Source organism: Sceloporus occidentalis, unplaced genomic scaffold (assembly GCF_023333645.1).
Source record: "Sceloporus occidentalis isolate IW3139 unplaced genomic scaffold, rSceOcc1.0.p SCAF_4, whole genome shotgun sequence".
Lineage (NCBI taxonomy): Eukaryota > Metazoa > Chordata > Lepidosauria > Squamata > Phrynosomatidae > Sceloporus > Sceloporus occidentalis.
Window position 1 is genome coordinate 181,775,947 of NW_028316984.1, and position 288,358 is coordinate 182,064,304.

At 40.2% G+C, this 288,358-nt stretch overlaps 1 protein-coding gene across 5 annotated transcripts; it reads right to left on the reverse strand.

Moving 5' to 3' along the window:
• Positions 1–64,567: 64,567 nt before the first annotated feature.
• BCL11B (BCL11 transcription factor B) lies at positions 64,568–239,774 on the reverse strand. Of its 5 annotated transcripts, none has more exons than XM_089522498.1 (5): positions 238,384–239,774; positions 218,073–218,441; positions 160,174–160,383; positions 76,389–78,191; positions 64,568–68,310 (listed from the first exon to the last, which is right to left on the reverse strand). In XM_089522498.1, coding segments are annotated over exons 1-5 (2,442 nt in total). In that variant the 5' UTR covers positions 238,442–239,774; the 3' UTR covers positions 64,568–68,308. The 5 variants fall into 5 exon arrangements, with proteins under 5 accessions (XP_089378624.1, XP_089378622.1, XP_089378623.1 ...); XM_089522496.1 differs by having other exon boundaries at positions 76,149–78,191; XM_089522497.1 differs by lacking the exon at positions 64,568–68,310 and having other exon boundaries at positions 73,712–78,191; positions 218,073–218,438.
• Positions 239,775–288,358: the final 48,584 nt, after the last annotated feature.

Consider the following 288,358-nt stretch of genomic DNA (forward strand, 5'->3'; position numbering starts at 1 on the left):
CATGCTACCACAATGAGACAGCAGAGTAAAACTTTGTGAGTGTATGTATGAGAGAGAGAGAGAGCTTTCAGACCAGGTTTATCTGATTCCAATGAGAAGTTTCTAACTTAGCATTAAGATCTACCATTAAGAATCACAGAGTTGGAAGAGACTGCAAGGGGCATCTAGTTAAACCCCCTGCCATGCAGGAACTCACAATCAAAGCACCCCCGACAGATGGCCATCCAGCCTCTGGTTAAAGACCTCCAAAGAAGGAGAGAGTATGTTCCGCTGTCTCTGTCAATAAGTTTTTCCTAATGTTGAGGTGGAATTTCTTTTCCTATAGTTCCCATCTGTCCTAGTCTCTGATCCTCAATATGGCATCCCTTCAAATATTTGGCATGGTGTGGCTGCAGCCTGATCTGGGGGCATGCGTCATCTGAACATCACATCCCTGGATCGATTCTGTTATTCTATAACAGTGCCACAATCATGAACACAGAGCATGGCTTAATACAAAGCAGTAACAGATCTGCAACTCTAGGTTATGAATCCATAATTGCAATGTACAATGCCAGCTCATGTGTTCATCGTACTCAGAATAAGCACCCTAAAAGTGCCACATTGTGCTTGCAACTTATGTTTCCACAGAAATGAGGAATGAATATATATATTCTCCAAAGTTGCAGAGTCCTCTCTAACTTCAGTCCTGTTCCAAAAACAAATACTGCTGTCTCCTTTAGGATTTACTGTGTAACATTACAGAAATTAATATAAAAGGTGGATTGTGAGAAAAGCCATTACTCAACACTGAAAAATGTGCCCTGGGCGAAGATGCACAGCTCAGAGTTCTGTTTAGGTTGAAGGTTTCCTTAAAGTGATCCTCCCCCGCCCCCCTTTCATGAAGAGACAGGACTCCCAGCTTTCATGCGAGCCTTCGGCACAAAAGACATGTACATCAAACTTCAGACAAAAGAGTATTAAGGCTATTTCTTTATTTATTAGTCACCAGTCTGAACTGACATAGGAAGCTGTTCGCTGTTTCCACCCTCACAAAGATTAGCTGCTCTCACCTACACACCATTCCTATTGATCTACTGATGGATCCTGGCTGCTGGTGGTCTCATAATGATGATATTGACCTCTTTTATGTTCCAATAACAGCCATCTTGTTATAAATCTTTTCCCCAAGATCTTATGCAACACTTGTGTGGAACAGATAGTAAGATTTTCCCTGGGAAGAGAAATCTCTGTTCTATAAGCCACATCTTATAGACGAGGCCTTTGGAAACTTTTTCAGGTAGAGAGGGACCAATAATTTTATTTCTGCCCTCCCCTTTTTACCCATTCATCTGAGGAAGAGGAGAAAAGAAAATGACTCCCATTGCATGTTTTCTGAATAAGCACAGGCAGAACATGCAAAAAAAAATAATAATAATCTAAATAATCTGACAATGATAAACTCCACAAAAAATGAGCGTGCAAAAGGCAGTAAAACCTGGAGTGTTGCAGAGATAGAATCAAATTGTTTGGGGTGGGGCTAACTCCTTCAGTCCCATGCTTTCAAAACATAAGGGCTCAACAACCTGCCCCTTTGGAGCAGCCTGCAACCGCCCCTTTCCTCACTGGATCAGGGCTGCAGCAACTACACACCATTGCCCTGATCTAACCTTTCCTCGGCCCAAAAAGAAGCCGCAAAAAGCAGTTCGTTTTTGCTCCATGGAAAGGGTGCCCTAACTGCCACCACTGCTGCAACTTTTCACTGCTTCTTTGGCACAGTGCATGTAAATGCTGTGCCAAAGATGTGCCATGATGCCACCTGCCATCTGGTCAGGCAGGCGGTGTGGGACATCATGGGGGCAGAGAGCATGCAGTTGTTATGCCCCCACTCTGCCCCCATACAGGCTCTTTATGCCGATATGCAGAGGCTGATAGTCTCCAACCTTTCACAAATGAAACTCAGGAAACATGTGGCCAACAACATTAGAGGGTGGTGATGATAACAAAAGGTATTAATAAGGAAGAACAGACACACTAGAAGAGGTTCATGGAATCATAGAATCATAGAGTTGGAAGACACCACAAGGGCCATCCAGTCCAATCCCCTGCCATGCAGGAAATCTCAATCAAAATATCCCCGACAGATCGCCATTCAGCCTCTGTTTGAAGACCTCTAAGGAAGGAGACTACACCACACTCCGAGGGAATGTGTTCCACTGCTGAACAGCCCTTACTGTCAGGAAGTTCCTCCTAATGTTGAGGTGGAATCTCTTTTCCTGCAGTTTGCATCCTTTGTTCCGCGTCCTAGTCTCAGGAGCAGTAGAAAACAAGCTGGCCCCCTCCTCAATATGACATCCCTTCAAATATTTAAACGGGGCTATCATATCACCTCTTAACCTTCTCTTCTCCATGCTAAACATACCCAGCTCCCTAAGGTGTTCCTCATAGGGCATGGTTTCAAGACCCTTCACCATTTTAGTCGCCCTCCTTTGGACACACACTAGTTTCTCAATGTCCTTTTTGAATTGTGGTGCCCAGAACTGGACACAATATTCCAGGTGGGGCCTGACCAGAGTAGAATAAAGTGGCACTATTACTTCCCTTGATCTACACACTATACTTTTATAGATGCAGCCTAAAATTGCATTGGCCTTTTTAGCTGCCACATCACACTGTTGACTCATGTTCAACTTGTGGTCTACTTGGACTCCTAGATCCCTTTCACATGTAGTCTTGTTCAGCCAGGTGTCCCCCATGCTATATCTGTGCATTTCATTTTTCCGCTCTAAGTGCAGTACCTTTCTCTCTGTTGAAGTTCATTTTGTTAGCTTTGGCCCAGCAATGTGTTTGTTTTTTTCTGAGTCTACTGGGAAGGCCAGGATTCTGCCCTTTGCTCTCCTCTTTTACTTCTGAGTGCAAGCTACCATTTCTCTTTGAACTCCGTTTGCAACAATTGAAGTAAGCTAAGAATAAAGGTGAAAAGTGGGAAGAGGAAAGTGATAATGTGCATATATCAATTGGTGATCACTAATAGGAGAATGATAGAATAGAACAGATCCAATGCCTGTTTAGACCAGTATTATTTCAAAGTCAGATTACCTAGTGCCCTCCAGACATTTTGAAGTGCAGTTCAACATGATCACACAGAAGCTGTGAGGGAAAGCAAGGAAAGTCTCCTTCAGGAGAAATCTGCTGGTTCTTAGCAACCCATTGCTCCAGGATCTGCTTTCAGGGGAAGTGGTCTCAGAGCCAGGATGTTCTGGTAGGCCTGGCTTATAAATTCGCCTGCCCTGTGGCACAGGCAATTTTCCAAGACACCATTCCCAGAACATATGAGCTCTGAGGATCCATTCAGAAAGGAGGTATTGGAGAAATAGTCCCAGAACCAGCAGTCTTTCTCTCCTGATGCTGATGGGTGCATCTACAGAGTAAAAATAATGCAGTTTGACATCATTTAACTTCCATGTTTCCATACTACAGAATCCTAGGATTTGTAGAATCGTAGAGTTGGAAGAGACCACAAGGGCCATCCAGTCCAACCTCCTGCCATGTAGTTCTGTAAGGCATTAGCACACTTTGGCAGAGAAGGCTAAAGGCTTGTAAAATTACAAATCCCATAGAATGGAGCTACAGCAGTGTAGATGTACCCAGAGTTTATCTTTCTTCACAACTGTTGTGCCTGCAAGCATTTTTCCTCCTGCTTCAGCTGCCATGATACTACCTATACCACTGGTGTAGTAAAACAACAGAACTTCATATCCTTTCGAGCTTTAGTGCTTACCAGTGTACAGTAATGAGGTGTAGAAAAGATTAAGTGATACATATTCATTCTCAAAATAAACACAAATGGAATAGACCGTGTGAGTCATCCATATACAACTCAGTTCGCTGGATGGCAAGCTGCAGATGTGCCAGAAAAGGGAACCATCCAGAACTGCCAGTGACCCTAAGAAGATATCAGTCCCCATCCCCTAAAGAACACAGTGCTACTGAGTACAGTTGTTCTCAGATGAAACCAAAGTACTTCCTAATGTGCCCCACCCTGTACAACAGGGGGAAAAATAAGTACATGAGGTTCAATAAGGCCTTGAGGTACCTCACCTTGATTGCTATCTTTCCCGTCTTCCCAATTTTCCATTCTATTATCCCAGCTGTCCTAATTTCACCCAGGAAAACCAAAGATGGAAAAGCCTATAGGGTCATCCAGTACATTTAGCCAGTGGCATAATTACTCAAGAGCCTTATTCAGTTATGACTCAGATAGCTTCCCACTGACTCAAAGGGAATTTTGCCTGAGTAATTACAATAAAGACCATAATGTATGACCATAAACATGAGAGGCCAACCGGGTGAAAATGCAATTGCATAAGGCTCTGTCATCCTTCCACCTATCTGAGCCTGGAAATTCCCAAGAACATCCTCACCCATAGTGTTCATCTTTTATTTTCAAAGACATAGCCATGTTAGTCTTGAAAATCGGTATGCAAAGGTAGCACCTTTGAGACTAACTGAAATATAAAATTCAAAGATATATCCGTGTTAGTCTGTATAATCAGTTGTAGAGAGATCTTGTAGCATCTTTGAAGAAGTAAACTTAAGTCTATGAAAGCTCATGCTGACAACTTCTTTCTTTCAGTTAGTCTCAAAGATGCTACAAGATCTCTTTACATACTGAAAGATAGAAGTTGGTAGCCTGAGCTTTCACAGACTTGAGCCAACTTCCTCTGATACTACTAACTTCTGTCTTTCAATTGGTTTCAAAGGTGTTGCAAGATTCCTCTGCATACACCTTTTATTTGGGTTATATACAAATTTTATAGCTGGAACATTCTTAGAATTAGGAAATATTTTATTCTTCTAATATTTTCCTAAAGGTATTTTCTCCATGCCTGTCAAAGAGTCAGTTCTCATGAGTGGAAAGTCCGTGGAAAGTCAATCCTTTTTATCACATTGGATTCTAGACTTTGTCCTCAGAGCTCCACACATTTTTAGGAATAGTCTTAAATGTCTCCCTTCTTAATGGTGCTTTATCTTTAAACCAGATTTGGGTAGAGAGGACCAATAAAGTGGGGACTGTCTCTTAAGAGGGTACAGGGAAACCCATGGCAAAGAGGGAACACTGCAACCCACACAAAAATCCAGTGGCCTACCCTGCCCCAGGCTCCACTATATAGGCTACTTATGATCACAACATGGAGCTCGTAAGACAAATTCAAGAATTCAATATGACAAACAAGGATGGACTTTTCAATGAAGGCAATAAATGTCTGTGTTGTGGTACACTGGGCACCATGGGCACTTAAAGAGTGGCCAGGAGAAAGGGCAAGAACTCAGCGGTATCCCATGAGGATGATACTTGCTCATGCAGGGGATATAGACTACACTTTCAGTTTCGACAATTGAAGTTTGAACAATATGGCACAAAATACAGGTTTTGCATATTCCAAAGTGTAACAGTTTAGATTTGGTTCATGGTAAAACATCTATTTTTCTAATCCCTGAACATTTCCTGCATTTTCTTATATTCCACACAGTGCAAACTACTGGTTTCCCTCCTCCCCCCCCCCCCCGATATCTTATATAACCTTTGTGCAACAGAAGTTTAACAGCTTTCAGTCCGTTCTATGTAACATTCAGCAATGAATGAAGAACCTCCCAAAACTTTGTAATACAAAAATATTTGGCTGTCCTGAAGGGACAGCAGTAAAACTTAACATGTTGCCTAGGAAGAGACCTTAATTAAGGATTGCATTCATAGCTGGAGGCCTCAGTCTGGCTAGAAAATAAATCTGATCTGGAGAAGATCCATTTCAAGAAACGCTGACAAAAAGTAACCAGCGAGGCCAAAATTTGCCTTGTTATTTTCCCTCATAAGGAATACGCTGTGGGGGGTTTGCTGTTATTGTTTTTGTGCCTTTTAAAGGGGGAAATTACATGGTAGGAAGCAGGCTTTCTTTTGTCAAATTGAGATGATTCTTGGCTGATTCACATGATCCCTCTGGGGACTTTTTTTCAAGCCACAAAGATCTTTCCTATTCATCACTAAAACTGAAGGGGGGGGGGGGAGAGAGAGACAGTTGCAATCCAGGTTTTTTTCACATCCCACCAAAATTAATGGGGACTCCATGAGAGAAGGTTTTTCATGGTCAAGGGACTCAAATATTGGAATCCTGTTGGGGTTTTCCACAAGCTCCTCTATGGAAGTGGTTGAGCAGTTTTTGTGCAATGTAGAACATCTGCATTCAATTCCAGGTTGTAGATGCGCATTTCACAATGTGCACTAATTCACATTGTTCATGTATATGCATTGTACATTAAGATGGACATTCATTTTCACATTTAGTACCATGGTTCAATTGAGCAACATTACCAATCAACACGAAAGCTGTGCAACACTATTAATGTATAACTCCACATGCAGAGCCCCTTACATCTTGGCTAAAGTCTGCAGGTTGCTGGGTTCAGTCGTGCTGAAGCTTCCTAGGAATATAAGGGAAGCTGCTTGTGGAAAACTGGATGATACCAAAAGTCGCCTTGCTCCAGAATTTGGTTCTCAAAGTAGCCAACAAGAAGAACATGATAATACCTGAAGCAGGGCATAAGTGCCATTGAGCCCTCCTGCTTGTGTTCTCTAGTGACTAGTGCTAAGAAGCACTGTATCTCAAATAGTAGACTGTATTAAGAAAACATATTCAGGGGTAGCCATGTTGACCATATAGCAAAGTACAATAACATCCAAAAGCCACTGATATTTTTATTCAACCAACCAAATTGTACAAAATATTCAATGCAAGCTTTGGAAGCTCCACTGGCTTCCAGGAAATAAAATTTGAATTCTACTAGCAATACAAAGAGGTACTTCTTCTGAGATCCCAAATGTCTCCATCCTTGAGAGATTGTCTCCTAAGATTTTTTGGGTGACGTCTTGAATCTCAGAAGAAGTACCTCTTTGTATTGCTAATGGAATTCAAGTTTTATCTCTGGACTTTGGAATACTTTATTCCCAGTGCCACATGACCAGAAGGAGGAAGGGCCTACCTGCATAGATATCCCTCCACAGAACAACACACCAACAACATGGCATGCATATGAGGGGGTTGGACTGGATCGTCCTTGTGGTCTCTTCCAACTCTATGATTCTATTAACACCATGAGAAAATGTAGGCACATATATCCTCCATGTGCAGGTGAGTGCTTTACATTGTCAAGAACAGCACCAAGATTTCTGCCCTTGTGCTCCTCCCAGTAGCAGGATGGATTTTAGTAAAACAAACTGCTAACAATAAGCTCCCAACAGGACTGTATCCTTTCAGATCCTCAGCATCTTGTCCTCTGTGAATCATTAAGGGTAATTGGATTGTTCCCTATAGAACTAGCCTATGATTGTTAGTTATTTTATTACCATTCAATCACTGGTTTTAAGGCATCAGTCTCAGTAGCACAATCAATAAGGTCCTGGAAGAATGGTCCAGTGACACAGACGAGTATTCTTCCAAAATGTTCCTACTGTCATTGATAAATACCACCACACCTGCAAAAACAATGTAAATTAAGTGCAAACCTGCTACATCTAGGCCCATAATCCCTTCCCAGTGGCCATGCTGGCTGGTGGGATTCTGGGACCTGTAATCCCATAAGGACCTTTGCCAAATTCTGGATTTTGTGCAATTTTTCCATATAGAGGGTCATATCTTCTACACTCTATTATTTAATCCAGATCAACAATGGCAAACATGGTTTGGAATTACATTCTATCCATTAACATGTGTTGAAAGTGAGGGAAATAATCCAATTGCTTTACTTGCTTCACACTTCCCCCTCCCTGATAGTTCTTCTTCTTCTTCTTTCCTATCACAGCCACAAAGGATCCAGCTATTACATATGCAGAACCAGAACTTCTGGAAAATGAAGCACAAAGCAGTGTTGAATCTCTAAGGCCAATTACAACCCCTCTGATTTTAAAGGATTACAGGGAAGCCGACTTTGTGTAATAATTTCCAGTCTAATTACAATTTAGAAAGCATCTTCATTGTTGTCAAAAAATATTTAATGTGTCTTGGCATTAGCAAATAATCTAATTCATTTTTTATTATTATTTTATTTTAGTTGGTCACACAGCATGATCACATACAATTCCCAGAGCTATTAAATGTAGAGAACGTTTTCATTTACAACCGTGATCTCCAGCTTGTTCAGAACTGGTAATCAAATGTGATTATGATTGTGCTGAATTCTACACCAACTAGTCCACAATCACTAATAACCAGTCTATGAGAATGGAGTAAACTGTGAATAAAATCCCAATCAGAGAGAAAGTGGGAGGAGGTGGTAAATGACCAATCTTTAGTAGGATTATTTGCTGTCTAATAGAGGTCAGCACCTCAATACAGTTAAACAATATAACAGGAATGCACCTAAATGGATATGTCAGTTTTTACAATATTAAATTATTTAGCAATAATTACCTCAGCATGTGGATACTATAAATTCAGGTCTTGGGATGATAAGAAAACAGTCTGCTTTTGTTCATTCAAATTAATGATTTGCTGGCCCAGCTATAAAAGGCAGAAGAAAGTTGCCAGTGATGGACAACCTCTGAGCATAGACTGTCCTTCCACCCATAAGGACTAGAAACCTGAAGGTTTAAAACACAAACAAACAATGAAAATTGAGATTGTTGGGATACTAAATTCTGCACTTTATCCCTTGGTGCAGAACAGCAGCGGAATAAAACACAGCCAGTCCACCTTCGCTTTTAATAGACATTTTAAAATAGATAAGCTTGCATTATAACATGACAACAATCCGGCCTTTCTGGCATCTTTATCCCCTTACCCTGTATGCATCTTCAAGCTGTCAAATAATTGGATGACCATTGCCCTTTCTTCATGTTACAACTTTGATGGAAATGGCACAGGCCAGACGACCAGTTCTCTCACAGATTCTTTAATTAGAGGGTCTCCTGGACATCCGAACTACTAGCATAAAAAAGAGCAATTAACACTTTCTTCTGGGCCCCTTTCGTCCATCTGTCACAGCACAGGTGGGAAAAGGCAGGAGGGGGAGAGATAATAGATCTTTTCTAAACAAAATGCTGGACTCTTGAGTTTCTATACTTTCCTCCACCTCCTCCTTCCAGCTCTTTTCTTCCTTCCCTTCATTCTTCCAGCCATCAAAACCAACACCCTTCCTTTTTCAGCAGCGGTATCAAAAAGTTAAATAGATAACCCTTTGTTAGGTTTTATAATACAATCAGCCCTCAGTATTCACAGATTTTTTTCATCCATGGCTTGAAAATATTTTTAAAAAATAAAAATAAATAAATTCCAGAAAGCAAACCTTGTTTTTGCCATGTTATGTAAGGGACACCATTTTACTGTGCCACTGTATTTAATGGGACTTTAGCATCTATGGATTTTGGTAGCCACGGGAGGTCCTGGAACCAATCCAGGAGATACCAAGGGCCCACTGTATGGTAACCATGCTCAAAATAATCACAGGGAGAAATATATGTGGAAATTAGAAAGACAGACACAACATGTTTTTAGTCAGCCCTCTTGTCTGTCAAGAATGGGAAAAGACTGGCCTCTCTGAATAGTTTCAAGAGCTTGACATGCCATGGCCCTCTCCAACTCCTCCATCAACATTTATTATCAAATAAAAAGGTTTTAGCAGCCTGACTCACACTTTCTGCACTTAATCCCTTGAGGGTGACCACTGTAGTGATTCAGTTAGGAGGATTAATTTCCTCAAGCATGACAGAACATGGCCACTGAGAAGCTGGCTAGTGTTTTAACTGAAGAATACTTGGGCTTGTTCACACTGCACAATTACAACACTACCATTCCACTTTAACTGCCATGACTCCAGCCTATAGAATTCTGGGACTGGCATCTTAGGGAAGAGTATTTAGACTTCTCAACCAGAGTGCTCCTATGTGTCACTAAACTACAAACTTAAGGATTCCATAGGATGGGACCAAGGCAGATGTAATGCAGTGGTTCTCAAATGATGGGGCAGGATTTCCAGGGGGACGCAAGAGTTGCTCAAGGGAGGGCACAAGACTTGGAGGCCCTAATCCCACCTCCTCCTTCCCCTCCTCCCAAACTTTTATGTGTAAAATTTAGACATGTATTGAGTTAAATAATGAATTGATTTTAAAAAACCATCCTAATTTGAACAATATTATTTCCTTATAAAATGTTAAAATATGAATGTACGTAAATGTGCAAATGAAAATACGTACATTAAAAAACCAAAATATGTTTATTTATATGCTATTGAGTGGGGGCGGGTGGGCAGTGTCTGCATGTAGATGTAAAGGGGGGGGGGAGGTCCCAAGAGTAAAAAGTTTGAGTACCACTGAGATAATGGTTACAGAGAGTATGCAAATAGTTTCATGTGTGGATGTCTGCACCTGCCCTAACAATGAAACTAAGGACTTTATTGCACCTGTTTTTTTCTCCGTTTCAGGTACGGAAAGAGGACACTCTTGTGCACGCGCGAGCTGCAAAAAATGCATTTTATCGCACACAAAAATGTCCTCAAAAAGGCCCCATTCCATCTCCGGCCCCCAGCCATTCCCATCCAGTGCTGACGGGTGCCATTTTGCTCAGTCGGAAGACTTCCAACCAGGAGATTTCACACGCCTCAGCACTGGATGGGGATGGCTGGGCACTGGGGGATGGAACGGGGCCTTTTGGAGGATGTTGGCGTGTGTGATAAAATGCATTTTTTGCAGGTCGCGAGCACACCACGAATGTCCTCTTTCCGTACTTGAAACAGAGAAAAAAACAGGTGCGATAAAGTTCTAAATGTCAACACAACAAATCTATACTCCAGAAGCCTGATGAGCAGCCCATTCATGTTACAATCAAGATCACACCCACCCCCAATTCCTGCCTATCTGGAAATCAGAACCACAATGTTTGAAAGGGTATGGTAACTTCTAAGCATAGAAAGGTTGGCACTACAATGAAATGGCAGCAAAACTTTCCGCATAATACAAAGTTCTACATAAATCACTGTTGAAATGGAAACAATAATTAGAAATAATGATAACCAAAATTCCAATAAGAATTTTTTCCAGGTTTTGCCAGGAAATATGGGAACAGTACTCCATGGGTAAACTGATCCAACTCAGAGTACAAATAACTCTGACTGGTGCTTATCTGTGTGCCTTCTTGCCTGTCTCAAGAGACAAAGCCTAGGTGATTCCTAGTGATACCTAGAGATATTCCCTTGGAGACTTGATGAGGCTTTGAAACAGATCTTTAACTAAAGACTCATTACTTCAAATTCAGTCTTCAGTCCATGGCCTATATGATTGGTACTAATTACTGAAAGACTTTTCTACAGTAAATGTGTATTTTGCATTCATTTATGAACTTGCTGAGAATCCATATACAGTGCCATACAAGATCCAGGGAAGCTTCAAAGAAGAACTTTTGGTTGTCAGACAGAATGAAGAATGAATGTTGCCAAAAATCTTTCTGACTTCCCTTGATCATCATAAAAGAGGTGAACTAAAGAAATGGATGCAAATAGGTTCACCTCTTTCAGTTGTACAGGCCTTTAAAAGTCACCATAAGCCTCAATTTGGAAGCTCTTAATTATGGGGGCAAATAGACATGAGTACGTAAACACCTTTAATCATTCTTTGTCTATAATGGGTTTCTCCCTGACAGTCCATGGAACCCAAGTATCTCAAAGATTTCCCCATAGCCTCTTGTCACCAGGTGGCAAGGGGATGTCAATCATGAGGTGCCCTTTTCTCAATCCTTTCAATCTTCAATATCAGCTCTTATGCATGAATGAGTTTTTCCTGCATAGCTTCCCTTAAAGACTGTAGGATCCTTCATCATGCTGTGGTAAGGGTTCTTCAGATTCCAGAAATATATGCAGTCGACAGCACATGGTGCGTCACTCAACCAATATCCTAAATATTAAACCCAGTCTGTTTCAGAGATAGGTGGTTTGATTATCAGTGTGCCATTGTCCGCTGAATGTGTTTATTTCTAGTCAGGGGGCCATCTTGATCAACTTGATGACTGATATCACCTGGTTTGGAGGGCTTGACTGTACTGAGGTGGAGTAGGAGGGATAGGGAAAGGAGTAGTTCTTCACATTAATAGTAACAATTATTAATTATGACAGAAGTGGGTAATGTATTAATCAAAAGAATGGCAGAGTGGCAGCTGTCTTAAACAAGAAAAAAACATGTGAAGAACTTTTGTTCCTTCCTACCTTTTAACCCTCAGGAACTTTTGTGTTGAACTTGCTGAGACCCAGTGGTTCTACCCCCCCACCCCAGGTGTTTAGAGTATAGGCACATCAGTAGTGGTGCACCAGCTGTGCTATCAGGGCAAGCCAAACAAGGCCACATCAAAACATTTGGCTACCTGGCTAGGGAGCGGGGAAATGGCACCTTCTCCTTTTGCATACACAAGCGCCAACTGGCTTGGCACATGAATCTTTCTTCAACACTAGTGACTAGACTGTATCCTGCACTCAGCATGGCAGACTAACCTAATGGGAAAGACTCATGGCAGACAAAACAATGCTCTCCTCACCTCCTTCTTCCCCACACCATCATCAGCTGTCTCACTCTGTTTAATGGTGAGCACCGATCTGTAGCCAAGGGTGCACCCTGTAGGAGAGTGCAGCCAAATCTAGACCTGGACATCCCACCTCTGAGGTACTGAGGCCACTGGCTAGGATTGGAGAGCAGCAAATTAAGGGTACTGCTATATCAACTGGACAAAGGCAGTATTTATATTTAGCCTGATCAATTAGAGATCTCATTGCTGGTCAGTCACAGCAACCTGGATTGTGCATTTCTATCCAGTTCTTCATTTGAGTGTTGGACTAGGATTGTGGGATACCAGGGTTCAAATCCCCAGTCAGTCATGGAAACCCCCTGGGTCGTCCTGGGAAGGCATACTCTCTCAGGAGATTATTACATGGGGTAAAGGATGGAACGCTCCCGTCCTTACCCTGTCCTTATGGCACAATCTCGTGAAGATTATCAGATGACGTCTGCCCTTTTCCCTTCCTTCAGTCATTCTTATTGCACAATCGCGATACAATTATCAAACAATGTCCCGCTTATCCTGTCCTTTTCCTGTCACTGGCCCCATCACTTTGTATTAATGGAAACTCTCATTAATCCAATGACAAGTACCACTGATGGGACAAGGATGGGATAAGCGCGGATGCGATAAAGACAGGGTAAGGACTGAAGCGTTCCCTCCTTACCCTATGTGATAATCTCCTCAGTCTCACAAGAAAACAATTGCATACCACTTCTGAATAAATCTTGCTAAGAAAACCCTATGATGGGGTTGCCATAAGTCAGAATCAGCTTGAAGTCACATAGCAATAATTCCCTTTTTCACCTGAAAGGGGGTGGGGGATCTAAGGTTTATAGAGAATATCACCACTGCCTTCTTCTCTTGCCTAGAACATAACTCAATGGAAGTACACACAAATATTCCACGAGTACCAGCAGCCTATCTCTAGTATAATATAAAGATGGCATTAACCTGGAGTAAATGGCAAAGGAAGAAAATTTGTGTATCAATACTCTCAAATTGTGCACAGTTTGTGGGTGTGTACCCCTTTCTAGGTTAGTTACAATTCCCCTCCCCTCTGCCTGGTCCAGCATTTTAATTTTCCATCTGACACACACATCTTTCCTTTAGAAACAACTTCAGATTGTTACAGGGTTTAAAGCAATGAGAACTGGAATGTGAAGTGTTCTATAAATGGCAGGAATGCTGATTGCTGATATCATGTGTTAATTGGTAATATCTGTGTTCAGTAGGTTCCAGCAATATGTGTTATCTCACATTAACTAGCCACATGCCCATGATGTCTGATATTAACTATTTGGGTAAGAGGAATTAGTCTTCCTAAGAAGGTAGCATTTGGACCTGGGAGATTTATTTAATTAGCCTTTATGGACTGTCAAAATGCAGGATGTGAAGCAGCCTCCATCCAAAGCGACAGACTGTCAAAAGCAGGCAAAGTGAGTATCGTCTCTCTCTGTCTGCCATAATATCCCCAGGAATCATTCTCTTTTGATAAAGCTCTAGTCTCAGATATATAATTCTCAGAGTTTTAATTCCAGTCTTGGTCCACAGGAGGCTCAACACTTTTTGAACCACATTCTCACTTAGGATTTAAAGATGGTTCTTACCGCATAAGATCCCTGTTTGCTTTCCTTGATGAAAGCTGCTCTTTACCCCCCTTTTTTGAAGATGCCCAGTGTATCCAGATGAATCAGGAACCTGTTCTGATTTAGGGGTATCTTTTTAAACTGTAATTTCACAATATCTTGTCATGCTTCTTAACATGCTTGCTCATTTTCTGCCATAATGTGCACTGAGAGTCAGTCACATATAGCTCTCATAGCTGAGCAATCTCCCTTGGACCAATGCAACACTCATTCTGTGGTGTGTGTGTGTGTGTGTGTGTGTGTGTAGTATCTTTTCTTCCCCACACTGACTTGAAAGTGTAGCTGGCCTTTTTTATTTCCAGAATTTATTTCCAAGATTTATTTTTTGCAGTAGGTGCATCATCCAAACATGACAACACCAGAATGGGGAAGAAATGGGCCTTTTGGCCCATGCAGACTAGGCCATAGTTACAATGCATAACTATACCTCCTGTCCCAATCTGACTCCCCAAACAAAATGGAAAAGGTTCAAAATGGGTGAAATGTTTGTCCCAAAAAGGGATTCAGGGTGGTTTACAATAATTTAAAAAGCTAAAACTAAAACAAAAAGTAATCAAGTTACTGGAGCATTTCCTCTATGAGCCTCAAATGTTGTAAGACATCGTTGGGGACTCTTTAGCTTGCTTATTTATTTATGTAAATATTCTTATCCCTCTCTATATCAAAAGATCTCAGGATGAGGTGCAAATAAAATCAATCTAAACAGAACAAAAGACGTGTCAGCCTAGAATATTAGTATGCAAAAGGGATCTTGTGGCAGCTTTGAGAATAACTGAGCGTAAGACATTGTACCATAAGCTTTTGTAGATGAAGGGCCTATATGGGTGGCTCCATGTCACCCGTTTTTTGCTGCAGAATGAGGCTGCGGCAACCACACGCCATGGCCTCTGGATGGAGCAAAAACAACCTGCTTCTGGGTGGGTTGTTTTTGCATCCCGGTAGGGGTGCCGTAGGCGTGCTCATGACAACCTTGTGCGTAGTGCTGTTTGGACACTGCACCACACGGACATCATCATGGCATGTGCTGTGTGGATGGGCACGCACCATAATGGCGGCTGGGTGGCAGAACTAGGGCTTGGAGCGTATGAATGCTCAGTCCTAGCTCAGCCTTAGTACGTGTGCAGGCTGGCACAAAGTGTCGGTCTGTATTGCCCCACCAGCATTATATACACCAGCCTTTGGGACAGAGTGGGGTGTGTGGCATCCGCACAATGCATATCCCAATACTGCCCTGATGCCACCATCACGTCATGTGGGCGGTGTCACAGCTCTCCTTTGGTGCTGCATGCAGATGACACGGTGCCAAAAGGAGCTTCAGAAAGTGCTGCTATGGAGGCAAGTGCACCTTTTCCACAGCGCAAAAAGGAACGGCATGTAGTTGCCGCAGCCTTGATCTGGCGCTAAAAGGTGAGGCAGCAGGCCACTCCAAAGGAGTGGACCGTTTAGCCCCTGAGTCTGTATCCTCAGATTCATGGAGTAAACAGGGGTCCAAAAAGGACCTTTATATTTAAAACAAAGTAAAAAAATTAGAAATAATTTAAATAAACTAAAATATATTAAATACAATTAGCAAGTTAAAAATGGTTTTAAAGAGTAAAATAGTTGTTAAATCCACATGCATTAACCTTTTGAGATAAATCCATTGGGCTGAAAGGGGAAGGCATTCCACAACTGGGTGCCATGACTGAGAAAGTCCTTTCCACATCTGTACAAAATGCTGTGACACTGGTGGGACACAGAGGAAGCTCCTCCTCAGAAGACATCAATCCTTGAACAGGAAAATATAGGGAGAAGCACAATGAGACACAGTGTGGTGTAATGGTTTGAACACTGGACTACAACACTGGAGAACAGAGTTCAAATCCCCACTTAGCCATAGAAACTGACCGGGTGGCTTAGGGCAAGCCACACTCTCTCAGCCTCAGAAGAATGCAAAAGCACACTCCGTCTGAACAAATCTTGCTAAGAAAACTCTGTGATAGGTTTGCCTTAAGGTCATTATAAATCATAAACAAATTGAAGGTACACACCAACAATAACAACATTCCCTCAAATATTGAGGTCCAAAGCTGTTTAGATCTTTAAGTGTCATCACAAGCACCTTAAATTCAGACTGGAAACATTTTGGCAGCAAGTGCAAATCTTTTAAGGCTAGCATTATATAATGTCCATATGGTATTCTAGTCAGCAATCACACCTCTTTAGCTTTGAAAAAAGGTAAGTAAGGAAGACATTTTTGTGGTGTATATAGTCAGGCATAATGTGGAGAAAGCAGAAAGAGAGTTTTTCTCCCTCACACATAACACTAGAGCCAAGGATCATCCCTGAAACTTCTTCACACAATGGCCAAAATTCTACTATTAGTCTTGACAACAGTAGACCCATTGAATCAATTGGATTTACCTAAGTGTAGACTCACCATTCAACAATGGATGCTTTGGGCTTATTTTAGTTGGGAATAACCAACAGGAATGCAGTCAAAATGTTGTCACATTCCACTAACATGACATGTAGTTGAATGACTTTAAAAGAGAGATTGGACAAATCTGTGGTGGATCACTGGCTACACTACTGGTCAGGATGGCCATATACTTCCTCCAGTATCAGAGACAGTATTTTTGTGAACATATCCAGGGGTAGCCGTGTTGGCCATAAACCAAAGTACAGCAAAGTATAGTATCATCCAAAATCTACAAAACAGTGATGCTTTTATTGGGCCAAGCAAATTGCACATTATACATGTTGCAAGCTTTCAAAGCTCCATTAGCTTCTTCATCAGGTGAGGTTGTTAAAAATGATGCAGGAGAAAGAAAGAAAATGGATGACGTTAGTCATAGCCCTGCATTTGGTCTAGATGTTGTGGTGGTTGTCCTCAGTTCAGATGGCAGGGAAGGGTATTCATGCAAGTGGGCATGGTATGGAAGATGGAAGATGGCATGGAAGGGTACTCAGCAGTATTTTTGTAAATACCAGTTGCTGTGGAAGACAAATGAGAGAGTACTGTTGCATTCTTATCCTGCTTTTGGGCTTGTCAGACACATTTGATTGGCCACGGTGAGGGCAAAATGCTGGTCTAGTAGCCCATTGTTATAATCCAGTGCAACTTGTTACATTTCAGTGGGCACCACTACAATGCTGTCTTTAAGCCCAGTAGTGTTTTGATGTCTGTATTTCACATAGTTATTCTCGACATCAGCATTCGATAAATTACCTTCTGGAAGCCAGAGGAAAGAGGCCTACCAGGTTAAAACTGCTTAGTACATGCTGAACATTCTCAGATTTTTCCACTGTCTTTCAAATGTCTTTTGGTGTCAAAAGAAGACGTGTGAGGTTAAACCCTATCAAGCTCCGTGAGGGTATTACCATTTCATATAGCAGCTGTTTATTATGGGACTACAAAGATGAAATAAAGGCAAAGGAATCACTGGCATTACCAGCAAGAGTTAAGGTTTTATTCCATTTATAAGCCTTATTTGCATAAGGACGTGCTGTAGAAAGACAAGTCGCATAACTGTTGTTGTCACTCATATTTCTATGGTTCAACTCTCACAAATTTTTTTAATGTTGTCCTACATCTTCCATTCATTCTTCATACAACCAACACAAACACAATCTTCATGCTACAAAAGTAAAACTACAAGTTCCAGGGCCCTCATTTTTAATTGAGTTACATACACTTCCTTCCCCCTCCCCACATCATCACTGAATTACCCTCTAAATCGCTTCATTCTATAACCGTTTCCAATTACACATTGCTAATTCTGTTTCACCATCCCTTTTCTTCTTTCAAATTGCACCAAATTAATTGCATCTATTATCACTTAAAAAGATATTCACTTCCGTCTGCCAAGCCCACTGAATGATTTTTTAAAATGTTAGTTGGATAATGTTATCAACAACTTAAACTGTATTTAATACTGGGCAGGGCGGTGGGGTGAAGGGGGAGAGAAAGAGACAACAAAAGTCAAAATAATTAATTTTGTGGCAGAAATCTGTCTAATAAGGAGTTCTGCTTTTCTAATAAGCTTCTTTACTGGCAGCATTACATCTTCTGCACATCAGGGTATATCATACAACAAGGGTATTAAAAAGTATGAACAGTGAAGCTAAAGTAAGTCAAAGTAAAGCATGACTACATGCCACGGAAGTCAATAATAATAATCATACTTACAATTTCTCTTGTTCTTGTGCTAAGAGACAAGCTTCTGAAATTCTCCTTATGTAGAATTTTCCCTGCATTGGACACATTGATGATGCATGGCTTTCTAATGCAACTGCCAGCATTCTATTGGGGACCACTAGCATTTGTACTTGACTTTGGCCCTCCATCTTGGGCAGTTCGGATTGTGGCCACCCATTTAAATACCCCTAAATCCCCTGGAGTGACACATTGTCCACAATCTTGTTTGTTATTTATGCATGCATAAGTTCCCCAATGGAATTGTTTTCCCCACTGGAAGCATTTTGACAGCTGAATTCAGTTCAAGGTTGGGGAAGTGGAATGATAATAACAAATAATTTTAAAAAAAACCTTTTATTTCTACTCCGTTTTTCTGTAATAAAACAATCAAAGTGTCTAACAATTAAAATATACTCACACAAAATTACAACAGTATTACAACATCCCCCTCCTTAAAAAAGAATTAAACATATTACAGTTAAAAATTTAAAGTTTTAAAATAGCTAATTAAAATAAGCAGAACATGGACAACACAGCAATATAGTAACTGGTGTTAGGGGGTAATCATTCTGTGGCTGAGTGCTTTATTCAGGAAAGGCCTGCTGGAAGAGATCCATCTTGACATCTTTTTTAAAACTGTCTAAGCTGGTAATTTGACAGATCTCATCCAGCAGGCCATTCCATAGTCTGGGAGCAGTAGCAGAGAAAGCCCTGTGGAAAGTTGCAGTTAGTCTGGTCTTTAGAGGCTGCAATAAATTCCTCCCAGAGGACCTGAGTGTCTGGGGCAGATTATATGGAAGTAGGCAATCCCTCAAATAGGTTGGATCCAAGCCATGTAGGGCTTTAAAGGTAATAACCAACACCTTGTGCTGCGCCTGGAAACTAATAGGCAGACAGTGAAGTGATTTTAGAATGGGCGATATTCAGTCGCTCGAGATTTTCCGGTGACCAGCCTGGCTGCCATATTTTGTACTAATTGGATTTTCCAGACTAGGCACAAGGGTAGCCCCATGTAGAGCGCATTGCAGAAATCAAGTCGTGAGGTTACCAGTGCATGTACTACAGTTTCAAGATCCTTTACTTCCAGGAAGAGGCGCAGCTGGCGTACCAGCCAAAGCTGATAGCAGGCACTCCTGACTGTCCTAGTTTGTCATCTGAAGCGACAGATCTAGGAGCACCCCTGGACTGTGAACACAGTCCTTTGAGGAGAGCGTGATCTCCTCTAGGGCTGGAGGTACTGGTACACTTTGTTGTCTTGTTTCAATTGTGCAACACTGACATCCAACACAAGGTTGCATAGCAAAATTAATTAACCCATGAAGAGATTTGGTTGTTGATACTGCTGTCAAATTGACTTTGATTTATGGTAACCCCATGAATGAGAGACCTCCTAATCACCTACCCTGCTCTGGTTTTGCAGCCTCAAGGCCTTGGTTTCCTTGATTGATTGATTGATTGAATCAATCAATCAATGTATATTCTTGATTTTACTTGGTTTTGTACAGCGTCGTGTAGATTTACGGTGCTAATAATAATAACAATAATAATAATAATAATTGAATCTATCCATCTGGAATGCAGTCTTCCTGTTTTCCCACTTCTTTCTACCTTACCAAGTATTTTCTAGTGAATCATATATTCTCATGATATGGCCAAAATACAGCAATTTAGTTATTACCTTTAAAGCCCTACATGGCTTGGGCCCGGGTTACTTGAGGGAACACCTCTCCCTACATAATACGCCCCACACTCTCAGAACAACCGGGAAGAATTTACTGGATCATAAAAAAGTTAGATTAGCAACCACTTCCCAAAGAGCATATACAGCTATGGCCCCCTCACTTTGGAACAATCTTCTGGAAGAGATCCGGCTCATTCCTACTTTAGACACCTTTAAGAAGGCATTAAAAACCGATTTCTTTCGGCGAGCATACCCTGCTGATTATCTATAACCATCTGACAAAATTTCACCATCTGACTCCACAGAGAATTAGAGACAACTTCACCTCAGGATGTCATGATGTATTTTAATATTGTATTGTAGTATTTTTAGATAATATACTGTTTTAATTATGAATTTTAGATAACTGTTATTGTAATCATTATTGTATAGAATGTATTGGTTGTATTCCTGCTTCGATCCATCAGGAGAGGCGGGAAAATACAAATAAATATTATTATTATTATTATTATTATTATTATTATTATTATTATCTTGGCTTCTAGGGAGAATTCGGCCTTGTTCTTCCTTTTTCATTGTCACTTTCTATGCAGAGATTTATGCAACCCATATTCCCAGCATAGGATCACAGCCCATATCAAGAACCTAAAATGACATTCTTGGAGTTTTATTGCTAGGCCACTACCCAACAGACTTGAAGGGACAGAAGCAATTTGTATCACTTTGTATAGAAAAGGAAAAACAAGAGAGCTCTTCCACAAGATCCAAGAAATCAAAAAGAAATTTAAACTAATAATTGGGATATTCTATGACCCACCAAGAATGGGGATACGCTATGAACACATTACATAACCAAGCAGAAATAAAAACGATGATGGAAACAATACACAGAAAAACTGTATAAAAGAGATGAAAGAGTGACAGAATCATTCAAGGAAGCATAATATGAATATCAGATTTTAGAAAGTGAAGTGGAAGGTGCTGATGGCTCTGTTTCAGAGGAAGGAACTGGCAAAGCTACCTCTGAGTATCCCTTGCCTTAGAAAACCCTATGAAATCCATGGGTTGGCTATTAATTGACAGGTGACTTGAAGGCATACAGCTTCATAGACCACTGCAGGATTTTACTGGGATCCAGTCATGACATTCTTTCTCAGTTGTGACAGAATGAGTGCTGGACACATTATTACTCACCATCCCACTCCCAAGCACCTTGGAAATGGCTGTATTGGGGCTGGCTGTGAGGCTTCAAAGGAAGGGGGCATTTTTGCTCACTGTGATTGTGCAACAGTCATTAACGTGAACTGGAATATTTACTATATCAAAAGTCAGGCTTATCAGGATTCCAACCTAAACAAACAAACAAATCAATAAATAAAAGATTGGGATGTACACTATTGAGAATGATTATTGCATCTTGCTGCCTTGTTAATAACAATGGCAAAACAGCCTTTATAAAGCACTTCTGACTGTTCAAAATACTTCTGATTAGTTATGGGTGAGAATTTCAGTTCAGTTCATTTGGGGGAGGGGGAATTAACAAAATTAAGTTTCTTCACATTTCTTTGGAAAGAAGTTGAGATGTTAAAAAAAAAAGAATATGGGAAAAGTCAAAACTGAGAGACATATTCACCCAAGGCCAAAATCTGAATTAGGGTTGCCATTTCTTTCTTTTCTTCTTCTTTTTTTTCTTCCTTTTTTTCTGATTGGCTCTTGACATTTGTTCTGTTGCAGTTGTCAGGTGCAGATAGGGGAGAATGTTATTTCAGATGATTTTGAAAGAAATTGCCAAAATTTAAATGCAAAAGACATTGAAACTGACACACGTTCTCATCCCTAATTCTAATATTTTATCAGAGTGACCCAACAATCAATCTGTAAAGGCTGGTGAGGGTTATTATCCTCATGCGGCAAACAAAACCTTAGCCTTGCCCAAGGCTAAGAACTGAGTCTGTGGCAGAGGTAAGAAATGAATGAAATACTTCCCCTTGCATAGCCCAGGCTCTTAGCAACTGTGCTATATTTGTTTTCCAACATAGGGGAAAATCTAATCTTCATTTTTTTTTTAATTTTTATTTATTTTTATTTTTTACAGTGCTTAGTATTTGCACTATCCAAATCTGGTGCATTTTACACAAACTCCTCCAGAAACTCCCTCCCCTACCCAGCCTATGTATATGCATATGATGGAGCAATTAAATACCCAGGGTGAACATGTCTGCCCACTGCCTCTTTGAACAATGCCAGTGTTCAGATTGTTCTAAAAAGAACCCCTGGGAGCCAAATGCCAGCACATGTTGTTTTGCAGCTTTAGATGAATTGTGGTGTGAATTCCAGTTCAAAAGCTTCAAGTCACAGAGGACCTTTTATCCCAGCATATTCAAGGGCAGAATAGGACTTTTCAGCCACTCAGAAAGGGGATGAGGGAGAAAGCCCACCCATGGCCTTTTCACATTTGCATATGTAAATATATTTTAAACATGCAACGATTCAGTTATTCAATGCCCAACACCAAAGCTCAAATAAAAAGAAAAACAATTGAAGTACAAAATAATGATCAATTGATCGATTTGTCTGTCTTTCTGCTTATCGCTTGAAGGCACAAGAAGCAATGCCTATAAACTGTACTTTATAAGTCATTTCCCCTTTAGGGTTTTACCTTTTGCCAGTGGTTCATGAAGCAGAGGACTAGTTAGCGGGTGGGGGCAAAATAAGAGCATTACCCCTCAAAAGAATTCTACCTCCCTCTCCCTATTTCCAGCAATTCTCATATTTTTAGCACCCAGAAGGTGAGACACAGAAAATTGGTGACACCAGGAATTTTTCTATTTCCTGTGTTTGCGTTCCCTAAATAACACTGTCTGCCCTTTTCTTTGGATACCTGAATTGTGGCTGCTGCCATGCTGCAGAAATAAAGCAGTTTGACACTACTTTAACTGCCATGACTCATGCGATGGAATTCAGAGATTTGTAGTTTTGTGAGATAGTTTGCCTTCCCTATCAGAGAGTCTTGGTACCACAGCAAACAACAAATCCCAGGATCCCTTAGCATTGAGCCATGGAAGATAATGTGTTGTCAAACTGCTCTAAATGTGCAGTATAGCAGCAGCCTGTATTTCTAGTTGCACACTCAAAGTGTTCCTTCAGAAAACTGAAGGAAACCTTTATTTAGGGGTCAGAATACTTATATGAGGACAATGATTTCCCCCCTACTCCATAGCTACATCTTTGCTACTTACATCTTTCTTTGTTATTATGCCAGCTCTCCTGGTTTAAAATTGGACAAAAAGAGAAATACCAGTCTGTGGAGGCCAAAATGTTTAAGCAGTGTAATGATCATTCAGAGAACTTCCCTTCTATGGGAAAGTCAACCCTTTCTTAGGATACGGTCATTTATAGCAATAGGATCAGAGAGGGTGCAAGGCTGCTAGACTAATGGAGTGCACCAAGCAGCTTCATAAATATTTGAGTCACTCTGTGGATTAAGGTTCTATTTAATGTCCATTCTGTTTGTTGAAATTTAGAAACCTGAAATCATTCCATAGCATCAAGGGAGGGAGGAAGAGACTGCAACTTTCTGGAAGCTGCTTATAAGATCTGCAACCTGTTACCGAGGTCCATTGACCCTTTCAATTATAGCACGGTGATTCCAGTTTAACAGCCAGGGCAATATCCTGGCCTTTCTAGTTTGTTGAGGAATTAGAGCTCTCTGGCTGGGCATTTCAAATACCACTCCCTAAACTGCAAATTGCAGTATTCCATGGGATCCCACTATGGCAGTTGTGACAGATGACCTTCTATCTATGAAGGATCTCTGAAAATGCCAGCCACAGATGCTGGCGAAACCTCAGGAATAAGCTCTTCTAGAACATAGCCACATAGCCCAAAAAAACCTAAACATTGACTTTCTTGAATAACATTTAGCAAGAATGTAGAATAGTTCCATGGTGGTATGGTTCCATAAATATAACAGATGCAGGCATTTCTCAGTTCTTCTTTACAATATCCAATACACTTTCTCTCCCAGTCCATATCCTTCTCTCAACTCAATTCTCTTCAACTCCTTTCAGCTCTCTTCACCTTTCTTTAACTCCCACTCAACTGCTCTCCCCTGAGCAGAACTCTCTTGAACTGAACCCAATTGGCTTAACTTAACTGACTTCCCAGTCACCACTCTCCCCTTTTTATCGACTCCTTCCCTGGCAGCCCCCCCTCACAGACAGCGCAAACAGGGATTGACTGCCAGGAATCCAAGTTGTCCCAGTGACTCCGTCACAGCAGTTAAAGCGGGGTCCTAGTGCTATAACTGTGCAGTTAGAAAGAGCCCCTGAGAAGGAGAAAGGCCACATCACAGAGAGATAATTGTAAGTACAGTTGAAAATATGGAGATCCTCAGAAACAGGTACTGTATATTATAACTACCAGCAGGCCTCCAATTGTGGGGGGGACATTGGAGAGAAATGGAAGGAAAGTAGACCAAAAATTGCCAAAAAAAATCTGCCTTTTTAAAGAAAAAGGCCTTGCGTACCTGCATTGAAAATGCAATTACAATCTGAATGGGCACATTATTCTACACAAGTCCGCCTGAGTTTTAAAATCTTGAGGGGAGGCCAGTCTCCCTGTCTCTCCACACTTACAAGTATATATTTTCATAGAATCATAGAGTTGGAAAAGACCACAAGGGCCATCCAGTCCAACCCCCTGCCATGATAGCCCTGTTTAAATATTTGAAGGGATGTCATATTGAGGAGAGAGCAAGCTTGTTTTCTGCTGCTCCAGAGAACAGGACCCGGAACAATGGATGCAAGCTCCAGGAAAAGAGATTCTACCTCAACATTAGGAAGAACTTCCTGACAGTAAGGGCTGTTCAACAGAGGAACAAACTCAATAGGAGTGTAGTGGAGTCTCCTTCCTTGGAGGTGTTTAAGCAGAGGCTGGATGGACATCTGTCAGAGGTGCTTTAATTGCAGGGGGTTGGACTGGATAGCCTTTGCGGTCTCTTCTCACTCTATGATTCTACAATTCTATGATTCTATGGAGGAAATCACAATGAAAGCATCACCAACAGATTGCCATCCAGCCTCTGTTTAAAGAAGGAGACTGCACCACACTCCAAGGGAGTGTGTTCCCCTGTCAAACAGATCTCACTGTCAGGAAGTTCCTTCTAATGTTGAGGTGGGATCTTTTTTCCTGTAGTTTGCATCCATTGTTCCTTGTTCTAGTCTCTGGAGCAGCAGAAAACAGAACACGGAACAATGGAAAGAACCAAAGAAAAGGCCTTCTTGGTGGCTGCTCCCAGGCTCTCGAATCTCTTCGTAGGACTTATCTACTTGGGCTAAATAAAATGGTCTCACCCTGTCTTCAGGGCAACCTGTCTTCACACCACAGGGCCAAATCTCCAATTCAGATGCAGACTGTCTTGATGCTGTAAGGCCAGTTCAGCATTGAATTTGACCTATCCATTACTCCTGGTGCAAGTTTCTTCCTCTGATGTCACAGGGCACCCAGACATGTAATAAACACTGGTGCCTCAGGTATATATATATACCCCACTCTCTTCCATGCCAGAATTCTCTGAAGACGCCAGCCACAGATGCTGCCAAAATGTCAGGAATAAACTCTTCTCGAACATGGCCATATAGCCTGAAAAACCCACAAAAACACTGGGTGTCTTGTTTCTGACCTCATTGTAACTTATGCCAGCAGCAGCAGTGACAGGCAATACAGCAGGGATGCATATGTAGACAACTGCCCAGCTATGGAGTGTGTAGGTATAGGAGGGGCAGCTCTGGGGCCAAAATACTCTTGGAGCAGCCTGGAGCATTCTGGCTAGTGTAGATGATCCCCAGATAGACTACCCTGGCTTCCACCATGGTGGCCTTCCAGCAACAGCTAAACACTTTTTTTGTTGTTTTGACAGAGGGAAGTGACTGTTTATGGAGAAACTGGTTTTAATAATGTGCTGTATTGTCCACATTTTTTGCTTTTTAATGTATATATTTTTATATTGCTTTTGTTTTATTGATAGTTAATTACCTTTACCTTTGTATTTTTTTTAATGGATATGATATTTTATCTCTCTCTGCTTTAATTTTTGCCTTGAGTCCCAGGACTATAAGCAAAAGGCAGGATATAAATAAAACAACAATCCAAGAGCCTAGTCCAAATTCTCATGTGCACTCATAACGCTGTTATTCCATTTTAACTGCATTGGCTCCATCCCAGGTAATCTTGAGATCTGCGGTGTGGGGAACCATATTTAAAACTGTCAGCCAGAGGGTTCTAGTGCCTTACCAAACTACAAACCCTAAAAGTCCATAGGATGGGACCATGACTGTTAAAGTAGAATAATAACACTATAACCATGTAGTGTGAATGGGCCGCAGGATTGTGCTTCTATTCATGGATACACTAGTTTGGATGCAACACAAATACCTTTTCACAATAGGCCACTCATCAAATACAAATACCTTTCATGGTTTTCTGGGTGCATTGCTCAAATGCCCAAAGCTAAGGAATATTTTTGTTCCCATTATTCCTTTCTCTTCCTTTCCACAACTTTCTACAAGCAACACTCCCCCCCCCCCCCCCCGTATGTTCTAGGGAAGCCTTCATCACTTAAAAACACCTTTAATCATCATTACTATTTTTGACATAATAATTATTGAAATATATGACTGTATTTTTTTTAAAAGCCCTTTTGAAAAATTCAGAACTCTCTTCCCTTTTCCTAGATATTTCAAATACTGTCATAGCACTTCACATTTGGTTTCAACCACTTCAGTTTCAGAATGATTGGAAGCTTGAAAGGTGTAGTTTAAAATTTAAATTAACCAACTTAAAATTACGGGAACACTTAACATATCTTAAGCAAATAATTATACTTCCACCCCACATACACACACACACAAACATCTCAGTAGTCTGTGTGTGTGTGGCATACACATTTTCAATTAACAAAATAACTTTTCAGTTTAACAGGTTGTGTCAAGGGCTTTCCATGTTCATTCAAAGCTCCAAAATGTGGGGAGATTGCACCTGTTAAGGGCCACACCATTAACAGACGTGTTATTTAGGCAAAATGCATATGGTATGGTATCCTATACTGTGATGAGTTCAAGCTTCACAACTACCTTGCCACATTGGAAGTGGGATGATTGACGGTGGATGAGTGGTGAAACAAAGTCCCAGATTTGCCTCTTCCCAGAATAGACACAAGGAGTCTATGCAACTGATGGATGTAAAACTTTGCTTATTTATTATTCACAAGGGAGAAATGGATTTTTTTAAAAAAATCCCCACTTGGCACATTTTTGATATTTTATTACTATGGATTATGGGACATGTTGTTGAAATTTAATTTGCGTAAAATTGTATTTGGTTATTTTGCGAAAAATAAAATATATTTGCCATAAAAACCAACTAACCAAAAAAAATCTGGTTTCAGTTAGTGGTACAAAATGTTTTTGCTGTTGACAGGTTTTTGTTTTGTTTTGTTTTGCTAACCCTAGTACGTACCGAGCACGTACTTTTTGTCCGTCTGTAATGGGCCATTGTTACACATACATATTCAGACACAAACTCTATGGGACCTATATACACTACGCATAGAATTTCAGTCTTAATTTTAGGGGCAAAGCTTGGAATAATGACCCATATGCCATCCCTTGCTCCTCTAATCCTGAACCAGACCTTGGAAGTTATTTATTTATTCATTTTGGATTACAATTCCCAGACAAACTCTTGCAATTCACATGGCTGGTAGCCATACAGGACAAGGGATCTAGGGAGGGAGGTAATACAATAAACTAACTTTCCAAGCCCTGGTTAGAGGTAAAGAAGTAAGGAGAGTACAGCAGGGATGTTGCTGCCCAGTATTTTACACAAACATGTGACCATTTCCTATACATATTTTGTATCCTCATATGTTCAGGCTGGACGTTTGAACGGGGCTACTGTTTCTTACAGATTATTGGACTTGGATTTCGATGCTGGAACATAACATAATGAAATTCTGAATATTTTAGTGTTTAGAAAGTGAGATGTTGTGTGATGACAGAAATGTTCAGATTGATGACAGCTTAGTGTTAAACTCTGCTTTCTGGGCCATAAGGAAACGTGCACTTGAAAACCTGTACTTTCAGCAAAAGCCTTTCAAATTCATGTCACCAGACCACATGGAGGAATGTCTGGTTCATTTGACCTGATCGCTCTCATAGCAGAGAGCCCTGATGTACTATATCTACCTATTTCCACCCATCAAATGTCGGAGGTATTAAACTTATTGAACTGTTGCCAGTATGCTGACAGTAGTGCTATGCTAATGCCACTCTTGATTCTGTTGACATTAATCTCAGTAGGGTTGAGACGCTCCTAATACTTACTTCCTAAGCGAGGTAACCCCTTCAAAGGCTGACACACACCACCTCACCATGTTCATCAAATATATAATCTTACTAAATTCTGTAATCTTAAATCCCAACCTAGAGTAACTAGCACTGCTTACATTATCTTCCTTTTTTATTTAAAGTTCATCTGAAAGTGTATGCGACTTGCTAATAATTCCAGATGTCAAAGACGACCGAACCACAACCTAAGAAAGCCCAAGATTTCAGATACCCTGAAATAAATTGCTCATTCATTCTTAACAATGGCAGTATCTCAGGGTGCAATCCAATCAATTAATATTCATGGACGTTCAGCTTCAAAAGTCAACACTGGGTGGATTATACGACCTCAGCAGTATTTTCACCCTTCACTCCTAAAATGTGCCCATCTTTTCAACAGCCCCATTGAAAAATGTTATGGGAGAACATCACAAAATTTCTAATTTGACATTCTCCAAACCAATAAAATAACACAAACATGAAAGGTGCCTAGAAAATGATAGTGTGTTTTTGCGATACATGCTGTAGAAGGAATTATGAAAATGGCCTCTCCCTGCCAGTGCATCTCAATGACAACTCATTTTCTTGTGCCAATTAGAGGAACAAGATTAAAAATGACTGTAATTCTTACTCAGGCTTCAGGCCGGCAGAAGTCAAGTTACAGAAGTAATGCTGTAAATCTCTGGAGGACACAGCTACCAGTCACTTGTTTCCTCCCCAACACTTGCTGATATGTGCATTCCACATAGTAATGAAAATAATAATGAAAATAATATGTTTTTTTCTAGAAAAGTCTCCCCAGTCAGTTGCTTGGAGCACCCCTCTTTATCACTGAAAAGGATTGGTAACATTTGGATTTTATTTATGAAATCATGGCAAGATTTGCTTAATTCAGTGATCCTGCACACGCTGTGGCTGAAGACAAGTTTATATATTAACATCACAGATATATAATCCTGTACATCTACCCAAATGCAAGTTCTATCAAATTCAGTGGGACTTACACCCAGCTGAAGAGATTTATTGGTTATTGAAATAATTTTTTTATGTTTTTGATTACTGTGACAATTTAATGGTTTTGTTCTTTAATTTGTTTCTCATTTTTTCTGCTAAGTGTCCTTGTTAATGGAAAGGTGGGATAAAAATTAGCAAGTTAATTAAAGGATATAGGATTGCAAGGTCAAAAGAATCAAGTGGGATATGGAAAGTGCTACTCTCATGCCAAAAATGGCATTGGACACCATTGACCGTAGTGTACTGTTAGATCTTCTCTGTGAATTGTGGTTGTGGAGTACTGTTTTATGGTTGGTGTGCTCCTAATGGCAGGATTGCTTGCAGTGAGTATTATTGGTGATTTATTTATTCATGTATTCATTTGTTTAACCCCCTCTACCTCTGCCAGTTAATACCTTCTTCTGCTGGGTGAGAGCTGAAAGATCCACTAAAAGAGTGATCAGCCAGCAGAACTGCTCTGTTGGCCAAGCTCTACTGGTAGAAGGGTAAAAAAAAAAAAGGGGGGGGGGTCAGAATGAGGTGGAAGATTAATTGTCTTGATCCAAACCTTCTCAAGTCCGGGGACACAGCCATTATACCAGCACAAAGATAGGCCGGACTGGTCTTAAAGAATTTCCAACACCATTAGACTGGGAGGAGACTGGGCTTCAACACAGCTCCAGCTGGCTTAACATTGACAGCACTAAGTCTTGACCACTTAGAACTGCACTCCCAGAGAAGTTTGCTTTGAATCTGTGCTTTTCTATGTTCGTCCCCCATTTCCTTTTTTCATTGAGGTTGAGTTGGGTAGTCCTAGGTAGGCAGTTATATAAATTTCTTAAATGGGAATAGGAAGATGTCATAAAAACTGTTAAATTCATGACATCATAATCTTTAGGTAAGGCTGGTTGTCCTTGGACAAGAAGGAAGCACATTGTTGAATGTAATGAAAGGCAATGATATATTATTGAACCATCAGGTATTGCAGCTGCATGCCATTCTATTTTAAAATAAAAGTGAGATCGCGTGCAACCATAACACATAACTAGGGGAGTATTCAGCCTATAGCCACTGCACCTTTTAAGTTTGTAGTTCAACTTTGGTACTTAAGATTGTATTTCCATGATTTGCATTTCTAGCTACACATGTTTCTTCGTTTGTTTCTCATGTTTCAGCATTCTTGTTCATTCTTTCCTTGTCTTTTTTGTTACCAGCCCTTCTCTTAGTAGCATCAAACATCTTTCTTAGTCAAATAATTGTATACTTCTCCTTTTTCTAATACCTAGATATGGGTTTTAGAAGGGAGAAAGAACAGGAAGAAACGAAATCTTCAAATAGCTTTTTATAATGAAGTATGACTGGCAAGTGTCATTTTTTTCCTGGTTGGTGGTGGTGGTGGTAAAGGGGGGTTAGAGTTACTGCACCTTTAATAAATTTAATCCACTTCTGATTACAGAGGAAGAAAGCTTCTTTTTTTTTAATCTTACAGGGATGGAATATTGCAATAACTGTTCCATCAGATTTTTAAAATAAGATTTACTAAAGGTCAGCATATCTCTTGGTCACATATGCAGCAACATTGAAATTTCTTTGGCCAGGGAATAAAATAGATTCTATCATTAAAAATAAAAAGTATGAGGACATCTTGCAAACCCACAGGGTTTTTTATCCCCCCAGAAAGAGGAGACATTTCGTTATCAACTAGCAATCATAAGATTTTTAAGCAATATCTCTAATCTGCTTCTCTTTCCCTTCCCCTCCCTCTTTCCCTCCCTCCCCTTTCCTTTTCACATCAAGGTCTTTTTATCTTCCAATTTTGCATCTAAAGATGAGGTGAATGCCATTAGCTCAATTCAACCTCAAGTGTAGTCAGATGTGCCTGTGATTTCTGAAAAGCACTGTCTAAGGTCACATTAAAATGTATAAGAGCTTTTTCTGTTCCTGAAAAAAAAAGGGCTTATTATCTATCCATGGTGTAAAGGAGTAATGGCAGTGGCTACAGACTTAGGTGAAAACAAAAGAGGACATGAGGGCGTCAGGTTTGGTTTTTGTTGGAGGGGGGTTAGGAGGATGTCTGAGGTTTCCTTTTCCACTACTTTGTGAAACCTTATTCAGAATAGTAAGGAGGAATGCTGATTAACAAACTCATCCTCTCATTTTAAAAAAAAAAGCAGCCCTTAGACTTGGGGTAGTTCTATTTCTGGAAATGGTGGAGGAGGAATGAAGTTGGCCATGCTCCCCGCAAGCTCCTGCAAGTGGATGTGACTCTTCTCCCCCCCCCCCCCATCTCTCTCCCTCCTCTTTTCCTATACAGGGGACAGCTGGGGGGGAGCAATGCTGGAGGCACATTCAAAAGGTACAATGCAGGATCTGGCAGCAACCTCGGCCCGTGAGTGTTCTGCTCTTTCATTCCCATGTAGGTTAGAAGGAGAAAGGGTGAAATTGAAACTGCACCCAAAGCTATCCCCAGGAGTTTAGCTGGAGAGGGGGGATGAAGTCATTCCCACTGAAATAAGAATTTTGCCCCCCCCCCCCCAAATAACATTTTCCTTCAGTCTCCCAATTTCTAGCATTCCAGCAATTAGAAATAGAGTGTAGACATTCAAAGAAAATCCAAAGAAAAAGAACAGGCCAAGCTACCAAAGGAATGTGAACACAGTACATATAAGAGTTCTAGATGTGAACAATTTTCAATGTCTCAGGGGCAATACAGACTGACACTTTGTGCCATACACTGGACGCTGTGGCTCTTCTCCCTTCACACCATGACACCGCACACCCTCTAGACAGTTTGTGGCATCATGGCATGGCCCTGATGCTGCATCTAGATGATGCAGCGCCGAAAGGGCATCAAAAAGCCGTGCTACCATGGCTATGATGTCCTTTCTGGAGCAGAAAAAGAACCTGCCATTTGTGGGTTCTTTTTGTACCGTTTGGGGGAGTGGCATGCGGTTGCCACATCCACAACTCAGTGCATCTAGGGGCAGCATATAGCCGCCCCTTATGGTCTGTCCATACAGCCCCTCACTCTCTGGAGTGCTAACAATTTGGGAAAGGAAGGAAAATTTCCTGGGGAGGCAGAATTCTTTCTTGAGGGAGCATGACCTCATTTTGTCCTCCTGTAGTGGCCCTCTTGGGAACCCCATGGCATTAGGGAAGTGGCCATGTTCGTAATCTCAGAGGTCATCTGTCATCTGGTCCATGGGGGGGGGGGGGGGTTAGACAGGAGAATCTGTTGTTGTTGTTAACTGTCATCAAGCCAACCTGACCTTATAGCAACCCTAAGAGTGAGAGACCTCCATCAACAGCCCTGCTTGCAAACACAGGGCAAACAAACACAGGTCTGTAACTTCTTTGTCTGTCCATCTGTAGTATGGTCTTCCTTTTTTCCTGATGCCTTTTACCTTGTCAAGAGTCATTGCCTTTTCTAATGAGTCCTGTCTTCTCATGATATGTTGAAAGTACAACAACCTAGTTATCTTAGCTTCTAGTGAGAGTTCAGGCTAGACTTGCTCTAGCATGCATTTATTAGCCTTTTTTGGCAGTCCAGAGTGTCCACAGAACTCTCTCCTCCAGCACCACATTTCAAATGAGATTATCTGAAATCTGAAATACAATGACAATCCGAACTATAGTATTTAATTATATATCTTTATACTTGAGGATATTGTCTGATCCTTCATAGCTTTCCTTCTTCTAATTTCTTAACTGCAGTCTTCTTCTAATTTCTTAACTGCAGTCTCCATCTTGATTAATGACTGAGCCAAGGTTTACAGAATCTTTGACTATTTCATTGTCTTCATTGGCTGCTTTAAATTGACATAAATCATCTGTGGTCATTCTTTGGAGGTTTTTAAACAGAAGTTGGACAGCCATCTGTCAGGGATGCTTTGATTGAGAGTTCCTGCATGGCAAGGGGTTGGACTGGATGGCCCTTGTGGTCTCTTCCAACTATGATTCTATGATTATTTTTATTTTCTTTCATGTTCTGCTGTTATCCTGCCTTTGCATTTTCTTCCCTGACTTTCTTCAATAGTCATTCCAAACCTTTCCTGTTTTCTGCTAGTAATAAGGTAGCATCTGCATATCCAAGGATTTGGTATCATCTATAAAGCACAGGGTGGTTTTCTTTTTAATGTCTTTGGTGTGCTCTATTATCCAATATATGTTTGTAATATGATCCTTAGTGCCTATTCTTTCCTGATTCCAACTTGGGCATCTGGCATTTCATGCTCCATCTTTGTTGTAAAATTCTGAGCATCACTTTGCTTACATGAAAGAGTAATTCAATGGTTCAGTGATTACGGCAATCCCTGATGTCCCCTTTCTTGGAGGCTGGAATGTATTTTGAGTTTTTCCAGTCTGTGGTTCATTGCTTTGTTTTCCATATTTGTTCGCAGATTTTAGTTAAAATTTGAGTGGATTATGTCCTTACCCAAAATGGTTTCCATCATGGAAAAAATGCATAAAGCATGAAATTTGCCCTGGTATGATGCTTCCAAAAGTTACATATGTAGAAAGTAAACCCAAACCCTTCTTTGCAGTTTGTGGGACCTGTTAAAATAGTCTATTAATAGTCCATTGTTTTAGCGTTATGGGTTTGGGGATGGGCCCACTGTATCCTTCTAGTTCTATAATTCTTCTTAGTAGAATGTGGTTGCAATACCTCTTCAGACAGGAAAAAATACAGTTAATAGCAACTATAATTTGGGTGGTGTTAGAGTAGGAGCTAGAGTGGACCAACAAATCATAAGTCAATCTTTCCCAACTTAAGGGGTCAGCAAAGCACAGACTTCTAGACGTTGTTGGGATACAAGTCCTAGCTAACAGACCCATGCATGAGTGATGACAACATCTGGAGGGATTGTGCCAAACACTGTCCAAATTGATGCCCTCCATTGTGAGCCAGAGTGTAGGATGGTTTGACCACTGGACTACAAATTCATCCCTTCCCCCTTTTCAACTGCTTTTAAAATATCCCAGTTTCTCTCTCCCACTTTCCCCCTTGTCATCAGCTTACTTCAAAGGGATGTAAACTGAATTCACCGTGCAAAAGTAGTTTGCATTCAGATGACTCAGTGGGAATGAAAGACAGAAGGAGGCAGAATCTTGCCTTTTCCCGTAGACTCGGGCAAAAACAAACTGCCGCAGCTTTTCCTAACCTATTTCTCCTCATTAATAATGTTTCCCTCTTGATTATACTCTAGTGTTGTCTTATATTGCCTTATAACATGTGTCTCTGGCAGACCAGACTGGATAGCTCACTAAACTACAGCTCCCAGAATTCCAAAGCATTTAGCAATGGCTGTTAAAGCAGTGTCAAACGGCATTATTTCTGCAGTACAGATTAGACCTATGTCTTGTACTCAGAGAAAAATGTGCAAATAGGCTTTATACTACAGAAATGGCAGAAGCCTCCTGCTACATCTTTCCATGGAAACTGGGACCTTGGTAAGAACAGGTATTCCTGAAATGTCTCACTGACTGTTCCAAAGTTCCTTCAAATGGAAGGAAACCGGGTGGTGGCTAAAGCATGGCACTGCAGTCCTATATCCTCTCCCATATTTGTTCATTTACTTCTTTCAAAGAGCTTGTGGATGACACAGGTATAAATCTGTACACACAGTATAAAACTGTTTACACAAGTCTTTCATAAGGGAAAGAATCTCTCATTGTGGCTGTATCAAAGCCAGATTAAAATACTACTTGCCTTATCAGATGATACATAGTCTAAATGTCCACTGCATTCCCATTTCAGGTTCACCAATTCAGAATTTCCAGTTCACCGATTTTGTGAACTACTCTAGTTTCTAATCCATGGCATTCATGAAATAATAATTTGAACATTTCATGGAGAGTCTGCATATATGAAGGAGACTACTGGCTTTTAATACTACATCCCTGTTCTTTTTTTGTAAGAAATAGCAAAGAACATTAGGAATCCATATATTTCCCAGATAAGGTGTTGATATGTATAGAGTTTTGAGACCAACAAATAATTATACATTAAAATGCATTTTTGTCAGCTCCAATAGAAATGGAGGAGAAGTATAAGTGGGGAATGAAGAAATAAAGACATCTTTCTGCTGCCTGCTTGGCTGTAAAGAACATTTTCCCCACGGTCAAATTATGAAACTAGATCTCAAAGACAACAGTTCATTAGTAATCATTATTGTGATGCTTATGTATAAATTTATGAGTCATCTTCTGAGAAGATAGTCAAGATGACTTGCAAGATAGAAGACACACCATTTATCTTTTTCGTTTCTTATTTTATTTTTTAAAAGAGACATCAAAGCCCACCAATTTTTTCTACCTTAAATGATTCAGTTTTTATTTCTTGTGGGTTTTTAAAATGCATATTTGATTTTTGCTAGCTAACTCTAGCCTTGCATCGCCAGCCCTCCAACCCACTTTACTCCCAGAGAACATTGGGCGGAGGGATGTAAGGACTTTCAGTCGGCTGTAGATTTCCCTTCAGGGCCAAGGGCATTGTTGAATTACAGAAGTCTGATGTCTTTAAGAGACTGCAGGCATGCTCTTTCTACTATACAACACTCAGCTGAACTCCCATGACCTAGCACAGAAGCTATGCTCTCTTGGTGATCGAGCAGTCAAAGTTAGCAGCAGGCCTTTACTACATAAAACAAAGGAGCATTTTTCTTAACTTTAGCAGTTCTATCCCTCATTGTAAAGGATGGATAATCCAAAAAGTGAAGAAAGAAGAGGGGATTCCACCACCCCTTTCCTATTACAGGACTACAAGCCTTTTAAAAAAATATTAAAAACAGTTTTAGCAATTGCACTGACAGTGTGTCTGTCACAGACACAGTAGGCCCAGGTCCCCAAAGAATGTAAGGAGCAGTCATACTAAGTAAGATCAAAAGCCTATCTAGGCCAGCATTTTTGTCCCACAGTGACCAAACAGGCCAAAGGTAGCCCTCTCTGGCCCAATTCACACTACACAATTACACAATTCACACTTTCACTCTGTCATGGCAACATCCCATGAAATCCTGGGACATGTACTTGAGAGTGGGGCATTCTCAGCCAGAAAATGCTTATTTTCATCATTCTCTAGCTTCCTCTATATTAATCTACCAAAAAAAGCACAGTAATGCTTGAAAGCCATGTTATCCCCTCATTCACCTGCAAGATAAAGACTAGTGAATCAATTCTCCTGGTTTATGGAAGTTGTACTCCACAAGATATACAGGCAACCAATTTGGGAAGGTTTTTTGTGGGGGTTTTGGGCTACTGTATGTGGCTCTGTTCTAGAAAGTTTATTCCTGACATTTCACCAGCATCTGTGGCTGGCATCTTCAGAGAATGCTGACATGGAAGAGAGTGGGATACACACACACACACACACACACACACACACACACTGTGTGACCCTTGGCTGAGTGGAATGGATTTACACGTTAATCTGTGTGTTGGTCTGTTATTCAATGGCAAGGATTCAGAGTGTCCATTTAATTAATGACCCATTACCCCACTAAATGTTGGGATGTTTTTGTCCTTTGTATTCTGTGACTTTTGTTTCAATTGTTTTATGCTTTTTTGATAAGCTCATTTTGTCATGGTCTTTGGCTATTACAATAAACGTTAACTTGACTTGTTTTATCAGGTTTGGTACATCAAGACAGTTGGTATCACTGAGAACAAGCAAATTTGCAACACATGATGACCCACTGTCTGCTGGGAAATCCCCCTGACCCTGGATGGTTTTAATTAGCATGGGCTCGGTCTTAATTTTGGAATTTTTCAGGACTGGTAGCCAAATTTTGTTTACTTTAAAGATTTCTTCTTTCCTGATGAAGTTGTCCAGTTGTTTATGGATCTCAGTGGCTTCCCTGGGCATTCTGCCCTGATACTTGTTGCCACAGGGAAGCCATTGAAATCCATAAACACCTGGACAATGTCAACAGAAAAGAAAAACCCTGATCTTAAAGCAGTCGTCCCCAAACTGTGCTCTTTAAGGCATTTTGGAGTTCAGCTCCCAGAATCCCAGACTATTGGCCAACATGGCTGAGGCTTTGGGCACAAAGTTTGGCTACCAGTCTTGAAAAACACCAAAATTAAGACCAAGACCATGCAAATGAAATCTACTCAGGGTCAGGGGGGTTTCCCAGCAGACAATGGATCATTAATTAAATAGACAACCTGAGGCCTTCCCATTAAACAGGCCAACACAGAGATTAACATGTAAATAATTCCTCTCAACCAAGGGTCACACTCACTTCCATGCCAGCATTCCCTGAAGATGCCAGGCAGAACATAGCCACATAGCCCGAAAACCCCACAAAAAAAATATGGATTCTGCCCATGAAAGCCTTTGACTTCACAATTTGGGAAGGATTAGGAAAGGTAATATAATCCTTTCATTTACCACTAAATGACTCCAACATAATTTTGCTATGAAAGATGTTGCTGTTGTGTGTTTTCAAATCATATCTGACTTATGGTGATCCTAAGGTGAATCTATCACAGGGTTTTCTTGCGAAGATTCATTCAGAGGGGGGTTGCCATTGCCTTCTTCTGAGGCTGTGAGAATGTAACTTGCCCAAGGTCACTCAATGGATTTTCTTAACCAAGTGAGGATTTGAATCCTGGTCTCCCAGAGTACTAGTCAAGCATTCACACCATTACACTACCCTGGCTCTATGTGAAAGAGGTTATCCTCTATGTATTTCAAATTATTTTGGTTATTTAGGTGATTCTGATTGTTTTCTGATATATTCTGGAGGTAAGTCACACAATGTAAAACCATAGGTATTATCCATTCCTCTGAGATCAGATAAGGAAAATCCATAGAAAGCAGCAGGCTTCTTCACAATTCTTTATTTAACTGTTTAGTATGAATGGGCCCCTTGACAGTTATAGTGTCATAATTGTTTAGTGTGAAAGGCCCTGGGCTTACTCCATCATGACTCTTTGTATGTTCTTATATATACCTCAGTAAACATACACACACACACACACACACAGTATATATATTGCTTTTGGGAATCTCAGCAGTTTAGAGAGCCTAAATAAGCAGTCACTATCTGGCTGGACCTTCGTAAAGCAATTGCCACGTGGACTACACTCCAGCCACCACAAAGAATGGATTTGGAGGCATGGTGATAAGCATACAGATGTAAAGCATCTAGGGTGACCCCCTTCTGTTAACCGAATGTGTATTCCCTTCTGTCTTTTGCAAAGCAGATAATAATGTGCCTTGACTCCCATTGGCTCAGGCTCAGAGACAGGCGAAAGACAACAGCTGGATGAAACCATCTCTGGATGAAGTCCACTACCCACAGTTGCCTTTGCTTCAGCTTCACTCTTTCTATTGGCTAAATGAGGCACAATCCATACTGGATTGATTCCTTGCCTAACAGTGTTCCTAGTCACATCTGGCTTGGATCCAGGAGAGTGAGCTAAGGAGGTGGTCAAATGGTTGGTAGCCAGGAGACCACTTAGTTAGCTTGAGCAGCCCATGTGCCAAATCCATGATATAAACACCTTTCCTGTTTGTCATTTATGTACTTTTGAAGTATAATGAATTGTTCTGCGTAGGCCTGCCAAATTCCTATATTCATAGAAAGTTGGCATTTCACAAATATCAAAGAGTATTGTAAGGCAAGCCAGTTTTTCACAAATTCGGTTAGCATCCCTAGAGTGCCCTGAAGAATTGTGAGAAGTGTTAAATACCATTTAGACATTTTAGACGTGGGAAGGAGACCTATTCTGCTATCCTTTTGACAATGTTATATTGCAATCTAGGTACAATTTTTCAGGTTCTGACTGTACAGATGGTGGGACTCTATCTTACCCCTTACGGACCAGAGTGAAGCAGTGCTTCTAGTCTTAGGCATGGGGTCAGGGAACATGCAACCCTCCAGATATTGGTGGACTGCAATTCCCAGAATTCTATCCTGACTTGCTAAACAGCTCCCAAGCTCTTTGCCAAGCCATTTTGGGAGAAAGGCCAAAATATGTGCAGTCAATCCATCACTCCCTGCTTCAAGGTGAGTGGGTAGGATTGCAGAAGCATCTCTCTTTGTAGCCAGATGCAAAATGGTGACATCAGTGCTGGGATCCCCAAGACCCTCCAGAGGTCTATGTTGTAGTCATTTCACATCTGGCTATGACGCTCCAAGCATTTTTGATTACCAGGGACTTTGAATTCATCTCCTACCTACTTGGATTAAATTTTTTCCTTCTGAGTTCACCTGGAATCCACACAGACGGTTGAGGGGGAAATGAATTTTTCAAGGAGCAGTAACTGGTCATGAGCAATCCTATGAAGGCAAGCAATGAAAACCAAAAGTAGCTGAAAATTCATTTTATTATTTGGAAAATCCATTTGGGATAAGATTATCAGTTATGAACACCTCATGCTCTGAGACTGCATGACCAAAACATGAGATTTGGTGATATCAATAAATATGGCACATTACTGATCACAGCACATCAATCAAATAAATTAAAGTCTGATTAAAGACACAAGTCTAATCAAGGAGACAAAGATCTAAAAGACAAGATCTATGGAGAATCTGCAGCAGCCATTCTGCAGCAGCCTGCAACAGCAATGGGTCACAGCTGCACACATTTTTTAAAACAAAAGTATTTGGGAGCAGTGCTCCCACTCTGAGATTCTTGTCCTTACCTTGAGGGCTAAAGAAGAGAATCCAGACACTAAGATCTCAGAACCCTGTCTTTTGTTTTTGGTATGTGTATGCCAAAAAAAAAAAAAAAAGGGGGGGGCAGTGCAAGGGGCCACTCCTATATCCTTCCAGGACCTGAAACATCCCTTTTCTCCCCAATCCTGCCAGACTGCGGCAAGAGTTGAATGTAATGTAATAAAGCCTTAGTGGCCACATGCAGAATTTGGGGTTCCCTTTCTTGTAATAAATGTATTATCCACTTCTGATTTTTTTTAAAAAAAAGAACACCTATGGACTAAAAAGCTACTTTGATTTTTTAAAATTCATGAGTTTGTCAGTATGTGTGTGTGTGTATTCTAAGGCCTGTTACAGACTGCCAAAATAAAGCTGCTTCGGGTCTCTTTGGAGGTATACTATTTAAATGATGCATGGGTCCTAACAGTCCAGAGGTCGCGCCAAAGCCACACTCCATTCCTAAGCACTGGAGTGCAGCTTTGGTGCAGCTTCCAGATTCTTCAGATGCATGCATCATTTAAACAGCATACCTCCAAAGAGACCCGAAGCAGCTTTATTTTGGCAGTCTGTAACAGGCCAAAGTCACCTATCAATTTATGGAGGCCCCATGAATTTCATAGGATTTTCTTGGGCAAAGAATACTCAGAAGTTGTTTTGCCACAGCACCTGGGATTCATTGGTAGTCTCCCATCCAAGAACTAATCAGGACTGACCCTGCTCAGCTTCCAATATCAGATGGGATATGATGCTTTTAGGTATTCCTATAATAACTAAGGTTACTGAGCAAAGAAAATCATGGCCGAGAGCTTGTGTTGGGAGATGGATTTTAAACATCTGATTCACTTTAGTCTATGACCATAAATAAATGGTGGTGATGATGATGATGGTGATGATGAAATGTCTGTTCCATGGAACTATGACACATCTCCCATTGCCTCCCCACAACCTACCTTTTATGCTTTGCAACCCTACCAACTTGGCCATTTACTAGCCAGTGGAGGGAGGCAGTGGAACAGCATCCAGATATGTTCCAATAGCTTGATTTATGGTGACAGACAGTTTTCATGACCTACTGGGAATCCTTTGGCAGTTCTGGAAGATGCTGTCAGGAACATAACTTCACACTATTCTTCCATACCTCCCTCCTTCCCAGTCTCCATTGTTCTTATTTACCATCAATCCGCTTTGATGTTTGGAGATCCTACTAATGAGAGAGCTCCAACATCAGAGGTCAATTAACTTCCCTGCTAGATCTTGCAAACTTATGGCTTGTGGCTTCTTTCGTAGAATCAGTCCACCTGTAATGTGCCCTTGCCCTTTTTCTACTGCTTTCTACTTTTCCCAGCATTATCATTTTAGGCAATGATTCATGTTGTCTCATGACATGTGCAAAGTATGAGAGTCTCCATTTAGCCAACCTGGCTTTTGGGGAGAGTTGATTTGCTCTTGGACCCATTCATTTGTCTTTTTAGCAGTCGATGGTATCCATAAAAGTCTCCTTCAGTACCACATTTCAAATGAGTTGATTTTCTTCCTGTCAGCTTTCTTTTCTGTCCACCTTTCACAATCATAAAGAGAAATTAAATTAAATGTCCATGTTGGGGCTGCTATAACAGTGAGTTAGAGGGGTTTGGTTGTTGCCTTGTTTGTAGAAAATTCTAACGTGTGAAACAATAACAAAAAATAAGTTATGCAGGCACATGGTGGAGTTACACAGGTGTAAGGGGTACTTTCATAAATTACTAACACGAAGTCAGCCAACATATATTCTTAATGTTTCCTTTGTGATGAGAAACCCATTCCCAATGTAAAAGATGATGTGATTTCCAGTACAAAGCTAGTAAAAATGTCATTTGTGCCCAAAATTGGTGGTTGAGATTACAAGACATCCAACTGCAATTCTTTGCTGCAATGCCATCAACTTGGGTAAATTTGCCTGCATGGTAACATTACTGTTCAACCCATCACCCATCCATGTGCATTACATCATACATTTACAATTTACTGGCAATCCCATAAGAGAGTGCAAGAGAGAGACTCGCCAACTCCATTACTGTGTGGAATGACACTCCATTTTCCAAAGTTTTCCCCTGAAGGAGGGCCATCAAGTTGTGAGAGACTCAGGAGATTTACAAATTAAAGCCAACTAAAGTGCCTGTTCCAACAGCTGAAATGATTAACATAGACCTTTCATAAGATATTTATCATAAAGACTTGTTCTGCCAACTCCAGCCATGAATTTGGAGAAAAAGAGTATACACACACACACACACACACACCTCCATTTAGAAAATATTATGGACATTGTAGCTTCTTGACTCTTTGCCATCCCTTTGGCAATTTATCTACATTTACAGAAAAGGAAGATTCTACCAATTCTGACCAATCTGAACATAAACAATGGGGGGAGGGATGGCACGGTCGGCAATAAAAGGAAAGCCTCCTTGGTTCTGAAGTGATTCAAATGACTCCTTCACAATAGCTGCCATCTCCAGGAACTTGGAAAGACAGAGCAACGGTCCCAGTTGCTGTGACCTAAATCAAGCCTTTTCTGTAATTATCGTTAGCGGAGCAGGTGGGGGCTGCCAAAAACAATTTTTTCAAACTCTTTCAGACACACAGTACTGTGACATGATGAGAGCTGGAGAAGGAAGGGTGAAAAGAAGAGGGCACCATATGAGCCTTCAAAGTATGGAATACATCTATAACTACAAGGGAAACATTTAATATTAATAAGGGTAAGGATAACACTTTTGGAGAGTGTGCAATTGTCAGAAATCAAGGTTCCATCCCCAGTGTTTATATGCCTAATTCTCAGATAATTCTGACTATACAGAAGCACCAGTAGTACCATTACAAGTACCAGTGCCACAAAACATAAGTGGTAGCCTATGCCACTTCAAAGTGCCTGAAGTGATGTATTTTGGGAACTTAAACACATAGTTTACATAGAAAACTAGCATGTCCTGAACTAATCTGCTGTATTATATGCTTGCTATGTCATAGAAATTGGTTGTTTTAATAGGGAAATGCCTAAAATTGCAAGAGATCAGAAGGAATCATAAGAAGACCATAGAGGTATTGCAAATAATGAGAGAACTGTAAAAGGAATATCGTGCATGGAGATAAATATTTTATATTCATGCAAACTGGTTTATATTCATGTAGAGAAGTCTGGTGTAGTGGTTACCATAACGGACTAAGAAACCTAGGGCCTCTGACATGATCCCCCTTTGGTCTTACAGAAATAGCACAACTACAGTGGTGTTTTTATGTTTTTTAAAATGCTTTTATCTTTTTTAATTGCATTCTATTTTTAAACAAACAATCTGTTTTAATATTGTAATAGTTTAATTCCATTTTAATTGGCCCATTTATACTGGGCTTTTAGACTGTAAGTCACTTTGAGTACCAAGTTTTGGGGGAAAGAGGGATAGAAATAAATATGACAATGTTGACGATGATGAACAAAAATCCTCCAACATCAGATACCTCTGTAGAAGGGACACTAGGAAAAGTTATTTTGGATCAGAGTGATCACTGGCTATACTAGCTGGGGGATTCTGGGAGATGTAGTCCAAAAAAGTAACTTTTGCAAAGGGAAAAGACTTTTGCAAGTAACTTTTGCAAGGGGTAACTTTTTTCTGGGTAAAGACTTCAATGCAGACAGACCTTCTGGAGGAGATGACATCCACATTCTCCTATAGCTCCTGGGACTGTGCAATTAACCAGAGAGCAGCCATAATTAATTTCCATCAGCAGGCCCATTCAACAGAAATTTAACTTGCAAAAACAAGGTGCCATCTTAGAGACCATGGCCAAAACCCTCTATCAGTGTACATTACATAACTGTACATATACTTAGCTATGTATCAAAGGGGCTAAGAAACTCTGCTAGTGAATTGTGAATATTGTATGTATAATGGGACACTGGCAAGTGTCCCAATGCATATCAGGCTCCCCCATGCTCATCTGCACTCCCTGGCGCATTGATACAAGTGCACTGCAGGACCAAAACACAATGGGATGCACATTGATCCCATTGTGCATCAGTCCAGTTGTGCATTGTGGGTTTTTATGCTTTTTCAAAAATAATTTCTGCACATTGTTATGCATCAGTCACTTTGCTGGCTCATAGCAGCTGTTTCCTGTATACAAATGTTATAGAACTGTAGACATAAGTCCACTTATGAAGAGATAAGTCACCAATATAATTCCAGCCCATATTTCTTCTCTTCCTCCATACAAGGAAAAATTCCTTAGTTTTTGAAATTGTGCCTGCCACAACTCTTTCATGCATAGTTGAAAACACTGAGAAAAAAAAACATCCTTTTATTAATTTGAAAAGATAGAGAAAACATAACCATTAGGAGCTATTTTTCATATTCATATGCAAAGAGATGCAGATTAATTGATTAATTATTCAATTTAAAACTTTTACGATTAAAACGATTACAGATTTTGTTAATTGGGTGACATCATGAACAACAGTCATTCCAAATAAGATTCCATCAGTCTGTATCTGGGATTTTTCCCAATGTATTTTTCCTCCACCAAGGCAGTCTACATGGGACAGATATGCATAATGATTCTGATGATGGTTGAGAAACAGAATCTGGTGTTATTAGAAAGAAGCTGAAAGAAAAGAATTGGAGCAAGAAAGGGGATAAACATTTTTAATTATCCTATCAAATCCTTTGTGACACTCCACAGATAGGAAGAAGGAAAGCCTGCAATTAAGACAATGAAAGCTGTGCTGGTCCACTGTGGCCCAATACAAATTGTATTTATAGTGGAAGAATATCAAGGTTTCAAATGTCATCAGGTTCTGTCAAGGCATAGAACATGTACTGATTTGTTCGTGCAAAGAAAATACCTTTAGAAATGCTAATTGGCAAACACAAGACCAAGAGCAAGAAAACTTCGTCGATCCAACTAGAAAAGGAAGAGATAACAAACAAACAAACTTCTTTTGGACTATAGCTCCCAGAATCCACCAACCAGCATGACCAAAGATCATGTAGGATAGGGAATTCTTGGAGTTGTAATCCAAAAAGCAAGTACCCAAGCTGAGAGGAAGGTATCATAGATCATGGTTCTCTCCATGTGGAGTCCCTCTCTCAATTCTTTCACAGCTGCACTAACTGACATCCATGATTCAATTTCAGGAGGTTCAGGATTTCAAAAGAGTTAGATCTCTGCAAAAGCTCCCCATTTATATTGTGGTTCAAGATGTTTTTTGGACAGAAGGGTTAATTGGAAGCTAACCAGTTGTATATTACAAACAAAATGTTGACAATAAAACAAGAGACAGGAAATCAATATGATGTCAGACAAATTAATTATCAATGGTGTACAGAGTTAAAAATAATGGAATGAGATCATCCACTTAGTTCTTTTTGATGGACTGCATTTCTGAGAGCTCTCTTCACCCACCCACCCAACTCAGTTTATAGCTTCTACTGCTACTTTCTTACCAAAGAGATAGACAATATTTCTCTCACAATATTGGTTAAGAATTTTTTAAAGGCCTACTTGACATCCTAAATCCAGGTTCACCTTTCTTTTCCCATTCCTCCAGCATTCTTAGGTAAAATACATGAGTGAACCTCTTCCACCTCTTTCTCCAAGACCTAAGGGCCAGTTCAGAAATACAGTATAGTGTCCCTTTGGTATCCACTGGGGTTTGGTTCCAAGATCCCCTGTGGATACCAAAATCTGTACATGTTCAAGTCCCATTAAATACAATGGCATAGTAAAATGGTGTCCCTTATAAAAATGGCAAAATCAAAGTCTGCTTTTGGGAATTAACATATTTTAAAAAAACATTTTCAAGCTGTGGATGTTTGAATCCATGGATAAAGATCCATGGATACAGAGAGCTGACTGCACTTATACATCACTGGTTTACATCTTGATTGAAATGAAAAGGTGTAATGAATTGCTCAGGTCTTCTAAAGAAAGAGACTCCATCATACTCAGAGGCAGCATATTCCACTGTCAAACAGCTCTTACCATCAGGAAATTATTCCCAATGTTAGGTGGAATTTCTTTTCCTGTAGCTTGAATCCAGTGTTTTGTGTACCAAGCTCTGGAGCAGCAGAAAAAACCTTTACTCCACCGTCGGTATGAAACCCCTTCAAGCTTAAGTTGACTCCATTAATTTCATTGGGGGGGGGGGGAGGTTAGGCAAGATATACTCAAAGGTGGTTTTGTCAGTACCTTCCTCTGAACCTCACAGCTTATTTTGGACTATAGCTCCCAGAATCCACCAACCAGCATGACCAAAGATCATGTAGGATGGGGAATTTTTGGAGTTGTAATCCAAAAAGCAAGTACCCAAGCTGAGAGAAAGGTACCATAGATCATGGTTCTCTCCATGTGGAGTCCCTTTCTCAATTCTTTCACAGCTGCACTAACTGACATCCATGATTCAATTTCAGGATGGATGGTCTCTCATCCTGGCCTCTGAGGGGAAGAAGGGTGGGCCAATTCCATCAGGCCTCCCTAAAGGAACTGAGCCTTCCCACAAGGCATCTGACTCCCTCCTGGCCTCTGAGGGGAAGAGAAGGTAGGCCAATGCCTTCCCTAATCGGTCCTAATCAGAGTAAGAAGAAGGGCCCTCCCTCCAGTCCATCTGCCATGGTCCAGGCCTCAGAGGGAGAGCAGATCTGCTGGACTTTTCCCCTTCCCCACTGCCATTCCCTTCTCCTTTTGGCTCTTTAGATTGTAAGCCTGAGGGCAGGGAAACCACAAAACAGTTTGTAAGCCGCTCTGATAGCCTTGGCTGAAGAGTGGAGTATAAGTAAGTAAATTATTATTATTATTATTATTATTATTATTATTATTATTATTATTATTAGGGTACTAAGCTAGGCTGACCCTGTTTAGCTTTCAAGATCAAACAGAATTTGGTGCCTTTAGGTATTTAGGCATAGCAGCACTACACAAATCCATGTAGAATAGCAATATGGGACACATTCCACTGACTGGGGCCATTGCACAATGCACAACCACAGAACAAAGTATAGGATGCATAGCCATAATGCATAATCACAATGTAAAATTTAGGATGCACAACTATAATACACAATTTACAAAGACAAGGCACAGATGAACATGCTGTCTGCACGACTCTGCTTCCATGTCTATCAGCAGAATATGTCCATTGCACAATGGTGACTTTTTGGCCCCGCATGCATTGTGTGATTTATATGTAAGTGAATTCTGGCCTTTGTGTGTCACATAGTACAAACCCTCTCTTTTAACGGATATCAGAAATAGATGTAATTCAAAATTATCAACAGATGTTCGATAGCAGGCCATTCAGAAAGGGACAGTGACACACACACACACACACACACACACATACACCAAAAAAATTATGGGTATCTCTCCTCTCTAGTTTTTCCATTAAATTGTTTACATTCCACTATCAGTTTAAACTGAAATTAAACTGTGGCAACGTGTCATAACAAACTGACAGAAAAGCAGGCAAATCCTGAACTAAGACAATTTGAAACTAATTCCTGTCTCAGATTCATGAAAGAAGAACTTAAATACTGATAAAGAAAGCTGGAAGGAAAATATAGACAGACTAAGAAGTGAAAGGGGGGGGGGGAGATAAAATGATAGAAGATAGAACAAAAATGCAAGAAAGACTTTAACAACTGGAATAGAAGACATATTTTTGCAGGGCTACCAAAACAGCAACAAGGGGGAAACACAGAAAGATTAATACATTTTTTTTTACTCAACAAATAATACAGGTTCTCTCTCTCTTTCTCTCTGGCTGAACAAATAAGAATTTATAGAACAAAATAACCAAAAGAAAGGAAAGCACAGTGCTATAGATGAGATATGAGAGTACTTACTAATAGAGATGGAGATGGAGGTACCCATGGGGTTATGGGGAGAGAATCAACAGGCTGCTGAAGGCTCCCATGGCTGTGGGGCAGTGAATCTGTTTGTCTTAACTTAAAGTAAGCTATCCAGTATTCTGAGCCTGACCTCCAAAATAAGTTCAACACCTTTGATAGCTCCAAGCTTGGGCTAAAATCCAGGGTAGATTCACTGGCATGTAAGTCCATGCAGGCCAAGGACCCAATAAAAAGTAAGCAATTGCCCTCATGTAGCTCCTACTGTTGCATCCCCTGAAAACCCTGTCAGTCCTCCTGAATCACTCAGCCCAATCATTTTGTTATTTTCTATTTTTAGTATAATAGAGGAGGGGATTATTTTTGCCCTCAAACTGGGCCAGAATCACCCTAGGGACACTTAAACACAGACCTACAACAACCTCTCAAAGGCCCTGGAACACACACTCAACTCAAAATGCCTTCTTCTCCAGCTGTATGCAATCAAAAATGGTCACCGAATAATAGAATCTTACAACTGGGGAGGTACACAGGAGTTTATCACATGGGGGAGAAACGTCGTGCTCCCGTTTTTTTTTCTATTACCATTGCGTAATTGCGAAGAAGATAGAATCAATCATAGAATCGTAGAGTTGGAAGAGACCACTAGGGCCCTCCAGTCCAACCCCCTGCCATGCAGGAAATCCAAATCAAAGCATCCCTGACAGATGGCCATCCAGCCTCTGTTTAAAGACCTCCAAGGAAGGAGACTCTATCACCCTCCGAGGGACTGCATTCCACTGTCGAACAGCCCTTACTGTCAGGAAGTTCCTCCTAATGTTCAGGTGGAATCTCTTTTCCTGTAGCTTGCATCCATTGTTCCGGGTCCTGTTCTCTGGAGCAGCAGAAAACAAGCTTGCTCCCTCTTCAACATGACATCCTTTCACATATTTAAACAGGGCTATCATATCACCTCTTAACCTTCTTTTCTCCAGGCTAAACATCCCCAGCTCCCTGAGTCGTTCCTCATAGGGCATGGTTTCCAGACCTTTCACCATTTTTGTCGCCCTCCTTTGGACACGCTCCAGTTTCTCAATGTCCTTTCTGAATTGTGGCGCCCAGAACTGGACACAGTATTCTAGGTGGGGCCTGACCAAAGCAGAATACAGTGGCACTATTACTTCTCTTGATCTAGACACTATACTTTTATTGATGCAGCCAAAATTGCATTGGCCTTTTTAGCTGCCGCATCACACTGTTCACTCATGTTCAACTTGTGGTCTACTTGGACTCCTAGATCCCTTTCACACGTAGTTTCATTCAGCCAGGTGTCACCCATCCTATATCTGTGCATTTTACTTTTCTGCCCTAAGTGCAATACCTTACATTTCTCTGTGTTGAATTTCATTTTGTTAGCTTTGGCCCAGCTTTCTAGTCTATTCAGGTCCTTTTGAATCTTGATCCTGTCCTCTGGGGTATTAGCTATTCCTCCTAATTTGGTGTCATCTGCAAATTTGATAAGTATGCTCCCAATTCTGTCATCCAGGTCATTGATAAAGATGTTGAATAGCACTGGGCCCAGGACAGAGCCCTGTGGGACCCCACTGGTCACTTCTCTCCAGGATGAAAAAGAGCCATTGTTGAGCACCCTTTGGGTTCGGCCGGTCAACCAGTTACAAATCCATGTAACAGTTACCTTGTCTAGTCCACATTTTAGAAGCTTGTTTGCAAGAATGTCATGGGAAACCTTGTCAAAGGCCTTACTGAAATCAAGATATACTATATCCACGGCATTCCCTTCATCTACCAAGCTGGTAATTTTATCAAAGAAAGAGATTAGATTTGTCTGGCATGACCTGTTTCTCTGAAACCCATGTTGAGTTTTTGTGATTATGGAATTGCCATCTAGATGTTCACAGACTCTTTGTTTAATGATCTGCTCCAGAATCTTTCCTGGGATTGATGTCAGACTAACTGGACGATAATTGTTGGGATCCTCTTTTTTCCCCTTTTTGAAGATGGGGACAACGTTTGCCCTCCTCCAGTCTGCTGGGATCTCTCCTGTTCTCCAGGAGTTTTCAAAGATTATTGCCAATGGCTCCGATATTACATTTGCCAGTTCTTTTAATACCCTTGGATGGAGTTCATCTGGTCCTGGAGACTTAAATTCATTTAGATTAACAAGGTGTTCCTCTACTATCTCTTTACTTATTCTGTGCTGAAATTCCCCTATTCTGTCCTCTGCTCCATTATCCTCAGGTTGAGCACCCTTTTCCTTTTCTGAGAAGACTGAGACAAAGAAGGTGTTGAGTAATTCTGCCTTTTCTCTGTCCCCTGTTAACATTTTGCCATCCTCTCGACGCAGTGGCCCTACCAATTCCTTCTTCTTACTTTTGCTGCGGACATATCCAAAAAAGCCCTTTTTGTTGTCTTTAACCTCTCTAGCAAGCCTGAGTTCATTCTGCGCTTGTTCACATGACGTTGGGATGATCACGTTGCCCACAAGTTATCAAAGTGTCATGTTCTGGTCACATTGTATTAACGATTTAAATTGTTAATAACATCTCAAAAGTGCAATCTAAATGTTATTGCCACAAGTGTGTACTTACAAAACACTACAATTACACAATTGCTCATTTCTGCAATTGCAGTTTCAATCCCAGCATGCTATTCAGCAATATTACTTCCTGAACCACAAGGATATTTCTTCTGCACCTGTGCAGAGACTACAAAAATGGAACCATAACATTTCAGGTATGTACACTAAAAGCACTATTCTCTGTAATTAAAGTGGAAGAGCATCATTTTGGAGTTTTGTGCAATTCTGCAATGGTAACAGGGAAAAAAAGGGAGCATGACACTTTCTTCCCCATGTGATAAACTCCATAGACTCCCTTGAATTACAGCTTTAGAGATGCCTGGAAGAGAATTCTAAATGTCTCGGCAAACTACAAATCCCAGGATTCTATAGGATGTAGTCATGGTAGTTAAAATGGGATCAAAGTGCTATAACAGTGCAGTATGGATGCACTCTTAGGCCAGCATTTGTCTCCTCTCTCTGCAAATAGGTCTTCTGAGGTCTCTGGCAGAAGGTTTTTCCTGTTCCAGTCCTATTCCCTACTTCCTAACTGAGAGCCAGCGTAGTGTAATTGGACTATACAGGATTCAGTCCCCCACTTAGGAATAGCAATAGCAAGTACATTTCTATACCATTTAACCGTGCACTTAAGCACTCCCTAAGCGGCTTACAAAGGGGCCATTCAGACTATCTTTTGCACTGAACTGTAACCCGGATTAAAAGTGGGAAGTTCTCACTGGTGCCGGTTTTAACACACCCGGAGCAGGGGTTTGCACACCAGATCAAAGGCAAATCTCCCTTAGAGCAGATTTTCCGAAAGTGGATTTTCCCCTGTTTCTTTTTGGAAAATCCATTTCTTCCCTGCTGCCAGCAAATGTGATCAGGTCAAATTCAGAGGAGGGATTTAGGTCAGAGGGTGAGCAGTGGGCGGAACATGCCTCCCCTCTCACACTGGCTTTTTGCAAGCGTCTCTCTCTCTCTCTCTCTCTCTCTCTCTCTAATTTTTATTTTTGACAGATTATGCAAATGCTTGTGCTACAGACTGATACATATTGATAGAATGTGTATGCTTGTGCTACATTTCCCTTTTATTTGCTTGCTGCCGGGCCAGCCCAGCAGCCAAAATAAAAGCAAAGAAGCAAAGGCTTCTTTGGGGTGCAGATTGGGGGAAAAACCAGATGGAAAGGAAGCTTGATTAAATTTGACAGACTATGCGAACCTTGCCACTAGGTTTTAAAAATGGGGGGGGGGGGGGAGCACTCATGCCATTGACGAATAGCTGCATGACAGGGAAAGGAAGGCTTCTTTGGGGGCAGATCGGGGGAGAAACCCCAGGGCAAGGATGCTTGTGGTTTGGGGCAGATCAGAAGACAAATCTCAGGGCAAGGATGCTTGTGGTTTGGGGCAGATCGGAGGGGATTTCCCATGGAAAGGAAGCTTGATTAAACACAACTGACAATTTGACAGAATATGCAAACCTTGCCGCTAGGTTTTTTAAAAAGTGGGGAGAGCACTCATGCCATTGATGAATGGCTGCATGACACTTCACCTTTGACATCATTTGATTGACAACAAAGAGGCTCCATCTTAAACTGCAATTTTGGTAAGTGTGAAAGTCTGCAGGGTAATTTACATCGACCAGGATAAAGGTAGTGGGAGCTTCTTACCGGGGAGATTCAGTATGGGAGTTACCGGATCTGCCCAGGTCAACCTGGGGCAAATGCCCCGGTGGGAATGGGGCCAAAGTGTAAGCTAATTGCCCCCAACAATCTGGGAACACATTTTAGCGACCTACGGAAGGATGCAAGCCTAAGTCGAGCTTGAGCCTCTGGGCTGGTATTGAACTCGCAACCTTATGGTTTGTGAGTGAGTGGCTGCAGTACAGGCATTTAACCACTGTCCCACCAGGGCTCTTGGGCATGGAAAGTCCCTGGGTAACCTTGGGCAAGTCACAAACTCTCAGCCAGCCAAAAAACCATTATAAGTTCACCTTAGGGCACAATATGTTGGAAACGACTTGAAGACACACAACAATAACACAAGCTACTGACCTCTTTGTAAACTTGAGATGCCAGGGACTGAAGCAGAAACTCTCTGAGTCTTGGTTATTGTATTCCTTCTTAAGGGTTTGCAAAACACATAATTTTCTATGCCAGTCCTAGCATCTTGAATTGTATGGAGAAACAAACTAGCAGCTGGTACACTTTTAAAAACTGTGGTGTAATAAACCATATGAGGTTTACTACAGCTCCCACCATCCAGCTTGGATAACTTTAAGAGGGGCCTAGATAAATTAATCGATGTTATACATAATCTCCAGCATATGATTCAGTATGCCTGTCTCCATCATTTGCTGAGGAAAATGTAGAACTGGATTGTGGGAACAGAATACTATTATTATTATTATTATTATTATTATTATTATTATTATTATTATTTGTATCCCGCCCCTCTGAGAAGAATCGGGGCGGCTAACAAGTTAGAAATGCAGTTGATTGCCAGGGGGATGATCTTATCTAAACTTTGAAGCTTTTTTCTTTTTCTTTTTTCTTTTCTTCTTTTTTCAATGCTTTTAATGACTGTTAGGTGGATGATTTTACCCAAATTTTGAAGTGTTTTTTTTTTCCCCCACTTCTTTTAATGTTGTTCTATTTAATTGATTGGAAGTATATTATGTATTATGTATTAAATCTGGATGTTATTTGAGGGGATATTTTATAATTATAAATTGCTGTTACTGGTTTTATATTTTATATTTTATATTTTATCATGCGAATGGCCTTTGGCTTAAGCATTAATAATAAAGATGAGATGAGACATAATTGCCATCTTGTATACCAGGTATACCAGGAAATGCAAAACATATCAAATCCCTAGTACCCTCCCCCCCTTAAAATGGTATTAAATCTAATAGAGAATTAAAAATGTACAAGTTAAAACTGACCCAAGTTTTATACTGGGTTGGATAGCCTCATGCAGTAGGGGTTTTTATGTTCTTATTGCCAGACAACATGCCATACTGTCTGGGGATGGTGGGAGCTGCAATCCAACACATTTGGAAAGCACTAGATTGATGAATGCTGTTGTAAAATATTCTCTGTGCATTTTGAGAATGGGGAATATTTGACACTTTAGATGATGTTGGACTGTAGCTCATATAATCCTTCACCATTGGTTATGGTGCTTATTGAGGCTGATAGTAATTACAGTCCAATGACATCTCAAGGGCCACATTTTCCTCACTCCCTGTTCCATCTCGTTGTATATCATGAATAGGTAGTCCTTTAGGCTAACCTAGATAACCAACATTTCTTACATGAACAAAGCAAAATAAAAATAGGTATTACCTCATTTCTCTCCCCCAACTCATTTATCATTTTTAAGATGCAAAACTATTTGGTTTTTTTATTTTAAAAATGCATATTATGTAAGCATGTTTGTTCCCAGATTGAGCGTTGGAGTGCCAACATGCACCAAGGGAACACAGAGATGCTGGCACAACCTTAATGATCGGATGCATTTATATCCAACCAAAAAAGAGTGAGGGAAGAAAAGGATGTCAGTTAAATCTCCTTTCAACGTTTACAATAATATGTTCCTATAAGTTTCCTAGTAACTGATCACACTTGAGAGGAGTATGCATAATAGACCAAATGATACAAATTTACAGTGCGCCCGCATTTTACATGGGCATGCCATATGCAGCTTTCAGCATATGCTGAAAGCCACACCGGAAGAACTAATGGGGCACGCACCTATGGCGCGTGCGTGCCGCCGTGCCACCTCACACCACAGATGCGAGCCGCTTTACTTCCTATGGGGCTTCAGCATACACTGATTTCCCCTTATGCGGAGGGATCTGGAATGGATCCCCACGTAAGGGGAGGGCGCATTGTATGTGTAACTGAAATAGATGAAACAAGAGCATTGCAGAGTCTTAGTTCTAAATCCAATAACTAGTATCAGCCAGTGAACTAAATGCTGAATAAGAGGCCATACAGACCTCCCCAAAGGGGCAGTCTGCAGCCACCCCTTTACTGGCTGGATTGGGGCAACGGCCACCTTATGCCGCGGCCCCAATCCGGCCCCCAGAGAGCATGAAAAGGAGCTGCAAAAAATGGCTCATTTTTGCACCCTCCAAGGGGTGCCATAGCCATAGTGGCACAGTTTTATGATACCTCTTTGGTGCTGCATCATGTGGATGCAGCACCAGAGGGGCATCATGACTCCGTGTGCCATGTGGACCGGTGGCATCAAAATGGTGCCCTGGGGCGGGGTTAGGGCATCCAGCATGCAGACGTTGTGCTCTAACTCGCCCACCGGCTGGCTCAAAGTGCCTGTCTGTATCAAGCCTTTGTCAACACTTCTGCAGTAAGCCACTTTTTTAAGATGTGCGATAATCTCCTTTGTGAGAACAGTAAATAACATTTGTGGTTGTATGCCTCAAGTCAGTTCTGACTTACAGCAGCCCATAAGGTGAACCCATCTCAGTGTTTTCTTGGCAAGATTTGTTCTAAGGAGATATGAGACAGAGAGAGTGTGACTTACATGGCATCACCCAGTGGCTTTCCAAAGTCCCAATGGTAGACTGGGGTTTCCCATCAGTGTGGACTGGACACAGCCTCAGAAGTTATTGATTTCAGATGCTCCAGTTCAGTGGTTCTGACATCACAGACCTCTGACGTAGGTCTGCTTGGAGATGGATTGCATAATCATGTTGTATGCAATGTCTGAGTACCAGCTCCAGTCCTACTAGTCAAAATCTGGCTAGACCCCCTCTTTTGGGTCAGAGCTCAGGCTGCTGCCATGGGAGAGAGAGAGATCATAACCTTTTTGCAAGGAGATTACCAAGGACATTTGCCTAATCTACATGGTACCTTGCATATGTTACTCAAGCAGTGCAGTGCAGAATCCAAGAGGACCTACCCCAAATTTCTGTATATTTGGATTCACAGACAACAATAGATATTAATATTGTAACAGATTCTCAGGTTGAGCATAAATGAACATGAAGTTCCATGATCACTCTAGAGAACCATTCTGCTAGTTAGTTTACTATGGTCTTTGGCTTGTTGTTGTTTTTGTTTTTGCTGTGTGCCTTCAAGTCATTTCCAACTTATGGAGACCTTAAGGCAAACCTATCATAGGGGGGGTGGTTTTTTTGACAAGTTTCTTCAGAGGGGGTTGCCTTGGGCATCCTCTGAGGCTGAGAGAGTGAGACATACCCAAGGTTGCCCTGTAGGTTTCCAGGGCCAAGCCAGGAAACCCACTGGGTGCCCTTGGGCAAGCCACACTCTCTCAGCCTCAGAGGATGGCCATGGCAAAACTTGAAAAAACTGAAAAAACTTGCCAAGAAAACACCATGATAGGGTTGCCATAATTTGAAAACAACTTGAAGGCACACAACAACAACCTCTTCCATTTCCATTCTCCCCCCCCCCCCACACACACACACACATACAAAACAGACATTAATTTTATGCACATTCCATGTCCACTGACAATCCTAGGTCCTCATTTTACCCTTGTTGGATGTTTCCATCTCCCTTTTTTGCTCCTATAAAATTTTTGTACTTTTGCGACCTATGAGGTTTTCCCTAAATCTGCTGACACCTCACTTGCATGAGGGTGGTATTATATAAGGAAATAACACTCTGGAAATTGATTCACTTTTAAAATAACAAAAGAAACAAACACCAATGAAGATCTATGAAGTACCGGTGAAATACTGAAGAGTGGGTCATTAAAAAAACAAAACCTAAGTTTATCAAAAATGTACTTTTTATAAGGCTGATTGGTTTTTTTTAAAAAAAAAAATCCTTATTCATATTTTGAATTGGATAGATTTGGTATTTGTTTCTAAAATGCATTTTGTAGCTTTTTAAAGCCTGATCCTCAGCTGATATATAATAAATCAAGCAGAATATCAAAACAGGGGAGATCACAGGTGAGGGGTGTCCATAAGGGAAGGGAGAAAAAGATAGAGAGGTGGAGTGGAAACATTATTTAAGTTAAATGTTATAATGCAGCCCTGTCATTTCTTTGCTTGGCAGCTGACTGCTTCTCTGAGACAAAGGCAAAACAAAAATTAGTGTCCTCCACTTCTTTTCGCATTTGAGCAAACAATTGTGTTCAATATTAGAAGCCAGTTCACATGCAGTTGCTTAGGAATGAATAAGATTCCTTGATGCCCTCCGATATGCACCAGATTGCTCAGGGATGTTTTTGTGCATTCAACTTGAGCAGTTACCAGGGTCTATAGTCCACCAGAACATGACATTGTAATCTTGGTCATGTTTTATTTATATGGAGCTGCGCAGCCGATAGGGTGTGTTAACAAACAAAGATGATTGCTTCAGGGGCAATCTTTCGTCCTGAGGTAATTAAGACAAAGTAGTTTCGCTGGCCGAGAGATACCCACTGCAGGCGACCTTTTTTCCTCCTCCTTTTGCTGAAATAAACTGCCTCAGCCAGGCCAAGAGAGCTAAATCAAAAGAACTATGGTTGTGTTTTATTGTTGGTTAGAAGGTTCCTCATTAAAGGGTAAAAGCATAAATTATATATAGTACTTCTTAGAATCCACATAGCCATAATATGTTGAATTCCAAAATCCAAAATACTCCAGAAAAGAAAACTTTTTTCCATGGGTGGCTCAGACAATGATAGTGTTGCTTTCTGATGGTTCAGTGTACATAAACTTTGTTTCATGCACAAAATTACTTTAAAATATTGTATAAAATTACCTTCATGGTATTATTATAGGGTGTATATGAAAAATGAATTATGTTTCTGTTTAGACTTGGATCCCATCTCCAAGATACCTAGTTGTATGTATATCCAAATACAGGTTTTTCATAATCCAAAACTCTTCTGATTCAAAGCATTTCAGATAAGGGACGCTCAACCTGTAAAACCTCTGGACAAAAAATGCCACATTTCAATAAATGGTTGCATATGTATTTGGCATGGTATAGTAGTTTGAGCATTAGACTCTGGAGACCAGGGTTTGAATTCCCATTCAGCCATGGAAATTCATTGGGTGAGCCTGGGCAAGTCACAGTCCCTCAGCTACATTGGAAGGCACAGTCTGTCAACTGCATTGGAACAAATTTTGCCGCCCCCCACCAAAAAAAACACCATGATGGCTTCAACTGCAGGTTGCTGGAAGTTTGGAATGACTTGAAGGCATACATTAACATCAATAAATATCTGGGTTATGAGGAAATAAATAACCTGGGAATTAAGACCCAGATGTACCTTGAAGCAGAAAGTGAAAGACTGTGGCATATATGGCTGAAAGGTGGTTGGATCTAAATCAATGGCAGGTTCACATAGCCATGACCTGATAGCTGTGATTTCAAGTGGCAATGTGAATGTAGGAAGGAGCCATCCCCCTTAGATCAAACAGTATAAAATGATAGCATCATCTTACATACAATGGTTCTCATTGTAGCCAAATTGTGCATTCACAGCTAGTAGCCACCAGGTGTAAGCAAGCAAATAAACTGGGTGTGTGTCTGTATGAAGCAGCCCACAATGGTAATATTTACAGAGGGTGGGAAGAAGTGGCCAAATTTAAAAATGAGTCATGAGCCTGAAGAATTAAAGCAAGGCCCAGACCCCAGAACATGGCTCAATTTTTGAGTCACAGATCCACTCCATTCTGGAAGTTCTCATTTTGGGAGTCTTCCATGTAGCCAAGAGTCTCCTAAATCAAAATCTACAGTGTTGTGAACTATTTTCACACGTATCGCTGCTTGGCAAAATATTTTGTGAGGTATCCTAAAATCCATGTACATTGTGTTTTCTTTAGAAGATTAGTAGACTCTTTAAGAGAAAATCACCTGGATCATCAAAAGGGCAGTGTTCATTGGCAAACGACTGTATGTGCAGTCACTAGGTGATGTTATCTTGCTCTAGTAGCTTCCAGAAAATAATGCCAAATACTAGGCCTAACTAGGCATTGTGAGAAGATACAATGGCTACTGCCAACCTTTGTTTTCCCTAGACATTTCACTGGTAAATCTAGTAAGAGAAGCATATGACATGACAGTGCATTTCAGCTTTCCTCTCTCCTGCTGAAATTGATCAGTGGTTGCTTTCAGGGTGTGAGAATGAAGGATGGTATGACTTCATGTCACTCATCTTTTTCTGCCAGGTGTTGTCACAAAAAGAAATAACCTCCCAGCTTGAAACGTTACTTTTTTGAAAGTAATTCTTAGTGTAGTTTGTTACAATCCCAAATAATTTGTTAATGCTGACTGCCCCCCAAAATTAAGCTTCCCACTGTGCTATCCATTGTATTACTTGTTGCTTTGTTGCTCTTGGAAAAATAAACTTGGAAAAATAAACTATGAGAGAATGGCATAAAACTTGTACAATTCTACTTTAAAAACTGGTAAAATATCTTAAAGTCCCTTTTAATAATAAAATCAAATATGGCTTTAATTTAATGTTGTTTTCATTCATTATGTTGCATTTGAAATGTAACATGTTTTTCCTGTTCATTATGTTGTAAAATAATTACATTTGTGTAATATGTGTAATATTCATTACACATTTAATGTGTGTGTGTGTGTCTTTATTCCGCCTTCTGTTCAGAGTAAGTAAACATTACTTTTTGTACCACAATTCATGGAATTTCCCAGCTAGCACAACCAATGAATGGATATTTTGGGGATTCAAGATCCCAAAAAACTAATGTTAGCTACCAAGTTCTGGTCATGATGACAGCATAGAGCTTCCTAGAAGTGGTCATGATGAGCATAGAAAGCACAGTTGTGTCACAAGCTGATGGCAAAAATGAGGGCCAACTTTTCTCACAGTGACCATGCAAACTGGAAATGTATTTAATATGGAAAAGTCACAGCAAGTCATGAACACTATAAAGCATTTGAGGTCATGCATACTAGTCTGATCATCAAAAGGATTCTCCAGTTCCAAGAATCCTTATTTGACATGAGGCCGTGATCCAGTTGTGGCTATAGCAAAGATGAGAAACATGCTCCTCTCTACATGATGTGGGACTGGTATTCCCATTATCCCTGGACATTGCCTATGATAGATAGGGCTGATGAGTCTTGGAGTCCAATAACATCTAAAGAATCACATGTTCCCTACCCTTGAGCTATATTCTTTTGTCCTGACATCTATTTCCCATCAACAGTGTAACATTGCGCACATCAGTGCTTTCCAGATTTTTTGAACTACAACTTCCAGGATTCCTGACACTCATGCTGGTTGGGACTGATGAAAGTTGGTTGCAAACACCTTGAAGTCACTAAGTCGGGAAAGGCTGGTGTAAAGCTATCAGCTGATTATCCCCCCCCCCCCCTTGACCTGTGCCTTTATCAAGAGATTGTGTTTTTACAACCAGGTTATGATTAGCTGTGAAAAGCTTCCACTACTGCCTTCTAAAAACTGAGTTTCTCTTAAATCTGGCCAGTGTGCTTTCTTCTAGCATGGTTGACAGACAGTCCTATCACAGAATGCTAGTTTAGATCCAAAAAAGATGTGAAAATGACACCCGCTGGGATACAGACCGTGTGTTACTCACATACAAGGAATAAGGGGGTTCTGTTTTTAAAAGCAAAATAGGTGAATAAGGGAGGAGTGAAGAACCCTCAGCTCATGATGTTCTTCTTCATAGCTTTTTCCCTCAATGCTTTTCTTCTCTATGGAATTTATCATAAGTTTGTATTGCGAGGTTAGAATCCTTATGAAGAGGAACGTCTGGAAAGTAAATCAAAGGTGGAAGGAGGGAACATTTGTAAACACATGCCCAGCACCAGCCCGAACATTAAGCAGAGTGAGACAAAACTCTTAGGTAACAAAAGCTAGGGGCCAAAATCTGTTCTTGGCTGTTCTGTATGAGTTCTCTCTTGAAAGACAAGACCTTTGAGTAGCCCATGGCCTGTTTTGCTAAACGGGGCTATTGACTCCAGGTGAATTGGAAGATACTATTCTGCTGCCTGCAATCATCTGACAGGCCAGAGAGCTTCTGAAAGTGGATTGGGGGAAGAGGCATCCCTTTGTCCTTTGCCTCAAACAGCAAAATGCCTTGGGCCAGCCCCAAGTATGCACCTTTAGCTCTGAGAACTGTGTTTTTTCTTAGTATTGCTGCCATCCTCCTCCTGTCCTTTAGCTCCTATGTTATTGGAGATACTTATAGCCATCTCTGGAGTGCCTGCTTTTTATAAAAAAACTGCATCTTAAGTTGTTCTATTTCTTTACAGATATGTTGAGATGTAGATTCAATGGCTCTAATTTTTTTTTGCAAGCCCTTTGTATCTTCTACAAGAGGAGGCTCCCTTATTGCAGCTCTTGTTGATAGGAAACAGTCAGGGACAGAATAGGGTCACCAATCTTTTTAATGATCTTATATTTTTACACTTCTACAGTGTAGTGGAAATATGTTCAACCCTATCTGCATAACGTTAACATCCAGGATATATACTGTAAGAAACAACCTTGCCTTGGTTGCGAGATGCACAATATGAACTCTAAACTCTTTATCATCTTCAACATGTCGGATCTTTTTCAGAACAGAATAGGCTGTCATCTGTCGGAAAAACAGACTACATGGTGTCATTTGGTAACTAAAGGTCGCTATTTAGCAGAGCTGGTAGAATAATTCATAGAAAATCACCTGTTCTTTTCCCCCACCTCTGCAGAAATGGTGGGCAAATACGTGTACAATTAAATACTTAATAGCAATGCAAAATTTCTGTTGTTTATACACAGCTTTATTGCCCTTTTTATTGGAATGCAAATCTCTGAATCATATTTGTGGCATGAGCATGTGTAGTTTTGAATAAAGTATGCTCCCCAATTTGTTCTCTAATAACCTTTTAATATCTGACAAGAACTGGTATGTGTATGTGTGGTTATTTTTTTTTATAGAACAGCCTCTGTTATGAAAGGAATTTGCAAGCTTTTGAATGATAACAAAGTGGAAAGTGATACACATAGCTAAACAAAGGCTTATTTAGTTCCTTTTGCAAGATGATTAAAAATTCTGTGCCTATAGTGAACCATCGTGGTGTTGTGGTTTCAGTGTTGGACCAGGACTCTGGAAGACCAGGGTTCAAAACCCCATTTGGCCATGTAAACCCACTGGGTGACCTTGTGCAAGTCACACTTTCTTACTCTCAGAAGGAGTCCAAGAAAAACCCATGATAGGTTCACGTTAGGATAGCCATAAGTCTTGAAAGCTCACAACAACAACATATAGTGAAACACAGGGATGAGAGGGATTCAGTGATATCCTATAGACGGAACTGTTTTCATCAGCGCAACTGGGAGGGGAAACACACACACACACACACACCAAAAATAAGGTTCCCTGTGGAACCAGAGAGAGAGAGAGAGAGAGAGATACACACAGACCTACATACAAACACAATGCACCCTCAAAGCCTGCTGTAAAGTACTGAGAAAACCTCTGCAGCAGGGTCTCAGGGGAATAGTGGAAGAAAGTATTGTCACACTAGCAGATGTCCATTATTAAGATGTTGGATTTATGCCCAGGACTGGATCTACACATACTATTTTATGGGTGTATACACTGATCTCTGTCATCCTTCCCTCTATAGGAATAACACCATTATATTTTATTCCAGTGTCAGTGGTGATATGTGGTCGTAATGCTTCATATGAATGTACGGAATAACCCATTTCTTTGAAGTTACCCTCTCAGCCACAGAGTTCATTATGTTCTATCTACCATTTATGGATGAGCAGATAAAATTCTTTCAAGGAGTGATACAACCTGAGCTGTGAGGTTTGAAGGAAAAAGAGTGAGATGATTTTTTTCCAGTGGTCCTGGTGAAACCCTTCTTCAAACGGAAAAAAACATACTACCTTGGATTTAAATGTGTTGACACTGTAACATTTTTTTAGCTTTAATCATTAATATGATTAGAAAACATTAAGCCTCAGACATGGACAGGCCAGATAGCCTCATTCCAGAGTGAGCGAGTGTGTGCCAGAAGTTGGTGGTATCTGGTGCAATTAAGTTTTGAAACTGTGTGGAAGGAAAAGGGAAATAGGTACCAAGTTTATTTTTTAAAATGTTGAGAATCATTTCATTTGAATCCTCTTTTGAATCTCGCCCTATTACTTGGACACAATTTTAGGGACACTGTAGACTTTAAATTGTTGGGACAAAGTAAAACCTAATAGATGTGAATGCTTGATGAAAATAAATTTGGGGAAGATTTACTGATACTTGCAGGATGGTCTGGTAAACTCCCTCTCCACCAATGGCTTCATCAACCACTTCACTATACCACGCTGGTGTAAGCCTATCAGACACTTTACTGTACCACATTGGTATATGCCTGTCAGTTTCAGGGTGAATTTCTTCCTGCCCATGACATGTTCACACCATTTGTGCTGCTTGATCCTGTTTAGTGGTAGCTGTTTACAATCAGTTAATCAACTCTACAGATGTTGACACATGACCACAGACAGCCTCTTCACTGCACACTTGGATTGGGTGAATCCATTCCAAGCATTTAAAATACTGACTTTCATTTGCATGATCTCTTTCACTCATTGAGGTTTAAAGATGGATAAGACAGACCAAAGCCTCCTTTACATCTTAAGGTTGTACAAAAAGCACCATGTGCTGTTATTCGACTTGTTATGCTGAGGGATGATAGGATATTAGGGTATGTACAAGACATTCCATCAACAATCTACTCATTGCACAAGAGGTCAGAGAGAAGATGCTAAATGAAGAGCAATGAGTGGGCTAAATGTAAGAAGCTGATCCCATCTCTACTCTTGCCAAAGGGCAAGCATCTTAATATGCAATTAATTATACTCAAAGTGTGAAATCTGGACTATTTAAATGAATTAATCACCCTTAGTTCTCTGCGCAAAATTCTGAAATGTTGCATTCCTGATTCTTTCACCTAGCACTCAGTCTTTGAGCTTTGAGGGACTTCCAACTGGACTTTTGATCTACCTATTCCTAGTACCTCTTACTCCACCTCGACCTCCACCCAAAATAACTATATATCTGCTTCAAGATGCATGAATAAATGCACACACCTATAAACACATGCACATGCAGCGTTCCTAAACTCATTGTCCACCTAGAATTTTCAGTGTTGCACCCTACAAGCTGCAGTGGAATTTCTGTTGTTCACCTTCCCACCCTTTCACTAAACTCCAGCCCAGCTGCTTAAATTTTCCTTGGGTCACTCTTTCATCTTAGTGTTTGTTTTAAGAAGCAGAAAGCTTGTTTAGTGGTATGTGAATGACCTTCTTGATTCCTCCAGCAGCCAAGGTGCTGCCATTGTAGGCACTTAGTGGCAAAGGCTGCCTGAGAGTCACAGATCCTCCCATTGTCATAAGTCTATTCAAATTTAAAGAGAGATAATAAAGTACTGAGCAACTAGAAGTGAGCTTGCTGGTACTGAAAAAACCCGAGGACCATCTCCATCATAAGACAATGAAGAAATTACCTCAGTGAGTGTCATAGGTGGGTAAGATGGGGTGGCAAAAGCAATACTACAAATTCCCTTCTGTGAGAGAACAGAGTTGTGTCATCTATATGGCCTGCCTTGCATGCATTAAGGTAGGCTGCTGCCTAGAAGTAGAAGATCCTGGCCCATTGCCAATGTTGAAGTAAAATTCAACTGCCAGTGCCAGCCTGGTCAGTTTCTGTAAGCTCCATTGATGTGGAAGCATTTTGTTCTTCACCTCCCAAAGTGATAAGTAAGAACATGCAATCATGCTCTCATGTTTAATTTGTGCTTTCAGTCTTCACATTCTAGTGTTGTAGAGACTTTGCAGACTCTTGCCCTTTGAATCCAAGTAGAAACAATGTTGTTTTCTCTTACAACACCCTGGAAAAGTTCTACTCCACTCCCACTAAAGTTTACAGGGGCAGGGGGAGAGTGAATAACAGTATGCTTATCTTACAACCATGTGAGTTCAAACTCGTTTCAGTTCTAAAGAAGCAGTGAAGACAATATTTGGAGATCAAGTCAATGTCCAATTTATTTATTTTTTTTAATAACTTGAAACTGGAACAAACGTTGTTTTGAACGAGCGTACAAATGAAATGGTAGACACATGCTGAACTCAACAATGTGACAGTAAGGGGGGAAAGAGGCCAAAAAGTCTTGTACAGAGAATAAAAGGAACAATAAATATTTCACTAAGTGATATTGAAATGACCTCCTGCCATCTCAACATTTTTATCCATAATAATAAAAAAGTGCTCCATTTTTTTTAAAATGGACCACAAATACCAAACAATAATAAATAGTTCCAAACTTGTTGTAAAAGACAGAACCTCCAAGTAAACAACAAAAGCTCATACAATAAGTAATAGAAAAGGTAATAAAAATAGTTTCCCTTGCCGGTACAAATGCAAACAACTGAAATCAATGTTACTCTGCTTTGCAGTTCTAAAATACAAAGAGCACCATAAAATGAGTTTGCTTGTGAAAACAAAATCTTGGACTGTATTTAATCAGGACTAGGATGAAATGCTGTACTAAGATGTATGCGTACATCTATGTTTTTCATGTCATAGCCTCCCCCCCCAAAAAAAAAAAAAATCTTGTAAACACACCAAAAATGTTCCATGCACACCTTTTTACTGGAGCAGAACTATGTGGTATGGAGTAATTCTAATGTAACACAGTTAATTCTAATAAATTTTAGCAGTGTAAAAATTGTTATGGCAGCAGAAATAGTTATGACATGTCTGCCATATTGTGCTTATGGTCTTGTAAAGCAAGATTCCTAAAAGTAGGAAGAAAGGAATCATGGTTTCACTAAACACAATGTTTGTGCTTTAGAGATCAGAGTGTCTAATGGTAGGTTCTCAGCAATTCAAGTCACTTGGAAAGATGCTGGTGGTGGTTCAGATCTTCATTCACCCAAAATGAAAAGGGTTGTGTGGTGCTCAGAAGTGAATTCACTTCAGTATGGAACTGGTTTTTAGATAACATGATACAAGGATTAAATCTCCAAGGAGAGGGGAATCTTCACTCAGTTTTCTGAATTTATGCCAGGGTAAGTTACCATTTGTAGAGTGAATGATGCCTACAAGAAACTGATACTGAACTCTGAAATAAACTCTGGTGTTCATTAGAAATTAGAACTTGTGGACAGTTCTACAGTAGGACTTTTTCCTTTTTAAAAAGGAATTTTATCCCTAATTTTGCCTAGTCCAGATACTACTGTCCAATGCATCCCTGGCATTGTGATGGGTCCATGACTTGACATAATGGGTTGAATCCAGCTTCTTTTCTGCTGACAGGAGCATTCCTCAAGGAGACTCAAGCCCAGAACACTCCTGATGGCAGAAATAGGGAGGAGACAAACTTCATCAATTCTCCTTCCTTCAGCACCAGCTCCTCTCCCACTGTTCCAAAGGGAGGAAGCAGTCTTCCAAACAACCATAAAGGTAGCAGTAGGGACCATAGGAGACTGCAGCAGAAATCCACCAAGACCTCTTCCCTTTCTGTCAAAGGGATTCCTCCACTGGACCTTAAGCTTTCTGTTCACCTGAGATAAACTCTAGCTCTAACTCATAATGTACACTTTCCTATTTTCACTGCCATTATTTCACACACCGTTAATAATTCTGAGTCCCTCCTTTAAAATTATCCTCAGTAGTTTATAACTAATTTGACATTTTCTCCTGCCTTTCCCTATTTTAAAAACAAAACAAAGCAAACAGCCAGGGGCAGGGAAAGAATTTGATAACTGAAAAGGCACAGAATTTCATCCCAGTCCTTCAACTATTTGAGAAATTTATGGAATGTACAATTAGGAGTCAACAGCAGCAAAGCAGACAGCGGGGAAACCTGTACATGGTCCCTTTTTGACAGGGAGGGAGGGAGGGGAATGGGGTGTGCCTGGACCAATTTTTAATTCATTCCAATTTACAGTTGTACCAAGAAAACACTGCTCTTTCTTCATTCTTGTTTCCCTTTTAGAACAGCCTCACCTTAAACCTGTGAAGAGGATGCGGACGGGGTGATAACAGGTGCCCTGATCCAGCAAGGACTCTGGATCATGACCCAGTCAAGCAAAAGGGTACTGTACATAGCATAAAATTTTGCAGAATCAGATGGGCTGAGGTCTGGATACATATTGCCCTAACAGATGGCTGACACAGTGATGGTCAACAGTGCCGGTGATGGTGTTAGGACTACATAGAGGCCTTTTCACCTCTCAGTAGGTGTTAGATGCCATCTAAACTAGTAGCACTGAGTATCTTAAGCACAGATATGCAGTTCATTGGACCAGGGCTAGAAAGCTTTAAATTTGCCAGGAAAAGTCACCTCTCTGTTACTAAAAAAAGAAAGGGGGGGGGGGGGCATCTGTGGAATGTTACGTCAAACATCTTCACAAAAACTGAATTTCACTTAACAACAACTGGCAACAGCCATCCATCATAGTTCAACTATACCTGGGAAGGCCTTGATACAAGGGGTCCAGGCAGCTTCAAAGTTATTACTGCCCTGTAGGAACAGCACTTATTTTTTTTTTGTAGGCCATTTCTGACAGAAAAAAAATTATATGTGTATATATATATATAATTATATATATATATATACACACACACACACACATACACACACAACTAAAATGTGAACTGAAAACCTAGAATGAAATAAAACTTGATAATCAACCCAGCCCTCCCAACTAATAATTAAAAATAATCACTGTTTTGTTTTTTGTACCCACAGGTTGTCAAACAACCCATTTATTTTCTTCTTCTTCTGTACAATAAGGTCTTGACATACAAATTAATTTTTGCACTATTTTATCCTGCCAAATTAAAAAAAATATATTATGGCAGCCTGTTTGTTTGTTTTTATTTTTATTTCCAAATTCACTAACAAAAAAAGTACATTAAATCCCTTTAAAAGGACAAGCGTACAGTTAAAAAATTACAAGTTCCAGTAAAAATACAGCAAGTGCCTACATTATATGAATCAACCAATATCAATATCCATTCCAGAAGAAGGGGATGGGGGGGGGGGAGATAAAAATAGGTACAGGTCAGAAATGTGAATTTTTTTTTTAATCTGCAAAGCAATAACAATATTAAGCATTTTTTTCTACGTACTTTTTCTACATGGTGTAGCAGTCACCTTTTAATCCCCAAATACAAGTTTCTATACATTTTTTCTTGAAATAAAAATTCAACACCCAAGGCAGAAAAAAAATTACTAAAACTCAGACTTTACAGTTACAGTGACAAGAACAAATTTATAGACCCACCATTTAAATTTTACTGCAACATTTTCAAGGAAAAAAGAGAAAAAGTTTTTTTTTTCTTTCTGGTTTTGTAAAATGCCCAGGCATTCTCCATTATTACAAATACTGGTCCACTTTTACAGTAATCAAGAAATTTTAATATATATAATATATACTAAAACCCCGTCACCAAAAGAAAACAATATACACATGGCCATTATGGCATTTTAATAACCTATTAAGCAAACTTTGAAAAAAAAAGAGAGAGAGAGAGAAAGAGAGAGAGAGAGAGATTGCTCAAACACACATACACACAATTTTTTTACCCTTGTATGTATTCAATACTGTAAACGTATTTTAAGACAGAGTGCACAAAATTTAACTTTTAAAAAAATTAGCCGTTGTTCCTGAATTTTTTTTCATTCAATGATAACAACTTGCAATTTGTGTCATTTGAGTTTTAATTCAGCAGTAAATCATTTCCATTCCATTTCCTAAGCAGCGTTGTCCTGAAAAAAAAGAAAAAGGCTGAGAACAATTCAGCAAATGGATGTCCGAAGTTGTGCTGGATATACATCTTCATTTGATTGGGTCTTATGGCATTTTCATGTCCACTATCTTCAACCAGGTTTTTTTGTTTTTTGTTTTTTAAGTAAATGTGGCTCTTGTTTTTTTAACAACCTTAAAGAATGTACTTTTCTTGTTCTAACTTTATTTTAAAGTCTTTTCATTTCACAAAAATGTTTGCATTTGTCTCAAGAGACTCAAATAGGAAGATCAGTTTTCAAGGCACTCACATCAAATTGAATGGCAGCAGAAAAACTGTCCAATAAATTATTATTTTTTCTTTATAGTGCCAGTATTGTGAATGCCATGCTTAGCAACACTGACACTTAATCTCAGATGTCCCCCCTTAATAGTTTCACCCACCTCTGGGCCAAGCAAAGATAAAAATGCTGTAATTTCTTGTTCAGAAGCCGCTGGTCTTGAAAGCAAACAAAAAGTTTTAAAGTGCGGGTCAACAGAATCAAAATGTGTAACTTTCACAACATTGCCTACTGTCTTGATAGACTTAATCAGGGGAATTGAAATTATGTCTCAGAAAATCTCCCTAGGAAATGAGATTGAATATATTGGTCTACCCAAGATTTTAGAAGCCAATTTTTTTTAATGGTCAATTCACAATTCAGATGAGCACAGCTATTCTGGAAAATTAAAAAATAAAAAGATATGGGATTAGAATGGAGGTGGGGCACTCAGTGCATTTGATGGCTGCTGTATCAATGGGGTGGTGTATCTGTTCTGCATTGTAGTCTGAATTATAAGTGGCCCATCCAAAGTGGTGAATTTATTTGGGGTATACAAGCAAGCACCTCGAACAGCTACTTTAAAGTCTGGGCTAAAATCCAGAGCAGATTAATCATCCCACTGACTTGACAGCCACCACCGAGGTAACATGTGGGACACTAGTTTTTTTGTAGATGTTTTTTGGATCATAGTTTCCACAATTCCTTACAATATTCCTTGCTGGCTAGGACATTTGGAGGGCCAAAGGTTCCTCACCTCTGGATCACAACCATACAGAACCACAGTATCCCCACATGAGATACAAATGGAGGCCAAACCTTTGGAAAAATAAAAGATGTCCCATTCTTCCACCACCCTGCCAATCAGCATAGCTCCAAGCTTATAACAGCTTAAACTCTGTTGACCAGTCAACACACACAAGCTGATCTGGAAGGTGGGTGAGGGGTGTTCAATGGAGGCTACAGCTGCCCATGCTTCCTCCAGGAATTTACCTCTCACATGAAGAGGCACAGGACTAAATAACAAAAGAGCAGAACATGTTGATCAGCTTGAGCTGTCATATTTTAATTATACAAGATACTATTTCTTCTCCAAAAATGTTGCAAGCAGTAAGTCAATAGTGGTCTTTCCACTGACTTCACTATGTTGAAGTTCAAGAGGAAAAGGGCCGCTGAGTAACAATTTCAAACAGAAATAACACCAAAGTGATCTGGTGTCTTCCATTAAATTCAAAGGAGGTTTCAGAAGGGCCTGAAAATATTCTGTATTATGCAAGCTACTGGAATAAGAGACTTTATATAAGCAAAGATATCCAATACCCCTAAGCAATATATAAAACGTGACTGGAATAAAAGCAGAATGGAAACGAATGAGGGGAAATAAAGTTTAAAATATTAACTTCAAAATATGCTAATTTAGCCCCTGTCCAAATTAATTTAGAATGTCAAAGGCGAATTGAGCTTTTAGATCAAGTATTTAAGAGTTCTTGCACCTAAAGCCTTATTTTTATAGGACTCAATTTCTGTAATTCCAAATAAGAGTTTATTGAAACATTGTGTTTTCACCTTTTTGAGGCTGCAATTCACAGAATCTTCTTAAACATACAACATGTCAATATTTACAGTCTATTTCAGTGGCACTATTCTAAAAGGGCAAGGTTTGTTGATCTTGATCTATTTTGTTTACAATAACACAACTGTGCATTATTTGAGAATAGTTCATTTTAATGGCAAAAATGCCACATGGACGCTAGCCTAGCACTTGGGAATGGTATACTAGCCTTGCTGATCTCTGTTGCTTTTGGTAGAGTATAATATAGGCAGTTAGTATATTTAGATTAAGGCCAGGTTCACAACTGTAAAGTTAAGCAAATTACATATTCCTGTACAAACTGAGGCCACATAATAAGCAAATAGAGAGGTACATGTGTTTTATTCTGTTCTCATTCCTATCCTGAGATAGCAGATATTCCTAACAAACATTTCAATGAGTGTTCAGCCTGTAGTTATTGTAACCTTATTTACTGGTATCAGCATGTCATTAAATAAAAGATCTGCACCAATTAATATTCACCAACTGTCTACAACCTACCAGCCATGTATTGTGACTTGCCAAGTCTCTGCTTTTATACCACAGATAGCCAACCAGAAAAGTAAACTTCTGGTGGCTGGTGCTCTGCATTTAGTTTCTCTCTAGTAAGACAACCACAAGGTGTTCTGCCAGTTGATTATCACTTGAATATTGGGCAGTTTAGAGCCCACAAATTCTTCTTGTTAAATATGCTGCTCTTTAAAAGTAGCCATTTAAAAGACAGATGTATAAGATGAGCTCAGCTGTACAAGTGATTACAGGTTGTGTGGATGGAGGGACCAAGATTATGCCCATCAGTCCCAGCTTCACATCTCCAATGGCTACAGTGCCCTATCATCCACAAGTTAGTGATGCTTATCTACAGAGGCATGCATGCTTCAAGCATGTGAGACATCCCATTTAGAATCCTGCACAACTAGGATTCCATACCATAAGCGGTGTCACTGGGAGGGATGCAGGGAATGCGGGCCACATGGAGTGACACCCAGTTAGGCTGGCAGGAGAGACAAATACTAACACTTGCCAACTGCTCCGTCATCAGGCTTTCTCCCTAGGGAGTAAGCTCAGCAATGGAAAATAGTAGAGGCAAACACTCACCCTTCCTGGCTGCTCCATCACCAGGCTTTCTTCCTGAGGAATCCCAGTTACTGAGCAGCAGGCGGAGTGAATACACATCCTTCCTGGGTGACACCCTCTGCACTGGGTGACACCCTAGCTAGCAACACCACATGGATGGAGGGATGGCAGGGTGAACAGGAGATGCAAGTGTGGAACCAGCATCATTCATCCCAGACACACTGTCTCCCCACAGGGAATTATAATTATATAATGCCTGAATGTATCAAAGTGATCCATGAGTGCCTCATAGAAATATTAGGAGCACTGGTGCTGGCAAATTATTTGAAACAATGAAGTTCAGGATAGGGGATAAATTACTTTTCTAGATTTCATGCTACTGCCATAACTGGACTAGGGAATGAATTGCCATTCACATTAGATTAGCCATTGGGCTCTGGGAAGGATGTGATGTGGCTCAATGGCCTCGATGATCTATGTTCTGCAATTTTCTTATCGCGATTTGTTAGATTTTTATGGCAGCAAAAGACTCATTTTCAATTCAGTAGAGTCAGGGCAATCTAGATGTTCAGTAAATATTTAACATGCAGTGACCAATCAGGTTTTCCTTTACTTAACTACAGCCAGCATGTATGTGCATTTATGGAACAAACCCTAACTTTGAAGACAACATACACAGAGAGAATAACTTATGTTTTCCCTTTCCTTCAGTGTGACCAGACTAATCTGCCCCACTTTACATACAAGAACCCTTTAGATAAAAGATTCCAACTGATACTACTAAAACCATCATATGTAAACATTCTGCCTGACTGCATGGGTGGAAATGAGGTTGCTCTTATCAAACTGGGAAAACAGAAGCCTCTCCTCTTAACTGATTGTGTTCCAAAGAAACCATCACCTCCATCTGTAATTAACAGAGGAAAACTTGATAAATAAGAACTGTTCTGAATCAGATCAAAGGTGTACATGCAGAGTGATCAACCAAGTGCCTATGAAAATATTTAAAAAAAGGCCACCAGTGCAAGAACGCTCACTTGTTCATATTTTCCAAGAACTGATACTGTGAGACATTCCTTCTCAGATACTGAAGGCAATAGTCACCATGACTAGCAGCTATGGATAGCTTCATCTGTCATAAGTGTATCTTTAAAGCCAACCAGGTTGGTAGCCAGCACTTCATCTGGGTCCCTAGTTTAACAATGAAGAACTGTGTGTGAAGAACTACATCCTTTTATCTGTCCTGAATCTTCCCACTGTTAAGCTCTGCTGGATGACCCCAGTTTTTAATATCAAGAGAGGAGTAAAATACCTTCCTGTCCACTGTCTCCACACCACACATAACTTGATCCATTTCTGTTGTGTCTCCCTTGCTAATCTTCTTTTCCTACACTAAAGCAGCCCTAAATATAACCTTTTCTCAGTGGGGAGTTGTTCCTGCACCTTGATCATCTTGGTTCTCCTTTCTGTATTTGTTCAGCTCTACATTATCCTTTCAGAGATTCAATAACCAGAACAGTGCATAGTATTCTACACATATATGAACCACTGTTTTATATAAAGGCATCCTAATACCAGCAATTCTGTTTGCAATTACTTTTCTCATGATCCCCAACATGAAATATGTTTTTTTCACAGCAGCTGTAACATGGGCCAACATTTTCATTGAGCTTTCTGCTACAACTTAAACTCTCCTTGTTCAGCAGTCACTCTCTGTACAGATACTGCCAGCATATACAGGTTGAATATCTTTTATCTGAAATACCTGGGTCCAAAGTGTTTTGGATTATTATTTTTATTGGATTTTGGGATATTTGCATATACATAATGAGATCTTGGAGATGGGACCCAAGTCTAAATATGATATTTATTTGTTTCATGTACACTTTACACACATAGTCTAAAGGTAATTTTATGCACAATATTTTAATAATGTTTGCATAAAATGAATTTTGTGCACATTGAGCCATCAGAAAGCAAAGGTATCATTACCTTAGCCAAACATGTAGACAATTTTAGATTTTGGAGTATTTAAGATTCCTTGATAAGGGATGCTCAACCTGTGAAAGTATGATTTTCTGCCCCAATGTATACCACTTTCCACTTACAGTGAAAGGAAATATCCCACTTTAATGCTCAGATCACTGATGTCTTTGGAGCCCTTCTGTTTTAACTACACTCTTACCTCGGGTTACGAATTTAATCCGTTCCGCCGCCATTTTCGTAACCCGGAAGTCTTCGTAAGCCGAGAAAGCCATAGGCGCTAATGCAGAGAAGCCGCGATTTGGTGCGAAATAGCGCCAAAAAGCACCAAAAGGTTATTCGTAACCCGGAATAACCTTCGTAACCCGGAAATATTTTTTATTTTATTTTTTTTCCGTAACCCGAAAATTTCGTATCCCGGCGCGTTCGTATCCCGAGGTAAGAGTGTACTCTAAATAATCTGGGTTAATCAGAAAATTTAAAAAAAAAAACCAAGAAAACAGTTCTTTTATATTCCCCAATTCCAATGACAATTAAGACACAGCTTTTCTTCTGCATGTTATATATGAAGTGAACATCTAGTCTGACCCCAATATGCGTACCCTTACAGAACTCTGTTTATGTATAGACTTGTTAATTAGTATGGGTGCTAACCAGCTGCCATGCAGCAGTAATTGGAGATATAAATCTTCACTTTTTTCATCCACATATGCAAGAATTACAAATTGCTAATTTTTTTAAAGAGAATATATAACAAATGGTTTGTTTTGTTCATTCTATTGATTGAGCTAGAACAGGAGATTTTTATACAGGTTTATGTTACTAGAGCATCAACAAGCACAAGGATTAACATCTCCTACTGCTGTGTTGTCTGATTAAGAAAACATCCATGATTAACTGGGCTATATATTTGTTTTTGTTTTTCAAATGTTGTTTGTTTTACAGAACTTCTTTTTGACTCCAGTCTCCACATGGAGGGAGTTGGGATAAGAGTTATTGAAAAAAAAAACTAAGGGGTTGTACAGATGGTTGGCATGCAGCCACCCCTTTACTGGCCGGATTGGGGCCGTGGCAACTTCATGCCACACCCTGATCCAGCCTCCAGAGAGCGCAAAAAAGAGCCGCAAAAAGTGGCTCTTTTTTGTATCCTCCAAGGGGTGCCATAGGTGTGGCAGCACAGCTTTATGATGCCCTTTCGGTGCTGCATCATGTGGATGCAGCACTGGAGGAGCGTCATGATGGCGTTTGCTGTGTAAACCGATGCATGCCAAAATGGTGCCCTAGGGGCGGAGTTACGGGATTCAGCGTGCGAACACTGCATCGTAACTCCCCTGTATAGAGCCTATGTTTTCTAAGCTCTAGTTGTTTTACATCATCCTACAAACATCAGATAAGATGGCATCATATTAAAAGTAGCATTTCTATCTTAAGAACACAGAATATTTAGCTCAGTACCATCTACACTAAGAATGGCTACGCAAAGTTTTAGGGAGGTTTTTTCCCCAGTCCAATCTAGATGACAGGGACTATACCTGGGACATTGTCTATCAAAAGCATGTTACTTCAGGAAGAAACGTCTCTTTTAAGATGAGCACCTACTATGTCATATACATGTGCCATCTTAAAAAAAATATGGCTTTTTAGATTCAAATGTACTGTTTTAGTCATATCCAAACTTAAGTAGATTTAATCTGATTCATCAGCTAAGATTTCTTACCAGGATGACAGCCCTAATCAAACTAAGCCAGTATCTTCTATGTACATGCATATAGCTGCACATACACAGACTTATTAGTCAGTATAAAACATGACTCGGTCCATTACTCCAGTTCCTAAGGAATGATTAGTTATAGCTGTGATTCCCCTTTCAGACCATCAAGTGAGAACTCCAATTTTTGTGTGCATAATATTTAATAGGACAAGGCACCAGCATAAATGGTGCCTACGAGAAAAACAAGCAAGGTTTCCTTTCTGTCATGCTTCCTAATATTTGCACATGCTTACTGTCAAGGTTCTCAAGTTCTCTTTATTTTAGGAACCATTTTAAAATGGCAGAATGATGAAAATTTGCATCTGAAACAAATACCCTACTAATAATGCACAATTCTTGCTATCGCTTGTATGACTATAGCTGCCTTTAGAAAACACCTATGCCCATTTCTTTTCAGTGCTCACAACTTCTGCTCTGGAAGTGTGTAAAGAAAATTTTCTTTTCCTATAAAGGCCTCTATTTTAGTGGCATCATCAGTGCTACATAACAGATCCAAATTCAAAAAGAAAGTGCTACTTTTTTTAAAGATTGTTATCCGCGGTTCTATTTTAAATTTTCTAATTTTCAAAAGATTTTCTTTCTTTTCTTTTTAAAGGACAGCAAAAAGAGAGAGAAAGAGAAAAGAATTTGGAAATAGAAAATTATTACTTAAAATGTTGGCTTCTTCACAAGAAATTACACATGCTTAGCATAAATTTCAACAAAGCAGCGGCCCTCTAAAATTATAATTTAAATTGATATGCATCTCCCCCTGCAATGCAAATAATCTCAGGTTACTACTGGGTAAAATTAGAATGGGATATCCAACAAAATTTTAAAGGAAATCTAAAACAGAAAAAGTATTTTTTTTTAAAAAAAAAAGTACCTGCACATGCCAAAAATTAAAAAAAAATACAAAATAACCGAATAAATACAGAAATTATTGCACAGTTAAAAGGCTTCACAATTTTTACTGCCTTAACCAATCCTCAGGTTTAATAGAACTTTGTAGACACAGGTTATATTTAAGTGCCAAATTCTGGCACCTGCCATAGTTATGCTAAGTTATGTTTATGGAGGCAAGTTAGGTCAGCTTTTTCTTAGTTGGCAATAGTTAAAACTGTACAACTTAAATGTTACCTAGACCCCAGATTTTAACCCAGCGGAGGCCTTAGCTTCTTTCTGCCTGCTCAATTTTGACATCATTTGTCAGCAAATGTTCACCATGCCACTTTTTCATGTGTTTCTCCAGAGTGCTGTAAACACTAAAGGGCATCTGGCAAATGTCGCAGCGGTAGACCTCCTTCCCTATCTGGCCATGTGTTTTCATATGACGTGTCAGCTTACTGCTCTGGGCACATGCATAGTTGCAGAGCTCACATTTGTAAGGCCGCTCTCCTGTGTGGCTCCTGCGATGCACCGTTAAGTTACTGCAGTTCTTAAAGACTTTGCCACAGTACTCGCAAGTATCGCTCCGCCGTCCTTCCTTTGAACTGGGTCGACCGGGGCCAGGTCCACTGATATGGGGCGTGCTGCCTCCACTTGCTGTCCCACTGCGCCCTGAGAGACCGCCATCCAGCATATCACCTGGTGGAGTGGAGAAACGCAGGCTTCCATTCTCTGAGGAATGCTCAGAAGAAGTTGCAAAGGGGGATTGTCGGGAATCTGTGAATCCTAGAAATGGATCCTTCATGAAGTGCCTTGATGCTGCATAACCTACCAGCCATTGTGAGTAAACATTTTCAGAAGGTATTATTGTTGCTGGTGGCAAGTCCAGATCTTTTTCTATCTTTATTCTTTTTGATGAGTTATTTAAACTGGGGCTTGTGATGGGGGTGGGCTTGCGGGGGAACAGGCTTGGAAAGGGCTCACCTGGACCAAAGTTTCTACCATTGACGGTCCCTTCTTCAGTGCGATCAAGTTCTCCAGCGACTGAGTCTTCGTCACCTGTGTCTCTTTGACAAAGGTCTCGAGGGCAGAGATCCCGTTGATCTGAAGACCTCTTCATGAAGCCACCCCTTTTCTGCTTTTCAGCCAGCATGTCACTGTATTGCTGGATGGTACCGAGGCTTACATTCTCTATCACTTTTCCCAGGACAAGTGACTTTTCATCTGGCAGCGACTTGGAACCATTCTCTCGGTTACGACTTAGTTCTGAGTCCATGCTAAAGCTCGACTCGGGTCTACTTTCATTTTCCAGTTCCTCCTCCTCCTCCTCCTCCTCTTCCTCTTCTTCATTATCATGGCCTAGAGAAGGATCGCTCTCATTCCTGAAGTCTGCCTCACTAGACTTTAGTCCCTCTCCAGTGAGTTCACTTGTGCCAGGCTCAGGGGAGCTTGTAGCAGACAGACCATCATCTGACCTTCCCGTCATGGACCCAGCTTTGTGCATATGTGTTTTCATATGGCGTTTTAGCTTGCTGGCTTGGGAACAAGCATGGTCACAGAGCTGGCATTTATAGGGCTTCTCTCCTGTGTGGCTGCGCCGGTGGACAATGAGATTGCTCTGGAACTTGAATGTTTTCCCACAAAATTCACAGGACTTACTTTTAGCCTGAGGCTGAGGAGGCGTAGTGCTGCTTGGGGGCATTGGTGGCAAGGGCGGGGTGCTCAAAAAAGGAGATTTAGGGCTTGGCTGGAAAGGATTCAACAAGCGATGCATAGGGTTGTTGCGATTAGGAGAGACTGGTGGAGGGGTGGAGTTGTTCCCTGCCAGTTCTCGAAGCCTTCTGGAAAAATCCATCGCTGGCGATTCAATTGCCATGGGGTTTATACGCATGACTCTGTCAAAGGCACTGGGATGCTGGGCAACTAACCCCATTTCTTCGGCACTAAGGCGATGTGGATCCAGATGATGACGAGGTGGTGGGCTGAAGAGGGGAGGTGTGTTGGGGAGCCGACCTTCACCAAAGCCAGGATGATCACGCAGGATGGGACCTGTCATTCGTAAGAGACTAAAGGGGTTGTTGTCGCCAAGAAAATTCATCAGCGGGGACTGTGCAACAGTCTCGGGTCCCAGAGGAGGAGGGATGGTGATGCGTGGAGTAAGGGAGCTGTTTGAAGGACTTGTTTCCAGGTAGATGCGGAATCCATGTGTGTTCTGGGCATGCTGAAGCAAGAACCAAGCGCTATTAAAAGGGTGCTTGCATGTTGTGCAAATATAGCTTGAAGGCTCATCTTTACCTACATAATGGGAAGAAGAAGGGGGAAAAGGGAAAGAGAGAGAGAGAGAGAGAGGAAAAACAATCAGAAAAGTAACAAAAGAGGAAAACTTCAAACACACATTTCCCCCAAATAGTTATTATACAGTACTTCTATTTGTTTTTATGAATCTTTATTACAAAAAGAAAATAATCTTTCTCAACTATTCACAATCTGTTTATGATACAGCAACAAAATTGCAGTAAAGTATAACACATTTAATCTTATGGATTTATATGCTACATAATATTATATACTATATTATAGTAGGGATATAAATCAAATTAGTTTATGCAATTCAAACAAGTCTCTTCCAGTAGCAAGAAGAATAGTTCTAACTTTATTTCAAAATTATTCATTCAAATCCCAGCACAGTCATCAACAACCATTTTATATTTTAAGACACTGAAGTCTTGAAATGTAACTAAGAAATGTATTAAAAACACTATTTTAAATTAAGCAGATGAGATGACCTGGGGCTTAACCTACCTTGTAGAGTTGTTGTGAGGATTAAACAGGGTAGAAAGAAAATCACATATATTATGTTGGACTCCTTGGAATTTTTTTTAAAGAATCTTTAAAAAATTTAAAAAATAATGTTAGGTGTCTTTTGAGATCCTGAAATATAACTTAATTGTTTATTAAGCAACAATTGCCCATTCAGGATCTTCTTCTTTTCATTCCATATTGCTGAACACAGACTAGAAACAAAACAGTCTCAGAACACCTCAGAACTTTGCCCTTATTCAAACTAATTAATATATTGGCTAGGTTGTCTAGGTACACACTGTGTTACACAACCCTTGTGTTGAAAGATAATGTTGTAGAACTGAACCAAGAAACCAAATCCTCAACTTAATGTACAACCAAATGCAAGTGTGCATCCATGCAGAATGCAACTGGCATGCAACAGGTGTGCTTCTGCAACTTTGAAGTGAATGCAACCATTCAAAAATCTCCAACTGCTGCCACAGGGCAACTTATACAAGTGTAAGACACCAACAAGATTCCAGTCCTTAACTAAAACCTATAGACCCAATTGCTACGGTTCCTATTATACCCATGGGAGAGCTATGGGTCTGTGGTGGAGCCCCTGAAAACTGAGTGGGGACTATGGCACTGTAGCTAGGAGAGATTCCTGTTTAAAACCGAGGAGATTCATAGATTTCACCTGGCACACTCCGAGAAGTGTTTGAATGTGAGTCTCTCATGTTCCAGTGCAACATTCTATTAGGGCTGTACTTGAACTGGGTTCCAAAAGAAAGTATGAGTGTCCATCATCATTTCATACAGAAAAGCTAGAATATTTTATCTTCTTTTTTTATCTTACCAGTCAACTCCTGCTTTCTCCCCTCAGTAACTGCACTCAAATTTTGAAAAGCAATTCTGATTTAGAATTTAATAGGAGGCAAATATGGAAGACACATGTGAGTTTGCTAACTGGAAAATCTGTCCTTGGAAACCCAATGATTCCTGAATGCACAAAATGCGCACACAATAATTTTAATAGTGGGCATTTCCACTGTCAGACTGAACTACTGGCAAATCCTGGTTATAGCTAAATCCCTGCTTCCAAAAGTCCATTCCAAATTCTGAAGCATTCATTTGATACTATCTCTTCCTTCCAATTTGTCTGTGGCAGCAGTAAAGAGGAGGCATGAAAGAGCAAGAGACCATTTTCTTTTCCACGTGGCTTGCATCCTGTTGGAATATGGTAAAGAAGTGGGCAGACTTGCCAATGTCCCACCAGTGTTTGGGGGCTCTGGCATTTTTCCTATTGTGTTAACTATGGAAGCTTGTCATGGGTATGGCAAAACAGAATGAAAAAATAAGATTCAGTCCCCCACATGATTGGAGCAGGCAACAATCTCCCACTCATCCTCAGGAAGCGAGGGATTAACATGCTAGGGCTGCACCAGAAGTAATGCACAGGTGTAATCTGGATCCCTAGTTCATAATTCTGTCCTGGTTGACAGAGACAAGGGTGGGAGAACTGTTTTGAATGCTTTGTGTATATTGTAGAACAGGACTACTCAAAATGGGAGTCCTTGGACCAGCATTTGTCTGCAAACAATACACTGCCAATCTGTGGGGAGTAGCAGTTGTAGTCAGTGGATCCAAATATGGTACCGATGCCTGACACATTGGTGGGGGGATTGCTGGTCCTTCACAGCTTGAAAAGCACTGCTCCCAAAGAGTCAGAACACAACAAATTGTGTGAGTGTCAGTTTGGTCAAGCTTTTAAAGACTTCTTTCTTCCCTGAGCCTCACCAAACTCACTAGTTAATCGCTGCTATTGTTATATGCCATCAAGTCATTGCCAACTTATGGACACTTTAAGGTGAAAGTATCACAGAGTTTTCTTGGCATGATTTGTTCAAAGGTGGTTTGCCTTTGCCTTCCTCTGAGGCTGACAGACTATGAATTGCCTAAAATCATAGAATCATAGAATAATAGAGTTGGAAGAAACCGAAAGGGCCATCCAGTCCAACCCCCTGCCATGCAGGAAATCCAAATCAAAGCATCCCTGACAGATGGCCATCCAGCCTCTGCTTAAAGACCTCCAAGGAGGGAGATTCCACTACACTCCAAGGGAGTGTGTTCCACTGTTGAACAGCCCTTACTGTCAGGAAGTTCTTCCTAATGTTGAGGTGGAATTTCTTTTCCTATAGTTCCAGATCCTATTCTCTGGAGCAGCAGAAAACATGCTTGCTCCCTCCACAATATGGCATCCCTTCAAATATTTAAACAAGGCTATCATATCACCTCTTAACCTTCTCTTCTCCAGGCTGAACATCCCCAGCTCCCTAAGTCGTTCCTTGCAGGGCATGGTTTCCAGACCCTTCACCATTTTAGTTGCCCTCCTTTGGACATGCTCCAGTTTCTCCACATCCTTTTTAAATTGTGGTGCCCAGAACTGGACACAATATTCCAGGTGGGGCATGACCAGAGCAGAATATAGTGGCACTATTACTTCCCTTGATCTAGACACTATACTTTTATTGATGCAGCCTAAAATTGAATTGGCCTTTTTAGCTGCCGTGTCGCACTGTTGACTCATGTTCAACTTGTCGTCACCCAGGGGGTTTCCATAGCTGAGGGAAGATTTGAACCCTATTCTTGTCGTATTCCAATGCTCAAACCACTATACTATACTGGCTCTCAAGGTTAACTGTACCCATATATACACAAGAAGGACAAATATGCAGGACAGATGTTTAGCCTTTTGAGACACATATAGGTGAGCACCTAACAAGGCAGATATCCACCGGCCCACACCTGGAATTAAGGCTGAACAAAGAAGGCTTGAAACCAAACTTGGAAAAGTTGCTTTTGGGTCCATGACTTACATAGTCCCCAGCCAGCATGACTCTGGCAAGCAGCACCAATGCCAATGAAATATTAGTTACACATTAGTTAACTCAATAGTTTGTGACAGGCCTTGATATCCCTGGGAAACGGTGATATTCTTTCCTCCCTTCCCTCTCAAATCTTTGTGGAGGGCAATCTGCAATACAACTGACAATAGGAAAAACAAGACAATTAAAAGGTTTCTAACAGCAATCCCTAAAAATGCTATATAGACCAAGATATAAGTGTTCCTTAATAGCAACTGAAGCTTTTGGCAGGGAGAAGAAGGTGTTTTATGTCAGTTCCGAAAACGACTCAACAGTTAGTGCTCCTATTTATTATTTCCTATAGATATTTTTCCCTTCTTGAGAATAAATGCAACAAAAAGTCTAGACCTTTTATGTTTCTTACACAACACCATGTGTACTATAGAAAGTGACAGAAATCATTGAGGCAGGCTAAAATATATAGCATATTCTGTCAAAAACTTTTTTTAACAATATGTTTTACCTCAGCTCACCCTTGAATGGACTTTAATAAAGCCCCTTTTTTTGAAGTGTGATGTAACAGCAACCGAAGAGCAGAAACTTACAAGGTCACAAAGCTTCGAATTAAAAAGTGCTCAGCACCCTTTACCTCGTTCTTCTTGCCCCAAGATAATTAATTGATTGATTACCCACAGATGATTGAATCTTCCCATCTTAACAGTCACAAAGAGAACATTTTATTTATCTGTTTTCCCTCAACATCCTTAAAAGCTGGCATACCTAATAGAGGAATTGCAGCCCACTCACCCCTCGAAACACTTACACTTAACAGGAAAAAAGGTTTACCTCAAGAAAAGCAGACAGACATAAAAATGTGTTATGAGCTAAGCTCAGACTAATGGGTACTTTAAAAATAAAAATTAGCCTTAAAATGGCAGCTGGCTAAGCACTTGCATTTTCCCCCATGCAGCCAAGATGCTTTGGTGTAATTTTTTAAAAAAAAAATAAAATAAAAAGCTACATATAAAATATTTCACCTCTATGAAAATACAAGCAAGAGAATGAATCCATTTCACTTCTCCTTCCTAACTCCCTTTCATAATCGGCTTATTAGTGTATGTTACTGGCATAAGATGCAGATATGACAAGTTATCAGTCATAACAGTAGCGGTTCTTTCCTTTGTCTTGGTTTTTTTATTTCGCTTTTTTCTATTTTGCATGAGCCCCTAAACTCTTCTGTTCAGCAACCCCTTGTTCACAATGGCAAAACTGACTGCAGGCTACTTAGCTACCAAGGCTCTGACAGATTCACACACACACACACACACACACACACTTCTCCTCCCTGCTTTGCTTTTGCAGTCCTCAAAGGCTCTCCCTAGACTCCCCTTTATTTTTTTCTACACTTAAATAAAAATAAAAAAATAAATAAAATGTTCATTTCCATATTATCACTTCATGGTTATTTTGCCTCCAAGTTGCCCCAAGCGGTGTGAATGCTCACTTTTAAGAACAAAACAATGTCAAAAAGTCTTTGAAGAATCACTTCGAACATTTTTATATGTGAAAACTTGCTAAGTACTTATTTAAAATGCTCAGGAGTGGTCCAAGAGGGCTATAAAGTGGTGTCCATGAATTAAAAATACAGTGGGCCTACTCTGAAAAACACTTTGCTGAAAGGATAAGTTTTGATGATATATAGCTACCTTGCTTAATGTGGCTTTACCCATTATGCATTAAATGGGCAAAAGAAGTGTGAATCACTCCTACTTTCAGAAGAGTGATCTGCAGGAAAATGTTGGGGTTGGATTGCTCACATTCAGTGTTCAAAAAAGTTTTCAAAAATACTCTATTCTACCCCTTTATCTGGTTTTGTGTTCCCTCCCTGTTTTCAGCATCCTATGCCCACCTAGCATGTTCAGTTCCCTCTTAGGTGTTCACAAGGTTGTCCCAAGACTTCTGATACTTTTCTCTTGTATAAAGAGTGAGATAGTTTGCCCACATAAGGATCCACACTATGAGTTTATTGTAGCCATGTTGACTGGGGGATTTCTTTGTGATCCAAAAAAGTATCTTCTTGAAACTCTATTTTGTGTTAATCTGTAGATACTTCTATATGCAATGGTCCATTGCAAACATATGATCATATGGGAGATGTGGGCTCCATTGTTGTTGTGTGCCTTCAACTCATTTCCAACTTACAGCAACCCTAAAGCAAACCTGTTTTCTTGGCAAGTTTCTTGAAAGGAGGTTTGCCATTGCCTTCTCCTGAGGCTGAGAGACTGCAATTTGCCCAAGTTCACCCATTGGGTTTATATGGCCAAGCCAGGATTTGAAACCTAGCCTCTCAGTGTCTTGGTCCAATGCTCAAAACTACTACACCAGCCTGGTTCTACATTAGGCCTCTGGTGCACATTCCTGTATTTTTATTTAATAACAACAACAACAACAAACAACAACTGCCTTTCCCCAAAACCAGGACTCAGGTAACTTACAAATTAAAGCAAATACAAACCAAAACCAACATTAAAATAGAAGTAAGCTATTAAAAATTGAAAAAATTGCTTAAAACTTAAAAAGCATTTTTAAAAATAAGTACAGTTCTCAAAAGCCTGTGAAAATTATAATAATAAAAAAGTCTTTGTCAGATGACAACAGTAAAGAAGGGTCCATCCTAGCCTTCTTAGAAAGAGATTCCAGAATTTAAGAACAGCCACCGAGAAGACTCTGTTATGCATATTTTAACATCCATTTTAAAAATACACTTTTTAAAAGGGAATTAACAACAGTATTAATAACAAGTCCACTGGTTCTCTTTACCATCAACTTCCAGCTCCATTAGCAGAATAAATTCTAAACCTCCCCTGCAATGTATAATGGTACAAAGCATATTACAACAATTCAGAGTGACACAGCCAGTGCTAGAATCAAAAGTCCAAAGATTTTTTTTAAGTAAAAAGTAAATATTTCAACCATGCTATCCCACTAAGGGCAGCTAAGATGCAGCATGCATGTAGTTGGTCCTCTGTATCCACAGATTCTGCATCCATGGATTCAACAATCCAAGGCTCAAAAATATTCCTCCCTCCAAAAAAATTCAAACAGCAAACTTTGATTTTGCCATTTATTTAACTATACCATTTTCTATAGTATTTCAGCATTCACAGATTTTTGTATCCATGGAGGATCCTGGAATCAAACCTCAGTGAATACCAAGGACCTAATGAGTTCGCCATCCCCTCCATGCTTTCCTCTTACCTCAAATTTTACAAACAGAAGGTTGGACAATAATGCTCGCTTGCTAAAGGGTCTCTATCAATCTACCAGCAGAGTAATTATGTGGGTCATACTAACCCTTTGCCCAAAAGATTTTTCATTTTTGGAACATAGACTAGCATCATTAATTACTTTGTGCAGTACTTAGGGTCTTTAAGGATGGATCTTGCTAGATTAAATAACAATCCTTCAAACAGCCCATAGTTTAAACCTATGTAAGTAATTACAGGTTATGCATTTGGGGATCCCACCTGCCTTTTCTGAGAGCAGGGTGGGTTGGGTGTGTTTTTTTTATGAAAATAAACAATTGTTCTATTCCTTGCTCTGTGATGGACAACATTATACTTAAAATGTGAATGTGCTTTTTTTAAAAGAAAAAAAGGTACAAAGCCAAGCAAAAGCTGAAGTTAGTACTCCCACGCACAACTTCTCACTGTGGCTTTGTTCTGGGTTTGAAGCCATTTTTGCACTGGGCAATCACCAAAAAAGGTAGGGCAAATTCCAGTGTTCAGAGCTTCTGATGAGTGTCTAACCCACATGTCTTTCTTTCACTGTAGTTACTGCCTGTTTTATTCTGGCTTTGTTCTGCTCTTGGCTGACCTATTCCTGCTGCTGTGGATCCATGTATAGACAAATGTTTATGCAAGTCAAATCTCTTTTATATAGATAATAGTTAATAGTGTTTATACAACATTTGGGGTGGGGAGTGGAGAGAGAGAGAAGAAAAGCACTCCAAGAAAGGAGATTATCACATGGCATTTGAATGGATGTTACCGCACAGAAAAATGCCACCTATGCCGCTGGGCGACCACCACCCATCTCCCAGCCACACGAGTGCGGCTGGGAGACAGGTTGTGGTCGCCCAGCATCATAAGTGGTGTTTTTCTGTGTGATAACACCTGTTCAAGCCTGTTCCCAGCCCGTACTCAGATTGGGCAAAAAATGTTGTGCGATAATCTACCAGGATTTTAAACAGATAGATTATGTATAGAAACCATAGCCAACAATCTCTTTGGACTGGAAGCCAACTCCAGAGTTTGGAAAACTCTTCTTTTCTAGACTACTACACCCCCAAACACCTCCCCCCCCCTTTTGACATAATATTTCCAAGTTTCAGACTAGGCCTGGAAGAACTTTTTTATTACCAGTCCAAAAAGGTGGGACTATACATCAGGGATGAAAATTGTGTGGCCCCTCTGGATGTTGTTGGACCGCATTCCTTACTGCTGGCTATACATGAAGGGTGTATATTACCCGGGTCAAGATTGGACATTGTTATAAGGAACACATATTGTGCCTATTTGCAAGAATGGAACATTGATCATGAGCTAGGATACAATATACAGAAGAAGCAAGATCAGTACAACGTTCTCATGTACTGTAACAGGTGAGGATAGTTGTGATCTACGGGACTCATGGTAGTCTGCCAAGGCTGCTTTGGGGGCTCCCTTTCTCTTCCTTCCTTCCTTCCTTCCTTCCTTCCTTCCTTCCTTCCTTCCTCCCTCCCTCCCTCCCTCCCTCCCTTCCTTCCTTCCTCAAATTTCCCCTGCATCCTCTAGTGAAAAGTGGGAGCACAGTTGTTTTAGGGCCACAAGAAGGACTTCTTTAAAAATAATCTGACAGTAAAGAAAATTAAACATTTTAAAAAAATAATTGGGAAGACTGTGGATGTGACAAAGTAAGGAGACCACCTAAAGAGCAATGACAAATTTATGCAGCCCTCAGACTTGTGGTATTCATCCACCTGTGTGCACACTGTTCAGAATTTAATAGATGAAGATTGGAACACAAGTGCCCAAATAACATCAGAATTTGGTTAAGAAGGCAAAAAAATTTCATGAGGAAGAACACACAAGCTAGGAGAAGTGCAGCAGTTTTCCTTTACCTGAGCCTCCTTGGGAAGGGCAAGATTCCACCCACTCCCCTTCTCTCCTGCTGCTGAATGAACTTAGTGCAAACTATTTTGGCATTTTGAATTCAGTTTATATAAATGGAAGTAAGAGCCTGTACAGACAGGCCAAAATAAAGCTGCTTCGGGTCACTTTGGAGGTATGCTGTTTAAATGATGCATATGTCCTAACAGGCCAGAAGCCATGCTCCAGTCTTAAGGGCTGGAGTGCAGCTTTTGCTCAGCTTCTGGCATCTTAAGATACGTGTGTAATTTAAACAGCATACCTCCAAAGTAACCGGAATCAGCTTTATGTTGGCCTGTCTGTACAGGCCCTAACTTGATGAACAAGAAGGAAAGCGGGAGGATGAGAGACAAACTGGGACATTTTATATGCAGCTGAAAAAGTGGGATGACAGAGAATTAATTGGGACTATCTCTACCAAATCAGGACAGCCGTAGGGTATGCCATAAAATTCCTACTGTCCTACATCTAGATGTAAAAGCTGAAACAGGAGGTTTTGAAGCATTCATAGAGATTCAGCCAAAGTAAAGCTCAGTTCCCCTCTAAGTTGCAATTGTTTGAAGTATGTGTGTGGTAGAAAGCATGTAGCTTGGGGCAAGGGTAATTGGTCATTATTTGATAGGGAAGATTTGTTATTGTTGCCATAAGGTCTTTGCAGATATAAAATATATATAATGTACGTAGATATAAAATAAAGTTCTTTATGTATAAAAAGAGACTTACAGACACACACACCCTAAAAACCTCATTCAAAATACAGGCAAGATAGTATAACAACAAAAGGGTTATTAATTTCTACTGTTCTTAGAATTTTTAAAGGACTCCTAATTAGCACATGCACAGTTGATTCTAATTTATGTAAATATGTGTAAGAAGGTTTCCCAGGAAAGAAATTGACAGCCACTAATCACAGGTATGCTTCCATTAGGAAGTGTACAATCATGTTTCTCCCCATTCCTTCCACCAGCCAACATTAGGGGAAAAAATGTTAAAACCCTTTTCTTTGGCTCTTTTACAAAGCTGCAACACAGGCAATAAAAGCATAAGGGATTTTAAATCTGCTTCAGTGTAGTTTTAGAAATTCAGTAAAATAATATCTTGCCAGATTTTAAACCAAGGACATGTTTATTATTATTAACTCTCAGAAGCAGGCATGTATCCATTTCCTCTATAGCTCTTTCCACTGCTTTTTCACCCAATAACAAGCATTTAAATAATTGCTTCCACTTATGTATTTGTATTGTAATACCTCCAATAATGGCCCGTGTGGATGCTCAATGAAAAGACATCTTCAATTGAATTATTATTGAATTAAAATGCTTTAATTGAAAGCACTGATTTAACAAGCCTTCTCATAAGACCAGTTGATATTAAAGAGAAAGGAATTAAAATGGTAAAAAGAGTTCATATTTCTTAATCAATAAAAAACTAGGGGAGCTAAATATTTACCTAGCTAATTCATTGAAGATTATAAACCTTCATAAGTAACTTAGAATCTCAACCTCTGATGCCTCAAATACATCTGTGACATACAAAACAACAAAAGAGATGTACCACTTACTCTTAAGTATCAGAAGTAAATGATCCACATCATAAACATACAGCAATATGTATAATACTTCAATGTAAGATTATTATTAACTAGAACAGGATGCATTAAACAGAAAGCATGACTACCAGAATTTAAACATAACTAGGGCTAACAGAGACAACCATCACTATCATCATCTGGTGAACTTCAAAAACTGTGTGGCAACTTTTTGGTTACATTAAAAGGCTATCATAATTATCTCCCATCATTGTTACTGAGTTGTAACACAGAAGGTCACTTGCTTCTTCCTAATGGACCACTGAGATACATATAATTCTCTCTTAACAAAACTTCCAGAGAGCATTTTCTCCTCCAAATAAGGCACCTATTTCTCAACTGCCTTTTCCCCCTTTTGGTAATGCCATGTCAGTGAAAGACATCAAGATACTGTACTGACTTCAGGGGGTGAGCCCACAAATTCCCTTGGGATTCACAAGGCATTCTGCCATATTGAAAAGCATTGATTGATGCATATGAACTCAAAAATGGTTTAGGATAGAAGAGTTGATGCCACCTAGAATGGACCTGCACAACCACCGCTGGGGGAAACTGAAAGACCATTTCCCCCCCTGCTGTCTGGAAAGTAGATACAAGCCCCTAGAAAATGGTTGATATATATCATTTTGTGGTAAATTCGGTAATTTTAACCTGGATGAAAATTGTTAGGAGGGTCCTTTAGATTGGAGTGGGCAGCTATCAGAGGTAATTGGGATACCTTGGATCCCATGGGGTCTGTCCCCCTCTGCTGCCCCCCCAGCCCTGAAAGAAATTCTAAAATAAATGTTTTTTGTCCCCAAATCTAAAGTTTAAGTGGTAGTGTATCCCTTAGGGATGAAAGAATATTTAAAAGGATTTTGAAATTTTCATTAAACATCCCCCTTAAATGTCTGGAAACTCAGATGGAGAGGCTCTTGGACGTATGGGAATCTTTGCAGATCACGATTTATTCTGGTCAAAATTCACGGTATATTTTAATTTTTTGCAGAAAAAAGGTAATTTTATATGCACTAAATACTATTATTTTATTCATTTATACCCCACATTTTTCCCAGTAATGAGACTCAAGGTAGTGTGCAACATGTTATAAACAACACAAAATAGTAATTTCTGTTTCTGTACATGGAATAATATTTTCTGTGCAAAAATGCTGTTTCCTATACAGAAAATGCTGTTTCCTGCACAGAAAAGTGCTAATTTTGCACACAATATGTCCCGAATTGTGAATAGTCATTGAAAACTTCACAGCTTGCAACAGTTTCTCGCACCGGGGGGGGGGGGGGGAATTGCTCAAATTATTCATTGCCTCCTTCAAAAATGAAATTAGTGCAGAATTGACTTCTTAGTATGACTTCACTTACTTCATAATGTGACAAGCCATTTCTGCTTATGAATGGGGTTCCTTCTGCTCATTCACATGAGAGACAGCCTGAACTTCTGCCCCAGAGTTCTCTCCTATGCATGGCTAGCTACTTTCAGCTTGGTGCTTGACTTATGTGAAAGGTCATAGTTGGCTCTTGGATCAAATCCAATAATGGCTTTTTAAAATGATCTTATAGAAGAAAGACTTATAAAGGAACTCTCATCTAATTACCTCAAGGAAGAAATATAGGGAATGAAAATAAATTATGCAATGAAGGCTTAGCAAGAGAGTAGGTAAAAGAGATGATCCCACAAAACTTCATAATGAATTTGAGAAAGCTCCTGAGAAACAGCAACAAAAGTTGTACATTCTGGGACTACTGAAATATGGTCTCCCACCATAAAAAAAAATAGTTTCACCTCAGGAAGATAGAAAACATTAAGCAAATGGCTCAAAATAATTAATGTCTCCATTTCTGAACCTATCTAGACCAGAGGCAGAGCAAAACATTCTGTCCTGGACCATAATAAAAGTAAGATGTAATAAGATGACATGGAAATATGGTGTCCAAAGTCAATGGAAGTGTCAATCTTTTTATTGACTTCTTCGGGCAATGAGCTAAACTAGCAACAAAGAGACTCCATCGACATTGCTGATTATTTTAATATGTTATCTTCTTAAACAACAATATACGTTATGTATCACACCTGATGGTAAATTATTTGAAAAACTGAAACCTGAATGTAATTGCACGTCCAAGCTGGAATAGCTCCAATGAATCAGGGGGATTTATTTAAGCATTGACTCAAGTAATGAACCTACTTGCAGGGGTAGCAATTGGATTTGGACCTAAACGTGCAATCCAGTTTTCATGGTTAAACCACACTGGTCTAAACTGCTAGCCTTCTCTCTTCACTTATCTCAATAAATGTCCCTGCATGTAGGAACTCACAATAAATCCACCTCCCAACATATGACCATCCAGCCTCTGTTTAAAAACCTCCAAAGAAAAAGACTTCACCACCTCTGAGGGAGCTTTTCCCACTGTCGAACAGCTCTTACTGTCAGCAAATTTTTCCTAATGTTGAGGTGGAATTTCCTTTCCTGTAGTTAACATCCATTGTTCCTTGTCCTAGGTTTTTGTTTTTGTTTTTGTTTTTGTTTTTGTTTTTTTTTTGCTTTTCTGGAGCAGCAGAAAACAAGTTTGCTCCGTCCTCAATATGACACCCCCTTCAAATACTTAAACAGGACTATCATATCACCTCTTAACTGTCTCTTCTTCAGGCTAAACATACCCAGCTCCCTAAGTCTCTCCTCATAAGGCATGGTTTCCAGCCCTCTCACCATTTCTGTCGCCCTCCTCTGGACACACCCCAGCCCCAGCTTGTAGATAGATAGATAGATAGATGATAGATAGATAGATAGATAGATAGATAGATAGATAGATAGATAGATAGAGAATCACACTCTGACCCCAATACCACTACAGTCAGCCCTTCATATTTGTGGGGGTTGCATTCTGGACCTCCAACCCTGCAGATGCCAAAAACCATGAGACCTCAAGTCCCATTGGTATTAATGTGTGTTTGCAGCTGTGGTGGTGCACACACAGCCATTGGGGACAATGGGGCAAGGCCATCCACGGATGCTTACATCCATGGAGAGCAAGCCCACTGTTGGCAAAAACCGACTGTGTAGATATTAGTTTCACAAACCTCCATCCTTGTCCTTAGCAGAGTTAAATTATGTTACAGAAGAAGTAGATGATTTACTACTAATAATAAAAACTCATGCTCACTTTAGAGCTCACCAACTCATTTGCAATCAGAAATAACAACCAACCCAATAGCAAAGGTAAAAATGACAATTTCTATACTACTAGCTAGCTGTGGACCAAGCTAATTATTCTTGGGACTTCAGTATTTTCACATATCATGGGACATGTAGATGCCCTTAAAACACTGTCCCACCCCCCAACCCCCACTGAACTTACTCAGCTCCACATACCTCTGGCAAAGTACCTAAAAGGTCCTGTAATTGAGAACAACAGTGCCAAAGATTAACTCACTACAACAAAATAATGCCTTTGACTGCTACACTGTAAATACAAAGCCGATTTGTATTAGTGGGATATCAGATATGAAGAGAGTGTTATTAACCTTATAAATAAAAGGTACCCAGTTTTGTGTTTTAAAAAGCAACACCTTAGCAATTTGAAATTTTCTGTAAAATGGCTTGCAGTTGTAGCTGCTTTGCTTGTAACACCATCAAACCAGCTTCCACTTTAAAATGCCCCAGGTACTTAAAATCACTAAACACATTTTGAAATGTATCTATATATGTATCTATATGCTTCAAAAAAATAAGAAAAGAATAGAGAATTTCGTTATATTTCCATAGATATTTATAATCAATATTAAACACTAGAAGCTATAACAGTTCTCTATCAGTAAGAGAGAAAAGTGTGGGAAAATCAGTGGAATACAGCAAGTCAGTCTATACTAAAACAATGGGCTAACTTTTAACCTTTTTTTGGGGGGGGGGGTCACCATTTCAGCAAAATTCACATAGTTAATACTGACATGGCATGGCATTTTATTATTATTATTATTATTAAAATAGGTTCAAAATAGAAATGCTAGACCACAGTTGACAGAATATGGATGAATAGGCCAGATCAGAAATCGGCTTTACCAAACAGCAAGAATCATTAGTTTAACAAAAGAAGGAAAACGCATATTAAAATGAAGTGAAAAAGATTTGCTTGTTAGTGAAATGAAAAGGCTATAGGATGTACCTGTGGTACAGAGGCTTTTTATATCATGCTGCATTTATAGTCTTTGAGAAAAATCTCTATACTTTTCAACGACATTGTAGGCCTTTCCTTTTTGCATAAGGCATTAAAATACATTTGAAATAATGTCAGTCTTTACTACAATGTATGAAATAAGCTGGCACCTTGCCTTTAAAATCCAGCTCCTATATAGTAGTTTGTTTGAAAGCTAGCAAAGGGATTTTCTCTTTCTTTTTTTTTTTCTTCTTTCTTTCTTTTCCTTCCAGGGCAGAATTCTGATATTCTCATTTTACAGAAATGAACCATGATTCCAGATTTCTGAAGTTAGGAAAAAGGGAGAGGCGGGGTGTGTGTGTGTGTGTGTGTGTGTGTGTGTATAAAATATTTTTTTTAAAAAAACCTAAATAATTTAAGGTAAAAAAATGTGTGTGTGTGTTTTAAAAAAAACCTTACAAAAGGTATCAAAAGGTAAGAGATAAAACTTGACATTATTTTCAAACCCTCAGCCCCAGCACAGACTGCTTGAATGTACATGTTTTAATACAACACGCTCTGGGGAATATTAGCTTTCCATTCTTTGCTAGTAAATGAAAGAATGTTTTTATTTTAATTCATTACTTCTTTAACAAACATGAACTCACTATCCCCTCTTCTTCATATCCAGAAAATCTCCACGTTCAAGCCTAAGAAGTATTGTAGGGCTGTAAATCTTGTTTTAATGGAATGTACATTTAGCTATGAGGAGATAATTGACGTTATGGAGAGCCTGGATGCTGAATTATATAGGTTATCTAATACAAAGGGGACTCATTACTGAAGCACTACAAACAAGTAGTAATGTATGTATATTGTTCAGAGTGGCGTTATAGCAAAAGTGTTCAGGTCCACAGGGATTTATAAAACACAAGAAAACAGCAGACATGCACTTGTAAATTTGTCTCATTTGTCTCTGAAGTTAAAGGTTATTCCCTTGATCTGAATTTGTAATAAAAACATCCTAGGCTAAGGTTTGTTGAGAGTATTTGAATATGTAAATTGTGTACAATGATAGGAAATTACAGGGTAAAAACTGGACTTGTGAATTTTAACAAAATTGCACAGATTATACCATCTTTTTCTTCTTTATATGAAATGTTAAAGGGGTTTCTTTTTTCACATGATATAAAGGAAAGTATTCAGCAGCCCATTTGAGTTGGAAAATAACAAATTCTGCCACAAGAACATCCTCATGGATTGCAGTTTTTAATTCTGGAATGTTTTAGGTGCTTGCAACATAGATATATAATAAATTTCAAGAATGAATGGTTCAAGTGATGGATGATCAAGGACAAGTTATACAGATTTTTCAGTCCTTTCAATGAACACTATGCAAATATACATATAAAATTAATAGGTTAAGAGAACTTTTAATTTTAATGTGCTAATCCCTCCAGTTTTTCCTTTAGTCAGTTGCTGCCCTTCTCTCTCCCCCCCCCCCCCTCAGATGTACATGTGTTTTAAAGTCTTCTGCCTTCAAAAAAGAAAAAAATCCAAAAGAAAACTGTGATGATATTGTACTTTATGTGGCTGAAGATAAGGTTTTTCTCCTACTCCGAGCACCACAGTCTGTTCAGGTTAACCAACTGCAGTGTTAGAATAACTCCAGCTGACTTGTCACAGAGTACAAAAGTCATCGGCGACTGAATGTTCTTTTCTGCACCGCAATTAAGACGAATCAATACGACGTGCCACAAATGGTATTTTACTCTCAATAAGAACTCGGGCTGAGTTTATTCAGAATATTTTAGCGCTTCCCCAGGGGATTTTGGTCCGACGCAGATGGCAAATAAAGTACTCAGCCTAGGGCTAGAGCACATTATGCTAATTCTAATGTCAGATGTACTTTAATATACAGCTCTATTTAATCACCCCATTATTTCACATTTCCATATGAAAAAACCTGCGGCACTTCTGCAGAGCTTTCACTCTGCGACAATGCCAGCTTCCTTCAACTAGCTCACTGTGAAATGGGGGGAAAGGGAGGGGAGAAGAGAGAGAGCGAGAGAGAAGAAGAAGAAGAAGAAGAAGAAGAAGAAGAAGAAGAAGAAGAAGATGATGATGATGATGATGATGATGATGATGATGATGATGATGATGATGATGCCTGGTCATTCTTGACAGTTAAAATGTTACAGTCTCAAAGTTGCAGTGCTCCTGAATTTAAAGCGGATTGCCCAATATAATGAGCAAAAGTGCTTGGCAAAGATAGTGATGAATACACACACAAGCCAAAGAATTGTTATTTGGAATTAAAGTGTAAGATACCTCATCAGTCTCCATTCCATATATACAAGCACACAGATACACACACACCAAAAACATATGCAAAAAAAAAGGAAAACGTGGGGTGGGGGGGGGGGGAGGATGCTGCCACAGTGCAGTGCAACCAATATTCATAACACTGTCACCAACAAAAACACTGAGATTCTTAGCTTTGCTGCCTCTGTTACTTGACATGGCTGGCACAGCTGCCAACCTACAGATGTCTCAAAATAAAACCTTCCTACAGGACAATTTCCCCCCCTGGCTATATCAAACTGCTGTAATTAAAGTCAAAGCCTTAAACCTTCAGTAAAGATTATTAGTCTTCCCCAACACATACACACAAATGCACATGCACACATCATTGATTACCCAAGATTTAATTGGGTTTCCCCCCTGGTTGACCATGAGGACAATTTGAAATGCCCGAAATCCAAAGGGAAATGACTTGTGTGTATTTTTTTTCTTTTCCCTGAAGGCATTCCACTATACAATTTGTCTGCATACTGATCTAAGGAAGTACATATCTGAGATCACTTAATGCACATTAGCTGTTCCTTAACAAGCCCTGATATAATCAGAAAACAAGGTAGTTAAAGGTTGGTCCCTCCCCACCACATCCAACCTTTCAAATGCATGAAGTATGGATTATAATCCACATTAGTGACTGGGCATAAGTAACTAGAAAGTGTTCATTATTCTAGATGAGTCAACAGACACCATATGACACTTATGTTCACACAAAGAAACATTAAATCTAGTCCACTGCACAAATCCTATTTGTTACAACATGTCTGTTGCACTCTATCTGAGATTCAGAAATCTAGAATCAAGGAGATCTGGGACATAGATAACATGAATTGCAGTCTCAGTGATACTGAAACACTACTGGCACTTCAGTGCTAAATGCATTTACACTGTAGTAACTCCTCCAGATTTCAGTGAGACTTGCATCCAAGCCAATAGGATTGGGCCTGGGTCCAATGCAGCCGACATAATGAAAAGCTAGAGTTGGATCTGTACAAATCATGCTAAAGTACCATTTAACATCATCACATGACACAAGTTGATCCTGAGAGACATCACAGCCATGGCAGGGAATTCACTCCTAAGTTGGTACAACCACATTGACAAGTGTTGCTTCCCAAAAGGCTTTTGTCCTGGACACATATGGAACTGCCTATTATTCTCCATGTTCTCCCTAAGATCCGTTCTTCCCTTGTGTTTCATCTACAGTGATGAGTATGAGGGAAAAGGCCTTACCTGTGGTTGCACTGTTATTGTGGAACATCTTGCCTTTAAAACTCATACATACATGGAACATCTTGCAACATGACTGTCCCCTGTCCAACTCTTTTACACCATGATATGAGGACATTTGGAAATAAGTTAATTTTTATGGGCTAATTGTATTTGATGTATCATATTGTCTCTATTGTCTTTCTCTCTTAAAGTATTGTTTTATAGATAGAGCCAGCATTGCATAGTGGTTTGAGCACTAGACTATGACTCTGGACTAGGATCTGAATCCCCTGCTAGACCATGGACACTCACTGATTGATGTTGTGTGCGTCATACACTCAGCCTCAGAATAAGGTAAAGGCAAACCCCCTCTGAACAAATATTGCCAAGAAAACCCCTAGATAGGGTTACCTTAGGGTTACCCTAAGTTGGAAATGACTTGAAGGCATACAACAATAAATTGATGAATAATATATGGTGGTGTACAGTAACAATTCCGTATTAGAAGCTTAGGGGATCCACAGACCGCCCCAAAGAGATGGTGGGATGCTGCCCTTTTCCTAGCTGGATTGGGGCCACAGCCCCAATCCAGTCTTTTGAAGGTGCCATAGCCACAGCAGTGAGGCGATACAGCATGTGCTGCATCGTATGGACATAGCACCAGAGGAGCACCATGATGCTGAGTGCCATGTGGAGAGGTGCACAGTATCATGGTGCCTTGTGGATGACACCCTGATTCTGCCCCCAGGCCAGCCTTAATGGCTGGTCTGAAAAGGGCCTTACTAGATTACTGCACTACACTCTTACAGCACTGATATTCCCACTTTAACTGGCTGCCTCCTGTTACATTCTGGGAATTACAGTTTAAGGAGGTGCATTTAGAATTCTCAGAGCGCTCTTAGGCCTCACTGAACTACAAACCTCAGAATGCAACAGGAGGCAGCCACAGCAGTAAAAGTGGAATAGCAGCACTATATCGGTGTAGTGCAGTAATGTGGTGAGAGTAGAGAGTGTGGGAAAAGACACCCCAGGTAAGAACCAATAGGCAGGAAAAGACTCAGGCCCAACCAACCCACCCATATGCCTTGGCTTCAGCATAGGTTTGGTCCCTTTAGAGAAGTGACTAACAAGCTAACTTTAGCCAAAGCTATATTGTAATGTGTAGTGTGCCCCACAGTGATCTACCGTGTAGTTATTGTGAAGGTCACTACAATAAAGACTGTACTGAACCTTCAAGAGAAAAATGCTATATAAATTATAAGTAACAGTTGTACAGTATTCACCTCTGTAGAACTATAGCCCTTCTGTGCAGAACCTGCAGCTAAGCCAATAGGTAATAAAAATATTATGACCATATGAATTCAACACAAGTAGAGCTTTGTTTTGCAGCTATGGGTGGCTCCTGGAAGATCAAAGGGAATCTGGGTCATGAAATGGAATGTGCTGACGTAGACACATCTGATGTCCCAGTGAGTCGCTCCTATTCTGTTTATGACATTACAATCCACCCAAATATAGAAACAAACAAAACAAAAAAGTCCCCTTTCCCCTCCCTCTTCTTGCGGTTCTTTAGCCTAACCTAATATTCATACCTTCAAATTGCTCACTAATGCATGCAAGAGCCAGCACCTGGGGCCAGACTTCACCTGGTTCCACTGTTGTGAGTCAACATTTAAAGTGGCAGGACTCTGTTACTGTGACTCAACAGGGCATATGTCACACAAATTCAGTACTCTAGCCTAAACATATTGAGTTGCAATCCTTATATCTGAGATTGAAATGATAAGTTTTCTGGTCTAGAAAAACGGAAAAAGCTGATTCAAAAGGAGAACCCATAGGAATTGGACAATCCTAATGGGGTCCTTTACTCCGTTTTTCTTGGAACAAAGGGCACCATATTATATTACAGTCTGCTTCTGAAACAACTATAGATTCTACAAATCTTGGTTACCATTATTATATTAGAACAGGGTGGTGGCTGAAGAAACACAAGCCTTTTGGGTACACATACCTAGTTGTCCAGTTTGTTGCATGATGCTGAGCAAAGACTGCTTTTGCTAGCTGTAATCGTGTTGATATCGAGAACACCATCATGTGAATTGCTAAGGTTTATTTGACATCCATGAACACAGCATGTGATCCTGCAATCTTGACATTATCCGCATGCAGTCTAAGGACTAGTTCACATGAAAATCTGGGTAAACATGTCACAGAAAACTCTTGTTAAAATCCTAATAGCTTGGTTTTCAATATTGTGGCAGCTGTTGACATAACACTGGAATTGGAAGCATCTACTGCAGGCCACAGTATCATGTGAATGAGCCTACAGTGAACTGTGCTTCCAAGATTCTTATTTCAGAAGGCATTACAAGGGATCTAGAAGCACCAACAGATTTAAGTGTATTAACTTATTTGTCAGGCCAATGTCAATTTATGCAGAAGTCTACAAGTCTTCAATTTGCACAGAATGCTTCAAAAGGCCAAAATGAATGCACACTTTGTCACAGAACTAGCAAATAACATTTGCATTAGTGACCAATCTTACTATAACAGCTGACAGCTATCAATACATGTTCACTGTTGAATAATTCTGTATAAACTGACAGTATGTATACTCCTTTACTGACTTAATTCAGCAATAGATTGTTATCAGCATAATTCTGTACATGTCTGTTTATTTATTTGAATTATTTATGTATCTAAGATAATCCTAGGCAGAAATAAGTCCCTCTAAGTTCAATGGCAATGCGTATAAACTATTTTGTCTTTCTTTATTCTTTGATAACTATATGATATACATAAAGCAAGCTATTAATAATTGTTTAAATTTCTTAAAGTTGAATTAATTCACTTTCTAAGGTCAAGAAAAACAAAAACTGGTAGTTTTAGGATTCATTAAAATCCCTCTTAAAATAATACATTTTCTTACCAGCAACTTCATCCAGCATCGTACTCAGCTCTTAATTCTTGGGACTCTGCCCATCCCAGATGTACTAATTTAATTTTTCTGTTTTCCCACTGTGTGTTTGGTGAATTTGTACCCAATACAAGCAACTGTTTCCTGGCTGTTTCAACTATTTCGGATCAAAGGCTAGCTTTTTGCTTACTTCAGGGTTTGAACTCAACTTATATGATTTATGTGCAGTTTTAATGCAGACAATTTTAATATTTTAAGAACAAGCCCTATATAACAAAACAAATTTGAGATGGTATTTTACCTCTACAGGTTTTTTTAAAAATCAGATGTCTAGCTAGGTTGGAGAGCAGGTTGTATCAAAAACTGGTTTGTGTTCTTTTACAACTTATGTTCTGACAGAAAATTATAAGACTATAAGAGTCAGAGTCTTCTTCCATGAAAAGAGTACTACTATCAGGTAATACTTGTATTAGGACTCATTAAAAGTCCACAAAAGCATATCAGGATAGGTAGCACAGACATTAGGGGGTGCCAGAAGATGCAGGGAGGTCCAAAAATGTGATTTGTTGCCATGAGATTTGCAATCAAGTGAGTTTCAAGTTGGAAACTTCAGACTAAATAAGTAACAAGTAAGCATGCAGCTATCAGATTACCCCTGCAAAGCATTCTGGGATAGGCATAAAGTACTATTTTTCAGTCCATTTTTAATAAGAATTTTACAACAATTGTAAATTACTTTATATTCAGGATGAAAAGAACTTGAGATGCAGTGTCTGTGTGGGTCAGGATACTCTAGGGCAGCCTGGAGTATCCTGGCCCCAAAACAGCCTCAACCTCTCCCTATTACCTGGACCTTCCATTCTGACTCCAGAAGGCTGTTCAAACACATGTCCTGCTGTGCTGTCCAGTGCCATTGTGGTGAGCCGCTCATTCCTGGGATCAGAGCAAGCTGCCCAGTGTTGATCACATGGCTGGGTACATCATTCAGACATCAGAACATGTGACTTGCCACTGAAGAGGCTGTATCAGGCAGCACAGTGGGATGTGTATGCGCACAGCAGCCCAGTTTTCGAACGGAGGGCTCTGGATCTTACAGGAAGATATGGAGCAGAACTGGGAGGGGTTTTTTATGTTGTAAGGAAGGTATACCCTTATTCTTATAAGGTTTGGCACTGAACTGGCCACACATCGTCCTGACTCCCTGTCAAGAGGACAGTGGGAAGGCCAGTTTATTTGTCCTATGTAGACAGGGCCCTTAATAAATTCATATCTAAAAGAAATTGAAGCTAATAGATTCAGAGAATATGGTAAGGTACTTTTTTTGATTAAAATTCCTAGAATCCTCCAGCCAACATGACCCAGGACGTTAAACTCTTTAAAATGTGGGTTTGAATCCCTGTGCAATCAATAATCTTAATCCTAAATGTTAGTGCCATAACTTTATTTTTCTGATTGTAGATGTATCTACTACATTTGGCCAGTGCTCAAATGGGAAGAATTTTATTACTGTTCTTTTTTTGGAAGAATTTTCTAACATCTACAAGTTGTTGTTTTTTTTCATATTCAGAACACAAATAATTTCAGGAGAAAGTGAAATGGATAATTTTTTTTACATTTTACTGGGCTGGAATGAAAAAGTAGTGATGAGTTTCTCAAAAGAGGAATCGAGTGTGGCAACACTTTCAAGTTGAAAAGCATTTGCTGAAAGACAGTTACTGGCTGACTCAGGGTAGGAGATCTGGGAAGAAGAGCAAGTGGCTGGGAAAAATGGTTCTGCACAATCCTCCTACCTTCCCTCTTTTTACTACCAGATACGCATTCCAAGGCTACAGCTTAAGTGTTTTGCAACAACCCATGTCTGAAGACACAGTGGTCAGCTGTCATCATGTTTTGTTCCTCCCCTAGGCCTTTCTGCTATAAATACTTGTGTTTAACCTCCATACACAAGCTGACTGAAATCCAAAGAAGAAAGAGATCTGTTGAAATTAGTCTTGGGGGGATTTTGCTGCTTTCTTCCACAGTCCTATTATATTCAGAGGAAAAAATAATACTCTCAGCATTTCTTTCTTTTCCACCAGTTCAGATAAAGGGACAGCATTCCTAAGCCCTTCTTATTAAGTCTTCCTTGTATGAACTGTAGCTGAAACTAGCAAAACTGTTATTTTAAAAATCCACATACATTATTTACTCTGGGTATTAGTGGGAGAGGATGGAGAGAAGTGGAATCCTAGGCATCTTCCATCATTATGGAAATTATTTGAGAGCCAGAATGCCAGAAACTGCATCTTTTAGTTAACATGGCTATTATAAAACTCTGAATCCCACAAAAGACGATTCCCAGACTGAATGGAAAAGAACAATATAGCAAGCAAAACTATTCAAGCTGTGATTCTCAGCCAGTCAGGGACACAGAAATGGACTTATAAAGAGTCAGGTAGCTGTTGGCCCCTCTAGCACAATATTGTCTACATCAGCTGCTTAAAATCTTTCGTCTTCCAGATGTTTTGGATTTCAGTTTCAAGACCACTAGTCAAGCTGGCTGTGGCTTGTGGGAACTGAAGACCAAAACATCTGGTGGACCAAAGATTGAGGGCCATTTCTCTATATCAGCATCCCTAGATATGTTGGACTACAACTCCAAGTCAACACAGAGCCAACGTCCCTATTGCAGTGGATGCCGGGTGCTGCAGTCGAGCACATCTAATGGTGAGGGCTGGTCTCTCTTGACTGTCAGTGCCTCTCCAGTTTCCAGCAGGGGTCTTTGCCAGTCCTACAAGGGACATTTAAGAAAACTTCAGGCATTTAGGAAAACTGTAGGAAATTTCAAACTGATAATAGGAGTATCACAGTAGCACCATGGATGGTTCTCTAGGTTTAAAAAGCTTTATTGCTCTCTTAGCACAGAGAATTCTCTTCCTCTAGAAATACATTATATTTCCCTCTCTCCCTTCATAGCTCTCCACATAGCCTTCATTTAGCCCCTTAACTTTCTCATTCTGTACTACAGTCAAACGTTAAAAACCTGTAGCAACACTAGTTTACATTCATCCTTCTCTGCATTTGTTCCTTCCTCATTGTTTTTCTTTGAGGACAATTTTCTCTTCTGCAGTTCTGATGATGAGGGTCTTGTACACTGATTGCATAATACACATAACAAGAAATCATAACTGCTAACTGTGTAAGTTCAGCTGCCCCCCTTAAAAAAAATCAGACACAAATACATTTCTAAAAAAGAAAAAAGAGAGAGGTGTATTCCCCCCCTTGCTTTTCAATATAAACTCTTTTTTTTTAATTGCCATGGGCTGGGAATATATTTGGCAGGATATATTTATAAACTCTCCAAATTTTATTTCAGTATTACTTTGGTTAATCACCTTACGTAAAGCCTGATGAAAGAATGATAAGCATCTCCAACTCTTGAAATATTAACTGCTTGGAATTATTTTTAGAGCAACTCCTATAGTATTGCTTCCGAGTTGCAGAAACACTCCAAATCAGAAACTCAATTTTTCCTCTATTTGCAGAAGTGTGCTGGTTTTCACTGGAAAGGCGCCTGTGTTGTGTTTGGCTGCTGTTCACATTGTGATTTGGCAGACTTCCCTTGGAGTGCTTACAGTGGATATTGCTCTCGCATACAGTAGCACTCCCATTTTAAGCGTCCCAGACACCCGCTTTTTAATAACAGAGGGGAGAAAAAGCAGCAACAACATTTCTTTGAGCATTGGTGTCTCATGCTGCAACAGAAAAGAGACTAAGCTGGGTGAAATCCTACCTCTAACAGTTCTTTAAATATAAACACGGCACAGATAATTTACTTTAAGTGGAAGATCCGAGAAAGAGGGAAGCATGGCAAAGTCTCCCATTGCTGAGTCATTTAGGGCTGAAGATGCTAGGTAACAGCAAATATTCTTCCCAAAATACTTCCATAAAAGCTCCTGCGGAAGCCCAATCTAAAAGAGATACTAATTGAGCTCCTACCACCCAAATCAGCAGTCCTGTTTTTTGCTTCCCCGTCTGTGACATATAAAGTCACATCATAAGTCAAGTTGTGATGTCATTCTATATCACTGGTTGCCGCTGGTGGGGAGGATCAGTCAACAAAGAGCACCAAAGTCATGAGATGAATAACAGTAGACATTAGAGAGGGGAGTTTGATGTGCCGCTATTGTTTTCAGCAGCAGTTGAATAGTTACCAACACAATTTGGGGATGAATGCACACCTCCATTTGTGCTCCCCCATGTTTTTGGTACATATGTGAATGGAGGCAAGGTTATGCCTGCTATCCATGCCCCAGATACTGACTCACCACTGGCTGTTACTCCCAAGTTGTGCATTTGACATTAAAAAGATGGTTCCTATGCATTTAAAGCACTTACACTCAATAAAGAACCATAAGCCAATCATGGTGTCTGGTCTCAAGAAATATCTGAGTGTATATAAGACAATTTCTTACTAAATAGTGAGTGGGTAGCCACCAGGGATGTGGCCTAAAGGGACACAGTAAAGCAAGGCTGGCTGAGATGATCCTTCCTGATATTCAAGGAACACATGGGGGGACCAGATGAAGACCCTCTGCTTCTGGTATGATTAAATATAGGACTGTATCCATGGTAATTTTGCACACAGGTGCAATTTGCAAACCTTCCTGAACATACAAAATCCACCTAAGATATGATGTCTATTCTGAGGTTTCTACCAGAAGACATACATGTACTATTAATAGTGAGGAGCCAGCATGATGTAGTGGTTTGAGTGATGAACTAGAACTGGAAACAAGGCTTTGAATCCCGGCTCGGCCAGATAAACCCACCGGGTGAGCTGGAGCAAGTCACACTTTCTTAGCCTCAGAGGATGGCAAACCCCCTCTGAAGAAACTTGCCAGGAAAACCCAGTGCTAGGTTTGCCTTAAGGTTGCCATAAGTCGGAAATGACTTGAAGGCACACAACAACAACAACAACAGTATAGGAATAGTACTACTCATACACTGTTGTGCTATAAACTACTACTACTACTAGTAGTAGACTGTCATCATTGCACTACTACTAGAAGGAGGAGGAGAACAGCAGCAAGCAAATAACAAAAAAATTTTTTTTGGATTGATCAATACTAGAATTAAAAATAAATTAGAGAATTGAAATTAATAATGCATAAATGTTACAGAGAGGAATCGCAACCTAGGTTTGTTATTTTCAATGACAACTTATGTTCTTTGTAACATGTAGTTCTGCCATATGCAGCAACTTTGCATTTTTTTAAAAACAAAACCCTCCGCATCAGAGCTGTTTCCCCTTTACACCTCTTATATATTTTTCTTTTTTATTCTATCTACTTCTTTCTCTACCTTGTTTACAAAGGTTTCATTATGTTTTCAACTAATCAGGAAGGCCTACTAATACACAATTAACATATGATTATGAAAAAAAACAGCTTCCAGAAGAAGGAAAAGTAATTAAGTACAGAACACTTTTCAATAAGTGCTCACTTTAACACATTGTCAGAATGCAGTCTAGGTTAGTCCACAATGGATGGAACAGATGCCAAGGGCAAAATGTTAAAAGCAAATAAAAAGGACATTATTTTCTTTGGGAAAAATAATCATCAGCTCCACAAAACCTTGCACACGAACAGCAGATTTCAGTTGTTTCTGCTGTGACCTCCTGCTCTTTTCTCTTCACTTTTCTGAAGTGTTCTTTCTTATTTAAAAAAAATGGTAAAAGAATTATTCATTCTTCCTTCACTGTAAAACTAAATGGGCAAGTCATCATCAAAATGTAAAGGGGGTTAATAAATGATGCATGCAATACTTCTTCCATAGCCAGCCTATATACTCAAAAACAGCACTCCCAGTAAATTGATGAAGGCTTTCCTCATAACCTAAGGCGTGCTTGTAGAAAACCATACCCTGCAAGTAGAGATACAGAATATGAAATGGACTGTGTTCACACAGCTTTGCTTTCTGTATCTGACCACAGGACATGGCTGTCCATGCCATAATTGACAAATCCATACATCCTATATGTGGCTGTCCAAGTGAATCTTTACATAGGATCCCAGCATGTTAACTGACTGTAGGTGCACATGTAACAGTTGCCATTATCCATTGTCAGCAGGCCAGGTGGAAGAAGCCAATTTGGCAGTGCACAGATGCACTGACTGAAGGTTTTACCATGAAGCCAGTTTTTGTATAGAGCTTGGAAAAGCTACATTTTTCGATGGCAACTCCTTGCACCTCTTCCCCATGTAGCCTGCTGGTTGTTGTGCTGTAGGAGCTGTCGGTTTTGTTGGTTTGTTTCTTTTTAAAATACTTTTTCAAGTTCTGCCTTCTTACTGTCACTCAGTGAAATCATGTGAATTGACTCTTAGGCTTTTTCCTTATGACATTTTAAAGAAGCCTACGGTAGCTCTGATAACAGCTGCAAAATCATTGACTAACTTTGCTTTTTCCTAGAGTTCCTTCTTGCCTTCATTGTCCTCGGTCCAGAACGCATCATACAGGTTGGTAGCCTGGAGCTACTCTCTCTTTCTGTCTCTTTTTAAAAACCAATGTTTTATCTAAATAGGTTTGGCCATTTTGGATCTAGCAGTTGTCAAAACACATCCCTGAGCATCCCATGACCCTGGTGCATCCTGCCAACCCTCCATGGCAAAATTGTTTCCCTTTGTAAAAGAAGTAATTCTTCTAGATGTCTGCCCTTGAATCTTCATTGGAGGTGGAGGGTGTATGCACTCATTTTACACACACACACACACACACACACACACACACACACATATATAAATGAATTTTAATTTTAAAAAAAGACAATAACTGGTGCACTGGTGATCAGACTACATGAAGAATACTTCTTCTTTACAGGGTTGCGGGCCTCTTACAGTGCTGAGACAGGATAGGCTTTGAAATGCCACTTGGCACTCCAGAATTGCTTCCTAGGGACCAAACTGGCCTGCCACATTTCCCTAGGGAGGCCAAAATTGCCCAACAGTTCACCTTCATATGTTAATTCATGGAAATGTATGCAAGCATATAATGACACAGCAGCTAAGCTTTTTAAAAAGTGGTCAAGCTGGTTTAAAAACTGGCCAAATGACAACACTAATCACAACTGAGCACATACAGCAACCATTCCTTTCCTGTAATTTTATATTCCAAACTGCATGTTGCATTGCAGAGTATTTTTCCCCAACCACTGTAAATCCTATTAGTTTCATTGGCAGTTTAGGTAATACGATTTGCATGGTGAAAATTCCATTTATATTCGATTGGGTCCAAAGGACTTGAAGAAACGATATGATTGTCAGTAGAAGGGGTAGATCTGGAGGGCTGGTTCTACAGAAGAGTTTCATTCATTCCCTCTTACAAAGCCAGTAAGGGTTATACAGCCAAATCCTAACTTCTTACTATGGGCCATATCGGAATCACTGGAATTAATCGCCCACTCGAGGACTGAATCCATGACACTTCCTCAGGCTGGTTTCAATGGGAAATCATGTGGAAGGATGCTCTACCCAAGAGAAACAAGGGTGGTTGGTAGGCATAAAGCCAGAAAAATATTTTTTTCCCAGAGAAAAAAAAATTGGCAGGCCTTATTGAACTCTGTATGGGTTTCTCCCCCTGAGTAAGAATAAGAAGACACATCTGAGGATAAAACCAAAACAGAGAAGCAGTAGCTGTTTGTCTCTTTTTAGCCTTCAAAACATAACAGTGTATGGTAGGATAGGTATTATATATACCAGACAAAGGGGGTTTTCCCAGGTAGAAAACAAATAAGAGAAGCCTGGGGCATTACAGTCCACTTTTAAGCCTTACTGATTTTGTGGGGTGGAGGGGGGTGGAATTAAATATGAGTTTTTCTTACACCTTTCCTATTTATTCCATTGTATTTTTACCATGAAAACTGGCTAGCTCTAATTGAAGGAACTAAAATTTCCACCATTAAAACTTTTCTATAAGAATGTTCCTAGGAGCAGTGGATTTACAATTAGCTCAGAGTTTGTTACATATTCAAAGCGTGATTACATAAAACAGATTTAAAGATTATACTATTTTTAAAATTATTTTTAGGACAGCACAAACAAAAGCAAAGCATTGACAGAAAGGCCCACGCATTTCGTCTACAACTGAATATCTAACGTCTGTATAGTCTATAAAGACTTAGTTTGATCTCCCCCACTGTCCTGTAAATTGTTATAGAATATTGTTTTAAAAAACTACCATTCAAAATACAGCTTAGTAATACAGTGTTAGCTAGACTGTCATCGCTGATATGCTGATTTAGTGGGCTAAGCGTCTGTTTTACTGTTTTCTTTTGTCTTGATATCATAATTTGAATTAGAGTCAGCCCTCAATATCCACAGATTTTACATCCACAGATTCAACAAACCACAGTTCAAAAATATTCACAAACAATTCCAAAAAGTAAACATTGATTTTACCAGTTTATATAAAGGATGCCATTTTACCAAGCCAGTGTCTATAATGGGACTTGAGCATCCACGGATTTTGGTATCCACAGGGGTCCTGAAACCAAACTACAGAAAATACCGAGGACCCACTGTAGTCAAAGGAAGTCTTAAATGTTTTCTTGTTTTAGTAATATTTGTACACCGCCCTAGTATTCATTTGGATAAATGGCAGTTTTGAAATACAACAATTAAAAAATTAAAGAAATAAATAAAATTATTGGAGCCTGATCCTTTTAAATATGTGGTGGCTTATAGCAGGAGGAGGAAGCAAATACCTGTGTATTTGGGTGCCCCTTAGAAATAAGAATAGTTTTGAATGATAAAAGCCCTTAATCAGAGCCAGCCCTAGTACTGGACACAAGAAGGCAACTACCTTGCCCAGCAGAGGCTCTCGGGGAAAAATGGAGCCCTTTCCCAGCTGCTTCTTCTGAGCTTTCCTCAACAGTTACTGTTCATTTTCCATGGCCTGTTAGCCAGATGCCTCAGGCAGAATAATGGATATTATCTTATCCTGGGTATTGAACTACCAGTCCAGTCAGTTTCTCTGTATGAAACACAGAGGGAGACAACTCCTTATCCTTTGCCTCCGGTAGCAAAATGGACTGGCCTAGCCCTTAAGTGCAAGTTGTGGTGTTTGTTAAGGATACATTGTATACTATGGAATCATAACCAGAAGTTAATATCTTCGATCATGGATGAGATTGGTCCAATGACCAAGAGCTTGGGAGAGGAACCTATGTTCACATCAGCAGCAGACTCCCTGAGTTGCTCTGATTTAGCAATCAATATCTCAGCCTCAGTCCCCTGATGAAAAAAAAAAGCTGCCTACTTGAAAAGGTTGTTAGGAGTCAAAGGAAGTTATTGACTGGGAGGGACCCATTTTATCCAAGGAGCTTATTCCATTAACAAATAAGCTGGCTTACCTCTTCCAGCTTGAATTCAGAATCCGGGATGCCCCTGGATGTTATCATACATAAATCACCACTTATCTAGCCAGGATGCCGCTGCCCAGATGCATCCCAGATGGAAGCCTTGCTCAGCTGGCCAATTTTATGAAGTTGAAACTTCGAAAAAGTGCTGGCTGAGCGAGGCTCCAACCCAGGATGAATCCAGACAGCAACATCCCAGCTAGATAGGCAGCAAATTACATATGATTAAATCCGGGGGCATCCTGGATCCTGAATTCAAGCTGGAAGAGGTAAACCATCTTATTGTTAATGGGATAAGCTCCCAAGTTTTCAGCTGCTGCTGCTTCCCAAGCAGAGTCTAGACAGCACTCCCTTTTTAGTAGGTGAATAGGTGACAAACGTGCTTGTGCAAGGAGGTGGAGGAATCTCCCTCCCCATCTCCAAACCCCCACACATTTTTTGTTGTCCTCCTATGTCTCTGTTCCCATTCTATAGCAGCATATACAATTCAGATGCTATTTTGAAATCCATTATTTCTCCATACATTTGTAATATTAAAAGAGGCATCTAAAAACAAGGGCAAGGTACATTTATTATCCAGACAGCTTTTCTAGCAATAAGTTTTATTACCATTCTAGGAAACTACTCTCTCCACCCAGCAATTTTGAATGCATATATCTTCTCCTAGGCATGAGAAAAAAAGACGAGGGATGTATTCCAACTGGAAAACCAGCATATGAGGAAAGAGTTTAAAAGCCCCTCTCCTGCTTCAAATTGCAATATCTACTGACTATTTAAAGTCAGAAAAAGATTAATGGCCTTGAAATAAACCTAGTCCAGTCCTGGCTGAAATCAAGATGTGCAATGAAAAAGATAACTCATATTTCCCTAACAGATACATGTGGTAAATCCTCTCCAATGATGGACCCGTGAACAGATCCACTGTCCAATATAGCTCACAGTCAAAATGTCTCTGCCAATGTTTACCCAAGGTCTGCTTCTTTCCTGTTTCCACCCTGAGCACTAGCCCAGCCCTATGAAACAGAAGAGAACACATCTGTTGTGTAAAATGGCCCTTCAGATAGCGGAAGGCCATTTTCATTTCTTCCCTTAATCTTAGCCAGGACTCCACACAAACTTTTCAATGTTACCTGAGGAGTGGGAAAGCCCAATTGCTATAAGAAGAATAGTGCCTTTGGCATCTAGTCCTCACTGAGTGCCTTGAGTGTCTCGCTTTGTAGCAAAAGGTCAAAAATCTTAAATTGAAGGATTTGATTGGGCTGTTTTCTGTGTTTCTTCTCTTCCCCTTTCTAATGCAGTCTCCAAGCCATCAGTAAATGAATAGGTTTGCACCAAGATATACCCAAATGCTGCTTTGGCAAAATAATTGTGAATATGTACATAGAGAGATCTTGTAGCACCTTTGAGATTATATAGGAGCTTATCACTCACCTTTTTAAACCGGCTCCAGCCTCCCAGGCTGGAGCCAGGACGCAGGATGGAGGTGGGGATTATGGCTCACTAAATCACCACCAAACCCCCGCTCACCATTAGCCCAGGTCCAAGCCAGGTCCCAGCCGCACTCCACCAGCACTTTGTAGAAGTCAGAAGCCAGTTTAAAAAGGTGAGCGATAAGCTCCTAACCAAAAGAAAGAAATTGGCAGCATGAGCTTTCGTAGATTTCAGTCTACTTCTTCAAACACATCTGAGGAAGTAAACTGAAATCTACGAAAGCTCATGTTGCCAATTTCTTTCTTTCAGTTAGTCTCAAAGGTGCTACAAGATCTCTCTGCGTACTGATTCTACAGACTAACACAGCTATATCTTTTCATTGTGAATATGTGAGGTAAGTGCATACACACATAAAATCACACTCATCAGCAATGTATTTAGTATGCACTGCAGCCTGACCCAATGCATAGGTATTTGTCTTCACTTGGATGCTTTGTGACTACCTTCCCCTGTTTTATGCTTTTAAGAATTTGTTTCTATTAAAGCAACAACTGATTGCTAGTTACCACTTCTCAACCCTGTGCTGTATTCACACAAGTACTTCCTGACAAACATGTTAAAAGAATCAGAAAAACAATTAAAAGCCAGAAGGTTATAATGGATGGGAAAGAACAGAATTCTGTCCCAGTCTTGTATCTTCATTCCTACCACACACACACACACACACACACACACACATATATATATATATATATATATATATATGAACATTGCAAGACGGCAGCTGGACAGAAGGGCTGTCCACAGTAATATGAATGGGAATTAGATATGATCGAATGGGCTCATTGCATTTTCAACAGCACATCCAATCTTTGCTTGCACCCCCCCCCCCTTCCTAATGGAATACATGACAAGTGATACTGTAACCAAGCAACCGGACAGATGAAGGGTTTCAAAGTTCCATCACATGATCACTTTGCTGCTGATCATTTAGGTGAGCAGGATCCAACCAAAGAGGGACGTCCATTTTCAGATATACATACCTATTTCACACTTGTGTTACTTTTCCCCTTCAGATTCCAAGACTAAAGAATTCTAACTTTTTGCAAATTAAGTTATCTTTTGTACATAATTTAATCTCTTATATACAGCAAGTTCATATGCACACTCAAAGGAGAACTATCAGTCAATTTCATAAATCTTCTTTTCCTATCCTTTATATCTTCTCTCCACCTTACACACATGCAAACAACACACACACACACACACACATGCTCAAAGGTCCCCAACATCAGTCAGACGTCTTAGAGGGCACTAATGCCAGGAACATTTGGTGCATTCCCTTATGTGTACCATATAACAAAACAGAACAATCTGCCAAATCATTTTTGACACAGAACAACTAGTTCTATTCCTGTGGCCTGTTCAGATTGCCAACCCCCTGTCTACTTTGCAATAGCTGGATTAATTAAGAGATTATGATTTTTTTGAATATTGGAGGAACTTTGCCATTTGTAAACTAACTTCCTAATATAGGTTTTCCTACAGAATATTCTGCCAGCCTTTCTTTCTTTATCAGAACAGAAAAAGTGTGTTGCTCTTAATAGGTTTTGGCCTCAAGTATCCCAGTTTGCACACACAATTTAGTACCATCCTTTGCATCTTGGTACACCTTCACCTCACCTCACCATAGAAAGTAGACTGATCACTGATCTGGTGCCACTGTGTGTACACTTGTTTTCAATCCAAGACCTTCATGTAGGTCAGTTATCTCATACTCCAGCCAACAACAGAAGACCCATTACATTGAATGCTCCTGTCTCTGAAAATACACAATTCTCTTTCACACTGCTTGTAGTTTTAACAACATTTTCAGGCAGCAAACTTACACCTCCCAGTTCCACAACAGCATTTCAACTGGTAGGGAGCCTCTGATAACATACCTCAATCAATTTCAGGACAAAATTGGGGGCATACTTATCAAATTTGCAGATGACACCAAACTAGGGGGACTAGCTAATACCCCAGAGGACAGGATCAAAATTCAAGATGACCTGAATAGACTAGAAAGCTGGGCCAAAGCTAACAAAATGAAATTCAACATGGAGAAATGTAAGGTACTGAACTTAGGGCGGAAAAATGAAATGCACAGATATAGGATGGGGGACACCTGGCTGAGTGAAACTACGTGTAAAGGGGATTTGGGAGTCCAAGTAGACCACAAGTTGAACATGAGTCAACAGTGCAACGCAGCAGCTAAAAAGGCCAATGCAATTTTAGGCTGCATCAATAAAAGTATAGTGTCTAGATCAAGGGAAGTAATAGTGCCACTATATTCTGCTCTGGTCAGGCCCCACCTGGAATACTGTGTCCAGTTCTGGGCACCACAATTTAAAAAGGATGTGGAGAAACTGGAGCATGTCCAAAGGAGAGCGACTAAAATGGTGAAGGGTCTGGAGGCCATGCCCTACGAGGAATGACTTAGGGAGCTAGGGATGTTTAGCCTGGAGAAGAGAAGGTTAAGAGGTGATATGATAGCCCTGTTTAAATATTTGAAGGAATGTCATATTGAGGAGGGAGCAAGCTTGTTTTCTGCTGCTCCAGAGACTAGAACCCGGAACAATGGATGCAAGCTACAGCAAAAGAGATTCCACCTCAACATTAGGAGGAACTTCCTGACAGTAAGGGCTGTCCGACAGTGGAACACACTCCCTTGGAGTGTAGTGGAATCTCCCTCCTTGGAGGTCTTTAAACAGAGGCTGGATGGCCATCTGTCGGGAATGCTTTGATTTGGATTTCCTGCATGGCAGGGGGTTGGGTTGGACTGGATGGCCCGTGCAGTCTCTTCCAACTCTATGATTCTAAGATTCTGGGTATTGCTGGTGTCCATAATAAGAACAGAAGGGAACACAGGGCGTCTCAATGATCCCTATCTCTGGTGGGACTATAGCCTTGTTACCAATTATTTGGCCCTGAAGCAGACTGCCATTATCTATGTATGCATCTGAGATGAAGCTTAGGAAGCTTACTTTCCCCCTTTTTACAGCTCCCAGAATCCCACAGCCAGCCTTGCCACTGGGAGATTTGGGGAGTTTTAGTCCAAAGGGTGACTTTTCCAAGCTCTGATCTAAAACCATAGCTGCCCAGCCTGGGGCAGGAAGGTATAATAATTCATAGCTCTGAAAAATAGCTTTATTAAAGTAGACAAGAAATGCAGTGAAAGCTTCCACCCTATTCCAGCTCAGTTCTAGCTGTCAAAAGCCAGCTAAGAGTAAATCTCACCACACAGCTATATTACACTGCCTAACAACACTCAGACTTTGACTTTGGTAAATATTTAAGGGGAGAATTTGCTTCAGTTGTTGGCTCAACACCTGAAATTTATCCACTGATGTATGCTTTATTTTAACTTGGCATACACTGGGTGATACGAAGAGTACAAGCTCTGCTGATCTTCAGGATGACAGAATAAAAGTACAGCTGAAGGCATTCCCCTCTACTTGCATGAGGGCTATTCTATTTTTGCCTACACGTCTTAATATTTTATGCCCAGTTATTTGGTTTCATTTTTATCAGTCCCACCTTAAGTGCTACCAGATGTCTACCACCTCACCCATGTTACAATTTTAAAAGGCATGGCAGTGAAGAGTGACCAAAAATGTGTGTGTGGATTTGACTCCTACAGTAGTACACCGTCTGCAGTCCCTCTTAAAATAGTGTCAGGCACAGACATCACTTTCATTTGCCATTTTGAGAGGGACAACAGAAGGAAATGGAGGCATTTGGAGCTAGTACAAGGTTCTGCAATACTCATGGACATGGGGTGGGGGTATTTGCATATGTTTGCATTCATTTGGGGAGCTTTCTGTATGGTTTGGGGGCAAATATGACCCAAAATTGCATTTTTTTAAAAAAAAATGGAGTTGGGAGAATTTTGGGGGGCTCTTGGGGGTATTCAAGGTCACAAGACTGGCATCCAGAAAATGGCTTGTGCAACCCTAGAGTAATGGCTAAATCTATGTTGTGCAGAAGACTCTAGAAGACTGCACATGAGCCTCTAGAAATCTATGCAGGCCAGTGTTTATCAGTTCACACCGATAACACTTTCTGTGCTCATAAGGTTATAAACTACCAAGGAACAACAAAAAAGTATAAGCAATCTGCAAGAAAAGGTGGGTGAGTTGTTCCCCTCCTACTGACCTTGTGTCCTGATCTCCTCCACTGAGCTGCACCACAGCCATTCCAGTTTACCATTTGTGAACATATTGGCAGACATAATGGGGGTAAGGCAATGGTAAAGAATCTGTGGAATTGCAGATGTTCAATTCCCATCAGCCCCTTTCAGGATACTTAACACCAAGGAATAATGGGAGTTGTAGCCCAACAGTATCTGAAGAGCAGAGCCCCAAAGCTAAGATCACTAACAGACCTTGATAGGTAGCCTTGTAGCACAGAAGCCAGGGAGTTAATCCTGTTTCTAAACATATTTAGGGCAAGTGAAATATTGCAAAATTGGAGTTAAGGGATGTTACTTTTTTGGATTACAACTCCTAGAGTCCCCAAGGCCATGGTGGCTGGCGTACTCTGGGTGCGATAGTATCTTTCCCAAGCTCTGTACAAGATGCATTCAGTTCTTTGACAAATACCAGATCCTGTTGTAGCTACTGGACATACTATTTTCTACTGCAGCAGCTAGAGCCTGTCAACAAAATAAAGTGGCAAATTTTATACCTTTAAAATTTGTTTTACGTTGTTATATACATGTAGGAATCATAACTGAAATTAAAGATTTCATACCAATTTTATCATATATAGATATAGATAGATAAAATAGATCAGCTTTTGTTTATGGTTGGAGAAGAATGAAATTATGACTAAGAATCTAAATTCTGATTCTACAGAATTTTTAAATATATGCACAGGAGGTGGGCAAATAGGAGGCATGGGATTTCCAACACAGAGATGTATAATCTGAGAAGTTCATTCTGCTCACTTTCTAAACTAGAACATCAGAGGCTAAATCATTCAGCATGCTCTCATAAAGAAGCTTGTCCTTCTGAATTCTCGAATTCAAGGAACCAGTGTGTATCCTAAAGGCCCCAGATCACATCTCATACTGGAAGCTAAGCAGGATCAGCCCTGGTTAGTATCTGGATGGATGGCTGCCAATGAACACCAAGTGCTATAGGCGATATTCCAGAGGAAGGAACTGACAAAATTACCTCTGCATATTCCTTGTTTAAGAAAACCTTATGAAATCCACTGGGTTGCCAGGCAAATTGAAGGCATTTAAACACACACACACACTGTGTGGTGTGTGTGTGTGCACGCCATGTAATACAGGACATATAAACCATTATATTTAAGGCCCTGAAATATTTCTAATTCAGATCCAGTACATTTATTTCTTTATTTCAAAGCAATACCTAAGGTTCAATGTAAGAAGCAGAAGAAAAAAATAAAAACAAACAAATAAGGAAAGAAAAAACAATATGCCCCCGAGTGGAACAAAACAAAATGTAATTAAATTCATTGAAAATGCTGTCCTTTCCTATTTTATACTTGAGTCCAAAAGCCATGCCAAACAGAGGTGTGTGTGTGTGTGTGTTTAACACTACTTCCTAAAAAGGTGCACAGGCTAAGAACTGAATTACCTCTCCAGTAATTCATGCCTATATGCCCATATTATACAATAACCATAATTGCATGTAATTAACATGGATATTCCTTGGAGCACTTTCCTAATATTAGTTAGGATTATCATGCCCACAGGTGATGAAGAAATGCCTGAGGGAGTTTTAAAAGGCTTATCAACTTTTAAAATAGCAAGCAGCCCAGATTTCTCATCTCAATTGCATGCTGTCAGGGAGGCTGTTAAAGGTGGCTCATTTCTAATGTTTTTCTCCCTAATTTTATTCATTCAGGTTTATTTTATTTATTTGGCAATTTATAGCTTTCAACAACTGTCCTCAAGTGAACAGTTTGACTCATCCTAAAGGCTCAGGAATTGTAAAAAATGCATGGAACATTATTAAAACTTTTTAATATAATTATTGGAAAAGATTGTATGTACAGCACTGTGTAAATTTACAGCGCTTTATAAATAAAGCTTAATAATAATAATAACAATAACAATAATGGAGCACTTCACCAACCCATCTTGATTTTGGTTTATTGTTTTAATGCTGCAGTCATGCCCTCATATGATTGTATCACTGTTCACCTTATTTTGCAGAAATGAACTCAATATATCAGAAAGGAAAGTAGTGGTCAGATTTTTAACACTCCTCCTCAAAATAGAAAGATTTTGCAGATCAGTGACATGCCTCCATATCATGGGTAGCACACCTAAATAAAAGCACAAAGCATTTTTGGCAAGTAGATCCTCATAGAGGGCAAAGAGGAGGTGCTTACCTACAATTACCAGAAATATTTCACATTACCCAATTGATGAATACTATAGTAAGAGTAAAGGAACTACTCTATAGGATTCCAATTTGGCTTTCAGGATCCATTCTCCCAGTGCTCTTGATAAATCTGAGTCATGTCATGTGGAAAAAAAAACTGTTTTAATAAACACTTCAGATCCTGCCTATGAATCTGTGCAACTAGCCTGTCTGTTTGCTGGTACTTCCCTTGTTCAATTTGCAAACAGCTACGTCTCTTTGAATTCACTAGGAAACTCGGCATGCTGCATATTGAACACCACTGGCCCATCAATTTAGCATGACACAAATTCACCCAATGGAATGATGTTTTGCACTAGGCTATTGTCCACAAACCATTATTTGTCAGAAAAACAAACAAAAGGGGGAGAGCGTCTCCTAGTCCTCTTACAGGAGACTTCCCTGCTTCCTGAAAATGTGAGATAATGAATAAAAATGTTCATTACAGAATTATTCACTTTTCTCCATGATTCACGTCTCAGTAATTACCATGACCAGTCTAATAAAAACTGCTACAAAACGAAGGTCAACTAGCAGTTAGAAGTGTTCATTTTCATTTCAATGTATTCATCTCTGGCTCCTAATGGCCTCATTTTCTCCTATGCTCTTTAATAAATACCACTGAATTACAGGTTAAATAGCTAAATTAAATTATTGCAATTACAGCGCGCAGAGCGCTGAAGCTGGTTTACCTTTCCCAGTTCAATTAGAGGGGAAGTTTCAATGGCCCGAGAATTCTGATTGCTGTCAATACACACTGAATCGTTTGGAATCCTCATTTTAAACAGACAGATATTTGGTTACAATTGCCAGCCTGTCCTCTCCATCCAGGAAGAAGGGCGGCAGTGTTTCCAGGTGAAACACAATAGCAAGGCTGGATTTACCATTATGCTAAGCACTCTGCAGAATGCATCCCTGTAGCTCTTGCTCTCTATATAGGGTTTCTTTTAATATTTTGTATAGCTCTGAATATAGTTGCTCAAATCCAGTGCACATGTGCACAAGAGGCTTCAACAGGCATCAGGAGAAGAAAAACTACCTCCTTTACTCCTAAGACAAGGAAGTATGCAAATACAACAGAGCATTCTGTATGACTTTGGGAGTTTCATGGAGCTTGGAACTGTGGCCAGCGATTTCCTCTTCTCTAGAAAGAGGAGAAGTAATCATGTCCTAATGTGTGGAAACCTTAAGAGAAATAGTAACCCACTGGATCATATCATTTATTCATCCTCCAAATGTTGATCTTATTGGTACTGCTTTTGATTGTAAATTGGACTACAGATTGCCTGGGAAACTTATTAGAAAACTGTCATGTAAATAATATAATGAAAGAATTAAGCAGAATATTGTACCATTTTAAAAACAGGGCAAGAAGGGGAGGGAACAGGCTCAAAAGAAGACTGTGCATATACATATTGTATCTGCCCCATATTTTTCCTTTAATGAATAATGGCAGATGGAGACCAGCAGCATGTGTGTGAAAGAAAGAAAGAGGGAACATTAAAACAAACGTACTACAAGGTCCTCCTCATCATATCCTAGCCCTGAAAGGGGATGCTAGGGGGGGGAAATGCCAGTACATAATCAATTCTGTTCCCCAACAACAGCAATGGAGAAAAGAGCTGAAAGTAGCTTCCTGTATAGCAGAATAAATAAAACAACCTTCCTCTTTTAAAAGGCAGGGGAAAGAATTGTTTAATAAATTCAAAGGCTTAACCTGCCATCGGCCCACAATTATTTTACATGGGCAAATTAAAGATGTTCTTCATTATTTAAATATATTCCAGCATTTATTTACATTGCCCCCCTGCACCAACTTAATTATTTAGCATCCTCTTAGAAGGATGAATATCTTAATAATAAAAGCTGTGAAAGAGAAAGAAAGGTTTTCCCCCCCTCCTCCTTCCTTCAAGGTTTTGCTTCCAAAAGATCCTATGAAATTTCTCAGCGACATTTGTTGTGGAACAGCTCCCCCTGACTACTTCATTTCTAGGGCTGAAGAAGAAACATAAACAGAATAGAACAAATGTGTAGCGGGATGATGGGGAGGGATTCTTTTCCAATATTTTAATATGTCAATGTCAGTACACAAACACTTCAGATTTGTGATTATCCAACACACACATACATACTTGTGAGACATGCAGATTATCTCCTCCCAAAACATGACTATTTGTTATCTCCATTATTTTGTCTATTTTAAACTGTCCCACATCGCAAAAGGGTGGGAGAGGGAGGGAGGAAAGGGAGAGATGGTGGGAAGAGAAGACATATGCTATTCCAAGCAGAGCCATTTTCTGTATTGTGTTTAGGAAGGCAAAATCATCAAAAATGATGTCATCACTACAGGATAGTATACCTAAACAGCACAGGGCATTTGCAAACAGGAATTTGGTATACTCATTGTTAATTTCTGATGTGGTGTGCACATCAAATATTTGACAAAGAAAAAGTGTGGTGTCATGCCTAAGGAAAAGGGATATCATGGCCCAACCCTACCAGGTTTTTTTCACCACTTTTTTATAATGTCTAAAGGAATCTGAAGAACTAGCAGCAGTGACAAAAATGTTTTTCCTAAGTTTGGAATTCATTTTTAGTTCCTTGAAAATAATGTAAGTGTAATGATTTAAAAATTGGATTCCATTTTCCCTGGGTTTTGCAAGTGTTTCTCTGTCATTTGATTCACACATAACATGAGTTCAAGGTTTAGTATTTACATGAATGAGCCTTGGGCTCACACATCTGTTTGCTTGCTTGCTTGCTTTTCTTCCCTTGTACCTCCTTTTTTATGTCAAACTGTAGTTTGAAGTTACATCCAAACTGGCAAACTATGGTTTGCATGTGCCTACAATCCAAATGGCAAACCAGCCTGTCATCTAAAATCCTAGTTTGTAGAGCAGGCACAAAACTTTCATTGTCATGGGAATATCGAAAATAAGAAGAGAGCTGAAGAAAATCAGGTTAAGTGGCTGTGCAATGTAGAAATTTACATATCACCAAACCATAATTTGAGATTAGATGTGGACCAAAGCTCTGGTATTACAGTGAATATGCAGGTTATTGTCCTGAGGTCACGGTGGCAGAAAATTCCTGAGCAAAATTACCTTTCAAAATTCAATAAATTTTCTGGAGACCACTGTATACAATCAGTAAAAGCTAAACTAAGCTAGGTTTGGGGTATTTTTTATTAGAATCCTACCATATTGAGGAAGTGTTCTTTTTTTACCAATACTCCAAGATACATTTGCAGTGCAATGGGGTTATGCTCCCAGGAACTTCATTGGATTCTATCTTGGGAATCATTCCAAAAAAGGAGATTCAATCATGATATGTCAAGACACATGGCAATGTGCCTCAGAATAATAAAATAAGTTAAATGCCTGAAAAAGTCCACTGTGAACTTTGGTAAAATCTGTAAAGCGAATATAAGCCAAAAGTATCAACAAGCGTAAATCCCTGTCCTCCTCCCTCCTGTGCTTACTGGGTTTGCAATTACTCCGCATAGAGGATTTATATGTAACAAGATGTACAAAATTAACACAACCAAAAATGGCAGTAATTAGAACCAACTGAGTTCTCTATTCATGCATTGTACTATAGTGTATATTTCCTGTACAATATCCCTACACTACTTACTCTCAAACCTGAAGGGTGGCTAATCTGATGGTCTGATGCTGTCATCGAGATCTTACATAAAATAGACCAGTTGCTGCCAAGTGGCCTTCCTAGACCTGTGTATGCAGATCTCGTGAAAAACAGTAACAAATTTGCCCTTGAGCCAGACACAGCCTAGACTTGTCCATTTGTACTCTCCCAAACCAGCTCCCTATTCATTCTTTTTTTTAACCCACCATGTCATAAAACACACCTGTTTATGAACAATGCATATAAATATGTAGGAGAGAGACAAAAAAGAAGGTGGCTTCAAGACCACACTTTTCTTGCATGTTTGATCTAAGGGTGGGGTACTCAACCTTTGACCTCTAATACCATAACTAAATTGTTTGTGCCTTCCCATTGTGACTCAACAACAGCAAAGGCCTGTTGGCTGTAACAGCCCATTATTGTTCCAAGCCAAGATGGTCAATAGGAAGAAAAAGGAGAGGAAACTAGGTCACACTTTTGTTCCAGGGATACAAAGAAGGTCTAGCAAAAAGTACAGAATTGCTCCATCAGTTCTCAGTACCATCAACCAACATTGGGGGTGAGTCATACACACCTATGTTTACTGTAGGGGATTCAAGGAGGAAGGTAGGCCCAACCATTGTATGACTTAACTATACTGATTTTAAACTGAGACAGTGAGATGAGTGAATCAAGAGGCAGCTCACTCGTGCAGGAGCAACTTTCCCTTAGCATTTTACCATTTAGAAAATGGACAACTGAATTTACCCTCTCTTGAATCCTTCACCACATGTGAAACCAGGGCTGGGCAACTGTGGTCCTCCACATGTTTTTGGACTGCAAGTCACAAAATACCTCATATTGGCTGGGGACAAATGTAGGCCCAAAGCATCTAGAGATACACAGTAATCCATCCCTGAAGTGATCTCAATCCAGAGCCTTCAAAAATCGCAACATCTCTAGTTCAATCCTCATCTTCCAAAATGTCCATGCAGTACATTATTGGTAAATTGGAGCAGACCTGACTGCAACTTAATCCAATGGCTTTATTTTCCAGCCTTCTATGTTTTCCAGTGTGCATCTATGTATACATTTAATATACTTCAGCGGGAGCCAATTATATGTAGCAGGAGTAGAGAAACACAAAATGCCACAACTGCAGAACATACCTGGGAGAAATTGGAACCACACCAAGCTTCTGTTCTTTCCAGTAGTCACATGTTTATCACATTTAAATTTGGACCTTTGTATTCTTTCAGAAAGAAACAGCCACCCACATGTTCTTCTCCTTGAAAAAGTTTCATGACAGCTTTAGCCAGTTTCCTCCAGCTGTCATAGAACTAAGTACCAATGTTCCTCAGGCAACTAAACTAAGGAATGAAACTGACCTTCTTGCCAACGAGGCTATTCTATGACTGCTCTGCAAAAATAGAGGTTCTCCCCCTCTCCCAATGAATCCTCCTCCCCAAAAGGTAGCCACTATGCTAGGATCCAGAAAGCTGGAAACTACTAAAAACATCCCTTAGGACTGGCAAATAGCAGTAGCAATAGCACTTACATTTTTATACCACTTTATAGTGCTGAGCACTCCCTAAGCAGTTTACAATGTGTTAGCCAATTGCTCCCAACACTTTGGGTATTCATTTTACTGACCTACAAAAGGATTGAAGGCTGAGTCAAGCTGTTCCTTTGCAAAAGGCAATGAAACATCATTACACCTTCCAGAATGAAATGGCTTCCTCTGTGCCTCTTTCCTTTTTGCTGCACTGGTCACTGGGGTATTGCCACACTGCAGAAATAAAGCAGTTTGACACCACTTTAACTTCCATGCCTCAATGCTACTGAATTCTGGGATTTGTAGTTTGGTGGGACACCATCACTCTCTGACAGGGAAGGCTAAATAGCTCACAAAACTACAAGTCCCAGAATTCCATAGCACTGAGTCATGGCAGATGAAGACACACCGTTACACTCCCCGGTTGCCCCTGTTGCTTGATAGAACACATCTACATATTTAAAGAGGCCTGCAACAACGAAGATTTTCACACCAGAGCTTACCGTGGAGTAAGCACTGGTAAAACACTGGTAAAATGTTGACGCATTTCTGAAACATCAGGGAATTGTCCCCTTGCCTCTAGCATCCTTGAATCGTTCCCGGAGCAGCAATTTCCTATGAACTCAAAGTTTCATTTCATAGGAAATTGCTGCTCTGGAAACGATTCAAGGGCGCTAGAGGCGAGAGGACGATTCCCTGACATTTCAGAAGCATGTCAGGCTTTTATACATGCATGTTTCCCTGGCGTTTTACCAGCGCTTACCCCATGTTAAGCACTGGTGTGAAATTCTTCTATGTTTTTAACAAATGGTTTAGTGATGTGGCTAGAAATAGTCAACACTTAGAAAAAAAAACTATTTTTTTGAACTTACAATTCCCTGATTTCCAAAGCCAGCATTTAGTGCTCTAGCCATGGTGGTTGGGAGATTCTGGGAGTTGTAGTTCAATAAACCCTAACTTTTCCAAGCTCAGGAGGAAAGAAAGCAGTATTTGAGCACAGAGATGTAAGTAAGCCCAAACGGTAGTGGCAAAGTACTTTGCAAATGCTATCATTCCACTGTTCATCTCAAACTGTTCTGTTCACAGTTCCAAACGTAGCACAGACAGACAACAAAGAGAGCAACTAATGACAACTCTTTCTACCAATCCCCAAAATTGTAAGATGGAACAGGACAGGAGAGGACCTTTTCTCCTGGGAAACAGTGGAGGGGGTGTGCAGGAGTGCCTGATATGATTTAAATTTGTCTGGCTCAACCTCCAAGCAAACCTGACAGGCTTTAGTTGACCGTCAAACTCTCACAAACCTAACAGCGGACTTCACTTTCAAACACACCATCGTGAGCTGAACCCTGCAGGGTTTGAACAGCTCTGGCCAAAAGTGCAGCCACGGAAAGAAAATGAGAGTGTGTTCTGTGAAGGCTGACAAAGTAAGTTACATCTCAACAACAGTCAAGTGTCACTCAATATCCAAGGTAGGTTCTTTTGCTATATTCCTCCCAGGTTTATAAGGACATTCTTTGCAGTTCAGTAACTTCTTTCTTTTCCACATTGGACTCTGGACTTTCACAATCTATTTCAAATCTGGGTAGAATATGCAAGATATAAAGGCAGGCAACTGTAGTATATTGCTTTGTTCTGTCAAATTAACAACAGCTTCAGGACGTCTGGATCAGGCAACCTCATGTGTGTATTTATTTTGTTTTTCCTCTTCTTTTCTTACAGATTGTGTTACACACAAAGACCTAACCCAACTACTAAAAAAATAAATCCTGATTTCATTGTTTTTTCCTGTTCAAAACTGCAACCTTCGATTTTTTCCTAAGCAGATCTGCCTTAACCATCAACTCTTAAATTGATGTTCTGTAATTAAATCTGTTTTGTTCATATTTATTTGGAGAGAGGGCACACCTTGGTGGCTAAGCACATGATGCACATGCAGAAGTTTCTAGTTTACCCTTCCATAGGTACTGCCATACAACCACCATAATCTTCAACAAGCAGGCCTGGCTGGCTGGGGAGGATGGACATCATAGTCAAATATGAACAGAGAACTCCAAGTTGAGGAAGGCTGCTCTAGATTCAGTGGTTGAAAAATCTAATCCAGGAGATCTCAGACAACAGGATGGGTGAAGGTCTCTAACTAGAGAGCCACTGCAAGCTAAAATAGGTGGCAATGTTGTTTGGGTTGGATGGGCCAACAGTCTGATTCAGAAACTTTACAATATTCAAGAGATCTGGAATTTGAATATACAAAGCCAGTCTTTCAAAAATGGACAAAAATTTAAATTTTTAAGTTTCTGACATCTTCCAGATGAATAGACTCATTCAGGGAAACCACAGCCTTGAGCTTGCAAGACCTGAGAAGGGGTGTTAAGGATAGAGGAAATTGGAGGACTCTAATTCATAGGGCCCCCATAAGTCCAAGTCAATTTGAAGGCCACTAACAACAGCAACTCTTAGTTTTACAGCTCAGGACAACTATGACTAGCAGCATGGATATACGAGAGGGTAAAGTAATGGTTAGAGGAATTAGGTAAATACTGTGCTATCACAAAAACCAGTTAAGTGTCATTTTGGCAAGAGATGCCAAGTGACTAGCAAGTGAGAGCTTTGATCCAAAGCCAAATATGCTCCCACTGAGCTTACAAGCCTTCTCTTTTCAAATCATATTCACACATTCAGTATTTAATCCTAGTTGCCCATCGTTTTGCAAAACACCAGAGGTGTTCTGAACTGGTTTTGTGAGGGATGAAAGCTACTGCTCTTGATAAACACACAGCAAGAACTTGTTTCCAATGCCCTGGGCAGTGGACAGCCACTCCATGTCTTCAAAAGTGAATGCCCAGGGACCACTGAGTAACTCCCTCCACATTTATGAAAAGGCAAATGCATTCAGAAATCAAAGAACATGAGGGTGAAATAGGTGTGTGATTTGCCTGGGGACAGCTGACTTTGATGTGTGAGAAAGTCCGGTATAGACCCAATCCTTCCCTCGGGTCTGGAAAAAGGAGAGCCTGAGGCCAAAGATAATTTTGAAAACACCAAATAAGCAAACTAGACTAATCAATGTCCTTCAGGCACTGGTTTCTGAATACCCGTCTTTCCACTCTACACACCCAAACTTACAGTCTTATTCCAAGCTACTAGTATAATCATCACTAACTTTAGTTCAACTCTAGTGAAAATTGGGGATTTGTTTAATAGAATGGAAGAGAAGATCCTAACAAGCCCTTGCTGAATTTTACAGACATATTTTGATAACTTAAATCTCATTTTCAAGAAATAAAAATGTGATAACCAAAGAATAATGTCTGTGTTTATGTTAATTTTACTTTTTCTTTCTCTTCTCCCACCTCCAGACACGTACCATGGATCATTTATCAACAATATCCCACATCACATAAATAAGCATAATTATTTATTCATGTGTTTGTAACATTTATAACATCTTTCCACCAAAGAACTCCAGGAAGTGTGTACGATCCTCCTCTTTTTTATCACTAAAACAAAATGAGATAATTTCAAGTGGTTAAGACGCTGACTCTGTTGACTGCAAGATCGGCAAGTTGGCAGTTCGAGGCCCGGGTGCCACATGTTGGGGTGAGTTCCCATCACTAGTCCCAGCTTCTGCCAACCTAGCAGTTTGAAAGATTGCAAATGTAAGTTGATAAATAGGTACCACTCCAGTGGGAAGGTAAACAGCATTTGGTGCAGTCATATTGGCCACACAATCACAGTGTAGCCTCTGACAACGCTGGCTCTTTGGCTTAGTAACATGAGATGAGCACCACCCCTATGGTCAGACATGACTTGACAACCTTGTCAACAGGGAATACCTTTAGCTATAAACACTTAGACAGAGGTCGGCAAAGTGCAGCCCCCAGGCTTCACACGGGCCCCCAGAGGTTGTTTTTGTGGCCCCTCAGTCTCAGACCATGGACATCGAGTAAGCTTCAATATTAAGTAGGGATCTGAACTCAGATCTCTTCAATGCTAATCCAACACTCTAACCATTACAGTGAACTGGGTAAGTGTGTATTACCCTCCCATACTTGCAATTTAAAGCATATTTTATTGTTTGGATAGCTTTAAGTAACCATTTACCCCCTCCCCTGTTGGAAGCAGAATTATTTGAAATGTTTTATTTATCTAAACACATGCATCTATACGTAACTGCTTTCCACGGGGTTTGTCTTGTGTTGCATAGTCCTATCTGCAAGTTGCTGACCTTGCCATCACCAGCTGAACATCTTCCATTGGATATGCCCTTAACACAAACCTTCAACTATACAGCAGGAACAGAGAACACAGACCTGCTTTGATTTTTGGAACATGAAGCAGCAGTCAAACTCTCATCCAAGTTTATGGTTTATAGAAATAACAAGCTGCTACTTCACTGAAAGGAAAGGTAGAAAATAAATCCTTATTTTTATTACTAGCTCTCACCATTACTCACAACAAATAGAAGTATCACAGTAGTTGCGGAACAAGTTCTGGGTGACTGATGCCAGGGAAATCTCTGTGTGTTTTCAAGTTGTTTCTCCATGATGCTACATAGCACTGAAGTGTGGAAAGGAAACCCGTTTACCTAGTCAGAGCTGTGCTCTAGTGGTTTGCCAATTTCAAATAATCACTCAGTTATTTACTTGCAGTTTATTAGCCTAAACTTATCACTAGCCACTGACAGCCTCTGCTGTTTACATCTTCCTTTTGTCAGTAAAGCAACTGTACTGAGGAAACAAAGCAGTACGGCAACAAAAAGAAAGAGTCATTTCTCAAGCTTAGGAATAAGAATTAGATAGGAATTATCATGCTACCCAATGATTTATAAGGCACTTGTTTGCAAAAATTTGCACCATTTGTGCCATCATTTCCAACTGCAAAAAGAAAGAAAACAACTTTAAAAAAACAATGTAGAAAGTACCATTTTCTTCTAATACACCATTTCATGTAAGGAGGAAGGGACAAGGTTCAGCAAGGTCCTACAACTTAGCTTGCATCTGGACTATAGAAATAATGAGATTTAACGCCACTTTCAGTGCTGTAGCTCCATCTTATGGAATCCTGGGATCTGTAGTTTTACAAGGTCTTTAGCCTTCTCTACCAAAGAGTGCTGGTGCCTCACCAAACTACAAATTTCAAGATTCTGTAGGATGAGCCATGGCAGTTAAACTAGTATCAAACTGCATTATTTCTATAATGTAGTTGGACACTTGCTCTTGGGTATACTGCTCTGACTCCTATTGGCTAGTACCAACAACAGTAAACCTTAACCAGTAAATCATCATCATCATCATCATCATCATCATCATCATCATCATCACCAATTTCCCTACAAAACTGAGATGCAAAGCAGTTCACAATTTAAAAGAACAATATAATTAAAAACACAGAAAAAGTGAGCATTAAAACAGAATTAAACTATCACAGTATTAAACAATAAAACAGACAATAAAAGAATAAAATACAATTTAGAAAGATAAAATCTCTTAAAAGCAATTCAGTTAAAACCATATAGCACCCTCTAGCCCATTTTTAAAAAACTTTATTTTTAAAATGACTGTCTGAATTAAAAAGTTTTAGCCTACTGATCGAAGAACAACGAGGAGAATGCCATTCTGGCCTTCCTGGGAAGGAAGTTTAGGGGCAAGCACTGAGAAGGTCCTCTTTCATGTCCCCACCAAACATGCTTGCAATGGTGTTGGGCATGAGAGAAGGCCCTCTCCTGTTGATCTCAGAGCATGAGCTAACTCATACAGGGAGATATGGTCTGATAAATAACCTGGACCTGAGTCATATAGATTTATGAAAATCACATTTGTTAAGTGGAGTAGCAAGCCATTTAGCCTAGTTGGGAGAGCCAGTGTAGTATATAGCGTATAAAGGTTTGGCTGCTGGACTAAGGTTCTGTGTTCAAATCTCTGATAACCCATGAAAACCCCTACTGGATGACCTTGGGCAAGTCACAGTCTCTCAGCCTAAGAGGAAGGTAGTGGCAAACCTCCTCTGAATAAATCTTGCCATTAAAACAATATGACAGGGTCACCATAAATCAGAGTAGACTTGAAGGCACAGAACAACATAAATTGGACTACCAATAAATCTCAGGTCATTAAATGCAGATTAACAGTATATTTTAAAAGCATTTGCTTGTTATTTCTTCCTTTTTATATACTCCATAAAAACTACTACAACGTTATTAGCACAGAAGAAAGTGTTTTCAAAGAAAAAGTTGCTTATTTAAAACAAAGGAATCTGTACCTTTGACATATATATCTGATACACAGAAACATTATTAATTGTTCCTCACAATAGCTGTTCGGTGTGTAAGATGCCCATTGCTACCCCACCATTGCTAGCAATAAATGGTGATCATATACAACTGGAAACCAGGATGAGCTGTGTAGGAATAAAGATCTAAACCCAGATTCCAACAAGCTGCCCAGTCAGAAATAAAGCTGATTTTTTTTCACCCACTATATTAAACACTCTTAAGTCTGCATTTCAACATTGCTCGCTTAGCATTTTTCAGCGTCCCCCCAAGCAATATGATGAGATACACCCTAGAAAGATTTCAAGGCAGGTATCAACAGCTCCCACCCACTAGATGTAATGACATCATGATAAAGCGGAGGATTTTCCTCTGTCTTGGCACTCAAGAGAAAGGACACTTGTCTGATCTTGTCTGTCCCATGGGCTGTCTATAAATGATACAGAGTGTTTCTTCATTCTTTGCCTTCTCACAGACCTATGAAAAATCCTCCTCCCCTTAACAGCGACCCATAAACAAGGGTGCAAACAAGGATTACTATATGCTTAGGAGAGAAGCTACTATTTATGGAGTGCAAATAAAGATGAAATTTTAGACTTCTGAACATTAAGTTTTTATTGTCCCATTTCACTTTGCTTAAATTTTAAAAAGACCCTAACAGATAAGCAGAAATTAGACAGTTCCTTTTTGAACTACATTTCCCCAAATCCACCAGTCCACAGTATGCGGTGGCTGTGCTAGCTGAGGAATTCTGAACTTGTCCAAAAAAGTATCTTTCCCAAGCTCTGGATGTGAAAGAGGGTTTATTATACAACAATGGGTTTTGGAAACAAACCTTAAAAATTATAATGGTGTGTTTATCATGAATAGTAACTGTCAACCAATGTACATGGAACTTTTCTGACTTACCCTGTTCCTGGCATTTTCAAGATCACATGAAAAGAAGAACCATAACATTCTGTCCATTTAATGTCATTATTTGAGAAAAGTTTGGGATGAGTTTCTCTGCTCACACAGCTGGTCACGAGTGATGCTAAACAGAAAGAAAACTGCTACGTGCCAGGCCCCATATGATGTAATAAGATACATATAAAAAGGAGGCGGTTGTGCATGCTTCTGGCTCAGTGTTTACTCACATTGAGGTGGTTTGTGGTGGTATGTAAAATGGCAGCTTCTGATTAACACACCAGTTATGTTCACCATAAAACAATGTTTTGTGCAACAAAATCGCCACAAGCAAGGCAGCTGTATGCCCTGCCCTGTGTTAAAAAGTAGCAGAAAGAATATACAGGCTGAGTCTCCCTTATCCAGAATTCTGACATCCAAAATACTCCAAAAAACAAACCTTTTTAAATGGGTTGCTGAAATAGTGACACTGATGGTTCAGTGTAGACAAACTTTGTTTCACACACACAATTATTAAAAATATTGTATTAAAATATTGTATACAATTACCTTCAGGCTATATGTATAAGGTGTATAAGGTGGCGCAGTGGTTAAATGCCTGTACTGCAGCCACTCACTCAAAACCACAAGGTTGTGAGTTCAAGACCAGCAAAAGGGCTCAGGCTCGACTCAGGCTTGCATCCTTCCGAGGTCGCTAAAATGAGTACCCAGATTGTTGGAGCAAATTAGCTTATAGTTGTAAACCGCTTAGACACTGCTTAGGCGGTATGAAGTGGTATATAAATGAAGCTTGCTGTAAATGAATTTTGCCTTTAGACTTGGGTCCTATCTTCAGGGCATCACATTGTGTACCTATATGCAAATACAGATATTCCAAAATCCAAAAAAGTTAAGAATGTGCTTGACTCCTCTAAAATCAATGGGACAAATGTCTTCACTTTTAGCATTCATTCTTACTATGACAGAATGTCTACTTTTTTTTACTGTTAACAACACAGGCCTAAAAGAATGGGGAGATGGTAACTACAATACCAGAAACAAGGGAAGACAGGAAACCTCCGAATAGACTGGTCACCATCACATAAATTGTTTCACAAGACCAAAACTGCACTACAGTTGGCCCTCCATATCCGTGAATTCTTCATCCACGGATTCAACCATGCATGGCTTGAATATTCATAATCATCATCATCATCATTATCATTATCCAAAAAGCAAGCCTTGATTTTGCCATTTTATATAAGGCACACCATTTTGGTATGCCATTGTATATAATGGGACTTGAGCATCTACAGATTTTAGGATCTGTGAAGGGGTCCTAGAACCAAGTTCCATCAGATACCAAGGGTCCACTCTACACTGGCAAAAGATACACCAGCTGCTATGATCCTCTTTGTTTCACCTCTTTGTCCCATCCGTGAGCTCAGTATACTATGTGATGCTGTGGAAACAGGGCCTACTAAGCTCCAGCGCCTCAATTGTACAATATCTTCCATTGGAGGCCCAGGTGGCACAACTCTTTTTACACACCAAGTAAAAACATGGTGAAAGCCTTAGGACACAATGGATTTACCTCAAAATACTTATGAACATGGTTCTAAACTGCTTTAACCTTGTTAACCTGTTTTAAATTGTGAAAATGTTTAATATATTTTAATCTATTTAAATTATTTTGTTTTAAATTGTTTTAACCTGTTTATATTGATTTTACTCATATGTAGCCCTGTGATCTTATGATATAGGGTGGGATAGAATTATTATAATTATTTTATTAGTAACAGGTTATTCTAGTAACAATATTGTGGGGGGGGGGGGGGCTGGTAGATGGTAGCTCTTTCTTCTTCTCCATTATTGCAACTGTCTACCAGCTCCAGTTGGGTTGTTTCTTGATTTGAAATGACATTCCAGCTCTCTATGTAACCAACAACAGGTAACAAGCTGCAAACACCATCCTTGCTGATGAATATTGGCAACATATCCAGAGTTGTTTTTAAGTTCTTTATATCTTTTTTAAAAAAAATGCTGAGCCAAGCATTACATACTTGTTCACATATTCTCTACAATCACAGAAATAGTACTGTTGGTTTATTTAAAAAAATAGAAAAGCATGCTGGATAAAATTATCATTAATTGTCTTGGCTCTCTGTCAGTGTGTGTATGAACTGTACCTGGCACGAAATATCTACCTATTGACAGATAGCTATATCTCAGCAGCCTGCGCTGTCAGCCACTGCTGATGAGGGCTGGAAGACACTTTCATCAAAGTAACATCTGTTTTCAATTTTCATTTATAGATGTGGAAACTCTTCAGCTGGACATTAATCATTCTCAACAGCAGCAATTAGATATGTGAGACATATCAGAACAAATCAAATTAGCCTCTATCTTTTAAAAAAAACAAAGGAAAAAGGAGTAAAGAAAAGGGGCAACAAGCTTTTGTGAATATAATTTTTTTTCTAAAAGAAGGTTTACTAAACTTTAACAGCATGAAAACACTTAACTTACATTTTCAAGGGCTAATCATTTCTAATCAGCTGGACAAGGGGCTCTCTGCAGAATGCATACTGGACTGATATTTAGTAACACACTGTAATTGAATGGATTAACACCAATGTAATGTTTCTCTTCCAAAAAAATATATGTTCAGGAATGCATTCTGTGCTTGCATGACTCATGGCTTTAAAGCTGAAACACACTTTTCACTTTGGAGGGATGTGGCCATGCTTTCAGAACTGTGCCATTCAGAAGCAAAATAAAATTTCTGTCTCTCTCTTGCTGCGTGTGGCTAAAAGTACAGAGCCAGAATTTAAGGGGAATTTGGATTGGCTCGATTTCAGGCAGTGAATATAGAATGCTGGCAAGTGGAAAGGAGTACTGTTTTGTACAGAAAAGGAAGGAATCAATTGAGAAATTACATTCTAATGAACTCTTACATTAAACGTATATTTCAGTCAATTCTAAGGGTTTTTTCCTGGCCTTGACAAGGCTGCCTACTGTCAGCAAGCTACATGGCAGCGATGGAAAGAGACTACAGGAAGACTGCAATTCTAATGCTCTTTGAAACCAGAGGCCTAATTTTGATTGATTTCAGTGAAAGCAGAATTAAGCTGAAGTCATTTGAATGCCAGGCACAGAGTCATTTCCATCAAGAGCAAATTCAAAGACTGAAGATGACTTGGAAGACAAAAAAAAAAAAAAAAAATCTGTAAAGCAAAACATTATAAGAGAAACACGCACATAAATACTCACCTCTTCTAATATTAACAACTGTTTTCAGATGACATGATCTGAACTCTATGAACCCCAATAAGCTTTCTTGTGTCATAGGAAGATTGCTACTATCTAACTAAATCAATATTCAAATAATTATATGAGTGTAATAGCTGGGCAAGGAGGACCTAGACAACAGAGGCCAAAACCTGTGAGTCTTATTAATGCAAGCAGTAGCACTGAAGATAGCGTGACTCACACATAATGCAAAGCAGAATAGCTTTCTCCAATCCACCCACAAGGGCATGTTTCGAACACCCGTCTATTCTGCTTAGAAAGTTCCCAGCAGGAAAATCCAGATGTTTGGCATATTCTATCCAAATTTCAGAGCACCACATTGACATCAGTCAAACCACTTCTCTGATATTCTATACAAGAAGCTTTCTAATGCCAAGGACTGACCTCTTCCCAACGGGCAGCTAGCTTTCGCATTTTAGCATATTTCTAACAAAGATGCTCTAGCACAGTGTTTCTCGAATTCAGCAAAAAGATTTCTCACCACTTTTTTCTACAAAGTTGTGCAAAATTCTTTGGCATGTTCTTCCAGATTTTTTTGGACTACAAATGTAATTATCTCTTGCCACTGACTATGCTAGCTGATGGGAGTTGCAGTCCAACAACAGCTAAAAGAGCATGAGGGTTGTCCATCTCTGCTCTACAGTAATGATTCTTCAAAAATACATGCAATGCACATACTGGAAATGATTCCTTCCTTCAATGCTGCTGCAAAACTCAGGCAGCATGAGCTTCAGTGTTGGCATATTTTTATTAAAATAGGGTCTAACTGTGTCCTTATGCCAAGTCCATCGTACCTTGCATACTCTGCGGCTGTTTAACCCTGAGTTTTAAAATGCCCTGCCTCCAGCTTCTTCCATTCCTGCTGTCATTTCACATCAAAATGGATCAATTCTCCAGAGTTTACTATCACAATTTAAAAAAGAAACTTCACATGATGCTACAGTTGCTGCCATTAACAACATGTGTTATTAGGTGCTATTTTAAAAAAAAATAAAAATATTAAATAGATTTTTTTAATACTGGTCTTCAGCAAAGGATTCTAGGGCAAGGTGCCAAATTAAAAATAACGTAATAAAACATAATGTCAGAAGATAAAATATAATCCTAAACAATCTGAAGTAATATAAAACAATTTTTTAATGGATCATTTCACCTTGCACTGAAAAGATAACAGTGTGGACGCCAGGTAATCCTCCCCGAGGAAAGAATTCCACAAATAGGATACAACAAATAAATCTGTCTCCTCCCTATATATCTACAGGTTCATCTATTCTAAGACAGTTGGAACACTAGGACAGAAACATCAACACCTGAGCTTTGTACATAGGCATGTTGATCAGGGAGTGGGTATTCCTTCAAGTACCAGGATCCCAAATCTTCATCGGAGTTAGCACCACCATCTCAAATTCTATTGTGGTCATAATGTGGTGCTGGATTTGATGTCCACCCATTATAGTGGTACAGAAAGAGCACCTTTAATTGTACAGAAGATGCTGGGAAGTCAAGGCGATGCTGCAGCATGATGTAATTTTTTTTTCTTGCCATACATGTTGTGTAAGGACATGCTGGCTATGATGAAGGAGAACCCTATACAATACACATTGCAGTAGTCTATCTATAAAATCAATAAAGCAGAATATTTCATGACAATGGCTTTGAGCTTCAATAATGCCAGTAGGAGTTCATTTTGAAAAATTGCTTAGTGCCCTGGATGGTTAGATGTGGCTATTAATAAAACTATAGTTAATGGCATCAACTTTGTGTAAACCACAAAGATTTACTGTGTGGAATGTAGAGTAAAACAGTGAAAGATGCCTTTGCAGGTGTCTTAAACTGCAAAACTCCAGCCCCAAGTCAATTATTTTTCAGCCAAAGATAAAGGCTCCCAGCCTTCTATTTTTGCACTATATTTTATTTTATATTTAATAAACACAGCTTGTGAAAAAAATGACTTTGCTCCCTTTTCTTAATTTCATCTGTTCCATCAGCCAAGAGAAATATACTAATTTATAACTTGAAGGGAGCCTGGAGATACTGTCACCCACCATTCATCCAAATTTGTCACCAGCATCCCATTAAAGCTGTAATTATTTTTTAATTAAAACTAAAGAAACTGGCATGCATGTGCCTACTTTATACATCTGTTATGGGTTAAAATAGCTTTTTTATATAAAAAAATGTTTTTTAGACCGCAGTCTTTTGTGGCCACAGCCCATGCCAAAGAAAACGCAAGCTTGCTTATTTTCTCTGTGGGGTGCAACAGCGCCTGTGTATGCCTGAACAGATTCGACTGGCCGTGAAAAGAATTCTAAATAAAACACAAACATGGAATTTGGCAACGCCACAGAAGCGAGCTTAAGACTAATTCCAGCATGTGAACGACTCACACAGCAAGTCTGGCTCCACTATAAATGAAACCAGGCTCTGTAAAATATCCAGTAAAGTTTGAGAGATCAGATTTAAAAGGACAGTGCCCTTAATTTTCTTCTTCTTCTAAGATCCTGCCATAATAGCTTATGCTGGCACAGTAATGCTCTGTGTGTGAGTGAGTGTAAGATTGAAGGAGCTGGGCTCCCAGTCAGACAACACTTCAATTTATTTCTCCCCTTTTTACAATTAAAATCATAATGATTTTGCTCAGGGGTTTGACAAATGCTGAACTAAAAATAGTGCATAGAAACAACTAAACCAGAGTAACTCAAGAGATACTTTACTGACATGAAAGGAGTCAGGAATGTAAGAGGACATATTGTTGGGTTGGTTGGAAAGATATAAAGGCTAGAAGGGCAGGATTCTCAAAGTGGGATACGTGTCCCAAGGGGAGAAAAGCAAGATGAAAAAGCCTGTGCAGGTACATTGAGAAAGAACAGACTGTTTTTGTGGACATGGGCACAGAAAACAACAGAGTGTACCTCTGACAATTCACAAAGACAACACTGGCTGCATCTGCATTGCAGAAATAATCCAGTTTGACACCGCTTCAACTGCCACGGCTCAATGCTATGGAATTCCGGGACTGGTGCCTCTGGTGCCACAACAAACTACCATCCCCAGATTCTATAGCTCTGAGCCATGGCAGTTAAAGCGGTGTCAAACCGGATTATTTCTGCAGTACAGATGCATCCTCTGGCACATTTATTTAAGCAAGAGATTCACAAAGTGCAGCCTGCAGGTCTCTGAGCTCCATTTTTATGGCCCATGAAGCCATCCCTACATCACAGCAGACCCCCTGAGGACTACCCCCAGAAAAATTGGCATCATTTTCAGGCAAAAGCCCCAACCCTGCAAATGCATGAAAATACACAAAATAATCACACTCCATCCCCCACAAGCACCCTAAAATCTTATACTACCACCAAATACCTCCATTTTTTTCTTTACCCCTTTCAAATGGTGACAAGAAATGATGGAAGTCACTTCCTTTTGTCATTTTGAGAGGGATGCAAAGGAAAACAGATGTATTTGGGCTTGCTATTGGGGGGTAATCTGCAGGGGATCTGAGGGAAGAATAGACCCTGGCCTCCAGGCAGTTGCCCACTGCTGTATCATGTCACGGTATATCTTGTTGAAATGTGGCTTTTTTTGTTCATACCTACTTCTGCTAAGGCGTGGGGTTTTTAACCAGCTTTCAGCCATTAACTGAACCTGTGACTCTTCCTCTTGCATCGTGGAAGAAAACATGACAGACTGACTGAAACACTGAACAGGAGCATGGTTGTGAGAGTGCAAAGAAACATTGCAACGTTTTGTAGCAAGACTTACGTTTGTTTGATTGTTTCCAGTTTAATAAAACAATCATCCATCTGCATAGTGCTTTGCAATTCCCTACCCAGAGATGTTAGAATCTATCATCTACCACAGAAGTCCAACAGAGAAAGGAGAGTGAATTGGAGGTAGGGATGAATGGGAAGAATATGTGTTATTATAATTATATACATTGAGATGTGGCGCTAGAGAAGAGTGCTTAGGATACCGTAGATGGCCAAGACAAACAAATGGGCTCTCTGCACTCTCTCTGGAAGCCAGGATGATTAAATTGAGACTTAAAAGATATAGCTATGTCAGTCTGTAGAATCAGTATGTAGAGAAATCTTGTAGCACCTTTGAGACGAACTGAACAAAAAAAATTGGCAGCATGAGCTTTCATAGACTTCAGTCTACTATGCATCTGAGGAAGTAGACTGAAGACTACGAAAGCTCATGCTTCCAATTTCTTTCTTTCAGTTATTCTCAAAGGTGCTACAAGATCTCTCTATGTACTAAACTGAGACTGTTGTATTTTGCCCACATCATGAGAAGCATGAATCACTGGAAAAGACAATGATGCTAGGAAAAGTAAAAGGCAGTAGAAAGAGAGAAAAACACATGCCAAATGGATAGACTAAATCAGGGAGGCCACGGGCCTGAGCCTGCAGGACCTGACCAGAACAGTTATCCACAGGGACGCTATGAGTAGAGGTCAACTTGAGGGCATTTAACAACAGCCACAACACTTACCTACAAGTGGCCATGAGGGAGGGCCAACTGGGTTGTGCCAAATGAATTAAGAGGGATTTTAAAAGCAAGAGAGAATGAGAGAGGAGAAAATAATTCATACATATGGAATAACAAAGGAGGATTTCATCATACAGTTGTAGGATACAGTATGCACCCCTTGCTCAAGGCACTGGCTGCTTCTGCTATCCAATGTAGACTAATCATATTCAAAGGCATAGCTGTGATAATCTACATGAATACACAAGATGCATCTGTTGAAGTAGACTGAGTTTACGAGAGCTTTTAATACAAACTTCTCAGTTAGTCCCAAAGGTAGCTGCAACAGTGGAACCATGAAGAGTACCCTGTGGACTCCAACCAAGATAAAAAAAAATTCTTCTTAAATTTAGACTGAATGACCTCTACACCACTAAAATGTTCCTGATGCAAAAAACGTTGAGACTTCTTGAGGAATTCATTGTTCTCTGCCTACAAAGAGGTCTGTAACCTCACTGGAATGGAGACATATTGGATTGCAAAAGAGGGAGCCCTGTTGAGATGCAAATGGTCTTTAAATTTCCTGGGCTTTGAAAATCTCCGTATTGCCGCATAGCCAGAAGGAAGAGGAGGCTGCCTGCAAAAGATATCCTCCCCAGCATACTATCTTTACTAAGGACTGAAACAACATGCAGGCATCTGACTAACATCTCCAATTATTTTTTCTCCTCCTGTTTTTGTTTGTAACATCTTGCCTGATGAAGAAGCCCGTGGAGCCTGGAAAGCTTGCAACAAATATACTGTGCATTTCAGGTGGCCAGTAAAGGTATCACTGGTGGATTTTTGTTTGGATTTGTTGATGGCCAACACAGCTAACCCTGCAAAGGATCCCTTTGTAAACAACAAAGACTGGATCAGGCCTCCTCAACCTGACATCTTCCAGGTGTACTGGACTGCAGCTTCTACCGCAACTTATTTTGGCTGAGGATGAATCCCTATGTCATGTCTTCCCCTATAGCAAACCTCAGTAATTCTGCCGAACCTCAAATCCCTCGGTTGGCTCAAACAGATTGCAACAAGATGGAGACAAAAGCCCAAAGAAGGAACTGATTAGAACATATTGGTTATCTGTGTAGGAGAAGGCATAAGAAGATGAAAATATTCAGGGAGGAGGAGGAAGCCGTGGGAGAGGTAGTGGCAGTGGGAAACCCTACAGCAGGAAAATATCAGAATGTTCCCAAAGAAGGGCACCATTTCAGTACTTGCTAATAAAGAAGTCTCATTCTAATTTCGTAGGCAATGAAACACATGCTACTTATCCCATCAGTTTTAGGGCATACAAGTTAATATCAGACCATAGGCTCTGAGGGATTCAGTTCAGCTATGATTTGCCGATTAAACTCATTCATCTCAGATTTCAAATGCCGATTTGTAATTGAATTTTCACTGGAGCTGTTCTGTGCAGAAGGGTATTCAGTGCTGAAACCATGGTTGCTGGCAATCTAAGTACTCCTTTCCAAGTGTAAGATGATGTTCGAAACAATGCATTATTTGTCTCTATTCTGATGGAGAGAAGCTGTTACACTCATAAGATATCCTCAGGTTCTGAAAAGTGGGTGCAGAACTGATAGGGAACACAAACAAAGGAGCAGAGTGAGGGGCAGGAGCCCTGGGATTTTCAGCCACGGTTAACAACTAGCAGATTTATTATGGCATGTGCTTCCATGAACCAGAGATGCATGAAGTATTATTATCCTCAGCTGGCAGGTATATTTATACACACAGAGAGGGAGAAGGGGAGAGAAAGGACTATAAACTATGGACTCCAACAACTATTAACATAGGAAGTAAATCCCCTGGAAGTCATTAACCCCACTGTTTATATTTTTTTTCTCTATACTAAAAGTGTTCACGTTTATAGTATAGTGCAGTAGTTCTAGTGTACACTTTCACAGTTGCAAAGTAGAATTACACTCAATATTCTCCTGTATCTGTACTTTCTAGCATTTTTTCTAGAACCCCAAGGTTCTACAGAAAACCCATAGATGAGAATCAATTTCTCAGTGTTACTTCTTTTGTCATGTATCCAATCTGTATGAGGTGTGTGTGCGTGTGGCTGACAAAAATATGTTTCAGATGGTTTCTAGGTTTGCTGATATATTTTAAAGGGGATATTTGCACAAGCAGGACAAGTTGGAGTCTTAGTGCATGCTGACCACTTTATGCAAATGTGTGCACATGCTATAAGGTGCCACAAAAGGTCTTTAACTAGGAAGCCTAGCAGAAGGACCCAGCTAGCTTGCAGTATAGGAGGCCAGGAAGTCATAGCTGTGACTACCAAGTCATTAGGATCAGGTGACCAAAGAGCCCAGTAACTTCTACCTAGACCAATAAAACTGATAAATTGAAGTATTTTATGATATTTATTGGTAATTTTGTTATTAATGGTAATATTTACCAATAATGCCCAACAACAGAAAAAGAGGAAGAACACATTTCAGATGAAATTACTCAATAAAAGGAGGCAAATACCCTAGTTTGCAAGGCATGAGGAAGGTTGCTGATGACCAGGGTTCATGGAGATCTCTAATTCATATAGTGTCACCATAGGTTAAAGTCGACTTAAGGGCAAATAACAACAAGTGATAAAATGTTCAAGAATATAACAGCCAATGACACGAAAGAGTGAAATCACTCTGAATTTGACATATGATTCCAAACTCTGTAAGTAAGAAATCCTGGAGAGAAACACAAAAATATGAAACATTTTAAACATGATCAGTCTGCTGTAAAATGTTTATGCTACTATGGGTATTAAAACATCTTATATATATAATATAGCATGTACTGTATCTTCTATATACAGTTTACAACACCTCCCTTAATGTGCTGAAGTCCCAGCACAAGTCTACACTGCATACATATGGCAGACACTGAATTTGCTGAATATTCTTAGTCATTTCAACCACTTCAAGTATGGCAAACATACCTCTGTTTGCCACCTAGTGTAGAGACAAAAGCAACCAGAACCCCATCAACTGTATCTACATAGTGCAGCTTTTGTGACATAGATGCTAGAATTTTAAGTGTATAACAGAAAAATCTCTTAAGAATCCCAAGTACCATTCAGAGCAATTATAACAATTATTGCTGCGCATAGATCATTTCAAAGTTTGCTTGTCATAAAATGCAACATAAACCAATATAATGTTAACATTAATACAATAATAATAATAATAATAACAGCAGCAACAACAACAATCATCACCACCCACTTTTTTTCCCAGCCGGGGACCCAAGGTGGCTTAGAAAGGTTAAAACAGATGCTGCTACCAAAAAATAAATAAAAAATAACATTACACAAAGGTTAAAAATATAATTAAACTAACAATACAGTTAAAAGCATCTAAAAGCATGATCATTAAAATGAAAACAACAAATAAACTGTATAGCATGTTCGGAAAGGCTCTGGAATCAAAGTAGTCGGTACTTTAGGGCGAAGTGACCATGTAATACCAGAATTCACAACTGTGGGGCAAAGAAGAGTATAGTCAAGAGTATACTTAATTTCAATGGACCATGAGGCCCCTTCCAATTCTATAATTCTATTATTTATATGTCTACCCTCTACAGATAAAGTTACTTCTTCCCACAATTCTCATTTTTACAGGACATTGGACTATTTGTAGAAATATATTTGGACAGCCAAAGCATCCTGTTTTGTTTTCTTCCCCTAATAATGCTATGGCACAATTCCAGAATGGTAAATAAAATCCTAGGCATTGAGCATCCAGGACAAAACTTCAAGTGATTCCTGAATAGAACAGCCATTTTAAGTAATCCTAAATTATTGGAAACCTACTAGTATGAAGGGATTATTGATTTTGGCCTCTTAGAATCTTCAATCATGACATGCAAGAAGAAGATTAATAGAGTTCTATTGCCTAATTTTGTAGTAGCAGTGCATATGTGTGTGTGTGTGTGTGTTCTATAGGTATAGAAGAAAACAGTACTACACTAAAACCAGCTGGAATCTATCAGAATTTAATTCACCATTATTCACAAACTATGCACAAATTATTAATTTGTTACTGTACTGAAATTGTTACTGTACTGAAAAGGAAGCTGCATTTCTTTATTGGAATTTATACTCACAATTTAATTAACAGGGATGTTGCTTAAACAATTTTTAAAAATAAGGTCACTGTTTAGTGCTGTATATCGCGAGATTTGCTGCCTTTAGCCACTTATGAAAGGGGTATGCACCATCTGTATGTGTGTGTGTGTGTGTGTGTATATATATATATATGCACACACATAAATACATACATACATACTTATATATATATACACATAGTGGTACAACCAAAAGTGTGATGCCTTTTGTATGTGTACACACACATTTGTCTGTATGAGAGTTTATATATATATATGCCAAAAAGCAAACCTTGATTTTGCCATTTTATATAAGGGATGCCATTTTACTATACCATTGTATTTAATGGGACTTGAGCATCCATGGATTTTGCAATGGAACCATACTCCATACCTTAGCACAGGGGTAGGCAACCTGCGGCCCGGCAAGGCCTTGGGACCGGCCCCAGCCCAGTCCTGCCGCCGATTGCTGCTGGAGCCTTTGGCCTCTCGCGTGAGGGCGGGGGGGCTTTGGCCTATCAGGAGGAGGCGGGCAAGGGGGGTAAGTGGCAGGCAAGGGGGGCAATTGTCTATAGAAGCCTCCGAAACATGCATTTATATTAACATTTTTATTTAAAAAGCGTCCTCCATTTGAAAATTTTGTCCTACATTTGTCCCGGTTTATTTATTTATTTAATTTTTTTTAAAAAAAAAAAAAACCCTATTTAATTATTTATTTTTTGGCTTCGCCCCCCCCCCCCCCCCCCCCCAGTTGTCTGAGGGACAGCAACCTGGCCCCCAGCTCAAAAAGGTTGCCTACTCCTGCCTTAGCAGATGCCAAGTGACCACTGTATATTAATCTTGGGAATACAATAAAATTAGAATCTGGTAACTGGTAAACTGCCAAAGGGCCCACCGAGGCTCATGTCTTGGTCATATCATTCTTGTCTTGGTCATGTCAGCTGTCCTGTCCAGTCATCCACTGAGAGTGAAGGCAGCAGTGCTCAGTACAGTGTAGCCAGATAGAGAGTTTTCTCCAACATCTGGAGATTTTAAAATTTTATTTTACAATTTATTATTGTTAATATTTTGAATTAGATATATATGGGGACACCAAAAGTGCTTGGGGCCTCAAAAGGTCTTAATCTGGCCCTGCTTGTATGGCCAAAATGTTCAAATTTGTTTTTTGATGGAACAATTGGGTGTGTAAAAATTACAGTTGGCCCTCCATTTTTGCAGGGAATCTGTTCCGGAACCCTCCCCCCCTTGTGAAAATGGAGGCTTGTGCATTTCCAAGCCCATTGGCTTGAATGGGGCGGATACCCGCAGGGGCGCACCCCATTAGAAACAACAGAGGTTGCCCCTCCATAAGTATTCAAGGTTGTGGATCCTAGATCCGCACGTTAGGAGGGGCAACTGTACTTAGAACTTCTCCACAGATGTGTATTATATGCAATGCTTGGTTTTTCTACACTAGGAGTGGGCTTCAGACACATGGGACCTACTTTGTCTTTCACTAGAACCCAAAGTTCGTCAAGTTAGGCATAAAATGGTGGTTCAAAAAGGCAAGCATGAATTGCAATGCTCAACCCAGGAACTTATTTTCAGTATTAGACCTGAAACTTCCACGCCAATCTTTTCACACACAGATTTACTTTAGCTCTCAAGGACAACAAAGGTTTTTTATTCTGGCCCTTCCTAAATGACTTGGAGTTACAAACCTTTGCTTAACTATTGTAAATCATAAGAATATCTACCAACTAACTATGATCCATCTTCTGCCCACCCTTGTTCTGCATTTGGGGCCCAACATATGAATGTGTGAACTGATGCTAGTGAAAAGTACTGAAGATTAGGTGAGAATGAACATGCTTTCTGTGCTACTAGACCTCTGACATTCATTCACACATGTTAAGTCTTTGCCAGCTGCTGTCCCCATCAAGTGGGTGAACGATTCTTTATTTCCAAGTACATGTACTGAGATTTAACCCTGATCTCATACATACACCTGTTCAAAATGGCATGGTTTCCATACAAAGATGGAGAACTACCTTTGCTTAATGGATTGATGCAGAAGGGAGGATAAAAAAACAGAGTATATTTCAAGAATAAAGTTAATAAAGATTTATTTATAGCCTGCCCAATCACAAAGAATCCGGGCGGGTTACAACAATAAAATACATCAATTACAATAGAGTTAAAAATCAAACCCTAGACCTCCCGCCCCCCCATACCCAATACTAAAACAGAATTAAACAACAATAGTATAAAAACATTAAAAGCATTTTAAAAAAGGCAGAAACATAGGCGGGGAAGAATAGACAAATGAGGGGACAATATCTCTGTATCTGGGGAGGGTAACTAAGTTGGAAAGTCCTGCCAGAAGAGATCCGCCTTGAGTGCTTTCTTAAAAGCTGTCAGAGTGGAAATATGACGGATCTCCTCCGGCAGGTCATTCCATAGTTTAGGAACAGTAGTAGAGAAGGCCCTCTGAGAAACTGATGTTAACCTAGGCCTGTTACAGACAGCCAAAATAAAGCTGCTTCGAGTCACAGTGGAGGTATGGTGTTTCAATGATGCATGCGTCCTAAGAGTCCAGAAACCACACCAAAGCCACGCTCCAGTCCTTAGGGCTGGAGCGTGGCTTTGGTGCGACTTCTGGACTCTTAGGACGCATGCATCATTGAAACACCATACCTCCACTGTGACTCGAAGCAGCTTTATTTTGGCTGTCTGTAACAGGCCATTGATTTTTTTGGCTGTAGTAAATTTCTTCCAGAGGACCTTAGTGGGCGGGGCGGACAGACAGTACATATGAACTGATAAATTGCTGAGACTGATCATGGAAAATCTAGGCTGAAACATCCCAAAAATCTCCCTGGAGACCTTGGTGGTACTTCTTAGACTAAGCTGTGTTGTAGAGTACGGTAGTTGGGAGAATAAATTCTAAGAATTAGAAACCAAGTATACCGTACACTAATAAATGTTATAAGTAACATTAATATTCTGTTGTCATTTATCCCACAGATCCAGACTACAGCCAAAGTCTGTAGATTTTTTCTCTATAATATCGCCAAAATCCGTCCATATCTCTCAGCTTCTACCGCAAAGACACTGGTCCATGCCCTAGTGGTCTCACGATTAGACTACTGTAACCTCCTCCTGGCAGGGCTTCCTCTCTCTCACCTCCACCCATTAATTTCTGTTCAGCATTCAGCTGCACGCATTATTTCACTCGCTCGCCGTTATGATCATGTCTCCCCTCTGTTGTCTTCCCTTCACTGGCTCCCTCTTCCTTTCCGCATCAGGTACAAACTTTTGCTACTCACCTTTAAAGCCCTGCATGGGCTGGCCCCTCTTTATTTAACTGATCTTCTCTCTCTCTACATCCCTACTCGCACTCTCCGCTCTGGTAGCCAAAATCTCCTCTCTCAACCCAGGATCTCCTCTGCCCTGTCCCGGATCCGTCCCTTCTCTCTAGCTGCCCCTCATTCCTGGAACCTTCTTCCTCTGCATGCACGGCTCATCACTTCCCTAACCAGCTTTAAAGCTGAGCTGAAAACCATATTGTTTAGGGAAGCGTTCTCAGGGAATTTGTGATTGTTATCTGGCTGTCTGACAATATTTGATGTGATGTGATTTGTTTGATATTTGATGTTTTTAATCTGTTTTTTTCCTTTCTATATGGTAATTTTATCTATTCCTCTTTTAATTGTTATTATCTTAGAATGTACGCCTTGGGCAGGCTTTTATTTACTCCTAATTTTACCGACTTTGTACAGCGCTGTGTATAATTACAGCGCTATAGAAATAAAGTTTAATAATAATAATAATAATAATAATAATGTTGAATTTCAAGTATAACAGTTCTAGCTAACACAACCAATGGTGATGGATGCTGGGATTTACAGTCCAACAAAATCTGTACAACTGCATGATTCTTATCTCTTCTAGATCCTGGGATTAAACTAAACAAGAACATCAGCAGCAATCATTCTTGTTAATCAGAAATAATTAGCCTAATCATTCAATATATACATTATGTGGCTCATGAGCCACATATTGTTGCAGTCTCCCAGGAACATGAAAATCCGAATTGTGCGATCACCAAGTCTGATGTGGAAATCACCAAGTCACCAAGTCTGGTGTGGAAATGGGGTCAGGCACATGGTTATGCACCCTATTTCTACATCAGATGCAGCACCTAGGGGCATCTCAGTCAGATTGATGGGTGGCAAGCTACGGAATCCGGGGGTGGGGGGGCAACTGAACAGCCCAGTTTTGCTGCAGAATTTCTCAGAAAACTCTGCACAAAACCAGGGTTTAATTAACCTGGCGTAAAGGCTTTTTACCCTGGGGTCAGCCTAGATCCTCCAGATCTGTGTCTGGACAGGCCCAATCTTGCCCTGGGGGGTTTGGCCTGCATTGTCTAGAGCAGGGGTTCTCAACCTTTTTGATTTGCACAGCCCTAAGGGTGCCACAGAGCACAGGTTGGGAACCGCTGGCCTAGACAATGCAAGGCCAGGGGGAAACCAGGTGTTTTGGACTATGTGGACAATCCCTGAATGCCCCAGATTCCATCTGATCTTGGAAGCTAAGCAAGCTCAGCTCTGGTTAGTATTTGGATGGGAAACCACCAATGAATACCAAATGCTGTAGGCTTTGTTTCAGAGGAAGGAACTGGCAAAAGCATATCTGAGTAGTTTCCTTGCTTTAGAAAATCCTACAAAATTCATGGGATTGCCAAAAATCAACAAGTGACTTGAAGCCACATCCACACACATACCTGGTGGGTTACATTTGGCTTGTTACAAGCCACAGGTTCTAAATCCATTTTAAATAGGATATGTGAGCCAGGACTGGCCACATACCAGTACATGTGATATGGAAAAATGAGTTAACAAAGAAAACCTGCTTTTAAAAAACTCTCTTTTATGTAAAACATACAAAGTGCTTCATGGATATAGCAGGTTGGATCCAGGTTTAACCAAGGTTAATAACATCTAACCTAAACTCCTTTGATTTCAGTGGGTCTGCTTGAATACTGGATCCAAATCATTGTTCTTGTATTTGCTTCAGAAATTAAACATGAAATATGTGCCTTACAGAGGCCCTTTCTCCATCTAGAGATCCCTCCTAATTCCTCCAAAGAAGGATAAATAATGTTTAAAGTGTAGCTTTGTGGAAATTTTCCAAATGCCCTTGTCATCTCCAGTGCTCACACTAACATTAACCTCATTCCATAAGTCTCCAGACCTCTGACTTCTCCAGCTGACTTCATAAAAAATGTAAGCTTTCTCTGGGACAAATTTGGACTTGTTTCATTTTTTGTACACGTCTTACTGATTCATTAGCTCTCCCATTTCCCACCTCTGATCTCCACCTCCTCACCGTCCTAAATCAAATGGCCTCGACTGTTGGGCATATTGAAAGAAAAAAGGGTTGAAAAAAATTGCAATTTTTAAAATGAGAATGAAAAGAGAGAAAAATAAAAGAGATCAGTTCTCAGTACACTGCATAATCAGATGAGGGGGGTTGGAGGAAAAGAGGCAATAAAGAGAAGACAAACAACAAGCCTAAAGCCAGTCAAGTGCAGGTGGGATGTGTGGGTCCACATATAATGCCAAGCTGGAGATCATGTAGATATTTTTCCCTCCTGTGAAGGGAATGAGAAGGAATGGGAAGGTGGTGGGACCCATAGAAGATGGAAAGAGTTAGTAAATCTTGCTGCTCCCACATTTCATTCTGGTCTCAGCAAGCTCACCAGGTTTGGAAAGTGATAGCTCTTTCAAGAAAGGTCTTTCCCTGCTATCTCAGGACTGCTCTCAATGTTCACCTTCCAATTCTACCTAATCAAACCGCAATAACTTCAGCGGTGCAAACTTATAAATGTACAAGCACCATGATTCAATCCAGCTGCAAGGATTATTTCATTTTCACTTCACAAGATGTAATGTGAAGAAACCAACTAAACAAATATTCCACTTTTTCTGCATTGGTATAAGCCGGGAAAATGCTGCCAGTATTACACATTCTCCCCACACACATTCACATTATCTAGAATGACAGCATAGAAAACCACCCCCCTCCTCGCAATAGCAGAAGCCCTACAACATTCCCTAGGTTTCTGAATACTTTCCTAAAGTCTGGTCCCCTCGCACAGTTCTATCCTAGGCAGCCACCTACAGTCACTGAATGGTAAAACTAGTCCTGCACTCCCACAGTATAGAATATGCAACCTATCTGAAGCTTGTTTTCAGGTCACATCAGTAGCTTCATACTAAACGTGCCAGGTGAGGTTTTAAAAAGCAAATGAATTGGCATACAATACACTGCACCTCACTTAGTGGAATTTTATTGAGGCGATAAAAGAATAGCTGCAAAATCTAGTTATTACATATGTATGTCTAAAAACCCCAGTGCTAAAATTCAGTGCTGAGCACAAGGCTAACCTTTTCATACGGGTGCCATGTTCCCTAATTTGTTGGTTCATTTCCTAGCAGATTATTCTTTCACACAAGCCTTCCTTCTCTGTGTGTTTTTAATCTTTCTCTCTCTCTCTTTTTATGAAGTGTTTGCAAAGAGACATTCAGCTGACTGGCTGCATTTAGCAAAATTGAGGAATTGTAGGAGTAAGTTAGCGTGGCTGATTTTACAACACAAATCATCCATGGTGGTTTACCCCGTTGCTAAGGTGATGTTGCTGAAAAAGATGGAAATTCCTCCTTGATTTCTGAATAAGCAAGCATATCCCTTTTCACCTAGGCATACGATTGCTCTGGCTACCTCATGGAAAATATGCTGCTGCCTTTGAATCAGTACAGCCTGATCTTAAAAGGGAAAATTCAATGATATAGCCGTGTTAGTCTGTAGAATCAATATCTTGTAGCACTCTTAAAAAGGAGACTTTCTCAAAAGTAACTCCCATTTACCTCTAACTTAAATATGACATTAGCTGACCTGTATCAGGGACATAGCCAAGGGTGGGGGGGTCCATGGGGTCCGGACCCCACCCCTTCCATTAGATACAATGAATGGTGCATGCTGCCACGCCACCACACCCAAGCCCCATTATAATGGTGGCTCTTAGTCTGGACCCCCCCTTCCCAAGATCCTGGCTACGTCCCTGCCTGTATCTTTAAAAACGAACATGGGGTCCAAGCAAAAGTACATAGAGGAGATGCAGCATTAATCTTAATGAATCCTGACTTACCTGACATATGCCACCCTGGGATGGAAACATACTTGAGAGAGCACCTATTAAACAGGTAAAAACAGCTCATCTCCCAACCCCACATCATTTATCTGTCAAAGTCAGACCCCACACACCCTCCATACTTTATGCAGGAAATGGGCACAGGGCCACATTTAAAGGCATGAATCTACTACATCCTAAGTGTCCCTCACCCACATGGAAACCCTGGCTGATCTTCAAATATGAGACAGCAAAGTTAGAGAAGGAGTTAAGAAAACTTAAGAAGAGAAGAAGCTTTGCTGCCAGCTCAAATAGCAGTCCAGCCCCCTCCCCACCTACACAGAAGCCTGCCACTTTTCCCTTTGAAATTTTGGACAGAATGCCTCCTGGGTATGCCAGAGTGAAAACTGGAGAGGGCTTCTGGACCTTTAATGGTTGTGCAAGGAGGGAATTGCAGCAGGTGTTGCATGCTACCTCCTTGAGTGACAAGCAACACTTGATGAAATCCCTTCTTCTGCACAACAGTTAATGGTACCCAGAGCTCTCTCCCGTTTTCAGTCTGGCAGATCTACCCAAATCTACTTTTTATGTCGCAAACTGTCAAGAGAAATTGCCAAGATGATGAAGACTACAAAGCCATTGCTTGAAGCAAAAATAAAGTATTTTCCCCTTTCTAAGAAAGGGGGGGACCCAATCCTGCTTACTTGCTCTTTAAAGGTAAGCCCAACCTGCACCTGAATTTCTCCTCCCCACCCCCTGAACACTAATTGTATTTCCTCTCTTCCCACCACTCTCAAAAAATCTTGAATAGTTCCTAGGCTGAATACTTCAATCTGGTGCTAATTTTCATTAAATTGAACTGAAAGCCTTTTTTGAGATTTCAGGAAGGAAGGATAAAAGGGCTAAAATAAATACTGAGCAAATCATGTTGTCTAGTCCAACCCCTGAGATGACTCCTGTAGCTTTGATAGCTGCCTAGGAAAGAAAACTCCACTAGGTGTGTTTTTCTCTATCACTGCAACACTGTGATTAGAAATGCCACACCTGGTGAATTTCTGCTTTCTATGGAATAAAAGTACAGGGACCCAGGAGTTGGAAATGGCATTTGTCTTACTGACAATCCTCATCATGTAAATGCTCCCTTTGGTTTTAGTTTTCTGGAAGGTTTGGCAGGCACTATAATTCACCAAGTATAGAAAAGGCGGGGTGGGGGGGACAAAAATGCAAATAGATTTTGTTTATGAGTTGGTCAATTATCAGCACAAACAATGCAGGCCCACTTTCCAACCCTTCTGGCCTTCCATCTTCCAAATTGGTGTCACCCGCCCCACCATCACCAAATCTGAAGTGAAGTGCTTCAGTATTTATCTTGAGTGTAACCAACCAAAAGCCACAAGAAAAGGCAAACGCTCATATTATTTTTGAACATTTTCCTGGAAGGATCCCAATTTCTTCCCCTTTTGTTTTCCTTTAGACTAGCATCCGAATTTGTCTTTTCCCAGAGGCTTCCCCCACTTGATATTTACAAGCTGTGGCTGAGTTTTAATATGGACTGGGTGGATAAAGTGGGGGTAGAGAGGAGGCTAACTCTGAGAAGAGTTTTCTAAGCCATAGCCTCCCTTAGCAGACTCTGAACCAAAATGGCCAGGGTTGGAGGGGAGGACAAGACTCATTTATTATATCTGTATTCTGCCTGATTACATTCACTTCCAAAGCTTTCAGAACTGCCTTTCAGGAAAAGTGTTGAACTCGCTTAAGGCCACACAGTAAGCTTCATAACCAACTAGGGTTTTGAACCCAGATCTCCCACAAAAAGCCAAGTGTCCATTCACTGAGTCACACTGGCTCAGGTTATTGTTTGAACAGTTGTCTTTTTCCCCCACAAAGTCCCTTCTGAACCTTACACACAGTGTTCCAGGCTATTATGCTTGGCCAAGGCACAGCAATGGGATGACAGCTACTGTCTCCTTTCTATGTCTTTTAAAAAATGCAAAAATCTAGCCTTCTCTTTTAATATTTCTGATGTTGGTGACCAGTGTCAGCTCTCCCCATACAGTAACTGCTTTAAAGCACTGCATAGAGCACCGCATTAAAAATTAATTACACATGCTATTTTATTGATAGTGCATAATGTAATGAGCACCAGCTGTGCTAAACATCCAAACTCCTTTTTAAGATAGCTATAAAAGAAAGAAAGAAAGAAAGAAAGAAAGAAAGAAAGAAATGAAACTACACTTCCAAATGTTTCTCCTGTCAGAGGAAGGGGGGAACTGAATAAACCAGCAACATCTTGTATGGATTTGAACAGAATTCTTTGATTTAGCTCTACATTTGGAGCGTTTGAAGAATTCAAGCTCTTCGGCTCGGGTATTAGAATTAAATCCAGTTAACTCTCTAACTGTTGGAGCCATTGTCTCAGCTATATCCTCATCAATTTAGATAGCTTGTCTTTACATTGCAGTCTACTTCCACCTGCAAAATACTGAGACACATACACATACAGCCAAAAGCACAAGATGCTGAAAGGTTGCAAATGTTCCTCTTAAACACCTTTACCATTGGTTCTTAACTCTAAAGGAAGGGGTTTTGTCAACCTAAATTGAGTCTGAATGTCTTTTTAGAACAATAGCCATGTTCACCTTAAATTAATAACATAAGAAGCACTGGGGGTGGGGGAAACTAATTATACCATTCTTTTTCTTTTCTGTGTAGTTCCTATAATATAGTATTCTTTAACTTCATTTTTTAGATCATACAATTTTTAAAAAATCAAGCATTCAGACATATTTTCCTTGTTTGATTTGAAGATGTACTATATGAACAGATTGACATAACTGTTTCAAATCTGGATATTTTTTTTACATATATGTGCACTCAATGTCCCACACACATTCTATTATTCTAGATGCTATAAATATTTTATTGAGATCAGGAAATGTAAATAATGCTGGCTAATAGAGCTCCCGCTGCCCCACCTCAAAGGATAAAGTTCAGCAAATTTCAACTTTGTTTTCACAGTAGAAAGCTCTGTTTCATATCTCTATTTCGTATGTATCTGTAATTCTGTGTCTCTCTTTGATATGTACAAAGATTGTCTCTTTTTGATATGTATAAAGATGAACAGCCTTGTTCCATCTTACCATTTTTTCTCACCCATGTGGCATGGGGACCCAGGGAGAGTGTAGTATCTGACTTTGGGAGTGTGGTTTCTGTTCATGAGGAATTCATCTGGGTACAATGCAAGAATAGTACCATATCTACTGTGTTCTCTTTAAGACTTGATGAGTTTAATAAGCTTTATAAAAAAAACTGGTTAAGTTTGCATTCTCCACTCTGATTACTGTTTTGTTTTCCCATTGATCCTCCAGTTTTAATAAAACCCAGTCTGGGGTGAAACAAAAGCTTGCTTCTTGTTTGAGTATGAAATGTGCAGAACACATACCATATCATTAACATAAACGTTTCTGAAATAATACTGCTTTCTAGACAGACTATATTAATTGCATCAAGCTCTTTTATTTTCCCCCTTCTTTTTTCCCTTTCATTTTTCCCTCCAGCAAGGGTGGTCTGATCGAGGCTTCTTATTGGTTGTTTGGGTTAGGAACCAACCCCAAAAATACATATAAGAATATTAGTGAAGAAGGGAGGAAATAAATATATACCATAAATGTCTATATCTGAAAAAGCTACTTTTCAAACTTTTTTTTAACTTACAGGTATTGCTTTATTATTATCCTCTCGTTTGAACCATACCAAGAAAACAGCTGATCACTAAGCAAAGCAGTAAGCAGAAGAAAACCGAACTGATGTTAACTTTTCAAGATCACTCAGTAATTTTTAGAAGATGTTAACAACTAATGCAGCTAAAGACCCTGGTATTTTAGTAAGAGTGTTTTACACTCTGAGAGCTAAGTCCTCAACACACACACACAAGCTCTAACAGAGTCTTGGACCTTGAACTTCATAGCGTTGCCCATTAATCAAGTCTGTCAGTGCCCACTTCCCTTTAAATATAGATATATGCAGAACCAATTATTTCTTTCCACTTCTTACTTCCAGTATAATGCAAGGGGGGGACCTCTTGTATTACTTGTGATTATGTGTTTACATATCAGACAGAATTAATTATCTTTCTACACATACAACCACTTTCAGTTTCATAAAGCAGTGGGGAAAGGTATATGCTTATTGGTGAAATCTGATATCTAATGAAAACTAAAGATAAAAGGCCCTAAGCATGCAGTGGTTTTCTCTTGTCTTCTCTGTCTGCAAAGACTCTTTTCTATTGCCTTCACCTCATTTTTCATTTTTGTAGAAAATATATCAGCAGCTAAAAGCCATGGGGCCAAACCTGGACTAGACAAGGATGACACCAAATATACAGTTAATAGCTGAAAGACAAAAGCATCTCTATATACGAGGCCACTATCTGCATTCACTATTTTCTTCTTTACAACTCATACCTTTTTCATTCAGTGTGGTATCTATTTGACTGTAAGCCAATAGTTTCCACTCTGAACAATCTTCAGTGCATTGACAGAAAAACAGTATATAGAAAGTGATAGCCACATAGTAGGTAGATAGGAAGATAATACACAGACAGTGCCATTTGTAGCTAGCAAGCCACTAGGGAGATGAGATAGAGGCCTTGGGCTGGCACAGCTTGAGGCTGACGAACGCAACTATAGCATTGATGACTACCATGACAGAAGAAGAATGTTTCTATGCATGCAGGTATAGGATCCAGAAGCACTGGATCAAAAAAGAATCAACTCATTCAGTACTATGCCACCTAGTACTATATTTTATTCTCCCAATCCAGGGCTCTGCATGGACTTCCAAGTCAAAGTTTTTAAGCCTGACAGGGCAGTCATCTGAGTTAGTCTGACAGCTTGTTAAAGCTTCATATGTTCACCTGCTCATTCATACATTCACATGCCTCCATAACAACTAACCTGATTAACAAAACAACCCTTATTATCAAGTGAGTGGAGAAGTAGGGAAAGTTGCTTTGGAGGACAGCCATTCTCATCTTGGCTGAAGGATTCTGATAGGCCTAAAATGTAACTTTTATGAGTTCTGGATGACTGTTGCATGGCTATCAGTATTCCAGTACCTTAACAAAATTCCAGAATTAGAGTATGCTTTGTTTCTCATATATAATTGCCAAAAAAAAATTGTCTGTTTTCAAGTTACTTCCAACTTATAGCCACCCTAAGGTCACCCTATCATGGGGTTTTCCGCCTTTGCCTTCCTCTCAGTCAGTGAGTGTGACTTGCCTAAGATCAACCAGTGGGTTTCTATATCTGAGTGAAGATTCCAACCCTGGCCTCCAGATCCATGGTCCAATGCTGAAACCACTACACCATGCTGACTCCTAAAAGTATATAAATACTATTATTAGGTTATGGATCCCTGGGGGTGGAACAGATTGGGGTGTAACACTGTTGAAAACTTTTCCGAGCCCATACTGCAGAACAAGATAGAAATGTTTCACAATTTTCAAAATAAAAATATTAAACACTCACAGCCATCAAAGAATGATCAAGATAAAGTGGGTTTTGGAAGAAGACATAATGGTGAACTCATTCACTGTATCAGTGATTTTTCTCTAGGCATATGAGCCATGACACTTGTATGGATGAAACAGAATGCTAGTGACCATATGCAAAATATATATCCTACCTATAAGTGTGGTTTTCTGTAAACATTTCCAGGTCTTGTTGCCTTCATCCAACTTGCATGATTTCATTAGAACTACTTCCATTTTTTTCTTTATTTTTTTAAGTTTTCAGAGCAAGTTAATCAGAAAAAGAAGCAATATGTTGGTTTTGATCCATGTACCACAAGCCTGCAAATTTTGTGACTCCCTTCCAGCTTCTAATTAAATAGACACTAAAAACGTTTCAATGGCAGAAACCAGTACAGCAGGCAGAAGGCTTTTCTTGCAGGCAAAAAGGACATGGCAATAGAGATGTCTGTAGATATTTAAAAGCAACATTTAAAGGAGTGGGCCCATCTTGCAAAAGTCTGTTCTCTATCATGGCTTTATATAGAATTCAAAGCCTGTTGAGTAAAGTGAGTTAGAATGAACAAAAAGAAAAAGAAAGATCACTTTTAATAGAAAACAACTGGCTGAAGTTTGCTTTTATAATCTCTGGAACTTGCAAAGAGCCATGTATGATATGGGACATTTTGGTCATATTTTGCACATGAACTCAATACTGAGTCCCATTCTTGGGGGGTTACTCCCAGATAAATGGGTAAAATAATGTCACCTGATCAAACAATCTTCTACATGACTGAGTCCCAGTTCCTGCAGTGAGACTTAATCCCCAGCAGATATAGGATTGCAGCCAAAGAGACCTCATGCCAAGGTGGGATGTGAGATCACAGAGTGTTGGACATGATAAGATCCAGGATGAGGCTGTAGACAGAAAATGTGATAACAGAAATAGTAATAGGAGGTATCACCAATGGCAAATATTTTTGAATGAGTATCCAAACTGTTATAGGAGCTAGGAATGTTGAATATCTATCATAAATTTCAAAAATGCTTAAGACTCATCTTCCGGAACCATCGGCATCTCTAATATTCTCTTAGTAGTTCCATGTTTGTGTCCACTTGTTTACAAGCAGAGACTGATAGTAAATTTTCATTATTTGTTTTATATAATAAATATCTGTTATAGTGCCAGTTAACAATAATAGATCAGCGTTTGGGCCAAAACATCAAGATTCGTTTTTTTCCTGTCCTCAACATTTTTCTAAATCTGAGTATTTCCCAGAAACATTTTGGCTGTTTTTTAACATCTGAACCATAAATTCGCATATGGCTCAGCTTTTTATTTATGCTTTACCTTAATTTTTACAAAGTGATTTAAATTTGTTTGTTTTTAAATTTATATTTTTAATTCATTGTTTCCTTTTGGAACTTGGTATAGAAGGCTTTTATTTCTTCAGAATGCCAACAGGTACAACAACAAGAAATGCCATTCTAGTTTTTGCTGCATATCGGAGACTGGTGGTACTCCGCACTGAAAAATGATTGAATTGATATGCTCTGTATTTAATTTTACAAAAAGACTGAAAAACAGGGGGAAGTGAATTTAAAAAATAAAGCAAATAAAATTCATAAACTCTGACAATTGGCACACTAGTTTAACTGGCTATATGTGGATCAAAGCATAGAAACTAAGTAAATATCCAGGATAAATTTAAAGTAATATTTTCCTTCCCAATCCTGTAATAATGATGTAAGACCATGCCAACATCTTCATCATACTGTACTGTGGTGTTCAAGATCAATATTATTACAGCTCCCATGCAAAACAAGCTTGTCCTCAGTTTGCATTCCCAGGAGGGAAATGGGCCCAGAAGGTGATGTTCTCACAGTAATGTGCATCAAATGTTACCTAATTTCTTCTCTTCTTGGTAGTGAAGAAAATAATAAGGGGTTAGAGAACAAGTTTCTTTCCAGCAAAACTTGACCAACTACTGGCATAAATTGCTTTGATATAACATACTCTATAAATGCTGTAGACTACAGCAATAACTACAGGAAGCTACAACAGCAGCAGGTTGATTCCCCCCCCCCCCTTTAAATCTGGCACAGCCTGTTCAGCAAACAGATCAGTCCAAAAACTAACACTTCATAATGATAAAGTAGAAAGTGAAAGAATGCAAAAGACAAGACTCCCCTGCTTCTACCTGCTTGCATTGGGTTACTCTTTTCTTCTGTTTTCTTAGGTTTACTCTCTCTGTCTGTTTACCTTAGAGATAGTGAGCAAACACAACACCACTTGTCTGCTGTGTTTTCTATATGGCAAAAGCTTCTGTCTATATTATGTCAAATAAATGCTGCAGAACTAAGTACCTATAGGGAAAGCATAAACAGTAACAATTGCAAAACCTACATCATGGAGGGTGGACAACTAAGCACACCGCTATTGTCACCAGTGGTACTCCTTCTCTCTCATAATTCAAAAGAGGCATACATGAACATAGGAAGCTTCCTCATATGGAATCAGATCATTAATCTAGGTATCTAAGAACTAAAAGCAAAAGCATCAAAGAATTCTGTGGTAATTTAAAGATTAACAAATCTATTACAGCATGAGCTTTTGTAAACTATAGCCAGCTTTATCCAATGCACTATTATCAAGCTGGAGTGTTATCCAGAATTTCAGGCATGTCTATAGTACACACATGGTTAAAGGTGATACGTAGACATGGAAAATGAAATGGAAAAAGTACACAGTGTCTGTGATTTCACAGCTAATCATGGGCACTACAGAGATACCTAAAAATCCAGATACTTGAAAATGGGCTGTAAACCATGAAAGCTAATTCAATCATAAATGTGTTTAGATTTTGGGTTTAGCACAGTATTATTTGTTGCATTGGCTACAAGAGCCAAACACAACTACTTCTTTGGAAATACAGTATAAATGACTACTGATAAGAGAGAGCCAGCATGGTGTAGTGGTCTGAGTGTTGGATTAGGATTCTGGGACACAAGGTTTTGAATCCCTACTCAACCATGGATACTCACTGGGTGACCTTGGGCCAGTTGCATTCTCTCAGCCTAAGAAGCCAATGGAAAACTTCCTCTGAATGATCTCTCCCCCCCACACACACACACATGCGCGCGCGCACACACACACACACACAACATTATAGTAGGGTTGATATAGGGTGTCTGAAGTTGATTTGAAGGTACATATCAACAATAAGAACAAGATACGCTTCAGAATCTCAAACAAAGGTCTTTCCAAGACCAAATTTCCTCTTTCTAGCTCAAGGACCACATCACAACACTTTAATATATGAGCTACACTTGCTGTTTGTTTGCAAGAGCAATTGCTGGTTACACAGAGTAAAATGGCTGCCTCAGCATCAAGTGGCAGGTGCTGGGAGGGGAGAAGGGGCAGGATGCAGGTACTTAAGGCCAAAGACTGGGAGCCCTGGTGGCTCAGTAGTTAAATGCCTGCATTGCAGCCACTCATTCACAAGCCTCTAGGGTCCACTCAGCCTGGCATCCTCCCATGGTTGCTAAAATGAGTACCCAGATTGTTGGGGGCAATTAGTTTACAAATTGTAAACCGCTTAGAGAGTGCTTAAGTGCACTAAGTAGTATAGAAATGTACTTGCTATTGCTATTGCTACCACATAACTTTAATCTAGCCTAACCCTGAAGGGTGGACACCAGTGGTGCTGAACTGTACCATTCAACTGCAAATCTGGCCATCTTTTGTGTCTGGAATTGTGGTGGGAGGGGGTTGGTTCCATCTTGTCATTCATCTCAGACACCAAAATGTGCCAGTTCTGTGTCTGTCCCAGTGCTGGATATTCCCACCAAAGCTAAGATCAAGCTATTTGGTCCACCAGCATTTGAAGATATTTTCCTTTCCAACAACCTTTTGATTTCTGAAGTTTCCAGATTACCATGTGTTAAATCATCTCTCTTTATCTCTCTGGCTTTTAGTATTGTGTTGTTGCTATTTTTAGATGTTTTACTTCCTTTTATTCTAATTTGGTATGCTTTTATTATCTACTCTTAACAGGGGGAAGTAAACTATAGAATTTATGATAAATTAAAATTACTCTTCTGTATGCATTGCACTATGGTTGCTCTCTTCCTCCAGTGAGATGCCCTCTGTCTTCTGATGTGATCCTCCTTGCCCTCACCCTGAAACTTCAACCCTCCCTTCATATTATCTGCTTTTCATATCTCTGTATGTTACAGCCATAATACCCACTCCTCTAGCTCTGTAACTCCAAGTCACCCCAAGTCTTAAATAACATTGCCTACTTTCCCTTGATGCCTGTTTATGTCTGGCACTATCTCACAGAAAAGCTACCTGATACCAAACCATCCTCTCTCACGCACAACAGTTTCATAGTCATGCTCCCCCCATGAAAGATCCCTAAGTATACTTAATGTATACCTAAAGTATATCTCATCTGTTCATATTCACCTTTTTAATCTCTTCTCCTCTTCCCCAATGAAGTTTCTTCTAATCTAATCTAATTTGGACTGTATGCTCCTTGGATCAACATGCTTTATTTTACTTGTTACTGTAAAGCACTGTGTACAAAGACAACATGATTTTAAAAGACACCACAGTGGGGGGTTTTTTGTGGGTTTTTTTTGCATGCATAAAAAATGGGGGAAATTATGAGAAGCATTACATCCTCTTTGAATGTCTCTATGCACACATACTAGGAAGGCTGCATTTAATTCACTGTCATCCAACAGAAGCAAATCATTTGGTTCTAGTTTGTGATGGGCTGAAATCAGACCATAAGTTTCATCATCACCTTTGAGCTGGACAACCTGCATCAAGCAAATTCTCACTTAAGAAACAGAACAAATGGCAGTGCCACCTGCATACTAAGCTTCATGGCTACATGGTATTGTTTTTTGACATGTCATCATCTACATTGCAGGCAATATCCTACCAGAAGGTAATGCAGACAACCATCTTCATAGGACTGAAATGCTACCAGATGGAAGACCACTATTTTCCCAGGTACAACCTGTCTGTTCAGAAAATAATTTTTAAATTATGAACTTATAAGCTCTTATACTTTTCAAAGCACCATATGCTATCTTTGAAAAAATGTACAGCAAGCATAATAGACAGCACTACTCTTAAGGATTCTGTCCAGACTGCATACAACAAATGAGCAGCAACTGTGCATTTATCTTATTTATCCTATCTTATAACAGGAGACATACTCCAGACCTTTAACTACCAAAATATTTGACATATATCTATGGATTTACTTTTATTCTGACTCTCGTGTGCTTCCATTCCATTCAGTTATGGAAGCCTTCCTCACTCTCTTGTGTCACGCTTCATTTTTCCTCCCAGTGTGTTATAGTGGTTTGAACACTGGACTATGACTCTGGAGACCAGGGGTCAAATCCCTATTCATTTACAGAAACCCACTGTGTGACCTTGGGCAAGTCATACTTGCTCAGCCTCAGAGGGAGACAAAGCAAACCCCCTATGAAAATTTTGCCAATAAAACCCTATAATAGGTTTGCCTTAAGCAATCCATAATTCAGCAACGACTTGAAGCCATACAACAACTGTTTTTTCTTCTCTTTCTTTTCCTACTGATATGCTTTCTTTACTTCTTTTTCGTACACATTTCTTGTTAAAGCTCATTGAAAATTGTGAGATAGTGTGAGATGAGATCTTCTGGCATAATTTTCACTTGTAAAAAAACAGAAACAATTAAACATCATCTGAAAATATTCTCTTACCATAGTTGTCTCCCAGTGGTATGCACTACCAAAAGAAAGATGATATAAAAAGATGTATAAACTACTTAGACCATCTTTAAAAGACTTTCCAGACTTTGTTCAGAGCTTAGTCAATGACCTGACCCATTTTGGAACAATCTAGATCTTTAGAAAGATTGTTCCAAAATGGGTCAGGTCATTGACTTTAGATAGACCTAGTGAAGTGAATTCTGAGACTAAAAATTTACTTTAATATTTTTTTTCCAAGTCTGCCCAAACTAGATGTCTTTATAATTACATTTTCACAATAATTGTTCACTTCCCATTTCTCAGGAGGTAATTCAAAACAGTTATATTTGAAAGAATAACTGGATGCTCCAAGCTGCTGATATGTTGCACAGCACACACTCGCCTCCAGTCTACCTCACTGGAGGTACCATCAACACTCAAAACAGAGTCCAATGCACCAAGATGAGGCACAGTACAAACTGGTACTTGCTTCTCTACCATTTAGTGAGGCCACACACCCATAATTGCAGAAGTAACTACAAATGTTACTTATTTATTGGATGATTCCAGGATTGTTGGACAATGAGAGAGGTACTTTCATAAGGGTAACATTCTCAATAGTGCACATAATAGTCTTCAGGGTGGAAGAATTAGTGGACTACACTGTCAATGGTTTTTAGTGTTTAAAATGTCCTCTCTGCTCAGACTAGTTTCCTTTCATTGCTGAACTGATGAAACAAGAATAAATTAATGAGAAGGAGAAAGGGAGACCGTGAGCACACACTAGCAGTGGAGGGAAAGTATGTGGACCACAAGTATGTCATGTGCTTATTGAGATCTGAAGAACACAAATTGTTAGAAAGAAAGACCTCAGATGCTAAATGTTATCCAATTAAGCTTAAAGTTAGCAGCCCTGAGAGACGAAATCTTGATATCCAAGTATCATATTTGTGTGAGAAATCTCAGACATTTGTTGTGGCATAAACAAATAAGCAGCAATAAGGGCTGGTGGCAACATCTGAGTTCAACTATCCCCCCTTCACCATCACCCGACAAACACACCAACCAAAAGGGGCAAGAGAAGAACAAACTGATTTCAATTCCTGGCTGAGAAATGGTGAGGAGCTGTTTCATAGTGCATTAACTATGTCCTTATATTATGTAAGCAGAGAAGATGCTCCCCTAGTAAAGAGGACACATCAAGTTGGCAGCTGACCATCAGATAACGACAATAAAACAGTTCTATTACCTGACAACTGACAATGACATCCAAATGTGCCTGATGTCTCACTCTGAGCCCCGCCAACTGAGTCTGCGCGCACACCGCAGCAAGGCAGTAGGCTCAGGCAGGGTGGGATTGAGGTCAGAGCACGGAGAGGTGGCGGTGCGATCATTGATGTGTGAGGGTGGGAGGAGGCAGTTATGGAGGCCGCTGGCAGATTTGTAGGCCTGGACGGCCCTGAGGAAAAAACAATAGAAAAATCTGTCAGTGGTACCTATGTCTGAAGGAAAAGATGGAGAACAGGAGTGATGTACAACTGCTGTGCCTTACTTATGGTGGACATTAGTGTAACAAACTCACAAGGGAGAGGCTGAAAGCGCAAGAAAAAGTAAAGCTGGCAGCCATTATCAGGGAGAGGAAGGGTGGTTTTAAAATCATACTTATTACCACTCAACAAGATCTTAGACTTCTGGTACCATTATTTTATTTTATCTGGTATTACCAGAGAAGGTTTTTCCCCATTTGCTGGGAAGTGAAGTACTCTTTCTAGCTGTCCTAAGCCTTCACAAAGCAGGTGACCATAAATCTAAATAAACAGGCTGTATTTCATCCCAATGGCATTAACTTGCTTTTTTCTCCCTCCCTGTACCTTTTAAGACATGGGTGGACGTACATCTCCTGCCATGTCAGTTTAACTGTGGAGTAGGGTTACCACCTGTCAATATCTTTTTATGGGTTATTTATATTTTAGGAGCTCTTCCTATAATAAGCTTACATTTTATGGATGGATTTTTAGGACAGTTGGGGTAAAATTGTCTACAAAACTAACACCTCTGTCAGTTTAGCCTCCTATGTGTGTGGTTTATTTCTGGAACTGTAAGACAATAGCAACAGAATGTGTCAATAGATATTTAGAAATATATATTTATACTGTTGCTGTTCTTTTTGTCCTTTGTGCAAGAAAATTACAATTAGACACTCATTTTCCAACATTCTTATTAGATAATGATAATTCTGCTTCCCTTCTCATCCCTTAATGTTTTCCACCAGCTAGTCTGATCAAGGTTCTGCAGAATTTATAACTCTTGTTTCCCTTGGGTTAATTCTAATGAAGATACTGCCAGTTGTTCATCTTGCCCCAGTCAAGAATTAGGTTAACCATAATTTGTCCTGTTAAAGAAGTGGTAACATCTAAAAAAAAAAAATTAGACTTTTACTTACAAAAGAGCATGCCACAGTAAATGAGGCTGAGTTTCAGGTAACACAACCCCCAACAGACCCAACATAAGAGAGTGGACAGAAACAAATGTTAGGTGGCTAATAAGAGGAGTTATTTTTGACAGTACAGATGAGAACAAGGGGAGGCTGCCAAAGCTGCACAGTGTTTGGTTGGGAACCTGATTGAAAGGGGGATTATTATTTTATGGCAGTCTTAATATAGCTGGCCAACACAGAACTGTTTGCCAGACTGCCACCAGCAAAGATGAACAGCAGCAGCAACTTCCAGCTTAAACAGCTTTACAGGAACACTGGGAATCAATCTCCTAGAATAAAGCATACTTGGGCCACCATGTCCTCCTTGCCACCTGAGCTGCAGACAGCAATGCATTTTGCATGCTCCATTTATGTATTTTGTTCTCTACAAAGAATGCAACCTTCTTTCTTTTTCCCTAATGGTTGAGAGTGGGATATGGCATTGCACCTTCAAACTGTATTATTTATCCGAAACACATGCACATCTAGAAATCATCTGTTATTTAAAACCATATTTATTCTTTGTATCTGCAATGTTGGAAGCTCTTGCTCTCTTGGCAGCAGTCAGAATGTAAGGCTTTGACTTAAGCAATTAAATAAAAGCAGAGACATGTGTACACACAAACACATATTGTATGAAGTTAACTTTCAGTCAGTACTAATCAGAACTCAGCTAGGCTTCTATACCCTGATTTTCATGACTCCAGCTGCAGCCAGTGTTGACTTGAAGCCTTTGAATTGGGATAGTTAATAATCAAAAGCAGCTTCTATCAAAACCTTACGAGTCTCACAGACTGGCAAGTTTATTTTATTTGGATTTCTGCTGTGAGTCCTCTACATAAAAGACAGCAGACAATTAAAATACAGCAGATATTTTATAGATATAGATAAACTGTGTATTAATATTACAGTTGAAGCAACTGCATATTTTTTTCAAATCACCAAATACTGACATGCCTATTATCTTGAGCTTGCCATAACGCCTGCTTATTTTTGGACTCCTTGTATTGGCAATACATCACCTGCTCATTTTAAATAATCATCACACTGTACAAAGATTTTCCCAAGTATACAAACACTGAAAACATAGATTAAACTCTCCATTAACTGAACAACATTACAGAATAGTTTTTTTCCTCCTAATTTAAATATTCCAGTCAAAAAGCTATAGAAAACATGTTGATCTAATAGCTATATATGCGAGTCCAATGGGGTACTTCATCCTTGGCAAAACACCCAGCCCTCCCGTCTGCAAGGACTGCATTTGATTTTGTCATTTATCTTAAATGGCTAAGAGACTACCAGGGCAAAACATTTGTGTGAAGCTGTTGCCAAAACCACAATTGAACGGTCTAAATCCCCAGCATAAAATACTTCATCTCCAAAGCAGCAAGGATAACATTTGCATGCTTGGGGAGCAGGTTTATTTCTTTATTTTTAATAGACTCTCTGGACTCTTGGGGTTCTTTATCTGTTCATTTTGCAAGCTTTGGGTCTCACTTCAGATTGTTACACAAAGGTAAGAGAAGCCACTGACAAGAACTGTATCTACATTACAATCTGGAGATGACTTTGTGTGTGCCAAACCAATGAAAGCAGATGGCAGGCATGCAATGTCTAAATATGCAGAAACAACTTTGCTTGTCATTTGGAAAACACAGCATTAATGGCATGATGTTTCAATGTATCAAGAAAGATGTGCAAACAAGGGATGTTTCCCAAAATTGTCTTTAAAATCCAGGGTTTTGAAAAGAGAGGGAGAGGGAGAGAAAAGAGAGAACACTTACTTATGACACTATACAACATATTTGTCATGGAACGTGAAATTTTGTCTAATGAACATGTACCCTAGAAATTAGGAACTTTTGATTCTCCACATATTTCATGCTCACTGTGCTAATTGCTTGTAATGCTTCCTGGAATTAGAGAAAGACAAAGCTATGGTGGAATTGGGTAGATGATTCATGACACCTTGCAGAGGAAACATTTCAGGAGAAGCTTCCTTTAGTATTTATTTACTGCCTTTCTCTTAAATGCTGAAATAGTTTTTCACTTAACATCCCAGAAATCTTTACTACAACCAAAAAATTGTTGCTATTGTTGTTTTCACAGTCTGTTTTTGTTATTATTGTGTGTCTTCAAGTCATTTCCAACTTAGGGTGACCCTAACGTGAACCTATCACTGGTTTTTCTGGGGCTAAGAGTGTATGACTCTTCCAATGTTACCTAGTGGGTTTCCATGACTGAGCAGGGAATGGAACCCTGATCTCCAGAGTCATAGTCCAACACTTAAACCATTACATGACACTGACACTCACGTTTACTAGTTTACTGGGTATTATTGACTGGAGATTTGGATCATCTGAGATTTAGATATCCAAAAATTCAGGAATCAGTGTAATAATGTCAGATAGTTTGGCATTTGGCAAACACCAAATTGTTGTTGTTATTATTAAAAGTAGATTGATGCTCTAAAACTACTTGAGTGGGTTTACAGATGAACTGAAAGATGACTTCTAATTACCATCTAACCACCAGCCACCTGAAAAGATGCAAAATGGTAACAAGGCTGCCTGCAGTTGTTTCTCCTGCCATTTGCAGCAACTGCAGCAACAACAGTATCTAAGAAAATGGTGGCGAAATCCCAAGAAGAAATTAATTGAAAAACATCCATCCACCCAAATTTTCATGGTCATACACAAAGTGAAGAATTCTGATAAGCCATTTGCGTAGAACTCTAGAAGCAATAGCCTTGTCCTTCATTTCCAAACATTTTAATCATTTAGATGTGGAAGCAACAAGACTGTACAAAGGCCACAGGCTTCAACACGAAGTGCTGCCTATTCTGACCAAGGCTGTGTTGCCTGTCTCCACAAACCACACCTCTATTAAGTATCAGGGTGGCAGATATCTCCGGCACTGAGTCACAGCCCTTGGGCACTTGACTGAATGTCAACATGACCCAGGGACACTCAAGGTTATATTCTTCCTGTCATACCAAAGCAGTAAACAAAATGCACCTGAAACAATATAGAATATAACACTCCTACAGTTCTCTATGGCTTATAGCCACCAAAAATGTTGGCAGCAGTACCAGAGGCAAAGGCTTTTTATCTTGATATCCTAAGATAAAAGGGAGGTTTAAAATATTTAATGAATCAATCAATAAAAAGAATCTCAGGTCAATAGTAAATATTTTTACAATAAAGAAAATTCCAACAATGGCACAAAATTGAAGTTTAAGCAATACATACTCGAGTGATGCTTCTAAAAATTTTTACAATATTTGATGGTGCGAGTGAAAAAAAAGTAGGTGAGCATACAGACAGTTTTCTTCAGGAACAACAAGGACACAACATCTGTTGGCTAAAATGATAAAGACATTTTGTTCTTCTCCCCCTTGAAGAAAATACAGCTGTTTTACCTAGCTCAGCATCTGAGCGTATTTTAATTATATCTTTGATGTCGTTCCTCAGCCGAATTACAAAATCTAAATAGTATCTGCATGCACAGAGTCCCCATGAGAGAGATGGAGAGATTTTTTGACCATATTAACTGCTTTGTACCACAGCAAAGATGCTTTTAAAAACCATTTAAAAGAACACTCATTTCACACTGTGCATTTCACTTGCATCTCTTGTGGAGTTACAGCTTTAAGAGACTTCAGAATTCATCACATCTCAAATGGTACATCTGCCTGGTTCTGGAGAGAACCAAGACCAGCAAAAGGAAAGAAACACCAGGAGCTAGCTAGTGATTCTACATTGTGCTTTCATCCCTCCTGCATTTTACACTTTTTTAAAAAATTATTTCTTCCTCAACACTTTTCTTCCTAGCATGCATTAACAAAATATATAGCTTCAATTACAACCAGTCACAATACACATTGTGTACAAAATCTACAGAAGTCCAAATGATATGCATTTCATTGCAATCAAATTCACATATTTCCTGATGAATTTGTACCAAGTAAGAAACCACTGGTTCCAGTGTTATGTTCAGAACTGTTCAAAGCAGACACTATTTGTTGTTTTTAATGGTAAATCCTGAGTCAAATTATGTTCAAATCTAGAGTTCTAAAACTCCTTGTATGCTAACCTGCCCTTCCCTCTCCCAGGATAACAACACCCTATATAATAATAGTGATGTAAATTCTCTGAGTCCTAGTCCTTACCAAGCCAAAATGGCAACATCTCTGTGTAAGGGGAGTTATGATCATGCTGGGTGCAGGGGACAGGATTTACAGAGAAGAACTATAAAAAAAATCATGAAAAAAAGAAATGTATGGTGCAAAAACAAAATAATAAACTGGCCCAAATAGCCCAATAAATACTAGTTGTGCTCAGTAGGCACAAGGGGGAGGATGAAAGGAAAACCGAGTGGGAGAGACAACACAAACGAGCACTGAGGCATGGCAAATTGGCTGGAATGCTGAACAGAAACGCTTTCATACTGCAACGTTTTGTTGCAGGTCCCCCTTGTGCTTGCTAATCCACAGTGCTTCTAGGGATATGCAGAGCAGGTTCAATGAATGATTTAAATTCATCTAGATTTTACTAATATAGCAGGACCATATGGATTATAATTTGTCTCACTCTGTTGCTGAGGGACTTTGCCAACAAAGAGCAAAGACATTGCAATTTGGTCACATCTTTTGTATGTGTCAATCCACCAGCCTGAAAGGGTAGTTCTAGAATGTAAGTTTGGTTCTTGGGCTGAGCTGCACTGGATTGCATCAAATAGCATTTGAAACAATAGTTGCTTGTTAAAACACTGAGATGTACAGGAGCACATCTTCTAGTAAACAGAGCCTTTTCTAGATAGCCACATATTCTGGAATATAGAAGAATATCAATTTATCATAGACCAGTGTATTCTTTAAGACACTGTAACATGCAATAAAAACAGTTATGTGGCCAAACTAGTTACTAAGCTTGTAATAATATAAGAACCAGGCTTAATGCTTAATTTTCATTGGGTGTTTTAATTTTAATTTTTCCCAGAGAGAAACAAGACTTGGAATTGGAGGCTTCCCCTATCAGGAGCATATTCTCATAAGCACCCACTCTTTTCGTGGAAGACTGCCAGTAAGCATGGCTTGAATTTAAGTCTGCTTTTGAACATGGGAGCTCTCTGATACTTTGATTTTTCTAAAGTGCCATTAGGGAAAAGAAAAAAATCTTTCCATAAACAATACCAGTCCCAGTAGCATAGTCTGCCTTCATCCAACATTAGAAGCTACTTCTCAACAAGGTGAACTGCAATTTTAAAAAAAGAGAACGATTACCATTACTAATTTAAGCTGCTTTTCAGCCATGATCTACAAAGCAAATAAATGTAAAATAAACAGTTTGTAGACTGAATTAGGTATCTTTGCTGTAGATGGGAACTGTGAGTTTGAGGTTATAGTAGACATTGATGAATCCCAAACACATCTAAGAATACTTTCTTTCCCGTTCTCATACATAACGCTTTCCCCCATTCCCCCTCCCCAAAAGAGGGGGAAATCAAAGAAAGCCAAACCACAAAATCCAAATTTAAAACACTGCACTCAAAACAGTTGGGTAGCCACATTTAAGGTATGTTTCTCATTAATTTTCATTTCTACCTAGAAACTGTGGGAAATGTTGCTCATATGTAATTGTACCCACTAGTTTAAAAGAAATAAACAAAAACCTGTGCAGTCTGCTTGCTTGCTTATTTACTTGAGATGATTTGACACATGTATAGCTTCTTTTTAAGATGCTTTTGGCCTTAACATTCGGTGTGCCTTACCAATACAAGCACCACTTGCTTCCTTTTTTTTTCAGAAGGCACATGGAAGTTTCATGCAAAATTATTTGCAGTTCTTACAAAATTCCTTATAGCTAGACAGTTGGTATAGCCATATTACTGCAAGAGAGCTACAGGCTATGGTATATTATCTGCACATGCCATACTCTCAATAAATTGAAGCCTTTAAAAAAATTTTGGGTATTCTCTGCTTTTCAAAAGAAGCTACAATTACTCTGCATCTCGAATTACTCTATATGCATACAGTTGCAAAGAGATTTTATGGCTCTCCGGGGAGTGTGAGTGTGTGTATATGTTTGTGTGTGTGTACAGGTGTCTATCTGCTAATTATAATAAGAAGGCTTGGGACGGTTGTCATATGTGGGGGTTAATTCACCTTTGAACCTATCTCTACTGGATTTATGTTAACTTACCATCATGCCACTGTAAATAACAAGAAAGGACAGAGAATCACAGAATCATAGAATTGTAGAGTTGGAAGAGACCACAAGGGCCATCCAGTCCAACCCCTTGCCATGCAAGAAATCACAATCAAAGCATCCCCAACAGATGGCCATCCAGCCTCTGCTTAAAGACCTCCAAAGAAGGAGACTCCACCACTCTTGGAGGGAGTGTGTTCCACTGTCAAACAGCCCTTACTGTCAGGAAGTTCCTCCTAATGTTGAGGTGGGATCTCTTTTCCTGTAGCTTGCATCCATTGTTCCAGGTCTTATTCTCTGGAGCAGCAGAAAACAAGCTTGCTCCCTCCTCAATATGACATCCTTTCAAATATTTAAACAGGGCTATCATATCACCTCTTAACCTTCTTTTCTCCAGGCTAAACATGTCCAGCTCTCTAAGTCATTCCTCTTAGGACATGGTTTCCAGACCCTTCACCATTTTAGTAGGAGAGGAGAGACATGAAATGAAAATGAACATCTCTGCCAAAAGAATATTTGCATTCATATTGCAGAACAATTGAAACAAGAGTTGCTTCACATCCCATGTGTGTAAATCCCCTTGTGTTGTAAAACAGCAGCCTGCCCAGAGTGATCCAAAGAATTGCAGTCCAGTCCAACAGCCTTTTTACGAATAAATATCCGTGTGGTTATGCAAAGAGATGGAGAATGGATGGATGAATGGCACAAAAATGTCTGAAATTCAATTATTATCAAGTCTTTTAAAGTATAATCGACACTGGCTGAAGGCTACAGATTTTTATAGTGACACTGCTATTTCTACATTTTTATGATAACAGTGCAGCATGTCTACAGGTATGACTCACACACAGTGGTCCTCCTTTTGCTAAAGAAATTTAGTAAATGTTTTTTTAAAAAAACTGGTTAATTCACTTCTCTTTCCTATGGTAATATTTTTTAAATGGACAGTTTCCCATGAGTGTTTTTTTTTTTAAGGCAAATTTTAAACAACAGACTAAATCTGATATGGAATAATGGAGATACTGGGACACATCTGAATCTGAGTATGGAATAATATTCTCAGAAATGGAAAATCTATACAAAGATTTTTATGTGAGAAACTTGTAAATTCAAAAATCTGTAACAGGATACGCAGAAATGCATACAGATATGTAAGTACAGTTGAGAATGTACAGTACACACAGATACACAAACAAACAGGCATAAAGGCAGTAAAAAGTGTCTATCCAGAGTGTTCAATGAGGTAATGAGGTGTACCTATGCATAAACTGCAACATTTTCCCAATAAAAGACAAGTTTTTGAATACTCAAGATCACACACTGAAAGATTTCAACTAATCTATTCAAGTTAACATGTGTCTTTTTAGACCTGTTTGCACTTTTTTATGGCAAACAGGAATTCACTCACAATTGATACATTTCTTTATAGCCAGTATTCCTACTGATTCAGTAGAAATGAGTCATAGATCAAGAAAAAGCTACATTGAGAGCAGGAAGAAGAGAGGCTGTAAGTGAGGGACACTGGCACAGAAATTTGACAGTCCTCTTACTACCTCCCCCTCATCTATTCCCCCCCCCCCCATGCGAAGACATTAATTCTCACAAGTCGGAGAAAATTACTATGCATGAATGCAAAAAGCATGATCAGGAGTAATTAACATGGCTTCATATGCAAATTTTATTAATGCAGAAGTACAAAGTCATTATGCAAATGAAACTTACGTCAACTCTCTTGACAAATATTCATCTCTGAAGCTCAAGTTTCTCCTTTTAAAAAAAAAAAAACCTCACCATTCTTTCAATTTAAAGTAAAATAAAATGAAACAGAAATTTAAGGGGGACAGAGATGGGGACTATGTGAAAAGTGTGCAGAGTTCTTTTTCAATGAGGGAAAAAATATTTTTGCATTGTTGGGTTTTTGTTGTTGTTGTTGTTGTTGTTGTTGGCAGGTACACACAGCTCATAGAGAAAAGCAGAGGGAGGGGGGACAGAAAGCTACCAGCAGCAGGCAGCCAATCAAAACGCCAGCGGCAGTAATGAGCGCGATTGATGACTGTTTGGCTTTACTGCAGGGTAATGAACTAGAATCCAGTCTGAGGAGGGGAAAAAATATGAATATTCATGAAGCTGTGCTCCTGCCTTTGATGATTAAAGAAATTTTTAATATTCAAATAAGCGCTTGCCAAGTGATTAACAAAGAACAAGCACGCAGGAATATGGAAATAGAGCTGCAGAAGATTTGGGAGTCAGAGCCTGTGCAGGAAAGAGAGCACAAAATTTCACAAACAAGATAGGCAGATAACCCAATTCAGTCCATACAATTGGCAAAAGGGGGAGGAGGGGTGATACAAAAAGAAAATAAAAATAAAAATTCATTGGTTCAATATTTTATCAGCTGCTTTGTTTAAAAGTGTAGGGTGGGGGAAAGGCCCTAAGTGGGTAGTAAGATTGAATCAGAGAAGGGGAAATCATAATTAAATATACTGTTTGCTCACAGAAGAAAAGCCCATTTCCTCACAAAGCCTGCCCTGAGAAAAGGATTGAGCTTTTTTTTTAATTACGATATTCTGCTTAGAAACCAATAGCGCTGCAAAAGAATAACTTTACTGAGAGGCTTGATGCATTGCTTTTCATAATGTGATTCTGAAAGGTGTTAATTGTGTCCTACCTGGCAAAGAGAGAACATCACCTCTGTGAGAGCAATCCCAAGTAATGTTTTCTGCGGGGAAGCAAATGCAGCACAAAACATGAAATACAACTATAATCTATGCAGCCCCAAACTACTGTATATCAGAGCACCAAATTATCAGCAAACATGTACTTGTCTATAACACAATTACACACACAAAGCAATGTGTACACTGTGACCCAGACAGTTGTATAAATGGGAGATTAAGTATGCTATGCTAGAGGGGTTAGTCTCAAACATGTCCTTCCAAAAATGAGAAAGATCATTTTTGGCATTGCTACAACAGAGTCACCCAATGGGCAGCTCTCCATGGGACTACCTTTCTATGGTGGTGGGACTGTGTGCTCCTGTGAAGCAAGACCAATGCTGATGGGAGAACTGCTGATGGTAGGTGTCTGCCATATCAAACAGGCTTTTGCTGTGTAGCCAAACTAAATGTGCCAAACAGCTACTGGGTGGCAGCAGTGGGTGGGTGGGGGGGGGGGTACTGGCATAGGGCATCTCACAGACAACAGCAGTGGCACCATAGCTAACCCTTATTACTACGGTGCAGAAGGCAGCAATGGTAAACCACTCCTGAAACCTTTTACCTTAAAAGGGTTTTACCTTACCTATGATGAAACAATCTAATATAAAACAAGAGATAGTGCAGGAAGATGAGACTCCTGGGTCAGAAAGCACTCTATGAGCTACTGGAGGACAAGGGCAAGTAGTGCAGTGACTAAAGATGCAACTAGACTCAAGCCAAAAGAAGTTCAGCTGTTGATATGCTCAGAGGTGAAAGGAAAGTCTGAAGCACCACAATACATATGGTAGGAACATGTAGTGTGAAAAGCATGAATCAAGGGAAGCTTATTGTTGATGTTTTGTGCCTTCAAGTCATTTCTAACTTATGGCAATCCTAAGCCGAACCCTATCGTGGGGTTTTCTGGGACTGAGAGTATGTGACTTGCCCACAGGAACCCAGTGGGTTTCCATAGCTGAGTTGGGAACTGAACCCTGATATCCAGAGTCATAGTTCAACATGCAAACCGCTGCACCACACTGACTCTCTAGGGAAAACTAGATAAAGTGGAACAAAAAATGAAATGTATAAACATTGCAATATTTGGGGTGAACAAGCTAAAATGGACAGGAAAGGGACGTTTTCGAGTCAGTAACACATTGTGTTATTCAGTTTGAAGAGAAAAACACTTAGTAAGTTTAGTGCAAAGTCTGATAAAATAATATAAGCAATGCTTAAGGAAAATTCATAAATATAATCATAGGAATTTATTGTACTGGCCCTGAAACGGGCCCAGTGCGTTCTAAACGTGTGCACACATGGGTGCGCACAGAACGGGATGGGGCCAAGAACCCCATTTTATCTCACGCTGGAACGCCGCCTTTGTTGCCAGGGGTTCCAGTTGCGTCCCTGTTCCGTCCATGAGGGTGCCATTTCTGAGAACTGTTCTAAAGCGTTCTCAGAAATGGCGCCCTCTGGGACGGAACGGGGACGCAACTGGAACACCCAGAGGCAAAGGTGGTGTTCCAGCGTGCGATAAAAGGGAGTTCTTGGCCCCATCCCGTTCTGTGTGCGCCCACGCATGCGCACGTTTAGAACGCACTGGGCCCGTTTCAGGGCCAGTACGATAAACTCCATAGTGTATGTTTATGCTCCAACTACAGAAGCAGAAGAGGAAGAAATTTAAAGATTCTGTGCAAGTGTCCAGGAGGAAATTGATCATATATCAAAATAGGAAACACTGGTAATCATAGACGATTGAAACACAATAGTAGGAAACAGAGCAGAACCAAACATTGTAGGAGAATATGGCCTAGGAGAAAGAAATGAAGCAGGGCAGCAACTGATTGAATTTTGTGAAGCCAAAAGTTTGTTCATCACAAATGCACTCTTCAGGCAACCAAAGAGATGAATGTATACATTAATATCAGCAGATGGCCAATACAGAAATCAAGTAAACTATGTAACTGGAAGCAGAAGATGGAGAAGATCCATTCTCTCTGCAAAATAAGAGCAGGAGCGGATTATGACACAGACCTAAACTACTAATATCAAAAATTAGAACAAAACTAAATTAAAGATGATATAAAAATAGATTTGCTGTTTTAAGCCTTATTCTGAATCAAAGCCAAGGACACTGTGAGGCTAGAATGCAAAAAGACACTGTTTGCAGCCAAAAGAGAGGGTGGAAATAGGGTCAGAACCCTGAATGCATTTCTTCAGTGACTTGGGTGCAGGGAAAAAGAGAACTTGCAAAAAAAATGAAAGGGTGGCAAATTCGTTCAAAGAATAAAAGTTTGAAGATGACTCACAATTTTAAAGGGTGACGTGGAAGCTACACTACAAGCCACACTAATTAAGATGTCATATTCTGGACATATCATGAAAAGACATGGTTCACTAGAAAAGACAATAATACTTCCCAAGGTAGAGGGCAACAGAAAAAGTGGAAAACCACATCCCAGATGGTCAAGGATGTCACAGCCCTGAGTTTGCAAGATCTGAGAAGGGCAGGGTGAAGTGGAGATCTCTCATTCTTAGAGCTGCTATAAGTTGAAGTAAACTTGACGGCAGTTAACAACAACAAATGGACCATTGAGACTCATTAACTATACAAAGGAACAGCTCCTGGGGAAAATTTAAATGGTTTCTTTATATGAGGCATACTTTTGGGACTCCCCTTGAAAACATGGCTCTGTGAATTATCATGATGAGCACCTGGGCTTCAGAATATACATATAAAGAGCATACATGGTATTACTTTACATGCCACCTTTAGAAGATGGGATGGAAACGGTTCAGCATGCTCTCCCCAAAGAGGCAAGAGTAAACCCTGTTCTTTATGTTACACAAAACACATTGGAGAGTTTGATATGTCTACCTTCATGGAGGATGGGTGAGAAGAAGGCCAAATGCGTTGAACTCTAAGGGAAATGACACTTCCCTTTTGTAACAGATCACTGTATATTTAAAAACAACAAACCCTAGCTTCACATAATAACTGACAAATTCAAGTTCTTGCAATTTAACAACTCCATTTAAGATTCACACCGAAGCACATAATAATGGCATTAGCTGCCAAAACTGGGTTCTTCCATTCAAATACATCTAATTAGTAGCTGACGACATCAACTTTTTTGGCAGTTTTGAATGAGATAAGTTGAGTCCTATACTGTTGCATGGCTGAGCGCTCTCTGGTGCTCTGGAGATGAGAAACAGCATTTTAGTCTCTTTTACATGCAGGAAAAAAAACCCAAGACATCTTGGGTTTATTGTTAGACTCCAGTGTTCCATGGATCTACATCAATGGAGGGAGGAAGAGAGGTATCTTTTCAAGCTAAATCTTGTTTAGCACTGAAATGTTTATACAAGCTTCATTCAGTTGTTGCATTTCAGAAATGCTTGGCATTATTTTACAAAAAGGATATTCCAAGATCAAAGCTGTAACTTTTTCAGAAGATACATAAGTAAATATTGTAGTTTAGAGTTAAATTAGTCTTTAGTGGTTAAGGTTCCACAAATAGTTTTATTATCAAAGATATATTCTACAGTGTAAATCATATGCAGGGGGAAGGCTGGAAAGGTATTCCCTACCCCTTTTAAAGGTAAGCACCTTTCAGCCTTGTACTTTGCAGATGAGGAGATTTTAATGTCATAATTTCACAAAGGCTCTTTCCAAATGCATCTATTTGGTAAGGGCACAAGAAAACCACAGAACATTTCAAATCCATTATTCCTGATCCCATAACTACATGAGGTTTTTGCTAGAAATTCTGTTTTTACAACATGCTTCTACAGAGACTGGTCTATAGAAAACTCGTGTGCTGCCTTCTGTGTTATTCTCTAAGATTCACTGTCCCCAAACCACCTTTCCATCCTATGTGGGAAGGTCATGGTTTCAGCAGTTCTTTCACTAAAAGTTGCCCGTTTAAATGCCTTCCTTACTATTATCACTCCAAGGAATGTAGGGGCTGTTTTTTAACATTAAAAATGGCAAAGTAGAAGGATTTCCTGGAGAATGCAGTCTGTGTGGTTGCATTTTGCTGAATAGATTTTAAAAAATTAAAAGAAAAAAAAACAAGAAAAATGTCACAACAAGTTGCACATAAATGAGCATCATGTGCAGTTTGGTCCGCAAAAATTAATTCCTACAACGTTCAGTGTTTAACAACTATGTTCTTTAAAATCCACAATGAGCATCTTTGCCCACATAACATAATTTGCTAAGACTTCCATTTTCTACATATGTTTAAACAAATAGCCCACACAAACTGAAGCTTATGTAGAAAAACTATTTTTGGACTGTACTGCTACAGATTTCAGCAGGGAGAATGCATGATTTAATGTTTTCCCATCATTATTACTTTTAAAATATCTTCATATGGAAGACCTCTTCTCCTTCTTCTTGTGTACCTTCAAGTTGTTTCTGAATTATGGCAACCCTAAGGTGAACCTATTAAGGTGTTTTCTTTGCAAGATTTGTTCAGCGCTGGTTTGTCCTTGCCTTCCTCTCAGACGGAGAGTGTGTGACTTGCCCAGGATCACTCAGTGGGTTTCCATGACTGAACAGGGATTTGAACTCTGTTCTCCAGAATCATAGTCTAGCACTCAGGCCACTGCACCATGCTGGCTCTCATGTGGAAGATTATCTTCTTCAAAATAATATATCTAGCCTAGATGTAACCCTAGTATGTTAGCTTTCTATGTATAAATTTTGTGCATTCAAGTGTGTGAAATCCAACACTCATTACATACTGTATAGAGAAGCAGTACAGTTCTGAAACAGTCTTATGCTGCAACCTACATTGTCAATAGATTGGTCTTGGCTAAAGTATTGGCAAGATACGAAAAATCTGTATTACATATTTGCTAAATATACTGAAAGAACATTTCTCCATGTATTTGGGAGGGATTCAAGAAAACCGTATGGAAGAAAGAGGTCCCTTAATTTAATTTGGGATGCTTCAGTATATTTTCTTGGGTTCCGTGATGGGCCTGAAGCAGCTTAAATCAGCCTTAAATTACATTGGTCTGTATTTCAAATTCTACTTTTTGCTTCGAATTTTCCATAAAATATGCAATCGTTTGTCTATCCCATACCAATACATCTACTGAAGTACAAAGCCAACGAGGCAAACGAACAGTACACAGTAAGGTAAGCAGTACTGTGCAAATGTCCATTTCATTAGGGAAGAAAATTTCCTCCTTATTTTGTTTCTTTATTTTTATTTAACTTTTTAAAGATCTCCCTCTGTGCTTGTTACCCAGCCATAATGATATTTCAATGAACCCAAGAACCAATGAGTTCCAGAGTAAAGAAGCAATCTGGAGAGAATTGGGACGATGTTTTTCTTTTTAAAAATCAGCTTTTCCACTTAAGCCTCACCAAAATATGCATGGAAAAATCTCACTGCACACCGTCAGGGAGATACTGAGTGCTAATTCATTAATAATAATTGATACCAATGAGTTTTTCATTCCTCTAATGGCTTCTCTTCAAGGATGCTAAAGTACTTGTACAAGCCTAAATGAACTTAGCTTTAAAACACCCATTTGAGGTTAGTAAATGAAGCTGTTTTGTGTATGCAAATGATACTCAATGTGAACTTCCTCTCCCAAAATCTTTGCGCACAACTTGAGCTTCAGGAAAGCAAAAGGTCAAGATAAAGCTCTCGGTTGGCAAAACATTTTTGTAAAAAAAATCTAAAGTAGTTTTCTTGCCTTTTAAATGTTTCTATCGCCTTTTAAAAAAAAACTATGTAGCATGCTTTACTATGTACTAAGGAAGTGATTGGTAAAATTAACATTTCATAGGTAGAGAAGCAGCTGGAGTTACAATGACATGACCAAGGTCAGCAACTCAACTTTGCAAGTGATGTGATGACTTCCTCAGTGTCACCTACTACATCTTCTCCATCTTATACCTGTGTCTATTTGCCAGTCTATTTACAATCCTGTTTGGAAAGTGCTGGTTTTGATTGTTAAAACCCTAAACAACTTGGGGTCAGGCTATCTGATGAAATGTCTATTCGCACATGTACATGCTAAAATCATAATCTGTGGCCCTCCTCTGTGTGTTCCATTCAAAAAAGGCAAGGCAGGTAACTACAAGACAGGAGACCATTTTAGCACTGGAAAATTACAAGCGAAATGCCCTTCACAGAAAGGCATGACAGTTAAAACAAAGTTAAACTGCATTATTTCTGCAGTGCAGATGCACTTCTAGAAATGCTTTTACTTTCTCAGCCATTTTTGAACATTTACCTTGTTGCTTTTAGAATTTTGTATCATACCACTTTTGTTTTATCACTTTAACATAAGAACTTTTTGACAAATATGTACAGCTGGCCAATCAAGGAACTGATAGTGCTCTAGATCACTAAAAATGCAAAGTGACTGTAAGTCTCCCATCGAGTTTAGCACTCCTTTTGAAAATGGACCAGGATCTTGGGAAAGCTCCTTTCTTTTTACACAACCTCCAGAATCCCTTGGCCAGTAATTTGGAGGTTACATCCTCAAAAAGGATTTTTGCTCCAAGATCTGTTAAGGATACACTTGAGCTTAAAATAAATTAAGAAGATGCACAAATAGGGGATGTGATGGAAAACTAAATATAAGTACATTTGAAAATTATTTGGGGCATTTCTGTGGGTAGCAATCTGAGCATATGTTGAGAGCATGATGCTTCAATTCAATGGACCTCAAAGCATTGTAACTTCGGGAAATTCCTTCCACCATCAACATCTCTCTCGCGCGCGTGTGCGCTCTCTTTCTCTCTCTCTCTTTTATTCCACTTTTTTCCCAATGAGATCCAAGGCACTTTACAGCATAAATTAAATACAATAATAATCAAGCCTAATAATAAAAAGTGTAAATGTCATTAAATATGCAGTCCTACTTAAAACACTACTTTAAACAAGTTTAAACTGCCCATATATAATGTTAGACTATATAGCCTCACACTGTTTATTTGACTGGCAACATCTCACTATCATTTCAGGCTGAGATCTTTTCATCACTGCTATCTCATTCTGCAAACTGAAAATGCTAGCATGAGCTCTGCCTCCTACCTGTAGGTTCACCAACAGCAGTTCAGAACAGTTCTTTTTAGGTTGCATCAAGCACCATTCCAAGACGAGGTAACAGAACAGAACTTACAGAACAATTTTGCTCAGCTTAGTTCTCCTGAGAACATATTTATAATTCTGTTTTTATGTCTGGATTTGCTAAAGATGATTACAAAATCAAAAGAAGTGGGAAAGGTGAAACTAAGATGGTAAAGTGCACAGAAAGCAAAGACATGAAGGAGGAAACTGTCTTGTTCAACCTATGGGAAAGAAGATTCAACAAAAGGGTGGCAACTAAAATAAACTGAGGGGTTTCAAATAAAGCTGTGCATTTACCAGATTAGCAGATATTAATCATGTGTGCTGTAAAAATATTTTAGTTTTTTTCACGCACAGATCACATAACAGGAGTCATCTTGGAAGAGCCATTCCCTCATATAAAAGACAAGTACGCAGAGATGATGGCGTTCCCCTTCTTAGGTAGAGCAAATTGTTCAATTGTTGTAAGTGCTTGCTTTAAAAATAAATAAATAAGGAAAACATCTAATTAATCAGGAGTTACTTTTTTAATAAATCAAAGGGCTTTTTATTAAGTTCCATAATTATCAAATACTGCAATTCTCTGTATACTTACAAGGGCAGGAGTGGGAATCATGTACACCTCCAGATGTCGTTGGGCTGTTAAGTCCAGAAGGTTTAATCAACATACTTCATAGTGAGGAATGCTGGGAGTTACAGTCCAACAATTTTTGAAGAATGACATAATTTCCATAATTAGGGAAACTAAACACTGAACACAGTTGAATCCAGATAAACCAGCATAAACTCAAGTTCCATATGCCACTGCCCAGATTTAAATGCATGATAGACAGTGGTGTGATTAATTCTTCACTGTATACATTTAAGATAGTTCAAGAAGCTATATTTTTAAGGAAAGGAACCAGAGGGTGTCTGTCTGCCTGTAGAATAACATCCATCAGAGTTTAAAAGAACATGGCAACTGCAGGAACAATTCAGCCTGGGATAAGTCAACTACTTATGGCTTTATTAGCATTTCAATGGAATTTTTTACAGTGCAGCATTAGATTGATGACATCTTGGTTCAAGTAAATAGGGGCATCTTCATGAGATTTAAGATCCTTCTAAATTTTAAAATAATAAATTTTAGAATCTAAAAAGATGTTAGCAGTTGTCGGCAATAGCTAGAACTAGTGTGATGTGTAGAAAAATCCTAAATCATAAGTGTCAAGGGAACTGCTCCATATACACAACCAATTACCAGTGATATTAAATTATATCTGGTATTAAATTATGTAAGGGCTGGTGTCCATAGCCAAATGCCTCTGGTTACCATACTACTTCTTACATTTATTTATTCCTTTGTAAACTGATGAGTTGCCTCTCTTCATAGCGTTGAAGACAACTTACTGTATAATACATATAAAGACAGCCCAAATCTTAAAACAGCCTAATTACCAATAATTAGAAGCTTTAAACATCTGTGCAACAATTACTATTGCATGGACAGAAAGGCATTCTGAATTAACAGCATCTTACCTAAGGGTGGAACAGGGTAAGATGACTGTTAGCATATATGAGATGAGAGCCCAAATATATCCTGCTCAAAGTGAATATACAGTACAACTTTATAGGAGGTTAAAATTAATAACTGTTTGTGCGGTTTCATCTTAGCAGTGTTACTTAGCTGTATGTACACAGTTATATTAATTTATAAGAAATTAGCTATAAACAGTTGTAAGCATTAATTCCTTTTTCCAGTAACAAAGGTATAAATCTATTACACTACAACTGTAAATTAACAAAAGTTATCCGCCTCACTCCTTTTACAGTATAACTTTTATGCTTTTAGCATATCACTGAATGGCCTCATCCATTGCAGATAAGAAATAGCTAATGCTCCATTGGGGATGTTGAGGTGTCAAGAAAGTGGACCAAAGAAGACTGTGATTGTACCACAAGAAAGTGAATGGTAGCATTCTGGCAGGGAGTTAAGTAAATCAAAGCAATTATTTTAGTTATTGCTGACAAACAAGAGCAGTAGGAATTACTTTTAAATAATTTATTATAATGGTAAATATCAGGGGCTGGTGGCAAAGCAATTTTAATTCGTGGTAGAGTCGTAAGAACTTATTTTCACTAATGTTGGTGCATTGAAATAATAACTGTGACTAATCTCTCCTTAAAAGTAACTTTTTGAGCTGTTATAAATCATGAGATATAAGTGGCTTGTCTCCTCTTAAGTGGCATCTACTTTTCTGGTCCATGACAGAATCAAGTGTTATGATTTTGTAATAAATATTGTTTAGTATCTCAGCCAAGGTACAGGCAAATCATTCCATCAATTATGGCATGCGTATTTATTTCTTATGTTTACAGGTAGTTGGATTTGTCTTTTTTTCTTTTTTCTTTTCATCAGCTGTCAAATAGCAGATCTAGCTTCAGAAGAAGAAATGTTGTGTTGAACTGATCTTTATTATCCCAGTAAAATAAATGCCAACAGCCAATGAGGTGTGGTAGTTTGAGCACTGAGTTATAACTCTGGAGACCTGAGTTCGGATCCCCACTCAGCCAGGAAAGCCCATTGGGATACCTTGGGCAAGTCACACTCTCTCAGCCTCAGATGAAGTCAAAGGCAACCCCCCTCTGAACAAATCTTGCCAAGAAAACTCCATGATAGATCTGCCTACCGGTCACTATGAGTTGGAAATGACTTGAAGGCACACAACAAAATAAATGCCAATGGATTTGTTTTGCTTTGGCTTTAAATGAAACTGTGCATGCAGTTGTGAATGGAACCTTGCTGCTTTATTACACTGTGTGTGTGTGTGTTTAAAAAAATCTTTCTATGGCCTCTTGTGTTTAAAGTCAATTTTCTAAAATGTCATGGAGGGATTGTTTTTTAAAAAAAACTGAGGAGGGCTATAATTAGTTTCCACAAAGTAGCCCTTTTAACCCTAATTTTAAGGCTGTAGATAGCATTTCAATTTAAATATTTTAAGTTGTTTTTAAAAGATGAGCAAGATCCAACTTCAGAAACATCAGTAGTTTTTGCATTTAGCATTCTAATCATGTTTCTTGGTTTTTCCCTCCACAATAAAATGTAATGCTCTTTTCAGGGGGGGGGGGGAGGTGTTAACATGTGGCAAAAAAAATATGTGGCCATATTAGTATTTGTAATTTTAAAAAACAGTTGCACTTCAAATTATTAATTTAGTACACATTCCCATAATGTTACACTAGGCTAGTTATTCCTCATGATTCAATATTCAAGTAACTGGATTTAGCAGAGGTTTAGTTTTTATTGAGGGTTATACCACTAGTTAATGTAATTAAACAAACTGGCAGGAAAAGCCTCCATGGATATGTCATTTCTATCACAGAGTATTCCCACCAGAAATTTGGGAGAATCACAACATATAAACTTTAATTTTTGTCTTAATTTCTTTGCCCCAAACCCCCACTACGAAATAAATCAAGTATTATTTTTTTTCAAAGCCTAGCAAAGGGAAAGGAAAAATCCATTTGGCTTTTTGAAAACACAAAGGGTTGTTTGCAATAAGTGATAATGTATGGCAAATAATTGGCTCATTAAAAACATGTGTACAAAGCCTAAGTAAACAAGTTTGGGTGGGGGAGGAAGGGGGAGGGTTTGGTGAGAGGCCCTGGGTTCTTTCCTCCTTTTCTCCTCCTCTTTTCTCCTCTTTTGCAGTGGTCAGGTAAACAAGTATAGCATATCAATCTAAAAAGGAGTGATAGGTTGTTGGGGTTCCTTACCCTAAGAGATGCAATAAAAAACACCACCAGAATTTCAAACAAGGAAGCAATCAACACATCAGGCAGCTCTCCTACAAAGAATACTTAAAGATACTGTGTTATAAAACTAGAGTACAGCCGAGCAAGCATGTTAAAAGTAGAAGGCAAACTGTATCAGCCTCAAGTTGCAAATAACCCCATTAATCATGCAAGTTTTTAAAGGTTCACTGGACTCTTCATCAGGTAAAGGTGTTTTAGAAAACTGAGATTTTCTGACATCTTTGCCTAATAAAGAATCCAATGAAGCTTTGAGAGTCTGCATGATGTATTTTGTGCATTCTGGTTGGCCAACAAAGGGGTCGCTGTTTTGTGAATTTTGGATTTTGTTGTATTTTACTGCATGGCCAATACAGCCACCCCCGAATATATTCCCATTAATCACATGTGCTTACTTTACACACTGGAATAGGTATGGGATTGCAGCACTCTTTATATGTGAAGGGTTCAAACAACTTCCCAACACATCTGTACACAATGTGTATAAGATTGTGTGCATGTGACAGAGTGGTCACAGGCTTTCCATTAAAAGGAAAAGCTGTTTACCAGTGAAATACACTACCTCAGAATGTGATGGACACTCCTTCTCTGAAATTTTTTAAGAGATGGTAAATAGCCACATATCAGGAATGATCATGATCTCTGAACTCCTTCCAGGTCTATGATTCTATAAAGTTCTTCAATCATACTTCATTACAAGTATGCCTACAGTGTCAAGACTGTTATTAAAATTAGACTGAATAATCTTGATGTAGAAACACAGGTATATTATTGGTTCACATTATCTCTCTTGGATGCATTTCCCCTAACAAATAAGGAAAGCAGCGGTGAGGTTGAATCTGACTCCGTATAGCTGTAAATAAGACACACTGCTTGATGCTAATACCTGGGCATAACTCCTTATCTTACATTCTTATTGGGTCACAGTAAGAATTAGGTGTTTGCTAGTGCTCCTTCACCAGGCATTTTGTGTCTTCAAAAAGCCAAACCGTTCATGTATCTACTAGTAAAATCTTTTACCTACTCAGAACAATAGGATCTCCTCCTAAATGTGCATATAGCATATGACTGTGCTATTAATATCCAAAATCTGAATGTTCTGAATCTGAAATAAAAAAAGAATTTCAAAGAAACAGAGAGGCTGTTGCAGCAAGGTGAGGAGTTGAACTATGCATGTACCGTCACAGGGGAAAAAAGCAAAAATAGAGCACTAACTGGAATACCACACAAAAAAAGAAATGAAGCCTCCCCAAACTGGTATTTTCAGTTACAATACACATGAAATTTACTTGTGGACAGACCCAAACAAATCCAACCCCTATGTGAAATAATAAAACACATTGAAGCCAAAGCAAAACTAAGAGCTGACTGAACCAAGAACTTTAATCATCAGAAGCTTGTAGATGAAGAGTAATTATTTGGTTTTATTTTATCAATTTAGATTGTACTGTGATGGCAGGTTTCATCTATTTTAAGTTTACGTTTTTGCATTTTCTGATTTTAAATTTTATGTGCCACTCACAGGACCATGGTGAGCAGACAATGTGCTAAAAACAAACAAATCAGTAAATAAAGTCAAGGGCCCAGCTTCCCCATTGCTCTGTGGAGAAAGAAGACAGCAAAGGAAACAAAAGTATCTTCGGTTCTTATTACCTCTTTCAAGCTCCACAATTGACACAAGCACAGTCATTAAACAAGAATGGAAGAGGCCATCATAATCTACCTTCTAATTTTCCTCTGCTGGTCTGACCAAATGCCAATATTGTGCCATGTCTTCCATTCTGCAGGTTTTAATGCCCTCAATTCTATATCCCCTTTCTTTTGTTAACTGGAGGGGGGGCACATCTCAGTGTCGCTGGAATTAAAAAAAAACTCTGGGCTTTCCAATCCAGCAGTTTAGTTGGCAGAGGGAACTGCTCCTTGGCATAATCTACTTTCTTGACAAAAGTACTATTTCTGGGCACACACTCAAAAGCAGGTAGGAAGCAAACAGTGAGAAATAGGGAAGTTAAAAACAGCCAACGGATTTTTCCCCTGTTTCACTGTGAAGAACACCAAGGGTAAATATGATTTATTTGGCAATGTTTAATGTGTCTCTTCTGTACTAGACTGCAAAAAATTGCTTGCATTTAGGAAAGGAATGTTGTTAAAGAGAGGAGGGATTGTTTGTTTTTTAAGAAGCAATCCATTACACAGCTCCAGTGGTAATTTTTCTGCATTTTTGGTTCACACAGGTTTATTGCATACAAGAGTTTTCAATACCCAAATATAACAATGTGTTAAAAGAAAAGTGACAATAATCTGCTGTTAATTAACAAGCCGCGACTAACAAAAGATGAAGGACTCAATTCATACCATCAATTTTGATGTGGGTATTGTGAGAATTTCCCACAAATCCTTTTTTGTTCCCTCTGTTTTCACACACATCTTTCAGTTGTTTGTGAGTGTGTGTTGCCCTCAACACTAACAACATAACAATGCTCCTTGACAGACAAGCACAAGTCTGTCTTTATGGGGAAGTCAACAACCACAAAAGCAAAAAAAAAGTGCCATTCAATTCAAGAGCAGCAACTTCTGGTTTAATTTTGTGGCGTATCATATATAAGCAGCATAAAATATTCCACTTTTTTCCTCCCCCTTGGACCACAGCAAAATTCAATGTCTGGTCACATGATCACAAGTGAAATTTACTTAGATCTTTATTCAATTAGGAAGGCAGCAGCCATCTTTTGGCAGCATGCCCAAAACTACAACAATAGTATGGCACAGGGAAGTGGCACGTTCCCCATGTAAATGTAAGCAGTGGAATAGCAAAAAGATACCCACTGGAAGAAGGGCAGATATTTTGGCATGTTTGCGTCTCCTTCCAAACTGCTCTTTCTTCAGAATAATAAACACCAGAGCAAGCTTTTTTAAAGGAAGGAAGGAAGAAAACTCCATCACAAAAGCAGTGCCCTTGAGTCAGAGGTGAGGGCATGCTGACTGGCAAGTTGCCAAGATGGTGTTTCTCTTCTTTTACTCTGGCTAACAAATCAGGTGAATCTAACTTCATGGTACAGGACAGATGACACAATGTGTTTGATTTATTGATCAGAATCCTGTGCTCCTTTTCAGTTTCTTATCAGCCTCCCGGTTTGATACTACAGATTCAAATCAGCCATCTGGGAAGCCGGAACCTGAGTACAGTTGGTCACAGCAATGTGGACTTTGTAAGTCCTGTCTTCAGACTACAGACTTAAGTTGGATGCTATGAAGTATTCAGGTAGGTAAGGATTCCGCCAGTTCATTTTTAAGTTTTCTAACAGGGCTACACCTCTATGACATGTACAGCAGTGCTACTCAGAGTGGTGGTCCCTGGACTGCTGCTGATCTGCAACCCAAGAAAGAAAGAGTTGCAGCCAGAAATTATACCAGCCCCAGGGCATATTAGGGGGGAAAAGCCAGTTCTTCAACATCAGATAGCCTGAAAAGCACTGGTGTACAATGCATGTCCTGGAAAACAAGACTTGTCCGTCTCAGTACAGAGGCACCTTCCTTTGCAATGTCATAACTTCACTCATCATAGATACTGCAATCCTTCCAAAGGTGGTACAAGCAACTGTAATTTCTACCTCCATCTCCTTCCCCCTTTACTTACTTACACCTATATACTCATCACACCACACAAGTCACACCTCCAAGGCACTTTTCAAACTCCTCTTCCTCCACGTTTCATTCATCCATTTCCCCTAATTCAGAGATGCCTTTTCCACCATTTGTTTACTGCCAAAACAGCCTATATATTTTCATTATGTGATTGCATATTTTAACAAAAATGCAAGGCCCAGTTTTTGTAGTTCACCAAATTAAGGTATAATAGAGCCAATAGCTGCTCACTTCAATTCTGAGAAGAGAAACATTTTTTTCACTCTTCAGAAATACCATAGAGCAAGATCAAGGAGGAAAGAAGATCAAACTCATGACAAGCCAGGGAGAATTTCTTTCCCCCCCCCCCCTCCAGAATTAGAAACATATATTCACTTGCAGTCTGCGAAGGAGATATTGATCTTCCTTGTAGAAGAATAAGAATTTGCATGAGTGCTAGGAACTTGGAAGACCAAGGTTCAAATCCCCACCCAACTATGGAAATTCACTGGGTGACCTTGGGCACGTCACACTCTCTCAGCCTCAGAGGAATACAATGGCAACCACTCTCTGACCAAATCTTACCAAGAAAACTGTGTGATATGTTCACCTTAGGGTTGCCATGAGTTGAAAATGCTCTTTTCCAAGAAGTCAAGAAGGCATAAAACAACATGAAGACTACAATGGAGATGGCCTATTAATATTCATAAATATATGTTTAATACTGTGGGAAGAGCACATTAACCATATCAAAAGTAGAATACCTTGTTTTTGAAACTGGGAACTCCAGTGTCTGGTAACCCACTAATAATATACAGAAATTTTGCTATGCATGGGTAAATGAATTAAAAGGGAGAAGAAGAAAAAATATGCATTCCACAAAATTCCAGTGAGAACATATCTTATGAGAAGTGAAAAACAGAGAAAGGCAACCAAAGACATTCAGTGATTTATGATCAGCTGCTTAGTAAAGCATAACTCTATAGAGAAGCAGACATATGCTTACTAGCATAGATGGAAGAGATGAATGGAGCTTGATTTCATGGAAGAATCATGTAAGAATGGGGAAAAACAGAGGTTGGGAAATCTAATTTTTTTTACATCCTGACTCCTATAATCCCATGGACATGCTGGTTGGAAGGTTCTGCAAAAAAAGTACCTTTTCCAAGATTTGTGGGAAAACATAGTAATGTCTTCTACAACGGAAGACTGCCCTATGCAGATGACAAAGCTTTTAGGATACTATGAATGCTGTTAGGTCACTGGGATTAAGGATGTGGCACAGACGCCTCCAATAGACCAGAGGTATATCAGGCAACATTAAGAAAAGTGGGGTATGTATATGTAAGTGAATGAATAGTGGGAAAATCCTGCTGATCCTGTGAAGTGAGCAGTAAATTAGTTGAGAATTATTATCTCTGCAAAGATCCAGCAGGAAGGTGAAAATCCAATAAAGGAGGAGAGTCAACAGAAATTACAGGAAACAGTAAGTGCAAAACAACAATGCCAGTAACACATGTTATAGACTGGTTCCTGCCTAAAAAGAAAAGAGTGATATAAATTACAGTTGCCCCTCCATTTTCACAGTCTTGAGCTCTGCAGTTTTGATTATTCACAGAGGGGCAACTTCCGTTAAAGTTAATGGTGCATGTGCCCATGGCATGTGAACATGGCCGCACACAGGAGCATGCGGCCATTCAAAGCTATGGGGCTTGAATATATGCGAATTTCCAAATTCCGGGGGAAGGTCGAGAACAGATCCCCCATGAATTCGGAGGGAGGACTGTAAATAAATATAAATATAAATAAATAAATGTAAGGTTGATGATTCTACTTATTTTGTTAAATCAGTCAAAAAATATATAATCCTGATATTAACTAACCAAATGGCAGTCTTTTCTTTTTTTAGCCTCTTTAAGATGGATATGGTACCTTCCTTGGCTATTGCTTGTGTCTCTGACCACACAATTAAAATTTAAAAATATAAATAAAATAAGCATTTACTGTATTCATTACTTAGGATTTTTCCCCCCATATATTATCACAGTACTTATTGTCCCCTATATCTAACCTTCTGCATGTCAACTGGAGTTGAATTAGTTGCTAATCTGTAGTGAACCAAGAAAATATACTTGAACAACTTCCTTTTCCTCTGAACCTGAACTGGAACTCAACCAAAACAGAAACAAAAACAAAAGAAGCCTCTTAAAATGGCTTGACTTCTTGGAAAAGAGCACTGAAGGGATTGCAAATGAGTCCCCTACTGGGATGCATGCGGAAGCAAGTGCTTTTGGTTTTTGGGCTACATGAAGAGTGGAAGTCCTATAAACATACCTAAATTCTTGCTACATTTCCCACTCATGCAATCCTTGTCAGAGCCGTCGAATCAGCTTTTGCTGTTTCAAGGTCCACGCTATACCACTGCTACCATTTAACTAGATGTCTTTTGCTTCCCTCACATTTATAATGTGAATATAAATCACTAGATTTGAAGACATACAAAAATATTATGCAGTATGTGAAGGGTCACCACATTGTGGCCTTACAGAACAGAGATGGCATTCCTTTCTTGCAGAGTCACTCTCTGATAATTACACTACATCAAAAACCATAATATGGCCAGGGATCTAAACCGTAGCACACTCATCTTAACAATTACTTCGACCCTGACATGTGACACTGCCTAGGTGGTAGAACAATGGGAAGCAATGTCTAACTTCTCCTAGTACAGACTCAACTGCTAAGTGGTAAGTAGAGACATCCGAAACATGTACTTTAAAATGGCTTATATAATTACAGCAGCCTTGCTATTAAGGCTTATTGAAAGCAAAAGAAGTGCTTCAGAGTTCACAGTAACACTTCCCACAGAGTTTACATTGTTGTCCTCCTCTGTAAATCAATCCCTTCTACATCAGTGAAGAGAAAGTATATGCTTAGCACTAAAAATGAACAGGGGACATCTACAGGTTACCCTCAGTTAGGATACTTCAGCCCATAAATTCTACAGAACCTTCTAACATAGTGGATGCTATATAGTTTTTATCTCATTATGCTAGCTAATAATCCAATGTGGTAAATTAAATCAAGGCAGCAACTTCCCTAACCTAGCCATTAGAAGTTGCATGCTACATTGAAAACTCTCTCTGCGAAGAGTTTCATGTGTTTGTATCCCAACGTGAAGGAATCACGTATGGAATGGGCCCTCAGAACTGTTTTGCTGGGGGGGGGGGGGTTGGGGGGCTCCACATTAGCAGACAGATTAAACTTCAAATCCCAGAACTCCTTAAACTTTACATCCCAGAAGGCAACAGGAGGCAGCCAGAGCAGTTAAAGTGGAATAGCGGCACTATAAGACTCTAGTGCAGTAATCTAGTAAGAATATTTTGAGGGCCACACTTTCTGAAGATTGCTTGTTAATTACCCCTTCGAAGAATCATTCTTTCAACATGTGAAACAACTTTGCATTGTTTCAGCCTGATCTAGGGTTTGACTGCTCTCCATCATGCTTTGATTGAGATTTCCTGCATGGCAGGAAGTTGGACTGGATGGCCTTTGTGGTCTCTTCCAATTCTATGATTTGATGATTTCTGCAACAACCTGCTATCCAACTTGGTTTTGTAAAGCATCATCATCATCATCATCATCATTATTCCACCTGTCACAGACACAAGACAAGAGAAGCAAAAGACGGGACAGAAGCAGATAAAAGGAGTTGTGGTGGAAACATGGAAGCTCAGGTAGAAGGAGAAAGGATAACGGAAGACTTCCCACTATTTCAATAAAGGGATTTCCAGGGATGAGTAACAAAGGAGGTCAAACGGATGCTATACCTCTTCTTTAAAGCCTCCCATTTGCTAGGACAGTTAAAACTGCTCTTTGATCAGAGCCTGGAAAAGTTCCTTTGGGGCAGTTAGAATTCCCAGAATCCCCCAGCCATCATGCCCATTTGAATCCTGGGAGTTCTAGTATTAAAAAAAACCTTCAAAGCTCTGGTTTTGCCACAAACTCACTCCTGTTTGTTTGGGGTACCGTGTGCTCTTTTGCTTTTGCCTTCCTGTGAATCCCACCATGATGGGGACTGGATAAGACCTAGCCTTGGACCAAGGGGACTTCTAAAGGATAAGCCAATGAAATGGCTAGATGGATAATATTCATATAAAAAATACAGGGTTCTAAAGGTAAGTGAGAAAATATTTAAAGGTAATCCAGTAGGTTCATGCCTCAGAATTAACTTGAACCTGAGATTTCCAAGCCTAAAACCACCATCAATACGGCAGCTCTGACTTCCCCTTGGTCTGACCTGAGTTTCTCTATTCTGTTGGCTCATTCTGGTTTTTTCTCAGCAACACCCAAGTCCTCTAGACACAGTCATTTTGCTGCCTGTGGCCATAGCCTGTGTTTTCACAGGCAGACAACTGCAGGGCTGAATAAGTAGATAATTGGACGTAATGTTGCATAAACCTATCCCTAGCATCATTATCATGATTACTAAGTTGCTTTTTTTTAAGCTATGTTTTCAACGCAAACCCTTGGCCAACTTAATCACGTCAAAACCAAGAAGCCTAAGAACAGCACCCAAAACGGAAAGTTCTTCTGGAATTAATCCCACAGCGTAATATTCTCACCAGTTAAAAAAATAATAATTTTTAGTGCTAATAGTAATTTTTTATTTGAGCTACAATGGCCTGTTACAGGCTGCCAAAATAAAGCTGCTTCGGGTCTCTTTGGAGGTATGCTGTTTAAATGATGCATGCACCCTAAGAATCCAGAAGCTGCACCAAAGCTGCACTCCAGTGCTTAGGAATGGAGTGTGGCTTTGGCGCAACCTCCGGACTCTTAGGACCCATGCATCATTTAAATAGCATACCTCCAAAGAGACCTGAAGCAGCTTTATTTTGGCAGTCTGTAACAGGCCTAAGACAGCATTTTACAAGGCATATTTAAATTTAATTATTTAGCAGAACACTGGATCTGTGATGCTTGAAATCTTGGACATCAACAGAAAGTAATCCAATAAAAATATGTCACCTTTCCTACATTCTGCTTCTCACTGTTTTCATGGAGAAAAGCCATGCTTTAGTTCCATAGCCCTCCTTTCCTTCAAAGATCTATATTTTTTTCAGATCAACCAAAGAGCCATTTGAAATCAATTTCTCATTGATGTTTCTTGGTGGCTCAAGATATGTTATAATGAAGATAACAATAACTACTGGGCAAACACAAGGAGAAACAAAACTGGATTCAGAGTAGCATAGCATCCTGCTCTAATTGCCTTAAAGCTGTCCAGAGAAAACTAGATGGATTTAACCATGACTATCTTTGCATCTTTAAAGGTGAAAATTTCAGACATTTTCAGAAACGATACTGAAAGGCTGGTTAAGACTGGAGCAAACAATCAATGTTCAAATTTAAAATTTAAGTCAGTTTCAAATCAGTTTAATTGTCGAAACACCCAAACAATAATCCCAGGAAATTACACCCTGTGGTAGCCAACATAATATTTCAGACTTATAGCGACCCTATCAATGGGGACAAACTCCCTCTAAACAAATTTTGCCAAACAAAATCCCCCTTTGATAGGGTCGCTGTAAGTCTGAAATGATTTGAAAGCACAAAACAACTGCTACTAGTAAAACAACAAAGAGGCTAGTGATCAGCATCAGAAAATGTTATCACTAATGATGTAATAATTATGTAGTTTTTGAAGATCATTCACCATTCAGAACTTATTCTGAGCAAAATTCAAACTTAGCATTTTGCGCAAAAATGCTGGTTGAGAAATTATTCTGTACAAAATTCATGTGTATTTTCTGCAGATGTGATAGCATTTTCTGCCCAGAAAATTTTGTTTCTTTCCAAAAAAAGTGCACATTTTGTACATAAGTTCCAAATTAAAAAGATTCTTATCAATTCAAGATTCTCCTTCTCATTGTTTCTCAGTGCTCAGGAAAATATGTTTTTTGACCATTGGTGAATATTTTTGAACATTCTCTCCATCCCTATTTAGCATTTTGTACAACCAGAATCATTTCTGCCAGAATCAAGACAATTAAACCTAAATCAAACACATTTAAATAAGTGGTACCAATATGCTCCTAGTCTTCCTATTTTAACCTTCCATAAGAAGAATTTGCTCACAAAGGAAATATAGCGAACGGTGTTGTTGCATATTCACTGCAATCCACTATTTAACCATGTAACTATTCTTTTTTACTGAAGTTCATGTTTTTTAATTGTTTCTTAACTGTGTCTGTTTGTTAACAAAATAATAATAACATTTATTTTTATCCCGCCCCTCTATACATACATTCCCATACCCCAAAATCCTGCCCCATCAAAAAAAATACAATTAAACAATTTACAATTTAAAACATAGCATAAAATAATAAACAAAAACAACAATATTTGTTGCTGTATTTTAATCTGCTGTTTCCTGCCTAGATCCATAGGGAGAGAGGTGCATAATTAATAAATAAGGGAGAAGGAGAGAGGTGTATAATAAATAAATTGAAAATAAAAATGGACAACTTTGGTGAAGTAACTTTAGCTAAAGCAAAATCTATGCCTCCAAAAATATATATTAAGTTTTTAAAAACTGACCCACGTTGCATTTCAGAGGACCGTTTCATTTGGCTTAGCACTGCCTCTTCCTTCCCCCACCACACACTTAAAGAAACCCAGTACCATAAGCACTAATGAAAACACTATTTTCTGCCTTTTAAACTTGAACAATTATGAGTACAGTTTTGTGATCTTTAGCCATATTTACTGACATTCAAAGGCAGATTCTATCTTGTTAGACTGTTATAAATGGGTCCCCAGAGATTCAACAAACACACACAAACACACACATGCTTCAGCAGCTGTGAAAGCTTCTACCCCCGATGCTCTTCTTTGAGGCCTTAGATACATTTTTTAAATGTCTAGTGAGAAAATTATAAGTAATGTTTTCTTAAAACACATTTAAAAGGTACAGTCCAACAAGTAGAATTTCATAAACAAATCTCACAAGATTTCATCACCCAGAATCCCTAGTGAATTGTGATCTCTGAATGAGAAATAGTTTGGCCATGTAATTTTTTTTAAAGCTCACCCTTTCCTTCAAAATGTTTAAATAGTGCTTCTTTGTGCTTGCTATTCGTGCACACTAAAATAAAAAAGTGACAAGACAAATTCAGAAAAGGCCTGTGATTACAAATCATTCTTTTTCTTTAAAAAAAAAAAAATGCACGCCTACCTTCTCCCTTCTACTTTAAAATATACAGTATTCTGTCTGGTCCAGACTTGTTTCTGCATACCACAAAAACATCAGCATGAATCTGCTAGAGGCAAACCGTGCACATTTTTTTATTTCCGGAGTAACAGCTTTGGAGAAATGTTTGAACAATAGTTTAAGAGCTTTGTGGTGAGGGCATATACTGTTCTTTATTTTTCTGGCTCTTGAAGTACTCTTTGAGTTCTTTAAATAACTATTTAAAAGTTGGGGAGAGGGAATTGTGGCAAGCAGAGAAAGGATAATAAAATCCCACAACAAAGTGAGCATTTATATACATTTTTATTTCTGGTTACTATAAAAGAAATTCTCATTAATGAAAAACAACTTTGAATTTAAAGGCAATTCTCCCAATCATTTATTTATACGAGGATCCTTGTGGAAATCTTTGGAATGGCTCTTCACCACCATATTATACAACTTGGGATTTTTTAAAAATAATAATAATAACTCATTGCTTTTCTTTTAAGTGATTTTAAAAATCTGGCATACTGTTGTTTTCTGATTTCCTTTTATTACTCTTCCTTCTGTTTGGGTCAAGGATGAACAGTTCATTCAGCACACCTACAAAAACCTGAATACCTCTGTAGAGCTCCTTACAGGAAACCCGATGCTGTGAATGCCTATAGGTACTTTTGCTAAAATTGCCATTACTAAAAGGGTACTCAACATTCTTATGTGACGGAATTGGTGCCAACAATGTTTTCTATGACCATAAACCTTGGCACTGAATATTCATGGCATGGTTAATGGTTGCTGTACTACAAGTTGTAGAAATACAGTAAATCCACAGCTCTGTCAACTAACCTGAATAAAACTACACTTTACATGATTTCACAAGTACAGTCGGCCCTCCCCCCCCCAAAAAAATGGAGACTTGCGCTTATTCAAGCCCCATAGACTTGAATGGGGCGTACTCCTGCAAACGGGCACAGGGCGTGCACCACAGATGCATACCCCTTTGAGGATAACCAAGGTCTCCCCTCTGTGTATAATCAAAATGTGGCTCTTAAGTCCACAAGAAAGGAGGGGCGTCTGTACTTAATTTTTACCTATGCACTATGCTAGTAGTAATGAGCAATACAACGGTACAATTCACAGCATCATTATACTAATAATATAGTTCTTTGCTCCTATTTGTGCCCTACCTCACCTTGCCCTAACTGACTGGTCACAGCATCAGGCCACAATAGTCAATTTCCTTCAAATCCTGAAATGATGCATGTATTTCATCTTTGAAATACATCTATTTCTCTTCTTGTGTTTGAGTGGTATGCTACAAATACGTTCATTCTATAATTATTCCATTACCTGTTTATATTGGCATTAAGGCCATGGCCATAAATCTTGAATTATTCCTTGCACAAATGCTTCAGACCATCCAATTCAGTTTTTCAGTGGATTTTGGTGAGTCATAGCTCTTGACACATACTTGAAACATCTAGAAGTCACAGCTCGCTGTGCCCAGATTCAGATCACTTAAAAGAATAAACTTGAGTTGACGTTGCTGGAGGAAGGGGTAAATTCTTGTTGTTTTGGAAGCTTCTTCTCAGATGTGAAAAATACAAGTGGCTGTGAAGAATTTTCTTCTTGCTGTTCAGGATTATCAATGTACTTTCAGGAACAAGGAATATGAAGATGTTTTCTCCTTTCTCTTTTGACTTCAAATATGCAAACATTTCTCTAATACTATCAGAACCATGTTGGTTTCCTTTTGTCTGTTGTTAGATAATAATAACAATTAGAAATTCTAGAGTATGGCCATACATTGACCCTACAATTTTGAATTCCTAAAGTGTGTATTTGGCACAGTCTCACAAATTATTCAGTAAATGGAAACTGATTCACATCACTACTTTATTTGTAAACCAACTTGGATTCATGGATGCTATTTGCTCTCTGGATGGGAAAGACCTAATCTCTGTCCCAATTTAGAATGTGTCTTCCTGATTTCTCTATGACAGATAGTGAAAGAAAAAGATAGTACTCTGGTAGAACCTCCATTTGCATTTATGAAAATCGTCCCTCGCATTAGACAGTTACAAACCTGCAAAGATGCTATCTATCCGTTTTTAAGTGATTATGAAAACACAACCTTATAAATGTCAACACATTAGAAAGATTATACGGATGCAGAAGCCATATCAACATGTCTTGTTTCATTGAAACCATAAAGAAAAACTGTCTGGGCACTGCAGGTGGTGGGAATGCAAACAAGATATTAAAATTATCTGGATTTGGACTTGTCTTTCATTGTCTGGAGTTGGATTTTGTCTTTGCAGATGTCATTCAGCCTCAACTCCACCTTATATTTAAGGATGGCAATGAGTTATATCCATTCAACATGAATTTGAAGTGACCTATTCAGCACTTTACCACTACACATGTTAGGTATCTATTTGCAAACTTCCAGCCTTCCAAAAGCGGCAAAGCTACATTTGCAGCAAATGTGCCTACGATTTCTTCCCTTGTCCTTCTATGCCTTCCACTGCTCCAGAAAATAAGAGGGTTTCCCTGGATATAGCTGAAAGAAACTATTTTGTCCCACCCCAAACTCTGAGCTTGCTGACAGATGCTGAAAGCGGGAAACCCCAAATAAGCATCAAGCAAATGGAAAGGATTTTTTTTTTCTGAAAGACTTCAGCCCTCAAGTGGCTGAAAAGGGAACACAAAGTGAAGAAATTGTTGCATTGGGGCGGGAGGGGGGGAGAAAGAGAGACAAGGCAATAAGAGAAACAGAGCCAGTAGGAGATCATGCTTATTGGGAAAAGAAACCAGTGCTGCAGAGAGACAGAGACAGAGGTGAGCAAACCAGCTGAACTGCTTGCAGCATTAATCAGTAACAAAGAGGCCGGGTCTGCTGGCGGGCTCCGGCCCTTGAACCTGGACTCTCCTCTATAAATTTCAACTTGGAATGGTTCTCTTCTTGCTGAAAGATAGGTTGGCATCAGGCCAAGTCTAGCTACCAGCACTGGAACAGAGAAAGGGGGGAGAAGAGAGAGCAAGGAGGGGGGATAGGAAACACTCCTATTCAGGAAACTTCCCTTCAATTTCAAGACTCTGTTTTGTTTTTAACAAGCTAATAACTGGGCCTCTCCAGCAAACAACAGTAGGCGACCAGGTGAAATTTAATTGGGGGAGGTAGGAGCCGGAGGGGGAAGGAGGGGAAGGAGAAATGAGGGACTCCAAAGCAAAATGAAACAATTCAAGGGCTGTTTTCATTCCCTCGACATCTCCTAGTCTGGACTTTGTCTGTACAGAATAAGCGGCATCTCTCGCCTTCTAAGGTTTCAGACCCCCACCTCCAGCCAAGAGTTCAAGCAGACACGTTTACAGCATCAGGCTCCAGTGTGATGTTGAAAATAATAATAAATGGCTTTATAAAGGAGAACAAGGTATGTTTAAGCCTTGCTGGTGTTTGCTTGATTCTGGCTTTCCCTGCGTCTTTTATGTGGCCACTTAGAGAAAGGAATAAACAATGGAAGTAAATCCAGATGAGTTATTTATTACTTCATAAACCTGAATTTCATTCTTGGGCTGGTATGTTTGTCCTGTTCCCCACCATTATTATCAAAAGGGAAAATAAATTTCTCTTTGTTTTCTGTAGTTTTAATTCAGAAAGTCAAAGAATGTTCTGAAATACAGAACAGAAGCAAGTGCTAGCAACCTACCTCATAGGATAAAAGAGTTCTATGTCTCCTCAAAATAACAACAACAACAATAATAATCAAGCTGCCCAGTTTATACACATAGCTTTGCAAGTCTTTGCCTTTTGGAACAAATATGCAAGTGTGGCTATGGATATCACTGATTAGACTTCTTTCGCATAAAGAAAAAGAAGTTACATAGTTGTAACACCTGCAAGTGACCAAGTGTGCAATGCTGTACATGTGGTAGAAGCTTCCACCCCATGAAAGCATGATTGATATATTAATTACCAAGTTTAGAAACATTTTGTGGCTTGTGCTTCCTCAGACAGAAGTCTGATTCATAATGCACACAAAATAGGTAGAAATGAAGACTATCACATGGGGGGGAAATCAGGGAATTAAAAAGGAATTTTCCCAGGAAAGTCATGCAACCACGCTGAAAATTTTCACACACATCACGATCTGAGAGGATTTATCCCAGGAAGAACTAGGAATGCTCCAGCAACAAACCATTCACAGGCAAATCCTATGGCTGGTTTGTTGCTGGTGAGTTCCTGGTTCTTCCTGGGATAAGTCCTCTTAGATTGTGACATTGTCTGAAAATCTTTGCTGCGATCATGCAACTTTCCCAGGAAAATGCCTTTTTAATCCCCTAATTTTCCCTGTGTCATAGTATCCAGTGTTAGGTATACAGACCACAGAGAGAAATCATGTTTTAAATAGAGAATTATCTTGTTTAAAAAATAAGTGGTTTCAGTTCTGGACCCAGACATTTGGGGGGCTGAGGTGGAAAATCCCAATGTGCTTCCACCTCATTCTATTACCTGTGATATTTTTTTTTAAAATCAAAACCTGCCTTTTTATAACCGTCAGCATTTGACACCTGAGGCAACTGCTTAGCTCAGTTTCACTGACTATCAGCCCTAACCTGAGTGTCACTGCTCCAATGAAATATAAACACAGATTTCTAACATGATCAACAATATACACCCATACCGGCAAACTAAATTACAGAATTAAAAGTAGATATATTCCTATATAAAGTAAGCATTTGTCACAGCATGTAATGCAATATAGCACTCGGAGACCTCACAGAGTTCTTCAGAAGGTGACTGAGGTAATGGCCTCAGACATTTTCAAAAGAGTTATGAAATTGTTAATATATATTTAACATTAACAGCATTTACTGTTCATGCATCCCTTCCTTCATAGAACACAGTTGTGTACAAAACTTTGAAGGTATCATCCTAAGCCGCCACAGAGTTTTCAAAAGAAGAACTGGAAAGGAATGAGCTGAAAGAAGACATGTGTGTGGCGCGCGTGTGTGCATGTGTGTGTGTCATGGGTAAAGAGGAGGGAGGGAGCTGTCAAAGTGGAAAGAAAGAAGGCAGAGCATCTATTCAAGGACCAGGCATGTTGACCAAGGTCAGTTGGGGAGACATGGCCCCTCGTAGCAGCTGCGCAATTATGCCTAAATTATGCGTGGCAGTGAAATTCCAAAGACTGAGACTGGTATAGCCAGACAGGGAGACACAAGCTTGTGGGACACCAAGGAAAAAAAAAGGTGGGGGGGGGGGATGCTGACTGATTTTAATTGCTTTGCAGATTTCTAAAGGCTAGATTAAGACACTCTCTAGAAAAGGGCCTGATATGCCATACAGTTTTGCTAGCATAAATGCAGATAAAAGATCCAAATGAGGGAGAGGGGTGGGAGGGAGCTTCGGTTGGTAAGCACTGGCCATGATCAAAAGGTTAAAGGGGCAGGGGGGACCAAGGAAAATTTGCAGTCCAAATCTACAGAGACAGAGGCCCCAGCCTTTTTTCCACAGATAAACAGGCATGCAAGCACTGCTTAATTAGCTTAATATACCCCCTTTTCCCCATCCCCCAAAACAAATGGTACAGATGGGTGTGTTTCAATGAATTTACATTGCACCTATATACATCCAGTACTAATAGCATCAATCTTGAGTGTGCAAACATCCCTTTGATACTCATGTGGATATAAATCATAAATAAATTTTAAGAGGGTAATAGGCAAAAACAAACACTGTGAGGCTAGGTTTGCCGCTGCAAGCTTAGATCTGTTCTCTTTTTCTTTAACAAGAGCATGACACACACACAAACAGCAAAGGCATGAATGAAACAGTCAGTCAGGGAGGAGGGCAAAAAGGAAAGCAGCTGCTTTACACTCAGAACTGATTCGCCCAACTTGTTGACGAAAAGCATCTACCTCCCCCCCCCCTCCCCATCATCTGCTGCTCTCAGCCCTCCCAACAGGGCTTCAGAGCCAGAAACCACTGCTGCCTGAGCTGCTGTTGCTGTTACAGGCATTTATTCCAGTTAAGGGGTTAACGATTCGTTTCCACTACTTCTCTCGAGAAAACCTACAATGAAAACATTGGCACACGAAAGCACTATGACTGCCAGAATGCCACAGCGCGAGTGAAAAGTCCGTTTTGTTTTCATTACATTGCTGGGATTTCCGGCTTAGCTCCTTAGCTTAGATACTAAATCCCTAGACATCCCACCCACTTTAAAAAAATAGATTAGATAGATAGATAGATAGATAGATAGATAGATAGATAGATAGATAGATAGATATTCTTCTTATGGTTTCTACCACTCTCTTCCTTTCTCGGTTTTACTTGTCCAGTGCATTTGAAAAGATGTGATTACATAAAGAGGTTGTCCCCGCCACACCTTTAGCTCTACCCAAAATGATGTTTTGGCTGATGTTAAGGCACAATCTTTCAACCGGCATCAACCCAGTAATTCTCATTATTTGCAGACTGGCTCAACTAAAAAACAGAAAAGTGAATTTCACATATACTTGCTATTTGGGATGGGAGATACTCTCCTTTCCTCCTCTTGGTTATATGCATACATATATGCTCTCTCAATCACCAACTCCCTACCTCTCCCCAGAGACAGCAGCAAAATAATCCAAGGCTAGAATCAATGCCTTTCTCAATTATATGGCATGGCAGAGAAATTTGAGATTTTCATGTACAAAAGTCTATGAGTACTTTATATGTTAGATCTGTCTGTGAGTTTTCTCCCCATCAACCCATTCACATACACAGACATACAGACAGAGCAGTGATAAAAAAATGCTCCACTCTTTAAAGGAAGAGAGACAAAAACACTGTGTCACAGCTTATTTGGTCAATAGGAGTTAATGCAGTTCAGGTTCAAATACAGACAAAATAGTCACTGAAAAGGCAATGCCTGGCTTGCTCCAGTGGTATAGCAGACCTTTCCTCCTGTGGGGATGGGAGGGAGGACGTTTTCTGTCCCTTTTATTTATTTACATATGGTAAAGCCAAGTCAGAGTGACTTTTATTGATCACCCAACAGTCTCCAGCTGTCAAATAATTTGTACTCACAGACTTGGCTTTTCTGATGGAAGTGAGGGGGTGGTGGGGGTGGTGATGTACTGTCCTTTTCAACCACTTTCCCATGCGACCTCAAATTCCCAAGCAAATTCACATGGCATGTCTCCTACAATCAATAATCCACTAACTGTAAAGTAGTTGGTGGGGTTTTTTTTTTTCTTTCTCTCTGTCTCTATGCTTACATTCTAACAAAGGCCAGGGTTTTCATTTTCCCTGTGTCTTCATCTTTAATAACCACTGTCCCTTTCATTGTTATTTTTGGCAACTCTTTTATAGGAGCAGAGGCAAAAATAGCCAACAAATTGGATGATTATTGCTGTTTACTAGTTATAGTACTGTCTTTGCAATAAAAAAATATGTCAGTGTGTGTAATTATGACAGCAGGAATGTGCACGTGAATCTAACAGTCTCTCCCTCCCAATACACACACGTACATATGCATACATAGAATATTTGTCCCCACTCAACCATGGAAATCCACTGGATTGTGTTGGGCAAGTCACACTCTCTCAGCCTCAGAGGAAGGCAAAGGGAAACCCCCTCTGAACAAATCGTGCCAAGAAACCTCATGATAGGTTTGCTTAGGATCACCATTAGACAGAAGCTACTTGAAGGCACACAACAATGGAAAGGAAGAGCTCTTCCTGTTGCATTAACAACTCTTAAGATCTGAGTCAATGCAGTTTATAAAGATGATCTGAAAAAGTATGAAAACAGAGACCAGTTTATATATTCCACAGGAGTGTATCACACCAGGGTGCAAGTGGAAAATAATTTGTTTTTAAAAGTCCCCCGCAACACTCCCCCCCTAACCCAGCTTCCTGTGCACAAAGAGATGGCTAGGGTAAACTCCTTCCCTTGATATTCTATTCTTTATACAGAAAGAAATATTTTTCAAGGACTTTGAGACACATTACCCACCCATGCACATTACCCACCATACACAGAGCTCAAAGAAATGCAACACAAATAAAGATCACACACGTTTGCACAATTATATATATACTTGGATTTTTTAAAAGCTCGATCTGCATAAAAGACCAAGCCCTAAGAGTGTGCAGTGGTTTAGTTTTCCTGAAGGGCAGGGCAAGGGTTTTAACGTTTTTCCCTAGCTGGCACTATGACTTGTTCTGTCACTTTCATCCAATATGAACATACAAAAATGCCCTATACAGTCTCAGATCATTGCCCTTTATCACTAGCCAACACCGACTGGCAGCAACTTACAGAGGCTCTTCCCTGTCCTGCTATATTTTAAACTAGAGATGCCAAATATCTGAATCTGATACCTTATGCACAGTGATTGCTATCAAGGCAGGACCTTGAGGCAGAAGTCCAAAGTTCCACACAACACAAATTGTAAGAAATTCCCAAAGGACTACTTTCTTGAATTTGTCAATAAAAAAGACCCCTCATCTTGCAAAACCCAGCTGAACTATTGCTTATAAATAAAAATGTGTCCCCTATCTCTAAACTACAGGACTTCATCACAACATTTTCAGAACTGCTCCACATTTTTCTGAGCACAGGGCAAATGCATCCTCAAAGCATGTACACAACACAACAGAGCCAGAAGAAATCTGCAAAGTCTTTATCACTTAACCTATGGAGACTTTTAAAAGTACCAAGACAGTGAACTAGTAATATTGATCAAACCACTCTCCCATTATTGCACTACAGTAGGAAACTCCATTTTGTTGGAGCTCTATACAACATAATAGAATATTTTATATAATGCTTAATCCACCCCAGTCATTTGAGGTCACTGTGGAAAAACCCTTATTCTGTCCAATATGTTTTGTCCAGCGATGGATGGCATAAGTGATCATCTGTGCTTCTTCCAGTTATGACAAACAGCTACTAGCTTTGAATGTTAAGCATATAAAGTGTGAATGGCATGTGCTGCTCCTGTTACAATTAGTGCAAACAAAAGAGGTCAGATACAGGAATGAATGTGTTTGTCTATTTTTAATCAGCTTGTCATCATTCTGCATTATATTCTTGGTTCTAGATTCAGCATGATTCACTTGCTTGGATGAATCGCAGCTATTTGAAGTCTTCAAGGACTGCATCTCCTTCTGGTTTTAGTACACTTATTGTGGAGACAGCTTACACAGTTGCTCATTACTGACTTCAGTTGCACCCACAACAGTGCGCTACCAAAATATTAGACAGATTTTATCTCCTCAGATGAAGTCATCTGATAATCACCCTCTCAATCTACCCTCACAATTATCCAAGTATTATCCAGTTTTATCAACATAGCCCTGCACTGGGGTTACATAAATACATAAAGTTGCCTCACTGCACTACCGCAGCAAGTCCAGGTTTCCAAGGACAAATGTGAAGAACAGAGATGGGGGGGTAGGCAAACTATTTCTTGCTATACATTATTTGTTTAAGCGTAAGAGCCCAGTTGGATCTGACTAAAGTCCTATCTATTCCAGTATTTTGTCCATGCAGGTGTCAGAAGCCTACAAGCAGGCTATGACTGCAACAACACAATTTTGCCTATATTATTTTGGAAAAGATATACAGAGGCATCTCATTTTTCTTTTTTTAATTTGCTCAGGTGCTCAGTTGACTATACATACAGGCCTATAATTCCCAATATATTTTCCAAAATGATCCATAACAAACACTTTAGCTATGTTATAGGAGACATTCCCCCATACCACAATGCCCCCAAATTTAAAGGGTACCTTCTGTTGTGATATTGTATCTTCCAAAATATACTGTTGGGGTGATTGTGGAGACATATACATATATATGTTATATTAGAATAAAAGTTTGAGTTTGAGTTTTTCTTGGCACTTCGAAGTCTAAATAACAGTGAAGTCTTATTACAGAGAAAGTAAATGCAAAATTAATCTAGTTACCAATATGACCAAATTAAAACAAATGCTAGTAAATGCTACTTTGATTTGACATAAGCAAATCTATCACTGCCACTCAGCCAGAGAGCTGGCAATCCATCAACAAGGTTTCAGGACCCACAGGTGTACTTGTGACCAGGTCACAATACTGTCTACATGAAAAAAAAAAAAAACATGACAGGATTATTTCTCTTCAGTCCATTACGGAGAAATGTTTAAAGTCTAGGAACTGTGATGGGAGCATGGCGAAAACAAAGGTCATTTTTTCGCATTTTCCAAAAAGATTGTAATTCATATCCAATTAAATTAAGACATAAGATTTCTCCAGTGCTGGTTAGCACGGAAATCTAACCAAATAGATGTGTAAATTTACAGCGCTATATAAATAAAGGTTAATAATAATAATAATAATAATAATAATATAACTTCTCTGCCAACAGAAAAAGTGGTGGCCAACTGCATAAAAACAGCCGTGTTTCTCCAGCACTACACTGCTTCTCATCCATGTTTCCTACTTTTTTGAAAGATAACAAAGTTTTACAGTCAGTTCTCTCCCCCTTCAAACTGACACACACACATACACATACAGAGGGAAAGCACAAAGCAATCATTCCTTCAACTAGGCTAATATTTCACCCAGCTATTGTGTTTGCACAAGTCAGTGCACTTCTGCAACTGATAATACGAGTAAATTGGATGTAAATTAGTTACATAAATCCTTTGGTTCTAACAAAGAATATTGTGGAGAAAGCTTTCACGAATCATATGCATAGTTCTAGTACAATAACAAAATTATAATCCCATACTTGTGTGCTCCTTTTTCACCATCTTCCTTGTGTTTAAGCAGCACAGGTTTGCATTTCATTCATTTTTCAATGATAGCAAGTCTTTTTCACAAACCTATTCCTGATTGAAACAAGAACATCAGGTGCAAAACTGAAAATGTGGAATAGCCTATCTAGCCAATATACTCATTACAAAATGTATACACAATTAAAGAATAATCTAGGAGATATACATGGGGGACAGTGATGGGAGATCGTGCCACACTTAAGAAAAATCAATATGTATTTCTAGCAAAGAAGAGGTCATAGATGCCAAAAGTGACATAACTGTATTTCCCTAGAAAATAGACTCCTACCACATTGAGAAGACCCATAACAAACACATAGATGAATAACATTTTGCCTCTTCCTCACTTTTTGCAACTGCCCTCTCCCCCCCCTTTTTTTTTTTTAAAGTTCAATAAATTAATTGCATTCAGCTCAATGTTTTCTCTTTATTTGAAACACATCACATTTTTAAAAGTTGAAATGCTTGAAAAAAGTGGCCCTGCAACTTCACAGGAAGCCAGCAAAAGCAATGCACACTGCCGTCTTCAGCTGCAAACAGGAAGGACAGGTTTTCCCTGAGCTTAATTTTTTTAAAAAAATATATATACATTTCTGAACAAAACATTGTGAGCATGCTTCCACAGCAGGCTCACTACTCAAATTATGTATGTCTGGTTGCACTCCAAGTCAGGCTAACACTATCATTAGCATGGGTGAGAGTTTTGATGTTAGAACCATCTGCATTTCAAAGTGTTACAACTGACAAATACTTATACTTGAGTAATGTCACTTAAACTGAATTGTCGTCTTTTGAATTATATGACAATGGTGCCATGAGGCAGGACACAAATGCACTGGATAAATAAATACATAAATAAACCATTTCTGTCATATTTTGCATCTGTTCTTATTCCACAGGCTAGCTTAATCATTTATAACGAAGGTACTTTGCTAATTGCAGTGGTAATAAATAAATAAATAAATAAAATAGAAATATACATTTTTCAAACCCCCTTGTTCCAACATTATACAGAATGCTTTATACGTTTTATAAGGAAAGCATTCTGCTAAGCCATAGCACTTTGGTGTGACATCTTTTTCACCTCTGCAAGATAAGACGGCAAAGAGTAATGCTTCTTCGTGCTGTCCAGAATGCTTTAAGTGAATACACATATCTGAGTTGGTCTGAGACACAGGTTTTCCTGAAATGTAGTCTGAAACAAAGTCAGAGGTTGCTGCCTTCTTTCAACAGGTTCCCTGATTTCAGTGACATTCACACAAAAGATAGCCTTCTTGAACTGTGCCCAGGGTAATTTGAGATGGGGAGGTGGGCAGGAGTGATGAGATCTACTAGCATTTTAAAAAACAACTACTGGAGGATGAAAGAGACACACATGGGACAGTGTGCTACAGTATTATCATTTACTTGTGGCCACCATACTCTTCTACTCGTGGAGTTTAAATTTTACTGTCCTTTGTCTCAGTCCCCACACTGCCAAGAGGAAAGCACCCACTGCCTGCACTGAGCTGCCTCCAAACCAATGGAACTAGAACCAAAACAACATCTGATACAAAATGTCAGCCTGTGACACTAAAGTCGTCACTTTTCTTCTCCTGCATGATTTTTTAACATCTTTTGCCTGATGAAGAAGCCAGTGGAGCTTTGAAAGCTTGCATGATCTTTATTGTGCATTTTGGATGGCTAATAAAGTTGCTCTTTTGTGGAGCATGGAATTTGTTTTTTGTATAGTACACATAATTTGCCAGGGGGATGTGGAACAGAAGCAACTAATTAGACAATTTCACTTCTCCCACACACAACCAGCAGACAGCTCTCCATTCTAATGGAACAGACAATCAATTGAAAGTGAGGTAGTTATCTTAGAAGTGGCCTCTTAAAGTTCAGTCCAAAGATATCCTTTTGTACTCTCTCTCAATGGTAAACTTTGAGAGATATATATTTAACCTTGACGATTAAGAAAATAAATACATATAATGTATATGATGGGGAGGATTTGAGAAGGATGTAGCTGGTGACATGAGACAAATAAAATCCCCTCTCTGAGCACAGTGGTCCCCATCCAAGTCAGGAGCCAACATATGTGCTGTTGGTGTGTGTCTTCAAGTCATTTCTGACTTATGGCCACACCAAGGTGAAGCTATCATGGGGTCTTCTTGGCAAAATTTGTGCAGAGGGGAGTGGTTTGCCTTTGCCTTCATCTGAAGCTAAGAGAGTGTGACATGCTCAAGGTAATCCAGTGGGGTTTTCATGGCTGAGCAGGGAATCAAACCCAGTTTTCCAAACACAGTCCAATGTTCAAACCACTATAACATGTGCATATGCACTATGGACTTTTAAATAAAAATAAATGGAGCAGCTGCACACTCCTTAAAATCATGCAAAATGTAGTTCTTCAGTTAGAGAGTTTACTGGTTGACCTTGGATCAGTAGTTATCTCTAAGCCTGACTTTATCTCATAGGGTTGCCATCAAGATAAAAAGGGGAGACCATACCCTCAGATACAGCACAATATTTCCTTACTGTCAAAACCCACTAGGTCTTGAATTGTCTAGCCGTCTTGAGTCCCTGTACTGGGAGGAAGGTGGGATATAAATAAATAGAATTGCCATCGTCATCATCATTGTCGTTGTTGTCGTCATCAGCTCTTTCTGCAACTGCCATATGTGGTGAGCATTTCCAAGATTGAAAAGTTCTAGGCTGGGAAGTGGTAGATTAGCCCCCAGGCTCTCCTAGTCACCCCCAAAAACCATTAAAGGCTCCCTGTTTGGTCTGGGATTTTGCTTGAACAGCCAGAGCCAGTCTTACTAATAGGCAACTACCTTATTAATAGGCAGCCTTACTAATAGGCAACTACCTCAGGCAGCAGATGCTGGGAGTCAGCAGTGGCAACCCCTTTTGGCCTTCCAGCTCTCTTGAAGGACAAAGTTGTGTGTGCCACATAGCTTTGGCATCTGTCTCCTAAACTGGCCTGTTACCTTCAGATGAAGTGGAGGTGGCGATCACACTGCCAATGTTGAAGGGAAGTTCAATGGCTCCAAATTAGCTTCTATACAAGGACGGAAAGGTGGGGCACCATTTTGCCCTCTGCCTCAAACAAACAAATGTCTTGGCCCCGTGGCCAGGTTTGCTTTGTTCTGTTCTTTGACTCTGACTGTTTGCTCAACTCTCACACTGTGGAATGAATGCCATTTCCCTTCTCTATGGTCCAGGCCTGTCACTTACAGAATGATCTCTCTCTCTCTCTCTCTCTCTCTCTCACACACACACACACACGCACACACCCCAACTTCCATCATAAATAATGTGCTGCTTTTTCAGCTGCCAGCACCAAACCTTGGCATAGTAGGCACTCAGGACAGAGGCTCTTTCCAACACACGCCTTTCCCTGTCTCCCGGCCTCTCTTCCCATTTAAGCTGCCATGTTGTCTTGTCTGACTGCTAAATGTTAATATGGGGTGCTTGGGTCCATAATGGTACACAATGTGCGTGAATGTCTCAGGGTAGACAGCAATAATAATTAGCTGTCATGATGGGAGAAAATGCTAATCCATGCCGTTGAGTTAACAATCACTCACACAACACACATGGATTTTAACTAATCTTAATTTTGTGGAAAAATAGCAATGCTAAATATATCAAATCACTTCTTTTCACAGCAACCTGTGGCAGTGTTTATCTCTAGTTCCCAGCACATGGGAGTTATTCTATTTCTCTCACTGGCAGTTCTACCATTTAAAAGGCCAAAATGAATGTTCATTCATGGAGCAAGGGTTGCCATTTAATCCTCCACTTGACACCTGCTCTCCCCCACCACATCTTCCTTTCGTCTTTGCAACGTATCTCGAGTTCTAGTCCATGTGGTCCAGAGCATGGCTTTTGTGGAATGAATTAAAAGTGAGCTTCATGTACTTGCTTATGCAGCCTTTTCGGCAATTAACACAGCTGTCTAATGAATTTTCAATACTGGTTTGATCAGCATTTAAAAGTCTGTAAATGTTACTCTGCCATTCTAGCACTGGAACTGCTAGCTAGTAAAAGTATCACCGCCAAGAAGCATACCAAACACATATGTATGAGGCAATCTTTTCCCTCAGGTCTCTCATTCTACACACCGAAACACATAACCAGGCAGTCACAGGGTGCAGCTTTTTCCTGAGCTGTACCATTTCAAACTACAGGTGAAGAAAATCTCAATTTTTTAAAATGTTCTCCAGTATTATAAACTCCTTGAAATGACATATCTTTGATAAGCTTTATTTATTTATTCACATGTGAGGAAGCACTCCAACATGCCATTTCTAACCTAAGGTTTCCCAGAAACCAGTACCTTCATTTTACTCTGTTTCAACTATACATTACAGAAACAGAGCACTGGTAACGGAGTGGAATTAGCAAAAAATTGGTTTGGGTTTCCGAGTACGATAGCTTAGAAACTGCAGACTGCATAGAATAAGAGCTGGTTGAAGAACTAAATTTGGTACCTAGTCTGAGCTTTAGAAAATAATATACATCTCTGTGATTCTTACAAGAGTCTGGTAAAGTAGGCCAGTTTTATTATAATCATGTCATGTATATGTGGAGCTGAGACTGAGGGAAGACAAGCTTGCCAGAGTCCATTCAAAGAATCCATGACTGAAGTAATATTTGAGTGAGCAGCTTTCAGGCCACCATACAAGCTAACATATTACACCACATGTAGACCATTTCCAATCATTCACCTCACTGCTATTACTACTATTATTAAGTGATGATACAATTAATTACACAGATCAGGAAATTTCCACCATGCCATTATACAGAAAACTCTCTTGTCTAGTGTTTAGAGTAGGAAAACTCACAGAGACCACAGGGCACAACATTTAAACTGGACTTTTAAAGGGGGCAAATGTGATCAAGAAACAGCTCTGAGGAAGTGAGTTTTGAGAAAGAGTCCCCTGCGGAAGAGGCAGTGGATAGGGGAACTGCTGCATAAGGCATGAGAAGCCACATGGAAAAAGATATAAAATGGCCTGAACAGACTTTGGAAAAATTATTTTGGTCTACATCTCCAAGAATCCCTCAACCAGCATGGCTAATGGCATTCTTGCTGGATCGTTCTAAGAATTGTAGCCCACCAAAATAACTTTTTAAAAATACCACTATAAACAGTTCAGACATACATCAGTTTGGGAATCATGAAATTCCCTCCAAAATTCCTGAGGGCTGTAGCTTAGTCATGGAGCAGACAAATTCCTGTTGGGAGATCTGTGGGCCCCATCAAGGAATGTAGAATTCCCAACAAAAACCAAAATAACTGTCAAAGTCTGTAATTCTGTAATACAGATGTGCCCTAACGAAGTTTAAGGAAGGAAGGAAAAAAACAGTTGCAGATTAACAAACTCATAAATAGGAGTAGTCAAACAGGAAGATGTAGTCAAAGATGGTAATGAGCAAACTGAAAAGGAACTAGACAAGATCATGAAGGGCAGATCTTAGCCATGATAACTATATAGAACCTGTATCTTTTAAAACAATATGCAGTGGGTAAGCAGAAGGGGGGAAAGACAACTGCCTTCATATTGTGAAGTCGAGGGCTTCCATAGTTTTTTGTGGGTTTTCAGGCTATGTGGCGATGTTCTGGAAGAGTTTATTCCTGACGTTTCACCAGCATCTGTGGCTGGCATCTTAAGAGAATGCCAGCCACAGATGCTGGTGAAACGCCAGGAATAAACTCTTCTAGAACATGGCCACATAGCCCAAAATTCCTTCATATTGTATATGTCTGGAGGATTAGATTAGATGAAGAGTTAAAAAATGCTACTGCATTTATCATTCTCAGTGCAAATCAGGAAAAAGTTGTGCATGTGTACCTGTGATAGATTTTTTTTTTTTTTTTGGGAGGGGGCAACTAATAACAATCTGCTGATCTGATGACAATTTGGTTTTACAAATGACAGTGAAAGCTGCAGCAAGATGTCCAAGTTTAAAAGAAAGTTATTGCAAAACAGACGTACTACACTTATGCACATCCCCAAACCAAGGGGTACTATATACGCCTGGTTTATAATCCTGGATTTAAAAATGCTCAAATTTTCAAAATAAAGACACCGTCACAAGGCAGGTCTTGACTTTACTGCGACATTTATGAAAAATTTCAGCCTGAAACAAATTATGAAGCATGGAAAGCTTGTGGTTTAATTCTCCCGCCTCTTCCCCTCACCCCGACCCCATGTTTCTTTTCTTCCCTCAAATATTCAGTAAATGTTCCACAGCCACTGGGTATGCTTAATGTATTTAAAAGTGGTCTTTTTTCAAATTCTGCAAATTTGAGAGTCACTTCTTAAGTTTGGACAATAACATGTTGTCTAAGCAGGGAACAGTGTTTAGAATTTGCTATTAGTATATAGCAGGAAAGGGGGAATAAGGGCTGGAGCTTACTGTGGTAGAAAGCAAGCATGAGGCATGCAAACAACAAGTGGCATAGCCTACAGCCATACAGATTTTCCACACCCTGTCCATGTGCCACACTAAAGCATGGCACCACTAATAAGAAGCATTGTATAACTAAAAGATTTCTCCATCCTACCAATTTGACCTGGAAAGCCACAAGTTTAGGAAACCCTGCCAACTTCAATATTACCAGGCGTTGAAAATTCAACTCTCTGATCCCATGAACACTTTTGTCCCTAGCTTCCCTTCACACTAGAAATAGGACTTTATGGATTATGCGTGCCTGCTGTCAGGATGGCCTATCTTCTTGGAACTAAAATAAAGTAAAAACCCTAGGCAAGAAAGTACAGTATAGTAAAGAGAGAACATGAGGGTGATGTACAAGGAAAGAAAGATGTCTTTAGGCTTTTTAATTTAGAAATATGGGGGTGGAAGGGACATGGCAAATGTTTATACAAAGTAGATATAGATATTTTTTTCTCCTTCCTTCTTAACATAAGAACCCAGGGTCACTGGAAGGAATTAACAAGCAATACACTGAGATGGGGGGCACTTATAATTCCATGGCATGGTATGAAGGTGCTTGATGTAGATATCTTGCTGAAGCTAAGCAGATCTAGGTCTGCTGCATATCTGGCCAGAAGACTGCACACAGTTTTCTTGTACATTTTATTGTGTTCAATTACAATATAAGTAAAAGTAAGTAATTTACCAAATTTACTGTCACAAGACATAGTGATGGACACTGCTTATATGATCTCCTCAAATGAGATCAGAAAAAATAGGGGAGTTGGGATAAATATATCAAAGGATATAAGCCACAGGAGTCACACGGAACCTCCATGTGTAGAGGCAATGTGCTGAGCTGTTGCTGAGAAACAAAACTGGGCAAGGACTACTGCCTCCCTGTCCTACTTCTAATTTTCCCAGATGCATCTGGCTGTCTATTCTGGGTTATAAAGGTGACAGTACTTTTAAACAGATCCAGTAGGGCTCTACTTACAATCTTCTTGCATACATCAGGCCTCAGGTTCAATTCTTGGGATCACAAGGTAGGGCTAGAAAAATACGATGCCTCAAAACCTGCCTATCAGTGCTCATCTGACAGTACCAAGTTAGGTGGCCCTGTAAGTCTGACAGTATAAGATAATTCTACGTGGAAGGAATGATGGAAGGAATGATGGACTACTCTGCCTCTTAAGTCTCCTGCAAGACCTAACTGAAATTGAAACAGATTAAAATGTTGCTGTTTTAAATCTGATTTAAAAATAAAATAAAATACTGTTTCAATTTTGAAAACAGCCTAATTAAAATTAAATCCAAACAATACCAGCACTTCCAGCTTGACACTTATAATCTTTTACAACTGCACCAATAGCACATAGTCAAACCTATTTCTTTTCTGTATAAATAAGAAACCAAGTGAAAAAGAAAAAATATTTTTGAAGTCAAGCATTATGGATGTCACAGTAGGTCACATATCATATGGTTATTATAGATTTAACAGTGAGGGCCAGGAGCCAGGGCTAAGAAGCCATCAGTGACGTAGTCTTGGCTATAGGATATTACTATGTTATCCTACATATCAGGTTGGTTCCCACTTTAGTCAGATCCTTCATGCAGTTCATGTATGCTATATGATTTAGAAAATATATGAAATACAAATAGTGGCATGGAAGCCCACAACACACCAAATTCTAGCTATAATCTTTTTCTGTTGGATTCCTGTAACTGAAAAGAAGACTTGCCACAAAGCCATAGATGTTAAAGTATCTATCAAAGAGTTAAAGACGGAAATGGGTGTTTTAAGATTTAATTGCTACAAAATCATATAAAAATTAAATCAATAAATATGAAGGAGAACCAGAAAAATTTCAAAACATGCATTAAGATTATAATTCTACACGTGCATTGACCAAACTTTGGAAATTAATATGATCTAAGAAGCCAACATTAATGGACTCCTATCTCCACAATCCTTTATATTTTATTAGACTGAGACCATCTCCTTAGCTATTAAGAAATTGCGGGGAATGTGGCCCACAAAAGTATTTTGTGATACAGACTCTGAGAGGCTTGAAAAAATCTGGGCATGATATGAATTTAGCTTACTTAGGAATTCTCTGTATCAAAGCCTGTTCAGGGTTTTTGCCATCACAGAGATGCTAAGTAAAAAGCAACCAGAACATACAAACACACACATGAAGGGGGGGGGGGAGATTCTGTCTCTGGGACTAATGCAGTTATAAGGGGGGAAAGCTATGTCAGAAGAAATACGAATACCCAAACATGCACACTGCTTCTGGACCAGTAGGTGCTCAGTGAATGATCCTGTCTTAGAAATGGGCTAGTGTAACTACACAGTTGACTCTGTTTCTGCTTCCAACTTGCTTTGCCTTCTCTCAGCCTCAGCCTGTGCAATCCAAGAAAAAGATGTCAAGCAAAAATGTCTAAGTTAAACTCATTGCTTGACTGAACATGGCTACGCACAGTGAAAGAGACCCCCAATTTTGGGGGCAACTACATCAAGCGGTCTGCCTGAGAGGAGGTTGAGGAACGCAACAAGGGTTTGAGAAAAGTAGCGGCAAGCTTCTTTGAGGGCAACTGTGTACTTCAGGTAGTGAGTGATTTTCTGTTTTTCCCTCTCTTCAAATGTAAAGACCCAATTGTCTTTGAACAGCTTGCTCTACAGATGAATTGGCACATTTATTTTACAAAAAATAAGTAAAAGTTATCTACGTTTCCTTTACTGTTAATCTACATACAAAGAAATAATAAACAGAGCTTGTCTAACAAAAATGCAACGGCTGCAGTCCTACGAATTCAATTAAGCTAAAATAATTAATGCTTCCACCATATTAAATTACTTTTACACATTTGAGCCACTGAAGTTTTTTTTTCCTTTATTCTTTTAATCTTTATTTCTCTTCTCTTTTTCATTCATTTTTTTCTAAATTTGTTTCAAAGTACTAGAGAAGGGAGGGAAAAGAGGTTGGTGAGGGGGGAATAAAATAAAAAGATGAGCGCAGTTTGCGGTTCAAATGTAATAGTCTCCTTTTAGCTGACATAGCATGTCGACTGTTTTGTGCCTTTGATTAAAATAACATTTTAAATGCTTTGAACAAACATATCTCCCCCGTTCTTCTAAAGGATTATTTTACATATTTCTTGGTGGAATAAAGAAATTTTCATTCTTCCTGTCGCAACACAGAAAAAAGCTAAGAATATCTTCTGTCGCATAGAAAGTGAAAATATTATAGACTGTTGCATTATTACCCCCCAAAAAAGAGGAGGAGGAGATGGGAGGATGGGGGAAAGCTGCCTTAGAGATTAAGTTTCCCTTTTATGAAATCGTATTTAGTCTCTTTTTTAAACAAATCTAACAACAATGCTCTACAGCCTCTCACTGGGAAATACCTTTAGTGTTAAATACTGATTCTGATTTTCTTGGCTAATGCAGAAAGCCCTTCTATTGAAAAATAAATAAGGGGCTTGGCATATCCTACTAAAGCCTTTTCAGTGAATGACTTCTGTGGGTTTTTTTTTCCCATGGCTACCCTCCATGACTGTAATATGAAGCTTTTATCCTACTATTGAAAACTATCCTCTACATTAAAAAAAGAAAGAAAGAAAAGAATAAGACAAAAGGGACAGAGGGAGTAGAAGGTGAGCAAAACCCTAATCTAAAATAGGAAGACACTTCAAACCTTTTTATCTATGAGTTCAATCACTAATTTGAGAAAACCTTATCACTGTCATAGGTAATTCCTACCCTATGTTAAAGAGAGAGAGAGAGAAGGAGAAATCCAGCGAATTACCTATTTTGTTTTATTTTATTTGCAGATTCAAAATCTCCAGCTCATTTCCATTTGATTTTTGGTTTAGCAGGGGGGAAAGATTAAGGCCGAAGCTCCCTCTTGCTTTGCTTTGCTTGTGAGTATGTGCTTATTAACATTGTTATTCCTTTTTCCTATATGTGAACAGTTGTGGAGGATGGGGCAGGGTTGGGAGTAAGCCTTTCAAATCTGCCATATTGAAAGTAAAAGGGCACAGAGAACATTTTAAATAACTCTGCCCAAGGAACCTGCACAGAAATGGAGCTGAGAAAAGAAAAACATAAAATGGAATTGGGGAGAGCAGATGTATCATTGCAAATTGAGTAGTACCTACCCCAATTTAATGGCCTGCAAAGTGCTTCTCAACATGACAGATGGACAGTATGTGCAGAAGTCCATGGATGTGCACAAGCAGAGTTGTTGGCCTTCAAGTAAACTCTTACACTTTTCTCCAAAACCCTTGACTCACTAAGCAAAGCACTGTATTCCAGGGACATCATTATCTGATACAGGAGCACTCAGCCTGCCCTTGGCAATCCCAACCATGAACAACTATTCCTGTCTCTATTTGCATAGCCTTATTCTGTTTTTTAATCACACTAGAGCATAAAAGGACTCATACAGATGGAGAGGCTGTATGGGAACTGGGAACTTTTTGGGACCATGGTATCCACAAACAATGAACCCAGCAGTGTCAAGACCAGGTGCAAAAGTTCTACCCCTAATTTAAAATGTTATTCCATCAGATTGTGTTTTTTATATAAATTATGCCAATTTACCAGTGTATATTGTGTCATTTGCTGATATTTCCTAAAAGTGCATAATTTTATTCACCTTCTTACAGTCACAGGAAAGTGACAAACAGCTATGCAAAGTACAGCAGTCCCTGCCTCACTCCACCAGCACTGTTACTCAATCAACATCTGTCTTTGAAGATTGTGCCACACATTCAGCATGCATTCCCCATTCTTAAAAGGAGGAACATAGTCTGTAACTGAAGTCACCATATGGAAAATATAAAATCAGCCCTCCACATCCACAGATTCTTTATCTACAGAGTCAAGCATCCATAGTTTGAAAATAATTTTAAAATATATAAATTCCAAAAAGCAAACCTTGATTTTGCCATTTTGTGTAAGGGACCCAATCTTACTGTGCCATTGTATTTAACAAGGCTTGAGGATCCATGGATTTTGGTATCCATGTGGGGGTCCTGGAACCAAACCCCAGCATATCCCAAGGGCCCACTGTAATACGTTTTTAGAGAAATCATAACGTTGGAAGAAACCACAGGGGCCATCCAAGCCATGCAGGGATACACAGTCAAAGCATTTCCAACAGATCGGCATCCATCCTCTGTTTTAAAACCTCTAAAGAAGAACTCTGTTACATTCCAGGGCAGCATACTCCTGACCATGGGATCACATCCAGTATTTCCCTATGTTTACTAAAATCAGCTTCAAAGTCTAGAATGAGTGTTTGCTACTATTGGCTTTCCCTTCCCAATGTATAACAAACTCCAGAAGAACTTCCACTTAAGGATCTCACCCACTTCACCCCATTTGCCATGTCATCACTGTTAGTTAGGATCAGATCTAAATTAGCTGATCTCCTTGTTGCCTCTTCTACCTTCTGGACAATGAAACTGTCTGCTAGGCAAGTGAGGAATTTGTTGGACCTTATATTCTTGATAGAGTTTGGCTTCCAACAAATATCAGGATTATTGAAATCTTCCATTATTACTACATCTCTCCTTTTGGAATGTTTGGTCATCTGTTCCAGGGAGGCATCATCCAAACTCCCAGTTTGGTATAGGGATCTGTAATAGATTCCCCCACAATGACATCCCTGTTGTTTCACCCTTTTAATTTTTACCTAGTTGCTCTCAGACTGTCTTCCAGGATTTACAGGTGTAAACCCACCTTAAATCCCATTAGGGGAGAAAGGTGGGATATAAATCCTGGAAATAAATAAAAATAAAATAAATATCCTTGGTATATAATGGCCTGTTACAGACTGCCAAAATAAAGCTGCTTCGGGTCTCTTTGGAGGTATGCTATTTAAATGATGCATGGGTCCTAAGAGTCCGGAGGTCGCGCCAAAGCTACACTCCATTCCTAAGCACTGGAGTGCAGTTTTGGTGCAGCTTCCGGATTGTTCGGATGCATGCATCATTTAAACAGCATACCTCCAAAGAGACCCGAAGCAGCTTTATTTTGGCAGTCTGTAACAGGCCAATGTTACCCCTCCTCCTTTCCTGTTTGGTCTATTTCTCTGAAATACATTATTACTGCATTCCAATAATGAGAATCATCCCACTAGGTTTCAGTGATGCCTATTATACTTGCTTTGCTGTGTTAAGAGTTCAAGTTCATGTTATTTTCCATGCTCTGTGTATTCGTGCACAGACATCTAAGACCATGGATCATTTCCCCTATCTGCTTATTTAAGGTGTTTGGGTAATTGTACTATTGACCCAGTTCCAATAGGCGATCCAGTCGGGCATAACATTTGGGCTATTATCTCCTGATCAACTCCTGTCCTCAAGAATACTGTCTCCCCTCCTCTACATAACTCAGTTTAAAGTCCCCCTGATCAGGTACATGAGACTCTTAGCAAAAATGTTCCTGCCAACTGCTATGATGTAGGAACTTGTTCTGCAGATTTCCAGTCTCTTACATGATCCCTGAAGTGGATTATAGGTGTTTATGCATAAAGATAGGAAACTATGGGTAAATTTAAACAACAATTTCATACCCTGTGAGATTAAAATTATACCCTTACACTGCCACATCCATAATATGGCACAATCAAATATGTTTTACTATCCCATGAAATGAAAACTGACCACTACTGACCAATGTTCTAACATTAATATGGCAGCCGTTCAATTTATGCCCTGGCTTCCAGAGGCTTTGCTCAAAATCCACTGTCAAATCAAGGGATCATAGGAACTTGGGAAGGTGCCTTGTACTGAATCAGACAAAGGTCCACCTAGACTCAGTGAAGTCTATGCTGATTGGCAACATCTCTCCAGGCTGTCAGCCAAGAAGCATTTCCCAGCCCTACCTTGAGATGCCAAGAAAGTCTTCCCTCCTAACAGAAAAATCCAGAAACTGACATGGGGAAAGCATGCTGACATTCTCTGAAAACTAAAATACTAGAGGAAATGGAAGAGGAAAAGATCAGAGGTGTCAATAGAAGGTAATGCGACATTGTAAAAAAATGTACACAGTGTCACAAATCTTACATAAAATTCTCCTCTCCATTGCTACAGACCATTCATCTACAGCTACATAAGTTTCCTTGATTATCAGTAAAGTTTGTATTAGCTGTAGTGTTTTCTGTAGACAGCCAGAGATAAAAGGAAAAGGTTCTCCTTCTTCATATGCAGTGCAAGACCATCTCTCCAAATAACTCATCCAGGTGGATGGTTTGGTCCCCCTTTCCATAATCCCTTTGCATAGCTGTCAAGTTCTAACCTTAGACCAGCACACATGCCAATTCCCCTCACCCCACCACTTACAGAAATTAATTTCTAGGCTTTAGCATATATGATCTTTTGTTGTTGATGTTTTGATCTACACCTGAAAATACTCAGAACACACACACACACACACACACACACACACACACACACATATATATATATATATATATATATATCAGGAACTATAGGCCTCCTCAAAGCCTACAAAGCTAATGAGATCAGTTCTACTTAAGGTAGAAGCATCAGAAACAGTCCAGGTTGCAAGAACTCTGCCTTGTCTCTGTATTGTTCTATCTACAACACAATCTTAAATTAATCTGAAACCAATTTAACATTAGCCGACACATTCATGAAAGCAAGAAAAATCCTCTCCAAGATCTTCAAACATCTCAGAAGAACTATAACTAAGATTAGATTTCTGGTGATTATGGGGAGGGGAAACAAGAAAATCCAACTTATTTTACATTCATGATGTAAACAGCTCTTTATTCAGGTTCATGCCCTCTGTCCACTGAAGTCAAATGTCCTTTATATGGTGAGTCTGCCTGTTGTATTGCATAAACAAAGTGGAAGCACCTACATTAAAGGTCAAGATGAGCAAATCAGGATTTAATCAAGACTTATCTTCTCACCAAGCCCAGATATACATCTGGCTTGGTGCTTCAAAATGTTATTTATCCTAAGTGGAAAAGCTTGCTAGGGTTAAGCATTCGACCACCACCCCAACTGCTTTTCTCAAGTCTTCAAGATAAAACCTAGAAAACTATGTTAATGAGGCAGTCGTTATCTGGAAATAACATGCATTTATTGTTCAAAGAAAAACACGGTATTGTTAGTATCTCCCATAACTGGCTTTGTATTTTGGCTCTGTGAGCACTCCACAATGCAAAATGTGACACTTTGTACCTTTCTGTCACTATCACTTTCTATCATTTCAGGCGAGGCCATAATAGTCTGTGACTCTCCACACAGCTGAAAAGTATTGCTAGGAGGCTAGGGTTGGCTATGTGATCCTATCAGTTCACTTTCCGGATAGATATGGGACCAGGAGATGCCTCTCTTTTGGGAGAAGGAAGATTTCTGTCTTTTCACAATGCCCTATCCATGATCCCACTGGATTATCACAATAGCCTGTCATCATAAGGCACATCAGAACCTAAGTTAGTAGTTATTACAATCAGATCTGCAAAGGCCTCTCCACAGACCAAGGCACCAAGCAAATCATCTGCATAACAGGATCAATAAAGGCCTACCAGCTAGCGGTTCCTCAGTCTGTAAAGGTCTTGTAAATTTTTGATAGACTTCTAATGAGATCTTAAATGTTCTGGACTGTCAGAGAGTCTCTTTAAAAAGGGGGGGAAGGGTGGGATACAGGCAGGAAGAGAATTGAGAGAGAGAAGCTACCTCTGCAGTTGGCTTAATGTAAAACATGCTGTACCTGCAGTGTTCTCCTGCTTGGGGCAAATTCCTTTTGTGGGTGTGAGAAGACGATCTTCTTCATCGGGTGTGACTTGGATCCCGATTTCCACTGGCTCTGACACTTTCCTGAGCTCGGAGCGTGACGAAGGGGGAGGACTGCTCTTATCCAGGTTCTTTTCATAGCAGGCACCTCCAGCGCCATTGCACTGTTTCTTCTTGTGCTCTATAAAAACCAAGATGTCTCCCAGGGGGAAGTTCATCTGACACTGTCCACAGGTTAATAGGTCGGGGTCTGCTCCACCCGTTGAAAGGCTGAGCCCCAATGGCTCTCCTAGTGCTAGGCTCTCATCCTCGAGGGTGATGGCCGTTTCCACATGGTCAGCCTCTGCTTGATGTGGGTACACACAGAAAAGGTGCGGGTCAAGGAAACAAAAGAGGGGGGGGAGAGAAATGGGAAAGAATTGAGAGCAATTTGTTTACATATTCGCATAACCTGAATTAGAACAGGATTTTCATAAAGCCCAGTTGTATCTTTTATCTACTCCCCCTCCCTGCTTGTCTCCACAAATGATTTAAATACATTTTGCAACCAAGACTGTCTGCAAAACAAAATAGGCACATATCTGATGTGGCTTTCCTGAACACTCTTTCAAAGTACCCCATAGCAATGCAGTAATAACCGTAAAGACCTGTTATGATAGAACCATAACCGGTATGATTCAGTGGACTGAATGATGGACTTATATCACTGTTCATGTCCCGACAATTTATATACAGACTTATTAAGCAACCCTATCCAAATCTCGTAGCCATAGTTTCTTTTTTCTTTAAAAAAAACAATATTGATTTGCCTGGCAAGATTGTTGTAAACACATAAAAGATGTTCTTTGACATTTTAAAAAATATTAATAACAATAAAGACATTTTGCATGGATTTCTCTTCCAGCTTTTTTCTTTCAAATGGTCCTTGTAAACCTAGATCTTATTTCACCACAATATCCTTTGCAATTTAGCAGATCTTTACATTCCTATGACTCTAACCTCTCCTCTGAGACATGCACGGTAGCCCACTCTCCAAAACAATCCACTTTGACCATTCCTACTATAAGAAGTCTTTTGGAAGAGCTGAATATGTAGGACCAATATACAAATACAGTCAGGCCACAGAGAGGAAAGATATTAACCTTAGTCATGTTGGATAAGCATGGGGGAAAGTAAATTATAACCCCAGCTCAAACAGGTTTTGTGAAGAAATTCTAACATGCTCCTCAGTGAACAAAATTCTTTGTGCTCTTCAGTGAAGTTAATATTACACAAGGATCAGTTGTGGCTCAGATGGGTGGTCAGTATAAAGAACACAGCCACTGGACATACATAGGCTTCTCATTTGAGGCAGTTTGGTCCTTGTGTTGTTTTACTGTGCTCAGTTTTTAAAAAAAAAGGGAGAGCCACACAGCCTCCATTAGTGGCTCTGAGAGCCTGCCTTTCTCAATGCCGGGAGGCAATCCCAGGGACAGAGTCCTTGCATCACCACTGCCAAGAAGCTGGTGGGAAAGCTGCCTGAGATGGGCCTCTCCTAGCTGAGCAAAACTAGCTTTGGGAACAAGTCCCTACAGTTGCTAGTATACGCAATCTCCCTGAAGGAAGAAAATGCTAATGCAGCTTCTTCAGCTTGCCTTGAGCAAGAAGAGTCTCTTTCAACCTGTATCCCCAAAGCATGCTTGACCAAACCACTATGGTTACAACTAAGACTAAAAGCAAGATACCTGTTGCTCTTTAGACAGCCTGCAGCTGAGACAGCATGGCAGGTTGTCTTTAAAAAACAAACAAACAGGGAGACAGAAAGAAAAAGAGAGAGCGACAATATATCCCAGACCCAAGAAAACCCACCAACCATATTAAGACACTCTTCAAACACTCATGAGGTCTGAACAGCATAGACACACTGGCTGGCTTTTAATGCCCAGGTCTAGAGAACCACAGAACCGCAATGTGCATCCCTGCTGTAAAATGAGCATACAAAAAATGTTTTTCCTTCTAAAATGAATTTGCACATGAGTACAAACATGAGGTTCATCAAGAATTAGTGGGTGCCTGAAGGCCACCATCTCCACCAACTGAAGACACATACACTGAATTTTTCCATATTCAGATTTCTGCTGATGAGGTATAAGAATGAACCTGGTTTAATTTTCTCAAAAAAACTTCAGATGTACTTATCTCTACCACTGGTTCTCTTGTAAATGTATAGAATTGCACAACATGCGCTACAGAATGGTGGAGCACTATACACAGTGTTATTGAATATTTTCTTGATGGATAACAATTCCATGTCACATTCTTTCTCTCCTTCTTTTTCACTGTTTCATTTTACTAAACTGTATTACAGTTAATCTCAAGTCTCCTTTCTTTGCTTATTTTAATTCTCTGCATTCAGTCACAGTGTTTACAGAATAAGAACTTGAACAGGAAGCTGTTTACAACAACTTTTAAGAGAAGATTTTTTTTAAAAAAATGTGAAAGATATTGCAAATGGAAAACAAGAAGTTTACACTTTGATTCAAATTCATTTGGTCAGTTTACTGCCCATGTGCATGCATATTCATTTAGCAAATGCCAATAAACATTGTTAAATGTACTTCTAAGTAAACATTCACAGGATTACAGCTCAATTATTTCATCACTGAAATATATAAAAATGTAGAAAATTGCAAGACAGTTTCTGATGGGAGGCCATGAATTCCAGATTCATATTTGTATCATGGTTTGCATTGCTTAAAAATTCTGGTGATTCCGATTTATGTAACTGGCCTGGAGCAAGCCCAACATTTTGACAGATAATCCAATAATATAAAAGAAAATGTTATGTTACCAACCAAAATGGGGATGTATGACATGTCTCCACTAATTTGAATAACCAGGAGTTTGGGACAACCAAGGTTTGCATAATACAGCAATGCACTCAAAGCAGCTAATTCAGAGGCTGCTGTGCAGTGAACTTTATTTTTATTATGTCTGTATTTATTTCCATTGAGCCTAATTGAAAAACCACACGAAACATGGTCTTCAATCAGGCACAATTCCCATTGGCTAGCAGGGTTTTGCTTTGAACAAAAATTTTATCATTTGGCCCGATCAATACACAGAGAACTAACAGCATGTAAATAAAAGAGATGAGGCACTGAAGTTTTATCTGGAGATGGGAATAGTAAGCTCTGCAGGGGAGGGAGGGGAATGAACACATGGAAATAATGGCATTGGTGATTTGTTTCCAAATTTCCTGGAGATCTAAAAGCAGCAGGACAATGCAAAACGTTTGTTACAATTCTGAATTGCAATCACTGAACTGAATGGGAACTTTGCCTTTCCAAAATTAATTGCAATTTATTATTCTCATTATTGTTTTTAAACAAAAGAAAGAAAGCCGCTGTTTTAACTAGGAGGCTAGTTTCAGTCTCAACCAGAGAAATGGTGACTCGGAGGTCAAAATCAATCTAACTTCCCTATCTTGGGGGGAGAGATCACTAATTGGTATGTGAATCATATGTATCGTAAATGGCATCACCGTCCACTAAGCACATGTATTATGTAAGAATTAGAAGCATATCACAACTCAGCTTGTTATATTCACAGCAGTTCAAATTAAGCTTACGCCAACATCTCTTACAGTCAACGGAGGTGTTAGAACAAGATGTGGTCCAAGGAATAGAGGATGCTTGCATGAAAGCTTTTGAGTTTCCTTTACTTACTTGTAGCCAAATTAATCCACTAGGTAACTCAACTCTAGGCATAATGCATGGTGTGTGAAACCCATTAATTACTTCCCCCCAACCCTTCTTCTAAGTTTACTTTAAAAGCAGTTGGTAGACAATGCAACGTAATTAATTTACCAATTTATTTTATGAAAAGACTCTTTGCCATCGTGAAAATGTAATCATAACCCCAGTGCTGAGCGGGAAATGAGTGGATTTCTGTGCGAACGGTTTGTCACAATGCAAAAGGTAATTATTTAGTGCTTCTGTTCCCTTTAATGATCTAACATTGAGCAATACTGTTTGTATTGAAGAGAGCTTGCACCTTTAATTACCAATTACATATACATAATTTTAGAGCCAAAAGGGAAAGAAAGAAAGAAAAATACGAGTGCAGTGAAAAGACTCCTTTAGACAACATATGTACTGTTTCTAAAAAGAATTCTTATTAGGTGGGAGCAGGGTGTCAAAATATTAAAACACACATGAACAAAAGGAGATAAAGGTAAAAGAACTGGAAGAGGCAAAGCAAGTAGCACTGAAGTGAGCTAAGGTACATAAGGAGGAAACAACAGCTAGCAAAGGAGGAAAAGGAAAGAAATCTACTCTGCTCTGCTTTTTAAAGTTAGGGGTGCTTCTGAAATTACAGCGCTTTAAGTATGCATATATACTAATAAGGTTGGTATTATTTTTAAAATCTTTCATATTTTTGATGCAGGGTATCTTTCTTTTAATGCAGTGAAAGGAAGGAAGGAAGGAAGGAAGGAAGGAAGGAAGGAAGGAAAGAAAGAAAGAAAACTACATCACTTCCTAAACTTTCAGACCCAGTCTGTCACAATTTCAAAATCTTTTTCAACTGAACCAACTGATTTTGATCATAAGAGTCTTTTCTTTTCTCTAACTAATTATTTAAGTTGCCTTAGAAGAATTATACTGTGTATGCGTGTCTATATGTCTGTGTGTAAGTTTAACAAACAGTTCTCCTGTTTTGCAAGGTTTTCTTGGAATCAGAAATCATTAGACTCACCCTTGCATTTTCCCTTCGTTTTATTTGCCCAAGTTGGCATCTTCATTTCACTCACATTTGAACTTAAGAAGTTATGTCCATATACAGCCATGCCTAGAAAATACACTCCACCTCTCCTCCCACCCCAACAAGCAGCCTGTAATGGCGTTTCTTTTTTGAAAATGTGTTATCCTTTTCACTCTTTGACAGTCTCAACATTTTAGAAAATCATTTTAGAAAATCAGTTTTATGATTTCTCTGAAAAAAAGCATTCTGCAATGATCATTGTCATTTTCAAAGGAACCAATAAAAGTTTTTTAAGTTATTGTAATTCTGGTTCTAATTTAATAAGGCATGTAGATTGTTGTATACAGTAGGTGCTGCATCTAATTTTCTCACTGCAGAGCAGGTCTACTGATTTACGTATGTGTGGTCCACAATATGGCCAATGTGTTCTGGAATCTCTGTCTCTTAATCAATAAAGAGAGAACATATATTCTCAAGGAAATGTATTTAATTTTGAAATGAATTTAAAAACAAGGACAACAAAAAGAACATACGTAACAGCATAAAACAAAATCAGTAAAGAAATAAAACAACTAATCTTAAGATATCATGGATATGCTTGTGGGACAGCTAGAGTATAATTCACTGTTTAATGAAAGACTGGACATATAAATTATATATTATACATATGCTTTCTATGTATGGGTGAGAAAAATTCAGGCATTGGTACTTCATTGGAATTTGATCAAAAATTTGGAGGGCCTTTTCACAGGAAACTAATAGAAATTACAGTACTATAATATCCTCTCTCTCTCTCTTTTTAATGACCATCTATTTTTCAGGATCTAAGAATCAAGCTTTTACACCTCTGTATCAACTAGCACATAAATAGCCAGATGCAAAACTATTTATGTTTCACAATCTTTTCCTTCAATAGCATCAAGTTTTGATGGAAGTTAAAAAGCATTCTGATCCAATAGACACCACTCCTAACAGACTGGCCTTTACATCAAAGGATCTTTCACAAGATGAGTGCTCTGTAGTTTGAGCTCAAAGGCACAAACTACAGAAAATGGACAGTACCCAAACTGGTCTCAACACATTATGCACAGATGTGGTAGTGCCTAAAGCTCCTCACACTTTCTGTCTGAGTGTGCCTAGGCCTCAGTTCTTTTGACAAGGGAGAGCTTTACTCCAACACCTGCACTTGAAGGAAATAAATAAATCACAAAAAAGGAGAGGATTTAAGATAGCTTTATTTACCTCCAAAGATGAAATGAAATACTATGCCAGAATGCATCCTCCAAGCATGTTATGGAACACAGAGTTTTGGGGAGGGAGATTTCATCATCCTGCAGAAGGGCCTCTTACTTAAACCATGGGCTAGCAATGTTCAAAGAATATACAACAAGTGAATTAGGATCTACTGGTAGATTTCCCCCTAAGTTGCAAGTGATCTGCAAGACTTTCCAAGTTCCAACTGTTTTACAATAGGAACAACTATAAATACCCCTCTCTCTATCAAAATGTAGAATGGGGATGAGGGTAGGGCAGAAATTGATTTTTGTATGAAAAGGTTGAGAGCTCTACTCTATATTAAAAACAAACTTTCCTGGGTTTCCCATGTACTCAAAGGTACCCTTTAATCCTCAATGTATGTCTGCCCAACTATACTCATAATATGACCAGACTTCTATGGGGGGACTATAATGGCTTACAAATGGCTGCACAAGAGGTGGGTATTTTCTCAAAAGTTGTGCGATCACTGCCACTAGTACAGCCAATCCTTCCACAAGTGCACACACCATCCCCTGTCTCTCACTTTTGATTTGGCAGGCAGGGAGTTAATCAACAATTGTGCAATGGTGAATTCAAAACCATGGTGCCTCGTGTGTGCTTGGCTCAGCATAATGACACTGCCGCACATTTATACTGTACTAAAGGAGTATAAGATCTTGCCCTTTCTGGCTCCGCTGGGTGGATTTGACGGGGGAGAAACAGATCACACAAGTCTGAAGACTGTCCATGCTGTCATAATAACCCTTCTCTATTCTTAAGCCTAAGTGTCTCTATGTGCTTGGAGACCTTACATATACATACAAAGATATAAAATACTTCCCTTTTGTGTAGTCGAATGAAGCTGGAACCCGAATGAAGTTCCAGCTGGTCTCCCCACCCACCCACCCACCCCCCGATGACAATGGTGATCGGCTGATGGTGTTTTAATTTTGTTTTTAATATGACTGTATTATATTTTTATGGTGTTTCTGTATTGTTATTGTGTTGTTCACCGCCCTGATCGATGGAAGGGCGGTATACAAATAAAATTTTTATTATTATTTATTATTAGTCTGCTACTAATTTGACCCTTTAATAACAGAAAATCAGACCAGTATCACTAAATTTTCACTAGTCTTCTTTTTGTGTGTATGCCTTCAAGTCACTTATTACTTATGACAACCCTAAGGCAAACCTATCACAGAGTTCTCTTGTCTTTGTTCAGAGTGGGATTGTTCAGAGGAGGTTTCCCTTTGCCTTCATCTGAGGTTGAATGACTGTGACTTGCCCAAGATCAACCAGTGGGCTCCCATGGCCAAGAGGGACTTCAAACTCTAATCTCCAAAGTTGTAATCCAACATTCAAACTACTAGACCATGCTAGCTCTTAGCCCACTGACCAAGGTCTATATCCAATTGTTACTCCCAAATAGAGTAGACCCATCTGAATCAATGGGAACTTAGTAAAACAACACCTATGCAAGTTCCATCAATTCAATGGATTTATTCTAGCTGGTACTCTAACTAGGTTTCGGCTCATGAAATTAAATGGAATGCTCCAAGTTCAGATATGGTCTCTGGAATATCAGAACCTATCAATACCACTTCCTTTTTCTTCTAATAATGATATATGGTTGTGATAATAATTTTATTATCATCCTTATTATTGCTAAGTTGTATAAACAGCAGGATCAAAAGCCCTGCATTCCAATTGACTGAAACAGAGCACAGTTTAAATGGCTTAGGCTGTTCTTCAGAGGTTTTGCAAACCGACACCACTAATGCCACTAATTTTTGTCTGGTAAAACTCTCACGGATTTGAAATATCTTAAGGCTGGGGCAGGAAGAGTGTTAAGAAGCAAAGGTAATTCATATCTAACACTACTAGGTTTAGATCTCCTTCTCAGGAATGGAATTCGTTTACGAATATTACTAGGCATGAGTCAAGAAACCATACAGGTCAAATGTAAATGCTGCCATAGACCTTGAATCAAGCTCCTGATTTTGCAAATCATGTAACGGCAAAGGCAGGTTTGCCCGACCATACAGTAAACAACAGAAAGCTACATCCAGCCACACCTACTTGACAACTGTTCCCAAAGGACACATGTTTGTTGCATTCACATTTCTCATTTTCATTGTCTTAACAAAAATGCATCAGTTATAGTGGCCCTATTTGCGATTGTGTTTACTTCCAAAAACAGTATTTATGTGACCTAAACTTAAATTTTAAAATGCAGATGACAGTATGTCACTCACCTTTTTAAACCTTTGCACTCAGGATGGAAATGGGGGAGGGTCATTTTTATTAATATTTAGGGAAGGACCAAAACAAAAAAACAACCCAGGTTCTTAGTATGGGTCAATGTCTTGCTGCGTTCAAAGACTTTACTCTGCCACTTCCTCAAAAATTAATGGCAAATAATCATTCTCTCTCACTGGTGATAAGGATACCTGGGATCTACACAACATCAGAGCTATGCTTCCAGCCAGAAGCTGATGGAAATGCTTCTTCTATGATCATCTGCAGAGGTGCCAGCGGGTGCAGCAATCACCATGGGTACTGTAAGGTTGGTTACCATGTAAATCTTTCCATAGACCCAGATGAGCAGACTGCAGATTAACCAGATCTGACTGTGTTTTGTAATGATGAACTGATGAATCATGCAGCATTTGCCAGCTGCACCCCTCTACAGGGAAATCCTAACTTCAAAGACATATTGGACCGAGTCTCCTACTTCTGTCTCCTGTGAGGATCTCCCAGCAGCTGCACCCAGAATTCTGAATCTTGGGTGGGTGAAGAAACCATCAACTCTTACACTCAATAGCTTTACCTTGCCGCCCACTTGGGTAAAACTGCTTTCATCTTAAAATGCTGCCCATAAACTATGCTTTATATTGATGTTATGCCTCTATCAGCAGTTATCTCCCCACCCCACCCTTCTTCCTTAAGAATTACACTATTGCAAGTAAGAAAACAGTATGGGTCAATCACTTAACAAGCATCTTAAAGATGCCATCAGTTTCAAAAAACACAATTCATGGGAAACTGCTATCTACCAACCCATTGCCATAATTTATTTTATTTTATTATTTAGCCTGAAAAGTATTCTCAAACTGAGAAAATTAACATTTAGAGGTTTCATTGTGACTGAGCTTTGTTAATATCACAGCCCTGCATGCTGTGATATTTCATTTTGGAACTTTTGTGCTGACACGGACATAGGTTTTCACAGAAAAGGAACGGGAATGGTGATGCTCAGGCTTATGTGGGAGAAGAGAGAAATGTTATTCTAGCCAATAGTATTACTATGGTTGATCAAGATTGTTAATTTGAGCCATGTGCAAGTTGTGTGTGGACTGGAGCAGGTGTTGCAACAGATCCAGAGAGCACTACAAACGCATCCATAATGGTGCTGGAAGCATTTTCACAACACAAGCTTAGTTAAATTTGCCCATATCAAGCTTATAAATAGCTATTATCTAGTCACATACAACTAACAGGGGTAACCAGTGCTAGACAAAACTGTGGATTGCCCAATTTTGTAGCAACTTTTATAAACCAGTTTCGAAAGGCTATAAGAATTTATAAATTCTGCACTACGTAATATACACATTCATTTTCCACATTCCTAAATGCACTCACAAGCAACACACATCTCAGTACAAGTGAGTCTCAAAGGCACATTTAAACAAAAATAGTCAAGTCTAAAAACTACAACATTCAAGAAAGAAGGTTCACTCTCCATAATCCCTACTCATCATTTGGTCATGTCCACTGAAGTTTTGTTATAAACATGATAGTCATTGGTAACTCAGTATGTGCCCAGAAGATGGAAGAGAGATTTTTCGGGGTGCACATACCACAGTTTTGAGCACTAATTTGCAAAACACCACTGTTCAGTGTAATGGCTTCCAGGTACTCTGGAAAGCAGGAAAACCACAGTTTTGATTATTTTCAAGAGGAATAGTTCAGAATTATTTGTTTAGACTGAATACATTTGAAAGGGTATTTTTGCATGACTGTGAGTTTTGACACTCCTCTGTAAACCTGAAAGTCCGATACCTTTTGCAAAACTAGCAAACCTCACCAGTAACTTGAATGTAGGACAAATACCTCCAAAACCAGAGAAAACAAATTGCAAGAAAAAGATGGGGTGAAATGATTTGAAAATAAAAAAAAATGTCTACCATCTTCCAACACAAATATTAATTTTACAGCGGGCTGATCATCTACCAATCTTATGGTAGCAATTCAAAAACTTACAAAATGGTGGCTCAAACTGCCTGGAGCTTTGATTATTACAAGCCTTTAGAATATTCAGAATTATCCAATCCCACTTCTGTAAATTTTTATAGTAAGATATATCTCTGTCCTGACCAAAATCATAAAGCTACACACACACACACACACACACACACACACACACACACACACACACACACCCCTTAAGGGAACAAAGATGATGAACATATTGCTAAATAAACTAGTTGATAGGGGTGCAGAAGAAGGGATGAAGAAACAGATTTATTGCAACTGAGAGGCTAAATGTACAGGTTCTTGTATAGAACACAAAAGCTGTAAATCTTCACAGATAATCAAGGATTGAGATGTTGTGATATAAAAGCTTTCTTTGTTCCTTTGTGAATAGATTTGTTTTAGTTAAAACTAAATAGGAACAAATGGGAGGAGGCTACTCAAAAAGGAGGAGGAAGTTTATATAGACAATTTCTATATTTTTGGCTGTACCAGAAGAAGGCTGTCTGAATTATAGATTCTTAGCAATATATGAACAAGAGAATAACTCAAATGAGAAAAATCAATGCATTTGGTTTCTGTTGTGGATTGAAACACAGGTTGGACCTTTGTCAAGTGCCTGTCTCAGAAGGCAGGGGGATTTAAGAGGGTTGTACATCATCACCATTATCCACATCCAAACTTTACTTGAAACATCGTTCAACTTATGCAGAAGACAGCACTCAACATATTCTGCCAGCTTGTTACGAAGTCATTTTTAAAGTGAAGTGAAAGTTACTTTCTGCATACAATCAGTCTCTCTTCATTCTTTATAACCACACACAAATACACACACATATAAACACACACATTCCCACCAAACTGTTTCAGTGCCCACAGAAATCATTAGCTGCTTCCTAATAAGAAATGAATTATTTGCACTTAGCTGAAAGTCATGCACAAGTAAATATAAATAAAATAAACCCAAGCAGGTTCCTGCAAATGCTATAGGATTAATCAAACCCAATCTGGGGTCACTTTTGCCAGAACATGATGATGTTCTGGTATGATTATCACCACATTCCACCTCCTTCTTCTCCCATCCTAGTGTATGTCTACTGAAACATTAAGTGTGTCTTTTCATTTGTTCTCCAAAAACCCTTTTTGGATACAAACATACATCTGTGTAACTACTCTCTTTGGGAAGAACAACAGGAGGGGTTGCCATGCAGCTTAACAGCCCCCAAGATATAGTAAAGATTTAGTTGACAGTTCCCCCTCCCAGCTTTCCGAAGGAAGAAGTAGGGGGCAGGAATAAACCTAAATGATTTTGTGAAGCTGTAACTTACTGTGAACACACAAACGCCTTCGCGGCTGAAGCTGGAAAAGCGGCTGCTTAGAGACTACATGAGGACATTTTATGAAAGTAAATAAGCAGAAAAGAAGGAAGGTGTCACTATAACAGCCGTTGGAAGGATCGCACATTTATCAGTAATGCCCGCTCTGTTCTAAGTGCTGGTTTCCCCTCGTCTTGTTATAAAGATATATGCATATGCCTATGCACACTTCTCATGCTTCGGTCCCACTGTAGTCCTGAGTGAACACATAACGGAATGCAGGATTGCAGCCTAAGTTCTGAAATGAGTGCTGCACAACTTTATACAAAAGAACTGTGCCCTGGCTCTTTTGCATTATCTCTACATTATAATGGCTGTATATAACCTTCGTGCTGTGTTTTTAATGCCATTACTAAAGTGTAAAGGCCCCAAAAGGTACTTTTCAATTTCAATCCTAATGCAAACTTACACCGGAGTAAATGAACACTGAATATATTGAGAATGAATTCTAATTCTTAATGAATAAATATGCACAGGATCGTGCTATAATAATTATTTTCTAATCTCATTTGTCCCTTTAAACTGGGATCCACTAAGAAAAAAAGGTGTAGAAATACTGTTTCAGAAAGAAACAAAGAATAGGTTGGAAACACTTAAACATCTTCTTAAGGTATACTTTAAACGTCTAGAATGGCACATGACTCTCCTTGGTCTCCAAATGCTAATTTTGTTTATTTTTAAAAAACATTGTGAAAAGTTTAAAAGTCCCAGGACCTTAGCAAACTATTGTTGACAAAAAATCAGGAGGATTTTCTTTTATTTTGCAAGAATGACAGAGAGTGGAAAGGAACGTGACTTTCTGATCACTTCATCTTCCAGGTTAGTCAAATCAACTGCCCGCCTGTTTCTGTGCTTCCAACAAAGTGAATGAGAACGCTAAACGAAGTAGAGAAATCATCAGATAAATTGCAGGCCCTGTCTAGAGGAGACTGAAGGCTTTTCGTACAGTGGATGACAGCCCTACTCTTTTGTCTGACCTAATTTATTTCTCTTTCAAGTTCAAATGAAGCCCTCTACCCTGTCAGTAGAGAACATATACCCACAGATTGTGCCATACTTTGAGAAAGAAAACTGTGGAAGAGCTAACAATACCATAAGCTAATAAAACTTCTCCGTGGTCATGCCTTCCTGACAATTTCAGATTCTCTTTACATAAGCATTTGGACAAGGAAGAGTATCCACGATTGTCAAAATGAACAAGGTGTGCATAAGTCAGAACACACACAAAAACACACATTTCTTTACATGTGCACAAAGAGACAGAGTGAGAGAAACTTTTTCATACTGAAGCCTGAGTTCCATTCCTTTTAAACAGGAAATACTTATGTTCAATTTTAAGACAGGCTGAGCTATTAAAGACAACCTGTCCATGTAGATTTCTGACCTCCATAGTCATCATTATAAACAGGCAGGTTTTGGTGGCTTTACAACTTCACAACGGTGCATAATATTTGTATGCATTCAACAACTATTTTATCTGTTACTACATTCTGAAATTTGTATGCAAGCGGCACAAATTCCATGTGTAGGTATTAACCATTTGAATAAGCATACCTGCACTAGCACACAGTTTTTGAAAGATGTGGTTTCATTAAATATTCACTACTGTGAACTATATTTGTATGTATTAGCCTATTAATTACTCTTCTGCTGAATTTGTGCATAAACACATCAGCATAGAGCAAAGGGATCTTGAGATGCACAACTATGGACAAATACATTTTTCCTAGTAAAAATAAAGCTTGTTAAAGATTTTGCCATAGTTGGCATATCTTTGTAATTCACAACATACACTGGTATTTTTGTGCACATATATATAGTAAAAAGATGTGTGGAAATGTGTGTGTGCTACATATACAACTGCATGCACACACATGCACAATCTATTTGACCATGTTTTCTTTTAGATTTAGCTCGACCGGCCCGGCATTGTTATTCACAATAATCATATGTATATATTCCCCTGTAACAATCTTTCAGGCTCAGCATGGACAAATCTGAACCCATACAGAAGGCAAATTAATCATTATGTGCATATACATTTTCATACTTGTGCATGCTCCTACCCTTTGCTCTCAGCTAATCCAGTATCTCAGAACAGCGAACGGAAAGACAAGCCGTTGACAGTAAAAGACACTGTTAAAAACTAATTTTAATTAAAAGGCATCTATCTTGCCAGAGCTGTTTAATCAGTCATAATTTGCTTAAAAAATAGATTTATCTAACTAGCAATCTCTCTCATCTTGTAGTGTATAGATCTCGGCATGAAAATCGATACCACAACTTTACATCTAAAACATTCTTTTTTGCAGCAGTGCAAACCATATCTGTTCTCCATATTCTTCCCTTGCCTCCACTGGTGCCGGGAACCAGAATTTGGTATGAGACAGACTATGAGCGCCCCCTAGCCGTCACAACAAACTACTGAGCACCGCAAGGCAAAAATATGACTTGCAATTCAGCTGAAAAGCTAGTGAAGTTTATTTTGGAAAGTATTTTGTAACAACAAACAAAGAGGGTGCAGGGCAATCTAAATAGGAAATGTAAAGGGGGAAAGAAAACCCTTGTGCAAAATGTATTAAACTAATCGTTCACGCTCAAAGCGCACTAAGTTCTGATAAGGAAAGGAGAATGGGTGCCAACTAGAACCACTAACATCTATAATTTGGCTTCCTCTGCCTGGACCACATTCATTCATTCACTGTTTGTGTTCTTCCCTAAGCAGGCAGGCAGACCATTGCTCAACAAACACAAGGCAATTGAGCCTTGGAAAAGGCACACACACACACACAAATACAAATGCACACGCATTTTGCGAATAACTGACTGTATTACACAGGGTGAAAAGGAGTTTTAGCCATGCTTACTAGCATGCTTCAATAAGCTTGACAAAATACTCTCTGCTGTGTTTTCCCTACCAATGAAAAGCAAAGCTGTTTCTTATTCCATCATCCACTTATAAAGCCATTTCTTATCCTGAGCAAATCAAAACAACTCTAAGAAAGCATGAAGACAGTGAGAAAATGCTAGGAAGTATCCAAATTCGGGGGGGGGGGCATGGGGGGTGTATTTCAAAACAAAACAAATGCAGGAATAAAAAGCTCTTTGATGTTTGCAATTTTAAGTAAAAAATGATCATGTACAACCTGAAAAGGTGCAGCTTGGATACAGGGAATGAAGAATGCATATTTTCAAAGCCTTTCCTAGGCTCAGCTTGTAACACCTGTGAGAGACAGGCATGTGTTACAGCCCTACAGGTTTGCCAAAAAATGCAGCCTATAATTTCCTTTCTAGCTGATTCTTTAGTTACACCAATGGGATGTGATCGGCTTTGACTGTTAGTTTTCTTGAACATCTTCAAATGACCTTTTCTACTACAGGAAACCCTTTTTAAAAACCTGGAAAAGTAATAGAAGATGTTTTCTCTCCACTGAAATCATGTGAGCAGTGAAGATCAAGAGGGTGAAATCAGAAAACCCTAGCAAGTAACCTGTTGGCCAGGAACTTTAGAAATCTAATTGAAATTTCTGTATATGGATGTTTTTTCCCCAGGTATCTCTCTCTCTCTCTCTCTCACACACACACACACACACACACACACACACACAATTTCTTTAAGTGAGTTCAACCTTGTTTTACAAGTGAAGGTCATTTAATCTGAAGGTTACTCTGATTTCATTCTAATATATTCCACCATTCCTAAAATGCAGAACAATGTCCCTGTTTTAGCAACTAGACCAAAAAAAAAAATCTGTTGTAGAAATTGAGCCAGAGTGACTGTCCTTCATACAGAAAAATTCTATACCTTATCTGTCTGGGTTTTAATCAAGATCTCATGTTCACTTTCTAAACGTTATGTAACTTTTTCTGTATTTTCACAGGAAGCCACCATTGGAGACAAATCCAGATTTGCTCATCCATCGGCTCTTCATCTACCACAAACAGATGAGGACTCATTTGGGAAGAGTCTCACTGGCATCATAGCTCTAAACGAATAAGTAAAAAATACCAAGATAATAAAATCAGAGAGCTATTTCTGTGGACAGTAACACAATATTTTGCTGATCTGATCTGAATCTGGATTGTACCCTTTCGACTGCGAATCCTATGCATACTTACTTGGGGCCAAAACCTACTGAGCTGTGCTTACTTCTAAGGAACCATGTATAATACCAGAGCGCAAAATGATTTTTTCCCCTCCTTTCACACTCACTCTCTGTTTGTTTGTCATTTGGGATAGCATATCTTTCAGCATCCACAGAGACAAAAAAACCCCCTTTAAAGACTCCAATGAAGAGGGTCAACATTCAACCCATTTGCCCCTCCTTGCTTTCACAACTGACCCTGTTTAGGAGGGTAGCTGAAATGCAGCGCCATTCTCTCCTGACAGGTTGCTTGACAGTGAGTCATCAAATAGCTGCAGTTCTCAAAACACATCAGATTCATTCAGAAAAGAAGAGGGGGGGAAGAGAACTTTCTTTCTGTGCTTTTTTTCAAACTTCCCTGGGTTTGATTTTTCTTTCCTTTCCTTTTCCTTTTCTTTTAGCAGGCTCCTCATTAATTCATGCATAACTCCTTCCTATAAATGGGTCGAACTCAAATGCCAGGTGCTGAAAGTTATATTTCAGAAGGAACTGGCCAAAACCACCTCTCCCTTGCCTAACACAACCCTATGAAATTCATGGGGTTACCTAACACCTATGTCGCCTAACACAACCCTATGAAATGCGTGGAGTCGACAGGAGACTTGAAGGCACATATACACACACATACACTACCATTTTTCTGGAAATCTTTATAGTTTAAACATTCTTGTGGACTTTTCCCATTCTGATCTACACACAAACACAGATACACACACACCATTTGTACCCATGGCCTCTCTGTCTCTCCCCTACTTTTTTGCACAGCTCATGTGGCCACTCTCCCCTTGTTTAGCCCCTTCCAGATGGAAGGATGGATGGAAGAAATAAAGAGAAAAAGAGAATTAGAATTTCTTGCTCTGTGGGATCTAAGCCTTTTATTCCAGAGGGAAGGATGGATGGAAGATGTAAGGAGAGAATCAGAATTTCTTGCTCTGTGGGATCTAAGCCTTTTCTACCAGATGGAAGGATGGATGGAAGAAGTATAGGAGAGACAGAGAATTAAGAGTTTCTTTCTCTGTGGGGTCTAAGCCTTTTCTTCCTCCATTAATCCACACTGTGCAGGCAGCTCTTTGGGGGTAGCTTCCAAAACACCTTCAGAGTTCAACCCAAATCATTTAGAGCTCTCATTTTCACAACAGAGAAAGGTCTGAAATCCACACACAAACCTACCTGGCCAAAATTTTGCCTTTCTCTCCTCCTCCTCCTCCTCCTCCTCCTCCTCTTACATTTCCATGCAGTATTGCCCTTCTCACCTTTTCCCTAGCTTTCCCCACCCCAGTGTCCAAAAACCAAGCTCCTCGTGCAAAGCATGCAGAAAAAGAAAAGGAATCTAGTTTGCTTTGAATAAGTTGGAATTCTCAGAGAGGGAAAGAGAGGAACCCCCCCTTCTCTCTTTCAAAGCAAAAGGCTAGATTTTCTCAATTAAAAAGAGAGTTTGCAGTGTTCTGTGCTTGGTCTGTTTGGGTTTGGTAGTGGTTACTTTATACACACACACACACACACACACACACATTATCTGGGGACTCAGCACCATCACAGTTGGGAAACAAGCGCTCCAAATCCAAGGAAAGGCTGAGCACAAATGCATCTTCATTGGTGCTTCAGAAAAGATACCGAGAATGGGGCAGAAAGAAACCCATCCATAAAGAAGAGGGGAATCAAAAAATAAATCAATCCCAAAACCCAAGCATCTTGGATCCCTGACCATCCTGAGGTAGTCTTATAAGTAAGATTTAAAAAATTAAAACCAAATGCTGATAACAAAGGAGAGGCAAAGAGAGAAACCGCTGTCATCCTGGCAGATGGCTGCTAGCCTTGCAGGAGTGAGGGGGAAGGGAGGGGAGGTGTATACTGTATGTATTTATTTGAAAAGGTAGCATGCATATTCTATTTCTCTCTCTCTCTTTTCCCCTCCAACCCTCTCCTTTTCTGGGGCTCATCCACATGCAAACACCAGGCGCCCTCCTTCTCTCCACGCGCAAAGGCTGCCTTGCAAAAGGAAAAGGCTCTTGCAAAGGAGCTGTTCTTTTCGGCGTTTGCTTTGGATTTGTTTGGGCTCTGATTTCAATCCTTTTTCCCCCCCCTTCCCCCTTCCCTTCTTTCTCCTCCAGTCTTCTCATCTACCACCCCCTCCTCCGATCCTTCAAACACAACTTATATTTTTTTAAAAGAAACTACTTTCCAGTTGGTGAGAGGAGGGCACCGCTACTACCCTCCAGGCATTTTCGTCCCAGCAAAACGCCAAGACAGAAGAAGGCTAACAGAACGGCAAGAGAGGCACCTTCCAAAGGGTTGGGTTTCTCAACTGAAAGAAGAAGGAGAAGAAATAGCAAAGAAGAGGGAGGGAAGGAGAAGAAAGTGGGGTTTCTTTTCTTTTCTTTTCTTTTTTGGAAGGAAAGGTGGCTTGCTTTGAATGAAGAGAGCAGGAGGTTCTCCAAAGAAAAGGTCTCCAGCTGAGTGACACCCCCCTCATGCTTTGGATAGGGACTCCCCAAGACTCTTCCCTCAGCAACTCTTGGATCCTACCTCCCCAACACACAACAAACACAACACACACACACACACACACACACACACGCCTCTTGTGCAAAAGGGTACTTCGCCCTAGATCTTTAAATCTTTAAGGAAGATCTCCACCAGCACCACCATCTCTCCTTTGCGCCCTGAAACTCTTTCTGGGTGCAATAGTCTTCTTCCCCCACCTATATACACACACACACACACACACACACACTGGAACTCTTTCTGGGTGCAGTGGGTTCCCAACACCACCATCACTGCCCCCCCCCCCTTTTTTCTCTTTGCAAAAACAAAAAAGTGGAGCATTTTTTTGCAGGACTTGTGCAAAGGCTTTTTTTGCAAACTGGGCGCTCTCTCTTTTGCCAACCCTCTCTCCTTCCGTGCAAAATGGTGTAGACATAGGAGACATTAAAGATACATTTCCTCAGCCTTCATCCCACCCCACAAGCCACCAATTTCCCACACTTTTCTCCCTCACTTCCCAGCTCCCTTACAAACCTGTCCTCCTCTCCTTTGGGGGGACACCTGGCTTGCATCCGCACTGGGGGAATAATCAGGTTTGAGCCCACTTTAAGAGTCCTGGCTCAAGGTGGCATTCTGGGGGGTGCCCCAACAAACGACCGTCCCCAGAATGCCACAGCCTTGAGCCAGGGCAGTTAAAGTGGGCTCAAACCCGATTATTCCCCCAGTGCGGATGCAACCTTGGTACACCAGACAGAGGCTTCCTCTATGAGATACATATATATATACTATGTATCTCTCCCTCTAAGGAGAGATCTATAATGCATCCCATGTCCACAAAAGGTGTCCTGCTCTCTGAACCTGGTTGGAGGAAGATGGAAGGAGAGGAGGCGATCTTGGAGCGCTTTCTTTCTTTCTTTTCTTTCTTTCTTTCTTTCTTTCTTTCTTCTGTCTCAATCTACCTGTCCGCCAGACCCGCGCCTCTCTGTCTCCTTTTGCCCAGTTCCCTGCCGAGAAAGCTCTGCTGCCTCCTCTCCATCGCGGGGCCCAGGCGGCCTCCCTTCTTCTTCCAGGTGGTTCCCATTAAGGCGTCCGATTCCTTCTCCTTTCTGGCAAGTTTGGAACCAAGCTCCTCTCGCCTCCATCCTTCCCATTTGCAGACCCAGCTCAAACTTTTCTTTCCACTTCTCTCCTCCTCTTCCCACCTTCAGCATCCCCACCTTCACCCCCTTCCCTTCTTCCCCAAACTCTTCCTCCCTTCCCTTCCTGGCCCCCATCGACCTACCTTCCTCTCCCTTGAATTCTTCCTTTAAGGAAGATCCACCACCACCCCCATCATCCCCTTCCCTTCTCCCCCACAACTTTTGCCTCCCTTCCCTTCCTCTCCCTCCAAATCTTTAAGGAAGATCCACCACCATCACCATTACCAAAAAAAGAACTCTTGCCCCCATCGAGCTACCTTCCTCTCCCTTGAAATCTTCCTTCAAGGAAGACTCACCACCATCACTACCACCACCATCATCCCCGTTCCTCCAAATATAAAGAACTCTTGCCCCTATGGACCTCCCTTCCGCTCCCTTGAAACCTTCCTTTAAGGAAGATCCATCACCATGACCACCACCATCATCCCCTTCCCTCCCAAAAAGAGAAAGCTTGCCCTCATCGACCTACCTCCTTCGCCCTTGAAATCTTCCTTTAAGAAGATACACCACCATCACTATTACCACCAGCATCCCCTTCCCTTCTCCTCGAACTCTTGTCCCCATCGACCTACCTTCCTCTCCCTTGAACTCTTCCTTTGAGGAAGGTCCATCCTCCTCCTCCTCCTGCTCTCCTCCTCAGAAGAAGCAACTCTCCATCCCCAAACCAGGAGCCTTTTTCCTCCTGCGCTCCAGGACCCCCATTAAGTTTCCCGTCTCTCCCTCGACCCCCTCCCCATCCCTCCCAGATCCCCCAGACACGCATCCCCACATCCCCACAAACACAGGAAGAGGGAGGCTTGGGGTGCCTCTCTTTGGCTGCCACTTACGCGGGAGGATGTCCCTTTGAGATAAGTGCTGCGGGTTGCCCTGCTTGCGACGGGACATTGCCCTGGCATTTACACGGTCATCGCCCGGAGAGCTGGACTTGGGTCGGCTGTGGGGGGCAATCGGGGGACAGGAAGGGGCTGCGGTCCTCCTCTTGGCCTCCTCCTCCTTCCTCTTCCTCCTCCTCCTCTTCTTCTAGTTTTCTTCTTCGCGGAGAAAAAAAATAATCGCGATCAAGAAGAATCAAGAGGATGAATGGAAGAGAGGCGAAACTCTCTCTCTCTGCTGCAGCTTGGCGCACTCAAGGTCCTTCCTTCAGTCACAAGAAGATCATCATCATCATCATCATCATCATCATCAGGATGGAAGCCGCCAGACCAGGGTCTTTTGGGGGCTTCTCCCCCCTTTCCCCCGCACCGCTTCCAGGTCTTTTCTTGAACTTCGGGAGAGAAGGGAGATGCTGGCTTTTCCCTCTTCCCTTCCCTCCCCTTTTCTCACCAAGCGCCGAGATACTTTTTTTCTTTATTAGTATTTTCGTATTTCTTAAGAGGAGAAGGGGAAAAGGAAAAAGATGATGGGGAAAAAGAAAGGAAGGGGGAAGAGAAAGAAAAGAGGAGGGGAGACGCACCCTCAAGTGCACTTCTTCCACCTGGAGGAAGGAAGGAAGGAAGGGAGGGAGGAAAAGAGGGCTTTCTCTTTTGAAAAGAAAAGAGTAAAAATTGGATCGCTCAAAAGTCGGGGGAGAAAGAAGGGGGAAAGCAGGCAAGAAAAGCTGGCCCTTGGCTGGCAATGCTCTCTCTCTCTCTTTCTCTCTCTCTCTCTCTCTCTTTGGGAAAGGGGTGGCCCCAAGTGTGTCTCCTTCCTTCCTTCCTTCCTTCCTTCCTTCCTTCTGCTGGGCAGTTCAAGGGCCCCCAGCAGGATGGGCTCCAGGGGTTGGCATCCCAGGAGGAGGGCAGTGCGGCTTGGCTTGGCCAGTGGCCCCCTCCTGCCTTGTCTTGCCCTGCCTCCCCTTGGCTTCTTGGCCCAGGCTTTGGCTGGCGAGGGAAGGAGGCAGGCAGGGAGGGAGGGAGGCCGGCTGCCTGTCTGTCTGCCCTGGGCGCCCCGGTGGCCAGGAGCGTGAAGATGGCGGAGTCCTTGGTTCCCTGGGAGCCTCGCTCTCTCTATGGCTGGGTCTGCCTCCGTACAATGGGATAAAATTCAAGTTCAAGTGCGGACGTGACGTTTAATCTGCTCTAGAGACAAAAAAGACCTCGAGAGTAGGAGCACTGGGGGCGACTAGCGGTGGCTTTTTAACACTGTACCCTGCGAGGAGAGAAGGAGAAAGAGGAGGAAGAGGAGGAGGAGGAGAAGGAAGGAAGGAAGGAGGAAGAGAGGGGGGAGGAAGAGAGAGAGAGAGAGAAGGAAAGGGGGAAGGGAGGAAGAGAGAAAGAAGGAATGAAAGGGGGAAGGGAGGAAAGAGAGGAGGAGGAAGGAGAGAAGGAAAAGGGGAAGGAAGGAATGAAGGAGGGAAGGAATAGGAACAAGAAAGAGAGAAAGAAGGGATGAAAGGGGAGGGAGGGCGGGAGAAAGAAAAAGAAAAAAGGAAGGGAAGGAAGGAAGGAAGGAAAGAGGGAAGAAATGAAGGGGAGAAAGAAGGGAAGGAGGGAGGAAAGAAAGAGAAAGACAGAAGAGAACAAGGAAGGAAAAGAAGAAAAAGAGGAAGGAGGAAAAGGAAGGAAAGAAGAAAGAAAGGAAGGAAAGGGGTTGTGAGGGGAATCCAAGCCACCCCCAGCCCCCGCTGAACCCACAGACCCCTCCTGCCTGGGATGGCTGAGCCGGGCTTGCCTTCCAGGACCCCAAAGGGAAAGCTCCGAAGGCGAGAAGCCCGGCTGAAGGAGGGAAGGAGGGAGGGAGGGAGGCAGAGGAGGCAGTGGGAGCGCTGTCTGCTGCCTCCTCTTCCTCTCCGGGGCTGAGGCTGGCGAGGCCTGGGGGGGGGGGCAAGGTCTTGGGGGAGAGAGAGAGGTGATCAAGAGTAAAGCCATCCCCTTCTGCCCCCCAAAGCCGCCCCTGGATGGAGGCCCAACTGGGATGGGATGGAGCCACCCCCCACAGACACACACACACACACTCCAGGATTTGGGAGAAGAAGTCGGGAGGTTGGGGGGAGGGAGGTTGGGAAGCCAAGCAGAGCCCCAGCCCTCCCCGCCATGAGAAGGAAGGAGAGAGAGACAGAAGGGGGAAGGAGGAAAAGAAAGAGGAGGAGGAGGATGGAGGGGAGGCTGGCTGGATGGCTGGATCCCCTGGCGCTGCTCGGGCTGGATCCACCTGCTCCGGGTCTTGGCTTGCTGCGGAGATCCATTGGCTTCCCCATCATCCCCAGCACCACCATCACCACCACCATCATCCCCTCTAGCCTTGGAAAACTAAAGGAGAGCCTCCCTCTGGCTGCCTCCCTTGCAAGCGCAAGCAAGCGGCAGCCCGACTCTGCGCCTCCAAACACCTTCGCAGAGCATTTCCCACCGTTTTGTACAATAACACAAATATCTGCGTGGGGGAAAGAGAGATTTCTCTCTCTCTTCTCTTCTCTCTCTTCTCTCCCCCTCTCTCCCCGTCTCTCCATCTGAATTGCAATGAGAGAGAGAGAGAACACACTCCTCTCTCTCCATCTCCTTCTTTCTCTTTCCTTTCTTCCTGAGGACAGAGCGAGCCCAAAGTGCTGGGGATCCTGGAGCCCAGGAGCCAAAGAAGTCAGGTCAAAGAAAGATCTAGAACTCAATCTCTCTGGAGAGAGAGAAGTACGGGGTTCTGGGGGTTGTTTCTTGCCCTTCTCCTCTGGAGTGCCTCTGCTTCATCCAGGCAGTTTTTCCAAAGCTCTTCCCTTTGATAAAGAACTTTCCTTTCTAAAATAATAATTAAAAAGTGGGATTCTTTGGGAGGAACAGTTTGGCTTCTTTTTTCATATATAGTCTTTTTATTTATCATATCACATAATCATGGAAACAATAAAGTTTCGTTTCAGACATACAATACAGTTGTTCATTTTTATTATTGTTATTATTACCATCTTCTTCTTCCATCTTCATCCATCTTTCATCTTCTTCCCTCTTCCCTAAAGTTAAACCCCCTAACCTCTTACTTTCTACTACTACTACTTACTACCACCTCTTTTCTCCTTCCTTCCTTCTATCTTCCTTCACCTTTCTTCTCCTTCTCCATGACTCTCCCTCTTTCGCACTCTCTACCTCTCACCCTTTACCTTCAGGAGGAACAGTTTGGGTTCTAAGCTTTCCCTGGTCTTAAAATGACCCAGAACGATCTCCCAACTTGGTGGAAACCCCTGACTTGCATCGCTGCCTGCGCAAGTAAAGCGCTTAGGTGCCCTGATAGAAGCGGTATAGAAATGTACTTGCTATTGCTACTTGCTGTTGCAAAGTTCAACTTAGGCAACGAGGGAGCAGAATTCAAAGACATAGCCGTGTTAGTCTGTAGAATCAGTAGATAGAGAGATCTTGAAGCCCCTTTGAAACTCACTGAAACGAAGAAGTTGGCAGCACATGAGCTCTTGTAGACTTCAGTGTATTTCCCCAATAGAAAGAGCAACAGAGTTCTCAGACCTGGGACCAAGCATTGATGGGAAAGAGGAAGAGTAAGCAATGAAAGAAGTGGGAAAGATCCTCAAATGCAAAAGAGATACAACTGGGCGCCAAAGTTAGGCTCCTCCAAGCATCGTATTCCCTATTAGAGATGCGGTGCTGCAGAAGAGTGCTGAGGATCAACCAAAAAGACCAGCGAATGGGAACCAGAGCAGATCGAGCCCGGAATCTCCCTGGAAGCCAAAGTGACCCAACTGAGGCTGCCCTACTTTGGGCACATCATGAGAAGGCAGGGCTCATTGGAAAGAAATAACAATGCTGGGAAAGTTGGAGGGAAGTAAGAAGAAAGGAAGGAGTGGTCCCCAAACTGTGTCCTTTAAAGAGATTTTGGACTTCAGCTCCCAGAAGCCTCAGGCCTGTTGGCCAATAGCCTGGGATTCTGGGAGCTGAAGTTCAAAACTCTCTTAAAGAGCCCCGTTTGGGGACCACTGCTGGACAGAGTCTATAAAGGAGGTGATGGGTCTGACTCTGCAGGACCTGAGCAGAGCAGGGGAGGAGAAGGGGGCCTTGGAGATGCCTCGTCCACATGGAATAATTATATTACTGAGATCGACGCGAGGGAAGTTAACACAAGAGCAAAGTGACCACTGCCCTTCTGGGTCTGTGCACACACCACTCACAATTTATCTTGGACTTCGCCTAAATGTGGAAAGGCATCCCTTTGAGGCACACTTCAACCACCTTGGCCTTCTAAGGAAGTCTGGATGGACCAAAAAAGTTTCAGAAGAAATATTGAGGTGCTCTTAGCAAAAGCAAGAAGAGCAGGAACATGATGACTATCATCATCACAATCATCATCACTATTATCCATTGCATTCTTTAATTTCAGCCTTCCATCTTTTCGAGAGAGGATCCTGTACTGCCTTCCGCACCTCAAGGATCGCGGGATCGTGCCGCAACAAACGATACTTTCAGGAAGAGCCATGGGCAGTCAAAGCGGTGTCAAACCGGATCATTTCTGCAGTGCGGACGCAGCCAATGGAAGTGTGTGCCAATCTTCTTTGGCCCTTGAACTGCCTTCTGTCCTTATTTCCTTGGAGAGGCAGCACAATGAAGTGGTGTGAATGTGTCACTGGGACAAAGAAAGAGCAGGGTTCAAATCCGGGCATAGAAAAACCCCTGGGAAGGAAGGAAGGACAGAAGGAAGGAAGGAGGCAGAGAAAAAAAAAGAAAGAAAGAAAGAGAAGGGAGGAAGGGAGCAGAGACAGAAAGAACGAAGGAAGGGAGAGAGGGAGGGAGGAGACGAACAAGGCAGAGAAAGAAAGAAGGAAGGAAAGGAAAAGAAGGGAGGGAGGGATAGGAAGGAAGGAAGGAAGGAAGGAAGGAAGGAAGGAAGGAAGGGCAAGTCACACTCTCTCAGCCTTAGAGGAAGGCATGGTGCAAATCCTGCCAAGAGTCGACATCACATAGTTCAACAACTTTTGCATCTTGCATTCAACAACTTTTAGTCTGCCTTTCCTAAACAGTTTACTTTTTGTCGCCTCTGGAAAATGCTTTCTTCTACGCGCGAGTAGTAAACTTGGGTCTCCCTCCATCTGCACTGTAGAAGTAATCCACTTTGACACCCCTTGAGCTGCCCACGGCTCGCTGCTATGAAATTTCGGGAACTTAGTCTTTCTTGTGGCCCGAGCCCTCGGACAGAGAAGGCGAAACCTCTCACCAATTCCCCTGGCAGCTCAAGCGGCGCCAAACCTGGTTATCTCTCCAGTGTGGATGCAGCCATTCTTAGCAGGGATTAACCCAAAGCAATCCAAGCCCCCTTTATCCTGACTTTAGGTCTTATTGCCTGCATCCGCACTGCAGAAATAATCCGGTTGGACGCCGCTTTAACTGTCCTGGCTCAGTACTCTGGAATTCTGGGAATTGTACTTTGTTGGGGCGCCAGGGCTCCGCACCCGAAGTGTGCAGCAAAGAAAGGCTAGCCCTGTCCCGGAAATTGGCAAGTGAGGGCTTTGGGCGAGTGTGGACTACACACACACACACACAACTATGCGACAGTTTCCGTTCAATGTAGAGTGTATACGTGTGTTGTAATGTCTGTGTGTGTGTGTGTGTGTACACACACAAACATACACATATTACACACGCGCGCGCACATGCACTCTCTAAACTAAGTCGGAGCTGCAGTTTCTTTCCAACGTGAAATATATAATCTTATACACATATATATGTATGTTTGTTTGTGTACGTTTGTGACAGATTGGAAGGAAACCGTCACTCTACCTAGAGTTGTGTGTGTGTGTGTGTGTGTGTGTGTGTATAATGCATATTATATTATGTATACATATATATGGACATTATATAGATATAGACAGACACACAGAGACACATTCAAAAGTATGTACTAACAATAATTTCTTTCCAACCTGGAATTTATATATATACACACACACACACACACACACACATATGTAGAGAGAGAGAGAGAGAGAGAGAACATATATACACACATACATATACTTTGCAAAGGGGTGGCAGTTTCCTTCCAACTTGGAATGGATATATATAGATATATCTTACACATACATACCCTCAAAACTCTGTGTGTGTGTGTGTGTGTGTGTGTGTGTGTAACGTCTTAGTAAAGATGTTCTGACGGGGAGGTTCCCTTTTGCCTTATCCTCCCCATCGTGCCATCTTTTCTAAGGACTGAAACCCCAAATGCAGGCGTCTGGCCAACATCTCCAGTGGTTTTCTTTCCCCTTCTTCTCCTGTTTGGTTTGTAACTTCTTGCCTGAGGAAGAAGCCCATGGAGCCTCGAAAGCTTGCAACGAGGATACTGTGCATTTCGCGTGGCCAATAAAGGTATCACTGGTGGATATATTATAAAAGGTAGCTCTTCTTCCAAGAAAGGCATGGGAAAAGGAATCAAGAAAGTGCCACCGCCAGGCAGCAGGGCAGGCGTTCCCACGAACATCTGGACACGTGTCCTGAAGAGGGAGTTCCTCGGCTGCCTTAATGCCCAGATGTGTTCTCTGCTGCCAAGGCAAAAGGTCTCCCTAAGAGCAGCCCTGATCATTTCTTCTTCCTTCTATGGCTATCCGCAAATACTGAACCAAGTTTGGCACTTCGCCCTCCTCAAGAAACGAGCATTAAAAACTGTTCCCATGCTTCTGGCTGCATCCGCACTGGAGAAATAACCCGCTTTGGCCCGCTTTAACTCTGTAGTCTGGCTCTTTGCTATGGAATTCTGGGAGTTGGAGTTTGTTGTGGAATTCCGCAGCCTTGAGCCAGGAAAGAGTTAAAACGAGGCCAAACCGGATTATTTCTCCAGTGTGGGCGCCTTAAAGAATAAGGGGCCGGGGAAGAATTCATGCGCACGAAGTGAAATCAGACACGTGTCTATTCCCAGAGGTACGTCTTGCGGGGGAAATAAGCAGCATCCACACTGGAGAAACAACCCGACTCTGCGAACTGGAGCTTGTTGTGACAACAGAGCAAAGTTTCTATACAGTGTGTGTGTGTGTGTGTGTGTGTGTAGAGAGAGGGGGGACACATAGTATATCTCTATCTCTATCTCTATCTCTATGCCCTGCCTGCAACCCCAGCAGAGGTGGGAGTGGGAGGATGCTGGGGGGCAATTTCCCTCCTTCTCTTCTTCCTCCTCCTCCTCTTTCCCTGCTTCTCTTCTTCCTCCTCCTCCTCTTTCCCTGCTTCTCTTCTTCCTCCCCTTCCTCCTCCTCCTCTTGCTCCTGTCCCTGGAGAGCCTTAGTGCCGCGGAAGCCGGGCTTCTCTTGTCGCACAGCTCCCCCTTTAGTCTCGCCCGGCGCCTCGCCTCGCCTCGCCTCGCCTCGCCTGCAGAGCCCCAGCCAGAGGCAGAGGCAGAGGCAGCGCAAGAGAGCCTTGGCCGCCTCCTCCTCCTCCTCCTCCCTCCAGACCCCTCCCTCTGGCGCCCCTGGCCCCCTCCCTCCTGGTCCCAAGCCCAAAGCAGACTGACAAGGCAGAGGGAGGGAGGGAGGGAGGCACAAGGAAGAGACAGAGAGAAAGAAAGAAAGAAAGAAAGAAAGAAAGAAAAGAAAGAGGGAGGGAGGGAGGGAGAAAAAGAAAGAGAGAGAGAAAGAGAGAAAGAAGGAAAGAGAAAGAAAGAAAGAAAGAAAGAAAGAGAGGGAGGGAGGGAGGGAGGGATGAAGGGAGGGAGGGACAAGGAAGAGACAGAGAGAGAAAGAAAGAAAAAAGAAAGAGGGAGGGAGGGAGGGAGGGAGGGAGGGAGGGACAAGGAAGAGACAGAGAGAGAAAGAAAGAAAAAAGAAAGAGGGAGGGAGGGAGGGAGGGAGGGAGGGAGGGAGAAAAAGAAAAAGAGAGAGAAAAAGAAGGAAAGAAAGAAAGAGAAAGAAAGAAAGAAAGAAAGAAGAAGAAAGGAAGGAAGGAACAGGGCAGAGAAGGAAAGAAAGAAACTGGAAGGGAGGGAGGGAGGGACAGGGCAGAGAAGGAAAGAAAGAAAGAAAGAAGAAGGCAAAGAAAGAAGGGAGGAAGGAAGGAAGGAAAGAAGGAAGGAAGGAGGCAAAGAAGGAAGGAAGGAAGCAGGGAAAGAAAGAAAGAAAGAAAGAAAGAAAGAAAGAAAGAAAGAAAGAAGAGAAAGGAAGGAACAAGCCAGAGAAGGGAAGAAAGAAAGGGAGGGGGGAGGGAGGGAGGAAAGGAGGGAGGGAGGGAGGAGGCAGAGAAAGAAAGAATAAGACAGATAAAGAAAAGAAGGGAGGGAGGGAGAGAGGAAGAAGGAAGGAAGGAAGGAAGGAAGGAAGGAAGGAAGGAGAGAACAAGGCGGAGAAAGAAAGGAAGGGGGGAGGGAGAGAACAAGGCGGAGAAAGGAAGGAAGGAAGGAAGGAAGGAAGGAAGGAGACAGCCAGAAAGCATCCAAGGGTAGCCCTGTTGGCCATACAGCAAATGCAATAACATCTAAACTCCACCAATCAAGGATACCTTTATGGGGCCAAGCAAAATGCACAATTCACAAATGCAAGGCTTGCACCATGTACACTGCGCATTTTGGTTGGCCGACAAAGCTTATCCCTGTCTGGTGGATTTTAGATGTTATTTAGACAGACAAAAAGAGAGAGTGGGGAATAAATCGTTTTTAAAAAGTGAACTAGCAAATCCTAGCCTCCTGACCCACAGACACAGCCAAATAGCAGCCATCATAAAAGTACATTGGGGCCGAAGAAAATCGAATGTCCCACACGAATTGTTTGATCGACATTTCTTTTTTTCTCTCTCTTCCCCATCTTTCTTTTTCTACCTCCTCCTTCTCCTCTCTTTCTTTCTTTTTCCTTCCTTCTTTTCTTTCTGGGTTTCCTTCAGAGTTTGAAGACAGAAAATGACAACTTTAAAGAAACATACAAAAAAAGTCTTTGCTGAACTTTTCAAAAACGATGGATTAAGAGCTGTCATAGTAATTATTGTCAGTGACAATAACTGTCCTTTATAATGACAATAATGATGATGTTGATGATCTCATGCGCATTTAAAAGGCTGTGTGGACACCATCCAGCCCAAGTGACATTTCAAGTCTGGGGCATAATTTTATATGGAAGGAAGCACTGACTCTGTTGTCGCAAGAAGAGGGAGCCCTGGGGAGAGCCAGGGGACTTCGCTCCTGTTCTTGCTGCGCCTCTGAGCAGGATTCCTGGGAAGCAAATCCTGTTGAAATTGATCCGGATTTGGATTTCTAACTTGGACCCGGGGCAAATCTCGCCACTGATCACAAAGACACTCATGAAAATGAAGGAGGGCTCCTGAACCATATTTTATCAGGGGAAAGAAAGAAAGAAAGAAAGAAAGAAAGAAAGAGGCAGGGAGGGAGGCAGGGAGGGAGGGAGGGAGGGAGAGATGAACAAGGCAGAGGAAGAAAGAAAGAAAGAAAGAAAACGAAAGAGGAGGTAGAAAGGAAGGAAGGAAGGAAGAAGGACAAGAGGGAAAGAAAAAAGTAATAAATAAATAAAAGGAGAAGGAAAAGGGGGAAGGAGGGAGGGAGGTATGGAACCGCAGTTATTTCCTAGCATTCATATCAGACCAAAGCTATTGGGTTCAGTCCAAGGTCTCTTCAACATCCCCCGAAGAAAGGAGCAAACCTTCTATCTCCTGAAGCCTCCCCCTGAGACCCAGAAGACTCACGGAATACAGTCCCCTTGCGCTGGATCAGGGCAGTCAAAGGGTCTCAGGGTTAGGGTTAGGGATCTAGTGAAGTCTCAAAGGGGCTACTACGAGACTAGATGCCTTTTTGCCTAAGGAAGCCAAGGCTAAAGCTGCATCCGCACTGCAGAAATAATCCGGGTTGGCCCCACTTGATGACTGCCCTGGCTCAGTGCTATGGCATTCTGGGGACCTCTGGTGCCACAACAAAGGAGAGTCCCCAGAATGTCATAGCACTGAGCCAGGGCAGTCAAAGTGGGTCCAACCCGGATTATTTCTGCAGTGCGGACAAGGAGATAAGAAGCGAGCAAGGCATGAAGCTCCCCGTTTGACGGGGAGGGAGCCAAAGCCCTTGGTTTTGGAGAGGACCACCGCCTTGGAGGGCAAGTCCCAAGCCTCGGGGCTCTTCTCTCCCTTCTCCTTAGGCCTCCAGAGGGAGCAAGGGGAGATCCCAGGGGCAGGCTGCCTGGGAGAGCCCTGGGAGGAGGAGGGTCTCCTTTACCCACCGAAGTGGAGGAGGAGGAAGAAGAGGAGGAAGAGGAGAGGAGGAGGAGGAAGAGAAGAAAAAGAGGGAAAGGAGGAAGAAGAAGAGGAGGAAGAGAGGAGGAGGAGGAGGAGGAGGAAGAGGAGGAGAAGAGGAGGAAGAGGAGAGGAGGAGGAGGAGGAGGAAGAGGGGGAGGAAAAGGAGAAAAGGAAAAGAAGGGGAGGAGGAGGAGGAGGAGGAGGAGGAGGAGAGGGATGACGATGAAGGAGAGAAGAAGCAGAAGAAGCCCGAAGGCTGAAAGCGGGAGGCCCGAAGCGCCAGGGCCCCTTGGCTCCCCCTGGCGAGGAGATGCGGCATGGCAGCAGGAGTCCCTCGGAGCAGAAGGAAAGCAGCCTCTGCCTGGGCGCCTCCACTTGGGGGGCCAGATCCTGTCCTCCTGTTCCAGGACATGTCCTCCCTTTCAGCCTTCCTTCCAGGGGGATTCCTCAGAAGTAAGGCAGGGAGTGAGCAGCTGTCCTCACCTCAAAGAAGGACCAGGCCCCACAAAATGTAGGACGTTGGAGGAAAAAGTAGGGCGCCTCAGAACTACAGAGAAAAAATGCTCCTGTCAAGGTAAACCCCTTCTTCTGAGCCATGCTCAAAAGGGAGAGCCTTGTGGGATTCCTCCTGGAGAGAAGGCTGAAATGGAGGACAGGTCTTGGAAAAGGAGGACATGCTCTGGCCCCCCATTGAAGTAGCACCAGGTCTCCCCTTTGAGAAAAGCATCGTGGACTTTTCTTGCCAAGTTTTATTTTTTAAAAGAGAGGGTTTGCCACTGGCCTCCTCTGAGGCTGAGAGAGTGTGACTTGCCCAAGGTCACCCACTGGCCTTCCAGGACCAAGCCAGGATTTGAACCCTGGTCTCCAGAGTCATCAACGTTCAGACCACTGGCTATAATGGGATGGATAGGACAGGATAATGAAACATACTAAAAACTAATAATAGAATCCTAGAGTTGGAAGAGACCCCAAGGGCCATCCAGTCCAACCCCATTCTGCCATGCAGGAACTCTCAATCAAAGCGTACCCAACAGATGGCCATCCAGCCTTTGTCAAAGGGGAATAGAACGCAGTATAGGTAAGATGGCTGTAAGTAAGCCATTTGGAAGGGATCTATATTTAGAGAAGTGTTCTGAGCTTTTGTTTGGTCATGCCCTACATTTTTCTCGAATGTCCTACGTCTTGAGGTGCCTTGTCCTCCTTTGAGGGTAGGACACCTGGTCACCCTGGACCCATTCGAACCTGGAAAGTGGTGTCTCAGAATCTGGATCCATCTTGTCCCCTTCATCTTCCAAAATTTAGTGGCCCATTTTATTTTTTAACTGGGCAATGGGCCTGTGTGTGTGTGTGTGTGTGTGTGTGTGTGTGTGTGTTTCCACAGCCAGACTTTGGAAAAGTTACTTTGGGGAACCACAGTACTCTTCATCTCATATATATGTACACATATATACAGTATACGAAGGACAGACATACCAAACTAGAGATCTGTCTTGCAAACATATACAAACATACATAACATATAACCAAACTTCCTGAACTTCGGTGAAGTCATAACTTTCCGCTAACGTGAACCATTCCTACCTTTCTTCAGGTTACAAGAATCATATCCACTTAACCTCTTTATACACGTTTACCTTCCTTAACCTATCTATGCTCTAATCGCATTTCTTTCTCATCCCTAACTCTCCTCTTACTTACATATTGACACAAGGGTTCCCAAATTCCTTTATGTTTCTCTGTGTCCCCGACTGATGCAGTGACTAAGGATGGCAACTCTCCTCTGGCTGCCTGCCTGGAGTCAGTAATGGGCTAGATGAGGGGAAACAAACTCAGCCTGAATCCAGAGAAAATGGAAGTATTGGTCCCCCAGGCCTTAGAAAGGAAATTTATCCACCTGTCCTGAATGGGGTCACACTTCCCCTGAAGGACGAAGTTCGCAGTTTAGGAGTACTTCTGGACTTGTCTCTGCAATTGACATCTCAAGTAGATGCGATGGGTCAGAAGTGCTTGCTATCAAGGTTGATACGCCAACTGCGACCCTACCTGGGCCAAAGGGGCCTTGAAACCGTGGTACATGCTCTGGTAACCTCTCGCTTAGATTTCTGTAATGCGCTCTACATGGGGCAACCCTTGTACCAAGTCCGGAAGCTTCAGTTAGTACAAAATATGGCAGCCAGATTGGTCACTGGTGTGTCCAGGTTTGACCATATAACACCTATCTTGAAAGATCTTCACTGGCTGCCCATTTGCTTTCGAGCACAATACAAGGTGTTGGTCACTACCTATAAAGCCCTACATGGCTTAGGCCTGAGTTACTTGAGGGACCGCATCTCCCCATATAATCCGCCCCGCACACTCAGAACATCTAGAAAGAACTTACTGGTAATTCCACCTTCCAAATATGTTGCCACATCCCAGATGGCCTTTTCAGTGGTGGCCCCACGGATGTGGAATGATCTACCCAAGGAGCTCCATCTGACAACCCCCCTAGAAACATTCAAAAAGAGGCTTAAAACTCTTCTTTTTTGTCAAGCCTTCCCCCCTGAAGAAAGAAGTTATCTACCCTGTTGCCATCGATTCCCTGCTTACCCTTGAAGGCAAATGATTGTGCTTAGAGTTCTGTAATTGTATGGTTTTATTATGGAATTTTATCCTTTTATGAAATGTCTGTATGGTTTTAATTGTCTGTACACCGCTTTGATCTGTGGAAAAGCGGTATATAAATAAAATTTATTATTATTATTATTATTATTATATTATTATTATTATTATCTTCTAGGTGGGATATTTTGATAATGTTGCAGCAAACCCAAGAAGGGCAACTGGAATCATTACTTTCTATCCTTCCTCATCCTCCCTTTTCCCCATTTTTTATTTTATTTTAAGAAGCTGTAAATCTTCTGATTTCTGCATTTTGGAACTCCCTTACTTAGGATGCTTTTAGGAATGCATTCTATATGAGCAAATAATTGCATGGTTCTCTTGTTACTATTGTGTACCTTCAAGTCATTTCTGACTTATGGCAACCCTATGATGAACCCATCATGGGGTCATCTTGGTTGTTTCTTCAGAGGAAGTTTGCCATTGCCCTTCCCTGAGGCTGAGAAGGTGTGACTTGCCCATGGTCACCCAGTGGGTTTCCATGGTTGAGCTGGGATTCAAACCCTGGTCTCCAGAGTCATAGTTCAATGCTCAAACCACTACATCATGCTGGCTATCATCATCATCATCATCATCATCATCATCATCATCATCATCATCCTGTTATTATTTCTTCATCACAGAGTTGTTAGAGAAGTTATCCAGAAGGCTGCGGCACCTTTGTGTCACTTCTGTAAGGTTTTTGTGATCATGATAAAAGTTGCTCCCCAGTTCTGCATGTTCTAAGAGATACTGCCATTCTTGTGTGTCAATAATAATAATAATAATAATAATTTATTTCTCACCTCTCCCCAGGGATCGAGGCAGGAAACAACAACAGACCAACCAATATACATCAGTTAAAACACAACTTCAGTTAAAACATACACCAGTTTAAAAGAACAAACAAGACACATATGTATTAAACGGTTAAAATTCATCATTTAAAATTTAGTTTTAGAAATCATCTGGATAAGCCTGCTGGAAGAGATTGGTCTTCAGTGCTGTTTTAAATTCAGACAGAATATTCAGCTGTCTAATTTCTTCCAGCAGGTTGTTCCACAGTCTAGGGGTGGCTGCAGAAAAAGTCCTCTGGCTGACAGCTGCCAACCTACTCCTGGCTGTTAGGAGTAACTGTCCATCAGAGGACCAAGGACCTGAGTGTAGGGGTGGGTTATATGGGAGGAGGAGATCCTGTAGGTAACCTGGACACAAACCATGTAGGGCTTTAAAGTTAATATGTTCTTTCCAACTTACTGGCAACACTAAGGGGAACCTATCATGGGATCTTCTTGGCAAAATTTGTTCAGAGGGAGTTTGCTACTGCTTTCCTCCAAGGATGAGAGACTGTGACTTGACCAAGGTCATCCAGTGGGTTTCATGGTTGAGATATACCTCCACAACATTATGTAAAGTAGTGCTTCTCAGGCTATCTGATATGAGAGATCAGCAGTTTGTTTGTTTTTTTAAATGAACTGGCGGCTAGTACAATATCTGTGTCCACTGGCTACAACTATTTCTTTCTTTCCTGGGAATCAGCCACACACCTGCAGCCAATGTTTCAAAGACTGGCACCAATCCACAGGCCACCATTATGGGTAGCACTAGTATAAAGTGTTTTGTTGTTGTTATCGTGTGACTGCAAGTCATTTTTTACTTATGGTGAACCCTAAGATGAACTAAGGAGAACCCATCATAGGTTTTCTTGGCCAGTTTCTTCAGAGCAGGTTTACCATTGCCATCCTCTGAGGCTGAGAAAGTGTGGCTTGCCTAAGGTCAAGGGCAGACAGAAACAAATGTGGCGCTCAAGGGTTTCTCTCCCCAAAAATTTTGCGAGTTTAGAAGTGAACTGTGACATTTCAGTAGTATTACTTTCCCATCTTCCTCAGGATCACAATTTTGTTCCCTCTTTGAAGGAAAGTGTGTGGTGCAATGATTCCTAAAACGTGTGGAACACAAAAACATTATGGCTTTCCTCAGATTTAAAATGTTGTCCTGATATTAAAATGGGAACTGCATATATTCATTGCTATGTGATGAACTGGGAACCAGTTTATTAACCCATTCGCTGCAACCTGCTACATTTTCTTAATGAGCAGTGAAAAGAAAATGTATGACAACAGCAGCTTCAACACTATTTTCCCCTGTTGGAGATTTCCCTTTTAAGGACTATTCCAGCATAGCAATGTCTCCTTATGGAGAATTATCTGAAATAAAGTATCGTAGTAATATTTGTCTTTTATCAGAAGTGAATACATGTTACATAAAGCAAGATATCCTATGGAACTTGAATAGGTGTTGCCCAATTTCCATGTACAAAATGCAACCAGACTGGCAATGGGATCTCTCTTTCAGCAGAGGTGATGAGACAAAGAAGGTTTGCCACTTTAGGTGAGTTCAGCAGGTAGGTTTAGGGGTACAGAGTGGTCTGTATGATGTACACAACTCTCCTCACCTCTCACCTTGCCACATCAGGGCTGGAATCTTCGAGGGAGAGTACACTTAGTGAATCAATTCTTCAACAGTGAATCAACTCATTTCTTCTTGTTGTGTGTTGACTCTGAAGATCAGGGTTCAATTCTTTGCTTGGTCATGAAAACCCACTGGGTGACCTTGGATGAGTCTCTCAGCCCCTGAAAACTTCACAATAGGTCCACCATAAGATGGAAATTACTTGAAGGTACACAATAAGAATAAAGATATACCTAACATCAGTTTTTCTTAGTGAGATTCGTCTGGAGCGTTTTTTGCCTTTCCCTTCCTCTGAGGCTGAGAGAATGTGACTTGCCCCAGATCATTAAGTGGGTTTTCATGACCAAGCAGGGATTCAGACCCTGGTCTCTAGAGTCATAATTTGCTTAAACCACTACACTACACTGGTAAATATAATTGATTCAGTGGGTCAACTGCAGTTAGGAATCTTGATACGATTTAACTCTCCTGCAAACCGCCTCTGAAGAAACTTGCCAAGAAAAGAACTTGATAAGTTCACTTTAGAAACAGGACTTGAAGGCACACAACAACAACAAACAAACAACAATTCTTCCTAATAATAGAGTCAGCCATAATGTAGTAACATCTACTGTATCATATCCCTCCACTAACCCCAAAACCTTGGGAGTTACAGTTTTGTTTAACTGATGAGAAATCATTACTAGGGTTTAGTCAGTAGCAGAGGCTTGAGAAAGTGATTTTGTGATCTATAACTCCCAGATTTGCTAGCACTGGGGGTTTCTAGGAGTTGCAGTCCAAAATGTCATATTTCCAAATTCTGGTCAGTAGTGTAAGAAATGTACTCTACAACTCAAGAGCCCTTTAGTCTTAATTTAATCTTGCACTGTATGTTCCAGGATTGTGCAGATTAAGTCCTGAACATCACTAAAAAAAAGATGCTCCAACTGATCTTGCTAAAAGTAGTCTTTACACCAGAAATACTAAAGGGACTTAAATAAATCGTCTTCAAAACAAACAGTTAAAATCCCAAGCATTTAGATTGACTGAAAACATTTGCAGCTACATTATTCCTGTCAACCAAGATGAAACAGTAAACCTACTGAGAACTCCTAACCTGGGAGTGATAATTGTGGATTGAACATTAAGTGGATTGTATTGTTTGCAAGGAACTAGCAATGGAGGAATGCAGCTTGAGTCAATTTAACAAGGGGGATGTCATTATTTGTGTCTTTGGGGGAACCAATTATTATTAATCTGTTACATAGCACTTTAATTGGGCACAATGATTCAACAAAACTTAATTCTCTCATTCATCCTCTTGACAGCTCTGTGAGACATGTAGGGATGTATTATTTCCATTTTAGAGGTACAGGAACTGAGGTGGAGGTGATGAGCATTCAAAGAATGTATATCTGAGCCTAGATTCTTGGAAAGCTGTAGCTGGATTTGCAGACTGATGTTTGGACTAATTTCCTAAGCTTATATTTTATACACACACACACACCCCAATACACCCACCACAATTTTATTCTTGAAGCTGAGTGCCCTACTTTACAGAGAACAGTCCTATGTTCTATAGATGTGTCTTCTATTTCAAGATGTCTTCTGTCCAATCCAAATCCCATTTAAAGATGAAAAGTCATAAAATGGGAAAGTAGGATTCCTGGAATAGCCTATGAACAGTCACTGGGTAGCTTACTGGATAGTTAAATGGGTTGTGTGACATTGTATTTCTGTGTTAAATTGTACACTGGATAGGACTCTGGCTGCATCCACAATGCAGAAACAGTGCAGATTGACACTGCTTTAACTGCCATGGCTCACTGATAGAAATGCATCTGCTATTGCTAAATGGTACCTTTTTGTGCTTCTTTTTTGATAATCTGCCTGTCTGTCTGTCTCTGTCACTGTTTCTGTCTCTCTTGTGGTGATGCTTAGATGACCCGCCTCACTTGAACTAGGGAATCATACACTGGCAGTGGACCAGCAAACCAACTCTGGGCATCAGCCTACACTTCAGAGGAACTATCCAAGGTCCTGGATCGATTTTAGGGCTGGATTCAACACCTTGGATAGTTCCTCTGAAGTGTAGGCTGATGCCCAGAGTTGGTTTGCTGGTCCAGCCCTAAAATGGATTCAGTACTTTGGGATATCTCCTTTAAAATTCAGTCTGAAACCCAAAACAGACTCACCATGCCACTGGCATGGAAGACACCAGCCATGTGAAAGCCACTGGAACTGTGACTGTCAAGCAGTCTTGGAAATGTACTAACATGTTTAGCAAAGAGTCTTTTTGGTATAGCAATCTTTCAACAGCTTCCTGTACCAAAAACCATGTCAATAAACCTGTCTTGATCAAAAGGCTATGGATGGCTATGCTTAATCACTGCTTTCTAGTTGAGCCCTGTGGCTTTTCTCACTAGGTCTTCGGGGAGCAAAGAAAGAGGGATTCCCCAGGTGCTTTACTTTGGCTTCCTGCTTGTGATCTGTGGGTCAAGGCCATAATTACAGATCAGATGTTCAGCTCACCTCGGCTGACACTTTGAAATGTAATTTAGGATGATTAGGCAACCTCAGTGCCTGCTGGACCAGGGGGCTGCTTATGTTGTGGTTTAAAGAGGGGGGAGAGTCCCCACTGATGCCAAAGCCTTTTCTGAGCCAGCCAACTACTCCACCTGGACCCCACTACAAATTATTGTTTTCAATTACCACCTGTGTACTCCTTCCCATGCAACTTATTGATGTCGAATTACAACCACACCGGTATAAATAAGTTATGCTGTGGTTGTAAAATGGAAGAAAATTTTGTTGGAGCAATTACGTTCGGCAAGATGACAAAATAAATTTCCAGCGCTGCACTTGCAACAACTTGGGGAATTTAAACCTCATAATTTCCATTCATTTCAGATAATTTGGAGTAATTTCTATATGTAATAACTTCTGTAATGAAAAACGCAGCAGTACTGAAGTGATTTCAGCTTTGCTCTTTTGTTTCCGTTGGTTGGTGGAGGCTCCGATGGCATAATGTGGTGCAAAAAATAAAATAAAAAAAGAAATAACAATAATATTTCCCTTTCGTAGGGGTTGGAGTAATTCTTTCAGCAAAATCACAAACTAATACCGAGACTAAATCTCTGTCCATGAAATGAAAAATAAATTGAGTTAAAGAAAGTGAAAGAGTATCAAAGGCCTTGGATGTTTTATTGCGACTTTATTGAATTGCCGCCATCTCTATGTTCTATCACATGTCCCGAGGGGTTCATGTTCCACAGAAGGGCACAGAGACACAGCCGCATGTATCCCTAGATCAAAATCCACAGATTGCCGGAGCAAATCCCCCTGGACAATTCTGTTTCATATTCTTTTTTTAAATGGAAATAAATATTTTTTTCACTTTTATAAAAATAAAATAAGGAAGAGTTAAAAGCAAGAACAGACAAAAAAGATGTAGTTGCTTGGATGCATTTTTGCATTAGATGAATAGAGTTACTTATGCATTTTTTACACAGAAAGCTCTTACACGTAAGAAAATGCATCAAACCCATGTGTAGATTGCCATGTGTGCTAACCTGCTCTAAGTGCCTCTTTTAAAAAGGAGCAGACCCCTCCTTTTTGTGAACCTGCCCTTGATAAACCAAGGTTCACTTTTTTGCCCAGTTAGAGATGCCTTTTAAACACTTTATTGGTATACATTACCAGAGTTCATATTAATTAGAGTTTTGTTTGTTTGTGGGTATTTTTTAATATTCTACCTTTTTAATAAAAAGTTACAAATGTACACAAGATTTAGTTCCTCCCATGAGTTCTCTATATATTAAAACTTTCTCTCTACTGCACATGTAAGTAGGCTGAGGCCTAAATGCTATTGTTAGTCCCAAATAAAATAGGTTTTTTGAATCAACAGTAACTTGGTAGATTAGCACTTGGCACACAAAAAAGGAGACTCCACCAAACTCTGAGGCAGTGTGTTTCACTGTTTCAGACAGCTCTTACTGTCAGGACCTTCTTCCTAATATTGAGGTGGAATCTCTTTTCCTGTTGATTGAATCCATTGCTCTGGGTCCTATTCTCTAGATCTGCAGAAAACAAGCTTGCTCCATCTTGAGTATGACAACATTTAAAAAAAACATTTAAACTTATGTAAGTTCCATTGATTGAATGTGTGCAACTTTAGTTGGGACCAGCTACAGAAGACAAGGCAATGGGCCACTGTATGGACATGTAGCAAAGAGCATTCATATTTTTAAGTAGACATATCTAGGCTTTACTATAGATGAATGTATGCCCATGCAAATAACAGCCAATATAAAGATTAGCATAGAGGATGGGGATAATTTTTTTACTACCTTAGCCCTGATTCAGTTGTTTTTATTTATCTCAGATCTGTTTCAGGCAGATCAATGAATGGCATAGGTGTTTAAAATAAACATTGTTATTCAGCAGAACCTACCATAACATGCCTACCTAAAAGAGTCCCACAGGCTGGAGAGCTTCAGGGCAGGGAACACTTTGAGAGCCTTTTTGAATGAAGAGCAGAGTACAAATATTCTCAACACACACCCAAATAGCATCATACTAAGCAAGAAAGTTGTTGTTGTGTGCCTTCAAGTTGTTTCCAACTTATAGTGACCCTAAGGCAAACCTGTCATGGCAAGGTTTGTACAGAGGAGGTTTTGCTATTGCCTTCCCCTACATTGAGAGCATGTGACTTGCCCATGGTCATCCAGTGGGTTTCATGGCTGAGCTGGGAATTGAACCCTGATTTCCAGAGTCATAGTCCAACACTCAAACCATTACACCACACTGGTTCTCCAAACAAGATAATTTTTGTGCTAGCCATTTTTTCTGGAACTGCAATCTGTTTCTCATTCTTCTCTCTCTCTCTCTCTCTCTCTCTCTCCCTGTTAAAAAAATCCAGATGGTGATATTGTCAAATAGCTGTAGTTTAGTGTTTTCTGACTGCAAGGCTTTTGGAAGAGCCTTTGTATCTTTAATTAAATGTTTCCTCTTTGCAGGTTCTTCTCTCTTTATGGCTTCCTATTGATCAAGCCCAGAGTAAGATTGAGGATTAGCATCTTGGTTGTCCCTTGAACAGCTTCTTTTAATTGTCAGTTTCTGTTTGGAATGAGAGACAGTCTTGAATGGTTTCATGCCATCCCAGTGGACCAGATAGGGAACATGCCCTTGTTGGTCTATACGTCAAAGCCTACACACCAGTCAAATCAGAAAGGCAAGGTGATTGACTCAGATGAGGTACCAGCATCCACAGTAAACTACATGAAAATACACCAGACCACCAAAACCACAGGTGCACTCTGCATCTCAAAAGATATTAACTGGGAATGCCAGGTAAGATGGAAACCTACATGTATAATCTCTTTCCAGTTTTTTAAAAAAACAATAATGAGGTTTTTGTTTTGTTCCAGTACTGAATATATTTAGCTCAAATTTTTTATGAGTGTTTTGGATACAGTACCTTTATTTTAAATTTTTATTTACACTCTCTAGTAATCAGAGTTCTCTGTGCAATACGTAACTCAATACCTTCCCAAAATTCCTTGTAGCAGGAAATTTTATGCATTAATATTCTGTGCCAAATATCTTTTCCCCATTTCCTTAGAGATGGGCTTTGTTGTCTCTTCCAACATTTAGCCACCAGGATCTAGGCAGAAGCCAGCCTTGTCCTTGCCATTTTTCTGTGACTGTTAGATAATGTCATTCTTCCTTAAAAAAATATAAAGGATGTTAATTTTTTTTTTCCTCTATAGGGATTTCAGGCCAGGTAGGATTATCATGATGCACTGGTCAGCAAAACAACAAGGGTGCTGTACACTTTTAGTAACTTTGAACAGTCATAAAAACAAAACAAAAAATTCCTTCATGGATGATTTGATTCACAGTTCTATTTCCCCCAGCAATTGGCTGAATTTCTCTGCATCCGCACAAGAATGGCTGCTGCTATTGTTTGATTCCAGCATCTGGTACTCTGTCTTTCACTCTCTTTGTAAAGTTGGAAAGTTCCATTTAGCTCTCTGGTCTAACAGTCCTTGATAGAACAGTCCACTGTGAAATTTCCAATTTTCAAATGGATATATGTCACCAGAGCTTGGTTATTTTCTTCGAACATACCTACCCCCCCCCAAAAAAAAAAATCCTTTGAACCACAGCCAATATCAATCCATCTTGTGCTCCTTAAATGTCATTATGTCAATTATGTATTCAAAAAAAGACAGCACACTTCCAGTTTCTGCTGTGAGCTAGGGAGCCTATGGTTGATGACAAGTTATGTCCTCTCCTAAAGCTTGGAAAAATGACATTTTTAAAATTGTAACTTCCAGAATACTCCAGCCAATGGCTATGCTGGCTGAGGACAGAGCTGCAAGTTATAGTGCAAAAAAGTCACTTTTCAGAGTTCTATTCCCTTCCTACATTAATATCATCAAATCAACGGAGAGATCTGACTATTGGTCTACACAAGAAGGAGCTGCTGTAGAAGGCTTGCTTCCCCTCATTGCCAGAAATAACACTTGGGACTGCTGTAGAACAGGGGGAAAGGATTCTGGCCCCATCCCTTTATCAAAGAAAAAAGAGCTGCAAAGGTGTCCAGGCAACACCAACAGCAAGTGAAGCTCACCTGCCTAGCCTGAACTGTTTAAATGTCTGCCTATAGCATACCACCTTGATTAAAGAGCTGATCTCCATCCATGTTCTTTTACATCTGCTTCCCATCTCTTGTATAACTTGTCTTTTTAGTGTGTAATTTTGGTGTCAGGGCCTGTCCCTCTCTTTTTTAAAGTGATGTGAGGTGTCTTGGGAGACAGATAATGGTCTGAAAAGTGATACAGAAAATGCAGTAAATAAATGAGTCATAAATAAAGGAATAACAAATGCAATGAATAAATGAGTAATAATCATAGTCCAATGCCTGAGAATGGTGACATATCTATTTAAAAGTTTCTTCTGTTAGTTTCATAAAGAGGGACCTTGGAGTTGTCCATCAACACTTTGCACTTTGAGCAGGCACACAAGTCACCAGTTCAAAGTCTGCCCCACTATGGAGCTGTGCTGTATTTTTATGTAAATTATGGTAATTATTTCCAAATTTACATCCTTACAAACAAATTAGCACCCTCAGATTTATGCAGAGTTGTATCCTCTTTTGTCCTCTGTTCTGGTGATGCCTTTCCTTTTTTGGCAATGTGTAAGCGGCTACCTTAGCAAGCCTCTGTGTTTTTAATACTGTGGAAGAAAATGTATCCAGGGGCAATCCTTCAAAATGTAAATAGAACATCCTGCCAGCAATGCCAAGATCAAGGCAAAAGTGGATTATCTTGCTCATAAATGCTAGCCATTTGATCAGAGTTAAGGGCTGGCTTGAAGTGACTTGAAGTATGCTATTGACTCTTAGGCATTTCTTCTTTCATCTTTCTTTTGCATTTTATACCCCTAAACCATTGTCAAACTTGGGGTGAAAACATACAATCACACCCCACCATAAGGCTGGAGATTTTCAGAGATTTGAGGGCAATTTGAAGCTAGGATTGCTGCTTGTGGCCAGAATACAACACCTACTATAGTTGGCTCTGGAAAATAGTTTTTGCAGGCGTTTATTCTCTTTCAAAATGGTGTGATCAAATCCAACATTGGTACAAAAGAAATGTATACATTACAGCAAGCAACAACCACCCTTAAAACAACTGTGACCTGCCTCCAGACTAATTTACCCAGACTAAAGACTTTACTGCATGAATCCTTTTCTTTCAGCAGTCACACTAGTAAGTAAATAAATAAAAATGGGAACATACTGCTTGTAGAAAAGCCATCACCACACCTTTTGTCAATCGGTTGACTGGGGAGTAGTACAGACGAATGGCTAAAAGCTGCCCCTGTTTGCCCCTGGTCAGTGCCACGACCTGGCTCCCTAAAAGAAACTGCTCTGAGCAGCTTTTTTGAGGAGGCATCACAAGCGTGCCTGTGTGCCATGATGATGCCCCTTCCATCCAGTGCTGTTTGGGTGCTGCACCCAAGGGACATCATTATGGTGCACCCCGTGTGTACAGGCGCATGCCAAGATGGTGCCTGGTCAGTGAAACTAGGGCTCAGAGCATGTGCACACTCAGCCCTAGTTCAGCCCTAGCACACAGTCAGGCCTGCACAAAGTGCCAGTCTGTACTGTCTCTGAGTCTCTGTTTAAAGACCTCTGAAGAAGGAGTCTCCTTCTTTGGAGGCCTTTAAACAGAGTCTCAATGGCCATCTGTCGGGGATGCTTTGATTGTGAGTTCCTGCATGGCAGGGGATTAGACTGGATGAACCTTATGGTCTCTTCCAACTCTATGATTCTATGTGAAGGAGACTCCACTATACTCTGAGGAAATGTGTTCCACTGTTCCACTGACAGCTCTTACTGTCAGGATGTTCTTCCTAATGTTTAGATGGAATCTCTTTTCCTGTAACTTGCATTCATTGTTCTGGATCCTATTCTCTGGAGCAGCAGAAAACAAGCTTGCTCTATTGTCAGTATGGCTGTCATATCACCTCTTAACTGTCTCTTCTCCAGGCTAAACATACCTAGCTCCCTAGGTTTCACCTCATAGGGCATGGTTTCCAAACCCTTCACTATTTTAATTGACCTTTGGACATGCTCCAGCTCATCAACATCCTTTTTGAATTATGGTGCCCAGAACTGGACACAGTATTTCAGGTGAGGCCTGACCAAAGCAGAATAGAGTGGCACTATTACTTTCTTTGATCTAGATACTATACTTCTATTGATGAAACCTAGAATTGCATTGGTCTTTTTAGCTACCGCATCACACTGTTGACTCATGTTCAACCTGTGGTCTACTAAGACATGCACATGCCCCCATCAGCATGTCCATGTGCACATGCCAGCGTAGGATAATATGGGGCATGGTGATCTGTGAAAGCTCAGATCTGCAGATGTGAAGCTTGCTGATAATGAAGGCACACTCTAGCCATTCTCATCCAGAGTACTATTGGTTTGCACCAAACTACAAAGCCCAGCATTTCATTCCATTCAGGTGCAGGCATGGCAGCTAAAGTGGAATCGGAGTGCTATTAATACATAGTGTGAAAAGGGACTCCGTTGCATCTGACAGATTACTGCAGAGGACACAATATTGGACTAGAGAGGACTATAGTCTGATCCTGGAGGACTTTACCCCAGGAGATATATGGGAAATTTATAAATTTATTTATTTTCTTGTTTTAGATTATGTATCAGGCATCTTGTTGTATAAACTGAGAATTAATTTATTTTCTTCCTTATGTTCAGTCCACCAGACTCCACTCCCTGAAGCACCAAAACCCACCAGGTCATATCCCAGGAAATTATAAAGCCATTCCAAGCCTGCCTCCCACTTTGATTTTTGATTCCTCCCTGACTCTGTTCATAGATAGATATCTTTAAAATCAGAAAGTTCAACCCTATTCCCATGACAGAATAGAGACCTGCTCACTGAGTTCACTGACTGTGACATCTAATAGATTAGAATTTTGTCATTTTTCATTCACTGAGCCACAGTCACTGTTGAGCTCTGAACCACTCTGAAACATTGTTGAGAAATACTTGCTTTTGGGGAAAAAAAGTGAGTTTCTAGTGGCTTTGGTTGTACCATATTGGCAAAAAGTAGCTAAAAACCTCAGGATTTGGTAATGGCTCAACTGCTCAGTTTTTCTCCTCCAACAGACACTGTGGATTATGGGGAGTTTAAGAGGCTATTTTATTTATAGCTCCTTAGATCTATATTGACCCTTTTTTACACTGGCTTTGAGCAAGTAAAACTTTTATTGCCCTTCTGTAAACATGAATCCCAGATAACTATGTAGTATCTATAATATTCAGTTAACTCCTTCAGCAGTGGAGAAATGCATCCAGAGGGGGAAATATTAAGGACAATTTATAGGGCAGGACTGATGCTTATGCCTCTGCCAGGCAGACAGATCTTCAGCTGCTACATTTTGAAAAGACTAGCTCTTATTAAAGGCACAGGAGCAGAGCCAGTTGAGATGAAAATACTGGCACTGTATTTAAGAGTGCTCTTCAGGCCACACTGTTCGTTTTCAACAGTGCCACTCATCTTTTTGCCCAGAGCTGGTAATGAACAGCAGCAGTTCACAAGAAATAAATATTTATTTCCAAACCACACAAAGTTGTTGTAGCTCTTCCATTTAAAAACCGAACTTATAAAATTAGAAAGGCTTTGCTACTGCGGCTGGTTGAAGAGCCAGGCCCCTTTTTTCCTTCCCTCAAAAACAGGATTAGGAAGCCTGTTTAAAGACAGACCTGTTTCAACGAATAAGTAAAGTTTGCAAAGGAAAGCTTAAGTTGCCCAACAGTGGAGAATGCAGCACATCTGATACTGAAAGAGTTAAACCCAGCCTGAGAAAAAGGGCACCCAGCGGCCAAGGATGATTGTGAAATCAGACCTAGGATCTGGACAGGTACTAGGGATAACTTCAGAGAGTGACCCTGAGCCACACCTGATGCCAGGATCACATGGCCAAGTTGCTGATAAGGACTGAATTGTGTATAGCAGATGGGAAGCAGAGAGCAAAAAAGCAAAGTTGGTGCAAGGGGGCACACCCCAAAAGCAGGCAAAAGGAAGCCTACCCAGTCAGACATGTATCTAGCTGGGCATAACATTTTTTGTGTGCTTCAACATACAGCCACCCCAGTCATTTGGGAAAAAATAAGGCTCAAAATTTTCAAAGCCAAAGGAGGCATGCAGATGAAAGAAGTGGTATTGCTGTTGTGTACCTTCATTTCCGACTTATGGCAACCCTATCATAGGGTTTCCTTGGCAAGATTTATTCAAGGGAGGTTTGCCACTGCCTTCCCCTGAGGCTGAGAGCACATGACTTGCCCAAGGTCAATCAATCAAACATGTATCTAGCTGAGCCAATCAGAGATTGGAACCCAGGCTTCCCAGAGTCATATAGTCCAATGCTCAAACCACAACATCATGCCGGCTTGGTAATATTCCTATTCCTATTCTATTCTGTATTTCCTTTAAAGAACTCAAACAAGTATGCAGGGTTCTTTTCTCCACTCATTTACTCTTCATGAGATAAGTTAGGCTACATGAGATAGACTGTTCCCAGGTCACCAATGAGTTTACACAAACTCAGGCACGTTTGCTGAGCCAAAGGGGCATTGCTAAGAGAAAAGTGATGGTGAAGGATCTGGAAACCATGCCCTATGAGGAACGACTTAGGGATTTGGGGATGTTTAGCCTGGAGAAGAGAAGGTTAAGAGGTGACATGATAGCCCTGTTTAAATATTTGAAGGGATGTTGTATTGAGGAGGGAACAAGATTGTTTTCTGCTGCTCCAGAGAACAGGACCTAGAACAATGGATGCAAGCTACAGGATACGAGATTCCACTTCAGCATTAGGAGGAACTTAATGACAGTAAGGACTGTTCGGCAGTGGAACAAACTCCTTCAGAGTGTAGTGGAGTCTCCTTCCTTGGAGGTCTTTAAGCAGACGCTGGATGGCCATCTGTTAGGGATGCTTTGATTGAGAGTTCCTGCATGGCAGGGGGTTGGACTGGATGGCCCTTGTGGTCTCTTCCAACTCTATGATTCTATGAAATGTGTTGAGGAAAGAAGATGAAGGGGGAAAGCTGGATATATGTATGTGTGTAATAAACTGCCCCTTACTTTAGATTTTAAAAATTGGGGGCCCATCTCCACAATACTAGAGTTGGCAGTTTTGTGTTTAAACAGAGAAATAACGTCTGTCCTCACATCATCTTTGGAAAGGGATAGGGTAGGATTCATTGTTCTGTATATCTTTTGCAGGCAAGTGAGGAGGCAGGTTGCAAATACATTTGAGGCAATGTGGAGAAGAGAAATCTAAGGGCAATATGACATCTGGGAAACAAGAGGCAACACTTAATACTGCTTTGAGATGAGTCCTGTTGCTATGCCTTTGACACACAGCTTGACACTCAGAAACTGAGCCAGTAAAGTTGTGCCATTGCTTTATCTTTTTTCCAGGGAATGCCTCCTCAGCTCAGGTTCTATGAGTCACATTAAAATTAAAAGGCACAAATTGTTGTTTGTTATTTGCTGTCAAGTCATCTTCAACCTCTGGTGATTCTGTGAATGAGAGACCTCCAAGGTCCCACTCTATCATCAACTTTCTTCCCCAGGATTTGCAGACTTGAGGCCATGGCTTCCTTGATTGAATCAATCCATCTCTTCCTCTTTCAAAGTCTTCCTTTTTTCCTACTGCCTTCCACTCTACCAAGCATCACTGTCTTTTCCAATGAGTCATGTCATCTCATGATATGTCCAAAGTACAACAGCCTCCAAAGGAACAGGCCAGTAAAAGAAACAAGAAGGGGCAACCCAAGAGAAATAAAGCAAGGCTGTGATGAAAAATGCTTTTTTCATTATTATAGCTGTTTTATTATTTTGCTCCACAAGTTTTTATAGCAAAGAAAAAAAAAATATAAAATACCCATTAGTGTCTCATAGTGTATATAAATGTTTCATTTGTTTGTTTGTTTTCCCTTGGACTCAAACATAACTCATTGACAAATTATGACCAACAGTATCATAACAGCCCAACCATCCTAACAGCCATATCTCATAACAGACATATCTTGACAAACACATCAAAGATTATCACACCAGGGCCAATTCCACAGCAATCGTGGTATTTGGAGAGAATGGGACAATATTTATTTATATATATATATATATATATATATATATATATATATATATTATTATCATCATCAGTATCCTGCTCTTTTCCCAGAACTGGGACTCACAATAGCACTACAGCGATCAGTAGTTTCGCAGTCATGCAATCACGCGATAATGAGAACATTAAAAACAAAATAATACTGTGCTTGTATTCTGCACACATCCATTAGCGAATCAACATTACATTGCCATTGATCTTTTTGTGCATGCGCTGTTTTGGCACAACTGCATGGGTCTGAAAATTATGTTTCCATCTTGCACAGGATAAAATAAAATAAAATGTCTTGGTTCACAATATTACTTTTATCTAGTGCAGATAAAATCATGCCCTACACCTCAAAACAACACTGAAATACACTCTGAGCCTGATCCTAGAAAAAGAAGAACAAATGTTCATACTGAAATGCAGTCTGGGTAAAGGTCCTGGATTGCTTCTCCGATAGCGGGAATGACACGCTATTAATTTCTTAACCTTCATGATAGCACTTTGTTCTCACTATTGGCAACCCATTCATGGCAGTTACCCATGAATGAAAAGTTGTGGCAGCATTCTGGAATTTGCACAGGAGAAGTCCTGGATGAGCATGATATCGTCTGAAAATCTTCCACGCTGGGAGTATTCCTTTTATCCCTGTTCTCCTCCCCGTCTGATAATCTCCATCATAGACATCTCTCTTTCAAATGAATTTTAAAAGCTCAATTTAAATGTTTTACAACACACAGTTCTTTCACAAATTCAATATTTTTTAATCAAATCAGTTGGTACTCAGCTTTGATTAAGTGTGGACACTGATGTTCCGGTGCGATTTCTTTTAGTGCTTTTGAATGGATGTTTATGTTTCATATCAGCAAATTAAAGTGTTTAGAAAGTCTATTAGAAGATTTAAACCCCTTTCATATTCTTGGCAGGATTACTCTTTGCAGGGTCATTTCATTCAGTCACATATTATAACACAGAAGTGTCAAAACGAGTTACAAAAAACTATACATGATGGAACAAATCGTAGGTCATTTTTGGATTTAGAATGCCAAATTCCTTTAAAACCAGCATACATTTTTTTAAAAAAATTGTGAACCTCAATTTGGATAAGTATTCTCCTTTCAGGTCAGTTACCAGGTTATCTTCAAGAAGTGTATAATTCTGCATTCATAGTTACAAACGTCTGATGTCAAGTTATTCCAAATTCATTGGTGGTTGCTTCAGTGCTATAAAATTTATATTTCACCTTAGGCAGATTAAAAATAAAAATTACAGTCTACATCAGTAGTAATTTAGTATACAAATTTAATATAGCAATTTAGTATACAAATGCAAATCACTTTTCAAACATGATAAAAGCAATGCATTTTAAAACTTAAGTGGAATAAAAATAATTTTGCTGTCTTGGTCCGTTTTTGTTAGTAAAACTGAGGCCATGACCAAAATGGCTCTGTCATTACAATCTTCTTTCTTTCTTTCTTTCTTTCTTTCTTCTTCTTCTTCTTCTTCTCCTTCTTCTTCTTAACATTTATTTATAAAGCGCTGTAAATGTACACAGCGCTGTACATAAAATCTTTTTAATTAGACGGTTCCCTGCCCTCAGGCTTACAATCTAAAAAGACATGACATAAAAGGAGAAGGGAAAGGTAGTGGGGCTAGTAGGATAATACATATAAAGCACATAGCAATACAGGAAATGGTTCGATAAAACAGGCACCAAAAGAACATCAAATAGCAAGCGACAATTATGCAATGCCTGGGAATGCTTCTCTGAACAGGATGGTCTTCAACTCCTTTTTGAAGCTGGTTAAAGAAGTGATGGCTCTTGCTCGCGGGGGAAGAAGGTTCCAGGAGTGAGGGGCAGCAAGTGAAAAGGGGCGAATCCGGGATGGGGCAGAGGAAATCCTGGGCTGGGACAGCAGACCTTGACTACCAGAACGGAGGGCCCTGGTGGGAAGGTGAGGAGAAAGAAGGTCTGATAAGTAAGGAGGGGCCAGCCCATGGAGGGCTTTAAACGGTGACAGCAGGAGCTTATACTGAATGCGGAAAGGGAGAGGGAGCCAGTGAAGGGATGCCAACACAGGAGAGATGTGGTCAGAGTGGTGGGCGGATGTGATAATGTGTGCAGCTGAATGCTGGACAGAGATTAAAGGACGGAGGTGAGAAAGAGGAAGCCCAGACAGGAGGACGTTACAGTAATCAAGTCGTGAGACCACTAGGGCATGGACCAGGATCTTGGCAGTAGAGGCGGAGAGATACGGTCGGATTTTAGCAATATTGTACAAAAAGAAGAAGCAGCTTCAGTGGACCCCTTATTGAATGTAGTGTTAAAAGGTCTCTCATTTTTAGATGCTCCATGCAAAATGAGAATGACAAGGGTGCTGGTTGCAAGAGACTGGCAAGGTAGAGGGAACTGATCAATGGCCATTTTTGTTACCACTCAGAGTCAATCCACTCCTACTGATCTTAAAAGATTTACATGGAGACTGATATTCTTTGAGTCAGATTGTAGGATGAATGTCCAGAGCCTCTCTGGTCAAGGATGAGGTGCAAACAGGTGGAAAGTAAGTCAGTGGCAGAAAGCTTTGGCATTAATGGCACAGACTGAAGCTGTGTGCCCTTTTAATCTGAATTATTTTCCTAAATGCAAGGGTGACAGCAAACTGAACTAACCACAGGGCCTTTGGCTACTCCACCCCAAAGTCAGAATTTGATTAATTCAGTTTGCTCTACCAATATGCACTTTGGGTATGAAACAGTTTAAATTAAAATGGCCCATGGCTGCAGCCTAATGCAAGACTTGCCTTTCCAGTGAACTTGAGCAAATAGAAGCCCAGGAGGAAAGGAGGAAAGGAAAAGGGAATAAGAGAGTATTGTTCTTCATGACATCACCACAAGGCTTAGACAAAAGTTTATAAAATAAAGTAAGAAAGTGCAAAAACTTGGGTACAATGAAACTTTTAAAAATAAAAAATGACAATAGATAGTCTGTTGTGTTTTTGACCTTTGGCAACCCTATCATGAGGTTTTCTTGGCAAGATTTGTTCAGGGGGGTGGATTTGCTTTTGCCTTCCTCTGAGGCTGAGAAAATGTAACTTGCCCAAGGTCACCCAGTGGGCTTTATAGAAATAGTTTCTTAAAAATCTAAAAAAACCTTGCCTCAGTCATAAATCAAAATGGAAGTGTAGTCAAGAAATCAATAAAAGTTTATGACTTGGGAGGGCAACTATGAAGGAACTAAAGAAGATCCTCAAATGTAAAGGTATCTCATTGAACACCAAAATCAGGATTGTCCATACCTTGGTATTTCTATGTTTGTTTGTAAAAGTTGGACAGTGAAAAAAGGTGATAGGAAGAAAAATAACTGATTGGATTAACTGCGGTTGGAGGAGAGTTCTATCAATACTATGTTGTTCTTGTGGTGGTGGTGGTTTGCTTTCAAGTCATTTCTGACTTATGATGACCATATCATGGGGTTTTCTTGGCTTAGAGTGACTTGCCCAAGATCATCCAGTGGGTTTCATGGCCAAATGGAGAATTGAACCCTGGTCTCCAGAGTCATAATCCAACACCCAAACCACTAGGCCACACTGGCTCTTGTGGATACCATAGACTGCAAAATGATAAGTAAATGGGTCCTAGACTGAATCAAGCTTGAATTCTCTCTAGAATTTTAGAAATCCTTCTGACAGCATTTCCTGCTTTCATTTCTCCTTGGTAGTCAGTGTGCATGTATGTGTGTGCCTTCAAGTCACCTGTCAACTTATGGCAACCCCATCAATTTAATAGGGTTCTCTTTGATAAGTAATACTCAGAGGTGGTTTTTCCCATTCCATTCTCTCTGCCATTACCACATAAAAGGAGGTCATTTCACTCTCCTGCATAGCAGGGATGCCTCCATAGAAATGTCTTCCTGCTTGGCTTTGCTAAGAAGTTATTCAAAGAAAATCCAAAACTACGGTAGGCTTTTCATTGTCCTACACCTGTGGATAACCACCTACATGGAAGATATGTTACTCCAGTCATGGCCAAAGGCAACATTTCTGAGAGATCTCTCAGTGTTTCTTTCCATGAAACACACAATCAGATTCAAAACGGCACACGATTTATATATAACTGCAGCTGGGTTAAAAACACACAATTGTTAACCCCCCATTGATGAAATACTAAGACCAGACACAATTTTGTTTTCCCACTGAGATTTCAGAGCAATTTGAAAGTGACATCTGTATATTCATACAGCTTTTGGTTTTTGAAAGCAAGTTTTGGGGGGGCTTTGAAGAAAGAACATATGAATTTGGCTGCCAGATTTAAAAATGGAGAACATTCATATACTTTTAAATATCCCAGTGCAGGAAGGATATAAGGTAAGCATAACATCTCCCATCTCCCCACCTGCCCTACTCCAAAACTGTAGGAGTGGATCAAAGTATGCTATCTCATCTCCATCTGCATCTGGAGATTTAAAGATATATTATGTTTTCTCGTTTTGAATCTGGCAAGTCTACTTGGCAATACAGAGTGAGAGTTTATCAGGGGTTTTTTTCTTCATGACAGTGCTTCAATGCCTTTTAAAAAACAGTGTGAGAAGCAACGGTTTTACTGAGTCATGCATTTGCCATCAGTGCATTTTACATGCTATGCAACATTTTGGTGAATTTCTGCTTACTGTAGTGAAGCTGTGCAAAAATTAAATATTGAAAAATAAAAGAATGTAAGAAAATGAAGTTGTTTTATTTTTATAGATAAATTTTATATTTTAACAAGAAAGAAAGAATTTTTTGAAGAAAATAAAGGTGACAAGTATAATTAGTGTAATTTGTTTTTTAAAAATCAGCAGATATGAATACTAATTTTTATCGGAGTGTTTAGTTACTTTCTGGATCCCTTTACACTGCTTGGCTATAACACTCAAACACCACTTTAACTTGTGAGAGCCAGGGTGATGTAGTTGTTTGAGCATTCAACTATGACTCAAGGTCAGGATTCAAATCCCTGCTTGGCCATATAAACTCACTCGGCAAGTCACACTCTCTCAGAGGATGGCAATGGCAAACCCCCTCTTGCCAAGCAAACCCCATGATAGTGTCACCTTAGGGTTTCCATAGGTTGGAAATGACTTGAAAGCCAACAACAACAAACATTTTAACTACCCCTACTGGTAGTTCAAAGGGGATTTGCCTTTGTCTTCCTCTGAAGCGGAGAAAATGTGATTTGCGCAAGGTCACCCAGTGGGTTTCCATGGCTGAACAGGGATTTGAACTCTGGTCTCCAAAGTTGTAGTCCAGCACTTAAACCACTACACAACACTGGCTCTCTAAAGATAGTTTACATAACTTCAATGTGTATGATGAAGACACTGGAATAAACATTTTTTATCTCTTGACTCAGTCATAAATCAAAACGGACACTGTAGTCAAGAACTCAGAAAAAGATTAGGACTTGGGAGAGCCTTTTTGGCTGTGGTGATCCACTGGTGAAATTACTTCCCCATGGAAGCCCAGCTACTGCCTGGGCTGATTAATTTTTGGCACCAGGTCAAGGCCTGGCTTTTTATTAAACCTGGCGGAGTTTAATAAAAACTTAATTTTAATGTACTTTTAATAAACATGTTTAAAATACATGCATTGTTTTTAAATTCTTTTAACTCGTTTCGCCCTTTCAAGCTGTTTCAAGTGGTTGCTTGAGTTGTTTACTATCTTGTTTACATTATTTATTCATTTGGATTTGAAATTGTTAAATTGCTTCTGTTGCTTCATCTTTTTGTTTCCCTGAGATAAAGTTGAGATAAACATATTTAAATAAATAAATAAATAAATGGCTGGATCCTATGAAATCCAAGCATTTGTAGTTTAGTCAAGCACTAGAACTACCTGGAGTAGAATTCTAAATGCCCCACAACAGTATAGATCCCAGAATTTCATGGAATGCAGCCATGGCCATTAAAGTAGCACCCAAGTGCTTTAAGTGTATAGTGTGAAAGAGACCTTAGATTAATTATATCCTAGCTTTTAAAAAAATCATTCTTAAAGCAGTTTACAGGTACATAGATTGCAGTAATATAAGAGACACTCAGGGAAATCTCAAGCCAGACAAATTAGCAGCCCCTATACTTTCCTACCAACAAATGCATCCAGACTGTGTTTCCCTCCAGGTTTGATGTCAGGTTAAATTAACTGAAAGGTATCATAAATTCTGTTGACCAAGATGTTTTATAATATTAACAAACTGCCAATCAGGAAGGAATTATCTGTCATGGTTCAAGTATCACTTTTAAAAAAGGGGGTCCCATATAGCTGCCACCTGATAAATTTGTATGTATTAATTGTTAAAGTTACAGAGTAAATGAAGTTCTACACAAGGCTTTTCCTATCACTTGATCTCCCTGTTAGGCAATAAATTTTGCATGTCTGACTGCAATAAAAAAACACTGGAACAGGTCCCATAAAAGGTGGACAATCTGTGGTGGAGAGTCAGTAGCATTCCAGATTATCTGGAAACCATGACCCATGAGGAGCAGTTTAGCTAGCTGCATATGTTTAGCCTGGAGAAGAGAAGGTGACATGATAGCCATTTATAAATATTTGAAGGGATGTCATATTGAGAATGGAACAAGCTTGTTTTCTGCTTCTCCACCAACGAGGCCTTGAAGCAATGGATTCAAACTACAGGAACGGAGATTCCACCTAAACATTTGGAAGATCTTCCTGATGGTAAGAGCTATCCAACCTTGGAATATGCTGCCTTGGAGAGTGGTGGAGTCTCCTTCTTTGGAGATTGTTAAACAGAGGCTGGCTGGCCATCTGTCAGGCGTACTTTGATTGTGGATTCCTGCATGGCAGGGGGGCTGAACTGAATGGCCCTTGGGGTATCTTCCAACTCTATGATTCTGTTACCTGAGAGACTACAACTGACATCAGCCCTGACCATACAGATCCTCCATTCCTGGAGCAGTAGCAGATGTTTAAGAAAAGTCAACATTCCTTGTTGCATCCCTTGCCATTACAAATGATAAAAAGCAGGTCCAGCCTTGCCATTAGTCAGAATAAAACAGCTTCTTCAGGTAAGAAATGCTGGAAGGGAAGGAGCTGGAGGATGTTGTTGGGAAGAGAGCTACGTGTACCATGCAACATACACTGCATCTCTTCAGGTAGATGTGATATAGGACATTGTCCTGTCACCAGTGTTGAATCAGGATTCAGTGCCAGTCTGGGCAGCTTTTGTCCATGGAATAAAAGTGAAGTAGTGGTTTGAGTGTTGGACTACCAGGGTTCAAATCCCTGCTGACCCATGAAACCCACTGGGAGACCTTGGGCAAGTCACACTCTTTCAGCCTCAGAGGATGGCTATGGCAAATCCCCTGTAAAGAAACCTGTCAAGTCAGAAACAACTTGAAAGGACACAACAAGACACCATCTTGTTCTTTTTTCAGCAAAATAACTTGGGTTTGCCCTGACAGAAGCTCAGGACTCTCAAGCAAGACAGCAATGGCTCTGTTTCTTCTCCATCTTGTAGATATTAATAAAAAGAGTTAAGGTTTTAATTCGCACTTTGTCATTTGGAACAGATTGCTCTCTCAGCCAGCGAGCTCAAGTTATAATTATAGGTCAAAAGTCACAATGGCCCTGACACATTTATTGACACTTATCTCAGTAATCTTTAACCTCTTGTGGCAAAGGATGGCCAGTGAAAAATAGAAAACAAACAAAGGCTGGGCACCAAAGAGTAATGACTCAAATGAACCTGAGCTGGGTTCAGCCATTTACTTCCCAAGCCCTTTCTTCTTTTCTCCCCTCACCTTGCTTTCAATGTCTTACTGGAGATGAAAAGGGTGTATGGTGTCTACATTTCCTGTCCTGGCACCTGGACAGCTGCAGCATGTACTTAGTGTTAATTATCATCCCGAGTGCCCCGTCTATAAAAGCCAATTAGGGTCTGTCATGTTGATGTTCATAGGTCAGAGTCATAAACCCGGAAGGCCGTTCTGCGGCAACTTATTCACATGGATTTCCACTAGTGCAGAGTCCAGCAGGCTGAAGAGATATATTTGAGGAAGAATAATTTTGCAGGGATGGCCGGCTGCACAAATGAATTGCTGCCATCTTCTGACTCTCAGGGATATCTGCAAATTAAACAGGCAATTTTATTTTTCAGGCACTCTGAAGAAAATTCTCATATCAGAGGAAGGTATGTTTCAAAGTTGGCAAGACCTACTTTTTTTTAACCTATAATCCCTCCAAAAGCACCAGGCCAAAAAAAATGCATTTAAAAGTAAATTCAAAACTTGTAAAAGTTTTTAGTTATAAAAAAAGAGTTCCCCCAGATATATTCTCCAGCTGTTGCATATACCTCCCAGCTGTCTGGATTTGGAGAATCCTGGTTAATCCTTTGTCATCCCAATTTTCCAGGTGCTTTAAAAAAGATCCTAGATTATCTTTCCTCTCCCCCCACTTTCCCTCTTTGCCCTTACTCCTTAGCTTATTTCAGAACCTGCAAAATGAGTTAAAAGTGCAAATGTAGTTTACACTCAATTAATTTGGGGATGGTGAGAGGAGAGGAATGAGCAGAGTCTTGCCCTTCCCAGTAGGCTCAGGCAAAAACAAGTTGCTGCAGCCAGTCCTAGTTTGTGTGATCCTCTTCATTAATAACTGTTGCCATTTTTATCACATTCTGATGCTGCTTGGGCACAGATGTCTCCATTTTCATCCTTGAAATTTAGGGAAGATGTAGACAGCTTTGCTGAATTCCTAAATTTCTGAACTCAAGAATTTGTTGTTTTGCATGCCTAAACTGAAATGAGCTATTTTCAACAATATAATATGGGACAGAGAAAGAGAAGTTATTTTATGGTTCCTCCTGTTAAACTACTGGGATTCAAAAAGTCCTTGCTGAATTATGCAGAGATATATCACCAGTAGATTCACCACTTTAAAGTTTCAGAAGATATATTTGGACCACTGGAAGGTGAAAGAAATCTTAATCATATGAGCTGCAGTCAATGTGTCCACTAAGTAATCCACTCAGTTTCAATATGTAGAGAAAAAAAACAGTCAATAATGGTAAGGAAAGCATATGAGCTGAGATACTCCATGGTCAGACATAACTTATGTCTGACATTGCCAACCCCCAAAACCCTACCTTTTCAATCAAGTGGCATCCCATTATAGATTGGGGTGCTGGGAAATGACTGCTGCAATATTCTCCTGGTAGCAGGATGCATCAAGTGAAATGGTGAAAAGTCTGGAAACCATTCCCCATGAGGAACAGCTTAGGGAGCAACATATTTTTGGCTGAGAGAAGAAAAGGTTAAGGGGTGACATGATAGCTATGATTAAATATTTGAAGGGATGTCATCCTCCACTGAGGATGGAGCAAGCTTGTTTTCCTCTGCTCCAGAGACCAGGACACAGAACAATGGATTCAAGTTACAGGAAAAGAGATCCCACTCAAACATTAGGAAGGACTTCCTGATTTTAAGAGCTGTTTGACACTGGAACACACTGCCTTGGAATGTGGAATGTGGTGGAATCTCCTCCTTTGGAAGTTTTTAAACAGAGACTGGATGGCTGTCTGTACTGAGTGATTTGATTGTGTATTCCTGCATGGCAGGGGGTTAGACTGGATGTCCCTTGAGGACTCTTCCAATTCTTATGATTCTGAAAACAGGCAGCTGGGGAGACCTCTCAGGGTTCTGCAAGCTCTTCAAGTTGGAGAGTACTCTGGACTTTGGTTCAGGGGGGCAAAGGGAAGGGCAACTATGAAGTGCAAGGCCGTGGCTCGATCCTTCCCAGTATATATTGTTGCATCGCCAAAGGATCAGCATTTTTATCAGGCTAAATAGGCACAACACAGTTCCCAGCTGACCAGAGAACAAAATGTCATGGTGGTGCCTTCTGGCTTTTAAAAGATCAGCTTGATGTGCACACTGGTTCATCTCTAGTCTGACTGGCCGCTACCATCACTGCAAAAAGGTGGACTAGCATACAAATTTTCATAATTTGTGCTCTACCAAATACAAATTACATGAATTTAGAGTTTTATTAAGCATGAACACTTTGGGCATGGCAAACTGCTCTGGATTTCCAGGGCATGTATTACTTGCTTCCCTTTGTCCATAATTGCTGAAAGTAGGACTGTTTTATACACATTGAGGTTCATAGAGAGACAGGATAAAAGGAAGGCATAGATGAGGTTCTCCTATTGTCTCAGCAGTGAAATCATTTGGCCACATAAAGCTAACTGAATTGTACATTATGTTCCTTGTAGAATAGTTCTGTGGCACAGAAACAGATGGATTGAACCTGAAGGTTGATGATGTTTTTATTCTAGATTCTATTGCAAACAAGAAATATTAATTTCTGAGAAAGATTCTTCAGTAAATTTAGTAAACTATACTTTAGTAGGCAATATCAATGCAAAATATACCACTTTAAGCACTCTGGAACTAAGCCATTGCATTGAAAACTGGGTCAGGTGCTCATGCCTGGCTGTATATGATCTCTTCTCTGTACTTTAAGGGGTGATCCAAGACTGAAGTGACTTTCATCTAATTCACAACTACATATTGAGGATCCCAGCATCAGCCAAACAGCTCCTATCACACCTGTGTAGCCTCAGGTGACTGTAACACTCGCTCATAAAGCCAACTTTATTTAACTAGCTGCAGATAACAGTGAGGGAAGTGCACACATCTTGGCTGCAAGCACCAACATCCGTTCAAAATCTCAGCAACCAAGATTCCTGGCTCTTTTCCTACATTCAGTACCAGAGAATTGAGTTGAAACTGGCAGAGAAGAAACAGGCAGTGTAAAAGGCACTCCACAAAGCTGTAAATACTTTGCAAGCATGCTTTAGGGTTTGTTATGTTTCATACAATGCTGCAAGGATGAATTGGAGGAGGAGCCATTGTGCCTTTTTCCTGCAATTAATAACTAGTCACTCCTCACATTTAAAAGACCTCAGGGATCGTAAGAACTTTGCATCACTTTGAACAAGCCACATTTTGTCTGATTTGGGAAGTTAAGAAGGACTAGGCCTGCCTAGTACTTAGACACTGTGGTGTCCCTGGCACATTTGACATCCAGTGTGGATCATTTTTTTTAATACAACTCCAACAAAAATATTTTCAATAATAATCATGAAATTGCTTGTCTCTTCAGGGTGCCCTTGCCCAAAGAAATAGCCTGTCAGCAGAAGTCGTGGTGGGAGAGTCCATGTTTCTTCTGCTGCCACCACTAATGCTCATCTCCTCAGGGCACCTCCACCTCCTGAAGAGGTGGGCTATCAGCAGCAGCAGCAGCAACAGGGCCAACTCCATGTGTCTGCCACCACTGCTGCCTCCCCCCCCTCTCTATCTTTTCCACCTCCCTAGCAGCCTCCTCTCTGCTTGGAAGAGGAAGACCTGTTTGGAAGGAGTCCATGGCCACCACGTCTCAGTAGGTGAGATGAAGACACTCACCTCACTTGCTGACTATGACTGCAAGCAAGCATCTATTTCTCTGTTCATTGAGCCGTGTCTTACCTCATGCCTTCGGTGTCTGGGGAGCAGTGGTGTCACCCCCATTACAGTGTCACCCAGTGCAGTCCACACCCCCAGCACTCACCTAAAGATGCCCCTGCTTAGACAGGAGATCTGCAGGAAATACCAAGGAACTCCAAGCAAGGCTAGTGAGGAATCATGCCTGAAACTGTAGAAAACAGCTTCTAGTTGGAGTACACTGTACTAAACTAGATGGACTAGTGGTCGGACCCAGTCTCCTGTGGTGCTATAGTAGTTTCCTTTATTCCTAAGAATAGTGCTACTGAACTGGACCAATATTTACCACTATACTGCTGTTAGTCATGAAGGCTATACTAAACTTTAGACAAACATAGAGAACTCCTAGGCAGAGAGCTTGAATTGCTGGGCAGGTCCAATAATGAAGGAAGGCTATTGCTTTCAAGCCCTGCTTTTGGACTTGAACCTGGTTGGTTGCTGTGGGAAGCAGGATGGTGGAACAGTTCAGAGCTTTGGAAAGTTTCTCTTTGGACTAAAATCCCAGCATCCCCAAACCATACTTGGCAAAAACCAGACAGCTGAGTCACACAATAGCAAGTTCTGTGTTGTTTCATCAAAGGCCAGCAATTAAGGTTTTTATACCCTGGTCCTCTACAGGTCCAAGCAAAATCAGCTGTAAGCATTTAAACCAAAACCAAGGTTTGATATACTGGCTTCCCATCAGTCCCACAGTCCCCTAGTTGATGGCAGAAACCTAAGGTTCCTCATTGTTAAATTACAATGTGCAAGTGTTCCTTATGACATTCTCCATTTGTTGTTGTAACCACCCATAGTGACCCTGTGGATGACACATCTCCAAGACTCCCTATCTTCCACTGCTCTGCTTAGGTCCTGTAAATTCATGCCCATGATCTCCTTAATAGAATCTATCCATCTAGCATGTAGTCTTCCTCTCTTTCTACATCGCTCCATCTTTCCTAGCATTATCGTCTTTTCCAGTGAATCATTCCTTCTCATGATGTGACCAAAGTACAACAACCTCAACTTTATTATTTTGGTTCTATGGAGATTTCCAGCTTGATCTGTTCTAGGACTCTGTTTGTGTTTTTAGCTGTCCATGGTATCCTCAGCACTCTTCCCCAGCACCACATCCCAAATGAATTGATTTTCCTCTTATCTGCTTTCCTCACTGTCCAGCTCTCACAACCACACATGGTAATAGGGAAAACAATGGCTTATACTAGAATTCTTAACTTTTGTGCTCAGTTGTATATCTTTACATTTTAGGATCTTTTCTAATTCTTTCATAGCTGCCCTCCCAATTCCTAGTCTTCTTATTTCTTGTATGCAGTCCTCATTCTGATCAATATTTGACCGAAGATACATGAACTCTTTTACTATTTCAATTTCTTCATTGTCTAGGTTGTATCTGTGTAGATCTTCCGTGGTCATTATTTTTGTTTTCTTTATATTGAGCAGTAAGCCTGCCTTTACACTTTCTTCTTTGATCTTTCTTAATAGTTGTTCCAGGTCTCCATAGACCTCAAAAATACAAGCAGCTGTGTTGATCTACATGAACAAACCAGTTTACTAGTTCCCATCTCCAACAGAAGCAGGTCTTCTGTAAAGCCAATGGGTTTTAGTTGTTCATTATTAATCAAGACACCCACAATTGTTTTTTTAAACTTATATTTTGCATTTTTTATGTGTGTTTTAACTTGGACTGTAGCAGTGGCAAAGCAAGATGTGAAGCGCTGCAGAGCTGCTTCCATATGGGCAACAAGGGCAGCATCGTCAGCAAAAAGCAGCTCACAGACTAGATAGTTTAGAGTCTTAGTGCAGGCCCTCAGGCAGCTTAAGTTAAACAGGCTACCATCAGTACAGTAGCGTATATAAATGCCATCTTCTTCTTTGAGATCTGCCTTAGCCCTTTGGAGCATCATGCTGAAGAAGATTGTAAATAGAGTTGGAGTGAGAACACAACCTTGTTTCACACCATTAGTTATCAGAAAGGGCTCCGAGAGAGCATCACCATATCTGACTTGACCTTGCTGTCCTTCATGGAGCAGGATGATCATTTTGAGGAATTTGGTAACATTTGTCGACCTCACCAAAGCCTTCGACACTGTGAGTAGAAAAGGTCTGTGGCAGATCCTGGAACGACTAGGATGCCCCCCCAAATTCCTCTTGAGGCGAAGCACAAAAATCAGTGTGTATAAAGCCATTGTACTGTCTATTCTCCTCTATGGGTCTGAAACACAGGTCACCTATCGCCAACACCTACAACTCCTTGAACGCTTTCATCAGCGCTGTTTACGCACAATTCTAAATATACACTGGACTGACTATGTGACAAATATTGCTGTCCTTGAGCGAGCAGGGATCACCAGCATTGAGGCCATGCCCATGAGGACGCAGCTGCGCTGGGCAGGACACGTTTCTAGGATGAAGAACCAGCGCCTCCCAAAAATAGTATTCTACTGTGAAATCGCCACGGGTCAGCGTAAGAGGGGTGCCCCAAAGAAGAGATACAAGGACTCCCTGAAACAACATCTCAGGCTTGGCCAAATTGATCACCACCAAGGTCTGCCCTGGCCTCGCATCAGGAGGCATGGAGAAGCACTATCCACAATGCTGCAGCTTTTTTTGAAAGCTCCTGCCGAACGAGTCTCGAAGAGAAACGACAACGCAGAAAGAACCGCAACCCGGAAACATCACCCAAAGAGACTTTCCGCTGTGCTTTCTGCAACCGGACCTGTTTGTCCCAGATTGGCCTTTTTAGTCATCAACGCGCTTGTACAAAGCGCAGGATGAGTCCTTCCTGAATCTTCGTTCGCGAAGCAAAACCAGAGAGAGAATAATAATAATGAGTTCCTGCATGGCAGGGGGTTGGACTGGATGGCCCTTGGGGTCTTTTCCAACTTTGTGATGCTAAATATTTGACATTAAAATAGTCATCGCTAATGAAATATAATATTGCTGGAGAAATCCATTCCATCACAGCCACCAGAAGCTACTGTGGAGATTGCAAAAACACTAATGCCTATTTTTGTTCTAAATTTGTTTAATGCCTTTAAAGACTATCAAAATGAGCAGCATTCACCACATCCTGTGGTAACAATTTTCAGGGTGAAAGATTTGCTTTATGCAGTTTCTGTTGGTGAAAATAACTGAGATTGTCTCTCAACTTATCATTCCTTATTCATGTCTGTCATTACCATCTACATTCACTAATTTACAGGGCCACATTTTCCATAAGGTAATAATTATATCCTTGTTAGTGGCAGCCCACACAGAGATTGTCTATCATTGGAAATCCCAACCTGGTTTCACAATTGGCAGTTGTTTTGCCAAAAGTATGGTAGATAATGCCATTGGAGAAATTAACTCACCACCGCAGGCTTATTAAGAATGTCACAAATCACAGCCATTTCATAGACATCTAATTCCTTTTTAAAATGCTGATAAATAAGGGTCCCCTTTCAGATTTCTGAGGACTGGGTTTCCATGACCAAGCAGGGATTTGAATCCTGGTCTCCCAGAATCCCAATCCAACACTCAAACCACTATACCATGCTGCCCCATCTTTACTGTGTCCGATGGGGTTCTCCAGCATCTCAGAGAAAAGTCTGTCCTTCTCATCCGAAAACCTTTTCAAATATTTTTAATGAGAGTGTTTTTAATATTTTTAGTTTTAAATAGTTTTCAAATTCTTATATATACTTTTGAGGCTATAAACTGCTTAGATGTTTTATTATAATGCCAAACAGTAGCCAAATATTTTAAGTGTACTTAATTAATTAATGAATTCCAGACACCCGAGTTTCAGACACCAACTTGCATATAAGTTATGATCCGAATTATGATTTTTCTCCAAGGTAGCAATTCTTGGATCCCATTAAGAACCAGAATTCCTCTCATCCACATATACCCTTTATTTCCATAGCTGTGACAGTGACTTTAGCATATACCTTAAGGCGGCTTTTAAATTTTTTATGATCAGAATTCCATGCTACCCCATCTAGCCCAACAAAATGTAATATTTGAGTACATGCTTTCTGCCATGCCCCTAAATTACAGAGTTTTAATTTGAATCCAAGTACCCCAGGGCCTTGGCTTGGTATCTTTTATATTATTCCAAGGCTCAGTGATAGAGGGCAGGTTTTGTGTACCTATAAGGTCCAGATAAAGGTGGCACTGCAGCAGGTGCAGCTTTGTTCATCCTTCAAGCACAGTGTCGTGAGATTTGAGTTGCCAAAATCCCTTCTTCCACACAACTATTAAAAAGATACAGGAGCCTTGTACTGGATTGCATCTGTTCACCCCACTGAGCCCTGGCATTGAGAACAGTTCAATGGTCTGACCTCTGGGATACCAGGCACCAATGAAAAACTTCCAGTTCAACTGAGGCTGCCATCAACTGTGCCACTCCAATAATGGTATAGCCAGCAGGCAGGTTACAGCTTGGAGGTGCCAAGGAGCTGTGTGTTTTTACAAGGAAGTCCTAAATCATGGTTGCATTGCCTCAACATCTGAAAGGTTATGTTTTGAACAGCTGTGGAACACAGAAAGGTAAGGAGGTGGATCCAAATAACTGTGGGTGTCTGCAGTTTAAAAGGGGAATCGTGTTGTTGCTTCTTTATTTCAATCTGCTTTGGTGCACAGCTGGGCACAAACCAAAGTGTCACAAACTCTATGTTTACTCTCCAGTAAGTCCCACTATGTTCAATATTTAATTTAAAAATATTAGTCAATAGTTTATTTGAATATTTTAATAAATATTTTAATTTAAATACATTCCCTGAGATCCTACATTGTCATATGTAATCACAATGACAGAGCTTCATTGTCATAGTGATGCCACCCTTTGAAAGTCCAAAAGTTTCAGCCTAGCTGTACCTCAACCAAAGGGCTTCTGAGGTATTGCAAACTGAGTCATTGGGAAATGGCATCTGCAGCACCCTACTGATTGTGGGGTGCATTGAAAATAGGCAACTGGGGAGACCCCTTTGGGTCCTGCTGCAATTGTTTGTCTCACGGCCAGGAGAAGCCTGCAGACATAGGCTGCAACCACTTTAATGCAGTTTGACAACGCATTGAACTGCCATGGCTCCATCCTATGAAATCCTGGGGTTTGTAGTTCATTGTGGCACCAGAACTCTCTGACAGAGAAGGCTAGATATCGAACAAAACTCCAAATCCCACAATTCCATAATATTGAACCATGGCAGTTAAAGCAGTTTCAAACTGCATTAATTTTGGAGTATTGTTGCAGACCCACAGTAAGAGGGGTAAAACTTGGTTCTGGTGCTAAGCAGGCTATTCATTGGTCTGCTTGCACCAGAACCAGGCTTTGGGCTGTGTGTTATCTGGTCTCCCTGTTGAGGGAGCATGAGGAGGCCATTCTATTTGGCCCATGCAGTTAGTCTGCCCCCATAATATGTTTAACCCATCTCAGCTCTTAGGATCTACTAGAGGAGAATTGATTGGGTGGGTCCAGGGGGTGATAAACACATATGTCAAGAGGAAGTCCTTGGCATGACAGGCATAACAAAGAACTCTTGCTTATCTGCTATCATATTTGCTTGATGACTGAAATATTTTTTTAGCTGCCCTACAGAATTAAAGCAGTTTGGCACCACTTTAACTGCCATAACTTTGTCCTACAGAATGGTGAGGCACCAGAGCTCTCTGACAAACCAGGCTGAATGCCATTTTGGTTTGCAGGACTTGAGCAGGGCTGCAGATGGCATGGTGTCTTGGAGATGGGCCTTGGTGGTGCAATACTAGTACTGCAAAACATTGTGAGTTCGACCCAGCAGGGCTCCAGGTTGACTCAGCCTTCCATAGGTCAGTAAAATGAGACCCCAGCTTGTTGGAGGCAATTGGCTAACATATTGTAAACTGCTTAGAGAGTGCTTAGCACTATAAAGTGGTACAGAATATACGTGCTATTGCTGTTGCTCTTGCTATTGCTAATGGAGATCTCTCATCCATAGGGTTGCCATAAGATGAAGCTGACTTGACAGCAATTAACAACAAGAAATATTTTAATAAAACCAATTCTGAAAAAATCAGAAGTGCTGAACTTGTTTTGAGGATGGCATTCTCTACCCTGAATAGTTTCTTTCAGATTCAGACTAAAACCTGACATGAATTTGACACCTGACTGTATTTGGAGCCATCAGCCTTTATGCATTATCTAGAGGAAGGGGAGCATAATTCAGTAGAAGAGGGCCTGCTTTGCATGGAAAAAGTCTCAACCCCAAGTCCAGCTATCTCTAGCAAAGGGACTAAATTGCAGGTCATGTGAAAGGCCTCTGCCTGAGACCCTATTGAGCTGCTGTCAGAGTAGCCCATACTGGACAAGAAGAATGAATAGTCTACTCTTGTGCAAGGCAATTTTCATATTATTATGCTCAACCCTCCTCTTTGGAAGGAGCCCTCTGGGAGCTTACTGATGATCTGGAGCTTTTGGATTTCATGCATAATCATGAGATGGCTTTTATATGGAGTGTTTGTTCTATGGAGTGGGTACTGACGCTTTTAAAGTATGCAATTTTATATTATTATTGTTATTACTATTATACTTAATTTATATAACGCTGCAGATTTGCACAGCGCTGTACATACAAACAATACAATTGATAAAATGAAACCTGCCAGTGGCATACATTCTACAAAATATTGCTTTAATTTGTTGTTTTAATTGTTTTTATTGTAATATGTTTTTAAAGTGTTTTTATTTTAAGTCACCTTGGATCCCTCTCTGAGATAAAGGTGGTGTTAAAAAATGAAATAAATAAATAAATTTGTATTTATACATGCTGATCACTGGTAGAAACATATACATCTTGGGCTGATCAGATGATCCTGATTCTTTCTCATGGCAGCCCCTCCAGCCTCTGGGAAATGCTATACTGAAGTTTGGGAAATTTTAGACATGGCCTATGCCTATTATCTGTTGCAGATTTCCTTTGCTAGCAAAATAAAGGCTACAGATTTATTGTAAACTTCGTTGTAAGATCTCGTTTTCACATTGTGCAGATATGTGGAGTATTAATGTATGTGGATGAAGCCCTTTCAGAATATTGGATTGGTTAATCAGCTTGCTTTACCTGTAAGACAATCATACTGTGGCTGGCATCCTATTAGTGGCATACCTACATGTGTGGTTTTTTATAAAGGTTCTCTAGCCTTTTGCACTTCATCCAATACATTCGCCAGGCAACAATCAAGCCGTGGTTGGGGTCTCTGCAGCTACTCTTCTTTAAATATGGGAAGGGAGTTGCAGGCGAGGCGATTCAGAAGATTGGAAGATGCAGCTGATCTAGGTTCTGAGGGGAAGAGAAAGAGATTTCACTCCATCTGTGAGTGCACACTCATTTCCTTGCCTCTCTAAGCCAAGACCAGAACTACATCTCCCTCTGTCCCTTCACCAAGCAGTAGATCCCCAGTGTCACCTTCTAGGCCTTGATAGTTGCCAGGTGGGCAGGGGACTACATGAGCTGCTTGATGTAGAATCTCATCCACAAAGCTCTGAGCTTTCTTCTTTAAAGTAAGAGTGCTAATCTTTATCAAGAAATACACATTGAGACAAAAGGTAAGAGAAGTTAGTGAATGAAATAAACTAGAGAGATAGGGAGCTATGCTTGTCTACTGCTCTCAGAGAAAAGCTAAGATGTTTTCACTATGGAGGAACAAAAGAAACTTGAGAAGAAGCAGGAAAAGTGAAATCAACAATCCTAAGAATATCAGTCTAGGTCAGAAGGAAGGTCACCATAAATTGAACAGACAGAGGACAGTCTAGCAACCTGAGGAGGTCTATTCTAGCCCTATCCATATAAACACATGAAACTTGATTGTAAGCTGAGTTGCATTTCTGTCACTGCCAGCATTTCTACCATTACTTCTTTTGTTTGTTTTACTTTACCCCTACCTCAGTATCTTTCATTGTGCCAGTTGTAGCTGCAAGTACAAACTGTTCACACCCATAGATTCAATATGAGAAGAGCTGAGGGTCTCCTTGTTTATGTAGACTTTCCAAGACAGCGAATGGTGAAAGATAGTCAGGGCAGAGCGTCACATTCCTAACTCCTGCTTAGCGGGATTGTTATACACACACTCAGATAAGGGAACAAGCTTTTAGTTGGCCCTTTAAGAAAGCTACCATTGTTGTTAGGGTTTCTTTCCCCCCCTCTAATAGATCAACATGGCTGTATATATGTGTTTCCGCCCCCCTTCTTCTCAAGATGTAAGCTGTATCTCCTTGAGCCCCCAGGAGACTTTGTAAATAATTAGAATATGCTGCTGAAACATGGAAATGATAACTTTCCTCCCTTATTTATTTCCTCTCTTGTGCTATTAACCTGAAGAGCTCACTCTTGTCTTGGCATCTCCCCAGTAACAGATCCTGCTGTGTTCATTGCCAGGACTTTGGAAAGCAGCTTTGTGGTTGATTAGGAAAGTTTAGCTACCCTTGGGAGTTTGATTTCCACCTGCTCAAGCACTTTGCCCTCTGCTGAGATATCACCTTCCTTTATTTAGTGAGATTTTTTTAAAGGAAACGTTTATCATATTTGTTTTATTTTTTTTTTAAAGGTTGATAATTTTGACTTCAACAATGTTTATGTGACAAACCATTCACTGTACCTGTAGCAACTCTTTGTAATGCCATTGTCAGGTAATAGGGTTTTGGTCCTCATGCTGTGAACAATTCCACTTTCAGCTGTTTTGCAGCTATGTAAGAAGACAAGGGCATTCCTCCTTTCCCTGTCAGTTGGTGTCTCCCATCCAAGAAGAATGGAGGCTTAGGCAGCATTTTTTCCACAGACCTATGCATTTTTTGGATCCTATCTAAGGGCCCATACAGACAGGCCAAAATAAAGCTACGTTGGGTCACTTTGGAGGTATGCTGTTTAAATGATGCATGCATCCTAAGAGGACAGAAGCTGTGCCAAAGCTGCACTCCAGTTCTTAGGCCTGGAGCATGGCTTTGGCATGGCTTCTGGACTCTTAGGACGCATGCATCATTTAAACAGCATACTTCCAAAGTGAACCGAAGCAGCTTTATTTTGGTCTGTCTGTATAGGGCTTAAGCACCCATAGTTTTTTGTGGGTTTTTCATGCTATGTGGCTGTGTTCTGGAAGAGTTTATTCCTGACATTTCACCAGCATCTCTGGCTGGCATCTTCAGAGAAATGCTCTCTGAACATGCCAATCACAGATGCTGAAGAAATGTCAGGAATAAACTCTTCTAGAACACAACCACATAGCCTGAAAAACCAACTAAAACTATGTGGAACATGCTTAGAGGAATCTATGCATCTCATTTTTTGCATTCCTCATTTGGACAGCTCAGATAGCCATCTGAAGTTTGAGACGTTTGCTTAACATTAATCACTGCATTTTTACGGTTTACTCTCCATTTGTTGTGTTTAATAATTGTACAGGTCTTAGCTAGTGTAGACAAAGGCTTGCTTGCTAGTCTCTCACCTTTAACACAAAATCTTCAAATTGTCATGTTTGGTGTTTGCCCCCAAAGAGTCCCTAAACAGCCATCCATCACTCCTGTCACTGCTGAGAATGTCCAGTTTCATCTTTCCATACAGAAACCATATGCAAGTTGTTAAATCTACTTGACCTTTGTCCTCCCTGTACTGTCATAACTCTCTCAGAAACATGGATGAGAAACAGGAGACAGAGTACATTCTGTTGGCATAGTTGAGAGGCAACTGCTAGCTACCCAGTGAACTTGATTTCATTTGCAAAGCAGGAATGGTTAAAAAAAATAAAAACATCCAAATGTGAACCTATCCCAAAGCCTTTTTAAGACACCAAATTCTAACAGAATACATTTGATGAAAAGCAAAGTGAATTAAAGGTGGGCTGCCAACTGGGTGACTTTGGGCAAGTCACATTCTCTCAGCCTCACACCCCTCTGAAGGAATCTTGTCAAGAAAACCCCATGACAGGTTCATCGCCATAAGTCAAAAATTCCTTGAAGGCACACAGCAGTAACAACAAAAGCCATTGCTTTCAAATAGGAAGACCACTGCAGCAGAATTATGTTTTCAAGACCAAAGTTAGCAATTACAATTAATTAAGAAGTTACACCTTGTTTTTTCTTAATTGGTTAAGGATTACTCATGTGATTCTCTGCCAACAATGAAGAGGAAGGATGCCATGGTAATTATAGCAAGGAAGACATGTTTTATCTGTTGTTGTTGTTGTTGTTGTGTGCTTCCAAGTCATTTTTGAGTTATGGTGACCCTAATAGGTTTACATACACCACACCAGAAGATGCTGGGCCTCAAATAGCAGAGTGTGACATTAGTACAACTGTTGGTCTAAATCCTGTTGTTAATCCTGACTAGACTCATCAAA

Coding starts and splice junctions, on each gene's coding strand:
- BCL11B (XM_089522496.1), bottom strand. CDS start 238,441: ATGTCCCGTCGCAAGCAGGGCAACCCGCAGCACTTATCTCAAAGGGAC. Junction 160,384..218,072: donor CAAGCAGGAGAACACTGCAG/GTACAGCATGTT, acceptor TTTTTTCCTCAG/GGCCGTCCAGGCCTACAAAT. Junction 78,192..160,173: donor ATGTCATTGTCAGTTGTCAG/GTAATAGAACTG, acceptor CCCATTATGTAG/GTAAAGATGAGCCTTCAAGC.